The 223433-nt window shown below is 41.6% G+C and overlaps 11 protein-coding genes across 18 annotated transcripts; 8 read left to right on the top strand and 3 right to left on the bottom strand.

Moving 5' to 3' along the window:
• Nucleotides 1–3030: 3030 nt before the first annotated feature.
• slc17a8 (solute carrier family 17 member 8) lies at nucleotides 3031–17247 on the bottom strand (the record flags this gene model as incomplete). Its single annotated transcript, XM_080736057.1, has 12 exons — nucleotides 3031–3369; nucleotides 5084–5211; nucleotides 5802–5912; nucleotides 6327–6459; nucleotides 6972–7121; nucleotides 8852–8994; nucleotides 10028–10114; nucleotides 11196–11283; nucleotides 11903–12017; nucleotides 14160–14278; nucleotides 14932–15184; nucleotides 17147–17247. 12 exons carry the CDS (start codon nucleotides 17245–17247, stop codon nucleotides 3031–3033), a joined length of 1767 nt encoding a protein of 588 aa, XP_080592183.1.
• A 6065-nt stretch (nucleotides 17248–23312) lies between these two features.
• bmal2 (basic helix-loop-helix ARNT like 2) lies at nucleotides 23313–52237 on the top strand. The gene is made up of 17 exons (XM_080736432.1): nucleotides 23313–23461; nucleotides 27130–27262; nucleotides 29206–29247; nucleotides 29334–29375; nucleotides 32874–33031; nucleotides 33429–33508; nucleotides 35304–35396; nucleotides 35552–35669; nucleotides 35971–36120; nucleotides 36562–36814; nucleotides 43432–43538; nucleotides 44157–44307; nucleotides 44483–44550; nucleotides 44641–44755; nucleotides 45062–45158; nucleotides 45245–45350; nucleotides 46183–52237. The coding sequence occupies exons 1-17, from the start codon at nucleotides 23341–23343 to the stop codon at nucleotides 46341–46343; spliced, it is 1995 nt and encodes a 664-aa protein (XP_080592558.1). The 5' UTR covers nucleotides 23313–23340; the 3' UTR covers nucleotides 46344–52237.
• Nucleotides 52238–52616: 379 nt separating this feature from the next.
• On the top strand, nucleotides 52617–55509 carry LOC308294848 (guanylyl cyclase inhibitory protein; the record flags this gene model as incomplete). Its single annotated transcript, XM_080737734.1, has 5 exons — nucleotides 52617–52687; nucleotides 53611–53743; nucleotides 53955–54104; nucleotides 54927–55032; nucleotides 55385–55509. 5 exons carry the CDS (start codon nucleotides 52617–52619, stop codon nucleotides 55507–55509), a joined length of 585 nt encoding a protein of 194 aa, XP_080593860.1.
• A 2650-nt stretch (nucleotides 55510–58159) lies between these two features.
• ppfibp1b (PPFIA binding protein 1b) lies at nucleotides 58160–88917 on the top strand. Of its 5 annotated transcripts, none has more exons than XM_080736112.1 (27): nucleotides 58160–58299; nucleotides 65106–65182; nucleotides 66171–66376; nucleotides 68608–68700; nucleotides 68823–68936; nucleotides 69426–69557; nucleotides 70975–71067; nucleotides 72229–72346; nucleotides 72703–72747; nucleotides 73886–73947; nucleotides 74059–74143; nucleotides 74314–74429; nucleotides 75166–75284; nucleotides 76060–76120; nucleotides 76646–76835; nucleotides 77461–77493; nucleotides 78277–78418; nucleotides 79031–79162; nucleotides 79814–79964; nucleotides 81130–81241; nucleotides 81779–81867; nucleotides 83664–83786; nucleotides 84179–84304; nucleotides 85423–85611; nucleotides 86430–86597; nucleotides 87522–87587; nucleotides 87697–88917. In XM_080736112.1, the coding sequence occupies exons 2-27, from the start codon at nucleotides 65119–65121 to the stop codon at nucleotides 87778–87780; spliced, it is 2913 nt and encodes a 970-aa protein (XP_080592238.1). In that variant the 5' UTR covers nucleotides 58160–58299; nucleotides 65106–65118; the 3' UTR covers nucleotides 87781–88917. The 5 variants fall into 5 exon arrangements, with proteins under 5 accessions (XP_080592238.1, XP_080592236.1, XP_080592240.1 ...); XM_080736110.1 differs by having other exon boundaries at nucleotides 74314–74453; XM_080736111.1 differs by lacking the exon at nucleotides 58160–58299 and adding an exon at nucleotides 63657–63682 and having other exon boundaries at nucleotides 74314–74453.
• Nucleotides 88918–106857: 17940 nt separating this feature from the next.
• On the top strand, nucleotides 106858–110948 carry endouc (endonuclease, polyU-specific C; the record flags this gene model as incomplete). Its single annotated transcript, XM_080736141.1, has 8 exons — nucleotides 106858–106973; nucleotides 107106–107162; nucleotides 107255–107354; nucleotides 107437–107548; nucleotides 107686–107807; nucleotides 108858–108970; nucleotides 109235–109385; nucleotides 110679–110948. The coding sequence occupies exons 1-8, from the start codon at nucleotides 106957–106959 to the stop codon at nucleotides 110946–110948; spliced, it is 942 nt and encodes a 313-aa protein (XP_080592267.1). The 5' UTR covers nucleotides 106858–106956.
• Nucleotides 110949–111967: 1019 nt separating this feature from the next.
• Nucleotides 111968–151186, top strand: polr3b (polymerase (RNA) III (DNA directed) polypeptide B). The gene is made up of 28 exons (XM_080737816.1): nucleotides 111968–112121; nucleotides 113791–113823; nucleotides 114395–114451; nucleotides 114540–114604; nucleotides 114713–114788; nucleotides 115403–115503; nucleotides 115794–115885; nucleotides 116141–116258; nucleotides 117579–117687; nucleotides 120401–120523; nucleotides 122921–123037; nucleotides 123619–123753; nucleotides 128198–128359; nucleotides 129403–129603; nucleotides 130511–130673; nucleotides 131972–132125; nucleotides 132690–132764; nucleotides 134130–134228; nucleotides 134850–134977; nucleotides 137304–137513; nucleotides 138221–138379; nucleotides 139473–139590; nucleotides 140691–140833; nucleotides 144379–144482; nucleotides 147435–147601; nucleotides 148979–149092; nucleotides 150524–150697; nucleotides 150859–151186. The coding sequence occupies exons 1-28, from the start codon at nucleotides 112050–112052 to the stop codon at nucleotides 150986–150988; spliced, it is 3399 nt and encodes a 1132-aa protein (XP_080593942.1). The 5' UTR covers nucleotides 111968–112049; the 3' UTR covers nucleotides 150989–151186.
• A 4860-nt stretch (nucleotides 151187–156046) lies between these two features.
• Nucleotides 156047–176315, top strand: rfx4 (regulatory factor X, 4; the record flags this gene model as incomplete). 3 transcript variants are annotated; one of them, XM_080736729.1, is made up of 18 exons in its annotated part: nucleotides 156047–156089; nucleotides 158439–158525; nucleotides 158806–158866; nucleotides 160397–160520; nucleotides 162537–162598; nucleotides 163029–163242; nucleotides 163706–163783; nucleotides 164049–164212; nucleotides 164444–164544; nucleotides 164705–164763; nucleotides 164888–165032; nucleotides 166280–166374; nucleotides 166898–167015; nucleotides 169857–169976; nucleotides 171912–172091; nucleotides 172859–173024; nucleotides 173585–173720; nucleotides 175971–176315. In XM_080736729.1, the coding sequence occupies 18 exons, from the start codon at nucleotides 156047–156049 to the stop codon at nucleotides 176247–176249; spliced, it is 2232 nt and encodes a 743-aa protein (XP_080592855.1). In that variant the 3' UTR covers nucleotides 176250–176315. The 3 variants fall into 3 exon arrangements, with proteins under 3 accessions (XP_080592855.1, XP_080592857.1, XP_080592856.1); XM_080736731.1 differs by having other exon boundaries at nucleotides 169857–169985; nucleotides 171924–172091; XM_080736730.1 differs by having other exon boundaries at nucleotides 169857–169985.
• Nucleotides 176316–179738: 3423 nt separating this feature from the next.
• Nucleotides 179739–191108, top strand: ric8b (RIC8 guanine nucleotide exchange factor B). 2 transcript variants are annotated; one of them, XM_080736536.1, is made up of 10 exons: nucleotides 179739–180005; nucleotides 181124–181171; nucleotides 181284–181931; nucleotides 183611–183705; nucleotides 184561–184711; nucleotides 185653–185748; nucleotides 186388–186532; nucleotides 187107–187251; nucleotides 187423–187542; nucleotides 189401–191108. In XM_080736536.1, exons 1-10 carry the CDS (start codon nucleotides 179922–179924, stop codon nucleotides 189507–189509), a joined length of 1641 nt encoding a protein of 546 aa, XP_080592662.1. In that variant the 5' UTR covers nucleotides 179739–179921; the 3' UTR covers nucleotides 189510–191108. The 2 variants fall into 2 exon arrangements, with proteins under 2 accessions (XP_080592662.1, XP_080592661.1); XM_080736535.1 differs by having other exon boundaries at nucleotides 185650–185748.
• A 256-nt stretch (nucleotides 191109–191364) lies between these two features.
• LOC308294052 (NAD-dependent protein deacetylase sirtuin-3) lies at nucleotides 191365–205901 on the bottom strand. Its single transcript, XM_080736761.1, has 8 exons — nucleotides 205686–205901; nucleotides 196055–196268; nucleotides 194985–195203; nucleotides 194602–194834; nucleotides 193469–193569; nucleotides 193202–193363; nucleotides 192319–192531; nucleotides 191365–191808 (listed from the first exon to the last, which is right to left on the bottom strand). The coding sequence occupies exons 2-8, from the start codon at nucleotides 196258–196260 to the stop codon at nucleotides 191602–191604; spliced, it is 1341 nt and encodes a 446-aa protein (XP_080592887.1). The 5' UTR covers nucleotides 196261–196268; nucleotides 205686–205901; the 3' UTR covers nucleotides 191365–191601.
• A 1200-nt stretch (nucleotides 205902–207101) lies between these two features.
• Nucleotides 207102–212305, top strand: tmem263 (transmembrane protein 263). Its single transcript, XM_080736806.1, has 3 exons — nucleotides 207102–207195; nucleotides 209554–209628; nucleotides 210999–212305. Exons 2-3 carry the CDS (start codon nucleotides 209562–209564, stop codon nucleotides 211298–211300), a joined length of 369 nt encoding a protein of 122 aa, XP_080592932.1. The 5' UTR covers nucleotides 207102–207195; nucleotides 209554–209561; the 3' UTR covers nucleotides 211301–212305.
• Nucleotides 212306–214176: 1871 nt separating this feature from the next.
• LOC308294230 (zona pellucida sperm-binding protein 4-like) lies at nucleotides 214177–221183 on the bottom strand (the record flags this gene model as incomplete). Its single annotated transcript, XM_080736957.1, has 7 exons — nucleotides 221056–221183; nucleotides 218078–218262; nucleotides 217677–217774; nucleotides 217275–217432; nucleotides 216995–217184; nucleotides 215267–215417; nucleotides 214177–214233 (listed from the first exon to the last, which is right to left on the bottom strand). The coding sequence occupies exons 1-7, from the start codon at nucleotides 221180–221182 to the stop codon at nucleotides 214177–214179; spliced, it is 966 nt and encodes a 321-aa protein (XP_080593083.1). The 5' UTR covers nucleotide 221183.
• Nucleotides 221184–223433: the final 2250 nt, after the last annotated feature.

The raw sequence follows: 223433 nt of genomic DNA, 5'->3' as shown, positions 1-223433 counted from the left end.
GCTGTACTGTATTGGTTGACCTTTCGATTTCAAAACACACAAGAGGATTTTACAGTTATTTGTAGTACACATCTATGAGAGTCTAGAAAAAACTAAAAGAAGACTGAGTGGTATTTAGCACTCTATAATGTAGGTCCTTGATCTGGGAAAATAGAGAAATAAGTCTACATCCTCAGATTAATGATGCTGAGCGTTCACATACGGTACAGGAAGGCAAGTGTACATTAGTGGGAGAACCATTCAGGAGAAATGTATCAACAATTTAATGGTTCTTGTGTGTCTATAAATCTTAATGTATCCAAAAACAAGAGCTTAATCATTGATGGGTTGTTGCTCCATCCAAAGAGGCCCTTCTGAGTCAACAGACAGTGCCTCTGAAATAAACAGAACCTTTGCCATTGGTTGCCAGCTGTTTGTGAACTATCTGGTCTGTGTTTGAGAGACATGGGGGGAATGGGTTGGCCATGATGGCCTCAGCTAAAGCAAAGACAGATCTCCATCCGGCAGCGACAGTTAGAAATGTGATGTTCTACTCTCCTCTTACATCCTATGTTCTTGTCATGGCATGTTAGCAATTGGAAAAGGTTAATTGGTGTTGGGCAGTACTGTAGGCTATATATTATATATAAGAAGCTAAGCTCTTAGTTTAACTACACTACTTTCAGAGTGATTTGCGTTTTAAGCATTTGTTTTGATTTGATTTTGTCATATAGCTTAATATGACAACATTTTCAGTGGCACAACATAAAATAGTATAGATGAGTTTTAACTGCATTTTGTCCATTAAATCAAAGAGAGAAATGCTCCATATCCATCCATTTGTAGCTTTTATACAGTATGTTTATTCAATCAATCAGTGTCATCACATCCTCAGCCACATTACCAACCCACATATGTACAAAGAAGCTTAAATGTAACTACTTTCAACTTGTAGTGTAGCTATGTCTACTTATTTTAAGAGATCTTTTAGAACAGCTCAGTTACTTTTTATAAAGAGTAACCAACCAGCTACATTTCTAAAGTAGCAAGCCCAACATTTAGGTTATGTTTCATGTTATTTTGTATTTTTTTGTTGACTGATAATAGCTTTTAACGACAAGCAATAACTTGGCATAGTGTATGACATTTAAGATCTCGAGGAAAGTTTGAAAAAAGGGCAGTAACAAGGTCCATAACCTTGAATATTTTCTGGGATTCTTTCACATTTCGACACGTAGGCCTACAAGAAAATGTGAGAGTGTTACAATGATGTGATACAGTTGTAGTTTACTATCATCACAAGGCCTTTTCGGGAAGAATCGCTTCAAGTAGGCCTAATTATATCCAAATGTGAGAATGAAGTAAACTTGGGGAGAAGACAGATAAGACAAAGGATGTTTACCACAGGATGATGGAAAACAGAGCACTCTGTGGAGTCATCTAATTTGAGCCCACCAACATAAACAGGCCGTGTTAAAGACAAGCGGTTTTGTTAACTAGTTTTGCCAGATAATGTAACAAGCCTCTAACTGTCATACTGTATAAAAGAAACAGGGGGAGCAAAAATATTGTAACAAGCTGAAATAATGATTCAGGTATACTGTACATTCAGTTGACAGGTAGGAGTTTCAAAGTGTTATTTATTTTTCCACTGAAGCATCTGACAAATTTAACTTTCTTGGTGAAGTACGCACATGTAATTTTTTCAATCAACATTTGAATAAACATTAGATTAGGAGCAGCTCCGTTCATGTTATTGAATAATAAACCGTTGAGGCAATCTATGCTTTTAAAAGATAAATGTTCATATAAATAATAATGTAATACACTGGCAAGTGTTAAAGTAAAGTGCATGGCAAATCAATATCTTTTGTTTTCTCCAAACAATAGTGTAACCATTTCTTGTGCAAAACCTGCTCTCTATTCTTTAACAGTACTGAAAATCAAAGCTGTAAATTCAGCAGATTAATTTAGTTTAGTGACACAGCACTGTAAATGCTTCTAAACAGGGGCTTCCCTGAGTTTCCCTGCTTTACTTTTGTCTTACATTCATAAACCGTTCTAGAAGGAAAGAAACAGCAAAATAATAAATAGATTATAAACAGACAATTGCGTGATGTGAAATGATGTAATGTTGTGTTAAATTGGGCAATGTGCTGAATTCACCTCCATACACAGCAAAATAAATTTCCAGACACCAGAATTGTCCATTTTACTGTGAACGGTCTCCCAGCACCATGAATAACAATGATGGAAGTTGTGTTGAAACTGGATGTTCGTACTAGAACCTGCTCAGAAATGTAGAGCAAGCTAAGTAGTGGTAAGTGTCATTACTGGACAGTATAGCAAATATGTACAAGCAAAATTAAGAAGGCGAATCACTTTAACACTGTGGTCTGCTCCATTAACGAAACCAGTCACATTTCATAAACACATCTCTTTTCACGTTGCATAGCTGACACAAGACATTTAAAACAATGTTTTCATGGTTGGAATCAACACACATTTTATTCTGATTTGGATTCAGATTCAGTTCATTCAGATTCTCTTTGTAGATTAGGGTTAGTGGACCTATTGTAAAAGTGACTTCGTCATAATCATCCTCATTTTCCCATTTGTTCTCAAGTTATTTACTTTGGTTGCTTGCACGAACCATCTTTAAAATATTGACAATTTTTCCAATACCCATCCCAAATAGACCTCTGGTTTATTTGTTGTTCTTTGTGTAGTGGTGCGTGGAAGCAGGGATTGAACCCAGGGACTCGCCAGACCAACACACAACCCATCGTGCCAATAGGGCTGTGCTCTGGTTTATGGCTTTAGTGTACTAACTATGGGGGCTACATTTGCATGTAATTCTGAATGTCTGGCTGAACAGACCCTCTGCATCAAGTAATCACATTAACATGAATGAACAGACACAACTCTATAAAATAACGCATGACCGCTGTTCTCTTCTCAGATGGTCTCTGACAGTTCCACAGGTGTACATTTTAACCCTTCAGCCACAACCTTTGAGTGAAAGGAAAGTTATTGGCCCTGTAGGCCTTATCACTGGTACTTGTCCTGGAAATTCCCATTTGCACAATGCTGGTTCCCATCCTCCTCGTCTTGCATGGTCGCCCCCTTGTTATTTTTCCAACCTCGTTTTCGTCCAGAAGAATTGTCTGACGTTCCATAAGTCTTTGTTTGTCCTATGATGCTCTCACTGGCGATCGCTGACTCTTCTGCCAGCTCATCGTCGTCAAGGATTCCACATTTATCCTCGCTTGAGCTTTCAGGGTCTGCCCATTCCTGTTCCTCGCCCGATGCAAAGATAGCATAGAAGATAACTCCAGAATAATGCACCATGGAGGCAATCAGAAACACATTCTGCCACTCTAGACGGGTCTGCATTGGGGAGAAGAATAGTAGTCAATGAGTGTCTACTGTCACAGGCAAACCTGTTAATGTTTACTGACGCATAACAGATAACAGTTGTACTTATGCTGCCCAATTCATGAGTATGTTACAATTTAATGAGAATGTAATGTACAACATGAAACATGCATTTACGATGTTAACAGTAACACTACAGCCTCTCGGGCATGTGATATTACATAACGTCTGTTTAGTTTAAAGGGAGACTTTGTTAAGGAGACAATAACATCCAATCAACATCAAATGTCCACACGAATAACCATAACTATATCTTTCACCACTGTTACACCACGTTATAGTTGTGGTTTGAACTCTGAGTCTGCCATATTTATAGTAATAGTTCTTGGTGTGGACCGCCTTTTTAGGGTCCTTCGATTGAGCCGAACTTCTGTGTGAGTGAATACACTCTTGGGTTGAATTATAACTGCTGTGAGGTTGAATTGTACACTGTCACTGTTTGTTTAAATACATTGAATTTAGCTGAGTGTGTTTCATGCTTGTTATGGTTTTTAGTGTGTACTGACAGTTTAGGGTTGATACCTGTATCAGTCCCTTGTCCCTTGTGGGTTTTGCCGGTTGTAAACTAAAACTTATATTTAGTCAGACCGAGAGTCTGACTGGCATCCCAGCTTAACGGCCAGTGACCGCTACAAGCGCCCACCCCAAGAGGTCATGCTTCTCCTTATACTGAACGGCACCAAAGTGGTTTGAACCGACCAACATTGCCATCCTTAGAACCCTGCACTCCCACTAAAAAAGAAAGAAAAGAAAAAAGAAAAAAGAATAGAAAAGAAAGTTTACATTTTGGCCTGTGGTGGGTGGCACTGGAGGAAAGGTCATGGGGTCATTAAAATGTTTAGGGTTCATCCTCTGGGGAGCATGAAAGCACTACGTTTCATGGCAATCTGCCTATTCAATTTTGAGACACTACATTGGAAATACAAATGAGAATTTGTGCTGAAAGGCCAAATTATGCTTGCCACATGCACATAGCCACGAAGGTATGATGGCATCATGATGTAATTCTATTTCCAGCTCATGTACTACGTGCAGGCATTGCCCCCTCAGAGTCGCATCTTTATGCACATACTGTAAAAGTACAGTGACTGCACATGCGCACAAAAACAAGATCGCTCTATTTGAGAAGAGGTTGAGTGAGGAGAACCACTGTGGCTACCGGCATCTGTATAAGTCGTCCTATGAAAGACAACCCAATATGTGTGAATTCTTGGAAAGAAAGTCCTGTTACTGTCAGAAGAGATGTCAGTGTGCAGGCAGAAGTGGAAGTATCTGCTAGAAACCTCTAGAAGAAGTGTATTGCGCTTACCGGTATGTGGAACGTGTTCATGTCTGCAGTCATCAAATTGTAGTATAAACAGAATTAGGTATGCATTGGCTATCCACAGACTCTCTCAGCTACAGGGATGAGGCAAGTATAATCAGGCCTTAAGGCTGGCGCTAGAGAAAAGGCCATGTGTTCACCAAAAACATACTGGGGTTCCAAGGGTTCTAAGTTGGAAATGAAATTCCATGGCAATCCTGCCAGCAGTTCCAATGACTCAATGACCCACCAGCTGACCAACTGACATTGCCTTACTAAGAGCGCCGCCCATAGAAAATAATATTGAGGTGAAATGCCCCTTTTCAGTGGATCTAAAATAGTGATTGTTGTATCATGCTATACCTTGTGCTTGGTAAGGGCTCCAACAATCAGTGGGCACACCATTCCAGACAGCGTTCCTACACCATTGGAGATACCCATCAAGATGCTGGCATAACGTGGAGCAATATCCAGGTGGTTGACATTGAAACCTGTGAATACAATCAGTCAGTGAATGAGCAATCAGTCGGGGAAGAAAAGTTTCTTGTGATTTTTCTTGTGATTTTTTTTTACTTTCCTCGCAACAGACTATAATATATTCAGGAAAGATACCCTTCTGAAGGCGTATCTGACCAATGAATCTATATTGATAATCATACCCAATGGAGAAGTATACAATTCCCTTTCAACTATACTTCAAAAAGCCAGCCAAAACATCTAAGATCATTAGATGCTTTTGGAGAAGAAGGAGTATATGGCTGCCTCAGTGTTTAAATATAGAGCAGTTGAAACACAACTTTATCTTACACAGTAAAATACTCAGTGTTATTACTGTATTATTAACATTTGTGACAGGATCTAATAGAATGTGCTGTAAGTACTAAAACATGAAATTGTATAAATACATGAAATAGTTATACATATTTATTTTCTTATTACACAGGAAGAATCCCCTCAATATACAAACAACTACTGTATTTTACGCATCTGTGAATACTACACATTTCTACACTCTCAGAGTTAAGGATTTAGAGTGACCATACTTTATTCTACCATTCAGGTAAAACAACCGAGGTAATACCTGAGATGGCGAATCCACTGAAGCCGACAGCCAGAACCAGGAAAGTGATGGCCACCCCACGTGTGTGAGAGAACCCAACCACCAAAAGCAGAGTAGCCTCCATACCAAAGCCTGTGGGGAAGCAGGGTTAGACAATATCACAGTCACTAAAAGGATCACTCTATTTTGGAATCAATCAATGAGCATTTACACTTCAGCGTGTTAAAGCTCCACCATGTAACTATTTAGCACATTATCTATTTAAATAATCTCATGCTTATTGCTCAACTATCTCTTTCATGTTGCATTTTTTCCATGTTTTATGCTGAACAATCTACTGTAACCACATTCATACTGTATTGTACGTACAACATGTATGTATGTATGTATGTATGTATGTATGTATGTATGTATGTATTTATGTATGTATGTATGTATGTATGTATGTATGTATGTATGTATGTATGTATGTATGTATGTATGTACCGGTATGCATGTATGTATGAAACATCAAAATCAATTTGTTTTACATTTACGTTCACATACCTCCACAGTTCATGATTTTTCGCACATTTGTTGTCGACAGGATTTTGTTGGAACGCAAGTAGTCTGCCAGCTGTCCTCCAAATGGCACGACGATGGTCATCACCAAGTGGGGCAAGGCAGACAGAAAGCCCAACTGCAGAGAGGGGGGGGGGGGGGGGGAATCAGTAAATTAATGTATGAGCGGCAATTTTGTGTTCACACGTTGTATTTAGGTGTCTGTGCAACAGGTGCACTACATTAACAGTGCTCAAAACGGATCCTTGAGTGGGCTCACTGGGTACCCAGAAAAATGAGTTAATATAGCATCAAAATCTGTTTAACCACTTCAACCCTAAATACATTTAGCCTGGAATCCAAACTGATTTGTTCCGTTCTGCAGATTTGTCTCACTTTGCAGAGTGGGCGCCTCCGTCTGGATTCCAGGCTGATATAGCCTACATTGGTTATTTGAAAATATCCAATCTACAAACTGACAACGCGTTGCGATGTGCTGTGAGCTTGTAGATTTGCCATTTTCTCCAAATGTTGAAAATGTTTTAACAACATCAATCTAATATCAGGGGACCTGGCACAAATATTTTCAGATTGGGGTCTGCGGCCAAATACATTCATTTAGGAGTCCTTGACATTAAAAGGTTTGCCGACCTTGCTGATGGGGAAGCCGAAGACTTCTTCGAAGTACGCTGGCTGGCTGATGAGGAGCAGGTAGAAGGTCCAGCTGCGGCAGAAGTTGGCCACGATGATGGCATACACAGGCATGGAGGTGAAGAAACGTCGCCATGGAGTCTTGAATTTCTGTTGAGGGAGAGAACCGGAATAAACACTATCACTACTGTTCGAAGCACTCCCAAAGCTCTGGCCATGTTTGCATGCATGCGTACGTGTGTGTGTGTGTGTGTGTGTGTGTGTGTGTGTGTGTGTGTGTGTGTGCGTGCGTGCGTGCGTGCGTGCGTGCGTGAGTGTGTGCGTGCGTGTGTGTCAATGTTGATTTCATCGACTAAAACTGACGAAGATTCTTCGTCGACTACCTTTTTTCACTGACAAAAAAGAACAAAGAAAAACCTAAATACTAAGCTATGATTACTAAATCTAACACTAAATAGATTGACAATTTCGTCAACAAATAAAAACTGCACTAAAATGTTAGGGAGGGACCAGTGGAGAAGAGATCCAATAAAAGTAATTTTATGTTTGGTTGCGCTTGGGTGTTGCTTTCGGGTGTTACGCTCGGGTCTTACGCTAGGGTGTTGCGCTGCGACGCGTTGTGAGCTTGTAGATCTGCTATTTTCAGTATGCAACCACGTGTAAAATCAGCCATCAAGGCCCGCCAAAATGACAAAATAAACTGTAGATTTAGTCAACTAAAAGTAAAAACTCATGTTATTAGTCGACTAAAACTAACCTCAACTAAAACATTTTCCATGATTAAAATAAAATATGACTAAAACTAAATGGAATTTTATTCAAAAGATTATGACTAAAATAAAATAAATATTTGCTGTCAAAATCAACACTAGTGTGTGTGTGTGTGTGTGTGTGTGTGTGTGTGTGTGTGTGTGTGTGTGTGTGTGTGTGTGTGCGCGTGCGCGCGTGTGTGTGTGCGCAGTGCAAGAGTGCGTGCGGTGCATGTGTGTAATTCGATTCGCTTTTCAGGTATTTGTCTGACACCATTTTCCAGAGTGACTCACACTGAGCCGGGTGGAGGTTCAAAGTCTTGCTCAAGGACACTTCAACGGGACACACTGACTATGGATTGAATGTGTGACCTTGTAGCGTTATCATTATGCCTGCTACCGTGCCAGGCAGAACACGCGCATGTGTGTGTGTGTGTGTGTGTGTGTGTGTGTGTGTGTGTGTGTGTGTGTGTGTGTGTGTGTGTGTGTGTGTGTGTGTGTGTGTGTGTGTGTGTGTCTGTCTGTGTGCTTGAACAAATTCAACGTTTTCAGGCCAAGGACCCCTTAGTTGAGAGAAAGATGAAGCAGGGACCCCCACAACCTTTTCATAGAGTCCATATAGTTTCATTGTTTGGCAGCACAATCATCCGTGTACTTTGGATTCATGTCAATTTGTGTTTTAAAATATTTAACAACTTGAACCATCACTACTTAATAAACTTGAACTTTCACACTGTACTTAGTCTGCTCTTTTTCCCCTCTACACCAAAGCTCTCGAAAATAGCCGATCTACAAGCTCACTACGCCTCACAGCATGAGGCGTGAGCTCGTAGATCTGCTATTTTTGGCTAAAGTTCTCAGAATATGGACGCTAGGGTTCAAGTGGTTAATATAAAAAAGGAGAAAAAAAGTTTCTATCACTCAAAGATTTGGAGGACCCCCTGTAGTAACTCTGGGTACTCCCTGGGGGTCCCGGACCCCCTGTTGAAGACCCCTGATCTAAGGTAACAGGGAGCATGGGCAAATTGGGCATGCAATGCAAATGATTTCATTTATCACCCCAAAACATGTTATAATGGCATGAAATGATACGCATTTGAATAGGGCATTATTATTATCAATTGTACACACCCCAATGGCACTCAGTTGGTTTTGCCGCTCTCCAATGGCAGCCTCTATGTATTTCCTTTCCTCATCACTGATGGTAGGGTGGTCAGCAGGGCTTCCATATGCCAACAACAGCCAGAAGATATACCATATCAACCCAAAAACACCTTTTGATAAAAGCAACATAAAGTAAGTAAAGGAAAATAAATAAACAATATGTTACATTCATTACTGTGGATGTATGAGTATGGATAGCTATTGTGATACAGAAGGCTTTGTCACGCATTACAGAGCAGGCCGAGGTAAGATAAATTCATTAAAATGGGTCCAGACCTTCTCTGAACCACAAGAATTTTAATTATTAAAACAATATGAACAAAGTATTAGTCACAGGGCCCAGACAGGAAAATGTTCATTTACATCAATTAATCATGAGATTAGATCTCCTGAGAATGACCGCAGCCAGACACAGGCAACGCAAGGCATGAGATTATGCGAGTACTAATCATTTTAATGAAGTTCAAAAGCAATTCAGTTGTCACGTAGTGCTAAGCACAGGTGCTGGACAGCAACGTCCCATACAGTTCTTTATGGCACTAAAGTGACATCTAGTGTATTGAATGGCCTGTTGCTCAAAATCCAACATCCTACAGTGTACTCTACTTGTTCCCTGATACAAAAATGTTATACATAACTTTATTTCAAAATAAAAGTAACTTTCACCCTGGTTTCCCTATGTTGGACACTTCATTATGGATGAAGTTCTTTCTTTCAACAAATAGCAGATCCACAAGCTCACAACGCACAACAACACTACGTGTTTTGAACTTGTAGAATGGCTATTTTAAGATGAGGTATACAACAGGGCTTAAAGGACCAATTCACCTCTGGGACAACCAGATCTTATTTTAGTATTTCAGCATGGAACAACTGGTCATATGATGCAAAATGCATCATATGACCAGTTGTTGCATGCTGAAATCCTAAAATATCTCAAAACACAGATTGAACACAAAAAATAACTCAGGATTGTGTTGATCGTGTCCCAAACAACAATAAAATAAGATCTGGTTGTCCCAGAGGTGAAGTGGTCCTTTAAGATTCAACTTTTGAATTTTACTGAATTTAAATGTCCTGTTATAGCGTTTCTTTTGTTTGAAATGTGCTATACAAAAATCTTTGCCTTGAAGTTAAACTTACCATAGACATAGAAGACAGAAGGCCATCCAACATACTGTACCATAATTCCTGCTAAAGGCATGGCAATCACTGCTCCTGCATAAGATCCTGGAACCAGAAAGCGTCAAAAGTCAAATCTGTACCGCTTTCATGCCAACATATTATCACATATTTAGTTATGATTGATTATTCGGTTAAAAAGGTAAACTATATGCAACCTGACTTGTTTGTGTTGTGTTTGTGTGTTCATTTGAAATATAAAACAAACTTTAACTTCATGTATGGTAGTTTTCATGGCCCTGTACTCTGAAATTAACATTCAATACTCAACAGCATATACAACATAATGTATCATACAATAATAAGCATGTATATTCATGAAAAAAGGACGTCTAAATGCACAATTTCAACTGTCCATGATAGAGACTTTGAGGGTGTTTTAATGTATTTTCTATTATCTGATGTATTACTAGACCATTCTGTTTTGAATAGAGCATAAGTGTGACACTGTATTTACTGTAGGTGAATAGGAGACAGAGCAGATGAACAGTGCTCATGCAGTCGTCATTCAGAGACAATGTCAAGAGGCTTTTGATAGTATAGGTTGCCATGGTACCAGGGAGGAGGATGGATTTTAATTTTAGGTAGCAATGACAGCATGGGCAGCATCAGCATCAGCAACAACAACAAAGAAATAAAGACACACTCTCCATAATATGCATGGATTATATTCATGATATTGTTTTTGTTTAAACCTTTTTGCCATTTTTTACTATTTTTGAAACATATTTTTGAATATTTCAATTAGCTGATCTACAAGCTCATCACGTGTCAATGGAAATCAACTTCAAATATTTGGAGTATTTTTTAATGTTTTTCAAAATAGTAAAAAGAAGGGCAAAGAAGATTAGTGATAAGGGGTAAGGTATGGACGGAAATATACCGTAGCTGTAAGTCTAATAGTCCCTCATTTTAACCTTTTTCACCACCGGAAAGTCAATTTGAATCAGTATTCCTGTTCTAAAAACAAAGTTGTGTAAAAAAGAAAGAGATGGGGCTCTACTCTAGCAGCTCCAATAAACCAAGATCTTATTATAGTGTTTGTCCAAAAATGTTTGACACTGAGATTTTCACAATGCTTCAGGTGTGGTTATTATTTTTCAAAGAGACCAGCTGATACTTGACCCACCACAGAATGAGGTTGTGGCCAGTCGACTTCGTTCTAGAGGTGGTGCCCATTTTGCCCACATCCCATGGCACGCAGGATAGGTGACACCCTATCAGGGAGAAGGACATAAAAGATTACTCAAATCTTCCAAATTGGTCTACCGGTAGGTTCTATACAGTACGTTCATTAGCGCACTTCATCCCACAAGAAAAGTTTAACCCTTAAGTTCTGTTCAGATTCAGTCTGTCTTCCGGTCTGCTGTTGTAGGACACACTGAACATCTTGCCAGATGCTTCAACTCTAAGTTCACAGTTTATTTTACCATTTCTATCATTTGGATTGCTTGGAATTGAGACAAAGTCATTGTATGATGATTTGTTAAGTTGCATTTTATATTAGTATTGTTTTTTTAAACCTAATATCCCCTGGGTCAAAATGACCCGCGGACAGCATTAGAGGGTCAAAACATATGAGGGGGGTGTAGCATAGGTGTAGTGCAAAAATATGTTTTTTACATGTTAATCACTGAAGAATCTTTAAGGCCAGTGAGTTTCAGGTGGAAAAAATATAAACTTCTACCTTTTTCTTTCAAATGAAAATGTAAAACGGGTCAAAATGACCCGAACAGAACTTAAGGGTTGACCATTGAAATCTTTGGAAAGGTGGAATGGAGTTGTAATGATGCAGCGGCAATGGAGTGAAAACACTGAATGTGTGCACCTTCTTACCTCCACTAAACCCTGCAGGATGCGGACAAACATGACACAACCGTAGTGCACTCTTGCTGCTGATGGGATGAACATATTCAGAAGTGACGTCAGGACAATGGCTGCACCAAACACTCTGTAGAGATACAGCATGGTTGTGTGATCACACACATGTGAAGAGGAATACGTTCATAAACAACTTTAATCTTCACAGCCTTAGTAGTTGAGACCTGCAAATCCCATGTGCAAAACTATTGTTAACAGTCTGCCAGGCTGGGTGGCCTATGCCTACCCAGGGCAGTGTTTTGGGTTGCAGCCACCAGGAAACTGAGGGGGAAATAATGTTTGATATAGAGTAATACGGTTCAACATTTTGCATGTATGCATGGGGCCAAATATGGTCAGATGTGAAAGTTTGGAGGTGCACTCAGTCCATAGAGGCATCTCAACATGCGATTCAAATTTAGGGTTGATTATATTCCGTCCATGATATATGGTGTTTCTTGACAAATGATTACAGACAAACAGTATGGAATATCATCAATACCCGAACATTTGAAAAAAGAAAAAAAGAGAATGATGTTTCAAACAGTATAAACAGTGAGTGACATTTATGGCACCCTCTATGGGTCTAAGATAAATTGTGTAGAAGACCCTGGTGACAGAAATGTTTAATCTCTGTCTGATGAAATCTCTGTCTGAAAATGTGTCCACCACTGGGTACCAAAAACAAACTTTTTTTTTTTTTTCTTTTTCAAGTTTTTTCAAATGTATAACATAACAAAGACAAGACAGGAACAACAAGTACAATAAAACAAAACAAATAACAAATAACCCACCCACCCAAACACACCCCAGGTACGGTATAGGTTCCCCCCTACGTTTACCAAAAACAAACTTGGACTGAAACACAGCCATATGGTTTAACTACCGTATGAACAAGTTTAGGCTGCTTTGCTTCCTTTTCACTATTGTTTTTCACTACCATACTATATTGTCACTTTGTCAGACCTTATAACCTGTGTGAAAACAAAACCACAGTGTGTCTGTGCTGCTGCAATCTTCTGGAACTGGATGGGATTTTGTGTCCCATATTGCCAGACAGTAGCTCAAATGGCTGCAGTGCAAGGTACGAGGCAGTCAACCTTATAATTAGACAGATCTCGTGCTTGTGCTTTTGATCGGCAGAGATAATGGTGATTCCACTGGATCCATACATTTCAGCTTCAAAGCCAGCTTCTCTTAGCTCCTTTCCATTTCCCCCATATTCACCCCCCTTCCCCCCCATATGCACCCCCCTTCCCCGTCCTGCTCTTTTTCCAAAACGGTGTGTAAGTGACACTTGTAATATTCCAGTGGCTGGTGTTTCAGGCAGAAATCAGACGCAGGATCTTTCATTATTAACTCTGTCAGTGGCGTGTCCTCTTTTCCTGCGAAGCTTTTATTACAGGACTGGTATCGGTACCATCAGCACTGCTCACCACCACACCACGCGATTTTAACCCTTTAACCACAAGGGTTGAGGATGCACTCCTCTCTCATGCCATCTGTATCCATGCCTAGTTCAGTCACATCTCTCCTAATGAGATTTCTTAATGCTCAAGATTCCTCAAGCTCAGACAGAGCCGGGCAAGGCAGCTTTCTCTGTCAGTGGCCCAACTTCCTGGAATGAGCTTCAATAACACTTTTAACCTTGATTGCACTTGTTTTAACTAAGTTATTTTGTTTTAATTGCCTTGTTTTATATAGCCTAATGTTTAAGGTAATTATTTTATAATTGTAGGCTACTCAGGTTCACATTCCTTGTCAATCTGTAATGGATTTAATAATGTGTCTATTATTGTAACCTTGGCTACATTGAAAATGAGGGCTGGGGGCGCCTGCTGGCCTACTGGTCCAGGCGAATACCACTTAAGCATTGTCACATAGGCATGGATGCCTGGCATCCTGGCGTCCAATACGGACGACCTTTGCCACGTGTCACTCCCCATCTCTCCCCCCATTTCCTGTCAGTCTACTGTCCTATCAATAAAGGCATAAGCGCCCAAAAACTAATCTTTAAAAAAAAGAAAATGAGGGCTGGCCCCTGAACCGTACTCCAGAGTTTAAAATAGCGGTGATGATGATGAATGTGGCAGTGTAGCACTGCTTATGACATAAGTCTCTCATGTATTCATCTCACATTCATCCTCAACACATGGAAAGAGATTCACACCTGTAGCATCAACAGTATCCTACTCTGTTTTGTAAAAATGAAGCCGTCAGAAGTATGTGTCACCTGTTGGCAGCCAGCTTGTTGGAGATGAAACCTCCAGGAATTTGAGTGACAATGTAACCCCAGAAGAATGAGCCATGGATCAGCCCCACTGTCTCTGGGTCCCAGTTGAACTGGGCCATCTAGTTGGGATGGAGGAAAACCATTCAGACAACATGTCTGCGAGAGTGTGAGAGTTATTATAGCTTTAAATTAAATTCTATGAAACCCATCGGTCATGTAAAAATACATATAATTCATTGTAATCAGCTTATAACACTGTATAATTATAGTTATAAGCAGTCATAATGCATTATAACAATAATCACAACACATAAAGCATTGTAATGACTTATAACTTCAAGCATCGTAATACTTCATAAATTGATGATCACTTGCAGACATTATTTTCCCTCCCAAGGATCATAGTGTAACATTACTGTGTTGTTTGTGTTACATTATAGGCCTAATGTTCTAATGCATAATATTCACTTGAATTATAGTGAGATATAAGATTATATATTAGACATGGGCTTCATAGAAAGTGTTACCTGAGGCTGGGTTCATTAATCCTCAAACCACATCAAACCATTAATATCACAGATGTAGCATACCATACTGAACTTTCAATGGAATTATTAACTTGGCAATTGGCTATTATTATATCCTGTTATAATCTATTAAAGACAATCAATAGGATGAATTGTATTTATAATAAGAAAATGTGTGCAAAGCACAATCCCAACAACACATGAGTCAAATCTAGTATTAATTCATCCTTGACTGTATAGCTTACCTGCAGGTGTGGAGTTCCATTGATATAGACGGTGTTGTTGTTCACCATCTCCACAATGGCAACACCCAGGTTACAACGTATGCCAAAAGAAATGCAGAAACCCAGGCCACTGAGCACAGCGATGATGTAGCGCTTGGGCAGGCCCCCACAGCCACAGTCAAACAAGGGGACCTTTCGAGGTGAGGCTGCCACGGGACGCCCATCCTCTGTAAGTTCAAAGTCCTCCTCCTCGACATTCGAACCATCTATGTTCCTACAGTGGAAATATGACAAACGATCAAACCCAGGGAATAAGATAGTGAGATTTGGGTGATAATATCCATTCTAATAATATTCATTCTTTACTTTCCACAGCCTAGGCTAAAGTTATGTTGGCTTCACTGCAAATCATTGATCTTGCATTCAACGCTTTAAGGAACCACAGTCATCATAGAATTGTGTGCGTTTGTGTTACAGTATGTGCTTTTGGGTTCACCTTCTGAAGAATTGTTTGTGGGGAAAACTGAGAGTCTTCCTGTTCTTCCTGTTTGCAAAATGTGAAACTGGCTACTTTCCACAGGCTGACATTACAGTACTTTGGCTTCACTGCAAATCATAGACCTTGCATTCGACAGTATGCTTCAAGGAACCACAATTGTCATAAAACCGTGTCGATTAACGTGCATTTGTGTTACAGTATGTGCTTTTGGGTTCACCTTTTGAAGAAATGTTAGGTTGGGAAACTGAGAGTCTTCCTGTTCTTCCTGTTTACAAAAGGTGAAACTGTCTGCAGCAATAGAGCCTAAAGGATGCACCGCATCCATCTTTACCTTACTTTGCTCTCAACTTTTTCTCTGTGCACACCTGTTCACTGTTCAGTTACTAAGAGACTTTCTCCACCCTCATCCCCCAAGATGTGTTCATCTGTTTACACCTTCATCTCCAGGAGAAATTAATTAAAATGAAACATTGAGGCTCTTTGGATGCAACAAATTGTCCTTTAATTACAAAAGTGCAATAAGTGACATGGTGAAATAAAGTGACACAGAGAGTGGATGTTTTGGTCCTCCAACCATCATCAACACTCCAGCGTTAAAGGACTATTTATGCATCCAAAGAGCCTTTTTGTTGTTTATGGACTTTCATGCTATTAATTATTTACTTTGTGTAACAATAATAAACATGTTCTTGTGAAACACGTCTGTTTTGTGGCATTTTTGTCAAGAATATTAAAATGCAATCTTTGCTATAGAATAGCTTCTCAGTGTCAGACAACAAAACTGCTAACTATTGGGTTATAAATTATAATGAATTGCCTGATAAATAATGTAACGGATGCATGTACGAAACTGATATGGATTATAGCCTACCAATTAGTTCAAAGGTTAAAGACATTAACCTCTCTTTATTTCTATTCCATTTTTCCATGTTTTCTAATGTCCCTGTTAGATGTATCTGTGAAACATTTCAATGTATTGCACTGAGTGGATCAGACACAATTGTGTGTCAAATATTAAAAACATTGGCTCAGATTTACAAAAACGTGAACATCATTGTTCCCTCTGTGTCATTTATATTGTATGATGCAGAATTTTCACTGGAATATCATAATTCTGTTTTCCTCATTAATGTGCGTGGCACATACTGTACTGTAGACTCACTCGAAATATGAAAAATATCACTTAACAGGAAATTGTCTACTTAGCGCTTTATCTCTCTAATGACAACAATGTGTGGAGGCTCCATATACTACCTTCCGTTTTGAAATATGTATCAGATATGAAATATGGATCAGTGTCTTAAAATACATTCTGAGATTACATCACTGGCAAGCAAAAGAAATCAAATATTTATTTATCTTCAGGATCTTTGAGAACAGAACACATGGAGCTTAATGTGTTTGCTACAAGGCTCTCCAGGTCCCTCTGTCAGCTATAATGTTTGAGCTCTCTTAGTGTGGCATTCTTTCTTATATACTGTATATCTGCTGCAATTTATAATGACCAATTATAAATTATAAACAGTGTATTGTTTAAAGGGAGCTCTGCATCCATGTTTATATATTCTAAATTATATTCATCAGTCTTTGAAAGTGAGACTGACACTACATTCACATCAAGCCTGTACACAGTAAAGTGTTACTTTCTCAGTGTTGATTTATCCATGGGTAAAATGAGCACTCAGGACTCTACAGTGTATATGTGCTCCTTCCACTTCCATATCAAAACAAACTCACCTTTGCAGGTTTCCAAGAGAGTCTGCAGCTGTGTTCTTCGCCGCCTCCTTTCCAGGCTTTAGCACCTTCTCCTTCAGCCCTGCCAACCCTCCAAAAGGCATTGTCCTCTTCTACGCTGCTTTCTTCTGCTCTTTAAATCACAACAGTATCTTTCTACCTCACTGGCAATGCTTTGTTCTGAGAAAGAAAAGGAGAAGAAGGAAAAAATCCACTAGATGCTGCTCCTCATCCTTCCTGAGTTTTGGGCACCCGGGTGGCTGGCTCCGCCTTTCAGTGGTGCCGAGGGGTCCCTCAGATGTGACTTGGGCTTCTGCTCTGCACTCCTCTTTGCTGCGACTAAAGGATTCTGTCAGGAGGTGAGGAGGAAGATGAGCTGAGCAGGGTGTAGATGCAGATGGTGTTAACGGTCAATTGGATCAGTATTCCACTGTGTCAAAGGAACCAGGTAGAGCCTGGAGGTGGAGCTTGTGTTACCTCCCTATAGGATCCAGTGGAAAGACTCCAAAATGTGAACCAAAGGAAATGAAAGTGTAGAATCCAGCTTTTAGTGTCTATAGGTGTTATAAACTTTTTCCTGCAGCTTAACTGAATTGACCACTCTCCTTTCCATCTCATACCTAGCTCATCTATTCCTGGAGAGGAAGGGCATCTATCCCAGGGACTTGCGATCCCAGAGCCCAGCCCCTTAGTTTAACCATCATCATCTCTCCATGCAGCAGCACCACCCCTACAACCGGTTGGGTTCATCTGAAACCAGCCCAGAGGATGAATTATTAAATATTGACGAGCTCAACAAGTTGCATTGAAGAGAGCAGGGAGTGAGCTGGATGGCTGTGGTGTTGCACGCGAGCAGGTGAAACCCCAGACACAGCCATCAGGTTCCAGGTGCATGCTCACATTCATTAGCAGTCTCTGCACACTAGCAGCAATGGCTCCAATTCCTATAGTTAGTGAATGGTAACTGCTTAGTGCTCACATAGCACTGCATATTGTATAGACTTATCACAGCTATAATTTCTCATATGAAATACTGTTGGAATTATTTCCCTAATTACATTTTTCTCTTGTTAATTATCTGTGTGGGAAAACCATCAGCTTTGTGGCCAGCCAGATCATCAAAAATGAAGTGGTTTAAGAAAACCAGATATTGAGATTTTAAAAATTCAACAGTTAACTGCATGCTATGAGCTCTCACAATGTGTTTTAGTGATGTACTGTGCCAATGTGAATGCTCAGGGCAGTGCTGGTACTTCAGCAGTGTGCTATAAATAAACTGTAGTGCCAAGGCGCCACTGGATACTCTTTCAATAAATAAGGTTTTACCATATACAGGAAATTAACAGGGACTGGCTTTCTTACGAATAAGGTTCATATATGCAGTATATATGCTAACATTACACTGCATGAATGTGCATGTAAAATGTATGCTCTTATAAATTGCAATAGTCCAACACAAAGTCTATGTTATTGATACATTTTATTATGAATAAATATCAAATACCCATGGCCATAACCACTAATTTTTTAAACTTCAGTTTGGATGAGATATTTCTGTGGATATATTAACACACATACTCTGCATCCCCCCCCCCCCCCCCCCCCCCCCACACACACACACACACACACTCTTTCACACACACACACACACACACACACACACACACACACACACACACACACACACACACACACACACACACACACACACACACACACACACACACAAACACAGTGCTATAAAGTACTAAATTAAAGTAAAGAATCAAATAATAAAAGTAGAAATAGGAATATGGAATATATTGGAAGATCAGATAAAGTGATAAAGTGCCTTGTGAACAGGAACGGAAGCTATGAGATATGGCATGTACACAATATTGTATAATATTGGACAGACTAATATCACACACCACACACACGCACGCACGCACGCACGCACGCACGCACGCACGCACGCACGCACACACACACACACACACACACACACACACACACACACACAGCAAGCAACTTCTGGAGCAGATCAAGGGTCTTTGACCAAGTGTTTGCAATGTTAGCACCAGTCTATTTAACAATTTTACTCTCAAATAAATACAACAAATACAACATTATTCAAACTAATTCCACAAAATGGGTGATACCCATGACAACTGCTCAAAAAAACATCTCTTCCAGATGCAGTATAAATATATATCTATTACTGTAAACAGTGTCCAAGCATGGAACCACTGTTTTTTATCTTGTCCTGTTTCTGAAGCCTTGGCTACCATCTAGTGTTTAAAATGGGGTAGTGACATATGCATTTATGTGGCTGCACTCACCAAATCCATAAAGTAAAGTAAAATCAAACCATCTATTCGAATTGGAGCAGTGAATTTGAGCAGCTATACTCTGTGTGTGTGTGTGTGTGTGTGTGTGTGTGTGTGTGTGTGTGTGTGACAGCCTAGACGCGCGCACGTCTAGGCTGTGTAACAGTGGCCTTCTCAATCTGTTCCTGTTTTTATAGTTTAAAAATCCGGCCACGCACCGTTGTACGAATGAAGCATAACTCCGGCCATGCACCATTGTACTAAAGAAACATAACCTCGGTCAAAGAGTGTCAAAGTTCATACGGGACAGACAGACAGACAGACAGACAGACAGATGGACAGACAGACAGACAAAGCCATTTGTTGGGAGCTCACCACTCCAAAAATAAGGATTTGATATCACAACTCTAATCTAATCCTAGAGTTACTGGATTGTCTGGTTATGCGAGACTACTTTATCACTGACATCAGCCATTCCACCTGATTTCTCTCAGAACGTTCACAGTCAGCCCACTGACACCGCTGTCAGACCTTACGCATTATTATCCCTTCTGGGGCTTAGGCCGCCAACAAGAGTTCTCCAAGCATCACGGTCCTGAGCCAACATCTCAAGCTGTCCCCATGTCTGGCACATGTTCTTGGCATCTGCATCCAAGTCTCGGCGCCAGGTGTTTCGTGGCCGACCTCTCTTTCTTTTCTTTTTTTTTGGGGGGTTCCACTTGAGGGACTGTCTTGTGATGTTTGAGGCTGGTTTACGGAGAGTATGGCCTATCCATCTCCAACGACGTTGGAGGATCTCTTCGTCTGCAGGCTTTTGGTTGGTGCGTTGCCACAGCTCTTTGTTGCTGTCAGAACTGCATCTGAAAAGATAGCCAAAAAGACGCCAAACCATGAATAACTAGACTTCTCTCTTGATTTCTCTCCAACTTGTGACTTGTGCACTCGTGTCGTGGCCATATGGCCTACTTGTGTGCCAGCAGAGCATGCAAGTACAGTGATCGGTGATGAGTGCTGTCTGTCTGTATGTGGGTGGGTGGGAAAACTGGCACTCTGTTGAGGTTCCATGCAACTTGTGCCTTGTTATATCAGGACGCACTTGTCGTTGGTGACGTCACAGAGAACATGCTCCCTCATTGGCTGGAAACAGACGGCCGGAAACAGACGGCACCGAACGCAGTACTTGCACGCTCTGCTGGCACAAGTAATTAAAGCCAAACAAACGACATGCTATGCTACAAATGGAAGGAACATGTAGAATCAATCCAAAATGCTATTAGGCAACTAAACAACAAGTCCAATCACTTCTAGATCAGGCTGTGTTACGGCCTGGTACGGAAAATGCATTGTTCGAGAAAAGAAAAAACGCAAGTGGTGCAGCAGGTCTGTGTACATTTGTAGATAGGCCTTCATTGTTGTTTTTATTGATATCTCTCTCTCTCTCTCTCTCTCTTGTCCCCTTGCTCCCCCTCTTCTTCTTCTTCCCTTTCTCTTTTCTGGAGATAACAAAAACAGATGGAGCTTGCACTAAAACAAATTTCACCCACTGTTTACAGCTGCAAACCTGTGATGTGATCATGTGACCAGTTCCTAGAGAAAGTCTTCCAAGACAACAGCAGAAGCGTAAACATGTCAGTAGAAAGACTCAATAATAATAATAGGCCTACTTAGTATTATATTTAAAGAAATCTATCACAGATATAAAGAAAATCTGTGATAGATATGTTTTATCTGTATCTACCATCCACCTTTTTATCTGTTATCTGGCCCAGTGGGAATGGGCCTTTAGAATGGTGCCATTTGTGAGGAATGCACTTGGAAATTAATTCTCTTACCATTTAGGCTATTATAGACTATATTGTGATGTCAAGTGAAGTATGACCAAAAACTTTACTTTTCTGTTGTGCAAAGGTTAACAAAAAGCAAGTTCACTTTGCTGGCAAAAATATCTCCCATGCAGGCTAGAACAATATGTTTTTGTTTGTTTATTTTTGTTTTGGTTCAAACTCTCTGGTGCTGCCGATTCCACGTACTGTAGTCTGACAGACTGACAGACAGACAGACAGACAGACAGACAGACAGACAGACAGACAGACAGACAGACAGACAGACAGACAGACAGACAGACAACTATTCAGAGTTTGCAATTTGTGGGAGTAAACAGTCTGGCCACGCGAGACTAATTCCACGGGACCCCCGGCACTCCCCCCTACCGCCGGTAGAGGGAGCCTGCGTGCCATCTGCAGACAGACTCTATTGCGTTTAGCAGGGTTTTACGATTATTCGACCCTCGGCCTCGACCCTTTCTTCACCCCGTCCCCATCCCCCCAGCAACAATGAACATAGTAGAATACCAGAAGTAGTAGTACACGACACCCCATTAACGCAAACATTCCCATAGTGTAAGCAAAATGTTAGGCGAGCCGCGAGCGTCTCATCTCATCTGTTTTCTAGCCAATGAATGGTCCCATCCACGATAGTCAGTCCTCCCAGCCATGTCAGCGAGGAATGTAGCGGCCGGTGACGGACTGACAGGTGAGTTGTTGAGCAACACTTTTATAATGGCAATATCCTAATCAGGTAATAATGTCATAATAACGGGACCACATGAAGCAGATACGAGAGGAGATCCAAGCTGTGCGTGCTGGTTGTACACATCAGTACTCACATGTTTTACTTGAGTAAAAGTATCTAGAAATACTCTGGTGTAGACTACAAGATACACTACACCTCCAAGATACCTAGTAGGCTACCTGACAAACTACTTCGTAAAGGTCAAGGATGTTCACGATCACAACACCAGAGGCAGCTCCACTAATCATCATCAAAGTAGATTTAACACTAAACAATTGGCTCTTATTCGTTCACCTGCTATAACACCAACATGTGGAACGCCCTTCCGCAAGCCTTAAAGGAGAGCAATCCCTAGCCTCCTTCAAAATTGGTATGAAAAGTCACCTTCATGCGGCTGCTGCTACTCGCGACTTGAAAATACCTACTAAGCCGGCCTCGTGCTCCCCACCCCCCCTTTTTCTGCCTTTGTATTAGATTATGCTTTTTCTGCTTTTGAAATTGATGTTATCCTAGATAAAGTAGGTAATGTTCTATCCGTCTGTCTTTCAATGAAGTGTGGTTCCTGTGGAAATAAGCCGTAGAGCTTTCTAGGATCTCCTTTTAGTTGACCTTGTACCAGTGATTTGTGCTGTCATGAAACTGTACTTTTTTTCTATTGCAAACTTCTAATAAATTCTTCGATCGAACAATCAATCAATCAATCAATCAATCAATCAATCAATCAATCAATCAATCAATCAATCTGTTACAAGTCAGTAATTCAAAATGTAGAATAATACTTGAGTAAAAGTATGAAAGTATTGGCATCAAAATGTACCAAAAGTAAAAGTAGGCCTATTCATATTATGTTTTAAATGTATAGGCCTAGTCTACAACATCTTTTGAAAATAGCAGATCTACAAGCTCACAATGCCTTGCACCGTGACGCATTGTATGTGAACTAGTAGATCTGCTATTTTCAAATGGCCGAAATGTGGGTTGAAGTGGTTAAATGTAGGCTATTTTTTGTAATGATAAATGATAATCCAAATCAAGTATTTTAGTATAAAGTAAAGTTTTCAAATAAATGTAGTGGAGTACAATTTTATTTGGATCCGAGACAGATGTTAGTGGAGTAGAAGAAGTAACAGTATCGAAAATTGCAAACTCTCAAGTAAAGTAGGCTACAATTACAAATACCTCAAAACTTTACTTGAGTAGAAAGTACTTGAGTAAATGTACTTCGTTACTTTACGCCACCACCACTGCTCTAGAAAGTGGGTCAGTAGATCAGTGGAGCAAAACTTGCTGTTCCTTCCCTTCTGGTTGATCCGATCCATGGCGGTGATCAAGACAGAGAGCGACCACCACCAACCGCCACAGTGCGTGGACGATGATGACGAAGACCACCGCGGTGCGGTCGGCACATGGCTTCTTGGGGGTCGCCGTGCCCGTGACCGTGAGTGTGTGTTATTTTCTATAAACATGTTGACGAGTTGTGTTATTATTGAAGGGCTTGAATGTAAATACTCCCCCCGCCCCCCACACACACAGCTAACGTTAGCTTAGCATGCATAGGGATAGGTTAGGGAGTCAATAAAAAACGACCAATCTATAAAAGATAACGCGTTCGAATCGCGACGTTGAATAGCGTGTGGATCCGTTCTTTATTTGACGAATGACGAGTGACGTCGTGCTGCGATGATTATCAATTCTTGTTTTGTTTTAACAGTAGGCTATAGGCCGGGCGACGAGCCTTTATTATTATGAAGTCAATGCCATGGGGTTCAATGTGGGGAATGTTGTTGGGTGAGTTTCAAGTAACCTACTTATTTATGGTGTTTTATATTATGCGTGTTTTTTGTTAATACGCAAATGTAGTGTATTATTGTTTTCACCAAACGCTTGATAAGCCTACACAAAAACACTCGGGCGATGTTTTACAAATAGTCATTACATAGTTATGATAACTGAAGTTGTGGTGGCCCTATGCGGTTAAGGAATAAGGACCATACTTGATATTTATAATATTAGGGAATCATCCAACCACATCAAACTCTGCCTGATCTCACTTATCAATAAGAGCCTACTTTTTTTTTTACAAGTTCAAGGGTAAAATCCTTCTGTCTGTAGAAATACTACTATTATTACGAACAGATAAGACGTGTTACCATTATGACTACCTATTAGCCTATTATTACTACTAGGCTGTCTACTACTATTATTATTAGGCTTATTGTTTCTGTTGTTTTTATTTATTACCGTGACCGTGACAGCTTGTACAAGTGTATTCTAAATCCAAAATAAACAGCTAATCCAAATCTAATTTACTGCCTCAGTTTTGATTGATTGATTGATTGATTGATTGAAGACTTTATTAGACGTTTGCATAGGAAAAGGTACAGTTTCATGACTGTACAGTGCACTGGTACAAGGTCAACTAAAAGAATACACCCAAAAAAGCCTATGACCTGTTTCAATTGAGGTCCTTTTTAAAAAAAAAACTCATATAACATTGAATGATAGAACACAGTACTATACAGAAGATATCATCCCAAAAAAAAGGAAAAAAAATACTGGTCTACTTATTACTGGAAGTCAAATTAAAACCTTTGAAATCTAATCTTGACATAACTCAAATGTAAAATGTCTGATTGGATTGCTTTGAAGTCATTCAATATTCACGTTTTTTTAAATTGTTATCACTCTTCTAATCTGACTTTATATCACTCTTCTAATCTGACACTGTATTTAGTGCAGTTAATGGCATGCTTTTTACTCTTATGTGCATGTTAAGATCTGTGACAGATATAAAATGTATGTCAAATGAGTATCATGCTGGTTACTGGTCTTTTATGTGCAGAATCTCTAGAGATTTATTTTTATTATTATTATTACCCAAATAAAAAAACATTAGAACATCACCAAACCAGACTAGATCTAAAAAAAAGTAAATATACAGGTTTTCTTTTGTACCCATGAAATCTAAATGTTATGGTAATATATATATATTTTTTAAATGTGGCCCATTCTAATGCGACACCACTGTTTTACAATTCATCTCAAAGACAGAGAGATAGACAAACTGCTCCACGCGAAAAAAAAGAAAAAGAAAACAGTGAGAGTCACAGAGGTCTCGGGAACACACGACGCAAGTGCACACCACCCACACGCAGGTGCACCAGATGCGCTTAAGTGTGTGCACACTGCATTCTTTGTGACTTGTGTCATTACTTGTTCCCTACTACACCATTGCCCCTCATCCAATGCTGCTATGAAAAACAGTTGCATTCATTGCACTCTTTTGAGCTCCATTACTCAGACAATGTTAATTCCTTCTTTTTTTGTTGTTGTTGTTGTTGTTCAATAGGAAAGATAATTTGTGATATACAATGCGTGAATATTAAAAAATAAATAAAATTGCTTAACAAAAACTAAACAATGCTACTATCATAAACGACAGCTTTATTATTATTATTATTATTGGGGTGTGCCTCTAGTTTGCAATGTGTTGGCCATACAGTAGAATCTCTTGCCACAAATATTTACCCTGGACCTTTCTTCTTCCCTCAGTGTATCTTGTATACAGTATTTTTGTCAAAGTGGCACCCTGGCTTGTGGGTTTTATAGGTAATCTGAGAGCAAACTCTCATTCAAGGATTGAGGACAAGACAAGTGGGAGTGAGTTAAATAAACGTTTGTTCATGAGAGAACAAGCAGAGGAAGGTGTGTGGCCTGAGCATCTAGTTCCCTTCTCCAAAACCCTACTGTCCCACATTTCTTTCCTTGAGTTAGCCAGATTAAAAATGAGATTGTTGATGATGTTGCTGGATATTTGGGTCACTGGCCCGTTTGTGGAGCTGGAGCAGAGTTAAAAATAGGTTCCAGGGACATCTTGTGCTGTATGTAGTCTTGTAGCGTACACACACATGTGGTTGATACTGCTCTTGCACTCTGATCACATCCTAGCATTGACATTCTCAGCTGAGACTGTTTTCCCTTACACACACTCTAATACAGGGGGTTTCAATTGATTGTGATTGTCACAATCACTTGAAACCTTGGAGTCTGGACTAGTTTTGTGTTGGGTTTGGTAATGGGCAAAGATGTGTGTTGCACAATCTATTCTTGGATAAACTGGGACTGAGTCTCGTCATTTTCTGGCTCTAACCTAGCCCTGGGCCTGTACCTTCTTCAGGCATGTCAGTGTGGGGAAAAACACTCTCATATCGTGACATAGTTGCAAAACAGTGAATACTAGTAAGGGTACTTTACTGTGAGCTCTGGGAATTCTGCCTGATCCTCTAGTAGTTAAGCTTTAAGTACTTTTGGAATGGAAGCACAAGCCTCCTCAAATGATAATGATAATTGCGACCGAAGGTCACAGTTTATTATGAGAAACGGCACATCATGTCTCCGTCCGTCCGGACTTCTGTCCGTGAACGCTTTTTTACGATCTATGGGTTTGATGCTCTGACATCACTGTGATGTCAGGGGGACCACACTAACCTTTTATGCCCTTATATGGAGATCCCTGATGTCACCAATATTAAGCCCAAATCTAACAGGACTTCATATGCCCATATATGGAGGAAGACAACCCATATCTGTGTGGGTGTTTCTACAGACAGGGATCTCCATATATGGTCATAACTGATTAAGCATGTTTGGGGTCTCACAGCATACAGTATCTCCATATACAGTAACAGTACATGGATCTCCATATATGGGTACCAGGGGTCTCCATATATGGGTAACTGGTCCGATATACATCACTGGCCAGATGGCCAAGACATGGCGCGACCTTGCCCTTGGTCGCTTGTCGCCCTTAGGCGTCTTACTGGTATATTTAATTCCAGTTGTGTACTTGTGGTCAGGGCCAGGGACTACATACATTCATAGACCACCAGTGGTCCACAGGCCATCACTTGAACCTCTGCCCTACTGCATGAGCATCATAGTCATTGGATATGTGCTTTCCCATAGATCAAAATGTCACTTTAGTCACTGTTCCTACAAGCCAACCAAGCCCTGCACAAGTATGATGGCTTTTATTATTAGTATTATTTATTATTTCTGCATTAATCTTCACCACTACTTGCAACCTGCTTTGTCTGCATTCTCCAGAAGATATGGTGGTGGTGGAAAACCAAAGCAACTCTGTCTCTCTGTTAGCCAACCTGATGACCTCAACCTCAGCCACTGGCATGTCCTCGGGCCTGGAGATGCCAAGGAAGCGCAAGGGTAGCATGGATAACCAGTAAGCTTGCTTGTGTTTTCTATGTAAAAGTGTTTGTTAACCTAATAGGCGGGTGCAGATATGGTTTGACCCAAAACAAATTGCAACAAAAGGTTTCTCAATGGTATATTGCAGTATCAGGTGTACTTAATAACATAACAAAAGTTTGACCACTATAAGTTTAAAACAAAATCAAGATGGCCGCCACCAGTTTCTTACCATTACTCCTTTATTATTCATCATAGACTAATACTTTTTGCGTCTAACCCCATGTTTTGGTGATCTAGGAATCCGATTAGCATATATAAATTGTGATTACAAGTACATGATTGATTTCTCTTAATTAAAGTGTCATGCTTCCAAGGAAGCCCAGCCCAGGACTTACAGGACACTTTTACATTTCATTTGACATAAACAATTCACCAACATAACAATTCACACAAACAATGACAATTATTTGTACAATTAGTACAATTATAAGTTAAAGAAATTTGTTATAAGTATATTATGTTAAAATTGAAGATTTTCAAATGTAATAGGACATTTCTCTTTTTTCCACATGCATGTCCAGTATTTGTGATTTCAGTTATAATTAACATTTAGTTTAAGCTTTCAGGAGATTTCTTTTGATACCAATACGGAATAAATCATAATATCAATATTTTGCCTACCGGGAGGTACTGTGAAATAAGTAAAAGCAGCTGCTGCCTCAGGAAATATTATACAATTTTGGGAACAAATTCCTCACAAAGAAATGTCTTTGAGCTCTAGACTCCTCATGCACACGCATTTGCGCGCGTGCTCGGCGAATCAGGTTTTGCGAATCAGTGTTTTTGTTAGTGTTTTTTATCGGGTTTCTACAGTTTATTTTTTACCTATAATGTAACAAAACAAAACCTCTCCACACACTGTGGACAGTGTGGGAATATCCAGTAAGCCAGGTGACACCCCTGTGACCCCCTATTTAATGCTGTTCATGTTGTTCCCCTACAAGATAACACTGTGCTTATATGCGAGAAAAAGAAAAGTTCTAGTATGTACTGTAGGGGAGGAACTATGACATTTCCGTTCATACTGCAAGAAATGTTATTTTTCTGAGGAAGGGGTGGGGTGTATAGTCCAAGTTACATTTTATTTGAACAAAATTTGATCCATATAGCTATCCACAACTTTTCTATAATGCAAGCAATATTATCTATCAACTGCCAATATTATCTGATTCTGCCACCACCTTCTGAATGGTTAAAAATGTTGACAAATAATGATCTTGTGGAGCTGTTTTTGAGGATATCATGAAGTCTTGATTAAGTAACAAACAAATGTCAAATAAATAAATAACTATGTTGTATTTAATACATATTAAGTTAGGTAACTTGAAACGGGTGACCCTTTCAGTGGGTTTTAATGGAGTCACAAACACAATATTGGATTTCAGAATTAAGTAATTGTATCTCTGCAATTTGGACCAATCCAATGTATTCCTAGGCCATTTAAACATAGGGTTTGACACAGAAAATACTTGTCTAGAGCAAATAATGAAGCTGTATTTTTTATGATCTTTTTGTCCATCTTGGACGCCATCTTGAAAATGACTTCTAATAGACCGGTTTCTTGTTTACAAACATTAAGACTAAATGCACAGCTGAATGTATCATGTAATCAATTCCCACCAATCCCCAAACCTGTTTTGGGGAGCGCTGCCCGAGCGCTGCATGGTTTCTATTTATTGGCTAATTTTGGTACCGACCCATCAGTGTGACGTGGACCAGAAACCCGTCTATACTACACAAAACAGTTGAAACACGTTTTGTTGCAATTTGTTTTGGGTAAGGTGCTTACCCAAATATATATTCATATATTCACCCGCCTATAATGAAAGCTGATAATCAGCAGCCTCGAATTGATGTAATTGAAAACAAAAATTGAATGATTATCCTTTTAATTGTCATGCACTTTTCCCCCAGGTCTTCCATTCTTGACACGGATATGGAAGATGACCAGGACAGGTAGGAGGCTGTTCAAGAACAGTTGAACGTTTTATTGTGTAGTCAAATAGACATTTGAAAAGTGTGTGTGTGTGCTTGTCTTTCAGGTCAGATGACGAGGACCAACATATAAAAATAAAATGCTTCAGGTATATTTTCTACTTTTAAATACCCCCTCCAGTGAATATTAATTGCCGTCTGTACTACTGCCACATTTATTTTTTATTTTTGATCAACTATATTTTTCTCCTTCATTTTGTCTCCCCAATTTAGTTTTTGCCAATTCCCTCATGTTTGTATAGTTCTTGTCACTGGCTGTTTTCCTTGGGAGGTATTTAGACAATGTCTCCTCGAATACACATTGAGTCACCAGCCACTTCTTCTCACCTGGCTGTAAGGAGTTCTACTAGGAGGGTGTAACAATAACATGTATGGAGGAGCATGCTATTCCTCCCAGTTCTGCATCCTGGGGGTACTGCAGTACATAGACCAACCTGTAGGAGTCATTAATGTAGCGACAGAGAACATCCTCCCCTGCCAGCTTCCCACCTGTATTTGTTGGAACCAAGCCCCCAGAACGGCTTGTAAACATTGAAGCAGCCGCCCTACTGGCCAAAGCTGGAATTTCAGGCGGGGTGAAACATACATGCACGAGCATAAGAGCACGGCGCTGGGGTCTACAATAGGGTTCAATGGACGTCGACGTCGTTCGTGACGTCATTCGTGACGTTTGGCTCCACTGCGCAGTGGAGCCATTCCCCAGAATGCACCTGGATTAGCTACATGCTAGCACGTAGCCGTTGCTTCAAAACGCCACTGAGCACTTGCATTGAAATGATAGTGGGGGCGGGGCTCGTCCGCTCTCTATTTTATATATACTCCAAGCTGGAGGCACCATGGAGGATTTTAACCCCAGTTAATCGGATGCCCACTGCCATATCTAAAATGTCTCCTACTAGGTACTAGTACTAGTACAATTATCCACAAGTTTCCAACATCCCATCGTGCATTGCGCTTAATGCGTGCGGCAGTTCCGGCGTTGCAGCTGAGTGTGATCTACAAGCTCACAACGGTTGCTTCTGAGACGCGACGTGAGCTTGTACGTCAGCTGTTCTCCGGATGTGTCCCACACATAATTCTACAGTAAATTCTCGCGGAAACAGGTGGATATGTTAAAGCAATTGGTTATAGGCATATTTATGTTAAAAGTGAATATTTTCAAATGTAATTGGACATTTCCCTTTTTTCTACATGCCATAATTTCCAGTATTGGTGATTTCAGTTATAATTAAAAAGATATGGCAGCTGCTGCCATATTTTGTGAACAAATTCCTTACAAAGAAATGTCTTCACCGGTGTGTTAGTTAAGGTGTTTAATATCACAAAAAGGGGGGGGGGGACCTGTGATAGCTGCTGTAAGTTGGGGTGCCTACAGTGCTTAATTTGTAAATGAATAGGTGCCGGAGCTCTAGACTCCTCATGAACGCGCATTGTGGACATTGTGGGACTATCCAGCAAGCCAGGTGACACGCCTGTCGGCCTAATGCATATGCCAAATTACAATACCTTTATGCTTTCTTGACTCCTCCGTGTTCCATCCTCAAGCGTGATCCGCAAATAATTGCTGTCAAAAGCAAATTTGCTTTTGGAGGAGCCGTGAGCGAGGCGGGTAGGATGCCAAAGCCACTTGGAGTAAGATTTGGTGAAGATTCATCAAGTGTAATCTTTATAAGCAAGTGTCATCATCGGAAAGCGTAACATATCATTTCTCTTCCACATGACAATCCAGCTGTCTGACACATCATAACTACAGTATTTTCTGGACTATAAGGCGCACCTGACTATAAGGCGCACTGTCAATGAATCGTCTATTTTCAAACTGTTTTCATATATAAGGCGCACCTGACTATAAGGCGCACATAATAGACGCTACCGTTGCGTTATGCATCCAACAGATGGAGCTGTGCTAAAGGGAATGTCAATGTCAATGAATGATCCATATATAAGGCGCACTGGACTATAAGGCGCACTGTAGTTTTTTGAGAAAATTAAAGGCTTTTAAGTGCGCCTTATAGTCCGGAAAATACGGTAGTTGCAGTCTCTCCAAAATCATTCTAAGCATGGAGAGTTTCTTAAAGCAAACCCAAGTTTGAGGATGGAAGTTTTGAGTATTGGAATTTGGCTATTGCAATGTACCACAAGGAGGTCTAAGAACCACCCCCACCAGGAAGTAATACGCCCCATTCTCTCTTACCGCTTGTGGGCACTCGTCCTGGGCTTCAATTGCCCCACTACGTACGCTTTTTGAGCGGTGGTTACACCGTCTCCTATACGTGGCCGTGTGTGTATGCGTCCGTGTGTGTGTGTGTGTGCGTGTCTGTATGTAGCCTACAGTACCTTTTGTGACCACACATGTTAAGGGAGTGGCGCTGTTGTTCAGGCCAGGCCAGACACACACACACACACACACACACACACACACACACACACACACACACACACACACACAACCGCTCAGTTCACACGGGTGTGATTTTTTTCATATATGCACCCGGCTATACAGACTTGTATATCTCTGCTGCCGGGCAGAAACCAGACTCCAAAATCCATTTTTCAGGAAATGAAAATACAGAGTTTTGACCATCATTGATAAGAACAGCTGACAATGGATTTCCACCCCCTCTGGTCTGGTGGAGTCAGCTAGTTTGGCAGACCCTGCAAGCCAATTGACGTCATGATGACGTTATGATAACATCCTCCGGTGACTCCGGTGACATTCAGAACTAGGCCAGATCACAGCCCATATGGGGATGATTTTGATGTCATTACCAGGACGTCATATGGATTTATGGATTATTGTTATTGTTTGCAATGTTAGTTGAAATGTGAGCATGTAAGGTTACATTCTGGGAGATATCTGACTAGTTATGATATTTATCTGGCCTCGATCGGACCCCCTCTGATTAATCCAGGACGTCCGTTTTCGTGGGCAAGATTTATGTTGGTTGAAATCAGGTGATATTCTAGGCCAGATCTGACTAGTCTGGTTTGACTTGATCTGGCCCTAACCTCGCCTCACCAGGCTTTCCTGAGAGAAAGCCTGGTATTCGTTTACTAAACAGGTCGTCTGATCCGGTCTAGACCGGATGATATCTTACGTCATTTTGTATTCAAAACGGACTACAATTTGGCCGGAACTACCGACCGGAATCAGTTTTATCCAAGTTGGCGCATGCGCAAAACCAGGTTAAAACTGATTCCGGTCGGTAGTTCCGGCCAAATTGTAGTCCGTTTTGAATACAAAATGACGTAGGACGTCATCCGCTCCCGACCGGATCAAAAGCCCGAAATTGGAAGCGATCCCAGACTAATCTGGCCCCAATCGAGATGTCACTGATTGGTCCAGGTCCAGACCGTGCTTGCTGGGGACAGTTTGAGGATCCAATGGAGTTAGCTGGTTTTGTCAGAAGCGCTTTTTAATACTTTTCAAACACACAGACGTGTGTGCTGGACAGCGACAATATATAGATTCTCATAAATTATATGCATGCTAGGGTTTGTATGACCACTTGACCTGCGGCTTACATGCAGAAAAAAACTTCAGGTATCCTGATAATCTCTCATTACTCATGTGATACCTTCCGCAGGGAGCCCCATAGTCAGATTGAGAAGCGTCGAAGGGACAAGATGAACAATCTGATTGACGAGCTGTCGGCCATGATCCCCACCTGTAACCCCATGTCCCGAAAGTTAGACAAACTCACTGTGCTCAGAATGGCTGTGCAGCACCTCAAATCTCTTAAAGGTAACAACCAGGGACACCACGGACCGGAGGAAGAAATGTGACCCTTTCGTTTTTAAAACTAGGATAAATGGAGTTTTTAGGATAGTTGTATCTCTATTTAGTGTTAAAATTATTTTAATTTTGAACCTCCCTTTCCACTATGCTCTCCCCACTGTTTTTATTCACCACTATAATATGTTTTAATGCAGATAAATATATATATACAACACACACAAAAGGTAAAAAACAAAAAAGAATGTTTGTCGGGTAGAATCTTTCATCTACCAGACATTTGGCTGGTGAGCTAAATGGTTAATATCTGACACTACATTCTCTTATTTACTGATTCAGAGTGAATTTCTTTATTGTATGCTGTTCCCACTATGTGTCTTGCACTGAAATTGTCCCTGTTCCCCAGGTTCCACTGGCTCTTTTACTGAAGCAAACTACAAGCCATCATTCCTTCCTGATGAGGAACTCAAACACCTCGTCCTTAAGGTAAATGCATGTAAGCGTAAACATAATGATAAATTATGTTTTCGCCCCTGTCCGTCCGTCCATGTGTCCTTGCATCCGTCTGTTTGTGAACAGCTAATCTCCGGCACCAGAGCAGAAGAATCGGTCTGTGTCACAGTAGATGTATATTGAATTATATAATTATATTCAAATTATATTAATTATACTAGTCAGGAGGTTAAGATGGAGACAGTGCCACAAGGACGATTTATTTTGCTAAACAATCATCATAAAAAAGTTGTATTCGATTATATAATTATATTAAAATTATATTAATTATACTATAGTCAAGTGGTTAAGACGGATCCGTCCGATCTCCAATGTTTCATATTCCTTCCTGATTGGCTAAGATTGGCTTACAAAGTTTGCAGGAGTGGCCCGTTTTGAACAAAATGCCCCAAATCTGTGGGGCGCAGACAGACAGATTCACGTTTTGGCCTATAACTTTTGAACCCTAGATCATACAATCAAACTTGCTCCCCCCTTGAGTTCCTTGGATTCTCACTCTCCATATAGGCCCGGCCACTTGTGCCCATTTGCAGCGATTCTGCGTTTTCTTCAAAACACACATTTTGCTACTATTCCTTCAGAGTTTGTCCAAAACTCACACAAACCGGTCCGGTACTCATTATCTCTGGGGTCATGTGATCAAGATATACAGGTTAAGACATTTCAGTATATGACACCTGGGTAGGCAGCTCGGCTTGGCGGAACCTGTGCTCCTCCTGAGCACACTTTTCTATCTACACTCACAGATCACGGTTTTCTTAAATGTACTGGAATACATTAACATTTTTAGGCTTATTACATGGGTGCTCTTTTTTGTATCATTTTAAATCATACTCAGGGTGTTGAACCTTTCTAACCACTGAGGTCTGCTTCTCCAAGGTCAAGTGCAAGACATTTTAAGCTCATTATCTGGCCACGGCCTCCACTAGAACACCCTAACCGGGTTATGCATAATACTCATTAAGCTTTACGACATAGATTACTGTGTTTGTTTAGCTTCAAAATTGTTCACTGCCCTTAGTACGTGAGTTAACCGGGCAAAGCTCCTGGACGTTATCTCATTTCTAAATTCAAGTCAAGCTCACAAGATCTGATTTCTCCTCTTATTCTTCCAGTTATTTTAGAGGAGGTTATTCCATTACGTTTCCTTCTTAGACATTCTCATGTATATTTCAAATAAATTCTCTCAGGAAAATATTGTTCTATTACTACAAATGTAGAGTAGAGAAAAGCTTTGAAAAACAAAGCGCCATCAAAATACACTCAGCAAAAAAAGAAATTGGTATTTGATTTATTGAGCTACCAGACAGCCTTTGGGTGGCACATGTGCTAGAATTTTATTTGACAAATAAAGCAAACCCAGCCAGTGGCAGCCACACAAAAAAAAGTAGTGCTGTGCAGAGCAGCCTAATTTAAAGGAAATATGTGTGTCTGTGTATGTGTGTGCCTGGTCTAATAAAACAAAGAAAAGTGAAATTGTAAAACCCTAAAGTGACAAACTAGAAGTGCAGATCTGCCTAACCAAGGCACGCGATTTGGAAGCCAGTTGTAGTCAATCGCAATGGAATCTGAAAAGTTCTCTCTGATACATCTTGATCACATGACTCCTCAGACAATGTGTACCATGCATTTTGTTTATGTTTTGAAGAAAACACAATACAAAATAACTTTTGCAGAGTATGAAGTTGCATTTTGAAAAAACAAACTTACTAAAATTACCTGTTTTCTTTCTGTGTTTTTCTTTTTCTTTTTCTTTTTGGCTCTCCAGGCAGCAGATGGCTTCCTATTTGTGGTAGGCTGTGATCGTGGAAAAATTGTCTTTGTCTCAGAGACCATCACAAAGATACTGAACTACAATCAGGTATGGCTTCTACTTTTCTTAACTGTATCTTTAGGGTCCTTGGGTTATACAAAAATACTGTATATGCTTTGACCTGGAATTGCTTCAGGTCATTTGTTAGGAAGAGCATGGAATTTGCATAGAATGTATGGAATATTTTTCTTTTCTTTCTACAGTCGGAGCTGATTGGACAGAGTCTATTTGATTACATACACCCTAAGGATATGGGCAAAGTAAAGGAGCAGCTTTCAGCTTCTGAGTTATTCCCTCGCGAACGGCTAATAGATGCTAAGAGTAAGGCATCAGATCAGATTGTAACTGTGTGTGTGTGTGTGTGTGTGTGTGTGTGTGTGTGTGTGTGTGTGTGTGTGTGTGTGTGTGTGTGTGTGTGTGTGTGTGTGTGTGTGTGTGCGCGCGCGCGCCGTGTGTGTGTGTGCGCGTGTGCGTGCGTGTGTGTGCGCGTGCGTGTGCGGATGTGTGCGTGCGTCTCATTGTGAGAATGTTTTAACACTCGTATCTTGTCCCCAGCTGGTATGTGTCTGTGATCATTAAAGAAAAAGCATGTTTGTAATTAGAACCCTTTGGTTGTGCGTAGCTGGTCTGCAGGTCCAGGCTGACCTCCCAGTCGCAGCGTCACGGCTGTGTTCCGGTGCTCGACGCTCCTTTTTCTGCCGCATGAAGTACAACAAGATCACTGTCAAAGTAGAGGAAAAGGAATTTCAAGGTTGCACTTCCAAAAAGAAAGGTAAGGAAGACAACAGGTTAAAAAGGTTAAAGTCCTACAATTTGTCACATACATTGCTGTATGCGAGAGATATGTTCTCCGCATTTGACCCATCTCTTGGAGCGGTGAGCCGCAGCCGTGAATCAGTAGTGTTGATCTAACCCCCCAATGAGTGCCAAGTAGGGGGAGACATCGGGTCCCATTTTTACAGTCTTTGGTATAACCCAGCCGGGGATCGAACCCCGACCTCCCAGTCTCAGGGTGTACACTCTAACCACAACGCCATAAGGCCAAATCCCATTGCAGCACACCATTGTATCTTGCGCTGTTGGATTGAAATTGGGAAGCTGTGATTTTAGTTGATTTGACATTAACAATTTAACAATTGTAAATTGTAAAATTGGATTAATCGTTGAACATGATGAATTAGCATTGGTGTCATTTGTGTCCATGTCTGTGCAGAGTCTCAGAAGTATTGCACAGTTCACTGTACGGGCTACATGCGCAGCTGGCCCACCAGCCAACTGGGGACAGACGGCGAGGGCGACGCGGAAAAGGACAGCTCCCATTTCAGCTGCTTGGTGGCGGTGGGCCGTGTCCACGCCCACTCCTCCCCTCAGATCAATGGGGGGATCAATGGGGAGGTCCGGGTTAAACCCACAGAGTTCATCACGCGCTGTGCCATGGATGGCAAGTTCACCTTTGTTGATCAAAGGTAGCAGTCATCTTGTGCTTCTTCCTTATTTAACATTTTCCATTGTCCTGTCAAAGTGTGTGACTTGTGTCTCTGTACACTTCTGCTAGGTCTAAAGTATGTCAGTCATGCTGCATGCATCGCTTTCATGTTGCATCGCATATGATCTGTCCCTTTGTTTGATTCGGTATTTGAAACACACATTTCTTTGATTTGTCATATTGATAATGGTACCAAAAAGAGATTATCTTGCCCACAGAAATATTATTTCGGATCCATGAAAGCATCATCTTCTGAGCAGGTCTATTCAGTGTCTCAGTCTGTGAATTAAGGTGCGGTTTGTTTGTGGTGACAACACTACCAGCAAAAATAGGATATTATGCTAAATGAATACTGTGAATAATCACATTTCAGTGGGCAAATGATTAAGGTTGAATGGACTTTATTGACAAGAATGGAAGCATACAATATAGCAGGCAGCAGAGACATATGAGCAATATATATATAGCAATACGGTAGCATCCTATAGCCTAAGCAGCAGCATCCTATAGCCTAAGCAGCAGCATGAATATGTAGCGTAACCAGACTACATGCGGATGGATTGGCGATGGATTCGGCTAACGGATCATGTGCCGCGTCCACGATAAATGATTAAGCTATAATCATCTATACGTGACTGAAGCTCTCCGCGTCACATGATCCGAGACCCCCAGCAAGGGGATAGCCTAATCCTGAGGTGGAGTTGGGGAAGGAGGTGGGGCGCTGAGTTTAGCAACTGAAGCACTGTAGGGTTAGTACCCTAGATATACTCTGAGTGGGGGGCGGAATATAATACTCCGCCCACCTGGGGGCGCGCCGCCAACCTCTTAGATCTCCCCCCTGAACTGGCTACGTCATTCTTCCTGCGCCTAATTTCAGGGGGCAAATCATTAAGGTTGAATGGACTTTATTGACAAGAATGGAAGCATACAATATAGCAGGCAGCAGAGACATATGAGCAATATATATATAGCAATACGGTAGCATCCTATAGCCTAAGCAGCAGCATCCTATAGCCTAAGCAGCAGCATGAATATGTAGCGTAACCAGACTACATGCGGATGGATTGGCGATGGATTCGGCTAACGGATCATGTGCCGCGTCCACGATAAATGATTAAGCTATAATCATCTATACGTGACTGAAGCTCTCCGCGTCACATGATCCGAGACCCCCAAAGAAGGAAGGACGGCGTCCTGCCAGGACGGCGTCCTAACCCCCCAAAACACGCAATGCTTCCGAATCCATGATCAACCCTAAACAATTACAGCAGCATAGGACATGAGCCGCAGGCAGCATAATAAAATGAGCAGCACGCATGGATAAATGCAGCATAATCTATACTACAAGCGGAACCTAAGAGTGGCTTATGGATTCTAAAAGGAAGGACCCACGCGGGTCCCCCCCCAACACGCAACGCTTAGAATCCATAGACTCCTAATCACCGGTGAGGATGATTTGTTTCCGCGGACCTAACAGCTTGGACACTGCTGTGACCAGAAGCGCGAAATAACTAAACTGACACTATAGCGTACATTTACTATGCCCCCATACTCAGAATACAGCACCTTTAATTACCTGAATTATGCAGCAACCTATACATTTTATTAAACTCTCCCCCTTCCCAACACACCTTGCTTTTGCAGAAGAGAACACCATTATACGAAGGGCTCCGTCCCTCCGCGTGACGTTCTTTCTTTTAGCGGTTACTGCTGAGCTGAAGCAATTAAAATATCTACTGCTAACTCCAGAACTCTAGAGCGCTATTGAATACTAGAATGAGCAGGCAAGGAATACTCGTTAGTACCAAAGTATTAGATATTAGCAGCTTGCCTAAAGCCAACCAATGATAAGAAAGGTAGCTCTAGTGTACTTTTGGCAATGCTGTAGTGGGCATGAGCAACTAGATATAACACTAATTAAAGACCTGTGAAGTGCAGCAGAGGCAGCACGTAAAAACCCACAAATATAAGGTATACGCTGCACATAACAGTAACTATACTGTTATAACCTTAAAGACACCCTGCCTTGTATATAAATACATGTGAGGGGCAGCAATAAACACACAGCCGAAACGGAACCTCATAATGCGGCCTTCTGAACCTGAGCGTCCTCCACGGGACGCGTGACTGATTGCGTGCCTCGGCCCCATCAGTCCATTAACCACGGGCTGCTTCACATCGTTCCCACGCCGCTTGACTGCTCCTCCGCCGCTGCATACGGAGGAACCCAGCCTGCTGCATCCGATGCAGCGGACGCCTGCTGCTGACGACCAGCTGAGGCCCGAGGGCGCCCGGAGCGCCGCCGCTGCTCCATGCCAGGAACGCCGTCGCCGAAGCTGCTCCGCGCCGGGGGCGCCGCTGCTGAAGGTGCTCCTCGCCAGAGAGCCGCCGCCGAAGCTGCTCCGCGCCAGGAGTGCTGCCGCCGAGTTGCTCCGCGCCAGGAGTGCTGCCGCCGAGCTGCTCCGCGCCAGGGGCGCCACTGCCGAAACTACTCCGCGCCGCAGGGAATGTGGCGTGTAGAGGGATGGCGCGACGCCTTCACTCTGGCCCTGCTCCCTCAGTCTCGCGGCGAACCAGCGTGCGTCATGGAACAGAGGGTCGTTGGGGCAGACATCGGGCGGGCAGCCAGGTGTTTCGGCATGGAGACACAGAATGGAAAAGTGCGTTAGTTCTGCTGCAGAGTCTGCTGACGCACATATAAGAAACTCTACAACCCAGCTCTTGACTTTTGAAGTCAAGCAATGCCAAAACATGGCCCAACCGATATGCGTAAAGTCCCCAGCTTAGAGTGACTGCGCCCTGACGGAACCGAACAAGCAAATGCGCTGCTATTTACCTGCTAGAGTCTGGCTCCGCTGTGCTTCCGGGGCAGCCGTCGCTGGCGAGAGAACTGGCTCCCGCCGCTGGCGCTAGAACTGGCGTTCCTTTGCTCCTTCGCGGCATGACGGCGGTGTCGGTGTGCCGCTCTCCCGGAAGCTGAGCCTGAGCCCTACACGCCTCCGTCGTGGGCTCGCGGGTCGCCGGGAAGTCAGAAAGGCTGGAGGGCCGGCTGGCCCAAGGCAGCAGCGGAAGCAGCTGCGCCGTCGCAACAATAGCCTCCGCGGTGCCGACGGACTCCCAGCCGCACACAGCAGTCGACTAAGCTAGGAACATAACCTTCATGACATGATTAGTGGGACCCGCAGCCAAAGCTGCCATGATAACCTGCTGTCATAGCCGTGGGCCTGCAGCCGCTCCGGCCTGAAACTGAAATAAACAGGATGAATAGCAACCAGTATGTATTAGCTTAGCATGAGCTGAAGGAAAACAGAACTGTAGCCAGTGCAGCGGCCACGGAAACACTGCTAGGACATACGGTGTGCTGTGTGACCCGGTACTATAGCCTTAGTTTGAAACAAATATTTGAGTTAAATCCCTTTAACTTCTGAAGCACTGGTAGCAGCTTAACAAGCAGTTGAAACACCCCGCAGCTGCCGTGCGACGCTGCAATGACGACCTGCTGTAGCTGTCGCTATGCGTCGGCTTTAGCCCGAAGCTGAAAGATAAACCTCATGTTTAGGAAACCTGAAAAATAAACATAATGTTAGGGTTAGGAACCTGAAAAATACAACGTAGACCTGGTGTTAGCCGCGCCCTTATAGCCGCCGCAGCGAGACGCTGTTAAGAAAAGTGATTTAGCTGAGCCTGTGCCACTTTAGCCTGGAGCTGCCATACTGGAGCAGTAATGACAACATGTTAGCAGAAACACTCAACACCCTGGTAACAGCTTGACATGCAGTAGAAACAATAACTTGCTGAAATAATAGACAGAATGTTAGCAACCAACAAGTATTAGCTTTAGCATGAGCTGAAAGAAAACATGATACAGCATTTTTACAAGCATCAGCCTTAGCTGTAATTATTAGCAGTTATGCTAGCACGCCGCCGCAGGTTGAGTGGAGCTACCAAGCATTTAGAGAAGACTACGATTCCCTGCATGCATTAGCGAGTCAACTGGTGACGTCAAGACAGACAGCACGCCTAGCGTTAGCGGACGCAAAACATTGTTTGCACGTAAACTGTGGCACCCATGAGCTTGCGGGTTTTCCTCCTTCCAGGAGCCCGCGCAAACATACAAGCGACAGGAACCATTTAGAAGCTGCTAAGGTATAGCAACCGGAGCCCTAGAATAGAGAGTTGCGTCACTCCCGTTCACTTCATGGGCCAGGTCTTCTACGCACACATCTATTGGCGTATAGTGACAAACGGCGAACCGGAAGTTTACAAAATGCATTGAAGTCTATGAGGTGTAAAGTGACAATGAACCACGTGACCAGCGCTGTTTCTGACCCCGCGGTGACACCACTCTCTGATTATACTGCTCTGATAGCAACTAGCACCTCATAAGCAGCAGCTGTTTATAGAGCAACGTTTTCAGACGGGGCCATACTTGCGCCTAGAACATGGCTAGCAAGCTGTTTTACCAACTAGCAGCTATCCTTACATTAGTTAAAGCTAGCCGGCTAACAAGCAAAGCTAGCCCCTGGCTGACTGCAAGGAAGGAACGCTGCTCAACAGTAGCATATACGGCTGACAAAATACACCAATACGCCACTGATCCCGACAAATACACCACTGTTCCCGATAAGCACAAGCAACTGAGTTAACCTAGCGAACGGTCGCAAGCAAGCCAAGCACAAAGAAGTTATTTTAGCGTTAGCCAGGAGCCGCAACTGCTCCCGTCTCGATCTGTAGTATGCAAACTCAGCTGGAAAGAGCACCATTACCTTGATGAAGCAGTAGTTAGAAGTAGACCTCGGCCGTGTTTACCACAACAGCTAACCCAACCTTTATGCCATAATCCTTGCCTTGAACCCAGCCTGGACAGCCGCTAATCTTTAGCAACGTTAGCGAAACCCATAAGCACCTTAAATTAGCATTAGCAACAAACGACTGCCACATTAGACTGTAGCACGGAATTCGGCTGGGCTTGACATGCTAGCGAACTACATATCCCATCCCCAGCGTTTAGTATGCGCTGACGACGTCATGCCGTAAACCACCGCTTGACATGAACTCGGCTAGCTCGGATGCTAGGTGAATGCTGCCGATACCTACAACAGCCTACAAACTGAATCCTCCTGGCGTGTTTCATACTTGCTACGGGGCCACGTTATCGCGAGGGGCCGCCGCTCTATGCATTGACATGGCTAGCACGTTGTTTTACCAGCTAACAGCATCTTTACCGGAGTAGCCGGCTAGCAATAGCCACCGGCTAGCTCCTGGCTGACTATACATTGAACCTGTTGCTCCATGCTAGCCGATACGGCCCGCGCAGTCGCAAAACCACTGTGGCTATCATCGACAAACCCAACGACTGAGATTACCTTAACTCATGGTAGCCCAGTAAAGGCCCACCGGGGCACAATAAGTTAGCATTTAGCCCGTAGCCACAGCCCACTTTCTATGATCCTCCTTAGTATACATTTAGCCATGTTAGCAAGCCCGTAGCACCTTTAGATTAGCTTTAGCAACATGACTGAAGTACAGAATTCAGCTGGGGCACCAGCAACTTTAGCAAGACAATATGGACCTTGAAACTTTAGAATCAGCGATTACCCGAATAACAATCTCAAAACTACCCATGCGACTTGGCCAAGAACACAACTTCTAGCATTCAGTGATTACCAGAATAACAACCTCAACCTTCCCATACAACCTGGCCAGAACACAGCTTCTTAACTAGGTTAGTTTGGCAGCTAAGAACATGAAATAAGCAATAGTAGATAGCAGAAACAGCCAGAAATACTCAGCCAAGTTAGGCACCCTCTCGGAGCGGTGCATGGGCAGCAGTACGCTTCCAGCAGCAACAGGTGTGGCACCTGTGTGTGTCCTGCAGCGCTGAGTTTAGCAACTGAAGCACTGTAGGGTTAGTACCCTAGATATACTCTGAGTGGGGGGCGGAATATAATACTCCGCCCACCTGGGGGCGCGCCGCCAACCTCTTAGATCTCCCCCCTGAACTGGCTACGTCATTCTTCCTGCGCCTAATTATAGGACAGATCGCGGGTTCGTAATGAGTTACATAATGAAGTCATGGATTATTGAATCCACCTACCTTCAAAGATATAAAAATACATATATGTGAACCCTCTGTGGATCAAGTGCAAAGTTCAACTAAATAACTTGGTTCTGATCAAAGAGTCGGATTACTGGTGTGAATTCAGTCCAACAGAAATCAAATTACCAATGATAGATTTTCTCATGTGAATGTAAACATTTTATTTTTGCTTTCATAACTCATGCATACATGTACAGACATTCTGCGTGATGAGTACTTTCTACTTTTTGTACTTTAAGTACATTTTGATACCAATACTTGTGTACCTTTACTCAAGTAAATTTCGAATTTGAGACTTTTACTTGTAATAGAGTATTTCTACATTGTGGTATTAATACTTTTACTAAAGTAAGAGATGTGAGACTTTTTCCACCACTGCACCACACTATTGTTTCCCACACTCTTTAGCTTGAGACCCTAACGAGAAATATTACAGTAGGTGTTATTTTGATGTCACTGTGGTCTTGTGCGTAAGTCCTCCTTCTTCTTACCACCAGAGCGACAACCGTTCTAGGATATCTTCCCCAGGAACTACTTGGGACATCGTGCTATGAGTACTTCCATCAAGATGATTTACCACACTTAGCTGAGAGTCATAGAAAAGGTAAGTTCCAGTGTTCATAGATCTCATCAGTATTTCATTTAGACATACAGATCAATTGAGATAGATATTTTACAACAATGGTCTTGCAAAATGTCTATGGTGAATCAAGTTCATCATGGTGATTATAAAAATACACTCAAAGTGTGATTGGATATAAACTTTGTTCTATATTGAGATGAATTGCAGTAATAATAATACATTTTATTTATAGCACACTTTACATTTGAAGCAAATCTCGTTGCTACATTCAAAAGGGCAAAGAATAAAGCAAAATAGAACAAGATTAAAAAAGGACTAAAATTGTAAAATAAAATAAAAAGTAAATTACGATAAGATCAGTGCACACCTACGGTATTATACACAGCTCAGAAAGGGTTTAAAATCACATATTGATCACCTAATTGACACAGCTAAAAAAAAGGTTAAAAAGCACGTAGGCATCCAGTAAGTCCTTTTAAAAGCATCGACCGACTGTGGTGCTCTCAGTTGGTCAGGGAGGGCATTCCACAGCCGAGGGGCAGCTGAACAGAAGGCCCGGTCCCCCATGGTACGGAGATTAGTCTTTTTACATTGGTTTGTTGGATAAATCTTCTAACTTAGGACTCTTTGCTTTCACAGTGCTACGGAGTAAAGAAAAGATTGAGACAAACTGCTATAAGTTCAAAACAAAATATGGCTCCTTTGTCACTCTGCAAAGTCAGTGGTTTAGTTTTGTAAATCCCTGGACCAAAGAAGTAGAATACATTGTGTCAACTAATACAGTCATATCGTGAGTACAAGCATTTTTCTGTCTTTTCTTCACCTCACCTCTACAGAGCCTCTGCACATGAATGCATCAATGATATCATTATATACACAAGAATAATATACTGTACCTGGTGTGTGATACAGTAAATGCGTATTATTCATCTCACCACATATCATTTCTTCCATTCTTTGCAAAGGCATGACCACATTCGAACAAGCCAGTCAGGAATCAAGCTTGAGAAGCCAAGCAAGACCTCTTGCGAGGGTTAGTTCAACTGTTCAAGTGGAAAAGTAATATTTCTTGAGTGTTGTTGTCTTAGAAAGACTAAATTGGAATTGTTTTATTTTGTGGTAGAGGATGGCAAAAAGCTTCTACCAATTATTCCAGGAGTCTCTGCCACCACCGGTACCATGATTTATGCTGGAAGCATTGGGACCCAGATTGCCAACGAGCTTTTGGACTACAACAGGTGAGAGAGAGAGGCTGAAATGGTGTCAATTCCATTTTACTGTTTGCTTTTACTTTGTAACATCCTTGTACTGCAAGCTCTATTCCTGAACACCTTTGTTGACTGACAAATGTACATGACACTTATTCTGACACTAGACACTTATTCTGACACTAGACACTTTGGAAGACACTCTGGATAAGAGGCATTTGTAAAATGCATACGTAGATAGACTGTCTGTTGAGGATACCAAACGCCCCCCCTCTGTTTATTTAGGGTTTATTATTTATGTTATTACTCATTCAGTCTGTTGCCTGTCTGCTTTAGGATGAACTCGTCTCCTTCGAGTGGCAATGCCAGCCCATTCAGTCTACTGCAGGATAAGTCCCCAGCAGCGCCAGCTCACAGTCAAGCAACCAATAATGTAAGTCTTATGAATCATTTTTGTGTGTACATGTCCACGGGCATACCTGTCTGTCATTAATTAGTTATTTTTGTTGGCCTCTATAGGTGCCAAATGGGGAGTTGACGGACGTGGAAATGCTAGAAACATCACATTCAGAAGATGAGTCCCAGACCCAGAGTGCATCATTCCCTGGAGGAGAAACACTCATTGGTACCCTCCCTCCCTCCATCCATCCAGTTGAAAAAGCTTAATTTTCAACAGTGTCTTGGTAGGACAGCATAGCCTCAGGGCTCTAAGGATCTCTCCTCAGAGTCCAATGCACTTTGTGTGCATGTACAGTATTAATTTGTAAATCATGACACAAGGCACTGGAATCACAACACCATAACTTTTACATTGTTTGAATCCCAGGCTTTTCATCTGAAAAAGAAAAGAGAGATATAATCTCTGTTATTTTAGTCCCTCCCTTCATGTGTTTGAGAAACAGCTGTTAAGTGTCTAGTACCAGTTTAGATATTTTATTAGCCCAAGTTCACTTCTGTGAGACACATTCATCTTATCTGGCAGTACAACTGTAGTTAAAATGGAACATTAAATCTGGATATACCGGTACCATGAGAAATGTTGCAGCTTGTCTCCGTGTCAGTCAGTCAGTACACATTTTTATAGTCTATGGGTTGGTTCCCTTGTCACTGTGACATCACAGGTGATATCACAGGTGACATCACCTATGTAAAAGTCCATAAATGGGTATTCCCCAGAATCCCTTTTATGTCCATATATGAAGATCCCTGATGTCATAGATATATATCACTTGCCAGACGGCCAAGACATGGCCCATGCCTATGTGGCAATGCCTAAGTGGTATGCGCCCGGACCAGTAGGCCAGTGGGTGCCCGAGCATATAGATTTTTCACTGTTTGTCGCATGATGTAACACATTTTGTAAGTTACGTAAGTGTAATGTATTATTATTAACCATTTTGTGGTTGGCTCTACAGTACATTCCTCCCTTTTTGACTCCTCCCCTCCCTTCCTTTCAGGGGAGAACTCTATGGATTTTGACGGCCTGGGGGTGGGCTCTGGTCTCGGCAGCCTCACCAACGACGAAGCCGCCATGGCGGTGATCATGAGCCTCCTGGAGACGGACGCCAACCTGGGTGAGGACTTGGACTTTGAAGACATGCGCGGCTGGTCTCTATAGAACCCTGCCTCAAGGTGTTCCTTATAAACATCCGACCTCACTGATGACCTGTTGGACTGCTTACTCAAAGACGCAGCAATCAGTTTGTTGTTTTTTCTAAAAGACATTCTTTATTTTTTATTTATTAGTTATGTTTTGTAATAAGCTATGTGGTGCTCTGAAAGACGTGACGATACGGGACGCCTCTGCTCTCCCACCTCCAGCGAGGAGGAGAAGGAAGATGGTCCCATTTCTAGGCTGTGCCTCTAAACCCCTTACAGCTTGTCTACCTGCCATGGAACTCTGTCCTTCACCAGGTCCAACACATTCACTGTCATGTTCTCGTATCTGAGGGGGCCTCTCAGTGGGCTGCACCTCAGATTGCACAGCTGTTGGTTTGCTCAGTCATCCCACAGCAATTGCTTAACCCCTCAGCCAAGCATTAGAACCCCTAAACACTACTAGAGTAAATGAATGGCTTGGGATTCCTGTTTATATTTCCCTTATCTACACTTGAACAAAGGGTCGGAGTAACAATGAAAAAGAAAAACTAAAAACACTGATTCCTTTCTTATTTTTTTAGGGTTGTTATTTAACTACCGGTAGGTAGGTTGGATTATAATGAGTGAAAGGCACCAATGTAGTATATTGTCAGCCTGATGATCTTAATATGAGCTCTCAGGATCAAGATTGCATGCAGCCAGTAATACACACACACACCTCCATGACCTCAGACTTTTGAGAGGTGCCTATTAGCCTTGCCACTCTACAGTATGTTCTGACAGTATCTTTATCTAAAACAGTCCAGCAGTCACACTCTTTGGTACACTATCCTTGATGGATGATTTGATATTGTTCCAAACACCACTATACACCCTTGTCTGTTTTGAAAGGGTAGGTCACTCTTCTAGAGTTTTTTTGTCTTTCTTTTTTCTTCTTCTCACAAACCTCCATAGAACCTCAGCAGCAGTCAACCTTCAGTATTTGCTGACCTGCATCCTTTTTTCGTCCTCACCAGCTGTAAATGTTAAAATTGCAAATAGGCAGCAGCTGTTTCTTGAACAACTAGAACCAGCTCACACAGTATGATGATATACTGTTTGTTACCTGGATATAGTTTTACGATTTTGTTGATGTATTTGTATAGTTTTTAAATTGTTTCAACCACAGAGCAGCCAATATGGAAGTTGACCATGATGGGTGACCATGATGGGGCCCCCAACAGATTTTGCAAAGACATTTCATTTTGTTGGGAAGTGATGGGATCATGGGAATATCTGTGATGTTACATCTTATCAATAGAGGTTTTAGTCGAATTCTGTACAGTAGAGGTGGTTACTCAGGGAACAGTGTAACAATCATGTGTAAAAGTACTGTATCCTCCGGTTTATGGTTTCCCCTATTCTCAGCCTTATAATTCTTGTAGATAAACCATAACTTTGTTTTTCATTTTTTTCGTGACACTGTTTAATCTACCATTAGGCATATATAACCTTCCAAAAGACATGTCTACTCTCTGTGATTTCTAGCAACATTTTAAATTGTTGTAATAATGTGCATACATAGTATTCAAGGGGCTAAAGCTATGCAGCACTGACATTCCAAGAAATTCATGTTTCAGTTCTGAACCTCTTTGCTCTAAAATCCTCGTTGTTCATTTAATCATTTATCTATTTATGTCATCCGTTTATGTCTTCAACACAGGGTATTTTACTTTGTGTGTAACTGTTATTCCCATACCATGCAATAACAGAGGAAATGTGCTCCAGAAACTGGGAGTGGACCTATTGCAAACTCCCAGGTGAGCAATATTATTTTCCTGAGTGGTCCTTTCATCCAGATAAACAGTATATTAGTTTCCTCGTGGCTAGAAAGAGGTGTTGTTGTCACAAATATCATCAGCCTGCATAAAGTGGGGAAATAGCACATGGACTGTTGAAACATCGGGTTATCTTGGTTATCCTTCCACTATCAAAGCCCCAGCTACATTGCACATTTATGACCCCATTACAATTCCTCCTTACTTCCACGATGGCTGCTAAGCACACAAAGGTGCAACAAATCCAATGGAAACTGTGATACCAAACAGTGTGCTGAGAAAGTGATGATAATAATCCAGTATAAAGACTTTCAACTGCTACAGCATCAAAGGACTCCATCAGACCTGTATGGCATTATACTTGACAAAACATAAGTGTAATAAAACAATGTGGGAAACCCCATAATGCATGCTCTCAAGACTTTCATTTAGCTACTGTCTTGCTAGCAAGACAAGCACTAGAATAATAAAACATTATTTACTAGAAGTTACAGTCCTTCAGGTACAGGGTGGGTTTCTCTGTATTGGCTTGGTGGGTAATAAGATATGGTATGATGTTATTTTGGGTAAATGGCTATTTGTCATGTTAGTGATGATGTGCTCTGAAACAGGCCATGCCAGGGGAGATGGGGAGGGACACCAGTGTTGTCCTTCTTCATGCTGTTGTCACAAGGCATCATTTATACTGCACTGTATGCATTGCTATGTTAACGTTATGGGATTGTCTATTACAAAACACCTTTACAACTATGTAGATCAGACCATACATTACAGTGCCTCTACTTTGTCTATGGGGAACGGCTTTCCCCATAGACAAGGTAGAGGCACTGTTTCCCGGAAAGCCCCGTTTGTTTACTCTTTCCCTCCCCCTGGAGGATCTGTGTGTGAAGACACAGTGAGAGACGCTTGCTTGCTGGCCTGCCACGCACGCACGCCGCACGCAAGCACACGCGCACGCAAGCACACACGCGCGCACACACACACACACACACACACACACACACACACACACACACACACACACACACACACCAGAAGCAGCCCCGCCATCACATTGAGTTGGCGGGAATATAGGCTATATAGTTGCCTACTATTATGCCTCATTAATTAAAGACGGACTGCAACGGAAGTTCTCCACTTGCCCCACTTCCTTATGGTGACGAATTTCCTAGTGAAATGGTCCAGGAAGGAGGGACATAGCACTGGGAGGAATGTGATTTGACAATCAAAACGTAGGCGGGCCATAACTCATTGGAGATATTAATTAATTTAAAGACAGGAGGGATGGCTCCCATAGACTGAACCGAAGGTAGGCCAGCGCAACACACTGGCTCGGCAGCGTGGGGGGATAGACAACTTTTCGTGCAACGTGCAGCATTTGTCTGCTGTGTGTGTGCACGCGCCGATAGAAGACGCAGTGCAGTCTTCAGAGTTAAATGGTCAAAGAAGTGAAGTAAGTCGAGTGCGCGCACAGACACACACACACCAGCGCAAGTTCACACGCACACTCACACCAGCGCAATTTCATAGCAAGCAATAAAGGAGATAAGGCAACAAAATTTAATAAGTAACTAACAGAGAAAAGATTCTAAAGTTGGAAGCTAGATCCGTCTTATCCTGGGGATTCGTGGAAAGCGATTAACAGAAAATGTTGGGGGGTGGGGGGGTGCAAGCAACACATAGGCACACGCACACACAGGCAAGGGGCAAAGAGAGAAGCACAATGCAACAGAAACGTGGACATTTGCATCTTGGAGAGAATAGTGTCCTTTTCTTTGTCATAACTGTCTGTGTCGCGGTATACAGTATGTTGTTCCAAAGCTCAAGTGTGCGCCGGCTATTGTGTGTGTGTGTGTGTGTGTGTGTGTGAGTTGGGCAGTAGTCCCCGACTCCCCGCCCTTTGCCATATCCTATATACTCTATGTGCCATATCCTGGGGCGGATGGCTAAGGTCCCATAGTCTGGGAGCCTATAACATGGGTGTATAACATGTCAGCCTGGCGACGGCTCCTAGCCAATGAATGGCAAATCAGTGGGCGTGGTGTATAACATACAACAGTCTACCTATGACTGGCAGTGGGTGTGAATGGGCGTGAAAGCGGGGTGGTGTTAGCAGGATTGTAATAGTAGACAGATATATAGATAGTAGATTTTCGACGAGTAGTTATTTTATGAAAACGGCTGCTTGGCTCAAAAAGAAATTTGATCTGTTAATAACAAAACAGTGAACAATCTCAGGAGAACTAGCTTGAGGAACCATTCACTGGAGTTCAATGGACATATAGCGCCATCTTGTAATGTTTTCAGCTAGCTCTTTTAATGGAGTAATGTCACATTCCCTTTCTATTAATATAGGTCAATATAGGACCCTGGCAGGTATTTCTTCCAGGGGAGTTATGGCAAGCTATCATGCTTAATATGCTGGGGTGGTGTTGACGTAAAGCCCCAGTTGTCAATGCAATGTCAATGTATTTATGTATAGGGAGGATGTAGCACCTCCACCCTAATCTTCAACGCTCAACATTCCCCGCTGACAGCCGCCCACCACAGCCCATAGGAGTCCCTTGTGCAGCAACTCTTTCCTCCCACCTTCCCTCCTGTGAACACAGTCTGGACTCTGGGGGATAGTTTAGTTTTGTTGAGATTATTTCCCTCCACTTCTTGTTGAGGTTCTTGGACAGGACCATTAAAGAAAGACAAGATTGTCTGGTTTCTTGAGTCCAAAATAAATGCCAATCACAATTGGAGATTTGTTCATTTCAACCCATCCTTCACACTTCAATTAGTCCTAAAAAGCTGGCCAGAAATGTACATTCTACAACATTTATTTTGAAGTCAATCTCTTGAATTCATAAACGGTGAGATGTGGATCAGCCTCGATGCCAGGCACCAACCACACTACCTCATTGGGCACTGGCCTACTCGGGTGAGGTGGAGATGCACTGTTGCTCCATCCACACCACACTTGGCACAAACACTCCTCAGGGGACTGCCACGACAATAGTAACAATAGAGGGTATGCGAATGCATAAAGTGAAAGGCAAATCGAGTGGCAAAGTGAGTTTAACGTCATTTAATGCAATCAGATAGGACTTTTCTTTTTAGATGTATGGGCTGTCAAGGCCAGAAAGTAGTTTATTTTGCCACTCAGTAGGAGTTCCCGCAAAACTTCCGGGTCTGATGATGATGTCACGTGCATAACCTCTATAGTAAATCTCAATGGGAAACATGAATGGCATATCCAGCCCTCACACCTAGTCGCCCATATATGGAGATCTTTGCATCGGTCAGTCCTTGTCCCTTTTATGCCCATATGAGATCCCTGATGTCATCAGTATATGCCCATATATGGGCATGCTGATATGCCCATATATATCTTTATCTGTCAGTCCTCGTCCTTTTGTTTGCGCCTGATGCCATGATGATACATTGAGGTCAGACAACCCATTCCATATATTGGGTACTCCTTATATGGTAATAGCTGTCATGGTGACATGAGTGTGATGTCAGCGGTCCCACCCGCCCGTCGACAATAAATTTACCCCCGGAATCAATGGGGGTAAATTTACTCGAATCAAAATTTTGTCTTAGGAATGTGACAAAAACCAAAAAATATTATTGAACTCTACTCTCCATGGCCTGAGTAATCAATAGAAAAAAAGTCATTTTGGGGGTGAACTACTCCTTTAATGGCAATAAGCCCTGTTTTTGTTTTTGTTGTGAGTTTGTTGTTATCCTCCAGTGTACTCCCTAGACTGTGCAGTGCAGCAATTATGACTTATTGTAAGTCCTCATGGATGCTTTGAAGGATAGAATTTTGATTGGACTCAAATCCATTTCCCATTTAAAATAGAAAACATGATTTTTTAGGAAGATGTTTTATGTGTGCGTGTGTGTGCGTTTATTCTTTTCAGCAAATGTCGACAGAAATCATGACTCCACCTGCTTTATGAAGGTTAGGGTTAACCCTTTATATTTGTTGATGACAAGTATCCCGTTATTGTGTTGATTTGTTATGCTATGTTGATGAATTGAATACCTTGGACCACAATGGAAGCAAGTCCCAGGGACTTGTTTGTGTTATCCTTTCAGCCTTATTTCTGACTAATAAAGTATTCAATCAATCAAATTTGTTTCACCTCAGTCATATAGCCTACCCTTCCTGTTTATTCCCCACAAGCAGATTAGGTTTCATTCATTTGTCAAATGTGACATGGGTAAGTGTAATTAAGAAAGTGTAGCATAAGCTGGGATTTGTTGTGTGTGTGTGTGTGTGTGTGTGTGTGTGTGTGTGTGTGTGTGTGTGTGTGTGTGTGTGTGTGTGTGTGTGTGTGTGTGTGTGTGTGTGTGTGTATGGGTGTGTGTGTGTGTGTGTGTGTGTGTGTGTGTGTGTGTGTGTGTGTGTGTGTGTGTGTGTGTGTGTGTGGCATATAAAGTCAGCAGCAAGTGCAGAGACATTATTATGTAAAGAAATGATGGGGCAAGCAGCTGCTTTGCCTTGCAGGAGAGAGGAATCATATGTCACCAAACTCTATGAATGGTTTAGGTAAGATTTTTAATTTTATTTAGAATTCAACATTTTGTTCATTTCTTTTCTTTTCAAGACATTGAAGTGAAAGCCCTGTTATTATCAGGGTTTAGCTAATGCAGTTACTCTACAGCATGCAAAGTTGTTGCAACAGATGTATTGCATTTTGGAGGTTAGAATTGACTGGAGAATGGGGCAAGAAGATCCATGAAACAATATTATGATCCTTGGAACGGCTTCTAGATCTGTAGTGTAAAGGCCTCTCCATACTTCGACCGAAATGTTCGGTGAGTTGTGTTTTCCGACGTGCAAATTTCCAAACTCTCGTTCGGTCCAATGCTTTTCAGAAGGGACCTTTTGACCGAAAACAGCGGTATCGGTCGAAGTATGGAGAGGCCTTTAGACATATATGAATGCCTTTAACATGATGCATCAGATTTAAACAACAGTTATGGTTTACCAGGAATTTACCACATGTACCTGACATGTAACTGTTCAAATGACTATTTGGACATTTTAAACAAATGTACAAAATATTTGCTTATTAGATACATCTAAACCTTTCATAATTTATTTGACAGTTCAGAACTGTCAGTCCTGTCAAACGGATTACCTTGCACTGTTTTCCAGTGACTGATTCTTTCAGCCATAGAAAGTAGTAAACATTGCAAGCCAGATTGCATGTTCTGTGCTTAGGCAAAGTGGCTAGTGGGTATTTAGCCTAATTCTCTTGGCACTCCGCCACCAGGGCATAAACAAGGGTGTATAAGCTAATCACTAAAGGTCAAGTAAAGGATGACCTCAATTGACATCAGGTTAAAATACAATTATTTTCTCGTCTGGTACACAATTTGCTATTAAAGAAGAAAGCTTATTTAAAGAGGACACTCATTTAATTGTAGACCCTGTGTCTGTTGTTCTGTGGTCTCTTTCTGTGGTAGGAAGTTTATTAATGAATGTCCAAGTGGACTGATCACTCTGCATGAGTTCCGAAGGCATTTCTGCAATGGGACAGTGGGTAATGAGTCAGCTGAGTACGCAGAGCAGATATTCCGCACACTGGACAATAATGGGGTAAACCGTGCATATTCTTGGACTACTTTAATGTTATCAAAATGACAATTGTTTGCACCATTTACAGCACAATACCCAGCACAAAAACCAAGACATACTGAAATCATTACAATACACTCCATTCCAAATGTACAATACATTACTGAAATTAGAAAGAACGAATCAACACCATGCAAAGAAATCAAATTTTAATGAAGGTGGTTGTCTCCAGGATGGGGTGGTTGATTTCAGGGAGTATGTCATGGCCATCAGCATGCTGATTGAGGGCTCCTCTGTGGAGAAGCTGCGTTGGTCATTCAAGCTCTACGACAAAGACAGTGATGGAGCCATCACTCAGGAAGAAATGCTGGAAATCATGCAGGTTGGTAGGCTCAAAGTGTACAATTGTAACGATATAGTAATAATAATACGTTGTTTTTCTTTTGGTTCTGTAAGTATATTTTTACTACTTTACTAATACTTGTGCATGTTTAGTTTTATTCAAGTAAAGTTTTGAATGCAAGACTTTTGGCTTGTAACCAAGTATGTATACATTATTGCTACATTTAAACTGATATTACACTTGAAAAGTGCACCAACAGACATTAGATAAAGACAAGTGTAGTGCAAACAAGCCAAGCATGTCTCAATAGCTATTAATCTTGTTACCTAAATTAACAGTCAGTCAAGATATTTGTACATTTGTACTAAAATCTGATAAATTAACAATGTCACTGCACTCCCCTTGCACGTGAAGCTGAAGTGAAGTGAAAAGTTTCTCCAGAAGCCCTTGAACATGTAACACAGTCAATTATGTTACTTAACGATAGTTGTTTATACAGTAAGTATTACGCTTACATTCCATGTTGCACACTATGCACTATTGTAACTTTCACTAGCAAAAACGATTTTCCTCTAAGAAATAATTTAATTGATTAAACTGGTTAGTTTGATTAACTGTTCCATCCCTATTTCAGTGCCATTTTAAGATTCAAAACTGTCCAAAGTACTTAGTCAAGTCAATGTATTTATAAAGCACATTTAAAAACAACCAGGTTGACCAAAGTGCTGTACATCATGAGAAAACAAATACAAAGCAAAACAATAGAAACATTTGTAAACCTTTTAAAACCTTGTAAGTACACTTGGATGGCATTACAGGTGTTGCATATCTTAGTAAAACTTGATCTCATTTTGCTTGCAGGCTGTGTATAAGATGACCGTGGCGGCTGCTTTTACCAAGCTCAACCCACTTACAGCTGAAGAGTGCACTAACAGGATATTTATGAGGTTGGATAAAGACAAGAATGGTGAGGAAGTATTACAGTTATAGAATTTCTCAGTACATACAAACTAAGGAAAAGTCCTGTATTCAAGTTTGATAAAATTTATCAAACTATACTTACCAAAGTACCAAAGTAAAATAACTTCATTATTCAGTTATTATGCTATCTTGGTTACTTTGTAGTTCTTACTGGTTTTCTTGGCACTGACATATTGACACCCTACATATCTATTTACTTGTCCGCTTACCCTGCTATTGGTTGCCTGGAGTTCATACCATTTATTCTTAAAACTTTGTAAATTGCTCTGCAAAATACCATCTGCTAAATGCCTGAATTGTTATTGTAAATTGCCTTCCTTTCGATGCTTTGTGTCCAGCTGTTATCAGCTTAGAGGAGTTCATCGAGGGAGCTTTGGATGATGAATGGATCAGGGAGATGCTGGAATGTGACCCCAACACTGTTAAGGTAGAGAGGCCTCTGAAGAGGGACCCTGCTTTATAGGGACACACACGGGTAAACTGGAGTGGAGTATTCTGACAATGCCAGATAATGAATCAAGTTTGGACTGAAATGGTCAAGAATCAACCTGTCAGCGGGTTCCATGACAAAGTGTGTCATGGTTTGTGATCCAAATGAAAGTTTTATTTGGAACTCCCCAACCGGGGTCTGGGGGTCCCCCTCTTTAAACTTCTTAACAGATATATATTTTCCTGTGTTCTGTTGAATTTTGTGTGTTTGATACTTTTATCAGGCTTGCTTTACTAGCATGGGTACAATTTCATCCATTAAAACGCCAAATGTAGGTGTAAAGAAATGTATTTGGTGACTGAAGCAAACTAAAACACATCTTTAATATTGACCAGTCTTTACTTAAGTGAATATATCAGTCAGTTTAACATAGGTGAATTTGGGGAGTTTGATACCAAATCCAGGAGAAATTCAGGAGAAATGACAATTCAGGCACACCACAGGAGATGGGGTCAAAATTCAGGAGACTCCTGCCAGATTCAGGAGGGTTGGCAACCCTGGCCTTTATAACACTGAGTATACAAATGGAACCAAAATCTTTGAGTCAGAACCCCACTTTAAGAACCACTGCTGTGGCAAAACTGCCCTTTCTTTTATGTATTTCTTTTGTATGTACCATTCACAATTGTGGTCTTCTTTAGAGCAGTGCTGCTATTTTTCCGACCCAGTCGCCAGCACGAAACATCAACCTATTTGTCTGTGTCCGATACACTTTCATCCTAAGTAATAAACCATAATGTTATGAAATGTATAGTTGCATTTGTCTCTCTTGTTAGGCCTCCAAGCAATGAAACTGCTTGAACCCTGGCGTGTACTGTATCTGTCACATTATTCTTTCTTCTCCAGTAAAAGTAGGCCTATTTGGGTCTCAGAAAGCATAGAGCTACAGTTCCCAACTTTTACAGGTATATTGGTAATATCGCCCACTACACAGACAAACAAAACTATGCTGATTCTGAGGGTCCAGATGCCAGAAAGCCCAAGAATCAAGAGCCTTATTTCTCACTAATCATACAGGTACAACATGCTGGTGTGGCAAGGTCTGCAGGACTGTGCAAACAGTTTTCTCACTAACATTTTGAATGTTGTAAAATGTTTAAGTTTGAACAGATGGGTCTGAGTCTGACACACATGTGATGTCATCTTGTAAGAACGTGTGAAAAATTGTCTTCTCCATGACACACCCAGTAAAGTCACCTTCTGGGGATACAAAGGTCACTGGTTCAAGTTCCAGGGTGCCCTATTCAAACTTGCCAGACATGTGGCATGTTTTCAAATTCGGTCATTTTAATTTTACTTTACTATTATATTTATTTTGTGTTTAAAGTAAACTATGAATAATGATTTCATGAATCAATGTATGTGGTGTCTGTGCTGTTTTCTCTACAGTTTTGACAACTGTTGATTGTTTGTGTGATTTGATACCTCTTTAATCTTACAATAAACAGTGAATTATACAACTATTATGCCCATTATTCGTTTCCAAGTGTTACATTTGAGTGACAAAATCAATTACCAGAGGCAGACATTTTTTAATTAGGCTTTTAGGCCTAAATGGTGGCAAGTCTGTAGAGATGGTGTAATAGCTCATACAGACCACTTGGTGTCGTGCACTTCCCAGACACTGAAGAAAAGAATACACAAAGTGGAAATCCCATAGCCGGGAGGGTGAATGGGTCATGATGTAATTGGCTAGTAAAGTTAGTCGTCAGGCAACCGCTAGTTTTATTTATGCAAATTGTGTGTGTGTGTGTGTGTGTGTGTGTGTGTGTGTGTGTGTGTGTGTGTGTGTGTGTGTGTGTGTGTGTGTGTGTGTGTGTGTGTGTGTGTGTGTGTGTGTGTGTGTGCGTGTGTGCGTGTGTGTGTGGTTTACATGTTTTTCATACAAGTGGCGTAGATGGCTGTCTTCTATCTGAAAGATATCAAGGGGGAATGACTGTCATTGTTGTTGCTACTGTCCATTGAAGATGAAGAGTATAGAGTCAAAGATGTTTACAGCAGGGGTCTTCAACGTTTTGAGGCCAGGAACCCCCAAACTGATGGGGAGATGGAGCATTTATAAACATACTTATAGCCTATTAATTGAGAATATACTATCAATACTATCAATTTATCACTAACAATCTGTCAATTGCACAATAATCATGTATAGCCTACCATACAAGCTATTCAAAAGAGACAGAATCATGTTTTTTTTTATAAATAAAGACAAATTACATGTTTTCTTTCTTTTTTTAAAAAAAATAAAAAACGATATATAGGCCTAGGCCTATATAAAACCTATATATTTCTCCTCCAACAATTTCGGGGACCCCCTGCAGTATCGGACCCCCTAGGGGTCGCGGACCCCCTGTTGAAGACCCCTGGACTACATTATTCAATCAATGTAATGAATGATCAATTTGTAGTGCCCGGTTACTAATTTGAATGATCAATTTGTAGTGCCCGGTTACTAATTTACTCTGCGATCATCTCTTCAGGCTATGGGATGTAGACTGTGTGGCGGTGTGGTGGTTTTCCCAAAGCAGTGCAGTCTCTATGGGAGCAGGGCGGGATGTTCCACTGATGACGTCTCAACTTTCCAACTTCCCTGACTGTGTCAGTACAGTTGGACATGGCGTAGGGATGTGGACACGGCTCGTGGGAAGGCGTTCTAAAAGTTGGAGAAGTTTATGAAACAACGCAAGCTGTCCTGTGGGGTTTTGTGATTTTATTTGCAACGTTACGTTATAGTTTGGGATATTCTTTTGGACTAAAGTGTCGGTAAGTTATTTTACTTCAACTTCAGCATGGTTTCTATTTTCCTCCCACATTCGAGTGTACTAGTGTCGAAGCGAGGCTGCTGTGATTCACACAGTACGTTGTTCGTGGTGAATTACAACGTTGTACGTTATCATCACTCACACAGTTGGCAACACGTTAACTAACTGTTAAATATTTGCTTATACCATAAAGTCTGGAAAGTTAACTTTGCCACAACCCAGTTTGTGCCCTGGCATTTTGGTGCTCGCTCAGTACATTGCCTGAGGTCACGTCTTTTTACACCAAGTAACCATAGACCATAGACAAAGTAACAATAGGCTATAAGTCACTTTATATGCTTCTTTGAAGTGACATTGTCTGACTGTCCTGGTTTGACGTTAGATGTTGATAATAATAGATCGTGTCAGTTCAGACTGCAAAACAAGGTAAAGTTGCCCAGATTTGTTCTCTTTAGAATAGATATTTACGTTGTATTACTTGGTGCAACCGCTGTCGTCATCAGCCCCGCAGGGTATAGTTATCTGTGTGGATAAAAGAATAGATGATCCGTCCAACCACCCACCGGATGCTCTGCTGGCCAACAGCCACTGGAACAATGCAATGCTGCTCACCACGGGTTCCAGTTTAGATCACTGGTCCTCCAACTTTTCATGTCAAGGACCCCCAAACTGACACTTACTAACCCGCGGACCACTATCAGAAAAGATACGCCAGGGACCCCCATAAAAGAAGATTTGTACGGCTTTAGCAGTGATTCCCAACCATTTGAATTTCAAGGACCCCCAGTTTGACATGCATTTAAGGCTACCGACCCCCATGTAAAGGTATTTCTATCTCTGGGACCCCAATTTATATTGTAAAATCAATTTAATTTAAGTTAATTTAACTCTGAGACTGTACATTTGTTCATTTGGGTGTTTGTTCCTCACATTATTAACAAATCATGTTTCATGGGGCAGTTCCATCTGGCTCTTTTCCGGCTTAGACATTTTCAGTCTGATTAGCAAAATTCACCAAATCAGATTTAAATGAATCATTGAATCGCTCTGTTTGTGGTGTGTTGCTATTCTGTATACAGGCTCATAATGTAGTACACTGTAATACTGTACAAAGAAGAGGCATATTATGTCAGCTATTAGGGAAATTCCTGTAGCTTCCTATTCTCACAACATTAATTTCACATGCATTACTGTTTTGATGGAAACTGTCAAAGATAATTAACTGATTAGTATAACTAATATAATATAACTTGAGAATATTTGGTATTTACCATGTTATCGGAGGATTAGTGGACTTACAAATTGACAGGAATAAAGACTTGAGTCTGCGTTGTATCTCCAAGTTTATCCCAGTTTGTTTACGTACTAGGCCTATAGTCTTCTAGACCCACTACACAGATGCCTGTGTATTTCACATTTTTGACCACAAAACAGCCTATATATAGAGAGAAGGAATGTTCCTTGTGTGCTGTACCGCCAGTCTCCCTCTTCATGTACCTAGGGGAATATAAAATGTGTAATTACATATTTTGACCTTACACAGGTTTACAAATAGCTGCAGGTTATTTCAGAGCAGTGCTCCACGGGCGGCTAGTGAATGCCACGAATGTATCTGCTGCCAAGAGACAACAGGCTGACGTAACCCACTAACCCCACGGATTCACGTCGAGCTGCATCTTCACGTCGAGCTGCATCTTTAAACATGGACACACTTTAACAACTAATTCTACAGAGCTATTAGTGTTGGGGTTTTCTATTCTACTAGTTTCAAACACTTTGTTCATTTGGCATATGCCGATTCCTTCATTCCACACACAAAAAAACAACTTTGTAAACCTCTGTTTTCACCTGTTGTTAAATTGAATATGGATAGTTTTGGCACTCATGTTTGTTTACATTGAATTGTCTGGATGTCAACAATTCACTGGTGGTATTAAGAGAGGTATTTTTCTAGCATTCTATGCATAGTTAAGAAGTCATGACAGCAGCATTGTTATATTTTGCCATTCAAACTTTTCTCCAGTGTTCAAACTTTCCCCCAGTGTTCAGTATAAAACATGCCTTGTCTGTTAGTGGAATAGCATTACGTACCAAAGCCAGAATTAGATGGATCAAACAGGCTGACTGTTCTGTCTTGGAAACGATGCATGAAAGTAAAAAAGGATTATTTAGTCAAGACGTTAGATGGCTGAAAACATGGAATTATGAGCAAGAGAACGTCATTATGTGGTTAGACACGGATTCCAGCCCCCTGAATTGCTTTCCTTCACAGAAAGTATGTTGGAGTAGGAGCTAGATTCATTTTCACGTCGCCTCGATTAACACTATTACTGTCTTCTTTGGTGGAAGACAGTAGTGCAAACTGGGGTTTGTGCCAACCCAGCATTGTAAATTCCTCACTCCCAGTGCTGTTTACTGCCAATGCAACCCGTCTTTCAGTGTGGTTCTCCAAGCCCATGGAAACAGCGTAGTTGCATGGCTGCCATAAATGCTTCTTTTCTTCAGAGACAAGTGGCCCTGAAGCCAGCTTTTTTTTCCCACTCCCTTCGTGTGCCAGACAGAGCAGGGTTTTCTATCAGTCAGTTATGGGCAGAGGGAGGAACAAGAGTTTGTATGCCTGGAGTAGTCCAGCAGTCTTAAAGCTGGAGACCGGTCAGGATGGCAGGATGGGTTTCAGTGCCCCCCCCCCCCCCTGCCTCAAGGGTTTATAACTGATGGATTTGAAAAGCCATTAGGGAGTTGTGCTCTTCCCCATCGCCCTCACCACTCTCTACATGCCTCTGTGAGTTTTACGCCTGCTTTCTCTAAAGGGCAAGCCTGTTTTTTTTGAATGAGGATTTGGTTTTGTTGTGCTGGGGGGGTGGGGGCTTAAAAGAGTATCCGGGCAGGTGTTTATTCAAATGGCATTTTCTGTATTGTGGCAATGCATTCTCTAGCTGGCCATTCCTCTTTTCCCTCTTCACATGATCCTCTATTGAAATACCCGGGCAGATTGAACAATGACCCTCTCTCTTATGGCTGCTGTAAGTGGTGCGTATAGAAAGAGACACAATGGAGAATGATGCCTGCTTGAGTTCTCCTGTTGAGATCTCTTCTGTGATTGCAGCTTGTACCTGCCGCTGGTACAAAACAGGCCTGCAAGGCCAACTCTCCTGTTGTTGATATCCATGTTACCAAACAAATGCTGAAAATAGATTCACAAATAGATCCATTCACAGCCTCTTTTTATGTACAGTCCTGGCAGATGTTTTCTTTTTTACATTGAGGGAACTTTACTGCAGCAGCTTTGCGTGATACACATACAATGTATGTGTGTTGTTAGCAGGGCAAAGGGAGCTCACTCAGCTGGGTCTTTTGTCTGTTGTTGTTTATTCACAAGTTCCTAACACACCTCGGAGGCATGTCAAGATCAGAGACATGTAAACATAGCATTAAGAAATGTAATGTAGACATTCGACCACCATACCAACGCCATACTACCACAGTACATTAACCATGGCAAACAATCAGATAGTAATACAATAGCCATCACGTGTTCTGAGTCTGACACAGTTCCTACACTTTGTTGGTACTGCTGAGTGGACAAGTGGATAGCAGGTTTCTGAGAGGCAACATCTGGTCAGGGCACGTATCTGTTTGAAGTGTGTTTGCTGAATGCCATGTGTTAACCTTACCCCTATTTGACTTGACTATCTCTCTTGAGAGTTGTGCTGAATCAGGACTTTAAGGCAGGCCTGGGCTTGCAGGCTTTCCTTCTAGTTTGATCGTTGTACAAAATATACGGTATATAATATATAAGGTATATCTACCACTATTACTACTGTACTACTACTACTATATGGGCATGGCGATCGGATCGGCGGTTCTGGCTAAGTTAACCAGATCTCAAGATATGCCTATATACAGTATGGGCATACATCTCTGGGCATGGGCATATACATCTCTTAATTAAACATGTTTGAGATGTGTCTTATAAAGCTAGCTAGCTAGGCACTGTAATTGTGTACCCTTCTTTGAAAATATAATTTAGTCACCTGAAAGGTTTTAGTTTTAGTCTAATTTTAGTCAATCATTAGATTTTAGGCGACTAAATCTACAGTTGATTTAGTCAACTGACATGTATTTTGGCAGGCCTTGATGGCATCGTAATGAATGATTTTACACTTGGTTGTGTGCTGAAAATAGCAGATCTACAAGCTTGTAGATCTGCTATTTTCAACACGCAACACCTGAGAGCAACCAAACATAAAATGACTCTCTTCTCCACTCCGTTTAGTCTAGTTTTTATTTTGTTGACGAAATTGTCAATATATTTAGTCTTAGTTGTAGTAATCACAGCTTAGTTTTTATTTAGTTTTCGTCTGTGAAAAAAAAGCAGTCGACAAACATTTTTCGTCATAGTTTTAGTCAACAAAATCAACACTGGTCGGAGCTCATTCCACACAGTCCACATATAGCTTTGAGCAGCTTGTTTCCATTGGCTATCTGAATTTGTATGCCTTTACCCATGGAACAACTGTGCACACTGGTCCTCATCTTGTAGCATCCTGCTGTGAGCTGTGAGAACCCTGATGTTTTCGTGCTTACTTTCCAAATAATGGAGGGTCTGACCACAGGAATGCTGAAATGACAGTGCTAGCTAGGTGGGTGGTTGGTTTCCATAAAGATTTGAAAATGATGCCATGTTACCACTAGGGGTGCCACGGTTCAGTCAGCCCACGGTTCGGTTCGTATCTGGGTTTTTGGCTCACGGTATCGGTACGGTTTCGGTACAGTAAAAATCCAAAATGTTCAGTTAATTCCAAAGATGGGGTGCAATCATTTGTTTCCCAAAAAAAACATCATAATCAGTTATTATGATTATACTAGGAGGAAGATTTTCTCCAAAAAAGTGTACAGAAGGAGTTAAATTTATGTTTTTATGTGACTACACCCAAAAAAATAAAGACATTTGGTTCATTCGGTATGGGCTGTTCGGTTCGGTACAGGGCCATTCGGTTCGGTATACCGGTTCGGTTCAGTATTGTGGCACCCCTAGTTACCACAGTGTTGCACCCTCCCCAGGATGTGAGGTAGCTGATATTGAGTGTGTGTGTGTGTGTGTGTGTGTGTGTGTGTGTGTGTGTGTGTGTGTTTGTGTTTGTGTGTGTGTGTGACTGTGTGTGTGACTGTGTGTCACGTCGCACACGCGCACGAGCGGGCACATTTGTGCTTACTATGAATATACAACACAGTCTTTTGATTAGACTCTTAGAGAAAGGCATTGCTGTGTTGTTTGGGCTGATGTCCAGAGTTGGGACACTAAAATGGATCTTCACTCAACTCCCAACAGAGCATGCAGTGTGTCCTGTCTGCTGTTAGCCAACATTGTGCCAATACTTGAGGTAAATGGCCTAATTGATATTCCAAAATGTGTTGTCCAATGATCAAAGTCTGAAAGAGGACACCAGAGAATGCCTGAGCACAAACTGGGTTTGGCCAATATGTTGTCTTGTCAGATCTCATACACAGATTTTAAATGTGATTGTGTCTTGAATGGTTCGACTCATTTTACTCCATATTGTTTTTTTTTTAGCACATAGATTTTTTTATTCCATACACTACGGCAAAAAATATGAATGTGCATGCAGTTAAAATAAAAACGAGGCAGTTTTTGATGCCACTTTGCATATGTTATTTGCAGTTAGAATATCGATTTCACCTAGTTTTACAATCAATAGCAAGAGTCCAAGGATGCTATCTGACTTGACACTGCTTTTAGGCACAACCAACTACTAATGCTTGGCCGTGGTGGCCTAATTCTTGGGCGGAGAGCCTTTTTAAATGACAGGCTTATCAGTAACAATACTGCTCACTTATTTGTCAAAAGCTGCACAGCCTGCACTCAGCCGAAATGAGTTTCTGCTGCTCTGGGTAGCATTTTAAGAGTTATTCTTGAGCACACTGCTTAATCTGATTATGCAGGGTGTTCCTGTGTCACCGTGAAGAAAGCATATTAAGGAATGTCGGTCCCCTACTCACGTTCCTGCAATATGAGACATACTACAGTCAGACCATTCCTGATACCTACCGTATAAGCCATATGAGAGGAGACAATCAGACCATCACAAGTGATTCATTCTTCAGCAGTCTAAACTTTGATTATCAGTGCACCGGGCCGTCATGGTTTGAAGTCATAACAATCTTGGTGTTATTTCCTTTTTGTTGCATGACCTTGTTCTTCTTTGGGCCTTGATAGTGTACCCACAACAAGTTCAGCTAAATACAGGTGGCATGGTTTGTGCATGTTCAGTCAAAATAAACAGTGAGCTTTTTATAAATTCGGTGTCTCTGCCACAGTGTAGTATAGCCCTGCATTGGCGTTCTAACAGAGTAATGCGGATGAGTGGCAAACTTCTGGAATACAGTTACAGTATATTATAAAACATACTCTTCACGATTACATAATTGTAAAACAATAAAATAAGAATAAGAATGATTGCTTTGGATTAATTGTGTAGCCCTACCTATCATGTTGTTCAGTGATAGCTGAGTGGTTAGTGTCCATCCATACCCAGGACTCCGGAGGTCCCAGAGGTCGCAGGTACGATTCCCCGCTCCAGCTATCACTGCTCCCCTTCCCTCGCGCTCCTTGTGGGCAGCACTGGGTTCAGCTGGGTTAAGCTGAAAAACTGAATTTCCCTTGTGGGAGGATGTAGGTAAATTCTTGTTAGGGACAACTCGAGTTTGGGAAACATAAAATAAATATTTATATAGCAAAATGTCAGACTTGTGATTAATTTATTTCTTTGCCCTCTCCCATCCCAGGTGACTCATCAAGATGATGTCCGATGCCAGTGACATGTTGGCAGCTGCCCTGGAGCAGATGGATGGCATTATAGCAGGTAAAGGTTACTAAATGTTACCACCAAATGGACCACTTGATTGGATGAATTAACAATGAGGATATTACGGTGCAGATTTCAGCTGATGTTGTCAAATCTAAAAGTCTGTAATAAGTTTAGATTGTGTTGAAGCAAGTGCTACTAGAGTCTGCATCAACTGGACCCAGGGTAATGGTATTTGTCTGTGAATGTCTATCATAGACATGACATTTTAATCAGCCGTCAGATGACATCATGTCCCGAGGTCCACGTTTGGATAGGCTTTAGCATTTACTCTGTCCTCATTTAGGCTCTGTGGCTTGTGGCCATATGGCCAACTGACTCCCATTCTAAGCGCTGTGTTAAATTTGTAGGATTATTCACTTGTGTTCTGAGCTTGTAAATCTGCTATTTTCAGCGAAGAGAATTGTTATAGAGGAAAAGCTGTAGACCCCTTGGGGACACCAATCAACAAAGTATATAGGGACAGGGGTGCATACCATTAAGGCTCATTCCTTAGGCAGCCTGCCCGGTTTTAAATCCGACCTGAGACTCTTTGCTGCATGTCCTTCCCCATCTCTCTGTCTCTCTCATACTGTAACACTATCTGAAAAAAAAAACACTCTCACACACACACACACACACACACACACACACACACACACACACACACACACGCGCGCGCGCGCAAAACTAAACAAAACACAAAGTATAATGCTTTAATTGTTCTCAGGGGGTTTCCCAAGAGTATGATGAAGACATACGATATGATTTAAGATTCTGATTCTACCTAAAACCAAAAACACACCAGCTAGAATTCTTTATAGCTGTACCCCAGTGTAGTGGTTCACACACATTAACCACTTAATCCCTTCATCATATTATAGCTCACAATGTGTTGTGATGTTACCGTATGATGAAGTGGATCAATCCACTGTAGGCAGATATGTGCTTCCTAGCTGTCTCACTCTCATTCCTGTGCCTCACATGTTGTCCTTCTCACTGTCAGGTTCCAAGGCTCTGGACTACTCCAATGGCCTGTTTGACTGCCAGTCGCCCACCTCTCCCTTCATGGGGAGCCTACGGGCACTTCACCTTCTAGAGGACCTGAGGAGTGTTCTGGAGGTGATGGACACTGAGGAGAGAGAAGGTCTACGTTGCCAAATCCCAGACACCACCGCTGATAGCCTGGTTGAATGGCTGCAGGGCCACCTGGTGAGAAAAACAAACACTCACGCTGATAGAGGTTTAAACACATGCATGCCATGTGCTCGGATGCCAAAGTACCTGCCCACCACCACAGAGTGTAGGGGTTTGAATCCACCAGCCATGCAATTGGCTTTGTCGAACACAATGGGACCGTGTTCGGGGAGGGAAGCTGGGCGGCGAGGATGATATTTGTCAATGCACGTACTCCTTCAGGCTGGGGTCCTCCCGGTGGGTACACCTCGCTCACTGGCAGGTGAGCCAGTAGGATACAACAGCAGTGACAACACACACAAAACAATAAGAAAAACACATGCATTCTCAGGATATATCATTGGGATGAGATCAAGCAAGACAGCAGACTGCTGAACAGATCTGATAGCGTGGCTGGTTGATCTTGCGGTAACAATTTCGGACAAAGGCTATGTGTTGGGGAGGAATATTATTTATCGTTATGATGTTCTCTGTTAATTTAGCATAGAGTTTTAGCTGCCTTTTCCTGTTTGATAAAGTTTCAGCTTCAGACTATTGTTTTAGTTTGTCACATTACTGTTGTTTTCCTCTGTGTAATGTGTAAATATAGGGAGCTCGTGTTGCTGCGTGAGGATTTAGAGGACTTGTTCGCTCTTAAATGTAGAATTACTTTGCATGTGGTGGATTTCCCTTTTTTTGGTAACAACTTCCCCTGTTGGAACCTGTGAAATGGCATACCATACAGTATGCAGTGAATGTGATGTGACCTGAGGCCCTTTGCTGCATGTCCTTCCTCTTCTCTCTCTCCTGCCATTTCCTTTGTCTTTCCGCTATCAAATAAAGGCTTGAAAATGCCCCGCCCCCCCCCCCCCCCCCAAAAAAAAAAACATATATCCACGAGTTTCCAACGCCCCATAGTGCATTGCGCAGACGCTGTACCGAGCTTCCGTCGCCGCAGCCGAGTGTGATTTACAAGCTCACAATGGTTGCATCTGCGACGCGACGTGAGCTTGTATGTCTGCTGTTAAACCGTAAGTGTGGTCCAAACAGGTCCAAATAATCTCCAGTAAACTCCCGCGGAAACAGGTGGATATATACAACTTTCCAACATCCCATTGTGCATTGCGCAGAAGGCGAGCGGCATTTCCGGCGTGGCAGCCGTGTGTGATCTACAAGCTCATAAAGGTTGCATCTGCGACGCAACGTGAGCTTGTATGTTTGCTGTTAACCGAAAGTGTCCCGCAGATAATGCTACAGTAAAGTCTTGCGGAAACAGGTGGATATATATACATTGATTCTGCTGGCCCAGTACTTTGTCAATTTCAAAGACTACGGTCCCTAATGGCATAATTCTTGTCACTTTTAAGACCAGTTCAGATCTAAGACTTTTCTTACCATCCTTGCATGACTCACAATTTCCTTGCATAGAATTCTGGGCATAGTTTGCAACAACATGAGGATTAAAGGTGTTTGCCAGTGTTATGATGAGAAACATATTTGGCTTGTGGCAGACTAGCAGACTGTCTATTTTTGTCTTTTATTAGTGAAGAAAAGAAACTGTCCCTCTGTTGGATTGCAGTAAAGTTTTGCAAGCAGACAAGAGCGTTTGGTGAAATAAGTTTCTCTGTGATGATAGGGGAGAATGTGCTTGGAATGCAAACAAGCTTTAGCACATCTGGCTCGCTTCTCAATTTAGCCCACTCACAATACCACATTGCAACCCAACAAGTGCAGAAGAAGGGCATTGCCAAATGTTACATCCGAGTAGGCAACCATTTTGTTTGCTAAGCAAAAACATCACTACTATTATCTGCCGAGCGGCATGGGAATGAGAGACGAACCGCAGGTGTTGTCAATGTCACTGCAAGGGTGCTCTGAGAAACACACTCATGTAGTGGGAACCAGCATGCTGTCTGGGAGAACAATGGGCTGACTGCCAGGCAAATGCCAGAGTTTATGTGTAATGTGCACAGCACTCTGTAGTCTGTAGCAGGCTGCCTTTTCAGCCATGTACGGTGCTGCTGGTGGAGAATAAATCAGTCATAGCATCATGGGAAGGCTTTCATGTCGAAATACTATCAGGCAGTGAAACATTAAGGATCTGACTGTGATTTCTGGAGATGCCGCAGGAATTACTATTGACTGAAACATGCAGTATGGCACCTTTGCCACTAGTGAACTTTCCACTATCATGCCATAGCCCATCCAAGCAGGCTGTGGATCAATATTGTTTACAATTCCTTTATTCTTCTCTTTTCTCCCTGTAGTCCAATGGGCACCTCTCGCTGAGCGGAGGAGAACACCACTACCAGGAAAGACTCTCCCGACTAGAGAGTGATAAAGAATCACTGGTGCTTCAGGTACCCGTGGCGTGATTCTTCAGCAGTCCCCTATTTGTCTTTGAGACAAACACCTCATTTTACTATACATAAAAACTACATTTAACTTGGAAAGATAATAATGAGGTTTTGTTGCTGTGCAGGTGAGTGTCCTGACAGACCAGGTGGAGGCTCAGGGGGAGAAGATCAGGGACCTGGACATGTGTCTGGAGGAACACATGGAGAAACTCAATGCCACGGAGGAGATGCTGCAACAGGTAATGTACTGAGAAATCCTGTGTTCATTTTACACACAGGATCTTACTGTGTATGGTCATATTCAATCACTTTGGGACAAGCAAATGTGTTCACTTAGATACAGTAGATACCTTTATTATCCCAAGGGGGGAAATCAGTCGCCCATAGGCAGCATAGCAGTTTAATGTTGCCAAACTTACCTGGCTAAATATAATTGCGTAATTAAGACGTTATGGGCATAGTGAATTTAATTCATAAATTTCCATGTGACTATTTTCAGACTTTTCAAATCAATCTGTCAACTTAAACAAAACATAACAGCACAATAACATTTAGTGTGTTGGATCACTGCCTCAAGCATGTTTGAAGTCTGAATGCTTGGGAAAATGGTCGGCAGTAATGTCAAGTAGTCGTAGTCAATTGAGCTAAACATGCCAGACCACCGGTATGTTCCTTTGAGTACTAGGTTTGTATTTTTGAAACGCTGTACATTTTCTGCACCACTGCAGGAACTGATGTGCAGGACGGCCTTAGAGAACCAGAAGCTGGAGCTGATGTCTGAGGTGTCCAACCTGAAGCTGAAGCTCAATGCCATGGAGAAGGACAGAGTGGACTTTGATGACAGGTTCAGAGACAGTGAGGTATGCTGTGCTAAATCCTCAGGAATTTTCATTGTCTCTTTCCCCCGTTTCCCCCCTTTCCTTGCTAAACACACAGTCCCCCTCCCCCAACACACACACACACACACACACACACACACACACACACACACACACACACACACACACACACACACACACACACACACACACACACACACACACACTCAAAACACATTTTTTGGCCATGCACCTGTGTGGATGAGGGGAAGCCTTGTGCCTTCATGTGTTTCAAAGCAGCTGTGTGTTGAAAGAGAAAAGTGATTGTAGGATCTCAAGGAAATGTCAGCCTCTAGTGGGATAGTTAGTGTGTGTGTGTGTGTGTGTGTGTGTACGACTTCACTGTTTGTTTTGTAGGATGTGATGAACAGCTGTGGTGCATAACAATCCTGTGGCTTGTTTGTTTTCAATACTACGAGATTGGATTTTTAGCTAGAATTAACCATGACGAGTTTGAGTGGTTTCCATGCAAAAAAGAAAAGAGAACGGTAAAAAAAACGAGATGTCAAAGTCTCTTGTGTAGAGATTTCTGATGAAGCGTGCAGAGCACTTGGGCAGCTTTCAAACACATCATTGTTGTTGTAGCAACGCAGCCGTGTGTTCCAGTCCCCTGGAACAACGGGCTGCTGTCCGTGCCCCAGGGCACGCTGAACGACCCCCCTCCCCTCCCCTCCACATCCCTCCGCCCCCCACCAATCCACCAGCAGCTTCCCTTCATCTCATCTGATCTGTACAGCTGCTTTGGGAATTCTCGTCTCCGAGGAAAGCGGTCCTTCCAGAGGACACCATAATACTGTTTTTAAGTCACTGCCATTGCTACGACGTGGTTCTTCTTAGTTTATCATGGATGTTTGTTTAGTTATGGAAATTACTTAATTATAGAGCAGCTTTCAGATCCTCTGCACAACTCGACGTGTACCGTATAGGTTGTCACGGTTTGCTTAATTTACAAGCAAATAATGCTGATTTTATATCCATGCTCCTCTAGCTGCAATGTTGTGTTTAGTCCTCGGAGAATCCAAGGGGTTCACTTAATCAGTCTGATTCTAAATAAAAACATCCTCAATGAAATTAGATGAACATGGTGTGGTGCCGGTCAATGGTGAAGTGGTGAAGAAAGATGCAGAGAGTGGAAACACCCATGCCCTCTCTGGCCTGTTTGAATCACTTCTTCCTGTGCCTCCCTAATGCCTCATAAAAAGTGTAGATGGTAGACTTACAGACTGAGGAGAACTGCTATTGATTAAATAATCCATGCTGATGTGTAGTATTTTTACTGAATAGGTGTAGGCTGGCTATATATCACAGTAGCTCTCTGGTGTATTTTACGACAAATTCCTGTGCTGCATTTTGTCGTCCCAGACGTGTCTCTCTCTGATACAGCCTTTTCTGCTTTCAGGACCTGATTCTTGAAATAAATGAACTACGGTACAGACTGACGGAGATGGACAGTGAAAGATTACAGTATGAAAAGAAACTCAAATCTACAAAGGTGAGTTGTCATACAGTGGTTCATCATATTCCCAGATGTCATACAGTGCTCTCTAAATAAAATCACCATAGTCATAATGAAGATAGTATTAATTATTGCTTCCATTCAGTTCTAATTTCCTTTTTGTTGTACTGAAATGGTTCAGGAATGTGGTCTGTTTTTCTATTTTCTTTTTATTTCCCTCTTTGACTTGAGTCTCAGGTTTCCCTCTTTCTCGTGGTCGTCTCGTAACCATATCTTTATCTTTCACTAGTCACTATTTTCTATTTTCTCCATTATATCTCTATTTTCTCTCTCTTCCCTGCTGGTTGATCTTTCTACTGCTAGTCTGTAATGGCTAAGCTTTCTAGCTTGAAAATCAAAATGGGACAGATGCAGTATGAGAAACAGAGGAAGGAGCACAAACTCCAGGCTATGAAGGTTGGCTCCCCTCAGGTTTCTAGTTGTGGTTTGCTTGCCTTATTTTCTTTTTTGTTAGCTTGTCCACCTTGGCTCCTGTTTTTGTTCCCATTTTCTTTTTTCAAAGGAATGTTAAAAACTGGTGTGCAGTGTCTGTTTTTCGTTGTTGTTGTTTTTTTCTCCCTAGGAGGAAATATTAAATGTCACTTCTTTTTTAAATGTCATTTTTAAGAGAATCTGTCCATGTTTTATTTTGGGGTTGAGTAAAAAAAAAAAGCCCACTTCCTTTGAGCTCCATCCTTCAAACCACAGGTATGCTTTAATTTGGGGCTTTTCTGCCCTCTTTTGTCAAGAGTTCAGTTTAGTGTGTTTTGCTGTATCTCCTTTTTGTTTCACTTGTCCTACGGACGAAGAATTTATTTAGTCTTGTTTTGCCGTCTTCTTTTCCTTTTTTAATTTGAATGTCCCCCATGCTTGATCGCATCCCGGTCCCTTAACTGTGTATTGCATAATGGCTCTTGTACTCCTTGATACGTCAGCCCTCTCCCAGATATCAGCACTGACCCATCCCTGCCCTGGCCTACACCCATCCCAAACAGGGCATGGTGTGACCAGACCACGCGCTGCCACGTCAGCATCCGTCAAATGTTTGTGTTGTGGTTTGTTTGTAGTGGTGAATGATTGAGTGTGTGTGGGAGTGGGAGTGGGGTTTGGGGGTTGCTTGCATCGGGCTTGACGTTTTCTGTGTCCTGTGTTTAACAGGAGGAGCTGGCCATGCTGAGAAGGCAGCTGGAGGGCAGAGACGGAGAGTTGAGGAGGCTACAGGACGAGACGTGCTTCAAAGCCATAACCTCCAGTAGTACAGACGGCACAGACAGAGGTGGGCTCACCAGAGGTGTCTTTGCCTGAAGGAATAAGAGGGAAAAAAACAACCTCTGCACTTGCACTTGCACCAGTTGTTTAAAATGTATTTTCACGAAAGTAAATTAAAAGACTTAACCACTTGAACCCTAGTGTCCCTATTCTGGGGCAGAGAAAATAGCAGATCTAAGATAGACCCATGGGGGGCTCATGTCAATGCAGTACATAGGGTTTAAGTGGTTAAAGATAGTGAATGAATATTCTTGTGTTAATGATCAAAACATGCAGGCATGTTTATAGGTCAGACTGGTGGGCAATCCTCCAGAAACCTGCCACCAGTTTTTGGTTTCATCATAACTCCTCTGTCCTGTTTAGTCTCTCATCCAGATGAAACTCTTAAAAAGAGGCTGAAAGAGAAACGTAAGGGCGGTTTTAATGCCTCAGCCTGCGTTTATTGTTGCACCTCATCATCTCTCCCCTGTCTGCATGTTTGGGCATGAGCCACCTGAACCCCTGCTTGTCCATTATAACCCATTGGAGTGCTAATAGCTGACTGTCTACAGAGGCCCAGCGCTCCACCTCACTGTTGAAAACAGTGCCGCTGTTGAGCCTAATTTATACTTTGTCATACTTATTTTCAAGCTTGAAAATCTGTTATTTTTGGCAAGCGTCACTGTTGTGTGACCAAGTACAAATTAGGCATTATTAGGCAGCACTAATGAGACTGAATCCAAACAGAAAACTCTTATTTGCCATGTAAAATGTCTTCAATCTGAAAGATCAACAAGGAATGTTTGCTTTTTGGTTTTTCAAACTGAAAATTAAGAATGAATGGTTTTACTGTGTCATAAACTGTCTTGCTCCTCCCTGTCACCCGTGCAGGCTGTGCACCCCACCCTCACAATAATCACCTCCTGTACCCCTGAACAACTCTCCTTATACTCGCCTCTCATTTCTCTGAACGTTCCCTCCTTACAGCACCCAGTGTGTGCCATGCTAGCTAACCCTCAATGTTGTCCATGTAATAACATATTGTGAGAGCTATGAAAGCAGTCTGTGCTCTCTGCAACATACTTCAGGTTTTTCAAGATGGTAGAGCATTTTCATTTACTGCACGCTGACTGTTGCACAAAATTGGCCACTCTTGTCTTAAAAAGAGACTTAGTTGGAGAAAATGGAAGAAAGTTCCACTAAAATAGACGAGAGATAATTTAATGTTTTTAAATGGTCACTAAAGCTGAACAGTTGTTCCCCAGGCCAGGGTTGGACGTTGACTGTTTAATGATCATCTAAAGAGCTGTGCATGATAAAGTGAAAATGTTCTACTTAAATAAATAAAAATATCACATCAAGTCTTGCTCACACAAGCATAGCATTATCCAGTTAAATGTGTGTATGAGACTGAAGCTGGCATAAATGGCAAACATGTATTAGGTACACCAATATGTGTTCAGGCTCACTCCATCAGGGAGTTTCCAGATCTGCACATACAGTACACAGTTCACACTATGGAATGCTCTGTTCTATGTCTGAAATGCTGTTGTCTTCTCTTCACTAGACGTGGAAGTGCAGAGAATGAAAAAGGCAGTTGAATCGCTGATGGTAGCCAATGAGGAGAAGGTAAGTGACCCAGGTTATGTTTCCACGCTTTATTCACATTTAGTTCAGTGAACTGAATCTGCTCTGCTGCCAAGCAACCTCTCCACAAACCCATTGCCTCTTCATCCACAGGATCGCAAGATCGACGAGTTGAAGCAGTCGCTGCTGCGATACAAAAAGGTCCAGGAGATGGTGATGTCTGTGCAAGGAAAGAAAGGTTAAACTACTAAGGTTTTTGGTCACTGTCTCATTTGAGGCAGAGACTCCTTTGTGTATTCAAAGGATCAGTGTCTGATTGCTTTGTGTATTTAAACTGTCAGTGACCCGCATTGAGCATAGCCTCAAATTTCCCCTGTGGTTGAGTTTTCTTTTCTTATTCCATTCCAGAGAAAGCCAAAGATGGTGAGAGTGATGAGAGTCACGGTGACAGTCCCATCTCCATGTCGACGGTCAACCCTGTCGCGACGGAGACTGAAAAGCCTGACGTTGCTGGTGTTGAGGAAGTGAGAGAGAAGAGCCCAGATGAGGTATCACATGTGTAGCACATGATGCCACAGCATCAGACTTAGATGTAGTTGTCTATAGATGAAGAAACCTCAAAATAAAAAAATGAATAGAAATCGGATCAATCAATCCACAAATATAGCCAAGGACAACTATCACTGGCAAGAAACAAGAGAATCATGTGAAAAATCTGTGGTTCTAAAGATTTTCTTTTCAGTGCTTAGAATTTTCAAGTAAAAAAATAATTACAGGCGTCTAGGCAAAATCACCCTGTGTTCCAACATGATGTCCATAAAGCTCTCTATTGATCCAGATAGTGTTTTGGTGGTATCATTGATTGTCTTGGCTCACACACTGCCAGCTTTGCAAAAGACTTGTGACGTTTACAAGTGTTTCAGATTCTAAGGAGGAACGTGAGAGCGAATGCAATTTCTTTAATAGTCGGATTGCACTGCATGCTATGCTACGTTTCTGGAGAAAGTACTGGTATAAAATCAAAAAGGTGTTAAAGCAAATGTGTTAACTGAATCTCTATCTAATTAATGTAATGGTGCCGCGTGTCCATCTTCTATGATGTCAGGTGTTGACTGCTGTTTAATTGTGCCCCAAAGGCAATTTATCACTAAGTCGCTGTATAGCAGTTGACAAGGCGCAATGCAACGTTCTGGAGTTGTTACTAATATATTGGCTGTCCTCTTCCTGTCCTTCCTGTTTTTCACTCTGATCCTTGTTCAGTTGGACAGCCTCAGTGGAATGATTGATGTGCCCTCGCCCACTCCCAGCCCCTCTGCCAAGTCCAGCTCTGATACAGACGGGGTATCGGAACAGGTTCCAGCAGATCCATTGGAACAAAGGTTATTGTTTTTCTCCTTTTTAAAAGTAAAGAATAACCTTTCAAAATAAAAAAATATGTGGATGTAGACCATCCCTAGAGGCCATTTCCCACCTTTGTTCTCTGTCTGATCTTTATCTATTCTGACTCTCCGCTGTAGCCTGTCTAATGAAGACAAAACATAGAGATTACGTCTCGCAGACTTTTGCTCAAAGATGAATTGCCCTTTGCATTGAGTTGACCACGACAATCATTTGTATTAACACATTTAGGACTGAGGCCGATTCTAATAACGCTTTCTAAATCCTGACCTGAGTTTTCTGAAAAATAATATGTTGCTACAGTATATACTGTACATGGCAACAAGAACCCAATAATGGGTTCCCGTCTTGAAATGTGTAATTACAAAATGGGGTTCCCGTCCTAAATGGGTTCAAATCATGCACCCAAATCTGGTTAATGACAAATCTAATAAGACTGCTGATGGCAGTGGGACTTCTCATTCTTCTATTTATTATATATAAAGCACTGTACTGACTTTAGCTCACAGCTTGTCTATGTTGCAAGCAAACGCTTGTCCTGTCAGTCCCCTGCAGTCGTGCAGAGAGTGAGGAATTGTCCCCTGAGCCCCCTTTTATGTTCCATGCAACAATGAGTATGTGTGAAGGAGCGTGTCGTATCCTGTAGCCCTGGATCTCACCCACTCGCAACTTTCCCAGAGGCAATTTGGAGACTGACATATTGTCCTCCTGACTGAAGCGTGCATTGTGCTCAGTGGTGGTCTTTTGTCATTGCAGCACCCCAGACCCCACCAAGGCTGGCAGCCAGGACCACTTGGATAGCATCTCCAGTGAAAAGGTAAGATACTTTGTTCACAGTAAAATCCTTTTATTTAATAGTCATTGTATAAATTGACCCATAAGGGGTCAATTCAGAGTGGATCATCACAGAGATCAGATTTGCTGTATTGATCATACTTGTATGTATTTCCATTCTGAAAATGTCCACCTGTTACACATTAACTTCATACTTGGCATCTAAGTCCTGTTTTAGAAGATTGCAGATCTGTAAGATCACAAAGCGCCATGGTGCGGCGTGTTGTGAGCTTGTAGATAGGCTGTTTCTGGTGAGTGACATGATGCGCAACCAAGTATAAATCAGGCATAACACTGTTCTATTATGTCATTTTCAATGAGTCTGAGCTTGACCAGTAATGAAAGCAAGCTGTCCTTTAGTTCCACTAAAACATTCCATTTAACTCTAGGTATTCTTTTCATCTGTTCTTAGGCCCCACTGTCTTCAAAACTACTGTAGCTTCACTCTGAACGTGATGCTAGTTTCCTCATATCTGCTGTTTGTGAGCAATGTTTTCCTTTCTCTCAGAACAATAACAGTGAAGAGATCAGTAAGGTCAGTGATAAGCCACCCAAGGGTACATCTGCCACTTTGCCACCCTCAGTCTCTCAGCCTGCAGACGATGAAGCCTTTGGAACAAGAAAGGCCCGTTCATCCTTTGGGAAGGGCTTCTTCAAGATCCGAGGGGGCAAGAGGACAGCCAGCACCCCCAACCTCGGTAAGAAACTAGATAGCTTTGCAGTGACGATATTAACACTTATTGTGGCTGCATTGTGCTTTCTATTTCATATCTTATCTGTATCATCTTTAGCTTCTTTATGCTTAATCCTCATACATTGAGCAAATAGTTGCAAATCATTTATGTTTCTATACTGTTGCGTTCAGTGTAACGCATCATCATGAGCAAACATACCTGGCAATAAAAACTACTTGGAGAGACAAAAATGTCTTTATGTTTGAGATTATTTTACTTCGGATTTCACATGTTGTATTTTTTATTAATATTAAATATGTAGCAGCTTCCTAGGGCTTTTTCTTTTTCTCATGACCTCTCTTCTTTCACAGACAGCTTTTTTTATGTTTCCTCAAGCCACACCCATGAAATAATGTGTCCCAGGACCGTAATTTTCAGCCCACACAAACTGTGGTCCCTGTTTAATTATGGAAGCTGCCCCGTAGTGGTGTATGCCTTGTGTCTGTGTGTGTGCTTTTTCTGCGTGGACTACATGTAATTGTGTGTCCCATTCTAAATCCCCCTGTCCCGGTTGTTTGATAATCTTTTCCCTCTATCTTGTTCCTACTGTGTTGGGCCATGTCGTGTGTGCTTTGTGTAACACCTGAAGACCGCAGCCGGAGTGCAAGTGCACCTATGCTAGGTACAGTATGGGACCGTAGGGCATGTTAAGGTTGCAGTAGTTCTCCGGACATAAATCAGGAGACTACTGAAATCACCCTTGTAAGAGAATTTACATCCTTTCCTAAAGCGCTCTTTCGACCAACAACCTTTTTGGTGTATAATTTAGGCTAATCAGTATAGCTGCAGTAGCTAAAGCAACCACACCCCTTGTCACAAGCAGTTTCTCCAAGAGAAATTGTTTTAACAAGCACTGTTGGTCTGGGAAACATACAGACAACGTGTCGTATGTTTATCTTTGTGTGTCTGTGCCTGCATGTTTGCTTATGTAATTTATTTTGTCTGTCTTTACTCAAAACACTTTGTCATGTCCCCAGTCATTACTACCAACTGTAAAATTGCTGCCAATTCGGGTCTTGAAAAACCCTTGTTTTTTAAAGAATCGGTTTTCCCCCCTGGCTCTCTACTGAAAATCTTGTGGTCTCACACTAAACAGCACTCCCACTTTCTCTTATTACAAATGAAACTGCAACGTTCATTTACAGCCTTACCGTGTGCCACTAGTCCCTCAGTGTTCCTCACTTATGCATGCATGTATATCAGGCAGCGTATTGCAGTTGACACCCCATCCCCATGACCTCTCTCACTCTGTGAGGAGTTGTCATGTGCCCGCCGGCCTGTCTTTTGAGGATCTCAGCTCCAGCCCCCCGAGTGACACCTCCCTTCACTTCCGATCCCTGCATGTCTCCCACACTGGCGCTCGCTGATTGGTGTTGATGTCTGATACCCTGCTTGTTCTGTACAGCTGAAACGGACCGACCGGGCACTGACCATCTGGACTTAGCCGGGATGCCCCAGAGGTCGGCCAACAGCGACAGCACCAACACACTCCCTACCACCCCAGAGGGCAAGAAGAAATCCAGGGGCATTAAGAAGCTCTTTGGAAAGTAAGCATCTGTTTGATTTACTTTGATGGATGATCCTTTCGATGAGAATTCTTAGATAAGAAGTCCTTATCAGAGGAGGGTCTGTCAGTGAAAATGTAAAATCGTGATGCAAAACATGTTCAGTAATATCTACTCGTCTGTGCAAGATTATTTGATACAGTAGATGCCTTATGTCATAACACTCGTCCTAGACTCTTCGCCCTTCTGACCCCCAAACTGTGGAATAAACTCCCATTGCAATTAGAACTGCAGACTCACTCCCTAGCTTCCACCGTGGTCTGAAGACTCTCTGAAGATCTCTTCAGACTCCGCCTTAGCCCATAGCACTTAGCGTAGCACTTGTCATCCTCAACGACGATACATAGATAAATAGGTGCGTGGTCTACCTATGTTTTTTCTTAGATTACTGTTTCTATGCATTTGATGTATTGATGTTGATGTATTACCTTGCATGTGTGTGTGTGTGTGCGTGTGCATGTACAACATATTCACTTTATTTAATTTTTTTAGTTAAATTCCTTGCATGTCCAATAAACAGATTTCTTTTTAAAGAGATTAGTTTTCTTAGAGAGATTAGTTTTCTTCTGACTGGAGACAATGTGTCATATTCAGGCTGAAAAGAAGTCAGTCTACAACATTCAACCTGGATGACAACCTATCAGAAGGCGAGTTCAAGCGGGGAGGAGTGCGAGCCACAGCAGGCCCCAGGCTGGGTTGGTCACGTGACCTCCAGGGTGCCAGCAAGTAAGTGTGTGCATTCACCTTGAATAAAGAGAAGCAGCGTGATGTGTGGACTCTCTGCTGGGTACACAACAGGGGTCCCAAACCTCTTCAGCTATGAGACCCAAAGGAGAAATGTGGTGTCTCCCTGGGACACAAACATTGCAATACAAATACGTTATGAATTAATCACTTGAGCCATATTTAAAAATAGTGATCGATTAATAGAATAACCGATTAAAAGTTCACACATTTATTTATTTTTTATTTTTTTGTACGTTTCTGAAAATCTTTTGAAAGATTGAAATGTTGTTTTGTTGGAAAGGCTTAAAAATGGGATACCGGTATTACTTACAACCCGAAACACTGCACTACAACTTAAGGTTTAGAGACCTAACAAAGAAGACTGTCGGTGTCTGACTTGTTTGCTTTGGTAAATTAAGAGAAAAAGCTTGTTTATCTACATGTCAAACACCTCAGGAGTCTAAATTATAAAGCAGAAGGCTAAATATAGTATGTGTATGACAAAATGTAGGACTGCTTTTAAAACATTTGCAACGCTTTGACTCACCTTGTGGTCAAGAATACTCATTCGTTTTTGTCTTTGTTTTCATTATGCTCTTCTTTCTTCCTTTTTTCCTCCCTTCCTTTTCATGTTTCCCTTGTACTTCGTAGTGACCTGGATGCTCCATTTGCGCGCTGGTCTAAGGATCAGGTGTGTGACTGGCTACAGGAGCAGGGTCTTGGCCTGTATCTGAACATGGCCCGGATCTGGATCTCTTCTGGACAGACGTTGCTACAGGCCTCACAACAGGACCTGGAGAGGGTACGGAAACTACCATTCATACGAGAGAAGGCATTTTAACCACATTAACGTAGCTGTCCCTGTTTTTGGCACACCAAAAAACTCTTGGTCGGAAGATTCACAATGCCAGTGGCCAATGTTTATTTTATATTTCATAAATCTATATGATTAAATGTGTGCTCGTAAACAGTGTGAGTAAGGACTGAACGTCTTAAAACAGTTACTTTTTATAAGAACGATTTATTAGGCATAAAAGGGGGAATGAATAACAACAAAAACTATTATTTTTTAACATCGTTATCAGTGTCTGCCCAAAATAATTGTTGCATCACTAGCTCGTCTTGTAGATCGGCTATTTTTGCTATTTGATGTATAACATAGTATAAAGGGCTTAAGTGTTGAGATGGGTTGTCAATCATACACTGTAGTGTATATCCCCTCTTCCATCTCTTTTATTGCTTTATACGTTCACTCAGTCTTTCTTTAGTCTTTTTTTTAATGACGATCATTGCCAGGCCAGTGGTTCCTGCTGCTCTCTGCAACTATTTGTGTTGCGCTGCAAAATCGAGAGGAGTGGGTCTGTGAAATGGACGGAAATAATGCTTGTTGTCAGGCTAACCGCGTGCGTGTATAGGCCCGGGGCTGTCGGGTGTAATCCTCTCCCCTCTCGTCTCCTCTGTGCAGGGGCGTCACTAGGAGTAGGAAAGTGGGACTGAGTTACCGGGGCCCAAGGTGGAGGGGCCCTAGTAACTTTATCTATTGGAAAAATAGCAGATATACAAGCTCACAGCGCGGCACCGAGTGCCGCGCTGCGAGCTTGTAGATCTGCTATTTTTGAAAAGTTAGTGAAAATCTTTGAATATATGTATATATATGTATATATAAGCGAACATTCCTAACTCAAATTTTGCTTCTGGGGGGTCCCTGGAACTAAATATTTTGAGATCGGGGTCCGTGGCCAAATACATATCATCTTGGGGGTCCTTGACATAGGTTTCTTGCACAAATTTTCACGATTTTTCAAAAATAGGAGATATACAAGCTCGCAGCGCGGCACTCGGTGCCGCGCTGTGAGCTTGTATATCTGCTATTTTTCAATAGTTAACATTAATGGGGGGCCCGCAGTGAATCCTTGTACCCAGGGCCCAGGATTTGGTGTGACGCCCCTGCCTCTGTGTATGTTTAGGAGCTGGGCATAAAACACCCGCTGCACAGAAAGAAGCTGCAGTTGGCCCTGCAGGCTCTGGGCTCAGAAGAGGAAGACGGCAAGGGCAAGCTGGACTACAACTGGGTGACAAGTGAGTACCAACAACAACCACTAGTCAGTAGACGTGAGGAGCTTTAAAATGGTGCCTCCCATGAGTCCCATTTGATGCCTCTGTAAGTCTGTATGCCAACCTGGAAGTGAACTCCACCGTGGGTTCTCACTGCAGATTTTACATGGATTTTTTGCACTGGATTTGCGATCATTTAGGCTTGTGACATTTTTTTAAATTAATTTCTTTACTGCAATTGCAATGAATACATGTAAAAAAGAAAGCAAACTGTTGAGATTTAACTGGGTCATTTATCTGAAACACTCTTATTGTCTGTATGAATCAAAAAAGCATTGGTAATCTGGTGAGGGCACCTATTGTGAACTCACTTTCCTGGTTTTCGGACTACAGCTCTAATTATCCTCTGATTCCAACCAGAATGATTGAGTTTTAAGTGAGGGGGAAGAAAATTCTGTTTAAGGGATGCTGATCTCAGTTCTGTATTATTATTTTGATGAGTTGAATTGATTTAACTGTCATCTTACCCTCCCTCTAACAACAACACCCATCACCTTTCAGGATGGCTGGATGACATTGGCCTGCCTCAGTATAAGACCCAGTTCGATGAGGGAAGGGTGGATGGTCGCCTGCTGCACTATATGACAGTGGTGAGTGCTGAGAGAGTGATACGTGTGCTCTGTCTCAGTGGTGGAAGAGGTACTCAGATTTGTTTTACTTCAGTAAAACTAGCAATACCACAACATACTGTACACATAATCTGTTACAAGTAAAAGGTGTGTATTCAAAACTTTACTCGTGTAAAAGTACACAAGTATTGGCATTAAAAATATACTTAACAATTTAAATTAATAGTTAAAAGTACTCAAATTAAAAATGGCCTATCTACAAGCTATAACGCGTTGTGAGCTTGTAGATCGCCTATTTTTGAATTGCTGAAGTATGGAATAGGGCATTCACGAATAGTGATTTTTAGTATTCAAATTATTCGACCTCAAAGTATTCGAATAGTCGAATATTCGAAAAAGGACTGGCCAAACTGGCCAAACTGTCAAATATTAAGTAAGCAAGAGGCAAACATTGTGAAAATAGCCGATCTACAGATCTGCTAGATCTGCTATTTTCACAATATGTATCTGCGGAACCGAGTCACATTAAATGTAATACCTACAATTCCAAGTGCTTGTCAGGGTTCTTATGACTTCCTCTCCTATCTTTATAAACCATGAAGAAATATATATATTCTAAAGACAAAACAATAAAAAAATACGCGAATATTCAACTTCGGTGAACAACGTCGAATAGTGACTTTGATATTCGAATATTCTAATATTTGGTGAATGCCCTAGTATGGAATAGGGTTTTGTTATAATAATCTCAATCTGCAATCTGCACTAACTAGTAACTAAAGTGCTTAGTTACTTTTCACCACTGCTCTGTCTTCAGATCACATGGTCAGGGTGGGTCTGATGATCCCAGTGTCAGCTCTCATCAGACAGCACAGAGTGTACTGTGTGATTAATATGATTGGAAATGGTCTGTTCTCTGACCCTGATAATACTCCAGTTTTCACAGCCTCCGGCAAACTTTGCAAACTGCAATTATGGGTTCCGAGTTTCCCACGCATCCTGGAAAACCTTGAAGAAATTTTTTCTTCTTTTTTTAATGCTGTTTTCCGGTCATGGAAACGGCATGGAAAATGACTTAATTATCACTTCACCCATATGACAGAGTATATGTTACAATGCACTATTGCAATGACATGTTATCGGTATACTGTAGGTGTTTGTCACATAAAATATCCTGGAAATGTATCTATGGAAATAAGTGGGAACCCTGATGCAGAAGTTGTCTTTTACTGTGTTTTAACCCATTTAGGCCTAGAATTATTGAATGCTTTAACCAGTGAAAAATAGCAGATATACAAGCTCAGCACTGAGTGCCGTGCTGCGAGCTTGTAGATCTGCTATTTTTGAAAAAGTCGTGAAAATGTGTGCAAATCTTTGACTACATGTATTTTCAAAGCGAACATTTGTAACTCAAATTTTGCTTCTGAGTGGTCCCTGGAACTAAATATTTTGAGATGGGGGTCCATGGCCAAATACATATCATTTTGGGGGTCCTTCACATGAAAATGTTTGAGAACCACCGACATAGTAGTCTCTCAAGAACTGACTAACTGAGCTCCAGTTAAGTGAAAAGGACCTTTTCTTTGGCGATGGCTGGCCAGATTGCTGACATAGAAACAGGTTTTTCAAAAAGACTTAGAAGGATTCAAAAGACACTTATACTGTCAAAATTCTAATTTTCACGATTTTTCAAAAATAGCAGATCTACAAGCTCGCAGCTTGTATATCTGCTATTTTTCAATAGTTAAAGCATAAAATAATGATACACAATAATGTGTACCCGTTCTGAACGGTCTGTGTTTCTGTGTGTCCCTCAGGATGACTTGCTTTCCCTGAAAGTGGGGAGTGTCCTGCATCACCTCAGTATCAAACGAGCCATCCAGGTGCTGCGACTCAACACCTTTGAACCCAACTGTTTACGCCGCAGACCATCTGATGAGGTGGGTTCACCGCAACGACACAAAACTGCAGAACGTCATGAACAATTTGCAAATACTTGCACCTCAACATTTCCTCCTCAGCCAAAAAGCACTGATTGTAGTCCACAACGCTCGAGTATGCAAGTTATTAAGTTTACGTTACACAACTGCGTGTCCAAAATTATGAATATGCATTTTTCGCCACTCAATGTATTTAATTTGGCAAAGTTACTTATCATCTCTCATATGTTTTCCCCTTATGCTCTCACTTGACCTCTATCCTCTCTCAGTTCTCACAGAATACTACAAAATGATAGAGTGCACATGAAAAATATATTTTTCCACCTGTAAACCTGTGATGTGACAAATAAGGCTGATTCTAATTCTGATCCTTCTATGTGCTGTGGCTCTAGAACAACATCTCTCCAGCGGAGGTCTCCCAGTGGACCAACCACAGAGTGATGGAATGGCTGCGCTCTGTTGACCTGGCAGAGTACGCCCCCAATCTGAGAGGCAGCGGTGTGCATGGAGGCCTCATGGTAAGAGAACCAGACCTCACTAGGTTTCCCCTCAGGAACCAGCTAGTGTCCACTAAAGCTGGAGTTTTCAAACATTTTCACGACCGCATTTTGTGGGGAATGTTTTTGCCGACCCCACAAAATTTCAAATCTAAATAATTTGTAAATAGAAGCATATTTAGCTAAAATGTTGCCAGAACCACCAGAGATTCTTAATCCAGCTCTCGATTTTATCTTTGGCCACCGACCGTGTTTTTCTCCATCGCGGCAGCTGTTGCTAACTAGTCAGGTTCTCTGTCTGTGAGTATGACGTCCCCGCTCGGTAAGGTTATATCGCGATCGGTAAATTGAACGGTTTGTTGCCTCAATTGCTGATTCGTTGACCCCTCCTGCACCAGTTTGAGAAGGTACAAATAGAACCAAATGGTCGTGGTCCATGTATGAGTAACCTCTTGCTCTCAGAGTTACAAAAACTCTTTTACGCCACACAGCACCCACTGACTCATAACCGTAACTATTTATTCAAGAACAGCTAAAGTTCTGTGTGCCTCGACAAGGGCTGCTGGTTCTCGGTCGGTTGGAGCTGTATGTGTGTATGAGAAGTCAAGTGGCAGTCTTTGATGTCCTCACAGTCACAACACCCAATAAAGTAACCGTCGGGGGCAGAGCATTTACACACCGTGCCCCCCATCTCTGGAATGCTCTCCCTCAAGCTGTCAGGGATGCCGAATTTTTAAATCCAAGCTAAAAACCCAATTCTTTTGCCTGCACTGCGGTTTGCCATAGTCCATGAACATTGTCATGACCAAATCCTTTTAACATTGGATTTTAACATTTAACATTGTGTTGCTTTATTTCTATATGATCTTTTTGTCCTATTTTTTGTTGTTTTTCACAATTGACTGTTTTTTGTTGTTTTTCACATTTGACAGTTTTTTATTCTCTTTGAAATTGTGTTTGTGTTGCCCTGTTGTGAAGTGCACAGAGACCCCTCGGGGTGATTTTGTACTATAAATAAAAATAAACTGAAACTGAAACTCTTCACGCTGGTCACGACGACCCCACTTTTTTGTTTGGTTGCCATAGTTTGAGAAGCGCTGCACTAAAGCCTCATAACTTCAACCCCCCGTCTCCCCTAGGTCCTGGAGCCCCGCTTTAATGTGGAGACTATGGCCCTGTTGCTGAACATCCCCCCCAACAAGACCCTGCTGCGTCGCCACCTCGCCACCCACTTCAACCTGCTGGTGGGCCCAGATTCACAGCAGCTCAAACAGGAATGCCTGGAGAACCCAGACTACGTGCTGCTCACCGCCACCGCTAAGGTCAAGGTAGGATGCGAGTTATGCATTTAGCAGGGTTCCCGCGGTCATGAAATTCCTGGAAATATTTTGAAATTAGAAAAATATTTTTCCAGTACTGGAAAAGTTTTGGAATTGATCAAGGGTCCTGGAAGGTCCTGGAAAAAATAGCTATGCATTGTCTTTGGTTATTGATTTTGTTAATACCTCTGAAATGACAAATTAAACATTGGCCAAATTGTCAAATATTGGAGGCAGAAATTGTGAAAATAGCAGATCTGTGAGCATGTAGATTGGCTATTTTCACAATAGAACTGTGTTATATATGGGCTTTGTGCATAGGAGTAAGCGACTCGTTATTGAGCTGAATTATTGTTATATAGTCCTGGAAATTGGGTTCAATATTCTGGAAAAGTTTTGGAAATGAATTGGTAAAAATGTGTGGGAACCCTGTATGCATTTAGTGTCTCTTTTCCAATACGAAAGGTGACCCAGAACCTGACATTGCCTGAAACCTTTGTTCTTTTTTTGTAAATAATAAAAAAGTGAGCTTGTAGATTTATTGATTTGCTATTTTATAAACATACATTTTTGATAGTTCAAGTTCTGGGTTCCCAGAACTAACTTATTACCAAATCCTGAGCGGGGCCCACGTTTTGTTCCAGACACTCTGTAACTTAGCTGTAACGTATGGAAACAAATCCTGAACCTGTGAAATAGGTTAAACATCACGGCACAGTTTGCTTAGTTCTTATAGTTGAAAAGAGCCTTAATACACACTACTCTTGAACAAAGTACTGTGTTAGCACTTGTCCTACATGTGATATATCTTTCTCCATCCATAACAGCCAAGGAAACTGACGTTTGGGAGCTTTGGAAGTCTGAGGAAGAAGAGGCAGGAAGAGAATGAGGAATACGTTTGTCCTATGGATGTGGAGATGCCAAAGGGACGTGGCTTCCAGAAGGGCTTTGTGGAGCTACAGATCTATGAGGATGATCTTGACAGACTAGAACAGGTAGGAAGATCAAATGTCCTCAATATACACCTGATCTGATGAGATGAGATGGGATGATATACTTTATTAATCTCCACCAATAGTCTGGCGCAAGGCATTGCTACACCCCACCATGTCTACATCAAACAGAATTAGTTGTTTTGTTTTGTTGTTTTATATATTTTCTTTGTTTCAGATCAGCTATTTTCTGTATTTTTGCATGACACCATTGAAAAACAAAGTATAACATAGTGCTTAAGCTTATAATCGATTGCCCATTGATTTTATGTATGTATTGCCTGGACATCTGACGTCATAGTACTGATGTCAAGACTGGCTTGAGCCTTGGACACAGAACATCATAACGGTATATGGAAATAAAAACTAGACCAGGTCAACCTGGTTGTGCCAGACCCCGGTTCTGCCAACCCTCTGGGCCTATAAATTTAATGGTACATTTATAGGCTGTCTGTCCCTTTATAGGCTGTCTGTCCCTCCCTCATGTCATCATCATTTGTGACATCATTGTGATGACATGAAGGCTTTGTCTGTCGGTCTATCCCTCCCTCATGTCATCATCATGTCATCATCATGACCATCTATGGAGAAAAACCGGACAGACCGACATTTGCTTATGTAGGCCTACCCATTTCATGGGTCTGGCAATAAAAGAGAGCCAGACAGACATATATAAGAGATCTCCATATCATTTATGGGCATGAAAGGGACACAGACGGATACAACGGGTATTGCACAACTGGATGTCAATGCGTGACTAATCTGCCCAACAGGCACCGGTCTAGTATTTATACAAAAAGCACGCATATAGGATTAATTTAATTGATAGAATAATTGCTATGGAAATATTCAGCAGTTCTATCCCTATTGATGTTTCAGTTAGTTTTACTGTTGGGATGTAAACTGGAGTTGCGTCTCTTTTTGCAGATGGAGGACTCAGAGGGAACTGTGCGACAGATTGGAGCTTTTTCAGAGGGCATCCAAAACCTAACGGTAAGACTTGAATAGTGAACATGTTACCACAACATGCGGCACATGGCACCTCTGTCAGAATTGTTACTCAGACAGTTGTAATCAATATGTACCCCTTTTGTATTACCAGAGCATGCTGAAAGACGACGAGTTCTTCAAAGAGATCTCAAATTCCCCCAACCCCAGTGTGACAGATGAAGATTCCAATGCGTGAGGCTGCCACCATAATGCTGTGTGACCCTAATGCTGCTGTGAATGAAACTCTGTGCCAAGCTCCACTCAACTAGCACACACATCTCTCCCATCAAATGTACAATGTACACATAAACTCTCAGATTGCTTTTTAGTGTTACATTCTAAGATGAGCCAAAAGTGTTACAAAGTTTCTCTCTCCTTTTAAACCATGGTTTTGTGTAAACCCACGACCCAGTACCCACTGTTATTCTTGTTGTGTCACTCCATTTCACATGTCTTCGGGCTCTTGGGGAGAGAATTAAAAGGGCAACACCACTGTTTGCCTGCCAGCTGGTTACTGGAGACATTTTTATATTAGTTGTTCATATACATTTTTCTGGTTTCAAGTGATACATCACCCAGCATAAAAAAGATCATCTAGGTGATGCAGATAAATAATATATCTTTATAACTGTAACTAATGGAAGTCAGAGAATTTATTCAAATGTGTAATGTGCTGTGCAGATTATTTTTAGAACTGACTGTAAAGTAAAGTAACTCAAAACAGCTGCTATGATTTCTGCAGAACTTATGTAAGCCCCTCTGATGTAAAATGTATTTTTTATTTTATTGTGTCCCCTCCCACCGTCTTGATCATATTACAGTTCAACCCATTAACCTTCTTTGCATGCATTTGCACCAATACATAACTCCATACAGATGATAATGAATATGATTCATTAAGTGTCATTGCATGCTATTGAAATTCAAACTGTTAACAGATAGGCAGAGCTTGTCAGTTATTATTTTATATTTTATACTGCAAATGGATTTAATATGGACCCCTGGTGACTCACACATGACGCTGATATTTGTGGAATGGCATTACAACATATTCAGAGAGAAGTGAAATGATGCGAAGTTGTAGTCAGAAATGTATGCTTTGGTGAAAAATGAAATTTTCAACTGAAAAGGTTTCTGTTGACACAGTTTACAACTTTAAAAAGGCTGTAGTTTAAAGTTGGAAATACATCATTTGATTCTTGTCAGTGACGCACAACACTTTTCACCAAAGTATAAATTTGCTTTTATGCAGCCCTTGACCGCAGCAGGGAATAACGTTTATACTGTGTACTTTTTCATTTATCAATTTTTAAGGTCATTAAAGTTATTTAAAGAGGATTGGCTACTTGTCTCAATTGCACAATGTTTCTTCCCCAGCATAGGTCTTTCATAGCCCTGAAATGGGACCCCTGGTTTGTCAATATATATGGGGCTAGGTCTTTCATTATGTTGTTAGCACTTTCCTTTCTTGTACAAATACTTATCCTCTATGTCAGATCTGTGTGATTTCTTCATATCTAGTGAGATACTACCATATTTGTGTAATGCACAGGTAATCAGCACCACATGTACAATAAGGTTGTCATTAGTAGCAGATGATGCATTCCTTCAGTTCACTCCGAAATGTTCAGCTGAATCTGTGCTGGATTGCTGTTCATAGAGCGCCACATTTTAATTAAAGTATTTTCCTGTGTTTGTTTTTGTGAAGAATTAACAAAGAGTAGAAATTGTTGTCATTCAAGAATAATTTAGCTTTGAATATTTGCTTGAGGTGTTTTGAGTTTTAAGTTAAACATGACCAACAACATTGTTTCAAGATAAAATGTTCTTTTTGCCAATGCCCCCTAAAAACTCCTATACTGCAGGTCTACTTGCCTCTTCATTCCTTCAATAGCGTTAAAGCATCAACATTGTAGAGGCTATATCTGTGAGATGAATGCCATGGTAGGAGTTCTGGGAAGTTGCAATATCAAATGGGTTACTTTATTTAAAACATAAATAACATATTGCACCCATCTCATGGAATAACCTGATTAAATAAGTATTCAACTCCATTCAGTGTCTTGGAATCATAATCAATGCAGTGTGGCTCTTAGTCACCAAACCCATTCCTAAGGCGTAATGTGTGCAACACTGCCACCTCCTGTCCATAATAATGTACTACAATAATGAACTACCTGACTCATACACTATTTTCCAATAAAACAGTAGCTTTTGTGTGCCTATCTTATTACTTTAATTTGACAGTGCAATCTGAATTAATCTGCATTTTACACACTTTATCTTCTATTGCTAGTGTGATCAATTCAAATTCTCATTTAATCTATTCTATTGCTAGCAGACCACTTCTACTCATGAATCCAAAAATAAAAAATAGCCAATCTACAAGCTCACAACGTGTGACAGCGCAACAAATAGTGAGCTTGTAGATCAGCCGTTCTCACAGTGTCAACAACATGCTGCCATAGGCCGGCTACAGACCTAAAGGCACAAAGTCTGATGAGAGTTGTGTGGGGGGAGCGGGGGGCAGAGACAGCACAATGCATTCCGGATGGAAGTCACATGGTTTGAAGTCTAGTGAGAGTCCTGTGGTGTTACCCTGGTAGGGTCTTCGGGTCACTTTGACCCGGTTTTCAATTTTCAACATCAAGAAAAAGTATGTTAAAATATGTTTTTATCCATGAAACTTCTTCTGCTTGGCTTATTTACTGTACTAAACATGTGATATGAAAATGGTACATGTCATGCATTTGCAACACCCCCCTGTATCAACATATAACACCCAGGGTCTTCGGGTCACTTTGACCCGGCCATTCAAAGTGTATGCTAAATGGCTAATATTTAGACCATTTCTTTCTGAAAAAACATTGGACATATGGATTTTTGAGTACATAATTTGCTCACCATTACAAATTACATTGATAACAATTCATTCAATATTATCTCCGCCAGGCCGGGATGGCCAAAGGTGAGGGATTATGTTTTCGTTGCTTCTGTCTGTGAACAGCTAATCTCAGTCACCGCTGGACCAGTCAGCGTGAAACTTTACATGTACTCCCCCGGGAGGCCTAGGAAGATATTCAACCCCAAATCGTCCTGTTATAGCGCCACCATGAGGCAGAATTGAGCAAAACAAGTTTTGGGGGATATTTACAATACCGATTTTCTCTGGTCATTTGATCAATGTCATGGCCTACAGTATGTGTCACATTTTCTATTCAGATTGGCCACGATTCCAAAGATGCTTACGATTTTTGCGGGAGTGGCACATTTTGCTACCAAATGGGAACTTCATCCCTATGCCACTTTACAAATTCCAAGTTCCACAGCATTCCGACGTGATTTGTAGCATTTCTTTTTTATTTTGAGTAGCCAATTATGGTTTACCCTCTTTTTCTCCCCAATCCAGTCCTTATGCCAATTGATTCCTCCCCTATGTTGTCACTGCTGTTGTATCCTACCGAATCACCTGACAGTGAGGACCCCCCACTGAGTGGACGTAGGGCCTTCGCCCTTCGTCCTACTCCTCCCTCCCAAAACCAGCTGCCGCCCAGCCTGGCTGTAGGAATACATGTACAATTATCAACCTCTCCGCCCAGCTTCCCTTCCCTCGAACAACAATTGTGTTTGCATAGATGCCCCACGATTGATTCAAATCCACAACCTCTGTGGCAGTGACACTGTGCCATCAGAGCACCTGTAGCACTTTGTGCAAATCAGAATGGGACAAGAAATATTTGACATATAGTTCTTGATCAAATGACAATAGGGATAATATGTACCAATTGGTGTGAGATTTGGACAAAGTCTATATTGTAATACCAACAAGATATTTTGCAAAGATCAGTCTCATGGTGGTGCTATAAATGACAGATGGAAAAGATTTCTAGTGGAGTTTCTTTCTAGGCCTCCTGGGCGTATGTGTGCCAAGTTTGATGCTGAAGTGGTGCCTGAGATTAGCTGTTCACACAACAGCCTGATGGTGGCGCTATAAGAGGCAAATGTGAAGAATTAGGGGAGGAGGTTCTTCCTAGGCCTCCCGGGAGTGTATGTGTGTAGTTTCACACTAATAGGCTCTATGCATATACGCCATTTTGTTCTACTTCCGGGTGTCTTTCGACTTCCTTCACAGGTGGTTCTGATGATACTAATTAAGGCTCTGTTTGATTTATTGTACAGTGGTTCTTTAATTTCAAGGACCCCCATAACTCTGTACAAATGGAATCAACAAATTTGTACACTCTCAGAGTTACACATCTGTATGGGGACATTTGGAATCCACCAAGGACACTTTGAGACCCACTGGTGTAGCAGAGTGTTTCCAGTGAGCCAACATGCACAATATCAGATTCAGCACCCTGACTCTGTTTGACCAGAATGGAACAGACCCTTCATTAGTATCATCAGTAACACCTGTGAAGGAAGTCGAAAGACACCCGGAAGTAGAACAAAATGGCGTATATGCATATAGCCTATTGGTCCAATTTGCCTGAGATTAGCTGTCCACAGACAGAGGAGTGAAAACATAATCCCTCACCTTTGGCCATCCCGGCCTGGCAGGGATAATACAAAATATTTATTGAATTGTTAGTAAAGTAGTTAATAATGACAATCAAATTGTGTTTAATATGATTTTTGGGGATTTCTAAATACTTTAGAATGGTTTAATATGAGCCGGGTCAAAGTGACCCGAAGGCCCTGGGTGTGACTAAAACACAAGGATCCTACGAGGGTTAAGCACAAGCACAGTTGCTTAAGCACAAGCACAGTTGCTTAAGCACAAACACAGAGAGTTGTAGGCAAGCAGTAGAGGGCAGACAAGCTGCACTTGATGAGACAGAAGGGCAGGGTTCAACTGCCAACCAATAGGACAGAGAGGCCATGATGCAATCCCACACAGGTGTGTTCACTTGTAGTTTGTACTCCACAGCAGCAGAGCCTGTCTGCACTGCAGTGACATGAAACCTCCATTTCAGAACGAAATATATTATAAATAAATTAAAGTTAAGTGTGTGTAACAGTAAACATTCGACAATAACAATGAATATTACAAATATTTCTTTACATGTCATACATGGTGACAGTGATGCCTACACAGATGCAATTGATTGAATGTGCTATTCATAATAAAATGTAAGCTTTATACAGTGGTGAAAAAAATACTCAAATTCATTGCTTAAATAAAATACAAATACTTTGTTAAAAGTAACTTTTTTAAATAGCAGATCTACAAGCTCACAACGTGTCGCATGGTGGCACGCTGTGAGCTTGTAAATCCATTTTACCTGTCACCAAAAAGCAGCAGGTACTCTGCCTTCACCCGATGACACCTCCAAAAGAACTACATGGCCAAATACCATATCTGCTTCCTCCTCAAGCAGAACCGCCCACTTCCGCAAAGCATTGTGGGAAATGTATTCTTTTTTGGAACAGACTTTGACTGAACACACAACTTTGACTGAACTTAGTGCGTAAGAGTGCGTTCCAGTGTGAGTGCAGCCATAGAAGTCATGCTGGCTGTTATGGAATCCAAATGACTGAACCTGGGGAGCAGTGCCTTGCTCATGGACACTTGGACCTACAGACCAGGGCCAGGGGGTGAACGGGAGACCTTCTGTTTCCCAGGCGGTCTCTTTATCCGTTTTCCGGAAGTTGGTGGTTTACGAAGCTAGGGGCACATTGGTCAGCGTGTACATTTTATTCCACCCTAGTTACTTGCAGTACTTCCAACATAACAGTGCAGTTGTTTTTAAATGTGCTATATAATTCAAATTGAATTGACAGTGATTTTACTTTGGCCACGACTCCAATATTTAGGCTACATTTACTGATTCAAATGACTAGATTTGAAAAAATATATACTAAGAGTTGAAAATGACTTTGAAAAACTGATCACAAATTAACTGATTTACATAAAAACATTGAGAAATGAAAATAGGAATTGATCAAACACTGTATTCCCCTTGTCGTGAGCTGAAGCCCTTGATGGCTGTAGGGGCCTGGAACCAAATATAGTCTTTCCAGACTCCCTACAGACGTCAGTGTGTCATTGAAAGGTCATTAACTTGCCTTTTTACCTGCGTTGGCACTTTAAAGTCTAGTTTAGGCCGGAACCAGCCAACAACATATTCCCTGTGAGCCAGAACCAAGACAAAATATTGTGCACAAGAACTGAAGTGTGCCAGCTGCAGACTCCGGTCTCCACAAGACAATAACAAAGAGAGTCACCTAACAGCAGAAATACACAAGGCACCAGATTTAAATGAACACAAAGGCGTTTACAGTATAGAATAGTATCGCAGAAATAATAATAGCCTAAAATAATAGGGGTCCTAATTTCAGAATTACTGGAGATGGATTTACCACCATCTGTTGTTGTTGAATCCAACCAGACGTCCTGTCCTGCATTGAGGTTTCCAAACTTTACACTGAAGAATGGAGCAGAAGATCAATCCATAGATTGGTGGCAGGGGACAGTAGAAGTCCTGGCCTCTTAGCAGGAGTGGAGTAGGAGTCTAGCAGCTTCTCTTCCTCTGCTTTTCATTAACTCCTGCAATGATGAATGATGAAGTGAACACTGAGTGTTTGGTAGTCCTTGCTGAGCATCATCTGTAGAAAAGATGTCAATAATAATACGTGTATTAACAACAGGCAGTTTAACTGGTGATGCCAGGCTTCCAAGTATAAGAGAATGATCCCAGCACTCATGCTGTGTCCCTCACATACTTTTATTTAATTTTACTTGAAAAGTTAACAGGCAACAGGCTGTTCAAATGGACGCGTTTCGGCTCAATGCCTTCCTCAGTGTAATCAAGTATTTTATTTTCAAGGAATACAAAAGTACCTGAGGGATACAACGTGAGTGCTGTCATCATTCTCTTTAACTATAGAAGACCGGTGTTCTAATAGTGCACTAGGCACAAGGTACTGATGCTCACCTGTCACCTTGATCAAGGAGGAAATCCCCAGTCAGAATACTGGTTGCAGTGGTTGCGCTTTTGCGTCCAGGTGCAGTATTCAAGTTGTTCACGAAATGGCTTTCACTCTGTGCACCACATAAGACTGGCGCGTATGATTTCACAATGTCCTTTGTCACTATAGAAGACAAGAAAAGACAAGTAGGCACAAAATATTTATTTACAACAAAACATTAAGAGAGTCACACAGATTGGCTGAGATTATAGGTGGTTTATGAGATAACGGGCCCAATAACTCCCAGTTTGGTATTCATTTTGTGACCAAATTTGTATAGTTTATTTATTTGTGTCTAGTTTCCATTTTTAGTGACTGGTAAGGAGAGTGTGGAATCACCATGTAATAACAAAATCTGAGGAATACATGGAACCTCAACCAAATCTGATAATGCACTGACCAGAACATTTATACTCTGGGTCTCTGGGACATTCTCAAAACATGTGCATATATTATATGTGCCTTGTGCCCATGGTTTTAAATGAACACAAAGTGCATAAGGGATTGATAAGTTGACAACATTTCCTTGTTGTTAAATCAAATCTGTATATCAATGTATAGTGAACCATCTGATGATTGTAATTGCGGGAAGTTACGGCAATGTTGTTCCACACTCTCTTCCATATATGTCCATGTTCTTTCAAATCTATATTCCATATACAACACCCTGAGAAGGCGTTTGCCGAAAGGCTATGTGTTTTTAATGTTCTAGCCTGTTGCCCAAATAAGTTAACTTTTTATTTCTGAATCCACCTGAGTGCCTGGACCTCGATTTTTGTGCCTCTATGGCACATTTTTCCTCTTTTGCTAATTGTATTCCCTTTCATGAGCACCGGTGGTTTGAGGGATACCAGTAGCGCCCGGCCCTGCTATCGTCTTTCTCTATCCATATTGCTGTGTGTATTCAACACTTGTTGTAGCTCTCCATAAACATGAGAGACAAAACCATTGGGGATATTGAAAGTAACCATTTCCTGCTGGATGTTTATAAAGGTTATCCTTCCAGGGCACTCTATATGTACGCACTGCAGTGCGCAACTAAAAGAAAAATCTAAAACCAGGCAAATGAAACTTGAAAGTCCATCATTGCTCATAATGTCTGGAAGGATGTTAATGCCATATTTTGCTATTGATGAAATGTAATGGGTTTATGACCTATAACTATAAGTAACAGATTATTTCTGAATATTTGTGTATTCTTGTGCCATGGGTTCTCCCATTTCAATATTTCTTCTGTATGTTTCCATATTCGGACAGCATGATGAGCAATAATAGGACCAAAACTCTAAATACAATATTGTTCATCAGATTGCAAAAAATGTACAAAACCAAACCAGTTTGGTATTAGGCCAGATAACTCAAATCTCAGAGTTACAGACCTGTATAGCTCCATTTGGTTCCTAACTATTACTATTTTAGCTGGCCACACCTGGGGCTGGGACATACCTGAATGACCCCTGGGGGGTCCCAGACCCCACTTTGAGAACCATTTGGCCAAAAGGATCAACAGTGCACACAATTAACTGCAAAAGCATTAGTCTATTAAGGGTTCCATTGGTTGCAGATTTGTACACTCTCTGTGCTGGGGGGTGGGGGTCCGTGAAATTAAAATATTTGAGCCAATGGTTTTTAGCTAGCCTTGGATCAAGACTATCATGGATGTAGGCTATTTGATCGATGTTGACATAAATAAAGATATAGATATGAAAGTAAAAGTCAGACTCGATAAAAAACATCTATGATAGTCTTCTAGATTCTAGATGAATGAATCTACAAAGCCATACATCATAACTCTTGTAGAGATTGCTTATATTGGGACGTTGAGAGTAAACGTCTCTACAAGAGTTATGATTTATGGCTAAACCTACATTTAAATCTACTAAATTTAGGTTCCGTCATAGCCTTGGATCTAGACTCTAGTGCACTGCATTCACTTGTCAATTCACTTAACGTTGCACAAACACATTAATACATGTCTGCACATTTGCACCAGTCTAACAAATTTGCAGAACAAAAAAGACAATTAATGTATAGTCTTTAGTTGGCCAACTTACTTACAGTGGAGAATGCAGAACGGCCTTGTCGAGGAACGTAAACAATACACAGGAATGGAGGGCACTAGGACCCCTGGCTGTCACATAAACTGTCATGGTGGTTGTTGTTGACACAGGTAATGAAAATAAATTAGTGTTGTTTCAATAATTCATATTTTCTACTCTAAACGTATGTGGCACATAATTAAAACAAAATATCAACTTAATAATTGCATTTAAAAATAAACACACCAAATCAAATTGTTTGTTTCGCGACAACGTTATCACGTTTGAACTTGCACTCTCGCGATGCGAGCATGGATGCGGAGTGCGACATTTGAAAAAAGCGGCTCGCGGCGACGCGCGGCCAGCTGACCAATCAGCTACCAGAGTGACGTCAGCTCACAGAGAACTCTGGTAGCTGATTGGTCAGCAGTCGAACTCGGCAGGATTAAAATCTTCAGCGACAACGTACGCTCGCTCGGCTGTTGGAGGAGGATCATGCCGGACGGTGTGTGGCAACGTGCAGCAGAGTCGCTAACGTTTCATGGAGAACTACCAGAAAGAGTTTATGTGGGCTATGTCACGTACAGGGTCAGGCCTTATGACAGGGGACCCCTCAGATGCTATTCCTGTCAGGAATATGGACATGTTGCAGCAGTATGTCGGGGAGTTAGAAAGTGTGGGAGATGTGGGGAGGAGAAGTGTAACTCAGAGACCTGTGGTACAAACGAGAAGGAGCCAACGTGCATACACTGCAAGGGAAAGCATTATGCAGGGGCGTCTGCGTGCCCCAGAAGGAAAAAGGAGGAAAATGTGAGGAAGATCCGTGCAAAAGAGGGAGTGTCGTATGCGGAAGCACTGAAGAGAATGGAGGGAGACAGCAAGCCAGGGGCAGCAAAACTGGAAGTGGAGGAAAAAATAAATGGAGATGGGCAGAATATTTGGATGGACAAGAGAAAGTTTCTGGCGTTTATCTCGATGGTGATCAATTGTGCTATTGAGATACAGGGAAAATCCGAAAGGATAAAGATGGTACTGAATGCGGCCAGGATATTCCTGGGCATAGAGGACATTACTGGAGAGGACATTGATAGCACCCTGAGGGAAGGGTTTGCGACTACTCAGACCACTGAGTCTGGGTAGTAAGTAGAATGGACTGGAGAGTACAGCAAGGGATAAGTGGGGGGCACTGTAAATAATCTGCACTGAGGAAGTAAAATGTGATATAATTCCAACCTGTGGAGGGCAGTAATACGCGAAAGCGTCAACACTGCCGGAAACCCCAAAAGAAGAAGAAGAAGAAGTACGCTCGCTCAGATGCTTTGAGACTTCACAGAATCAAACATCTACTCGAAAGCAGACAAAGAAGCTTGGTGAAAGGTTGGAGGAGGATCATGCCGGACGGTGTGTGGCAACGTGCAGCAGAGTCGGACTCGGAGGAGGAAATGGTGTCGGAGACGGAGACAGAGCGCGAAGCTCAAAAGGAGAAAGACTCGAGAGGAATCGAAAAAAAGAAACGGAAAAGGACTGGGAGTGCAAATGGAAATGACACAGAAAGCGATGGAAGTCTGGAAGATAAGTACACAATTGGAATGAAAACGGAGTCAATGGTAGATGGGATCTTCAAAGACCAGCATAAAGTGGCAGCGTTTGTTGGGAAGAAGATAGGAGAGGTTAAAGCGATTAGGATCGCTAGAAGCGGTATAGTTGTCATCGAGTGCAGAACAGAGAAGCAGATGTTGGACGCAATGACAAGCATTAAGAAATATAATGGGCACAAACTGGTTTGTTTTGAGTTGGGAGCAACTGCAAACAGGGTGGGAGTGATCAGTGGGGTTCCACTAACAATGGAAGTAGAGCCATTTCTGGGCATTGCAGGAGTCAATAAAGCAGAAAGAATGAACAGATTCAGAGAAGGCAAGAAGGAGCCCAGTCAGTCAATAAAGCTAACGTTTCATGGAGAACTACCAGAAAGAGTTTATGTGGGCTATGTCACGTACAGGGTCAGGCCTTATGACAGGGGACCCCTCAGATGCTATTCCTGTCAGGAATATGGACATGTTGCAGCAGTATGTCGGGGAGTTAGAAAGTGTGGGAGATGTGGGGAGGAGAAGTGTAACTCAGAGACCTGTGGTACAAACGAGAAGGAGCCAACGTGCATACACTGCAAGGGAAAGCATTATGCAGGGGCGTCTGCGTGCCCCAGAAGGAAAAAGGAGGAAAATGTGAGGAAGATCCGTGCAAAAGAGGGAGTGTCGTATGCGGAAGCACTGAAGAGAATGGAGGGAGACAGCAAGCCAGGGGCAGCAAAACTGGAAGTGGAGGAAAAAATAAATGGAGATGGGCAGAATATTTGGATGGACAAGAGAAAGTTTCTGGCGTTTATCTCGATGGTGATCAATTGTGCTATTGAGATACAGGGAAAATCCGAAAGGATAAAGATGGTACTGAATGCGGCCAGGATATTCCTGGGCATAGAGGACATTACTGGAGAGGACATTGATAGCACCCTGAGGGAAGGGTTTGCGACTACTCAGACCACTGAGTCTGGGTAGTAAGTAGAATGGACTGGAGAGTACAGCAAGGGATAAGTGGGGGGCACTGTAAATAATCTGCACTGAGGAAGTAAAATGTGATATAATTCCAACCTGTGGAGGGCAGTAATACGCGAAAGCGTCAACACTGCCGGAAACCCCAAAAGAAGAAGAAGAAGAAGAAACATCTACTCTGCGCTTAACAGCGACTACTTGCTTTTACAGCAACCAACTACTACCAGCGACTACTTGCTTTCACAGCGACTGCCTACTACCAGCACACCAGAGATTACCAGAATTGTTTGATTTTTTGCATAATTAACTGATCTGTATTTCTCTTAACAGGTGTCTGAGCTCTATCTCCGACAGCTCTCCCTCTCGTTCTCTCTTCAGTGCTCTCTGTCTGTCTTTCTTTCTCTCTCTTCTCCTTAGGGTAGCATGGAGCTGTACCACATCCAGTGGGAGTACTCCTTCGGGAGGAACTCCAGGAGGCGTCCAGGATTGATTAACGTTCACGTTGAGAATCTTAGGAACCAACGTCTCACCCGCGTCGACATGGAGGCCGTCACGGCGTGCGTCGCGGAGCTGTACCGTCGTGTCCGTCCGACGTTAACTGACCTTTCTGCTTCCTCCCTCAGCCTGGTCGACAAGCAGCTGCTCAGGCCTCCGAAGAAGTACCAACCGGTGTTCCGTGTTCCGTGTTCCTCCAGTCTGCAGCTGCACTAACCTTTGTTGTGGGTGCAACCGGCCGGCTAACCCCTCACGGTCGTGGTGGCAGCCTAACCCACCCCGGGTGATGGCCACGACTAACACCGTTCTCTTCCAGGTCTTCTCCGGCACCCTGGTCACTCCACCCCACCCCGAGATGCTAACATCTTCCTTCTGTTTGAACAGGTGGAACTCCAGGAGCGAGTACGACCTCTTGGTGCTGGACGGACAGCGGCTACCGAGAGTCACGTCTGCTGTGGAGACCACCTGGGAGCAGGGAGGTCGGGTGCTGCACCGACAGTGGAGAGTGTCCGTCTACCGGCTGGACGGATCGATGATGCTGTCGGTGTTCGTCACCTTCCCCGGGGACAAGGTGAGGAGGCGGTTCGTCCTGGAAGACGAGGAGGAGGCGACCACACCGGCGAAGAAGGAGGCTACACCGGAGAAGCGGGAGGCTGATGTTGTCGATGCCATCGGCAGCAGAAGCAAGAAGGCACGTCTTCTTAGACTGTGAATCAGACAGACGTTATGTGTTGTTGAAGCACCCATTTAGGGAGGAACTTGAATGTGGAGGCTTTTCATCAACCAGCTTTTCTCCTGCAAGGTGAGTATGTCAACTTACATTTTATTTTCTAATGCTCGTGTAGAGGTTTGGGTATATATGTATGCTATTTAAAATGTCTCTTTATTGATCCTTTTGACTGTAGCATGAGTTAGTTTAAAGTTTAGAAGCTACAAACGTGGACATGTCATGATATGTTACCGTTGCGGTCATCTGGCAATGTTAGTCAAAATAGTTAGCTTGTTTATCGATAAACAAGGCTAGCTTGACAATGACAGCAAAGATGACAGTACGGTAACAACGAACATGTTCGACGTTTGTGTTACATAACAAAAACTAAGGGGAATGTCATTTTAATATATTGAAAGAGTTGTTTAAAACTTCTCGACGGTTTGTTTACGTTTGAATTTCTAAGAAATTAAGTGTCTGCAGCAGGCTCGTTATAAGTGCAACCTTGTGTGGCGGTTGGTGTTAGCATTAGCATTTTACTGTTAGCATTTAGCATTAGCATTTAGCATGTAGTGTGGAAAAAGATCTACAAGCTAACAACCTGTAGCATCATGTGGCGTTATTAGCTTAGTTGTAGATCTGCTATTTTCATACAGCACTTTTGGTACTTAAGTATATTTTCATGCCAATACTTTTGTACTTTTACTTGAGTAACATTTAAACACCTTTTACTTGTAATAGTACTTTTACTTTTGAGTACATTTGAGTACTTTTTCCACAACCGGAAATAAGTTGCATTTAAAACTTCTCAATGACTTGTTTATGTTTGAAAATCAAATAACTGTTGCCGCTTTCTAGTGGGTAGATGTAGTAGAGTAGATGTAATGTACAAGCTAACAACCTAGGCTGTAGCACCGTGGGCGTTCTTAGTTAGCTTGTACATATGTCTGTTCTCTTTTTTTGGTAAACGATACTGTCGTACTGTGTGGTTCCCTGACTGCCCTCAGTGCATTGTGGTAGAATTTAATTCTTCTCTTTCTGTATAAAATTGCTCGTGATCTGTCCAAAATGGGGAAAAACAAAAAAAATGTGTCATATTGATGGATTGTTAAAGGTGTTTGTCTTTATTTCTTCTATTGATTACTCACACTATGGAAACTTGAGTTCAATAATATTGTTTTTTGTGTTGTTTAAGGTTAAGTTAAAGGTGTTTGATGTCAGTCTGTTTATGGGGCACCTGGATGTGGTAGAGCTAAACACGCTCTCCCATCACGCAGTAGAACTCTGGGTTTAACACCCAGCAGTAACTGATGCCTCCAGCTTGGCCTGGTGCTCCATCAAACTAAACACAATTGGCCGTGTTTAGACAATTTACAATTGATGCATTTAGCAGACGCTCTTAACCCAGAGCAACTTAAAATTGGGGTGGGAAGCTGGCTATGGATCAAGTGACCGTCTTTTTTGCTGCACTGCAGAAGCTACTGGCAAGTGTATGAGATGATGCACTCAGTAGTTATACCTCCCCAGCTATGGAGGTGGTGGTGTCAAGCAACAGGGACTGAAGGACACTTGGGGACTATTTGGAATTGGCTATGGCTAAATCGGGTCTCGTCCGATGGATTGACACCTTGTCGTGGTGGACGGGCTTGCGAATCCCAGTGACCCTGCGAGCTCATGGCACGTACCACCGTGCCGGACCGCTCAAAGGATAGGGGTCAGACTAAGATCAATCCTTAGATAAAACTAACATTTTACAGGAATCACAAGAAACCAATGCACTCCAGCAGACGTCCAAGGAGATGCCAGCCATGACAACTCCTGTGCAAGGTAGTGGGAAGGTTTGGACATTATATGGAATCTCCTGGACTCAAAATAAACCAGAGATGGAACCTGGTATGTAGGAACAGTTTGTTTAAAGCTCTAGTTTTGGTTTATTTCATCAACTGACTGTATGTCTACTTTCTTGCTTTTTCTTTGTGTAATATATACTGTACTGTATATCATTGTTGTCGAGCAGAAACCTTATTTACATAGTTATTTTTTTCTTCATACATTAATTACCTTTGTCATACTAAGGTAAAAGCCCTTGACGCATCGCATGAGTGTGTAGATCGTCTTTCTGCTAATTGTGAAGAAAAATTAAGTGAAAGTGATCCGTCTGCTAATTGTGAAGAAAAATTAAGTGAAAGTGATCTATCTGTCTTTTTTTTTTATAAAGATTGAACAGATCAAAAGTATTCACAAAAGCTTGTTAATAATGACATTGGATTGGATCCACTGGAAAACGGGTTCTTTTTTTTTTCCATTTCCTGAAAAGTAACGGCTTTGGACGTACAAGGTTTCCACCCGACAGAACATATCTAAGGCTAAGCCTGTCAAAATTATTACATAATCGTCTAATCGCAATTATTTGACATAATCGCAATTTTCTTTTTTCAAAATCGTTTCCATGTTGAAAAATGTTCATACATTTTCAAACTGTTTCAAAAATGGTAAATAGCCGATGCGAAGCGCTGTGAGCTTATAGATCGTCTATTTCCACCAATGTTATTTTTATAAAGAGTATAAAGTTGTCAAATATGTCAATTTCTTTTTATATTTAGGTTATGTGTAAGGGCATCGCACACCTCCAGAAGGCGGGAGCAGACCACTGACAGGAGAAAAAAGCAGCATGTCCAGCGACACCAGCGTGCTGCAGAGGCCCCCCTCATGTGTGGACTTCATCTGCCCCACATGTGGCAAACCATGCGGGTCACGCATCGGCCTGCATAGCCACATGGAATGGCACAAACGAAGCCCTCCGCAATAACCCTCTATCGGAGCAACAACGTCTTCATCGAAACCGATGCACAGCCATAAGCAAAACACAAATCGTTAATCACAATTATTTGAATGACTGACAATTATCGTTGTGTAAAATGTCATAATGATGACAGCCCTAACCATTTCCTTTTCTAGTGCTGTGTGCTCAACAATCACAACTATCTCTGTGTTGTCTGGCAGACATGTCTTGCTTGAGCAGAGGACCTGGCCTGCTCTAACTATCCTCGGGAACCCAGGCTTTCCATTATGCTCAGAGCTTGAGGAAGGTAGGCAGGGGTGGATTATTAACGTGTTTTCTCACCCCTTTTCATTCCAAGGACCACCATTTTCATACCCCACACACCCCTATTTGATATAGTGGAATATACACTAAATTAAAATCCTCAGTGTTAATTTAACTCTGTAAAATTGGAAACAAACGGACCCCGCAAGTCCATTTGGTTCCATTTATACACTCAGAGTTACAGACCTATAACGGTCCATTTGGTTCCTAATTATCAATATTCCAGCTGGAGACCCCCTGGTCCCCTCTTTGAAATCTGGTTCTCAAACGTTTTAATTTCAGGGACCCACAAATTGATATGTATTTGGCCTCAGACCCCCCATCTGAAAAGCTATTGTGCCAAGGACCCCCATACTAGATTTGTATTGTTCACATACAGTATTGTTCACAAAAATGTCTAGCACACTGAGCTTGTAGATCAGCTATTTTCAAATAACCAATGTAGTTGGTCGCCCATGGCTTTTAGCACTGTAGATTTAACTGGCTGCGTTGCAGAGAAGGGGGTAGTCAACCAGTGTAAAATGATCCTAAATATTGGTTGGAGTCTAGCTTGGTCTAGGAATGGAACAGCAGATCTATTAAAGCAAAATTTGCTTTAATAGATCTGCCTATAATAGAAAACTCCATGTTTGTAGAAAGACATTTAATGTCTTTCTACAAACATGGAGTTTTCTATTATTATAGGTTCATTTAACCTTTTTTATTTGTTTTAGAGTTCAGACAGACAATGATTTAACCCATTTAGACCTGAGGCTGACAACGCATAGGTTTAACAGTCTAAAAGAAATTATTTCTTTTTTTCTTATTTATGTATAGCAATGGTGTGCACAGCTATAAGAAAAACAAAGTTGAACAAATATGTTGCTAATTAAATCCAAGGCAGCAACTATCCATTGTGTTGGATTGTTGAATTTCCCTCCTTATCTATAAACACAAAAAAAAAAAAAAAAAAAAGACTCCTCACTTGGCCCAGCGCAGTCTAAAAACTACAAAGAGTGAGCTTACCATGGAACTATCTCATTACATTTTCAAGCGTGTAGAAAAGTCAGACTGGAACACTACCATTCTCCATGTGATCTCTACATTCTTCATATATTACACAATCGCTATAATTAAACAATAATTGTTAACTACTATGTTTTTGACTGTGCCTCGACACAGCATCAACGAGAAAGATCCAGTCTAATCACAAAGTAGATGTATTAGAAATCATTCACTGTAGTAATTATTCTGCTGTAAATAATGCATCCTGAAGATGAACTAGTGAAAGCACCACACATGTTGTGTCTTTGTTCCCTAATACAGCAGATGTCAGTACCAGTGTTGTCAGGACTTCACGCTAAGCTGGACAGGACGAAAGAGGTGATGCTTAATTCTTCGTTTTCAGAAGATGGATTTCTTTATACTTGTTTCTGTGGATTGATCATCAGCATTTTTAGCTGATTTTATTTAGGTTGCAGTAAGACAAGCAATGATATTTTTTTCTAACTCTAGGTGGAGCACCAGGATAGTTGGACATCAGCTCCTTATCCATTACTCGGTCAACTCAAAACTTGACTACAGTAACTCCCTCCTTACTAGCCTCCCAGCATGCTCACTAACACAGGAAGCCTGTTCAGAACCTTCCCTAAAACCCCCAGGACAATGCTCCACACGTCCCAGACTTGTCTCCCTCCTGGCTCACAGACTGTGGAACCAACTCTCCTTTGCAGTCAAAACTGCAGACTCACTCCAAAATTTCCACCGACCTTCACCTCCTAACACTTGACTCCCTGTCCTCCTTCCTGCCACCTTCTGGCTCTATTGATTCTAGCGATTGACCAAGACATGGCTACCATCCAGACAGATCTTGGTCATTCGTTCTTATGTTTTTGTTACTTATGCTTGTTTTTCTTGATAATGTTAAGAATGTAATGTAGATGGCAGGTTATAAACAGATTCTATTTTCATTGTTTACCACATAGTTTCTTTGCATGGATAATTATTTTATAAATTATTTTATTGTTTAGACCGATGCTCCTGTTTACTTGTGATCCTAGTATACTGAGGCACGCCACTACTGTCTCTGCGGTAGTCTACCTTGCTTATTGTAAACTGCTAAATGCCTAAATAGTTGTTGAAGTAATTTATAGTGTTTTAATATTGTCTCATGCACTTGCACAGTGAATACATAGGAACACAATGGAAACAAGCCCTCTGGACCTTTTGTGGTGTTCTTTTAGCGTTTATTAACTGTACCTCTGTACATTTTGTAAGCTGTTTAAACCTTTGGGTCGAGATACCCGCCCTTCATCCTATAGGAGGGTATATTAGTTTCTAACAGAATATCCTTTTAGAGATTGCAACAGTTTAAACTTCCCAACTCAGGAATAAAAGCCTTTTATTGTCTACATTCAATTCTGACAGGAAACATCTGATTTTCCTAACATCAATATTGCTGTATACCGGTATGCCTGGCCTACTCTATTGGTAGCATAAAAACATTTGGTCGTTTCTATAAATATATAATGGCATGAATAGTATGTTAAACCGTGTGTTTGCTCATGCACTTTAAATTATGTATTTCTGATGAGTACAATGGAAACAAATAAGCCAAAATGCAATTATTTATTTTCTTATTTTAATTCATGGTGCTGAGGCCGGCGTGGCATTAATCACCAGAGTAATAGCCGGGGACCCAGTCACCAAAATGGAAGGGGACCTGTGATTTTATGCTGTACTTTTTTATTTCTGTTTATTAGTTTGGTCATAAGGTCTACAGAATGAGAGGCCTGGAAACATCGTGAAAAAAAGTTATGGCCATTTGTATATTCACTGTCCCTTTGACTCCACAAGAAATATAAAAAAAAAGAAAGTCGGCTTTAATTAGCATGTGAGGGGTCAAACTAGGGGTTCTTCATGATTCTGAATCCATTGCAAGCATTTGTTTTGCATGAAAAAAATGTTTTCATGCAGATGTGTCGTACTTTGCTTCATTCATCAAATCAATTTCTGTACATCTACACTTGGCGTTTTAATGGCTGAAATTGTACCCATGCTAGTAAAGCAGGCCTGATTAAAGTATCAGACATGCAAAATTCAACAGAACACAAGAATATATACGTTAAGAAGTTTTGGGGGTGTCCTCCCAAAACCCAGACCCTGGTTGGGGATAGCCTGACACTTCAGTCCGCACATCACCACCCCCTGCTAATCCCAAAACGAAGTGTGTGATTGAGTCGGACGCTAGCAGTCAGGCAAGGTTGGGGAGTTCCATGCCCCCCCTCCCTGCCAAAACGGGGAGGGGGGGAAAAGGAAAAAGAAGGAAAGAAAATCCACATAGGGCTACCGTTGAGCTGCTCTTATGTAATAAACAAACAGGCGTAGCCATTGACATGTTCTCAGATCTGAGCCTCAGTGCAGTTCAGTGATATCATCGCAGGCAGACTACAGTTAAATTTATCGCTTGGATTGACTGAGACATCGTTCCTGAATTTGGAAAAGTGGAAAGTTTGCAAAAGGTGCCATGGCTGCAATGACAAGGTGTGTTTTCATGTTTACTTAACTGGTATACTGTTAAGTGTTTTTACTGGGGCTTGTGTGTGTGTGGTCTGTGTAATATAGCTCTATCACAAAACCTTGTTGATACATATTTTATTTGTGTGTTATTTAAAGGTTCTGCTGTTTCCTTGCCTGGCTCACAGTGTTTTACACTGAACTGGAAGCCTCCAGGTATGTTTTATCTCCAGCCTTGACATTCTTGTATTTTGATTTACAACCAGGATTTCTTAATTCTTACTCTTCCTTTATACAAAATGTTCTAGACCAGCATTAAACCAGGAACTGTCCAATATTTTCAATGAGTTGTGGAGGCTGGATGCCAACCGAATGAAGCCCGGGATAGACTACTCTATCAACGTTCAGGTACATACTGTATATCTTTACAGTTTATTTTTAAAACAAGTTCTGTTTCAGTCAAATAATTGGAAGGCTATTTGAATTGCAGGGTAAAGCTGACTATATCAACCAAGGCAGCCATGATGCACGGGACCATGCTTCACAGCCTCTGTTTTCCAATGTTAATGAAAACAAACTGGCCACCATAACCACTTATTCCCGTGAGTATTCTTATTGCTATTGTTTTTTTTGTTTGTTTCTTTAGAATCATGGCATTATTCACTCTACTATGCCTCTACTACATTCTAATCATCCTACAGTAAGTAGGATCAATGAGTACATGTTTTTTCTTTTGCAGGTTTCATGAAGCTGTTGGATAATTATGAAAGATCCACAGGCGTGGCAGAGCAAGTTACAACAGATGAGGTGACAGAGAACAATCTCTACCTGAATGCTGTCTTAGAGACGGCCGTCATGAAGGTAAATCTGGCATACAGTATTTAGTTTATTTCACTTACAAAACATACAAGCTGAAATGTTTATAATTTATTAAAATGGTGAATGAGACTCATTTATACAATTAAACAAACGTACATACATTTCAATAAGCCATGTACAGCTTAAAATGTGTACTTGTGTATGGACAAATAGACATAAGTGTACACTGTACATATATGTGTATCGGAAGTGGCATCTGGTTAGTCCCTCTCCTTAGCAGTAACAGGTACTGTAGTTACTACAGTACCTGTTACTGCTAAGGAGAGGTACTACAGTGTAGTACACATTGGGAATAGACAATGGCTAAATCTGAGGGGGGAAAGGGAAAAAGAAAAATAATAATTCATACTTAATTTATCGCATAGCCCATTTAATCTGCTGTTCCGCCTCAATGAGGGTCCGTTAACAAAAGTTACATTCCTGTTCCTGTCTTTTTATTTTTTTAAGTTGAAATAGTTTTGGTTTTGCTGTTTTTCTTGGATAGACTGTTCTGAGCAGCTTAACTCCAGGGGGACAGTTGTCTTCCTGTCTGCTAATGTCATTGAATGTCTCTGCCAGTTATGTTGCAAGAAAAAGCAACATTAAATCTCAGGCATCTATGTGGAGTATGGGAATGATCGTCTTTTTGAGGTTTCCCCATGCGTTGAATACATGTACAGCATATTGTACAGTATACACACATTGTATAGAGCAGGGGTTCTCAAACGACTCCATGTTATGAGGGATTTTCTTTGGCGACCCCGTCAAAGCTCCCTAGGTCTAAACAATCATGAAATAAGGGTGAAAAAATGTAAAATAATCACTGCTATGTCTTCAAAACCATTGTTGTGTTCTGAGGAATTTTATCAAGTATTTTCTTTAAATTCCAAAGCCAGATGTTTCAATGGAATGTTTTCAGAGTCATGTTTTGTGATACTGGTCATTAAACTTTGTCTTGTGAAACGCCATTGTGACATTGACTTGAAATTTTGATCTTCTCTTGTTGAAGTTAGTGATGTGCATTGAAGATGATTGTTTTGTTTTGTTTGACAGCGTGCACACCAGTACCTGGTGAGCAAGGGACAGTCCAGCTCTGACTTGAGGCAGTTTAGAAGCCAGCTGTACTTAATCTGGTTTCACCTCTACCGCAGAGAAAGAAATGGACCGTAAGTGTCTTATTAGACACTTTATTACTGGCATCCTTATTTTGAGCATTTTCAGATTTTTTGAAAATAATTTGTAGATTGTCTATTTTAGCTATTTGTTGTATAATGAAGTATCCAAGGCTTAAGTAGTTACAAGGCCGTCACACTAAAGATCTCATACACAGCTGTTTACGTCAAATGAAACAGACACCGATCAAATAAAATGAATCAATGCAAATGTAGATTATTTGAATGTTCTGAATTCTCATCTAATGTATTCTCCAGTATGGATTCCTCTGGATTTGAGCATGTCTTTGTGGGCGAGACTAAATCTGGGAATGAGGTCTTTGGTTTCCACAACTGGGTCCAGTTCTACCTCCAGGAAAAAAACAGGCAATTGGACTACAAAGGCTACAAAGCCGGCCAACAGGACATAGTAAGTAGTACATTTTCATCTTGCAGCAAACATTTCTCTTACAGTACGGTTTCGAATTCAAACATTCTTTGTACAGTATTACACACACACATGAACGTAATATGGAGAGACAACTCCTTCAGTCAGCATTAGTCAGAATGGCCAGATATAACCTTCTACCACTACCTTATACTTTGTGTATTTACATCAATATGGGTATGCAGGCTAGCTCATATTATCAGATCATTTTAGACTATATTCAACACAATATTGATTGGTGTAAAGTAACTTAGTACTTTTACTTAAGTACAGTTTTGAGGTATTTGTACTTTACTTGAGTATTTCCAATTTCCAATACTTTTACTTCTACTCCACTACATTTCAGAGGCAAATATTGTACTTTTACTCCACTACATTTATTTAAAAACTTTAGTTACTAGTTACTTTGCAGATCTAAATTACAATAGTATAAAACATACATAAACCACTTAAGCCTGATTTTATACGGTGGCCATTTGAAAATAGCCGTTCTACAAGCTCACAACGCGTCGCGATGTGATGCGTTGTGAGCTTGTAGATCGGCTATTTTCTAACATTTTGTACTTTTACTTTTGGTACTTATTGATGCCAATACTTTCACACTTTTACTCAAGTACATTTTGAATTCTGGACATTTACTTGTAACGGAGTACATCTGCAGTGCAGTATTGATACTTTTACTTAAGTACAAAATGTTAGTACTTTTTCCACCACTTACTGTATATGTCATGCCCTGCAGCCCCTCTCTTTGATTAATTTCAAGGGTCTTCAACAGGGGGTCTGGGACCCCTAGGGGATCCTCAGTTATTACAGGGGGTCCTCCAAATCTTTGTGTGATAGCTTTTTTTCCTCCTTTTTTATATTAACCACTTGAACCCTAGTGTCCATATTCTGAGAACTTTAGCCAAAAATAGCAGATCTACAAGCTCACAACGCCTCGCAGAGCTTGTAGATCGGCTATTTTCGGCAAAGAGTTTGGTGTAGTGGAGAAAAAGAGCAGACTATAAGTACAGAGTGAAAGGTCAAGTTTATTACGTATTGACGGTCCGTTCAAGTGGTTAAATATATGAAAACACAAATTGACATGAATCCAAAATACACTAATGATTGTGCCGTCAAACAATGAAACTATATGCTATCTATGGATTGTGGTTGTATCTATGGGTCCCTACTTCATCTCTCTGTCTCTCGACTAAGGGGTCCTTGGCCTGAAAATGTTGAAGACTCCTGATTTATTTCATTCAAAGATTCTGCTGTATGTTTTTTCATCCTCAGCCTGATCAAGATGACCATGTCCTGAATCTCCAGTTCAGCTGGTATGGTTTGGTGAAGCCCGTAGGTAGTGCCTTCATCGGGTCCAGCCCAGAGTTTGAGATGGCCCTGTACACCATTGTTTTCCTCATCAACACAGAGAGAACCACCCGCGTGCTGGTGAACATCGATCAATGTCAGATGGAGTTAGTGGTCATCAGGCATGGACGCTCCCTTAACACAGCTTACCCAAAACTCCTCAGCAGCAACAGCAGACATGTCAGGCAGCGTTAAGAGTGAGTGCTGAAACAAAAGGATTGGCAGGCTTTTAAATAATGTTCCTTTGAATATGTTTTGTATTTCAAATACATGTCAATAAATGGACTTCTGATCACTTATGAACATACATAAGCGCTTTTAGCATGCATATCTTTTTACAATGTCTAAACAGCTGTTGTTTAAGAAAATATATTTTGGTCTTTTATTCAATGTCGTCAGTACTGACAATAACCGTAAAAACTCCATAATAAAAAAATATATGTAAAGCATTATAATTATTGTGGTCAAGGGAAAATTGTTTCACATACCATATTCACACATACTTAAAGGTCTGTGTGTGATATCTTTTTGGTTAAAACAAAACTTGTCTTTCTTTTTTTCCCCTTTTTTTTTTTGCCTATGCATAAGAACTAGACTTGATGATTATGATTTCCTGGGAAATGCATGTATTTCAAGCGTATGCAGGCACAAAAATGTTGTGCAAAGCCAAAGTAGAACATAACAGGCCTACAATCTACAGTATCAACTACACTTTATAAGAAGGACTCGAAAATGACTTGTTCTTCTAATGCATCTTGGTCCGTGGAAACTCTGCATAGTACATGACATTTAACTTTATACCCCGTATTAATTCACAAGATGTATCAAAAAAATATTTCCTACTGTAGATTGGAAGTAGTTTTATGAATGTATTACAAAAGTATAGCCTACTGTGCTGTACCTTTTCTATGCAAGCTTCTAATAAAGTATTCAAACAATCAGGTGTGCATCCAATAGCTAATCTGAATGTACAGTGGAGAAGATAGATTAGTATTTCATTTATCTGTCTTCCATTGTCATCCAAGTTATCTGTAGTTGTAGATGATCAACTATAACTACAGATGGCACTCATGCTATATTTCCCTTGAAATGCCACCAGAGCCCACGCTGAATACCACGAAGAACAAGAAGAATTTATGGAACCATGCCTTCTGTGCATTGTTGTGTACACGGAGGTTTCATAATGTAACACCAGAAGGCACGCATGTTGCAGCTACTTCCGGTGCCTGTATAAACATTGGCAAAATGTTCACATTTATACTTATTTGAACAACTGACTGAATAACAGAACCAGCTATGGAATTACTCGGTGACGAGTTTGGGGACATGAGCACCCAGGAACTCGCAGCTCCTGTCAACACGGTTGAGGTAAGTTTATGACGAAAATACTAAATATCAACACGCTACTGCTGACCCAATGACACGGCGTGGTGCTGGCGATGCAGTGATGCAAATAGGTGCAATAACCCAGTGTTTCTCAAACTTTCACATTTCAAGGTCTCCCATTAATTAACTCTGACATTGTACAAATGGAACCAAATGAATGAACCCGTCTCCGTCTTGGTTCATTTGGTTCCATTTATACACTGTCAGAGTTACATACTTGTATGGGTCAATTTAGACCCCCCCCCCATCCTAAAGGAACCCACATAGTTAGTTTGATTCATTGAAGACTTTATTAGAAGTTTGCATAGGAAAAGGTACAGTTTCATGATGGTACAGTTCACTGGTACAAGGTCTACTAAAAGGAGATCCTAGAAAAGACTAAGCTTATTTTCACAGGAAACCATTTAAGTATCTCATATAACATTGAATGACAGACAAATAGAACACTGTACTATGCAGTAGATATAGTCAGTAAAAAAAATGAAAGAACAAAATACAGTAAGTCAATACAAACATTAAGTATATACAAAGATGGGGCAGGGGAGGGTAGGGCTAGGCTGGGTTTGTTTTTACCAGTTGCGAACGGCTGCTGCCTGTAGGTGGTTTTTCAGGGCGATTTTAAAGGATGCTAGTGATCCACACTCCTTTAAGACCTTCGGTAAGGCATTCCACATTGTTGTGGTATAGCAGAAGAACTAGTTTGACCCTTTCTTTGAGTTGACTCTGGGTTGAATGTGATCTGTGGCGCTGCCTCTGGTGTTGTAATTGTGGACATCCTTAACGTTCGTGGAATCCACTTTGAGAAACACTTTTTCTCAAATCCACTTTGAGAAATAACTATTTCTCAGTGTGAAATGTTATCAGCTCAGTGTTCATCTTCTCTTTACATGTTGATTTTCTTTAGAGAGCAGCATTTGGACACAGGCAAGCAAGCACACCAAAAGAGCCCTTATTTATTGATTGATTGAAGTATTTATTAGGAGTTTGCACAGGGAAAGTTACAGTTTCATGACAGTAGAGTTCACTGGTACATGGTCAACTAAAAAGGAAACTCTGGTAAGCCTTGCGGCTTATTTCCATTGAGATCCTTCTCTTTGACTCATACATTGAATGACAGACAGATCACAGTACTATGCAGTAGATATAATAAGAAAAACAGTCATAAACAAAAACAACAATGAAAAAGGTATTTACAAAGAAGGGTCAGGGCCCTCCCCCTGACCCTTCTTTGTAAATGTAAGGTTAGGCTAGCTAGGTTTACTGTTACTGTCAAGTTCTAGGATCTCCTTTTAGTAGACCTTGTACCAGTGAACTGTACCGTCATGAAACTGTACTTTGTCCTTTGCAAACTTCTTCTAATAAAGTCTTCAATCAATCAATCAAAAAGTTGAGGTTGAATTGGCCCATATAGTTTTTGGAATCCAGTATTTTATAAACATCAAACTTGTTTTCCTCGTTCTGTTATTGCTAACAACTCCCAGCCCTATTAGGTGGTGGTTGTTTTTGTCACTTTAATTATTTTTTATTTTATCCTACATATATAACCCCAAATAAACTCAAATTGCTCTCCAATTCTTGTGTCAAAACAATCATTCAGAGCAGAGTTTTGCTTAGTTCTAACCATGTCTTTGTGGGCTTTTCTTTTGGACAGGAAAAATGGAAACTGTTGCCTGCGTTCTTGAAGGTAACGGTGCATTTGACCGCTAACGTCTGCTTCACATCCATCAAGATTCATTTATAACAAGGGTCTTCAACAGGGGGTCCAGGACCCCTAGGGGGACCTCAGAGTTACTATAGGGGATCCTCCAAATCATTGTGATAGAAACCTTTTTCTTCTTTTTTATAGTAACCACTTGAACCCTAGTGTCCTTAACTTTAACCAAAAATAGCTGATCTACAAGCTCACAACGCCTCGCCACGTGAGGCGTTGTGAGAGCTTGTAGATCGGCTAGTTTTGGCAAAGAGCTTTGGTGTAGAGGGGAAAAAGAGCTGACTAATTACAGAGTGAACGGTCAAGTTTATTAACTATTGACAGTTCAAGTGGTTAAATATCTGACAACACAAATTTACATGCAACCAAAATACACTGATGATTGTGCTGTCAAACAATAAAACAATATGGAATCTATGAAAAGGTAGTGGGGTCCCTGCTTCATCTCTCAACTAAGGGGTCCTTGGCCTGAAAACGTTGAAGACCCCTGATTTATAATATCATGTCACACAGTTTTACCCACACAACTCTTTGTTTTTGTCAGGTGAAAGGATTGGTAAAGCAGCACATTGACTCATTCAACTACTTCATCAATGTGGAGGTAAACTAGGATTATGTTGTGATATTGTGAAAGGTTGAAAGCTGAACCAATTGAGTCTTCATGTAAATGCAAACTTGATCCTCTGTAGATAAAGAAGATCATGAAGGCCAATGAAAAGATCACAAGCGATGCAGATCCGATGTGGTACCTCAAGTAAGTGCAAGTCCTTACTCCTACCAGCTACAACTCTTCACCCAAAGATACCCTTCATTTTCTCTTGTGCTGCACAAGTTCAAACCAACCGAATGACTTTCTTTGCAGATACCTTAACATCTATGTTGGCATGCCTGACGTTGAAGAGAGCTTCAATGTGACCAGACCTGTCTCTCCTCATGAGGTAGGCCGAGCTTCTTGTTGTTGGGGACAATAACATTTTCACCTGGGCTCAGCTGTGATTGGCTGTTCACGAACCCTAGTGTCCCCATTCCGAGGCCAAACATTCACCTAAAATAGGAAATATTTGGCGTAGCGGAAAAACACGTGGATCTACAGTGTCGTTTTGGTGAAATGTTATTTTAATAACATCACGCGGTCAGTGTTGTATTGGAGAACCGCTATTTTAATGACATCACGCGCACGTCGCTTAACACCTACACTACAGGAGTTAGCAGGTCAGATAATGGTCTATTGATATACATCCAGGTTTGTTAATTTGTTAAATCACCCGGTGTAACACTACAGCTCTTGTAAACGTTGCGAGTTATGAACTTAAGGGTAGTTTTTAGCCGATGCGTGCACATGCTCCTGCTCGTAAAGATACAGGACGGTGTGACACGACCAATACATTATTGGATCTAGTATAGACCTCCCTGGGTATATAGGATCTAAGTGGTTAAATACAATAATAAACACTTTATGTATTCATATCTTTTAACTATTCTCTTCCCTTGTAAATGTGGAATGTATATTACTGTTATGTACTGTACATGTGATGCCTATTGTTCCCTCCAGTGCCGTCTTAGAGATATGACGTACTCTGCACCTATCACAGTGGACATAGAGTACACTCGAGGCAGCCAGAGAATCATCCGTAATGCCCTCCCCATCGGAAGGTATTACGCCTAATATCCATCTGTGCTACAATTTGAGATGTTTGTTTGAGAAAGCGTCAGCATTTATCCATCTCAACAGAACATCCCTACAATTTTCAATTTAGATATTGTCTTCTTATTGTAATATACTTCCACTGCTTGTTTTTGTAATTCACTATGAAATTATTCCCATTACATTTATTAACCTTTCTTCTTTTTTATTGTAATGTTGTATTGAAGACAATACTACTAGTACTGTAAGTGTTTTCATTATTTTATTTTAACGTTATTTGTTATTATATTTTACCCAGGATGCCAATCATGCTGCGCAGTTCTAACTGTGTCCTGACAGGAAAGACTCCCATGGAGTTTTCTAAACTCAATGAATGTCCTCTTGATCCAGGTATTGAAACTATTTTGTTTACATAAAACATTTGGCGATTTATTGTAAGATGGGTTCCAACCTTTCAACCTCAACTTGACATGCCTATTTTGGGCATATTATTTAAAATGTAGAAAATCGCACTGCTAGACGACTTGTTGTGAGTTTGTAGATGTGCTATTTTCTCTATTCGTCGAATGACAAAGTACAGTATATAGGGCTTAAGTTGTGTTAAGTGTATCATTTAAATTGTGCTGTCCTATCTTTACTTAACAGGGGGTTATTTCATTGTGAAGGGACAGGAGAAGGTAATTCTGATCCAAGAACAGCTGTCCAAGAATCGTATCATTGTAGAGCAGGACAGGAAGGGTGCAGTGGGAGCCTCTGTCACCAGGTACTGTCACATGAGCCCCAGTTCCATTTAATGACAATGACTGAAAGTTGTACTTTTGTAACCACTTGAACCCAAAAAATAGCCGGTTGCCATGAGTTTGGAAATTGTAACTCAAGTCCATTTATCTATGACTATAGCTGATATTTTGTGGTTAAAACAAAACATTGTTTTTTTTTGCTCACATGCCCACACTAGTACTCATTGCTATAGACCAGTGTTTGTTCAGTTATGGGGCCTCCTCATCTCTCCAGCTCTTTTATAAACAGAAAATACATTTTCAGGTGGTTTGCAAAATGTCAGCCAGTCAGCAAAGAGAGTACCCATTTATCAGCTTCAATATTATATTGTTCTTACTTCCAGTTTTGTCTGCTCATTTCTTTTTTGTCATCACCTCCAATCTCACTTGTTTAATCTGTATCCTGTCTGAGTTCTCGATCCTGATTGGATAACATTTATATCCAGACCTGAAAAATGTAATGAAGAGCTGGAGAGACATGGAGACTCCTGTTACTGAACAAACACTCTATAGACCTTTTTCCAGAGCGTTGCCATGTAGCTGCGGTGTCGGCGCACAGCCGCACACACACACACACACAGGTTCTACTTGACACCGCAGTTATGGTTGCTGCTCTGAGAAATCGGTCTATAGCAATGAGGACAATCAGAATATAGAACTATTTAACACTTATTTTAACCAAAGAAAATCACTTGCCCTAAGTGGTTAAAATTACAGCAGTAGTCGGGACGTGATTGAAATCTCTTGAATTTGTCGTGTTCAGTCATTCTCAGCTTTCCTAATTTTATAATCATAAGGCTGTTAACTGTCAGATGCTCAGTAGTCTCGCGTAGCCAGACAACTATTCCACAATCTCCGAATGCTATATAGAGTCTGGAACGGCAGCTCCCAAACGGCGAGTAACTGAAGTAGCCGCTGCTGCACTGAACTGTAGTCCCACTGGAAACATAACGGAAGCACACTCGCACAGACAGAGTCATTCGAGCAGCATATTCTTGTTATGGGTGTATAGTTTAAGAAAACATTTGAACACATCATGGAAGTAACACCAACAACACCAGAAAAAGACGAAATAATGCCCCAAAAGTTTTTGAAAGGAGACATAACGCTTCCAGTAGGCATGTTATTGCCACTGCACCAAGGGAGCGGTTGCGTCACATCCTCTCTATCTCGCACTCATAGTTTCTATTTCCGTTTGCCAGACTGTATGCCGGGAGCATTTACAAATCGCGTTAGGCAACAGTCTGGCCACGCAAGACTAGTTGCTCAGTGGATGTTGCAGCAACGTTGTCATCTCATTCCAGCTCCACTCATGAGAAGAAGAGTAGGACTAACATCATTGTGAAGCAGGGTCGCTTTTACCTGAGACACAACACCCTGTCAGAAGATGCTCCCATTGCTATTATATTCAAGGTAAGAGAAGTCTTCTCCATGATATGAGTAGACAATGGATGCTGCATTAAGCAATCTGTCCAGTAGGGGGTGCTATAAGACTACATATGTGTACTACTATTATCCAGTAGTATTACCTATGGCTATTTCTGCTACTTTTGTCTTGTATTTTTACAATTTATTGAATATTTCTCAAATACAGACGTCTTACAGAGGGAAGAAGCAATGAAATATCAAAAGAAATAAGAAATCCAAGGATTATTACTACTTTTAATAATAAGGAATTAAGTTTTGGGTAGTTCTCCTTTGCCACATCTAAAGCCATGTATAGTTAGGGATTTTTTTTGCCTCCACATTTTATGAAAGTTTCAGTGTCTCTTAATTCTACACTGTTATTCATAATTGTATATAAAATGTTTACATACTGTGCATAAACACCATGAAGGTTCAGTTGTGTCACCCTTATGAAAATGTCAATTAGCCGACTGTTTTCGCCAGCTCTCATTCTTCTGTTTGACTGCGTTGTCCAAACATGTCAACAGTGTGTGTGTAATGTTATTGTGCTGAATTGGTCACCCGTGACCATCAGGCACATTTGCCTGGCCCGATTTGTTTGCCCCGCACTCGTGTGTCTGGGGTGAGTTGCTCCTGACTCTCCCCGTGGTCTGCACAGCTCCCAGGTCAGTCCTGGATGCTTTGTGGGACCGTCACATCGGTTCCCACAGCCCCACATTTCCATAAGCAAATGTCAGACAACCTCCTGACTCCTGCCTCACCTTTTCCTCCATACGCACGCACGCGCGCGCACACACACACACACACACACACACACACACACACACACACACACACACACACACACACACACACACACACACACACCGTTGTTTTACTATACTTGTGAGGACAGCCATTTCAAAAGCACCATTGCTGTTAACCTTAACTCTAAATACACTTAGTTGCACACCGGTGTCGTGCACCAGGGGTCTTCAACGTTTTCAGGCCAGGGACCCTTTAGCTGAGACAGATAAAGCAGGGACCCCCACTATGTACTGTATAAAATTGTGTTGCAGATAAAAGAATGTTCATAGATTTCTTAGACGGCGTAGACTTGACAGCACTATCATCATTGTAGGTTGTTGGTTTAATGTGGATTTTTAGACATTGAACGACTTGAACAGTCAATACTTAGTCTGCTCTTCTTTTCCCTATACACAAAACCTACCTACGATCTACAAGCGAGGCGTTGTGAGCTTGTAGATATTCTTGGCTAAATGTTCCACACAGAAGAGGGATACTAGGGTTCAAGTGGTTAATGTAGAAAAAATAAAGTTCTTATCACACAAAGATTTGGAGGACCGCCTATAGTAACTCTGAGGACCCCCTAGGGGTCCCGGACCCCTGTTGAAGACCCCTGTTGTACACTGAAAACAGCCGATCTACAAGTTTAAAACGTATCGCTACGGCTGCTCAACGTGTTGTGAGCTTTTGAACTGTTCTTTTTGGCGTGAGACACGGCACTTAACCAACTCCAACCAAATTATTTCTTTTTGATTGATTCAATGCTTTATTAGCAGTTTCCGAAACTTTGCATAGGAAAAGCACAGGGCCGTACAGTTCAGATACAAGGTCTACTAATAGGATTTTAAACCAGGAAAGCACTATGGCTTGTTTATATCAGGGTCCTTTGTACTCATTTCAGTTCTAACCCTAACTTTTAAATGCCTAACTTCTGAATGCCTAACCCAGCCTGTATATTTTCCTAATTGTAAGCCTAACGCTAAAAACTATTTGTATAGGAAAATTATCCTCACTATGTCTATTTCTCAAATTCTTCTATACTTGGCCCTCACAAGTAATTAAGCAAAGTAAGTACATGTGTGTGTGTGTGTGCACACACACACGCAAGCACACACACACACGCAAGCGCGCGCACGCGCACACACACACACACACACACACACACACACACACACACACACACACACACACACACACACACACACACACACACACACACACACACACACACACACCTGCTATACCATTAACATGTGGAATGCCCTACCACAAGCCCTAACCTCCTTCAAAATCAGTCTGAAAAGTCACCTTTACAGACGGCTGCTACTCGAAACTTGAAAATAGAATAAGCCCATACTCACCTCCCCTTTTCCACTGTAAATATCTGCTTCTTCTGATAATTTTATTTGCCTTTTCTTATTTATTTCGTTGTGCTTTTATAATTGATGTTATCCTATGCATAGTACTGTGTTCTATCCGTCTGTCTTTCAATGTTATATGAGATACATAAAGTGGTTCCTGTGTAAATAAGCCGAAAAGCCTACTAGGATCTCCTTTTAGTTGACCGTGTATCAGTGATTTGTACTGTCATGAAACTACTGTCTTTTTCCTATGCAGCCTTCTAATAACGTCATCAATCAAACACACACACACACACACACACACACACACACACACACACACACACACACCACACATCAGCTTGTACTTTCTTCTGGATGTTCGCATGCATCTTTGTTCTGTTTGTTCAAAATAAGAAGATGGAACCCCTCAACACCACAGAACAACTGCTCTGTTCATGTCAGTTTCTTAATCTCTAATTGTTAGAGTTGTGTGATCATAAAATTAACTCCACACGTCATCTCCGTCTATAGCCTGTTGTTCCTCTTCATCCATTTCTCACATATCTCATATATACGTATATTGTACACAGGGCATGGGCGTGGAGAGTGACCAAGAGATAGTGCAGATGATTGGAACAGAGGATCACGTCATGTCCAACTTCTCCCCTAGCCTGGAAGAATGCCAGAAGGCACAGATCTTCACCCAGACTCAGGTACCCTCAAACTCCACACCTGCCCTGCACTCTGTAACTGTCATTTTTGTATTTAATAAAAAAAAAAAGAAGCAAATCTTCTAAACCTTTTAAAAAAACCTTTACAAAATGTTCACAAATGGCGAAAATACCTGATCTACCAGCTCACAATGCATTGTATCGATTATTTTCTCAATTCATCATACCAAATATACTGTAGTGCCTAAGTGATTTTTTTGTTGTCCTCTGTCTTAAATTACCATGAACACAAGCAAGTTTGTTAACATGCATCATGCTAACACAGATGCATTGATGAGGGACATTTTTGCACCCTAGCAACCAGTGTTTCTGAAGCTCACACTCCACAGGTTTGATGGAATTGACACCACACACACACACACACACACACACACACACACACACACACACACACACACACACACACACACACACTCATTTAGCCACTTGATAGTTCATCGTACAACAGATAGCAATTAACTTGTTGCGTCGCAATGTGCGTTGTTATGTCCTGTGAGCTTGTTGAACTATACTATTTAAGTTATTTTTGATAAATGTGGGAGAAAGAAATGTAAACATTTTACACAAAAGCAGTTTGCCAGGGTTAATGTGTTAAATATAATTATATCAACCAAGTTAAGCACCACAGCTTGGCCAACATGGATTTACCTACAGTATATTCAGATTTTTACTTTTCAGATTTATTTTGTTAAGTATAAAAATTATGGACTTTTTTTTTAACATGGTGGTCATGTGAATGATTTATTCACCATATTTAAATGTTGCGCAGAGCGCAGGGTGGGTGGTCTCATAGAAAGTGTTGAGTCTGATTAACCTTTGACCTTGCCTCTAGTTCAGTCGTGCAGTCCTGTGTATTTCGTTGCCTCAGGTGTTTATGTGTGTGGGCGGGTGTGTTTGCGTGTGCACACGTGCACGCTGCTGTAGACTATAAAGGATGAAGCTTCCAAGGTCACTGGCTTTGTAATTCATATGACCTCCCGTAACACTGATCCTACATGCATTTATGTGCTGCTGTTCTTGAAGGAAAGAAAAAGACTCCCTTTAGAACAACGTTATCATCGAATGCATTAGATAGATAGATAGATAGATTCATTATCCCAAGGTAAATCAGTCGCCCGGAGGCAGCACAGCAGTTTAAGGATATTTACAAAGTTACAGAGAAGTATGAAAAGAAAATGTTTTAACAGTGTACAGTAAAGAGCAAGGTACACCAAAGAAAAGGAACGAAGAATATATACATGAAGTGTCAAAAACTGTCAACGCTCATAAGTGTAACAGCCATACTTAAAAAAGTAAATAGCACAACTATCAATACAGTGCCAAACAAATGTGTCCATAACAGTCAATGCTAGTCAGTGCTACAAGTATCTCACCGCCATGTCAAACACAAGCAAAATACTCAATACTACTAACACAACCTAATAGTGCAGAGCCAAACTAAAAAGTGTCTTCATGGCATATGTTTTAAAGGCCATTTTCTTCAAGGGTTATTTGATAATGAGCCATTTTCGTTGCTCTTTATGCTTAATTTATATTCTGTATTATGGGTATCGCTCACCGAATATCTACAAGCTCAAAACGCATCACCATATTGAGCTTGCTGATCTGCTATTTTTGGCAAGGAACACTGTCATCAAGTATAAATCAGGCTTTATATTAGTGCTTGATTTGATTCCAGTACAGCAGTGTTTATTGTCCACTGTATATTTGACTTCAACAGGGTCTCCGAGACCTGTAGGGGGTCCTCAGAGTTACTACAGGGGGTCCTCCAAATCTTTGTGATAGAAACTTATTTTTCCTCCTTTTTTATATCAACCACTTGAACCCTAGCGTCCATATTCAAAGAACTTTAGCCAAAAATAGCAGATCTTCAAGCTCACAACGCCTCGCAGTGGGGCATGCGTACACATGGCGGGCATGCGTACAAGTGGCTAAATATGTCTTTTTAGACACAATAAGCCAGCCGTTTCTTTGTTGCTATTTACAGTAACACTTCTAGCCCCCATAAGTCACATCCAACCATGAAAGGTTGCATTGTATCTTGGGAATGAGCTTATTCTGTGTAAAATGACATATTTATCCACTTGTACACATGCCCCCAACCACTGAAATAAGAATCTCTAAAACAATAGAAAGAAGTAAATGAAATAATTTTAACACTCATCTTTTATATTCTTTAATTACAATCTAAAATATGAACCCTTGTTGTAAAAAACTAAAGTTATCCTTTAAGTATCACAAATTGACATGAAGTATATATACAGTATATGGTATCTGTTGTGGGGGTCCCTGCTTCATCTTTCTCTCGACTAAGGGGTCCTTGGCCTGAGAACGTTGAAGACCCCTGTCTTATACGCAACTGAACTGACTGTTTCTCAGGCTCTGAAATACCTTGGGAATAAAGTGCGGAGACAACGCATGTGGGGAGGGCCCAAGAAGACCAAGATGGAAGAGGCGAGAGAGCTTTTAGCTCAACTCATCCTCACACACGTACCTGTAAGTGATAACACACACACACACACACACACACACACACGCGCACGTGCGGTGCACAATAGGGCATTCACCGAATATTCGAATATCAAAGTCACTATTCGACTTTGTTCACCGAAGTCGAATATTCGCTTATTATTATTTTTATTTTTTTTGTCTTTAAACATATATATATTTCTTCATGAAGATTGGCTTGATAGGAAGTCATAAGAACCCTGACAAGCACTTGGAATTCTAGGTATTACTTTTAATGTGACTCGGTTCTGCAGATAAATATTGTGAAAATAGCAGATCTACATGCTCACAACGCCTTGCAGCGCGAGGCGTTGTGAGCATGCAGATCTGCTATTTTCACAATGTTTGCCTCTTGCTTACTTAATATTTGACAGTTTGGTCAGTTTGGCCAGTCCTGTCGAATATTCGACTATTCGAATACTTTGAGGTCGAATAATTTGAATACTAAAAATCACTATTCGTGAATGCCCTAGTGCACAACAATTATGTCGACGATGAAAGTCCAAGCTTCATCTCACTGTGCCATTTGTTCAAGTCTCTTTACATTATACCACCTGTTGTGACCTCAGGTTAAAGAGTTTAACTTCCGAGCCAAGTGCATCTACCTGGCTGTGATGGTGCGAAGGGTCATCCTCGCCCAAGGAGACAACAAGGTGGATGACAGAGACTACTACGGAAACAAACGTCTGGAGCTGGCTGGACAGGTAAACCCTCAGCTTTCTGACCAGAATCTCAAGATCTTCCATCTTCCATTGGCCACTGGTCTATCGAATTGAGCCGAATGCCAAAGAACGTAAAAAGAATAGTGTAGATCAGCTCATCGCCATCATACAACAAAGTATAAAATGGGACTTAGAGGACGTCAACCTATCTTCATCTAACTAGTCCCAGTGTTGGGAAAGTTCACTTTCAAAATGAACTAGTTCAAGTTCAAGTTCAAAACTTCTAAAATTAACTAGTTCATTTCATAGTTCATAATTCTACATTTTGAACTAGAAGCAGTGCTCTTCCGAGCACAGGTCTCCACCAGCTAAGGTAGGTCCTGGTGGCGGTAAATGTGAAAAGGGTGCCATGTCTTCTTTGGCCTTTAACAGCAATGTGACCCTGCATAATTTGAGGCATTTTGTTCCAAAAATGTGTTTGGAAAAAGCCGACCTGCTGGTGGCGCTATAACAGGCCAATTTGAAAAGGGTGGCATTTGTTCCTTGACCTAGTGGGAATGTGCGTGCAGAACTTCTCTGTAATCACAAGCTACGTTCAATATTTAAGTGATTTTGTCCAAAATGGACCAATCCTGCAAACTTTGGAAGCCAATGTTAGCCAATTAGGATGGAATATGAAATATCGGACAGATCTGTCTTGATCACATGACTATAGAGATACTGTATACTGATTTACATGATTTTTGGATAAAATCTCAAGGAATAATAGGAAAAAAAGTGTTTTACATAAGTCGGCCTCCAGGTAGCGCTATAAAAGGCAGATATGAAAAAAGCAGGGCAAAGGTTTTTCCTTGGCCTCTAGAGAGTGCACATACAAAGTTGTACACTGATCAGTGGAGTTATAGGTAAAAACACAAATCGCCTGTTATAGCGCCACCATGAGGCCGATTTGAAAACATTTAAGTGGCATTTATTCCTCTGCCTATTGGGAATGTGCATGCACAATTTTACCAAAATCGCATACTGCGTTCATGATTTCAGGCATTTTATTCAAAACTGACCAATCCTGCTAACTTTGGAAGCCAGTTTTAGCCAATCAGGATGGAATATGGACAATCGGACAGATCCATGTCGATCACATGACTGTAGAGACAATGTCTACCGATTTGCGTGATTTTTGGACAAAATATGTAGGAGTACTGGCAATAGTTAGTTTTGCAAACAACGGCCTCCTGGTGGCGCTAGAACAGGGCCATGTGAAAAATGTGGGGCAGAGGTTCTGAATTAGTATCCAGGGAGTGTGTGTGCACAGTTTGGCAGCGACCGGGCCGGAGATTAGCTGGTAACGGACGGACACACGGACGGACGCACGCACGCACGGACGGACGGACGGACGGACGGACGGACGGACGGACGGACGGAGGGCAAAACATACTCTCCCCCATGCCTTCGGCTGGTGGAGACAACTAAAGTTCATGGTTGCCCAAAATGAACTAACTTAGTTCTTTTTAGTTCTTTTTTTTAACCATAATATTTTTATACTTTTGGCTATTCAAAAAAAAAAAAAAAAATTTGCTGCAAGCTATTATTTGTCAAAATCATTGACACAGCCCATATAGAACCACACACAGCAATAATTTCATCCAACTTAACATTGAGGTGCCCACACTATTTAGGTGCCCAGTGCCCAGTCTTCCTGCACCCTTATTGTGAAGGGCTGAAGGCAGAAGTTTCTAAACGTCGCGCACAGCATGTTTCCACGTTGGTTAAAATAGCTGATCTACAAGCTCACGTTGTCTCGTGGATGCGGCGCGTTGTGAGCTTGCAGATCACCTATTTTCGCTGTGTAACACGCATACGACAAAGTATAGTCAGGCTTTACTTGCGAGTTGCGACTGCAAGACCTAACAAGGAGGAAATTCAGCTGCAGCACCGCATATCAACGTTCGCGAGGAGCTGCGTGCAGTGCATGCTATTGGAGCATGTGAATGAAAAAGAGACGAGAGGACAGACGACCGCGGAGGCGCGGACCGCTGCATGAACGGCCGACGAACGCCATTCACGGGCGTCAGAATGAACGCGTTCGACAATATCGTTCATCAAGCGAAAACAAAGAACGTTCAGTTCACGTTCGCCCAAAATATAAACATGTTTATGAACGATCGTTCATTGAACGCGTTCGGGTACAACACTGACTAGTCCTTACTAATGTTGATGAAAATATATTACAATTTTTGTCTACTCTGTCTGTGTCTCAGAGGAGGGCTGTGGACAGTTCAGAAACTCGCCTACCAGTGACGACATCGATGTGGAATCCAACCTAATAGAAACTGCAGGCTTTCTAATCCTGGAAAGTTAGAGTGCTAATATGGAAGCCATTGTTCTCGTGTTCATAAAATATTTAATAGAGACATCTTTTTTGAGAAAAATGAAAAAAAGACCAACGATGATCATGTTGTAGGTGGTTTTCTGAACGGAGGAGGAACAGACCGAGTAGGGAAAAAATGCTACCCTATCATCATCAGCATTAGTGAGGACCAATTATATGACGATAGATTGAAAATGGGTGAATCGTACTTTTTTTTTTTTAAGATTTGTTTTTGGGCTTTTTATGCCTTTATTCGATAGGACAGTAGACTGACAGGAAATGGAGAGAGAGATGGGGAATGACATGTGGCAAAGGTCGTCCGGATCGGGAATCGAACCGGCGACGCCAGCAGGCATCATAGCCTAGTATATGGTACGCGCCTTGACCACCAGGCCAGCGGGCGCCCCCGGGTGAATCGTACTTTAAGTGATTAATACCCCGCCCCCCATACAGTATAGATGTAAAGTGAGTTGAAATAAAAGAGAGCACACTGCTTACACACGTTACGTGTCTAAAGCCGTGTGTAACAGGAGAACATGCTTGCGTCTGTGATCACAGATCACAGTGTTAGGACACTGCATGCATTCATACCACTAGTCCTGATCTCTCACCTGAGCGTTTGTGTCAGCTTCCATGTTTTCTCTTTTTTTTTTATTGACTCATTTATTTCCCACCAGCTTTGTTTTTGCTTGTTTTGTTTTCCTTCAACACCCCCCCACCCCCCCTCCCCCCTTCTGTATTCCTGCCTGCCTGGCATTGTCAGGGGAGAGATATGCAGCGCCACCAAAACCCCCAGGCCCGGGGAAGCCAGGGGGATTTTTCTGCGACGCGACAATAGAAAACGCTGCCTTGACTGGAGCGATTGAGCTAATCCACGGGCCTCGGCTCTGATAATGTAATTACTGCTGTCTTAAGGCCTTTAACCAATTTAGAACGGGTACACATTATTAGTGTGTCATTATTTTATGCTTTAACTATTGAAAAATAGCAGATATACAAGCTCACAGCGCGGCACCGAGTGCCGCGCTGCGAGCTTGTAGATCTGCTATTTTTGAAAAATCGTGAAAATTAGAATTTTGTACCGATTCTATAAGTGTCTTTTGAATCCTACGTTTTTTTTTTCTTTGAAAAACCTATGTTTCTATGTCAGCAATCTGGCCAGCCATCGTCAAAGAAAAGGTCCTTTTCACTTAACTGGAGCTCAGTTAGTATGCTCTTGAGAGACTACTATGTCAGTGGTTCTCAAACCTTTTCAGGTGAAGGACCCCCAAAATGATAGTTATTTGGCCACGGACCCCCATCTCAAAATATCTAGTTCCAGGGACCACCCAGAAGCAAAATTTTAGTTACAAACGTTCGCTTTGAAAATACATATATTCAAAGATTTGCACACATTTCCACGACTTTTTCAAAAATAACAGATCTACAAGCTCGCAGCGCGGCACTCGGTGCCGCGCTGTGAGCTTGTATATCTGCTATTTTTCACTGGTTAAAGCATTCAATAATTCTAGGCCTAAATGGGTTAATTTCACCCCCCACCCCCCAACCTGCTCTGTATAAGGAGTGGGAGGGGAGGAAACACAGAGCCCCCTTTCAATAGGGGGCTTTACACACTCACAACGCCGGCAATCTTCTTGCTCTCCAATTATGATTCCCTGACATTCAACTAATTGGCCCGGCTGCACGACGGAAGCTTAATTTCTTTATTAATTTCAAGCAGCGCTGCCTGTTTGTTTTGATGTATGCTAATGTGCCAGTTGGGGAGGGGTCCGCGAGAGAGTTTTACCTCCTGCGAGGCCGAGCGAAAGGGAGCGGGGCCGTGGGAGACGGGCCAGGTCAGGCTTATCAACAAGCTGGCACACCTGGTTATTAAAATCTGCCGCTGACCACGCCTTGTCGCTGATAAGGGCTGGGACATCTGGAGAAAGAGAGCTGCAGATGAGTTGGGAGCTAAATATCCGCTGGGGATATGACGATGACTCCATCCCAGAAAGTGACTCTTTGAACTTGATTGACGTTCAGTTTGGAAACTCCACCGTAAACATTTAAACTAACACTAACAGTTTTCATCATGTGACTCTTCCTAGCTGAGCCTCTTGTTCTTCATACTACCGACAGCTCCTGTCGCTGCTGTTTGAGGATCTTTTCAAGAAGTTCAACTCAGAGCTGAAGAAGATCGCCGACCAGATCATCCCCAAGCAGAGAGCGGCTCAGTTCGACGTGGTCAAGCACATGCGGCAGGATCAGATCACCAACGGCATGGTCAACGCCATCTCCACGGTGAGTTAGAAGAATGGAAAGGTCAACAAGAGAAACGTGTGTAATTTCGTCCGCATTCTTTAAACGGAATCATAAAATATTGTCACTGTCGGGCAGAAACTGGTATGAACGAAATGGAATAAATAAGCTGAGTTCCAATAGATCCACTGTAGTTATTTGATCGCAAGCTCTTGTTAATACTTTTCATGGGTTAAATCTTTATAAAACCCACAGACAGACTTAAAGGTATATTCAGTGATTGTATTTAATTCAAATAAAAATATAATTGGTACATTTTCCATTCATTCTCCTCACTAGAATGTGTGCTGACCATATAAGACTTCCACGATGGCCCGTGTTACGAGCATAGCTAGATTCAGTTTTCAGAGGTGGCCAGCCAGTCCTCGACCAATCAGGGTAGAGTATGGCCGTAGTTATGTTATGATGTTTAGTTATGATGGTCAAAATAAAAGTTTTGAGAACCACAGTCGCTCTGAATTAAGAACGTCTGCTAAATGCCTATATTGTAAACTACTGAACTCATGAAATGCCACAGTCTCGTAGTAAATCAGTATCATACATATCCTGAAGCTGGAGACGTAGGCCTACCGATATTCAGTGATTGGGTCTAATGATCAAAACGAGAACATTATAAATGTGTAGAAAATCTATAAAAAACTAAACATTTCCACGCTGTAAGGCCAGTAAGGGACAAGATGACCCCCGGCCACTTTCATTATCACTGAATACACCTTTAATCACTTTCAACCTCCTTGTTTTGGAAATGTCATTATAGGCAAAAACATGTCAAAGTTGTCAGAAAAAGACATATACGATACGTGTAGATCTACTGTTTTCACTACTTTTTGTGTGTTACTGCCATACAACAAAGTATAAACATAATATATTTTATAAATTTAATTAATTTATATTTAAAAGATTAAATATCGAGATACAAGGTTTCTGCCTCACATCCACGATACACTGAAGTCTATTAAGAGGCACGACGAACTGTTAACACAGATGTTGGTATGAATCTAATGTCGCTCTGTCCTCCTCAACAGGGGAACTGGTCGCTGAAGAGATTCAAAATGGACCGCCAGGGCGTGACCCAGGTTCTCTCGCGTCTTTCCTTCATCTCAGCCTTGGGCATGATGACCAGGATCTCCTCCCAGTTCGAGAAGACCAGGAAAGTCAGTGGGCCGCGCTCCTTGCAGCCCTCCCAGTGGGGAATGCTGTGCCCCTCAGACACCCCTGAAGGAGAGGTGAGCGAGCTGACCACAACCCATACTAGGGCATTCACGAATAGTGATTTGTAGTATTCGAATTATTCGACCTCAAAGTATTCGAATAGTCGAATATTCGACAGGACTGGCCAAACTGTCAAATATTAAGTAAGCAAGAGGCGAACATTGTGAAAATAGCCGATCTACATGCTCACAACGCCTCTCGTTGCGAGGCGTTGTGAGCATGTAGATCTGCTATTTTCACAATATTTATCTGCGGAACCGAGTCACATTAAATGTAATACCTACAATTCCAAGTGCTTGTCAGGGTGGGGGTCCCCAGTTCAAATATGTTTAATTTGGTGATCACGGCCTAAAAAGGTTTGAGAACCCCTGGTATAGAGCATTAACAAATTCATCCACCAGGGGCATTGACAACTCATTCTTATGACTTCCTATCTAGCCAACCTTTATAAACTATATATTTAATATATATATATTATATTTGATATTCGACTTCGGTGAACAACGTCGAATAGTGACTTTGATATTCGAATATTCAAATTTTTGAATATTTGGTGAATGCCCTAACAACCCATACCGCTGCGCCTCCATGTGAAAGCTAACCGCTCTTAATATTAAACATTGGCTTCTCAGAGACTTTTTTGTATTTATCATTCTGCCTTTATTGAGTATATACTGTTGTAGATAAAAGGTCATCGGGATCAGGACTCAAACTCGCTGTCACGCCTCACCTAGGCCAATGGTCTGGGTTACTACTCGGAGATTAGATTTTTTGAGAGACTACCGCTCACCTAAGTACATACAGTTCAAGTGGTTATGGGTAACATCTTTTATGCTGGATGTGGATTTGTGTGATGATTAGTTACCTCAAAAGTGTTTCTCTTCTACAGTTGGTGTTACAAGTCTGTGTTGTTGTCCCTAGGCCTGCGGTCTGGTGAAGAACCTGGCTCTGATGACCCATATCACCACAGACATGGAGGACGGTCCCATCATCAAACTGGCCTTCAATCTGGGGGTGGAGGACGTCAACCTGCTGTGTGGAGAGGAGCTGGCCTACCCCAGTGTCTTCCTTGTCTTCCTCAATGGTATGAACCCTGAGGTCCAAACATAATAGAAAGTAATGGCTGTTTGTTCATGCTGGAATATTTGATGGCTTGAAAAGGATTTTAATCCACTTGTTTCTTAATACTGTGCCTAATAACACGAAGGGGGGAGACTGGGCGATGTTTTTCTGTCCCATTTACAGAAGGCAATTTGCTGTTTTACACAGTATCCGATAATACTTTCATTTTGCTGCCCCGGTAGGTATTATTCTTAAGACAGAACTTGGCCTGTTAATTACTGTATATGTTTTTTCTATCCACAGATAACTGTCAAATTATATTAGCTGCCATGCCATTTAATTAGTTGGCAACAGCAGGTGTCAAAGCCCTTCGGAGCGTGCTCCCTGCAAATCTACCCTCACACAGAGGCAGTGCACGGTGGCTCCTCTGTTTTCTAGACATTTGTCTGTCTGCCTTGATATGAATTCAACCGCTCAGGCAGGTTTGGCCCTGCACACTGCAGCTGTGATGTTCTGCAAAGAGTATGCACAGAACAGAGCAGAACAAGGGTGAAACGACTAACAATCGCTTAATCGACCGACAGCTTGGATTTTAGTGGCCACATAATCGGTCACATTAAAATGTCTTAACAAATCACCAACATGGTTGTCTTTATCGCACAGTATTATTTGAAAATGTGTTTTCGGAATGCTTATTAAATATATTACTTAATTTGAAGATGTATTTTTCAGGTCAGATAACTAATAATGACATATACCATTTTGTACTTTATTAACATATTTTACTGTAATTGAATTGTCTAAATTCATCTCATTGGTGAATTGAATGGTGCCATGGCATTGGTCCGACATTTCATTGTTCCTACATCCCATTAGTCTGAATCTGGTGAATGTTAACCTGGTGAAAATATTATGCCTAAACCTAAACCTAACCCTAGCCTCAGTAAAACTATGCCTAAACCTAACCCAAACCCTAACTTCAGTAAAACTATGCCTAAACCTAAACCTAACCCTAGCCTCAGTAAAACTATGCCTAAACCTAACCCAAACCCTAGCCTCAGTAAAACTATGCCTAAACCTAACCCTAACCAAATTAGGACTAACGAGATGTAGGACTTATGGGCAGTCCCCGAATTGAATAATTGACAGATTAATCAATTATGAAAATAATCATTTGTTGCCGGCTTGGTTTCAGAGTTCCTGTTTCTTTCCACCTAGCAAATGGATATGAAATAGTTTTATGTATTTGTTATGAGCACTGGTGTCATCTAGCTCTGTCTTTCTCTGACTGTGTGGGTCTCTCTGTTCCTCTGCCTGCAGGTAACATTCTAGGAGTGATCAGAGACCACCAGAAGCTGGTCAACACCTTCAGGCTGATGCGACGGGCCGGCTTCATCAACGAGTTTGTTTCCATCTCCACCAACCTGACCGATCGCTGCGTCTACATCTCCTCTGACGGGGGACGCCTCTGCAGGTGGGCAACTTAACCCATCTAGGGCCTAGAGTTATTGAATGCTTTAACCAGTGAAAAATAGCAGATATACAAGCTCACAGCGCGGCACTCGGTGCCGCGCTGCGAGCTTGTAGATCTGCTATTTTTGAAAAAGTCGTGAAAATGTGTGCAAATCTTTGAATGTATTTATTTTCAAAGCGAACGTTTGTAACTCAAATTTTGCTTCTGGGGGGTCCCTGGAACTAAATATTTTGAGATGGGGGTCCGTGGCCAAATACATACTGTATCATTTTGGGGGTCCTTCACATGAAAAAGTTTGAGAACCACTGACATAGCAGTCTCTCAAGAACAGACTAACTGAGCTCCATTTAAGTTAAAAGGACCTTTTCTTTGACGATGGCCAACCAGATTGCTGACATAGAAACATAGGTTTTTCAAAAATAGCTAAAGCATTCAATAATTCTAGGCTTAATATAATATTATGCATGTTACTTTGTGAAATATAGAATAAATAAATAAAACATTGTAAAACTCTGTCCCACTCCCTTTGGTGACATAGCTGTTCAACCTGTGTTATTCCATCAGGCCATACATCATCGTGAAGAAGGGACAGCCAATGGTGAAAAACAAACACATAGAAGAATTGTCCCAGGGCTACAGGTGAGGAGAGGGAATGGGGTTGGGGGTGGCCTTCCTCTTTTAGTAAATAAAATGTTATTTTGATAAATCTGTATGGTAGTGTATGTTAATATAATATAGATTGTATTTGGTCTCCATGCTCTTCTTTTGAGAAATGTATATCTTGTTGTCTGGTAGAACCACTAGTGGTAAATTGTACTACATGAAGATCTATGTCTCAGCGAGCAGGTGTTGGCTCAGTGGCAAAACATTTCAGCACTTGTGAGTGGGACCAGGTTTACTTTTACCAATCTATAAACTGTAAATATAGCTATAAAATATCCCATCAGAGTGTTGTGACCTTGTAGATATGCTATTTACAAAGAATTTTGAAAAGACTTGTGGTTAACCAACCAATGGGGCCTGTGGAAGTGTCTCTGTATGCAAGTCATTCTAATGTAAGAATAATAATAATACAGTGTAACATTAAATAAAGGTGGCCTACCTATACTTAAGAAACACACTAACAAATAGTCAACAGGGATTACACTGTGATGGTTAGGTAGTATCGTAAAGTGGTAAACAATAGTGTAACATTAAATAAAGCCACCTGCATTTCACAGAAACGTATTCCATTAACCACCGTTGGACACCATAGATTTCCAAATCATGTAGCCTACCCAGTTTGTGTGCTTAGAGACACTTCTTTATGTTCCTCAGAATCATAAGCGCACTTGGTACACACAAGATACTGTACGTAAAAATAATGTTGATGTTTAGACAAGGCAGAAAGTTGGTGATTCTGCTGCACTCCTTATATGCTAGTCCTTATGGATCAACCATTTATTAGACCTATTTGTTTAATGGTGTTCCCTGGCTCACCTCAGCCATTTGTCCTGGTAACCATCCTTAAGGATGGTTACCAGGACAAAATTTGTCCTGGCAAAAGATGGCAAAGAATTCTTTGAGTTTTAGCATAACGTAAGTGTAGAAATACAGAACAGTGATTACACATCAACTCAATTTTGTAAACTTCATTGAGCTATATGCTATATTAAAGTTGACATAACCATAAACTCCCCTCAATGTGCATAGGGAGGGATATATGGATATCCGGTTGTCCAGAGCCACAGATCCGACCGCTATGCCCATATACTGTACAACGAGTACTCTGACAAAGCCCCTGAAACTATGAATTAGACACACCGGTCGTATCAGACCGTGTAGCGGTCCGAACTTCTAGTAGGCTAAACTCCCCAATATGAATGGCGGACACTCGAAAAGATTTGTCCTGTGATGGTGCATTGTGGGTTAGAATCCACCATACCATATGTTTTAAACCACTATTGCTCACCATTGTTGTAACAGTTGATAATTTTCTAATACTCCTATAACGTGCTTTTTAAGGACATTTGAGGATTTCCTTCATGAGAGCCTGGTGGAATACCTGGATGTGAACGAGGAGAATGACTGTCATATCGCCCTTTATGAACACATGATTTCCAAGTAAGTCGAAAAAAATACTTGTGAATTTGTTAGTTCAGGGGTCTTCAACAGCGGGTCCTCAGAGTTACTGCAGGGGGTCCTCCAAATCTTTGTGTGATAGAAACTTTTTTCCCCCTTTTTTATATTCAACATTTGAATACGTTCTCTATTGGAAAGACGCGAGAGAACCTGGGTCATGCTCTGACGGTCCATTTTGAATCTCTTCAGTGACCAGTTCCCCTGTTGAGAAGGACAGAGAAATTATATTCTGTGATATTCTGAGAACTTTAGCCAAAAATAGCCGATCTACAAGCTCACAACGCCGGCGTTGTGAGCTTGTAGATCAAAGAGGTTTGGTGTACAGTAGAGGGGGGAAAGAGCAGACTAAGCACAGAGTGTAAGGTTAAGTTTATTAAGTATTTACGGTTCAAGTGGTTAAATATCTGAAAACACAAATTGACATGAATCCAAAATACACTGATGATTGTGCTGTCAAACGATTAAACTATATTGAATCTATGAAAAGTTGTGGGGGTCCCTGCTTCATCTCTCTCTCAACTAAGGGCCTGAAAACACCTGTGTTAGTTGCTTTAATCCCAACAGTGGTGTCTGAGCCTCTCTGATTCGTCTGAATTTCCACAGGAACACGACCCACCTGGAGATCGAGCCCTTCACGCTCCTGGGAGTCTGCGCGGGCCTCATTCCCTACCCCCATCATAACCAGTCCCCTAGGAACACATACCAGTGTGCTATGGGCAAGCAGGCCATGGGTAAGGCATCGCTTCAGTTCAGTAGGCGTCCTCACTGTGGGCACAGTGGCCAGGTCTTTAGCTACTGAAGATCTGCAATCAAGAGCGGGTTTTATTTTTTTTATTTTTTTAAAATTTTTATCCCACGATTTTTGTAACCCATTTTTTCACCCGGTGCCAATTGCCTAAGCTGTGATCCTGGGCTCTACTCTCCCTCTGCCAACCTGGGGAGGGCCCCGAACTGAGCTCATGCTTCCTTCAATGCATGAGGAGTGAGCAGGCCGCTTCTTATCACCTGACAGGGGGAGCTTCCCCAGTTGGACGTAGCGCGTGGAAGGAACACGTTATTCCAACCAGTTCCATTCCCCTCCATCAGGCGCCCCGGCTGGCCAGGGGGAGGCTTTATAGAGACCAGGATTACTGCATGTTTTTGTGAGGGTATCTACCCTAGGAGACACGGGGAGAACATGCAAACTCCACACAGAAAGGCCCTTTTGCCAACCCCACCTAGGGTGTGGGCACTGATGACGCGGAGGAGGGAACACGCCCCCAGCACCCACAGTGTCCCCCGGCGGGAATCGAACCCAGGACCTTCTAGCTGTGAGGCGACAGCACTACTGACTATCTTCTTTAGCTACTGAAGATTAAAATAAAAAGAGCGGGTTTTATTTTAATCTTCAGTAGCTAAAGAAGATATGCCACCCAAACATCTGCCACAAAGTTGGCAATATTTGCTCCTGTACATGCATATACATTTTGGGGCACCAGTGGCCCGAAATGTTAGAGGAGTGCATTTGTGGCCCAAAGGTTCCCGGTTGAGAGGTCACGGTATAAGACTCTGATTGTACTGGGGAGTTCCCAGGTTTTAATGTGTGTGTCATTGTGGAGCAGGGTGTTGCTGAAGAGCATTTACACTCAGCAAACCTCCCCTGGATAAATAAAGATTGAAAGAAAATAAAGTATATATATATATATATATAGTATATAATTCTCTCAAACACACCCACACACGCGCACATGCCTGTTCGTGCGTGCACACACACACACACACACACACACACACACACACACACACACACACACACACACACACACACACACACACACACACACACACAGCATTTAAATCTCCAATGCCCCCCCCTACCATACACATACACTAACCTCCTCAATGTATGCAATCAGTTTGTCTGACCCACACCCCCAAAATATGCGCTTACTGCTTGTCAGAATACATTTGCGTGTGATTGAGTGTTTGTCAGTGTGTGTGCGTATGCGCATGGATATCAAACATGGGACGCTTGCGTAGGTCCTCCATTGTGCTGTGTGTGTGCGGAGGCCCTTTCCCTGCCAGTCACCCAGAGTGTCATTAGCAATTCATTGTGTCTGCTCTGACTGTGCTCAGGGGGTCAGTGTGCTCAGCTGCGAAGGACCACAGAGTGTGCACCCACAGCTCCCTGGTAACCAAAACTTCCTCAAACGCCACTGCTAACATTCGTAAGCGCCCCCCGTCACCCCGACCCTCCCCCGACGTTATCTCGCTCTTTTCCCCCCCAATACACACCCCCTCCTTACTTACCCCATCCCCCATCTTTACAAAAACAAAACACGGACGAGAACTATATTTGGCCCAATATCCTCTGCCTGGGCTGTTTTGTGTGGACGGCCCCTATACATGTGCAAATCTGGCTGTGTGGCCCGGGCCTATTATCACAGACTGTGTGCTTGTAGCCTGATTGTGAAGTAATAGCATCTGACAAATGTCATGGCCTCCAGGGAGGCCAGCTATTATGCCATAACCTGCGCTGTTCCTCTCTGCTGAGCAGCGATGGCCAAAGCCCAGGCCTTGGCTTAAATAACCGGAGAAGTAAATGATTACAGCAGATTACTCTCTGAGGAAAATAGTTGACTGCACATTCCTTATCTGTATATCGTCACTGTCAGGCAGAAACCTCGTATCTCCAAGTTTCAAATGTGTACATTTTTTCGCAAAGTAAAGCACTACTTCATACAAGGCCATCACACAAAAGTAGTGAAAACAGCCGATCTACAAGCACACAACGCCTCGCGGTGCGAGGCGTTGTGTGCTTGTAGATCGGCTGTTTTCACTAGTTTATATCATTTTAAAAATGATGAATACAAAACAAAAGGTTTTGGACATACAAGGTTTCCACCCGACAACGACGATATGAAAGAATGATTTAATAATTGCAGACTTTCCGGCTTGCATGCAAACTACCAACGTTGTCTATAGAACCAGGCACTAACAAACGTTATTCCTGTCCAAACTTTGCATTTATAATAGTTTGTTATATGAACGCACTCTCCATTTTCACTCCCCTTACAGGTACTATCGGCTACAACCAGCGGAACCGAATAGACACTCTTATGTACCTGCTGGCCTACCCACAAAAACCCATGGTGAAGACTAAGACCATCGAGCTGATTGACTTTGAGAAGCTGCCTGCTGGTCAGAATGCCACCGTGGCTGTGATGAGCTACAGTGGCTACGACATAGAGGATGCTCTGATTCTCAACAAGGCCTCGCTGGACAGGGGTGAGAGGACCTTATGGATTCAATCTGAGCATAACTGAGCATGAGTTCTGTATTGCAACTTACATTTTCACTCATATAAATACATGGATCATCTCAGGATTATAATCCATAGGGTAAAGTGACCCTGATGGATGATTATCTGCTTCTTCATATGATCTGACTTTGTCTTGCTGATGACTAGTACCTTACACCAGTGGTTCTCAACCTGTGGTTAGCTCAATGTGAAACATTGTTTTCTCACTCAACAGTAAACAAACCAACATAAAGTTTAAGTGTATAGAGGGTATCTGCAAATTTCTAAATGGACAATTTAAGGATGTTTTAATACCTCTAAAATGACAAATTAAACATAGATTAAATTGTCAAATATTAGAGGCGGAAATTGTGAAAATAGCAGATCTACATGCTCACAATGCCTTGCAACGCGAAGAACTGTGTTGTACAAAATGTAATGCCTCACTCAGGGTGGGTGGAGGGGGGGGGGGTCCCCAGTTAAAATATGATTATTATGGGGGTCGCGGCCTGAAAAGGTTGAGAACCACTGCCTTAGACTAGCAGCTTACTCTTTGAATATACAGTTACATTATTTTTAACTTGTTTAAAAATCTGTGTTTTAAAAGGCAGGGTGAACAAAAGTCATTACTCCCTGTCACTTTCGGCTGATCTGTCGGCAGATAACTCTTAACTACCGGTACATTTCTCTCCAGGATTTGGGCGATGCCTTGTCTACAAAAATGCCAAGTGCACCCTGAGACGCTACACCAACCAGACCTTTGACAAGGTTATGGGACCCATGCTGGACGCTGCCACCCGCAAGCCCATCTGGAGGCACAACATCCTGGATGCAGACGGGATATGCTCCCCTGGTGAGTAGCCACAGGAACAACAGAGACCCAGCATCCTTCATGGAAAATGAAGAAATTAAATTAATTTAGATAAATAAAAATAAGTTGGATATACTGTAGGTACACAGTATCTAACACACTATCTAACAGGGAACATGAGACTAATATCTGTACAGTGTTAGCCAACTTTCAACAGTGGATATTTGGATAATATAACTATTTACCTTGTTTGTTGACTAGAGTTCCTGCTTATTCTGATCTAACACTTGTAAGTCGTTCACAAGAGCGTCTGAATACCTAAATTGCAAACATACAGTCTCTCAATGAAGTTATGAGTGGATATAAGTGAGTCTCACAACCATTAACAGGCTTCTGTCATGGGTTCTGTAGTCCATGTCAGTTGTCCATTTGCAAGTGTGCCAGAGTCAAGCAGGAGTCGGTAATCCCAAAGAGGGACATATCGGGCTTGGCTTCGGAGCCTGATGGTCACTGGCACAAAAGACTGTCCAGTTCGTTTTGTGGTGTGCCAGGAGACACTGAGTCTGTGGCTGAATGTGCTCCTCATCCGCACTAGCACATCATAAAGGGAACGAGAGGGGTGTCCAGCTCCCTCATCCCCTCCGCAACCACCTCCAGATTGTCCAGTTAACTCCAATTATGGAGCTAGCCTTCCTCACCAACTTGGTTCCCAGTTCGATCCCGGGCTCCCCCAGAGTTAGTGATGAAGTGTCCTTGAGCAGGACGCTGAACGTCTAATTGCTCCCGATGTCCTGGTTGGTTTCCTCCGACCATCGGTGTGTGAATAGGTGAATGTAATGCACAATCTATGTAAAGCGTTATATAAATGCACCATTTACCATTTGCCATCAGTGGTGCAACTGACAATGGAGGAGTCATCAGAGAACTTCTGTTGGTGGCACATCCTCAAGTTGAAGCGGAAGTCGGAGAATGCTTTAATAGTGCACCTTTGTTTTTTTATGTTAAGTGTTAAGTGAACACTCTGGGTTTTGCACTTGACTCGTGTTGATATTCATGCCATACGTTTAATGCAGTACATAATTCATTTAGTTTGCCAATGTGATGGTTTTGTGTGTCTTCTGGCCTGTGCCTTCAGGTGAGAGAGTGGAAAACAAGCAGGTGTTGGTGAATAAGGCCATGCCAACAGTCACCCAGACACCACTGGAGGGCAGTACCCAGCCAGGACAGCCCCAGTACAGAGATGTGCCTATCGGGTGAGTTAAGCCCCTCCCCCTTACCTGCCTCATATAGAGCATAGACATAGAAAGGTAGACGCCTCCTCGGCTCTGGGGCATATGCATCGCGGGTTCTATGTGACCGGTCGTTTCCCACTTCCACGCGTGTCACAGAAACGGAAGTTGGTAGACCAATCAGAGGCAGGTGGGGGCGGGTCTTTTCGTACGCAACCTCCGAATTTACTGTAGCATTATCTGTGGGACACTTCCGGAGCAACAGCAGACATACAAGCTCACGTCGCGTTGCAGATGCAACCATTGTGAGCTTGTAATTTAGATCATTCTCGGCTGGGACGCCGGAAACTGCCGCACAACTTATGCGCAATGCACGACGGGACGTGGGAAAGTTGTGGATATAGCACCGAAGTCTGACATTACTGCCGCTAGAGGGCGCTATCCCCCTGGGTCACCGCGTTATTTTTTGTATTGGAATTCCCAAAAATAAACAAACCACCCTGACGATTTTACCCCTATGACATTATCAAATGTAACTCAATATCACCAGTTAAGACTCCCTAATTGGGAGCTAAGCGACCGTCAGGTAATTTTTGCACTATTTGGCGGCGGTGGCAGGGGGTCCCTGGGGGTCCGTGGAGGTCCAGGGGTCCTGAAGGTTGTGGTTTGGCAGGCAAGGAGTGTGTGTGGAAAATTTCACATGGTTGGGGCAACGATGGCGGAGATATGAGTAGGGCAAAAGTGTGACGTGACAGACAGACTGACGGACGGACGGACAGACAGACAGCCGGGGTCACATACCTGACAAGTCACATACCTGACAAAATCACCGGGGTGGTTTGTTTATATGCGTTCTTAAATGACACAATCTAAGATTTGCCTATGGGAATTCCAACAAAAAGAATTACACCATAACCCAGAGGTAGTGGGAGTGACTTTGGTACTCTTATAGCATGGTTCTCCTCTACCTCACTAAACATACGTATAAGTGAGAAATGGGAAGAACATATGTTTGACATATTTTACATAATGCAGCATATAATATGCTTTGTGTTTGTTCCTTCTTTTGTTCTTTCCTACAAGCAACTGGTGGTTAATTCTGCTTTCTCTTTGCACCTCTGCAGCTACAAAGGGTCAACGGACTCTTACATTGAAAAGGTGATGATCTCCTCCAACGCAGAAGATGCTTTCCTCATTAAGATCCTGCTCAGGCAGACTAGGAGGCCGGAGATAGGAGACAAGTTCAGCAGTCGACACGGACAGAAAGGTGCAGACTTCACACTGTTACCTTATGACAGGGGTTCTCAAACCTTTTTAGGCCGTGACCCCCAAAATAAACGTATGAACTGGGGACCCCCACCCTGACAAGCACTTGGAATTATTACATTTAATGTGACTCGGTTCCACAGATAAATATTGTGAAAATAGCAGATCTGTGTTGCAAGGCTTTGTGAGCATGTAGATCGTCTATTTTCACAATGTTCGCCTCTTTCTTATTTAATATTTGACAGTTTGTCCAGTTTGCTATTAAAACGGTCTTGAAAGTCACTTTAGAAATGTGCACATACCATGTATACACTTATACTGTGTGTTGGCTTGTTTACCATTGAGTGAGAAAAAAAATTACATTAAGCTAATCATCTGGGGAGTGGGGACCCCATAAATTTATTTGGGGACCCCACTTGAGTCCCGGCCCCAGGTTTGAGAACCACTGCCTTATAAGATGACTGCTGCCCCACAAGTGCTAACATTAACCTCTCTCTATCTTTCTCTCTCTCGCAACCATGCCTTTTTGATGTACCACCATGTGATCAGATTGGGCCATTAACTTAATTAAAATAACCATTATTGAACTATTATGTGCATACATCTTTTCTCCCCAAATACTCTGAATTAATCTTACCTTTATTAAATGATTGACTCATTCTTTATTAGGTTTTATTATTACATCATATTGACAACGTCTATGCTTGTTTTATTCTAATTAGCAGCCTATAATAATGAGACCATGGGAAAGCAATGATGGTATTCACTGTCTGCCTGGCACTGGGGGATCACGCCAGCCTTTGAACACAGCTAAGTGGTCATGTGCCCAAAACGTGTGCTCAACACGTCTGCCCAAATCTTCTGCCCACCCCTGCTATTACCATGAACTACCATGAGTGTTTGCCTTTAACATGCCCACAGACTTTGTCTCCTTTGAGTTGTTTGCAGGTATTGCCATAAATCCCATCCTTGTTAAACCCCCTGTATCTGCTGATGTGATGAGGGACCAGTGAGATCTGCTAGCACAAATACCATTCTAAGTTTCAGTCAGTCTCTGTACAGGCACATTTGTTGAATCCAGTCCCAAAGCCTGTTGCTCCACCGCTGCCCCTCCTCTCCTCATCTTTCGAGGGCTGCTTTTCAATTAATTGGCCTTTTGTCCTGTGCCAGACTATGCAAATTTATTACACCCCAGCAGTATTCCACTGCTCCTGGGAAAAGTGTTTACAACCACTATTGTTTTGCGGCACCTCCCCTATAGAGGGCCTGTATGATGTTTTAATCAGAAAGCTAACTGGCGCCATGCATAATTTACTCCCTTCATTAGCACGGTGGCCGCTGTGCGGCCGGCACAGGATGGGACTGTGTCTTGTGTCTCCAGATCCTGGAGGAGAGAGAGGTCATCACGGGGTTAGCGGGTTGGAACTAGACTGAACGCCCCAAAGGTGTCACTAAAGTAGCAGCAACTTTAACCACTCTCAACCTTCCGTCCCTATTTTGCGCACAAAAAAAAAGCAAACGTCTTCCTAAAGAGCAGATCTACAAGTTCACTGATCGGCTTGTACATCAATTATGTTCATGCAATATCATACGACAAAGTATAAAATAGGGGTGCCATCAACCGCATCAATCGTAAATGATTGTCTGCAAAGCATGTGGAGCGCTGACAAAACATGGTAGTTAGATTATTGTTCAAATGAGATTTATAGTTTTTAATGTATTTATCTTGACAACATATTAACACCAGCGTGTTGCTAACTTGCTATAAGTAAGTGTTTAAACTTAGTCTTAAACCTTTGTTTTTGCAGCCATATAATAGCATAAAATCGTAATGCTAAAATGGTCAGTGTTCATTTCTAACTTCTGAGAGTGTACAAAATGTAACGAAACAGACCCACGAGGGACACTTTAAGGATTTTACTGTGCAGTTGTTCTAAAAGGTTTTGTGCGTGTTCAATAGATGACCTGTATCCCTTTACCGTGTAGAAATATAGTCAAGAATCTTACTTCTTTTTTCTTTTCTTTTTTTTTTTTCTCGCTTCAGTTTGTCCTGAAGTGAATTTAGCTCCGTTATTAGATCTCACACCCTAGGTCCAGATACTCATGACCAGTCTCATAAGTCCTGGTCACTAGAGCAGAATAAGTTAATTATTTACCGGTGACCCACACACACACAGCTGTGGTGGCTGTGCAGGGGTGGTGTGTGTGTGAGTGTGTGTGTTGGGGGGAGTTGTAGGGGCCCATTGTGTGAGGTGCCACCGTGGAGCTGTGTGGGGTGTGATGGAGGGCTCTGGACCCTTGCTGTTGTCTTGCCTTTCTCTGCTGATTTCATGCCTCTTTTATCATTCACTTTCACACAAAACAAACAACACCACGGATGTCTGCTGTGGGAACTAGTCTCTCGCTCACTCTCTCTCTCTCTCTCTCTCTCTCTCTCTTAGTCTTGCCATTTTCTTCTCGTTTCTTTACCTTTATTATTTCAGTCTCTTGCCTCTCTTTCATCCTGGATTTCCCCTCCAGTGTTCCACCATCTTTTATTTCCCTCCCCTCTTATTTCCCTCCTTCTATTTTCTGTCGTCCTTGTTTTACTTTCTCTTTTGGCTCGACCCATATTTGCCTTGTCTCTCTTCCTGTTCTCTGCATCCTGCCGTTGGATGACTTTCCTTCTCTTATGTGCCTGCCCAGTAAAGCACCGCACTTGTTCCTGGTCCACATCCTGTTGTAAGGCAATCAACAGCGCTGTGCTGTGTGTGTGTTTGTGGGGGTGACCGGTCCACTGCTAGTGAATTTTTCCCACGTGCGAAGGATTCAATTTCTCCCCCTGCACTTGATCCTCTCCACTTCCTCCGCGTTGAACGGAAAGTCATGGATGTGTAATCCTGGTCTCACTGTCGAGCTAAGCACCTTTCTCCACTTCCTGCTCTCCTTCACTCCTCTCTCCTCTTTTTTTTTTTTTTTTTCATTTGCAAATGGGTCTACAATCTGTTTACCCTGGCCAGGGAAGAGTGCTTCGGCCCCTTTGGCAAACATTTGCACTCGCACTTAAGACTCCCGGCTACTGGGGTCCTTGTCCCCTCGTGACGTGTGAATCTATAGTATAGAGGGCCCCCTGTCTGTCCACATCAGTGTGGAAATGCCCACATCTACTGGGGGTCTATTATCACCTTTGATTGCAGATATTAAAGGCATAACCTTTTTCAATTAAACAAAAGTTTATTTTTATATAAACTTTTACCGGTATATTGTTCACAATAGCCAATAACCATTCCACATACATTTCTCGAAACACTATTAAACACTATTTTGTATTCACACGTGTGAATTAATACATATACTGTAATTACTGACAACTTTGTTTCATTCCAAAATGTCATGATTTCAATGGTTTGTATAAGGAAACAACTTTTGAAAGTTGGTGTAATACATTTATAACCTAACTATAATAAGTCCACAAGCCATGTTTATGGATTTGAACTTGAACGTTTGATTGTGTGTCTGTGTCTGTCTGTCTGTGTGTGTGTGTGTGTGTGTGTGTGTGTGTGTCAGGTGTGTGTGGCCTCATTGTTCCACAGGAGGACATGCCCTTCTGTGACTCGGGCATCTGTCCAGACATCATCATGAACCCTCATGGATATCCCTCCAGAATGACGGTATGACTGCTCACTGCTCACTGCTGTGAGTTGGGAATGGGAACAGAACAGAACAATTTGAGAGATGCACTCGCAATGCACTGCCATCTTTATTGTAGTTCAGACATCGTTGCGATTACCTGGCTTTGTGGGGAGAGGGAAATGACAAGCATAAATAACACTTACAGATTGTAGCCCAAATCTAACCTTAACTTAAAGCTGAGCTTTTTAATATCTTTTATTTATTTTGACAAATCTGTATTCTCAGTGGTAAACATTTCAGCACGGGGACCCAGTTTAGAATCCCCGGTAGGACATGAAAGAGACAGAGTGCCGCTTTAAATAGAATCTATTTTGTCTTTTATTATTTTAGTTTTGAGATGGCAGTCTCAAATTTTGCTTCCAGATCGTTATTTGTTTCCGGTAGGGCTGTCATGATATGACATTTTACATGACGATTAATTGTCACTCAAATAATTGGCGATTAACGATTTAATTGTGTTTTTGTCGTTGATAATTACATTTCTGTTTGGCTTTTAGGCTTTGAACTTGTACATGGTAGATATGACACATAACCTAAATATACAAAGAAATTACATATTTGACAACTTGCTACTTAAAAAATAACTTTGATAGTGGATCTACAAGCTCACAACGCGTCGCGATGCGACGCGTTGTGAGCTTATAGATCTGCTATTTCCACTATTTCTGAATTTTTTCAACATTCACGATTATGACGACTATGACAAAATAATTGCGATAATGTCAAATAATCACGATTAGACGATTATGTAATAATTGTGACAGCCCTAGTTTCCGGAATCAAGTTGGTTCTGATGTTGAAGAGGCAGCAGCCCAACAGTAGCTGTGTTGACCCTCACCCTTCACAGGTTTCTATTGGCCCTTCTGAAACAAAGCCGTCATTATACCCACTACTCAGTTCTCTGGGTTATCATTGGCTCCCAGAACACACGTCCATTGACAGCACTAAGCAGCAATCTAACTGTGCACAAACAGATATTTGTTGCCGTGGAAACGGCTGCCAGTGAAGTCAGCCGCCAGCAACGTTGAGAAGTTTTATCAAAGCAGAAAAAGCATGGCGAAATCCTAAAGACTGTTAGTGAATGTGAGTGACATGTAAACTAGCACTCTCTGCCAGTTTTTCATTCGTTTTTTTTTTCTTTTGTCTATTACACTGTAAAACTTTAATGATCTTCACTGAAAAATAGTCCCTCTGCCTGTGTATTTGCTATCTCTGGTTGTCATGGACAAGACACAGAAATGTTTGCTCTTGCAGGATGATTCTGGTGGCCTGAGAGTGAACAGAGAGTAGGTGTTTTCCTTTTATGTGACAGGGTCAGGGGTCTTCAGGCTGTGACCTCACTGGAATTGGTTGGATCACTCATCCTTAGGTTGGGAGGACTCAGTCACACAGTAGTAAACCCATTTCTGTTATTCTGTGATCTGTCTCATACTCCATATCAGGATCTGGTTGCATCCGTGCACACGCACGCACGCACACACACTCTAGCTTGCCCCCAACAATTCTTAACCACTTATAGCCTATAATATATACTTCATTGACCTGGGTCCGCCAGGCAGCTGAATGTTCGCCTATGACATGCCCAGAATACGTTGGGAACTTCATGTGGTTGAACCCCATATACTTTGTTGACTCGGTTCCCTCAGGGGTCTGTCTAGCCCCCCCCCCCCCTTTTTCATCTGAACATAGTAGCTCTGCTATAAGTTTCCTCAACTTAAAGTGGCAGTTCAGCATGCAGTCACACTTTAGCTTGCCCTGTATCAGCCCTATGGGCTAATAACAGGTATCAGCTTTAGTACTGACACTGTATCATCCCTGCTGTCCATGTATCACACCCTCACCCAGGCAAATAATATAAAAATGACAAGATTGCACTCACACTATAATAATAATCTTTATTGTCCCCGGAGGGAAATTTGTCTTCACAGTCTGTTCAAACAAGAAACAACATGTAACACATAGCCAAAAAGACAACACAACATATCACATAGACAAGTCATCAGTACCCCACTATACACTAGGTGCCAACTTGTTACTTGTGCACTACTGTACACAAGTAGGCCATATATGGCCTACTTGTGCGCCAGCAGACCAGGCAAGTACTACGATTGGTACTGTCTGTATGTATGTGGGTGGCGCCTTGTTGTTTATATCTGGTCGCACTTGTTGGTGGTCACGTCACCAAGAATGCTGCTCCCTGATCGGCTACAGGCGCCAAAACAGACGCACAGGTCGCACAAAACACAGAATGCAGTTCCTGCGCTCTGCTGGCGCAAGTAATAATAATGTGAATAAATAAATTAAGATTATGAAAAATAAACGGATATGGTAGATCCCTGACTTGTGCGCAAATCAGTGTTATTGGGCAACAGAGAATATTCGCAACGCCAGCGTGAATCACAGATCTAAGGCAACAGTTTGTTGTGTGTGACATCAGGGAGAGAGGTAGGGAGGGAGGTTGTGTGTGTGACCTCAGTCCTAAGCTCGATGAGAGGGAGAGGGAGAGGGAGACTATTTCACTCACAAAATAACCATGTATGGTAGACAAACCAGTCAGTCATGTCCATATTTTTGGGCATAATCAATGCAGTATGCACTATGCACCCACCGCAGTCAGACAGACAAACACTGACCACCACAACTTAAACTTTATAGTAGATCTATCTACTCTATAAAATGCAGATTGTTTGTGTGCTTGTCTGAGAGCATTGGTTATTCCCAACTATGGACTGGACATGTCCGTCAGAGCTAATCGCTATGTGTTTGGTTGTGTGACAGACCAGGGTCAGTCAGTGAGAGGTAGAAGAGGGAAGGGAAGGGGAGGTACAGCTTGATCAGTGAAAAGGAGATGGAGGGATGAAGGAGAGAGAGAGCCTATTTCACCCTATTTCAGTGATGCTTTAATAACCCCTTCTGTCTTCCTCTGTCAGGTTGGTAAGTTGATTGAGCTGCTGGCTGGCAAGGCTGGCGTCCTGGATGGACGGTTTCACTACGGCACAGCCTTTGGTGGCAGCAAAGTGAAGGACGTCTGTGAAGATCTAATACGTCACGGCTACAACTACCAGGGCAAAGACTACGTCACCTCTGGAATCACCGGGTAAAGACCTGCAAATCTTAGAACATGTCCTCCCCATCACACGCTAATTAAATGTGGTAAATGGTGCATTTCTATAGCGCCTTTATCCAAGGCGCTTTACAGAGATTGTGCAATACATTCACACACATTCATACACCGATGGCGGAGGAAACCATGCAAAGCACCAACCTGCTCACCGGGAGCAACTAGGGGTTCAGAGTCTTGCTCAAGGACTCTTCGACACTAACTCAGGGGAAGCCTGGGATCGAACTGGGAACCCTCCGTGTTCTAAAGGCATGTTTTCACTACAGTTCCGGAATCTTTCCTGCAAAATAATTAGCAAAATAATTTTCAACTTGCTGGGAGATTTGTTTTTTGGGTGTTTTCACATGCCCTCATTGGCAGCAAAAATGCTGGCATACATCGTTTTCACTAAACCATTGTCGCGGTATGAAAGTCTGTGTTGCCAGACTTTGCGAGAGAAATGAGCAACCAGGTGTACGAAAATAAGCCCCAAAAAGTGATATTATCTAGGCCACAAGAGCATTTTAAAACTATACGCATCGCTGCATCAGCTACTTGAAAATTGGTGATTTACAAGCTTACAAGAAATAAAACGCAACCAGAAACTATCAATATATATATAAGCAACTTTACGGAAATCAAGCCCATAGTCGCTTATAAGTAGCAGGCATGGCAACTCGGCTTGTTCGAGCAGCCGTAACGGGTGCAGCGAGTCGATTCGCTTCTGTCTCTTTTTCTCTCTCACCCTGAACGGTTCCTTCCTGATTCTGAACCCTACAAATGGATTTAACAAGTTACAAGACATATTCTTCATGCAACAACACACATAGGTTCAGAAAGGATCGCTGCATGATGCAACGTGTTGCACTTGTGGGCTTCTAGATTATTAGCTGTGTTTTCTTTCACGCGGCACCATAAACGATGGATGACCAGAGAAAGAAAGAAATAGACTTCTGCTGTGTTTGTCAATGCGATTCTAGCCTAAATAATTAATCCCCTATACAAGGTGAAGCTGTAGCTGTAGACTTTATTTCTATATAGCCTATTCCTTTACATTCAGATCGTTTTCAATCCCAGATACTATGTTTTAAACTGTCATTATTGGCTCCTTTCATGCACCTGGTTGTCAAAAAAACTCACGGTATGCGTTTTCGTAGGTATTTTGCCGTCACGTTTCGGACGCCAAAACTTCCGGCACACAAAATAGGTGGCCGTTTTCACATGGCGTGAATTTCAAAATTGCCGTATTTTTTGGAAAGAACTTCCAGAAGTGTTGCTCTATGAAAACGGGGCATAAGACAGCAACTCTACCCCTGAGCCACTGCTGCCCCAGTGTGGTTTGGGGGTATTTGATGGTATTGTCTTCTTTCACAGGGAACCACTGGAGGCCTACATCTACTATGGACCTGTGTATTACCAGAAGCTGAAGCACATGGTGCTGGACAAAATGCATGCCAGGGCCCGTGGCCCCAGAGCTGTTCTCACCAGGTAAATGCAATGTAGCACTATTACCCATTTAGAACGGGTACACATTATTGTGTATCATTATTTTATGCTTTAACTATTGAACTAGACCAGGTCAACCTGGTTGTGCCAGACCCCCTGTCTGTCATCATCATTTATGACATCATGCCTTTTGTAGGCATGTCATCATCATGTCATCATCATATATACCCTTTATATAGAAAACCCGGACAGACATTTGCTTATGTAGGCCTACCCATTTCATGGGTCTGGCAAAAATAGCAGCTTGTAGATCTGCTATTTTTGTAATTTTTCGAAAATTAGAATTTTTACCCGATTCTAAGTGTCTTTTGAATCCTTCTAAGGTTTTTTGGAAAACCTATCTGAGTTACAAACGTTCGCTTTAAAAAGACATATATTCAAAGATTTGCACACATTTTCACGACTTTTTCACGGTGGCGCAGTGGTTAGCGCTTCGCCTCACAGCTAAAAGGTCCTGGGTTCGATTCCCGCCGGGGGACGCTGTGGGCGCTGGCGGCGTGTTCCTCCTCCGCGTCATCAGCGCCCACACCCTAGGTGGGGTTGGCGATAGGGCCTTTCTGTGTGGAGTTTGCATGTTCTCCCCGTGTCTCCTAGGGTTGATACCCTCACAAAAACATGCACGTAATCCTGGTCTCAATAATGCCTCCCCCTGGCCAGCCGGGGCGCCTGATGGAGGGGAAAGGAACTGGTTGGAATAACGTGTTCCTTCCACGCGCTACGTCCAAACCAGGGAAATCCCCACTGTCAGGTGAAAAGAAGCAACTTGGACTCCTCATGCATAGAAGGAGGCATGAGGTCAGTCCGTTGTCTCCCCAGGCGCGGCAGAGGGAGAGCAGAGCCCAGGATTACATAGGCAATTGGCACTGGGTGAAAAAATGGGTTACAAAATTGTGGGATAAGAATTATAAAGGAAAAAAGAAAAAACTACACTTTAGAAGCTAGGATGGAGGCAGATGCTCGCTTATGTTACACATGTATAAAAGCTCCCGGTCCGCCATTACACAACTCCACGTGGACAAGGATCGGTTCCGGCGCAGGACCCGATGACGTCAGACCGGAAGTGATTGCGCTGTGGACTTCTGGCCTTCAAAATAAGATAACGGTAGTGATGCCAGCCTGAAGGTGGCATCGTGGACTTTATAATCCGTTAATTTCAGGGGCACTAAATGAGTTAAGAACTTTAAGACCGTTTTAATACCAAACTGTCAAATATGAAGTAATCAAGAGGTTTAAAGAGTTTAAAATGATACTAAATATGTTTTCAAGGGTCCAAATAAATTCCAAATATTATCAAATGATCTCGCGGCACCCCTGGACTGCTGTCACGGCACCCCAGGCCCAGGGTGCCCCGTCATCCACTTTGAAAACCCCTGTCTTGAGTTGTCCCTATCCTACCTGTCTGTGCTCCCCCAGGCAGCCCACCGAGGGACGTTCCAGAGACGGAGGCCTGCGTCTGGGGGAGATGGAGCGAGACTGTCTGATAGGCTACGGAGCTAGCATGCTGCTGCTGGAACGCCTCATGATCTCCAGTGATGCCTTCGAGGTGGATGTTTGTGGGCAATGTGGCCTGCTGGGATACTCAGGGTGGTGAGTTGTCCATTTTTATGTCTTATGTGGACAGGCCTGATGGTGTCTTCACTATTACTGTGATTGATGGCAATTAAAAACTTTTCTACGCAATGTGTTTCTGGACAGAAATATTTTGCCACTAACCTTTTATGCTAATATTCCTATTTTTTCCATTTCAGGTGTCACTACTGTAAATCATCTTGCCACGTTTCCTCGCTGCGCATCCCCTACGCCTGCAAGCTGCTCTTCCAGGAGCTGCAGTCCATGAACATCGTGCCTCGCCTCAAACTAGCACGATACAATGAGTGACATGGAGATGGACAGATTCTGGCTTTGTGTAAAGGAGGAAAAGATAAGAACCCCAGTTTACAAGTGTAATACGAATTGATTACTAAATGCAATTAGAAATGAATGGGGTAAAAATGCAGGCCTTAGCTGCTGAAAATATTAGTTCAGATTCTTTGTTTGCCAAACGTGAAACTGCAAACAATGTACTGTTTTTTTGTTTTTGAGTATTGTTAGTAGTCATGTTTTTTTTGTTAGGATTTTTTATTTTTATTTGTAAACATATTAAACATGAGAACTACTAAAAATTACTTGTAATTAACTGTTGTGTATTTCCTTCAAACAGAACTCCTCACAAAAAGTTCAGAAATGTAACCTAGCTAGGTTGATTATTTTCTCCCCTTCAATAATACCAATTGGTATTGTGTATTTATGGAATGAATAACACAGCTAAATGTGTCCATTACACCCCCCAAGAAAAGCCAAAATACCCAAATATGCTTCTGTTGGTAATCGCACTTGACCATCCTCAAGTCAGAGGATAGTCCTCAAACTTTGGGCTGGTGTTGGCTGGGTGCTGCCTGGGACCGGGTCTCGGGTCCTGGGTGGTGTCTGGCCGGCGCTGGTTTAAAGTTCAGGCAAAGTCCAGGGTGTGGGGTTGGTCAGACTTTGCCCTCTGACCTCGCCTGGGTTTTTAGCTTATTTATTATTATTTTTTATTTTTTTGGCTAATACATTTGGATCTGGAGATCCCTGACGTCATGGACTGAACGGCCCATGATTGGTCCGAGCACATTTTTTGTCTAACACTTTGCCTGGTTTTTGGGCTGGTGTTGGCTGGGTGCCTGGGACCTGGGACAGTGACCATCTGTTTGTGTGGTTGCTGTTCCGGGTCTTGAGTGGTGTTCTGCTGTCCAGTATGTGAGGTTGGTCAGGCTAATACATTTGGATCTCCATACCTGACGTCATAGACAGAACGGCCCATGATTGGTACGTGCAAATGTTTTTGCTAACACAAAGTGAAATGTAGGAGCGGTTTGCGCCGCTCAAAAATGATATAGAATACAATAGTAATTGGTATTATTGAAGGGGAGAAATAATGGACTGAAGTTGCGTTTCCAAACTGTTGCTGTTTAGTACCAGTAAGACGCCCTAAGCGTGCACATGGGAGCGTGCACGCATCCGCCTGGGTGACGGCAGACTGCTGGGCGAGCCATGGGATCAACTTTGACCAAACAAATGCACTGACCTGGTTAGTTGTTTTAAGTTGGACAAAATCTGGCCATATTTTCCCAAATATGGAGATGACTGAAGTCTGACATCATAGATGTTTGACGTCATAGACCACATGAGACTGACACAATATGTCCATATATGGGCATTCCCAGACATGGGTTTAGTATTGATGACATCAGGTATCTCCATATATGGGCATAAAAGGGACAAGGACGGAATTCATTTGCAAGTATGACTTGTGTTGGCAACCACACTGGTTATCATGAGACTGACACAATATGTCCATATGTCATAAATGTCAGAACGGGTCAGCTATATCCTGCTGAGCTGGTCAAGTCATCAATGTGATGTCAGCGCAGATGAATTGTGTCTTGGCACGTGACATGAGTGTGACATGATGAGGCATGACGCACGCACACACACCGGATCTGCAGGTTTTTGAAGCGGTGAAAGCCGCTTCCAAGGTGTGGCTTTGTGTGTCCCGTACCTGTCCCGTGCATCTCTGCGCTGTGATTGGTTAGTTTTGTCTGTCAAGTACATGTCCCGTGCATGCTTGACCAATTGAGGATTGGTCAAGCTTCACATGCCAATTTGGCCCTCCAGACAAAATCATTCATTCATTCAGAATTCATAAAAATATAGAACTAAAGCACATAGAAAGTATAGATCTAGAACACAGAATGTATAGATCTAGAACACAGATTTCATAGCTCTAGAACACATAGAATAAGAATTCACCGCTTCACTTCGAACCGAGGTTTGATTTTTATTTAAAGCATTACATTATTTGAACTGGAAGAAGGCACGACTACATAAGAGCCTTATCATGTACAGTAGTACCTTCTTCCTGTTAAGGGTACCATCTCATGTTTATAACCCTGAAAACTAACTCAAACATAATTGTCAAATTGTTCTGCGCTGGTGGTTGAAATACATGCAACACCGTATTCTACAACTTAATCACATTCAAAATAGGGCTTAAGTCAGGGGTGGGACACCTTTTTGGGCACATGAAAACCCTATGCCAGACACAAGTGCTTTTTAAGTTGCTATAGGCTGCTAATTAGAATAATACAATGTTTAATAATGGTTGTCTATGATTGACTCAATTGATCACCTCAATAGCCCAATCTGTAATCTGATCACCTGGTAGATCAGAAAGAGGCAGTTGCCCACCCCTGGCTTAAGCGCTTACAGATGCATTTGTAAAGGGAAATTGTCCTTTGTAAAGGGAAATGACCTGCTTTCAGCAGAACTGACAACCGGGGAGCAGGGGAAGTTGTTTTCCTGATGTAGTAAACTCATCGCAGACTTATGAAAGTCAATAGGTCTAGTGCGTTGTGGCAAGGAGAAACTCCCCCAAGGAGAAGTCAACTTACTGATAGAGGTCACAGCTTTTGATCTTGGGTTTTCATTTCAGATGGTGGATGGCAGCATACTGAGGGTAGACACTAGGGGTGGGCGATATGGTGATAATTATCGTGCAGACGATACAATGTCTTCACGATATGCCTTTTCAGAGATATCGTATATATCGTGATACAATTGAGGGAGCCTTGTAAAAAATCCTGTTTAATCGTTAATACAGAGATTCATTGCAAAATTCAATTTAAACCTGAAACCTAAATCAGTAGTTCTCAAACTTTAAAATGTCAAGGTCTCCACATAACTCTGACAGCATACAAATGAAACCAAATGGACCCGTAAGGGTCCATTTGGTTTCATTTGTATACTGTCAGAGTTACATACTTGTAAAGTTCAATTTAGACCTCCCAAAAGGAACCCAGAGAGTCTAGTTTTTGTAACTTGAAAAAATAACCATCAAAACCAACGTGAAAAAGAATCGTGATAAAATCGTGTATTGTGATACAGCTTGGGAAAATATTGTGATATTGTATTTTTCCATATCGCCCACCCCTAGTAGACACTAGTCAGGCAGCCAGCTGGGTGCCTGACACAACAGAGGTACAGTGTTCAGTGGTAGCGGACCACTTGAGAGAGGTAATTGTACATCTCTGATCGTTGCTGCAAACAGTAATTCATTGGAATTGGTAAGAAAAGGGCAGCAGATAGGATTATACCGTCTCCACTTCAAACCCGTGTTGTTTTCATAACGTGTGGAGCTTCACGGTCGCCCCCTCCTCACACATGCACACGGCTCATTTGTAGCCTTTTAATATGAACAAAAGCAGTACACATCCATGTGTACGAGAATAGGCAGGGTGTTAAGGGCCCCCCCTTTCGGTGACTGCACCTGTCCCTTTTAATGTGGGTCTAATGGGGGCTTGATGGTGGCAGGATGAGAAGAGGAAGCGGTGCAGACCCCACCTTCTCCTTGTTTGACAGAAATCATTTAGATCTTCATTGGAGGTCATGAGGTCATTGCCTCACCAGTGTATTGTACTACTTTGCCTAATGGTGAGGCTGATGGCACTGGAGGTTAGTCTTTTTAGGTTTTCTTCTGGCTGTCTGATTTATTTATTTATTTATTTTTTATGTCATCTCGCCAAGAACACGTCCTTAGCTCTTGTGACCTTGATTTCCCCCTCCCCCCTTTCAGTTTCAGAATTCCTCAAGGAGTCTAAATTATCTATGGGCACCTGGTCTAAACGAAGTATGACTATAAAACCGTGAATTATAGGTACATGACAATGTTGCTGCCACAACGGTCTCACACACGTGCATCCAGGTGATGAAGTCCGGCCTGCATTTACATTTTTCATGTTTTCAGAAAGTACAGGCCATGTCCCTACGCCTGCGCACTGGCAGAGAAAGTCCTCCCTTTGCCATCCATGGTGTGGTGAGTAATTCAGCCATAATCCTCCTTTCTCCTCTCCCTCTTCTTTCCCTCTCTTCTCCCCCTCTCCCGTGGTTCCATTCATATTCTAATCACAGCTTTCCCTTCTCCAGCTCTCAGGCACTCCATCAGAGCCCTCCCAGCCCCAGGCTTTGCACTTTTACTTCCCCCCCCCTTTGTGACCATTCCCTCTTCTCAGAGGCACACCAAAATAAGGTTGCCACAACGAAAGGCAGCGATGGGGGAGTGAGAATTATCTCCAGAAAAAGTTCACACTTGGCAATCTTTGGAAGTTTTGGTCCGCTCGCTGAACGTATGCACGTACGAGACGCTAAGATAACAAAATGTGTGATGTCGATATGTGATCGAGGTATGGGATTTTACGGCCAGTGAGGAGGCAGGCCTAACATTACAAGTGTTTTATGGGCTCTGAGACTAGGATTTAGATTTACATGGGATGGTAATAGTAGTGCTTCTGTGTGTATTTGGAACTGGGGGGTGTATAAAAACGTATTAAATGCTATAATGGAAGACGGGGAGGCCACAGTGCTAGGATTGCGTAGATCTAAGCCTCTTCTTTTTTTTTTTTTCTTTGGGAGGGAGGCCTTTCTTATTCAAAACAGCCCCACAAAAGACTTCCAGTGAGCCTTGCCACATCCCCATCTGACTTGGTCCCATTCATCAGCCTTCCAAGCCTATCAATGACATGTCCCCATCAGGGCTCCTATAAAATCAGCCCCTTTCCCATGAAACATCAGCAAACATTTTGACGGGTCTGGCTTTCCCCCCGCTGGATTTCTGGAGTCTCTAACCCCCCACCCCCTCCTCGTCCTCTCCTCCTTCCACCCCTCTATCCCACCTCCCCCTCTCCACCACCACCACCAACACCACCCCTCTCTCGGCGGACCTCAGATCCTCCTCAACATCTCGTGCGAACGGGCAGTGGTCACGGAGAGACGGAGCCGGACACGGGGAGACCCACCGAGGAGGGGGGAAACGTGCACTAAGCCATTTTCTCGGAGGGAGCCGGTGTCATTGATGGGAAGAGGATGCATTGTGGGCTACTGGAGGAGCCTGATATGGATTCTACAGGTTAGTCCTGATGTTCTCATCCCATCGCCTTGCCTTGCCTGGATGTGTTTGAGCAAACCGGCCACTGTTCTGGATCACTGTAGATACTTCCGCTGCTGGAGCCCTGGACGTCTCAAACTTTCTCTGTAGCCACTCAAGAGTGTCTGGTGCTTTGGCCTTTTTTTTCCATTCGTTCGGTCTGAGTTTAGGTTATTCATTCAGGACATTGTTTTTAATTCTAACAACTGACATGGAGGAGAGTGTTAAGGAGGTGTAATACCACAAATTCACATCCTGAAAAAAAAAGCATCATGGAATGTAGTGCAATTGTCCTAAGGGCTCTAGCATTTGCTTGGCCTGATTGCCGTTGGCTTTTTTCAAGCATCTATTCAATTTCCACAATTAATCTCTTTAAATTCCACCATTGTCAGTGGGGGGGAAATAATATTTACGTGCCTTTATGCTTTATGCACCTGCTCCCTGTAAACCACTTTGTCAGGTAAGCTGAACTTTTCAACAACCATTACAAAAGTAGTTATATAAGTAGTTATATTAAAATATTGGCATATGTACATTTATCCTAAGGTCTTTACTGAATATTTTCAGTTTTCTTTTATCTTTTTGGAAATTATATAAATAGGGGAAAGTTTTAGAATTACTATTGAACTGCAATTCAATATTAAACAAAATAATACAGAGTATCATAATCTACTTTGTAGTACAGTCTGCTAGTGCATTAATAAAAGAGCTAACATCCATTTCACCTGTTGATCATATTCAATCCAATTATTTACATCTCCAGCTTATCTGTGCCTGTGGCAAATGATTCAACCCAGTATTTGAGCTATTGTGGATAGTTTTGTGGATATTTATTTAGTCGACTAATTTCATAATAACTGAGTGGTTTAACTTTTTTTGTGTATGCGCATAATCAGTAGTTTGCAAATATATAAAGATTACAGATGTCAAAAAGCTTTTTCTTTTGTAGACAAAAAGTGATGGACATGTCATTTTAGTGGTAGGCTGCAAAGCATTTTGTTTTTAAATATAATTGGTTTATTTCATTTCCTAAAAATAGGCTATTTAAAATAGGTCAAAATAGTTCATAACAATGATAATAATAATTTATTATAATATAGTAGAGACATTTCCTAAAACAGACTCTGAGTAAACAGCCTGTTACTGTGGAGCCGTGGGATACTAATGGTATTCTGACCTATTCTATGCACACGTGCCACAGATCTAGGTGTAGAATCTTCATCTAGTGCAAAGTTCCAAGTCCCTAAAACTTTTGAATTTCTGTGACCCCCCTCCCCCCCTTCATGGTAAACCCCCTTTTGACTGGATGTAACAGGTTGCCTTGCCAACAGGCTGCCCTGCCAATGGCTGCTATAGTAATTGTTGTCAATTCCCATGCGGAAAATACCGATTTGCACGACTTAGGAGGAATATTACGTGTTTCTGATGAAAACATGTGACGTAATTAAATGCTTTTACGTTATGCACTGCACTTAACTAGATCTCTGAACAACTTTGAGCTTGAAGAGGAATAGATGATAAAGAAACTGTATCTGTTAGCTTAAGCCCACACTACTGCATAAAGTTTAAACTATTTTAGATACAAAGTTTCTACTTATTTTGATATGCAATTGCATATGAATTTGAAACTTTAAATTTTGAAAATGCATTCAATTGAGAAGTACCAAAGGGTTTATTCTTTTTATTTTTTTTACATGAATTTCTAAATGAATGCAGTGGTGCCCTACCAATTCTCTTTCTCAGAAAGGACACCAGTTGAGCTATTTTTAAGTAGAAATTTAAACAGGACAATGGCCTCTATTCCACGAGGCTGGTGCAGCGATGTGCAAGCTCCATTGGGTGAACGTGTGTGCGCTTGTAGCCCCCCCACCTCCCACCCTTCTGGAACAATGCAGGATTCCTGCCGTTTTGGTGAAAACATTTTAAAAAGAAGAACCGTAGCTCTACTAGTGCCCACGTCATTGATAGTTGTCAACTTGCCCAGTCAAATTAATGACGTTTAAAATATCCTGTGCTCTGAGTCTGAATGATTTGCACTGCTTATGGGAAAAAAGCACCAACTGAGCAAATTACCGTGACACCTGTTGCATTGTCAATACAAAGTAACAACAACCCCAAAAACGTATATAATACAGCTATAACATGTTGTATACTGTACCTAATACAGAATTCATTATTCTCACTATTGTAATCAAATAATATTTGTCCAAATGAATTTAATTTAAAATGGAACATTCTGTCTGAATTGTATTAATTGGTGGCATTTTTCATAATTAATTTGGAAGTAGCTTTTGCACTCTTGTGACTTGTGGCCTATGGTTTCTTTTATAGAGAGCTGGATTGAAAGATGCCTTAATGAGAGTGAGAGTAAACGTTATTCCAGTCACACCTCCCTGGGGAATATGTCCATTGATGAAAGTAAGCCAGATTAGTATTCCTCAGCATCAACGTGGTTTTTCAATAGGAATGTTGTAAATTGTGGCTTTGAAAAACATTCCTTACTGTTCATTCATTTATACTATTGACACATTAAGGCGTGAAAGGCCGTAAAAGTCATTAAACCATGATGTGCAGGCATTATAGTGCTTACAGTGATAACATGTCCTTTTAATATCAACAAATTAATGAATGCCAAAATGCATTTCTGTGGTCCCTTGCTTTGCCTTCGTTTGAAACCAAAATGTTTTGTGGGTTATAGATGAAGAAAAAGAAAATAACAGAGCTTCTAAATCGCATTCGACACCGGCTACGCTGCAGTGGTGAGTCCTTTTGAATTTTATTTTGTAGTTATGTGTATTTTACCATTCGGTTTTTTGTATAAAAAGTCAACTAGTATGTGATGAAAAACTATGCAAAACACCAGCAATGCAGTCATCTAGAGTTTCTAGACCTTAGGAATTAAGAGTCTTTTTATGTCAATTACTTTGTGATCAATAAAATAAAATAAATACAAATTATGATTTCTCATAGAAATTGACAACTATACACAGTAAAATCCTCAATGTTCGTTTAACTCTGGGAGTGTACCAATATGACCGAATCTATCTGGAAGGGTCCATTTAGTTGTTTGTACACTCATAGTTGAGTACACTCTGGATTTTACAGTATAGCCTTTGCGTGTTGGTAGCTCGATGGGTAAATCCTGCCTTTGTGACTTCATCCAGTCAGATACTATGTATGTGGATAGTTGTTTGTGACACTCCAGAATGCTGGACTGTCAGTTATGTTACAGTCAGACACAGCAGTAAAGACCTTTTGACGAAGACATTCCATTTGGTTTTCATGCTGGTTTGATTTCAACCCAGCTCTTCATTCCAAATGGATTGAAGTCTTATTAAACAATTAAAGAATATTAAAATAATTATGATGTTGATAATCCAATATAATTGCAAATTTCCCCCGCATTACTGTTAAATACTGTTGATTTATTTTATATATATTTGCGGAAATATTCAAGTATTGAAGCAGCAGAAAAATCAAATATATTTTATTCAAGTTCTTATCTCCAATAATCTAGCTGTATACATTTAGCAAAAGAAATGAAAGAAAGGACAAATTAGATTGGATATAACATAATTATCATCAATAAGTCAAGTTTTCTTTGGTCCAATTTGCTGTCAGATGTCAACAGTCTGAACACTTAGTTAATTTACTTTAATACACTTTAAGCAGATCTGTACGCTTCTGGTTCTGAAATTAGATTATTCTTTGGTTTGACTTAAATGAAACATAGGATGAAGACACGCTGTTTAGGCTAATGACTTCAAATCCCATTTTTGATTATCACTGCATATCTCACAGTTAGAGCATGAAACTTTGTGTAACCAACAGTGTTGTCATAACTATGCTCACTGATTAAATTGATGTGGACACTTTTCTATAAAATAAATGTATGTTTCCATGTTATTAACAGGAGTGTTATCATATGAAACCTGACTTAGAATGGCTTTGATTTAAGTCACTGTTACACAAACACAGGGTCGCGACCCATCTTGGGTCGTTGGACGTTTTTTGTGTAATGTGAATATGTCCTGTTACCTTTCTACCTTTCTTTTGTAAATGTATGTTTTCGAGAAAAGAAAATTAAATTCATCTCTGAAAGTTTGCATTAGGGCTGAACTTCATAATGTATTTTAGTATGTTTGCGTCCCGGAAAGCCATCAAATGTCTTTTTTGGGGTCGTAAGTTGAAAAGAAGTTTGGGAACTCCTTAATGATAATTTACGGGACCCCACTATCAATACAGGAGCATGTTTTTGTTTTTCTGATAACATTGGTCGGTTCCTACAGGCTCGAGGACAACTATGAGATCGCTGAGGGCGTGTGCATCCCCCGAAGTGCCCTCTACATGCACTACCTCGACTTCAGTGAAAAGCAAGAGTCACTGCCTGTGAACGCTGCCAGCTTTGGAAAGGTACCATTCCAACCTCCTTTCAGAGCAGATGGTTAAACATTGTGTGACAAAGAAAAAAGATCCATGGGCATGGGGTGATTATATGAAATGTGTGACATGACATGACATGACACGCTGTCTATAAGTGCCTATACACGGTGATTCTGAAACATTTTCATGTCAAGGACCCCAAAATGCTGTCGGGCAAAACAGCATTTTTTGGGGGGGAAATTAACGCCCTACTCATTCATAATAATACAGTGTCACTCAAAAGTATCAAAAGTGGCACATCCACAAGCTTGAAACGTGACATGAAGCGACACGTTTTGATCTGCTACTTTTGAATTAGAATCCTGAAAAGTAGTTTTGGACGCATGAGGTTTCCACCCGACAGGCGATATGTATTCTCATCTGGAAAGCTTTTGTGCCAAAAGGCTTTTTTGTTTTTTATAATTGTTTTAGTTCAACATTTTTCAAGATTTTTGAAAATATTTCAGGTTAAACTGTTCCTCATTTTCACTAGAAATCCTCCAGGGACTCCTGGGGGTCCCCAGACCCCAATTCGAGAACCAGTTACCTATACAATATCTGATACCATTTTAGAATACTATATACTGTGTGTTGTAATAAGATACTTGTTGGCCATTGTTTTCATCATGACTGCAACAAGCTTCTCAAGGTCAACTCTAAAGAAACATAGAAACATATTGTAGGCCTACCCAACATTATGATTTAGTGTAGAAGAGAAATGGCCTTCAGATGAATGTATTTTCTACTCGCGATGAGGCACAATAGACACAACTAGACCGCTGAAGCAAGCATGGCTGAAAAAGTAGTTTTTCGATCTATACACTGAACGCCTGAGAAAATCATGAATCCGAGCAAAATGACCGCAGACTATATCTCAGTGGAAATGGATAGTGACCAGTAACCACAGGCCGAGGGAATAATATCAGGGTAATAATGACACTAAACCCTGTAGCCAAGTAAATGTCTACTGTAGATATCTGGCTTGAGGCGTTGATAAAGCATGGAGTAAAGCTCTGTGGCTGCTTCTCCTGAAACCCACTGAACAGAACACCATACCTCAGTTCCCACAACCCTGGAGAAGTCCCTCAACCTACCTACCCCCAACCGCCCCTATGCCCTGGACCCTATCCCCAACCCCCAACCCTCGGCTCAGACCCCCACGCCCCCCCCCCCCCCACCCCTCCAGAGCTCCTGTCGGAAGATATTGAAAAAGAGAAGGGGCCTGGATTAATGTGTAATTAAAGGAAATTTGGAAGGGTGAGATGTTGCGGAATGTTAGATCAGTGGCTGGAGCAGTGTGGGGTGTCCTTTAGGAAGGCTTCATTGATTCAGGACAAAAAAACGAGCGAGGGCCCGGGCTGCCTCCCTGTCTGCTCATTTATCAAGCAGGGTCTGACAGAAACTTCACAGCGTGGCCCCTTTTTTCATCCCACACAATGGAGAGCTACACTGTTTGCTAAAGTTTCTGCACCGGGAGTTGGACCAAGGAGCCGATCTCTCAGACAAAAAGAGAGGAAAGGAAGAAGGAGGGAGTGGAAGAAAGAGAGAGGGAGGGTGTTGGGAGGGTGTTGGAGGGGGGGGGGGGGTTTGGAGAGATGTTTGATATACGAAAAAAAGAAAAAAGTAATGCCCCTGAACCTGTCATAAACGGATGGCTCTCAAAGACCTCCCTGGGGATCAAGCTATGGGAATTTCACACTGCACGTTATTATTACGCAGAGTAGTCTCTGCTTTATTAGCTAACATATTAGATAGTACTGTGTCCGAGACCATAAGTGAAATAAACCCTTTGAAACGTCTTACATGCTGTGTCATTTCCCTCATTGAGTGAATTGAATAGTCAGGTGGCTAAGATGTGATTTGGCCTTGTCTTCTCTTCTTGTCTGACCTCAGTTCTGCTCAGTTCTATTCTAAAATAAAATCTCAATTGATGAATGCATATTCAACTCGGCAGTTACCCATTAAGATGAAACACACCAACACCTTTTCCTCTCCCAAATTGCACAGATCATCAGACAGCAGTTTCCACAACTGACGACCCGAAGACTGGGAACTAGGGGCCAGTCAAAGTAAGTTATCTACTTGTTCTCTGGCTGAGAAAATGGCTAGTTATTCAAATGAACCAGACCATAATGCATTATTAATAAAAGGAAGTAGTATTTTATAATCAGTCAGGTTGTCCTCTAATCAGCTTCTGGACAGGAAGCTGATCCCAAAACAAGCACTTACACATAATTTACATGTTCCAGTTCACAGAAAATGTTCTGAGCAAACTGTCCTCTCATCTTTATAATGTAGTTCTGTCGACTTGCATTTACACTGTAAAACCCTGTTTTCATTTATCTATCTGTAACTTTTAGAGTGTATGAATGTGACCGCAGACTGCAGAGTATACATTTGTATACTCTCAGAGTTAAAACGGCACTTACATTTGACTGTGTAGGTGGGTGTAAACGGTCTTGTGCGTGTTGACTATAATAGATGGCCCGTGTTCCCCAGGTACCACTACTACGGCATTGCGGTGAAGGAGAGCTCTCAGTATTATGATGTGATGTACTCCCGAAAGGGTGCGGCGTGGGTGAACGAGACGGGGAAGAAAGAGGTCACCAAGCAGACAGTAGCGTATTCACCACGCTCCAAACTGGGGACGCTCCTGCCAGACTTTCCAAATGTCAAAGACCTAAATTTGCCCGCCAGCCTGCCCGAAGAGAAGGTAAACAGGACTTTTAAAAGTCTGTCCACATCGCCCTCCCTCTCCCCTGCCGTCTTAGCATCGCTGCCTGTGCCCCCTCTGGCTCCGGCCTTTTATCTGTCCCAGGCCCTTCCCTGGGCTCGGGTTTAGAGAAGGACCTTGAGGATTTATATGCTGGCTCCTCACTAACTCTTAATCTTTTGGGGAGATAATAAGATCCAGCAATGGACAAAGGACAGGCACTAGCTGTCCGGCTTTAAAGGGGGGGGCCATGATTTCAAATGGTTTGTGTGTTGGGTGATGTCTAAAGCTTGTTTTGTATAACATGGCGTCCAGTCTGGTCCTGTAACAGGTATTTATTGGTGTGCATGCCTCGCTCAAGATTTATTCTCTTGTTTTTGTATCCTGCCTTTGAGAGCCCCAGAAGAGACAAAGCTGTCGCGTTTGTGCTGTATTTAGATTAATTCTCTCTTCTCGCCCACAGGTGTCAACCTTTATCATGATGTATAGAACACACTGTCAAAGGATACTAGATACAGTCATACGTGCCAACTTCGATGAGGCAAGTTTTCTTTTATTTTTTTTCTCTGTTGGACTATTAATGTCTTTCTTTTCTTTACTTCTACATGATCATTTTCCATTTTTTTCTCATACTGTATAATCCCCAGTGACTTTTTTGAACCCTAGCTAAAGTAACAATTCAATTCAACAAATACATGTCATTAAATGAGAACAAACATTTTGCTCTTACGTTTAGCGTTTACCTGTGTTACCTGTGTCATCTGTGTTTAACAGTGAATATTGTGATGTGTATGTTGTGTCAATAGGTCCAAAGTTTCCTGCTGCACTTCTGGCAGGGCATGCCGCCACACATGCTCCCTGTGCTAAGCTTCTCTACGGTGGTTAACATCGTAGGGGTCTGTGACTCCATCCTCTACAAGGCTATTTCTGGAGTGCTCATGCCCACCGTCCTGCAAGCGCTGCCTGATAGGTGAGCATGCACGTTCCACATTTATCTTGCATGTGATCGTTCCACACACTGGCGTGACCACAATCTTTCAAATTGTCAAATATTGCATGTTTTTTATTACATGACTCGAAGAGAGTCTGTGTGTGGGAACGATCAGAAGGATCAGCAGAGCAAATAACAACGAAGACTTATGAGGACACTGTTTATATTATAATTTGTGGCTAAAGTGTGTTCCTTTGCCCGCCAATCCAGTTTAACTCAGGTTATCCGGAAATTTGCCAAACAGCTTGACGAGTGGTTGAAGGTTGCACTTCATGACCTACCTGAAAACTTAAGGAATATCAAGTTTGAATGTAAGTGGCTGCATTATAAAATATTATTATATTATTATCATTATTACCGGTATTAATAATAATGTATTCATTTATTATTTAGATCTAAAAGGAAATATTTTGCATGGATGAGGTGAGAATTGTAGAGTAAAGCCTGTTTTGTTTCTCCTTCTATTCCCAGTATCCAGAAGATTTTCACAGATTCTAAAGCGGCAAACATCGTTAAACCATCTATGTCAGGTGCCTATCATTCTGTCAATGTAATAAAAGCCCACATGAACCAACATCACTGATAAGGGACATGGGTGTACTGTGTGTGTACAGTATATATGGGTAGGTAATATTGTCTCTGTTGACCCCTCAGGCGTCACGCACAGTGATCCACAACGCTGACATCACATTTCAGATGCTAGAGGACTGGAGGAACGTGGACCTGAACAGCATCACTAAGCAGACTCTGTACACTATGGAAGACTCAAAAGATGAACACAGACGCCTTATTATCCACCGTAAGTAGACAAAGCTGTGTGTGTGTGTGTGTGTGTGTGTGTGTGTGTGTGTGTGTGTGTGTGTGTGTGTGTGTGTGTGTGTGTTTGTGTGTGTGTGTGTGTGTGTGTGTGTGTGTGTGTGTACATTCTGTGTGTATCCGATTCTTATTCCTCTCACTCCCGGGTGTACACACACAGCCACCTTTACGGTATGTACCGCTATGTGTCTTGGCTGCTATAATAGCAGAATTTCCCCCTGTGAAATAGAGTGCAATCCAATATATCGTCGAGCAGAAACCTCGTATCTCCAAGTTTCAAATGTGTACGTTTTCTCGCAAAGCAAAGCCCTGCTTCATCATACAAGGCCGTCACACAAAGGTAGTGAAAACAGCCGATCTACAAGCACACAACGCCTCGCGGTGCGAGGCGTTGTGTGCTTGCAGATCGTCTGTTTTCACTAGTTTAAATCATTTTTAAAATGATAAACGCAAAACGAACTTTTTTGGACATACAAGGTTTTCACCCGACAACGACGAATTATGTATATAAATACGTGTATTGTATACATAAGCAAATAGCAATTGTATAACCCATAGCACTTAAATAACACACCATGGTAGAAGTCATTCCCACGACCACGAAAGTCAACCCCTTAATGATGGAGACTAAAGGTTAAACAAGTTCACTCTTCCCTGAAAACACCCTGCAGAGCGATCCCCATCTCATTCTGGTGTCACCCCCTCAGAGGGGGTCATACAGGTCACAGAAATAGAGGGGCGGGGTGCCATGAATAGTGTCCATTTCAGGCACTTGTAGTTTTTCATATCGTTAGCAATTAGTGCTCTTGGTTTAATCTCGCCGTGTGTAGTCGTGTCTTTTCGAGACGTGGTAAAAACCCAACGTGTTTATTGTGAAGCTCACACCCAGTGGTCGAAAAAGTACTCAAATGTTTTAGTTAAGTAAAAGTATCAATACTGCAATGTAGAAATACTACAAGTAAAAGCCCGTAATAAAAAATGTAGCAGTACCAAAAGTACAAAATGTTTGACAATAGCCACGGAATGAAATAAGGCTGAAGCGTTTCATGTATGTTTTATAATATTATAATTTATATCTGCCAGGTAACTAGTAACTAAAGTTTTCAAATAAATGTAGTGGAGTAAAAGTGCAATGTTTGGATCCGAGATGTAGTGGAGTAAAAGTACAGTACTTAAGTAAGTGTACTTAGTTACTTTACAACACTGACGACCTTCTTCATCCTCTCACAGTGTATCAGGAGTTTGATCGTCTGCTAGAGGAACAGTCTCCCATTGAAGCCTACATCGAGTGGCTGGACGCTATGGTGGACCACTGCGTAGTCAAGGTCAGGAAGCAAATACTTTGTTTTTTACCCCCACACACATTTGGGAAGGGGGTCGTGATAAAAAATGTTGGATTGGGCTGATCTCGCCCAATCATCCTTGACTATAGCTTATTTTAGTTAATTTATTTCAAGAGAAACCTGTGAAAGTTTCACTTAAAGTTTTGCAAAGTAACTGTCTTGTGTACAGCAAAGCACTGAATACACCCTACCCTACCCTTTTTTCTTTTTTTTACGCAGAGCCACTTACGTAGCAATCCTCTTAGTTAATGATGTCTTCAAGGCTCCCATTTGCGGCCATTATGTGCCAGATATGGGCTTGTAAAATGTGGTCGCCCCGGCAACGTCTTGGACTCACCAGACAATAGTTCAATAGGAAGGCGTGTCCCCGGGGGCAAATTAAATAGTTGACTTGTTGACATGTTTTTCGTTCCTGAGGGTTAAGCCCCAATACGGACCTGGGGGTTAATTCTACCCTCGGCATCCCTACCCTTCCCCCCTTTTCACATGGAAATGCTCTCTTTAGGTGGCAGGGAAGAGGCCCGGGTGCCTGAAGAAGGTGGCCCAACAGTTCCTGCTGATGTGGTCATGTTTTGGTACCAGAGTCATCCGGGATATGACCCTCCACAGTGCACCCAGCTTTGGTGAGTGGCCAACAGCCTTTCGTCTGACTGTCACGTGATCCGTGTTACTTCTGTTCCCTTGCAACAAAAGGAAGACACATCCTAAGACGACGAATATAATGTGTCTTTGCCGATGTGTCAAGTAGTGAGTTTAACACTGTGTGGGTTTAGAAAACGCCAGTGTCTTCTGAGTCTCAGAACTAAAATGAGGAGGCATGATGGGTAAAATGGCTCCCTTGCCGCTGGCCCCGGGTCTTTACTTTACTAGCTTGGTTTGAAGGAGTTAGAGGCTGTAAAAAAGAGAGAAAGGAAAAAATGGCTTCCCTTCCCCCTAGCCTCTCTCCTTTGGCCCTGTCTGTGAATATCAAAGACACAGCTGGTTCCAGTGTTTTGATAAAGCAGGTCTGTGTGCAACAACAGCTAATTAACAAAGGCCACCCTCCCCTTGTCCCCGACGCGTTTGCCCGTCTTTCCATTTTATGACCGCGCAGTATTGCGCTTCGGCTCTCTGAATGGCCATCAGTGTTTATTATGCACGCGGTGGCAGTAATGGCCAGCACAATGTCACGATTGTTTGGGGCTTCCTTCTATGCCACGGTCGCATCCTCCATGCAACCCCAGGGGGTCAGCTGTCATATTTTTGGCACTGGTTCTGGAAACAACCCTGCCTTCCCTCTTTTTTGAGCTACATGGAGCCGTCCACAGTCATCTGGAGGATATGATTTCATCAACCAGATGGTGTTTAGGAGATGCTTCAAACTTGATCAGGTCATTTATGTCCCCCATTTAGAACTAGTACACATTATTGTGTATCATTATTTTATGCTTTAATAGCAGATATACAAGCTCACAGCGCGGCACCGAGTGCCGCTCTGAGAGCTTGTAGATCTGCTATTTTTTTTAAATCGTGAAAATTTGAATTTTGACCCGATTCTATAAGTGTCCTTTGAATCCTTCTAAGATTCTTTCAAAAACCTATGTTTCTATGTCAGCAATCTGGCCAGCCATCGTCAAAGAAAAGGTCCTTTTCACTTAACTGGAGCTCAGTTAGTCGGTTCTTGAGAGACTACTATATCAGTGGTTCTCAAACCTTTTCATGTGAAGGACCCCCAAAATGATATGTATTTGGCCACGGACCCCCATCTCAAAATATTTAGTTCCAGGGACCACCCAGAAGCAGAATTTGAGTTACAAACGTTTGCTTTGAAAATACATATATTCAAAGATTTGCACACATTTTCACGACTTTAAAAAAAAAAAATAGCAGATCTACAAGCTATTTTTCACTGGTTAAAGCATTCAATAATTCTATGCCTAAATGTTAAGTCCAGCCTGTAAATGTTTTTACCCGAAACGTAGACAAGGGATTCTTTTTCACACTGGAGAGCCACGCTGTTGGTGACACTACCTATTCAATATAGCCTATAACATAAACAGCTTATTTTGACAAATCATATCAATTTGATCCTGACTCACTCCTAATAGTTAGCATTCGGTAAAGCAGAGGATGAGTTCCAAGTATGTGCCAATATATATGGCAAATACCCCAACAAGAACTACTAAACAACACTGTAACAGGTCCAGTGGGCACATCAACGTTAAATTGGCAGATTTTTCCAAATAAATACATAATATTATGTGTATTTGGCCCTTTATTTATAAAATAAATGTAAATATATTTATATATTTAAATAGCATAACAATAATATAGTTACAAGATAATGTACTGATCTTATGGCGGTCAAGCCTTAAATGAAGCATTGCGATAGTTAAGTCAGGAAGGTTAGGAAGTCAAGCTGGTCCCATTCTCATACTGTATGCCAGTGATATTCAACTGGCGGCCCGTGGGCCGAATCCGGCCCCTGGGGAGCCCCATTCCAGATTCCAAATATTTCTTATTTTATTACTTTTATGGTGCGAAGGTAGCTGTCCAAACGCCATGTAACAAAGGTGCAACTGCTTCATTATTTCTTACACGTTAAACATGGCGGAAAAAAAACAGTGGCACATGTACTCGTAAGGCATTACTTTAGTAAAAGTACAGATATCTTACAGATATTTGACTATTGTCAAAGTTAAAATCTTCCATATGAAAAAAGTCAAAGTGTTGCAGTTCACGTGTAGAAAGGTATCTGGTGTTAAGATGTATTTAAAACTATTTCTGAATTTTGAGAGGATGTTGTCCATTACATCAAAGAAATAATTCTCCATCTGCAGTGCACTGTCTATCTTCCATCTTCATCCACTTGAAGGTTTTACACAGTATGTTTCTTTCATCCTAGTTAGCGGTTTGGTCTGAAAGATGGTAGAGCTCTCAACTAATGGTTCATGAAACACATCATAAGCGCCTTTGCTCTCATCAGCTGGGTGCTCTTGTCCATGCCAGGGATCCGTGCACAGAACATACTGAAATATCTACTTCCTTATTTCTTAATATCAAAATCAAAGCCTGTGCACTATAAAGGACTGTCACATACATTATCCTATGTGCATCAAAATGCATGAATGCAGTATAAATCAGGCCCTAATAAGTTATATAATGGACACAACATGTCCATTGTTGTGTCCTATCAGACCTATAGCACACAACAAACGGTCAAACTGTTAACCGTGAACATTTGTTCATTTTTGTTGTAACAGTTTTGTTGTGGGCGGGGGGGGGGGGGGTTGTGATATCAGAGGCTGTTTTATGGTTTCGCAGATTATTCTGGAGCATCACGGGAGCAACGCTACACTTCCAAACACAATGCAAAATCATTACATTAAATGATTTTTGTCTGACAACAGTATTCTTCTTAAATCAGTCATCCTCATCCATCATCCACATAATAATTGAGGACACGTGTGTATTTTTGCATGTAGGGTCCTTCCACCTGATCCATCTGATGTTTGATGACTATGTACTTTACCTGCTGGAGTCGCTGCACTGTCAGGAGAGAGCCAACGAGCTAATGAGGGCCATGAAGGGAGAAGGAAGCACAGGTGAGACCAGTGTTTTTTATTTATTTCACAGACACCCAGTTTTTTATGCATTAGATTGGACACGGACCCCCATAACTCTGAAACTGTACAAAGTTACGGGTCCATTTGGTTCCTAACTACTAATAAGTTAGCTGGGAACCCCCTCAAGGACCCCTGGGTCAACATTAACACTGTACCAACTAACTATCTCTACAATATACAGTACACTGTAAAACCCATAATGTTAAAGGGGTGGCTGTGGATGTTCTTGGTTATATGCTGGCCATCATGTACTGAGCATTACTGTTTGTACAGTAATAAGGGTCTCCCCGCCTTTCCAGGTCTTTAGTAAACTTAGTAAACTTTTCTGGTGGGGATACCAATTATAACCAATCAGGAGAGAGAACTCAAATATGATAAAAGTGAAATGAAGTGATGAAATTAAAATATATGATCAGAAAACTATCATATTGAACACTTTCAATTTGATAGTTTTCCAGTCCGAGTTTTTCTGATCATATTTCTGATCAGGTTCTCTCTCTCCTATATCTCGACCTGAAAAGTTATTTTCTATTTACTGAAATACTGGACAGACAGTGAGACACCTGTTACTGAACGAACACTCTAAAAGTAAGGATTACTGAATTGTAGAGCTTTAACTCTTGAACAAAAAACGAACGCAAACACCCCTTACATCCCCTTTAATTTAAGTATGTGTACTATTGTGTAGTACATAACACAACTCACCTAGTTTAGTGCAGATTGATGTTCACACACAAATTAATATCTGTAAATGGACACATTTCTGTATGTTGTCACTAGCTATTGTAATAATAATAATAATAATAATGGATTGCATTTTTATAGCGCTTTTCTAAGCAGGTTGCGAACTCAAAGCGCTTACAACGTCCCATTCATTCATACATTGTATTGTATGTATTGTATCCTACTGGCTCACCTACCAGTGAGCCACTGGGAGGATGTAGTCTCGTAGAGCCTTCCTTCTACTCCCTGGCTGACAGGTGCCAGCCTGTATAGTAGGAGTATGTGCAGTCATGGGTGTCGCACCAAATTCTGGGCCCTGGGTACAAGGATTCATTGACTGGGAAGTGGGAACATTATTATGCATTATTTTGTGCTTTAACTATTGAAAAATAGCAGACATACAAGCTCACAGCCGTGCTGCGAGCTCGTCTGCTATTTTAGAAAAATCGTGAAAATTTGTGTCAAATCCTTCTAAGGTTTTTTGAAAAGCCTATGTTTCCTATCTCAAAATAATTAGTTCCAGGGACCCACCAGAAGCAAAATCTGAGTTACAAACGTTTGCTTAAAAAATACATTATTCAAAGATTTTCACACATTTTCATGACTTTTCAAAAATAGCAGATCTACAAGCTCGCAGCGCGGCACTCGGTGCCGTGCTGTGAGCTTGTATATCTGCTATTTTTCACTAGCTAAAGTATAAAATAATTAAGGCCCCTCCACCTTGGGCCCTCAGTTTTTGCGGCTCCAAACAGATTTTTTATCAATTTTTGGGCCAAATACGTCTCTTTTGATAATAAAGGTTCCCTACCCCTAGTGTAGACTGTCAGATTCACTGCAGTGGATTCCTTTTTTTAAAGATTTGTTTTTGGGCTTTTATGCCTTTATTGATAGAACATTAGACTGACAGGATATGAGGGGAGAGATGGGGAGTGACACGCGGCAAAGGTCGTCCGGATTGGGAATCGAACCGGCAACGCCGCCAGGCATCCATGCCTATGTGGCAATGCCTAAGTGGTATGCGCCTAGACCAGTAGGCCAGTGGGCGCCCTCCACTGCGGTGGATTCTAACCCATAGACCCTGCGGTGGTGGGCAACTACTTTACCACTGCATTGTCTGAGTGCCCCGGTCGACTCAGCTCTCATTTGATCGACTCACAGAGTATGTAAACATTCTTGGTTTCTCCCTTTTAGCGGAGCGAGAAGAGGAGATTACGCTGACAGAAACCACCCCCACCTCCTCGTCCCCGGGTCCCTACTCTCCAGCTAGGTCTGTCCACTCAGTGGGTGTCCCCGCTGTCATCTCCCCCATAGCGGCCCAGTCCCCTGAGTACACCGGAGCCGCCACCACCGCCACCACCACCACCACCACAGGTGAGACACAGACCGGTCCGCCAGGCCACACAGTTTAGCGAGCACATGGAAGCAACTGTACACTCTCTGAACATGCATGAATATACTATGTAAAGTGCCTTCCACGCCATGCTCTATAAATATAAAGATGATGTTTTCCAAATATATTTAAAGGCCCAGTTCACCTCTGGGACAACCAGATCTTATTTTATTGTTGTTTGGGACAAGATCAACATGATCGGGACAAGATTGGGACAAGAGTTATTTTCTGTGTTCAATATATGTTTTGCATCATATGATGATTTTGCATGATTTTGCATCATATGATGCATCATGCTGCATCATATGATGCAAAATGCATCATCATTCATGCTGAAATATTAAAATATCTCAAAACACAGATTGAACACAAAAAATAACTCAGGATTGTGTTGATCTTGTCCCAAACAACAATAAAATAAGATCTGGTTGTCCCAGAGGTGAACTGGGCCTTTAAGTGAACGGCAGAGTTCACATCACAACTATAACGACGATAGTGGTGAACTATATAGTTATAATACTTGTTGTGGAAAGCCCTAACCTCGTAATAATTGTGAAAATAGCTGCCTATAATGATATCCCAAACTTTGGACGGCAGGGTGCAAGTTTGTAACTATGCACAAAGAATTACTGTATGTAATCCACCATCATGTCTATACTAAATAGGTTTGGTTTGATAATGGTTAGAGGACCTATATGTTGCTCCTTTGACAACAGCGTTTGTCTCTGTGTGTATATGTGTGTACCAGGGGCTGTTCAATCATATACATGGTCCCTCACATACACAGTGACAACATCAGGTGGCTCCCCTCCAGACGGTGGACAGCAGCTGGCCTGCATGCGCAGCGGTGCCCCCGTGCCCCCTCCGTCTTCTGCCCATCGAATGCCAGTCTATGGCCACAGGGAAGAGCACGGGTGAGATTACATAATGGAAGAGATGCTTTTGATTCACAACATGTTATTTTCTTTATTGTGACATTTAAGTTCACTCTCAGTTATTTGTGAAGAACATTTCTCCTTTTTTCAACTTAATCTCAATATATGGGTCCTCATAAATGCTCCCTATGGGATGGTACTATTTCTGTTCACTACACACATTTCTATTTAGTCTCAGAGGTAGTCTGTGGCTAGTTCAAAAAATGTTCTCACTGATGACATCTTCAGTGGTGATTTCAAATTTCTTTTTTTTGTTGTTGATGTAATAACAAAGGCTTTTTTGAAAAAAGCAGGCTAACTTGGCTGTAGTTTCCATTAGCTTAGAATCCACACCAATGTGGCACTGGAAGGCATATTTCCAAACTGTCCACAGCCCACCCCCGGGAGACAGACTGTGTAGACAGAAATGGTATCAAGTCATACAGAGCATTAGTGCGGACCAGTTATATGAAGATACGGTTGACAATAAGTGAAGTGTTTGAAGTATTTGTTTAAATGTATTTTGACCTAATCTTTCCATCTGTTGATTCAAATTTTAGATACACTGGCAGCTACAACTATGGCAGCTATGCCAACCAGCATTCCCATTCTATCCAGAGCCAGTATCCCAGTCTGACCCATGACTCCAACCTCCCTTCCCCCCTTCACTACTCTGCCTATCGCTCATCTGCACAGGTCAGTCCCAACAGCCCTCCAACGCTGTTTACAAACAATGTCATTACATTAACCACTTTCAATCTGGCATGGTTCTTGATTAATTGAATACACAGGACCACAATGGAAACAAGCACAGAACAAGCCTTAGGGCTTGTTGTGCTATCCTTTTAGCATCATTATATAATCATACCACTGTACTATTTGCAAACTGTTAATATAGTATTCTATCAATCCCTATTTTGGGCATGTCACTATAGGCAGATTTTTACGTTTTTCAATCAAATTAAACGATACCAAAATTAACAGATCTACAAGCTCACAACATATCATTATGAGCTTGTAGATATATCTTCTTATTTTTGAGCGGTGGTCACACCGTCTCCATAGCGTGGCCGTGTGTGTAGGTATGTTTGTAGGTATGTTTGTTTGTTTGTATGTGGGTGGGTCTGTCTGTCTGTATGTAGCCTCAAGCCTGTGTAGTACCTTTTCTGACCACACATGTTAAGGGAGGGGCGCTGTTTTCAGGCCAGGCCAGGCACACACACACACGCGCGCACACACACACACACACACACACACACACACACACACACACACAGGGGGGAAGGGGGGGGGGGGAGCGGGGGGGGGGGGGGGGGGAACCACCGCTCAGTTCACACGGGTGTGATTTTTAAATATGGCTTGGTACAGTACACTCTCAGAGTTACAAATCAATAAATTAACACTTTTAATGTGTAGTTATCCTTAATGTTCAGACATGTTCACTACCAGTTGCTCCTTTTTGCACAGTGAAGGAATGTTCTCAGAGTGTTGGTTTGATGGAAACGGCAGCCAGTTCATGGGTCAGTCAGATTGCCAGTTAAAACATCTGCACCATCGTCACTGAATAATGAAAAGCTGTCCTGGAGAGTCAAAGATGATGAGAAAATGGACAGCTGGTAGACTATCATGGACAACACGGGCGTGCGATGCTGATGCCTGAACTCATAGACTTAGTCGTGTAGCGGGTGGTGTGAGTTGACCCTTCTGATGGTAATTTCCTGTCAAGGGTACTCTAGGATCCCTCGCCTTTATATTGGGCAGAGATCAGCTGGGCCTCAGCCGTCTCAAAGTTTCTAAAGCCCCTTGAATCGCCCCTTTCCACACAGTAAAATCCTCCGTGATCCATTCAGCGCCGAGAAGTGTACGAATGGAACCAAATGGACCCGTACGGGTCCATTTGGTTCCATTCGTAGACTCCTTGGAGCTGAATGGAACACGGAGGATTTTACTGTGCACACAGCGGAAGCAGACAGTGAAAGGTGGCTTGGCCCGGGCCAAGGGGAGGCATTGCTCTGTAACCCCCCCCCCCCCCTTCCTAGAACTCAATAGTCACTTCATCTGTTTGAGCCAGTGGCAATGGACCGGGGGCAAGGGGGCGTTTATTAAAATATTGTTATTCAATGGTCCCTTTTCTGCGCGTGAACAAGAGGTCGCTGAGCCCTGACCCATGGTGACAGTCTTTTTCCATGCCACGGTCGCTCATAATACAGCCGGCTGTTGTGTGTTTATATTTAGTGAGATAAGGGAAAAGGGTCTTTACTTCCACTATTTCACCCTGGTCGGAGCTTAAATCAGGCACAATGCCTGTGCTTTGTCTTTGTGTCTCTCACGAAGTTGAGTATTGAGCTGAAAACGAACGGCTACACTTTGTTGGGTCGCCAAGTGTCCAAAATATTTTGTAAGAGAAGCACATTTAGCCAGGACTGTTTGTCGTCCGTTTCCACGGGCAACAAAAATAATACTGGAAAACCACTTATGCCAGTGCAGCTGTTAGCTGATTACCCGAAATAAATGTCTGACTTTTCTGTGGTTGAACTTGTGTGTGGAACTTTGATTAATGCAGTTTAATTAAAGTTTTACTAAAGTGCTTTTGTTTTTGTAAGTTTTAGTTTTTTGTTTGCTTTGTATTAGACAGTACAGTGTAGATAGACAGGGAATTCTCCATCTGGAATCAAACAAGGGATGTTGCAGTTATTCTCATATTTGTGTTTGAATTTTGTTTATCGGACATCCCACAGGACTGTAAGTGTTTGACATTCTTAAGTTCTTGTTTTAAAAAAAGAGGAAACATGCGATGGAAGTTTAATTTATAACAAAAAACATTCAAAATATATCCTGTTGTCACATTCTGCTCATGATAGCCTTTTGATAGCCAGGTAGTTATATGGTTCACATTTCCCACAATATATGTTTCTGCTTCACCTATGCATTTTGTCTCTTCACCAGTACCCGCTAAGCAGCCAGATGTCTCGGGTGGATCCTTGCTTTGTGGGCAACACTCCTCGGTTGCATTCCACGCCTGTCGCCCCCCGGTGGCCGGATGTCTCACCAGTGAACAGCTGTTACACCAGCCCCCCTATGCACTCCTCCCGATACCCCTCCTCTGGAGACGTGTATGGGGAGTACATGCTAGGACCACGAAGGAACTCAGAGTATGAGCACTCGCAACATTTCCCTGGCTTTGCATATATCAACGGAGAAGCCACCACAGGGTGGGCTAAATAGCCAACGACTTCTGGAGAACTTCTCTGGACACAGTGGACAACCGTGCACACGCTACAAGCCTGCCAAAACAGTGGATGCAAACCTGTCCCCTAAGTTCCCAGTGGCACACAATCAAGTGCAGCAGAAAAAGGAGATGGTGAAGAGAACCAATGCAAGGTCATTGGAATCACAGTGTGGAGGCTCTGACTTCTGTAACTGGTCAATCATGCAAATGTTTGTGGTGTACTTTACTTAGGGATTTGATGTAAGTTCTTCAACAAATTCTGTTTTCAGTGTTGGAAGAAAAAAACATACTTCAAATCATCTAGGTTTTCAAAAGTGGCAGCAGAATCATTGGAAGAGTGCAATTCTCCTGCCAAGCTGTGCCTTTGTTTCTTCTTTTAGGAATGTACTCCTTTTTCTGTAACTGCCCCCTTATGCGTCTCTTAAATGAGCACGCTCTCGTCCCACCCACACTGTCAGTAATATGTGCAACTATTTGCGTTGTAAGCCGTTGCTGACGTCAGTACTGCTATTCTCTCTCGGTCGATGTTGCACGACTCATTGTTATGAGCTTTGTGTGTCTCTCTCACGGGAGGCTCTCTCCATTCCGACATGTCGCCACTCCGAAATGGACTTCTTATTGTCGGAGTGGCGACACTCCCCATGGGCCTAAGGTTTAGGGTAGGGGTAGAGATAGGGTTAGTGTCGGAATGGAGACATGTCGGAAAGGAGACATGTCGGAGTGGAGAGATGCACCCCTCTCTCACATATGGTGTAGCAGAAGAGTTTCAACAAGACCTTGACATCAGAGGGTAGGTATATGTAACCTTATAAAAACTAGTCAAATTGGCTTGTCATCTTCTCATGGTTTTGATTGAGTGTTGTGACATAGTACTGTATGTATTTCCTGTAACTTTGTAACATGGCGTATCCTTTATCTTCTATGTTACAATCGATATTTTTGCTTTCTGTTTTGTACGGTTAGTAAAGAAAACATTAACTTAGGGTTTGTGTATTTTATAATGCATTCAAAGCTACTGAGGACCTATTATATATGCCCTATGGGTATATATAAAATGGGAAGAGTATCAAAGTGTACAGTAACATACATGGACTAGTCACTTTTTTCTGTAAATAAAAGCACTGGAAAATGTCTGTTGTGGTTAAACTGTTACAGTTTAAGATGACAGTTTATGTATGAGGAATTATTTGTTGCCACATAAATAATTTTAAAATCTAAATGAAAAAGTGCATTTTGTCATTTGTTCTCTCTTGTGTGTGCATGTGTGTGTCAGAAACATACTGTAGATCAGTGGTTCCCAAACCTTTCAGGTCGAGACCCAAAAAAGAGATTAGACTTTTTCCCAGTACCCAAAGTAGTGAAAACAGCAGATCTACAAGCGTACAATGCGTCGCTTGTAGATCGGCTATTTTCACTACTACTTTTTTAATTTCTTAGATTTGTGTGTTCGTTTTAAAATGTGTAGGCTATATCTATATATATATATATATATATATATATATATATATATATATGTGTGTGTGTGTTTCTTTTGAAATGTATATATTTTTTTAAATGTAGGAAAAGAAAATGGGAATTTTACCTGAGTCGTGTCCCATAAACATTGATCCGTGACCCACAAATGGGTCCCGACCCACTGTTTGGGAAACAGTGCTGTGGATCACTGTTTTTTTTCTCTCTCTCCAGTGAATATACACATACTTAAATCGTTTCATTTGAGTGCCAGTTCATCTGACTTTTATCTACTTGAGTTTATTGCAAGTGTGTTTGGTACCTCTGATTATTACATTTTAATATATGAATATGTATCACATTACATTCAATCTACAAAACACATTGACTGCTGCGACAGTTATGTGGCTGAAACAATGATTACTTTACAAATAATTTTCTTCATTTTTATTTGGAGAGGAAATAATATTCTAAAAGAATATCAAAAAAAATGTTCTCTTCAAATGCTGTGTGTGTGTGTGCGTGCGTGCGTGCGTGCGTGCGTGCGTGTGCATGTGTGTGTATGTAAAGGGAACATGGTGTGGCAAGAACTATATTTCTATAGAAAGAAGCCCTGCTGGGATCCTGCATCTTTCCCATAACCTTTGACCTCTGACTCCTGCCGAGGGTTTTATTGGAGCATAACCTGTGCATTAATCCGTATTAGGGAGATGGACCAAATCAAATATCACTATTTTTTGACCAAATATCTCAATATTAATTTTGTGGGGCATGGTTATTGGTGCTTTCACTGAATATTTACACAACATCTTTGATAAATCACCAGTAATGACTATATAACTACGGTAAGTGGGTAGAGGCAAATAATACAACAGATAATTACATAATTTTACTTTAATGCAGCCTTTATAACCAGGCCTGGGCTGCCCATAGCCCATGAGTCCAACCCCCTTTAAAGCTCTGAAGTAGTTGATGTGTTCATCCCATTGGTTTATGATCATAATAAAGATGTCTGTGAGTCTGTCCTCTGGTTTGATATCTTGATGACTCAATCTTTAGTAATCTACAGCACCCTGTGGCACATTGTGTTGCATTGTATTTTTACCTAAACTTGTGTTACCTATAAAACTATAGAGCATCGCAGCGGAAGTGGATTCCTGGGGTCACTTAATATTCCCCATTCATTTTCGCCATAGACTTTTACAAAAATATTTATAACAATTATGTTAAGCCTCGAACCAAGCCATCCAGGATGGAGGTGAATCATGATCATATAACCTTTGATCCTATGTGAAAACATATTTTAATATTACATTATTTGATATACTACATTTAATAACTACCCTTTGTTTAGCGATTTTCAAAATGTTCTTTTCATAGAAAAAAAGGTTATATGATCATGATTCACCTCCATCCTGGATGGCTTGGTTCGAGGCTTAACATAATTGTTATAAATATTTTTGTAAAAGTCTATGGCGAAAATGAATGGGGAATATTAAGTGACCCCAGGAATCCACTTCCGCTGCGATGCTCTGTAATAGCTTATAATATAATTATAATTATGTAGGCTAATTAATGCAATATTTCTACCTACCGGCATATAAATAAGAAGTAAGCTATCAAGGTAATAGCCTATACAAAAATAAATACTGCATTACAGGAAAAGGCCCTGCAGTTTCATGACAATAAAGTTCACTGGTAGGCCTACAAGCTAAGTCAACTAAAAGGATGCTTTTGGGCTTGTTTCGATTGGGGTCCTTTTTTACACATATCTTACAAATAGAACACAGAACTATGCAGAAAATACCAAAGTCAGTACCAAGGGGAAAAATTGCAAATACAATTTCAAGTGGGTCACCAATTTCATCATACGAGAGAGAGAGAGAGAGAGAGAGAGAGAGAGAGAGAGAGACGGTCGGCCATTATCACTTTATTCAAATCTGTGTAAAAAAAAGAAAAAGGTAGCTGCAGCTGAGTATTATAGCTGGCCTGGGGCTGAGGTTGACAGCTTTGTGCCCACCACCACTGCAATAACAGGACAGATCAGCGAAACTTTAAAGGGGTGTTTCCTTACAGTGGGGAAACCAACCCTCACATTGACCTAGCAGCAGCACAGCAGCAGCAGCAGCAGCCTCTGCTAGCCTGTAGCCTCCCTGCCTGCCTGGCTGATCTGAGCAAAGGATATCTTATCCTGTTTGCTGTGATATATTTCAGCCATGGATCTGAACAATATCATAGCACACCTCGATACGAACAACGAGGAGGAGATCAAAAAGCTTTTGAACCGGTACAACCAAGAGGTGAGGCGCCGATTCTTCTCATTTGACGTCAACCAAAACAAACCATGGTGGTGCTAACGTGTTAGCTACGTCGCTAAAAGTGCAACGGGCTTCTAATTATTAAAACTGGCATCGCAGGTTATGGGATCTTGGAACATTAAAACGTAATGTTGTTATTTGCACCATACGTTTGGATCGATCTGTGTGGACATAATGTGGGGCTCTAGTTCAATATGTTAATGTTAGTAGCGCTGATGATGTGATGGATGTAGCCTCAGGCTGATGATGACAGCTACAGTAAACCAAGCTCATTTTCTGTACAGCAGTGGTTCTCAGACTTTGTCATGTCAAGGAACCCCCACATTGACACTTCCGCGGACCCCCCATTGGAAAAGATATGCCAGGGATGCCCATAAGAGATTTTTACTGCTCTAGCTGTGATTCTCAACCATTTTAATTTCAAGGACCCTCAGTTTGACATGTATTAGGCGTGACCCCCATTTAATGTTATTTCTATCTCGGAGACCCCAATTCATGTTGTAAAATCTGTTATTTAACTCTGAGGGTGTACAAATGGAACCAAATTGACCCTACGTTAGGGTCCATTTGGTCCCATTTATACACACTCTGAGTTACATACTGTACCCATAAGGGTCCATTTGGTTCCTATCCTAACTATCATTTAGTTGGGGACCCCCTGCAACTCCCTCAAGGACCCTGGGTCCCCGGACCCCACTTTGAGAACCAATGCTGTACACTACAGTACCACTACCACACCAAAGGCTATTTTGGCCACAGGAAGAGTTTGTCAGTGGTCTCAGATTAAAGGGCCACTTCACCTCTGGGACAACCAGATCTTATTTTATTGTTGTTTGGGACACGATCAACACAATCCTGAGTTATTTTTTGTGTAAAATATCTCAAAACACAGATTGAACACAAAAAAATAACTCAGGATTGTGTTGATCGTGTCCCAAACAACAATAAAATAAGATCTGGTTGTCCCAGAGGTGAAGTGGCCCTTTAAATTACATTTTTGCAAGAAATTCTCCTGCTCAATATAACATTTTCAAAAGAGATTTTCATGACAGATTGTCCAGTGTCCAGAATCAGAATGAGCATCATGTTGTCTCTTTCAGAATAGTCACACTTTCACCTTTGACCAGGATGAGGAGAACCTGCGAAGTGTATGTACTAAACTTTTCAATATGTTTTTTTTGTTGTTGTTGATAGTAGCCCTATAATTTCACATTATGTTGTTGGATTGCAGCCTTTTCCTTTTCTCCCGTCATCATGCAGGAGCTGTGTCAGTGTCTGCTAGCAGCACTTGGGAGGCAGCTGCAGTCATGCTGCCAAAAGGCCTGCCTGGAGACCCTCCGCATCCTGTCCAGAGACAAGCGTGTCCTGGGCCCTGTGGCCACCCGGGAGGGCATGCTGGTGCTGGCCGAGCTGGCCAAACTGAGGTTACGCGATGGAGGAGAGGAACAACCAGGTGACAATCAGAACGGCCTTCAGGATCAGGAAGACTCCCAGACTGAAGCCGAGGAGAGGGTGGTCGTCGAGGCCTTGAAGTGCCTGTGCAACGTGGTGTACAACAGCGCCGCGGCGCAGCAGGTCGGGGCAGACGTGCAGTTGGCCCGGGGTCTGTGCGCGCGCTTACACGCCATCCGTAGGGGCCACCACGAAGTGGGCCTGTTCACACTGCGCCTCCTCTTCCTGCTGTCTGCCCTCCGACCGGACGTGAGGGGAGGCCTGCGGCGGGAGCTGCACGCCGTGAGGATTCTAACGGAGGTGCTGGAGCACACCTTGGACGTGCGCTGGGTGGGTCAGTATGAGGCCGCCCCTCCCGAACCCCAGGCCCCACCCATCCCTGCCGAGGACAACGAGCGTGCCATGGAAGCTTTGAAAGCATTGTTCAACCTCACACTACCCGACACTGGTGACGAGGTGAGTACGTTGTACTTACAGTATGCAGCTGTCTAGTGTCTATACCACTGGATGATGCCCAAATAGTATATGTTCTTAATATAATGTATGTAGTATGACACATCTTGGTGCAATGCATGTGATTATTTTAATGGTCATTTTTATTATAGACATACTGTTAACACACAAGTGTGTGTGTGTCATCGTTTTTATTAGTTAATCTAACACATTTGAGAAATCATTTAAATTAATCTGTTTTAATATCACTGGTTTAGTACTTCCAAACTGGTCTGATCCCTTCTTTAGCCCATGCCCCAATAAGAGGTTTATCGTCTATCTGACCTGGCCAAAGCCCTAGGGCATCTTCTCAACATTCTGTGATTAGTCAGGGAGAATTAGTCAAGATGATCCTTCAGTGCTCCGTTCACCACCTTTGTGCTCAAAAACAGCTTATTGTCCCGCACTATGACACTGTGAAGGAGGGCTACGTTACATCACTACCGACGGCAAAAGTTTTACACATTTAGTTTGCCAGGTCTCTATGAACAAGGGCAAGGCATGTGGTGCATTTAGGCCTCATACAGCCATAATGCAAGATGCTCCTTTTCACATCACTCATAGTAGTGTGAAGGGAGTCTCTCTTCATGCATGATAATATGCTCAGTTGAAAACCAGGAATATTTATTTTGGACTATAGCAGCCGAGACCTACTCTTTTTAGGTTGAGGAAATCCCAAATTCTTCTAATTTCTTTTCTGCATCACCATAGTAATCTTTTTCGCTTCTCTCTTTGAATTTATTTCTGCGCTTCACTCTCGTTTGTAAACTCTCTAACCCTTACATGTTTTAAAGGACAATTCTGGGCAAAAATGAGGTGTCCAGCTTTTAAAATTTCCAAGCTGGAAAAAAGCTTGGACATTTTTAAAGCTGGTTTGCATAGAGATTACATTGAATTACCAAGCCAACCATTAGCTTGGCTTTTCTCTGTGTGAATGCAGCATTAGGCTGGTGGGGGGGGAGCTGTGAAATGATTCAATCTTTTACACATAAAATGTTGTAATGTTTTTGCCCCAAGTTGTCCTGTTTAACTAGAGTTGTTCTGATACCAGTATTGGACATTCTCAGATACAGCCTAAGATTCTGAATTGGCTATCAGCAGTGAGTACATGAATCTATGCACCGATCCGATATCATTTAATTTATTACGTGATTATAGCTGATTGATACACAGGCAAACAATACTTGCAGTGCTAGCATGGCATTCATTCTCTGTATCCATCATGTTTTACAAAGAGTTTAAACTGAGCCGGACCATCCAACAGTATTTAAGATAGTCGGGAACTGAGCAATCCCTTTGCTAGACCCCTGGGTATTGGATTGCTGAGGTGGAGCCTCAGTCAGTACATCCTGCATGTCTTGGTTACCCAATACATACTGATGTTACTCATACGCCGAATTGGCAGTGCCTGGTATTGATTTGAAGTAATTGAACCCATTGGTATCGGATCTGTACTCACTGTTCTGTTGACCATTAAGCAAGTTTAGGTATCAGAATTGTTATCTCGAACCAAACAACTTTATCAGAACATCTCTATTTTTAGTAATATATTATGGAAAATTTACCTGTTACTACTTTCCCTGTATCCCCTGGATTTATTTGTTCCCTCTGCTTCATGCTGTTGTCCATCCTTTATTTGATAGGAAGGTGACCATCAGCTTCGCCTCATTGCAGCCATCTTGCGTCATCTCTTGCTGTTAAAGACTCAGACAGAGGAGAAAACAGAGGAAGCACACAGGTTCGAAGCCCCCTTTCACCACTGCTCTTCACATTGTCATTCATTTGACTCCATCTTAATGCCAAGATATCTCAATGTTGTTCCTTACTGTCAGTGATAAAATAAATACACCACAGTGCCACACACACACAGTGGTTCCTGGTGCATACTAGGAAAGAGTAACCATGTTTGGGGTTTCATCCTTTGATGTTTCTAGTTGTCATACTGCTGTGGAAGTGCGTTCTTTTCATTTTAATGTAATGCAAGAATCCCAAGAATGTCTGGCCACAGACAGGGTGAAAATGAAATGGTGTCACGTAAAAGTGATTTACGATGCACCCCTTTGACCTGTGAGGTGAACCTGTTTCAGAACTTGGTCACAGTGGTTTTTGCCCATTGTGTGGAGGAGGCTTTGTTGAAGTTTGTCTGATTTGATGTAAGGCCCCAAATATGAGACGGGAACACTGTGACTGGAATGTAAGCCTTGTTTCATTTATGACATTCAGTGCATTGGGGTGCACCGGTAGAAGATAACCACTTGAGTGAATCAACCGTGTAAACATAGCTTTCCCAGTTCGATTCTAGGTGGAGTCTTGTTGTGCATCTCTTCCCCCATATCTGCTATCTTATCCAAATAAAGCCAAGTGGCCTTTTTTTCCAGTATTATTTTCCCCCCAGTATGAGTATTGTAAATATATATATATATACTGTATATAATTAAAAAATATATCTTTTGAAATCTATTTTTTAAATGTAGGAAAAGATCGCGTGACTAATACTCGAGTCTTGACCCATAAGAATTGGTCCGTGACCCACAAAATGGGTCGCGATCCACTGTTTGGGAAGCACACTGACTGTCCCTTGTGTTTATTCCAGTCATGCGGTGAACCTGCTGAGTAACCTGCCTGTGTCCTGTCTGGACATGCTGATTGAAGTGCCGGTCCAGGGAGGACAGGAGGAGTACAGTGGCAAGAACATGGACACTGTGCAGGTGCTGCTGGACTTCATGGAGAAGAGGATAGACAAGGTAATAGTCCACTAAGTGCAGTAGTTCTCAAAATTGGCCGCGGAAAATGTTTTGTCTTCTGAATTTATCACTATTCTAACATAACAAAGTTTGTTTTTATTTTCATTCATTTGGTGGTTTTAATAGCGTAAATTTATGCACGTCTTCATACCCTTTGAAAATGCCATTATTGGGTAAGATTCACATATCGTCGTTGTCGGGCAGAAACCTTGTATCTCCAAGTTTCAAATTTGTACGTTCTTTCGCAAAGTAAAGCCCTGCTTCATCATACAAGGCCATCGCACAAAAGTAGTGAAAACAGCAGATCTACAAGCACACAACGACTCGTGGTGCGAGGCGTTGTGTGCTTGTAGATCGGCTGTTTTCACTAGTTTGAATCATTAAATGATAAATGCAAGGTTTTCACTCGACAACGACGATATCCTGTCATATTTAAACACCTTTTTAAATCAATAATCTTCATACCGGTAAATGTAATAAATATAAATGGCTCCAGCTCATATATTTCAGTGAGCACTGAAAGCACTGACCAAATCTATCTCATGGAGCTACATGCATGGCCTTGTATTTTCCTTGGTGCTGTGCATACATTCCCAACATTATAATGTTTAAATAGGATTAAGCCTACCAAACAGTTTGTCAACAAAGTGTCCTTCAGGTCACCCATCTCCTCATTTTTTATACATATTGTCACAGTGTAAGCTTGTAGATCAGATTTTTTTTCTATAGATTTTTGAAGGTATATTAAAGTATTACCACAAGCTTGTGACTAAAGAATAACTACATTGGAACAGGTTCTTTTTTTTCCTGGGAAGTAATGGTTTTGGACATACCGGTACAAGGTTTCCAACCCCGATGACACACACCACACACACTAGAGCTGTAGCGCGTTTGTGTGGTCAGGCTTTCACGTCCCCTATTTTCTGTCTCATTCTAAGCAGGGTTCAAACTACAAGGAAGGACTGACGCCAGTACTGAGCCTGTTAACTGAGGGCTCCAGACACCACAGGGAGATCCGCAGATATATCAAGGCTCAGGTAATAATTGCTCCTCAAAATGGAATCTGTTATTTCAAACTAAATTCTGTATTGGATTGCTTTCTTCAATTTATGTACCATAATCGTAATGCACACACACGTCGGGCCATTTCTTTGAAAATAGCTTTTTAAGTGAAATGTTAAACCACTTTCAAACTGGCAAACTTATTTTGGGCATGTTATTATTGGCAAAAAATCTATTTGCCATACAAGAAAGCAGGGGTCTTCAACAGGGGGTCCGGGACCCCTAGGGAGTCCTCAGAGTTACTACAGGGGGGCCTCAAATCTTTATGTGATAGGATAATTATTTTTAAATGAACAACTTGAACCCTCGCATCCCTATTCTGAGGAGAACTTTAGCCAAAAATAGCAGATCGGCTATTTTTGGCAAATAGGTTTGGTGTAGTGGTTAAATGTCTGAAAAAACACATTAACACAAATCCAACATTGACTGATGACAGTTCTGTCAAACAAGTCTATGAATCTATCTATGAAATCTGTGAAAATCTGCTACACAATTTTATACAAAATGTTGTGGGGGTCCCTGCTTTATCTCCCTCTCAGCTAAGGGGTCCTTGGCCTGAAAACTCTGAAACTAAACCAAAGCAATAATGTGATGGTGTCTGTATTACACTTCAGGTGCTTCCTCCACTAAAAGATGTGAAGATCAGGCCAGAGATCGGCACCACCGTCAGAAACAAGTTGGTTCGACTCATGACCCACGTTGACATGGGCGTAAAGCAGAGCGCTGCAGAGTTTCTCTTCGTCCTCTGCAAAGAAAGTGGTGAGTGAGAGAAAACATGAAGCTAAATGGACAAAATGAGGGGGAACATGCATTTGTTGCGTAGACGAATGGAACATGAGTGCTCCATAACATTAAATCCAATAGATGATTTATCCCATTATGATCATCTGTGTCACTGGCTTAGATTTTAACCACTTTAACCATTATGTTATACTTTGCCTATTCACAAATAGCAGATACAAGCTCATAGCGCAGCAACGAGTGCCGCGCTACGATCGGACATTTTAGAAAAATCATGATAATTTGTGCAAATCTTTGATTATATCGGTGTGTATATATATATTTTTAAAGCAAACTTTTGTAACTCAAATCTTTGCTTCTGGGGGTCGCTGGAACAACATTTTGAGATGGGGGTCCACAGCCAAATACATATAATTTGGCGGTCCTTGACATGAAACGGTTTGAGAATCACTGATCATAGAAACATGTTTTTCAAAAACCTTAGAAGAATTTAGAAGACATTTATAGAATCGGCCTCAGTTCTTAATGTTTAAAAAAATATATACATATGTACATGTCAACACCACCATGTATTTGTGGCGTTCCTTTGCAGTGGACAACCTGTTGAAGTACACTGGCTACGGGAACGCAGCAGGACTCCTGGTGGCTCGAGGACTTCTGGCAGGTGGCAGAGGCGAGACTCAGTACTCTGAAGACGAAGACTCGGACACAGAGGAATACAAATCCGCTAAACCCTTGTGAGTGAAGTGTGTGTGGTGTGTGGGGGGGGGGGGGGGGTCATTATCTGGCCTCAAAGTGACCCAATCGTTTGATGCCATGTGTATGTGTTATCTGTGTAACATTTCAGACATGTGCTAACCGCACGTTTTCCTTCTGACCCGTTTCTACTTCTCCTGTACCTATTGCAGCATCAACCCCATCACAGGCCACGTTGAGGAGCCATTGCCCAACCCCATAGAAGACATGACGGAAGAGCAGAAAGAGTACGAAGCGCAGAAACTCGTCAACATGTTTGACAAGTTGTCAAGGTAAACATATGAAAACGAATGCTTTTTGACAAAAGCCCCCCAAAACACACTCGAGGGAGATGAATGATTATGAGATATTGTCTCTTCAACCCTGTTGTATTCATGTTGACCTTTTCCTTTGGGGAGCAGAAGCTAATTCTAGTCAAAGATGACGCCCTGGACAAAGGTAACACTGAGCGCGCTCCCTGCCAACCGGTTCATTAAAAGGAAGAATCTCCTGCCGTTAGCCCAGCGGCTTCAATTAGGCCTGCTCTTCCAGCATGCCGCCGCATTCAGCCACTGTAAATGGAAGCTGCCGTCACTCCTGTGCAGCATCATTACCAGCTCTCCATTAATTATCACCTAATTGGTGTGCACAGTGGGCTGGCAAGGCCTTAGATCCTTTATGTGACTCGTTTGAGATTTCTAATAACATATGTGTGTCCCCGACTTTATTCACCTTTTTGTCATTCTGAGGAGCCAAACATTGCGCACACAGGCGACATAACAGGGGTGGACTGACACATGGAGGTGAAATTAGACCACAAAAAAAGAAAACTTGGGTGGGGGTGAACCCCTAGAAAAAAAAGCTGACATTGTCATTGTCAAGTCAAAGAGAAAGGGGTTGAGTTGTAATGAGACACGTGTGCCTACAAGAAGCAGATTCCTTTTCAAGGCTGGGTCCCTCTTTCTTCTCCTCGCTCCATTCTGTTGTGTGTCTGTGTGTGTCACTGTAAAGGAGACATGGTCATGAGGGAGAGTCGCAGACAGCAGCGCCACCCCCACTACCAGCTCTCGGGAGATCAGGCAGTGCCCTGCAAGAATGCGCTTCCCCAAACTGCTTAACTGGTCTCCCAATTAGCACATATTCTGACTCCCATCCCCCAGCTCTTTACATCTGCAAGTACCAGGCAGGCCCCTCTCAGCGTTCAGGGGGATAGGATGGATTTTGGACTAATTGGGATGAGAGAGAGCACCACACAGGACTGACAGGATTGTGTATAAAAGTGTTTTTTCCTCTCTCTGGTACACGTTTTTGCTCTGCACCTTGTTGCCGGTTTTACCCATTGCATGAAGTAGGGCACAGGTGGTTAGGGAGTTGGACTTTAATCAATGGTAATTGGTCTATTATGACTGAAAGGTGTTGTTTTCAGTGATAATTTCCATGAGGCTATATCCTTTACGTTGTTCACGTCTCTGTGGGGATTATTTCACTGAATAATGTAAATATCAACTGTATCTTAAGGTTTTCCATTCAGCTTTACTGTCTTTTCTTGTTTAGGAAACCTGTGGTCAAGACCTTTCCCAAAACTGGCCAATTCTAATTTCAGAACAAACTGGGAATTACACGATCATTGATGTTTTCCATCCTGCAAATGAATGCAAATGGGATCTTTTTAAATCTTTGATTGGATAATTCTCTGATAAATCATCTTAGAGGGAAGTGGTGACACACAGTGCAGATATAATTGGATTAGGATGGAGGGGCAGCCGCGGCTTTGAGGAGATTAGACTGAGGACTGATCCTGTAATTAAACTGCCATAGAAAGGGAAGGAAGGCCAAGTGGGGTGGGGATGGGGTGACCAAATAGGGGCGAGCGTCTCTGAAAGGGCAGGACTCGTCTTCCAAGGGTCCTTGAGCTTAGGGAGGGAGGAAAGGTGTACACCAGCAGCCGAGTGCCTCCTCTTAGATCGTCCATGGTCACAAAGGGGGCTGGACTCCTGGACTAATCAAAGCCATACTGTTGTCTGCATCACGTTCATTTTGATGTGTGTATTTTAAATCTTGTTTTTTTTTATTTGTGCTCCCATAGACCCTCTTCCACCTGTCATGGAACAAACTACAGCAGTGCTAATATTCTGATCTCTGTGCCCATAGGCAGAACCTGATCCGCCCCATGGGTGTTAGGAGGGACGGTACGCTAGCACCACTAGACGAAGCTCTGTGTCAGCCGGCTGAAGACAGCTCAGGATCAGACTCGGACTAGTGCACTCCGGATCCAGGCCACCTCTTCCAGTATATGCGCTGCACTGGCCCCCCCCTCCAACGCATTCTGTCTAACTCTAGGGGCCTATAAGCCATTCTCTAAAAGCAGAGTTGGACTTGACATGGCGGCAACACATTTTGATGGCACCCATTACACACAGGTGATTGTCTTCATTGCTGTTGATGGGAGGATTCTTTTGCCCCCATTTCACGCACTTTTTTTTTTTTTTTTAACCTATGTTGACAAAATAAAAAGTAGACGTATAGACAGTGATGTACCGAATCGTATGTTTCACTGAAAATGCTATTGCCAAGGTTTGACCAAGGGCCATTGGTTTTGAATAAGAAATCATTCCTTACGAAAGCTTCTGATTTTAAGTAGTTTTAAATGTTCCTGCTAACTGATGTTGATGTAAACTATTTATATGGACGTACTATACAAGTGCACATTATATACAAATTTATGAATAGAATTATAGCAAGTGCTGTGAGCAGCGCTTAATCAAGCAACTCTTCAGTTTTAAAATCAGCCTGACTGTCCATTGTGGAATGAAGCAAGAGGCACAACAGATGCAAGACGGTAGCTGTTTGGGGAGTAACATTTTGGCTGTGTATAGTAACTAAATGCAATGCCCTCACCTTAACTGTTATAACTTAAAGTGTATCATTTGTTGTTTTATGTAAGCACATTTAAGATGAACAGAGATGCTGCAACAATTTCCTGTGGTGGATGAATAGTGTTTGGATCATTTCTGCCTTACCCATTGTGGACTCTTAAGAAATGTGTATTTGAAATGACTTTTCTATTTTTTCTTCCTTTGATTAAGCATGGCATTAAATAGGTCCTCAGACATGTATGCTTTTTCTATATTTAAGATGATTTTATATAGATCCAAAAGTATATACGATTTTAAATCATGGTTCTTTGAAATTGATTGCTACAGTTTAAATAGATGTGTGGGTATCAAATTCTGTTGAAGAAAACTGCATGGTTGAGTATGATATGGAACAGAATTGGTACCTTGTGTATATCTTTCTGCTTTGGGTGACTGATGTTGTTTCTTAAGCAAAACACTTGTGGTAGTTTTATTGCCAATTTAAACACTGGAAATCCGCCTTAAATCTTTATCTGTAGATGTTTTACCGTTTTTCTGAGATTAGCCAGTCAATTGATAGTAACAGAATAGCCATGCTTTACCACTATTACCTACTCACAAAATACATTTCGAATACAATTATGGACTTGGATTATTACTTAAGTACCTGAGTCCAGCTTGTTTTGTTTGAAGTTACACAAAAGACCAGGATTTCACCTTGAGTCTCAAACCTCAAGGCTAAACAGGGTGAATCTACTGTATGAAGAATTAGTTTTCCTCATAAAAAGCCAACAACAGCCTCTGATGTTAAATCACATTTCTGCTCCTGTTACAGACAGTACAAGCCTAATCAAGCCAAGACAGTTTGAGCTTTGCACAATATGTGGATGAAATGCATGTTGATCACTTTTCCCCCACAATCTGAAGAATATAGTGGGTTAAGAATAATTGTTCTTTTTGTACATTGTTTGCAAGACCGAAGGTGTAACCACACTTTTTATATATGTAGTGAGGCTTCTATTGCAAAGTTATTAAAACTGGAAAAGAACTTTGTTTTGTTTTGTCTTTGGGAGGAGGGCAGAAACAAATACTGCATAAACTAGTGTTTCAAAAATAATACCTTACATTGTAATTGGGTGTGGATAGGGGTCACTGGCCCAAAAGGTTTAGAAACACTGGCATAAACAAGACTGAAGAAGTCAAATAGCGAAATAACTTTATTAAATATATTTCCTTTACTATGACAATGAAGTGCTGTACTGTTATAAAAACAAATGATCTGTTCAGAACTGAAATATACACATGCTTGCGTACTCCTACATGCAGGCAAAGACTGGCGCATACATGCGTACCCACTACCCATGTAATCCTCTTTGTCAATCTTAGAAAGCTCAACTATGACAATTACATAAAATATACAGGTTAAAACACTTGGAACTCTCAAGAGGATACACCACCTCTCCCAATGTCTTCTGAACTGAGTGGTGAAACGTATTCTCAGTTGCTTGGGTTAGATGACGTGGAGCTCTTGCAGTCCGTCTCAGAATCGGTCTCACTGCAACTGGTAGTTGGACTTTGAGGTCCTGGTCTGGACTTAGGAGACGTTTGAGTGGAGGCCTCTGTCCTTCCCGGACCACTGGATTCACACTGGAATGGCATCTGTTCACTCCCCAAAGGACCACTGCTTACCAAGATAGAGTTGCTCTGCCAAGGGAACAATATTGTCCCAGTCACAAAACATATTTGACAATCTAGAAAAAAGTGACTTTATTATTCATTAAGTAAGCTTGACAAATAGAGCAGTGGTTCTCAACTTTTCAGGCCACGACCCCCCAAAATAATCATATTTGAACTGGGGACCCACCAAATTAATACTTTTTGAGTGTACAAGCTTGTACATCGTGTTTTTAGCGATGTACAAGCTCACAACGCCTTGTAGTTCAGCTATTTTATTTTCACAATATTTGCCCCCCCCTTATTTGACAATTTGGACAATGTTTGACCATTTTTTATAATATAGTTTGTTGATTACTTTTGATGCAGTAATGGTCTTTTTTTTTTTTTAGGTATTAGAAAAGGTCTTAAAAGTCCTAAAATGTCCCCCCCCAATCATGTGATGTGGGGACCCCGACTCACAGGTTGAGGACCACTGAAATAGAGTACTAAACACTACAATAGATTTTATTAGAGGTAAGAGATGAAGATGAAATCTACCGGATGTCCCTGGTTGCTCATCTGCTCTTCGATCTCATTGTGCCATCCGAGCATTTCGGCGAACCTCCTGACTGTATCCACCAAGTCGCCCAGTTCCATGTGGTCTGCTCGCCGCAGGGGCACTCTCTCAAAGGGGCCCACGGCGTGACGGTTCAGGAGCAGACGCGGCACTGTAGACTTCACCGTGTTCACCAGGCTTGCAAATGGCTCAATCTATAAAACATTTTTGTTATGGTTTTGGGAGACCGAATCTGACATTCATGTAATGCAGTGGTTTTCAACACTTTTCATATCAAGTTCCATTATTCATTCAGCATTTGAGACACGGACCACCATTTGAGATGACATTCTTCTCTAAATGTTTAGACTTCTACATAACTTCTTTAACTTTTGAGAGTGCAAAATGAAACCAAATGGACCCATAAGGGTCCCTTATCTATAAGGGTCCATTTGGTTACTAACTCTCCATCATTTAGCTGGGGACCACCTGGAATCCCCTCAAGGACCACTGGTGGACTGGTTGAAAACCACTGATGTAATGCTATAGCTATTCATTATTTTCTTAGCGATTATACAATCGCTTACTTTTTTTGATTCATTGAATAATAATTGACGAAAACATTCTAATTGATTGTTTCATAGTCGACTAAAGAAATTGTGAAATTAACCGATCTACATTGCAAGCTCACCCTTGAGCTTGTAGATCTTCTATTTTTTTACCTAAAATGACACCAAATAAATAATCCCTCAAGATTATATTCATGAATAAAAACGATTATTATTTTTTATAATCAATTAAAAATCGATTTGTTTAATTAACTATGTTGTTACATTCATGTTCTTTGAATCTCAAAATCCTATAAATAAAAGGACGGACATTAACCTGTAAGGATGTGCCCATGATGATTAGTAGGTCGGCTTTGGCAAAGTCTTTAGCGTGCAGGAAGTACTTCTCGGGAAGGTCCTCTCCAAAAAACACCACATTAGGCTTGACTGTCCCAGCGCAGAATGAACACGTGGGGACACGGTCGTTCATGATGGCATGCTGTAAAACCAGACAATTAAGGAAAGATTCGTCATCATCACGCACATTGAGCCCCTGGTCATTTGTAAAAGGTTTGTTGGGTTGACGAGCGGAGCCAGGCCTCACCTTAGCCTCCTCAGCAGGGTATGGCGTGTAACACAGATGACAGGCAGCTGTGTCAAAACTACCATGAGCCTCTACAAGCTTGTCCTCTGGGATGCCACACACTGGGGGGAAAAGATCAACAGGTAATGAGAGGAAATTAGCGACATAACCTTGAGCATTTCATTGTGTCAGTCAGATTAGAAGTAACATCATACATCTTTGCCCATAACCACTTAAACCCTATACTTAGTTGAACGGGGTCCCCTAGTAGAAATGTAACAATGCATCGCGAGACAGTTCATTATTGATACAAATATGTGAAGTTTCATATCTGTGAATTGGAAAGACTGATGCCGTCGTTCGTTTGTTCACTGCGCACACTCATTTGTCTTTGGGAATGCAACATCCTTATACTACGAGTATAAACTAGTCTTTAGTGGTAAAATTGTGAACAGCGCATTGTATGCACAGTTTACATATGACAGTGAATACATGTTCCAACTGTTAGATGTTTTTGTTTTTGGTGTAGCAGCACATCCGTCCTCAGACTTGGACAGCTCCCCGCAGTTCAAAACCATGCTGTGTTTGTTTTGAGGAGAGACTGTTTAGTTTCAAATGGACTTCACTTCTGGGAATTGCAGTTATAAGAGATCACATGACCACCACTGGTGTCGCCAAAAAAAAAAAAAAAAAAAAAGAACGGTAGACAGCAGATCTACAAGTTCACAATGGGTTGCATTGCGACACGTTGTGAGCTTGTAGATCCATTTTCTAGGTGTGACACTGTCGTACAACTAAGTATACAATAAACATAACAAACGTACCATTCTTTCATTTCATATAGAAAAAATACGTTTCTGTCCGACAAATAATTCTAATAATCATAATTTGTCTGGAATAATGTGTGGGAGAAATAAATAGTGAGAAAATCATATTGTGGACCAATTATGATCATATCAAATTATGAGTTGAGTGAATCATATATCCCCATCTGCTAGTATTTCCCTCTCCACCAAATCTAAAAAATAGGCAATCTACAAGCTCACAACATGTCGCAACACAACACGTTGTGAGCTTGTAGATCTGCCATTTTCATTGAAAGTTCGCCCCTGAATAGGGACGGCTAGGGTTCAAGTTTAATAGCCCCCACTCACTTTTCTCTAGACCATCAATGTTCTGGGTGTACATCCTGAGAAGCAGGCCCTTGTGATGCAGCATGCGGATGAAATAGTGGATGTAATTGGGCCGATGACTACCAGGATACAGCTCCTTGGCCAACGAGAAGAAAGGTTGCGGGTCATCAGAGAAGTAGTCAATGTTGAAGACAGCTTCTGGATAAGGGATGTTGTACTTCTTCAGGTTAGCATACAGCCCTGTTCCTGGCGTTCTTTAAGTGGGTGAAATCAAACATACGTACAGAACATTTATAGGTTGGTATGGAGAGAAATGGTACAACAACAACAACAAAGAATCATGCATACAGACAATACAAAACAGTAGGGAAAAAAATCTGAAAACCGAAACTCAAGAGACTTACCTGAAGTCTGGGATCCCACTGGCCGTGCTGATCCCGGCCCCAGACACCACCACTATATTCTTACAGCGCCCCAACTTCACTAGTCGAACCACAGATGCCAGACCGCCCCGGGAGGATGGTTTGACCGCAGGCCCAGTTGGACAGCCCTGAGTCGATGTAGGTCCAGAGGGCTGACTTGCCTTTGTAGGGTCACTGCTACACTTGGACATATTTCCTTCACTGAAGACAGAGCCAAGAACAGACCATACAATACAAGAAGTGTAGAAGACCAAAAGGAAAGTGCTGCATAGAAGACCAAAAGGAAAGTGCTGCATAGAAGACCAAAAGGAAAGTGCTGCACTGGGTAACAAAAGTAGGTCATGTGCGATTCGAGGATGATTGTATATAAACGAACAAAAGCAAACTGACGTGACGCCTTTCAATCTCACAAGACTCTTCATCAGAGTCTGTGTGTGTGTAGATGAAGACTTTTGTGAGGCGAAACACGTTTGCCTATGCTTCAATAAAGGATTTTTAACAACTACATGCCCTTTACTGGCTGTCCTTTCACAAATGGAGAAAGTTTGAACATTGCTTTTTATTACCGTAGTTCAGACTAGCCATATTATGTTTTGGAAGCACCTTCGGGTTGTACAGTGACCTGGGCATGTCCAAATATGAATTGATTATCTTTATCTGTTGCTTATGCATCCTTGCTATTCCATCCTTAGCGAGAAATCACAAGTAGCCATTCCATTCACTGGAAACGGGTCTGTAAACGACCACAAACAACGCAGATAGTGCCAATATATAGTCCTGGTAAGTAATTTAGAATCAAGAGGGGTTTATTTGTTGCTCACCCATACAGGTAAAAGCAGCAAAAATTATGGTGGGATAAGTTTAGCAAAGACAACATTTATGCTATATTATCATTAGTTATCTTAGATCTACAGTCAGAATGAGTGGAAGAGGGTTCCTCAGTCAGAGCACAGGAAAAGATGAACAATATTTGGACTTATTTGTTTGACATTTATTGACAATGATCATATGCACAAAACATACAAGTGCACATACTGTATGTGTAGGCTTACCTTGCAGACAGAATGTCCTGTCCACTCACACTCATCAAACTAAGGTCCTGGGCCAGAGCAGAGTCAGTCTGCGTCCTGCGTTGTTTTCCGTACAGGCCAGGCCCAGGGTCCTGGCTCCTGGCCTGGGGGGTGATGGAACTGCGGGTGATCCTGGTGACAGCGGGACGTGAAGACTTTTTATCCCCAGTGGACCTGGACTTGCTCATTCCACCACCTGTTGACACCAAGAAAAACATCAAATCCCTCCGACTAAACAGATTTAAAATTCTCCTCTCCATAAAGTCTCCTCATCATTGTACCATTAGTCATTAATTACATTTTTGTATTCTATTTGAACATCGAATAATGCAAAAGCTTCCAAAAAATGCAAAAGCTTATAAATGACTTTGTTTTTCTTCTAGGCTAATTAGATATTCACTACTTTTTTGACAATGGAAACATGCCCCCCCCCCCCCCCCCCCCCCCCCCCATCCTTCCTTCCTCGCATTCTGACCCATATTTAAAAAGCTGTTACAATGAAATCATCATGACATTCTATTATGTCCTTCCCCTTTGCACGGTGAAAAGCTGAAACGTCTTAAAACTGTCAGTGCTTGAACAAAAGGTAATGGCCCTAATATATTTAGCACCCCCCCCCCCCTCCCCTCCCCTCCTCAGCAGCTATGCTAATACAGTCCACAGCTGTGGCAGCTTTACTGTTCAGGGAAAAGAGAGGAGCAGAATTAAGGGGGGTGGGGGTGAGTTAAAAAGAGGGGTAGCAGCAGACAGTGGTGAAAGAGAGCCCTAGATTGACTGTGTGTCAACAAACCCAGCTGGGGGAGAAAAGAGGGTGCCCCCAAAAGGCCCCCTCAAACTGAGGAGCAAGGGAGAAGGGGGGGGGGGGGTGTATGTGGAGATAAATGATACAGAGGCAAGATTCAATAAAGAGGGGACAGAGGAGGAGAAGTGAGAAGAGAAGGATGGTGAGGGAAGGGGGGGTCCTTTTTCCTATTCTAGCCCTTCAAACAACTTCCATGAGGAATGAGTTTTAGTGATCAGCGAGAGAGAGAGAGAGAACGAACAAGGAAACAAAAGAGCTACTACCCATAAAACATGACAGCTTCAGCGCAAAGGAAAAGAGATAAGACAAGCTTTTCTGCATCACCTTATCGTCTTCGAGAGGAGGAGACCGGAGGCTTTACAGACATTACTTGAACAACAAACAATAAAATACTACCTCCTGGGATATTTAGAGAAATTAAAACTAGGAGTCTGTGAATAAAAGCCTTTTTCTGCAGCTGCAACATTAAGAGAAAAACTTGGTTTGGGAAATTGGCACAAAGTGTGATTTGTCTCAGATCCTTTTGAATGTTTTGAGAGAAAAAAAAACATTAAACTTATTTGATTTTAGGCGCTCAATCTTCTTTCACACTGCCTCCTAAAAGGCTGATGCCTTTACATTAACACTCCCCACACACACACCCACACACGCACACACACCAGAACTATTAAAAACAGCAGGGGGTGGTGAGTCAAGGCTTTTGTCTGTCCTTCCTTCAAAAAGACACTGCTGAGTACAGGCAATAAATCACCGGGCCAGTTATTAAGGTCCAACACAGATGGTGCAGTGTAGAAGATCCCAATCCAATCATCTGACATGGTCACACCACTGAAAGCATTTCAATAGCAGTAGAAGCCTGTATACAAAAGTTAAGCTACACGGTCAAAAGTAACAGACACTTTACATCATTTTTATATTCTCTTCTTTGTATGAGAAGATAAAAATGAATGATGAGTATATACAGAGCAGAAACTCACACGTTTCAATGCAATGCCATATACAAATGCAAACACCATGGCACAATTTGGGACAAATATCTATGGAAGCCCATTTCTACCACGGAATTAAAGCCTCTGAATAGTTTTTTCAGAACATTTAAAATTAAAAAAATGTTCCCTTGCAATTCCGACAAAAACTCAAAAGTATTTGTGAGAGATAATTGCAGGAAGAATACCAAAATAACAGATTTTCAACTGAACATCCACAATTTTCAGCGAGCGATAAGGTCATGCGAAGAAGCATAAGTTTGTCTTAAATCTTCTCTGCCCCCACATTGAGGTATCGTAATAAATAAATAAAAAAGCAAAAAGGAAGGACACAGAGCGACAACTCAAGTGGGACATGAATAGTAATGTCCAGCTGATGCATGCTCAGGGGGTCAGCCTTACATCAGTTTCACTTGTGAGGGAGGGAGAATAGTTGTCCACTGCTAAAGAGAGACTTAACTTGCTTGAACACGGGGGCTTAACTCCAAAAGGGGATGTTAAAAACCAACATGGTCACTGTGGTTGTAGGAAACCATGGTGAGGAGGCTAGCAACAGGCTGTCAGTAACGGAATGAGCAGTCTGGCATAAGTGCAGCACGGGGAAATTATGAACCAGCAGAACCACAGCTCCAGATGATGATAAACTGAACGCCATTTTCAGCAACAAATTAACAGGAAATCCGAGCTGGATGCTGATGACAAACCGAGCGTCAATTCAGAAACAATTTGAACAGGAAGCTAGTTGGTTGGATGCTTATGATCAGTATTCTTCTCAGTCTTCGATGTCAGGTGGATGCATATATTATATTATATAAAGTACATGTACAATGTACATATTCTCTGCTTTTGTAAGATATATATATATATATATATATATATATATATACACACACACACACACACACACACACACACACACACACACACACACACACACACACACACAAATACAACATACACACATTTTATATTTTCAATATACCTTGAGGCTCAGTGATTATGCAACATGAATGATGTTGCTCTGATCCAGTGATTGATCCCTAATGACAAATAAATCCCCGTCTAAATGACAAAAGGTCTCAAAAGGATTTGAGAACCCTCCCCTTGGCAGGCCTTTCAGAAGACCTCTCCCCTGGTCTAAAAGGCTGAATCCAAATTTGGTCCCCAAGCTCCCTGCCACAGCGTTGGACCACCACGGGTGCAGGCCCCTCATATGAGGGTTACAGTAATCTAATTACAGCTGTCCCACAACACTGAGCACCTCCTCAGTGTTCACAACCACCCACCAAAGCCAGTCTCTTAGTTGGCTAATCCTTTTACAACTAGAAGCAGAGACCAAAACACCTCCCTAACCAAAAGTGTCCACCATTATAACCACACATAACACCAGATCCCTCATTGAAAAGTATAGGTGTCAGAACACAACACAGATGTGGTTCATTGAACAAGGCCCATAAACCTACTTGATTTTTTTTATTTTTTATAAAAGAAAATCGAAAATGATTCTATGTGCATTTTACAATTGCTTCAAAATTACATCATAGGCATTATTATCATTGTGACATCACAGGTGACATCACAGTGCTTTTCGCCTTTAGGCGTCTTACTGGTTTATTTATTTGAAGTTAAATTCAAACAGAAGTTCTTAGTAATTTATGGTAACCGTTAAGGCAAAACGGAATATGAATATTTAAAATCCTAAATGAAAGATGAAGCCATAGATAAAACAGGCTTGCTATTTCATGCCCCACTGATACAGTTTGTTCGCTGAGTTTGTGACATCACAGAACGATGTCAGTTTGTGACATCATCAGCAGAATAGTCTCCATATATGGGCATGTTACATTTGAGATGCTCACTGTCCACTCTCCACCCACAAGAAAATTTAATATAGGATTGGTTTGATTTTGATTTACATTGGTCAGATTTGCAGCTACTGCATGTTGTACCAGTGCAGAAGAAAGTATTTTTAATACTCTTCAGTACACAAACATTTCCTCCACCATAGTTGTGTTCTAGGAAAAGTAACTAGGAAAAGTTTTTCCTTCCTACTAATCTTGGATGTCACGTTTATGACATCCAAGAATCAACTGTGTAATAATAAAATAAAATGGATCTATTCTATCTGGAAACTATTAGCAAAAAAAGAAGAAAAAAAAAGATAGAACTTGTATGACATTGGTCAACAATAAGAATAATATTAAGGTGTTGGATATGAAATGCATCGGAGAGAATATTTGGACATGATATTATGCTTAGGACAAATGTATCAGCTCAACAGAAATAACATAACAGATCATTAAATGAGGAACGTGACAAGACAAATATAAATTAGGCTTTAATGAGGGCTTTCCCCCAAAGGACATTTAACCCTCCACTTAAGAGCAGGTTGGTTCTTAAGCAGTATTTGATCTCTGCTGCCCCCCTATGCAAGGACTGCAACTGGCAGGCTGGTCACCATGGAGACCTCTTCATTACATTTGGAGAGGCCAGAGCCCCTCTTCTCTCGCCCCACCCGTTCACTAATGACATATCACTCCGTGTTGTATCTTTGTTGGCCTCTCAATTGGTACAAAGCAGCTAGTCCTAATTTGTGTTGGTATATTGTTTGCTCAAACAGTAGGGAAGGGGAGTGGTGGAGAAACTTGTTGCCTCCGTTTGATTGATTGATAGCTCGATTTATGTTTTTCTACAAAAATGCATATACAGATCCTTCTCGAAACTTTTGAATATTGTTTAAAAGTAAATTTTCTTGAAACCTTCATATGTTTCTTGAAACGTTCATATATTCTAGATACATTGGACATTCAGTGAATTATTCCAAACCTTTTTTGAATTTTTATGGCATACAGATCATGAATATCAAAAGTACATATTTCAAAATATTACACAAGCACACTCAAAACAATGATTTATAATAGAGAAATGTCAACCTTCTGAAGTCAGAGTTGCTTGAAGTCCAGTGGGAAGTTTCCGAAGTCGGTTATGATTTGGGGTGCTATGGCATCTGCAATGCTTTTTCACACAATATTCTAATTGTTCGAGAAGGATCTTACATGACCATAAATATTAGCCTGACACTCAGCCTGAATTGACATTTTGTTTAATTTAAAGGGGTGTGGCTAGCGATTCAGGGTCTGGAACTAGGCTACATAAATATGGCTATTATTAATAATGACACTTGTCCAGAGTTACCCTTCTAGAGAACAGCCAAAATGATCCTCTGGACTGCATATTGATTATTTGGAACATAGGGAAAACAAAACAAAAAACACAGATCCATTTTGCGCCAGTGTTGTGTACACCAATTAAATATTAGGTTAAACAATTTACAACTTAATATACATTAAAAATTGATATTTATCAGAGATTATATAATGAAAAGGCCTACATTAGCCTAGTTAAAGTACGAAGAGGAAAAAAAATAGTTTTTTGAATGGCCAACTTGTTGATGAAAAAAAAAACAGCCACAAAATCTGGAGTTGCTGCCAGTCATTTCCTTTTTACCTTCTAGATTTGTCTTTGGTCAAGCACCACTGTGTCTGCAACATAGATATTATTTTGTTAGTTTTTTGTGCCGACACCAATATATTATGTAGCCACATCAATGCTCAATGTACTTTTCCCATTGTTGCACAAATCATGCATAGACACATGAGGGGCCTATAACAAAAGTAGAAGCAGTGCTCTTCCGAGCACAGGTCTCCGCCAGGTCAGGTATGTTATTGTGACATCCTGGTGGCGCTATAATAGGCCAATGTGAAAAGGGTGCCATGTCTTCTTCGGCCTTTCATGGCGATCAGACACTGCATGCATGATTTGAAGCATTTTGTTCCAAACATGAGCAGTCGACCTGCTGGTGGCGCTATAACAGGCCAATGTGAAAAGGGTGGCATTGGCATTTGCGTGATATTTGGATAAAATCTGAAGGAGTAATATATATATATATATATATATATATATATATACACACACATTCTTTTTACATAAGTCAGCCTCCTGGTGGCCTTATAAAAGGTTGATTCTTTGGCCTCTAGGGGGTGTGCATAAAACGTTTTACACAGATCAGTGGAGTTATAGGAAAAACAAACACAAATCGGCCTGTTATAGCGCCACCATTAGGCTGATTTGAGAAAGTTTAAGTGGCATTTCTTCCTCGGCCTATTGGGAATGTGGTGTGTGTGCACAAGGAGACAATAACTTTCCATATCATTAAATGCTAAATAATAGCTATATGCAGTACAGTTCATTTGATTTATTACATGGTGCACCTAGCCCAGGATATTGAGTAAATAACAAGTGAGCCTATACTGCCATCTGCTGAAATCAAATAACATTACAGATGAAAAGAGCATTAGGTTCATATACCAGTTATTTCAGGAGGCTGCCCCCGGCTGCGGGCTACTGACAGTTAACTTGCACATGAACTCCATTTTGATTTAACCCTACACCACTTATGAGAGTTTGCTGCTTTTCACAATTTAAAGGGATAGTTCACCCAAAAAATTACTTTTGTCTATCGATTACTGATTACTCACCCTGTGGAGATTTGAATTCAAGGATGTTTTAGTTTTTGTCACATTCCTAAACCAATAATTTGATGAACAGCTGTGGTTCCCTATAGACACACAAAAAGTCAGCTCTGTTCCCTATGGAGACACAAAGAGTCCTCAAATTATTGGCTTAGATATGAGACAAAAACAAACAAAGATCCCTGAATCCCTGAATTCAATTCCTCAACTCTCCTTTGGTGAGTAATCGATAGACATTTTTCATTTTGGGGGTGAACCCTTTAAAGACCTTCGTTGACTAGAAAGGTGCACTCCTCAAATCAGAGCGCCTTGATGACTCCAAGGGGCGCCAAATGCTGGGCCCTGCATACAAGGATTCACTGTGAATGTGGACACACGCACCCCATGAATGTTCTTCATAGGGTGAGGGGGTTTAACCCATTTAGACTGGGAACGCATTATGCTTTAACTATTGAAAAATAGCAGATATACAAGAGTGCCGCGCTGCGAGCTTGTAGATCTGCTATGTTTTTAAAATTGTGAAAGTCTTTGAATATTTCACATTTCATGTCAGTGGTGCTCAATTTTTCATATGAAGGACCCACAAAATGATATTTGGCTGCGTACCCCCTATCTCAATATATTTAGTTCCAGGGACCCCCCCAGAATCAAATTTTTAGTTACAAATGTTTGCTTAAAAAATACATATATTCAAAGATTTGCACAAACTTTCACGACTTATAAATAGCAGATCTACAAGCTCGCAGCACGGCACTCGGCGACGTGCTGTGAGCTTGTTTATCTGCTATTTTTCAATAGTTAAAGTATAACATAATTAAGGCCACACTTTCCCCCCCTCCCCCTTGTGACACCCCTGATGACTCCAGAGATTTACCCCATTGTTTAAAAAAAAAATGTAGGATTAGAAAATTCCAAACTATTTAGGATAGAGGTTCTTCCTAGCTAGGGCGCCCGAGTTGGCGACCTTCGGGGTCGCCACAGCGGCCAAATCAAGTTGGGCTCCCATTGACTTTCTATACAGGAGGAAAATACCCAGAAAAACATTTTTTTTCTGGGTATTTAAGTAGGATCTGAGGGGTCTAACTAGGGGTTTGTCATCATGCTGAATCCATTGCAAGCATTTGTTTTGCACAAAAAACATTCCTTGGGCTAGAAATGGCATCAGAAAACAATGCATGTATGGGTGAGCATTCATGTTAGTCGGAGGCCTTAGGTTTTTTTTTCTCGTGCTAATCAGTCTAAAAGCGCCAAATTTTGCACAGATGTAGCCCAAGGCATGCTCTAATGATTTAGCTAGGGCGCCCGAGTCGGCGACTTTCGGGGTCGCCACAGCTCCAGAAAACACCCAAAAAACTCTGAAAAGTGATGACTCATCACTTTTCATCACTAAACCATCGTTTTCTTGGGCCATTTGTAGCCCAAGGAATGTTTTTTGTGCAAAACAAATGCTTGCAATGGATTCAGCGTCATTACAAACCCCTAGTTAGACCCCTCAAATCCAACTTAAATACCCAGAAAAAAAGTGTTTTTCTGGGTATTTTCCTGCTGTATAGAAAGTCGATGGGAGCCCAACTTGATTTGGCCGCTGTGGCGACCCCGAATGTCGCCGACTCGGGCGCCCTAGCTAAATCATTAGAGCATGCTCTGAGCTACATCTGTGCAAAATTTCGCGCTTTTAGACTAATTAGCGCGAGATTACCATGTCATCTCCCTTAAGCCCGTATCAGAGTGTACGGTGGAGAGCTATCCACCGCAAATTTGAGGTGGAAAGCTTTCCACCTCAAGTCAGAAAATAAGTGCAGGACATCATAGTCACTCACGGTGGAGTCCTGTACACCGTGACTGACTGGTCTAGATAGACCAATCAGTGAACGGGGTGTAGAGCCTGTCTGTCTGATAGTAAAAACAGAGAGATGTGTTGGGACTTGCGGTGTAAAGCTCTCCACCGCGAGGAATGATGTAACGTTGTAGTTTCATGACTCAAAAAGACTCGAAAAGACTACACCGCGGTGTAAAGCCTTCCACCGCCCAGGCGACTATGATGCCGGCTTTAGGCCTCCGACTATAACCGAAGCACCTGCAGACCCACATGAAAAATGGGAGAACACCACTAGGCCTGTCACAAATTACACAATACATAATCACCTGATCATTCACAATTATTTGAGATAATCACAATTATATTTGGGATAATCAAAATATTTTGCCCAGTGCAATTTTTGTATACAAAGCTCAAAGGCAAACAAATGTAAATTGTATGTTTAAATGTTAAATGCCAAACACCCAATTAAATCATTCACAATTATTTTGGTGGCAATCAGTGTTGTAGTGCTAAATTTGGAAGTGTGGGCACTCCCCGCGCGTGCACGCACATAACGTTTTCGCTGGCTTAAAACGGGTCTGCGCGGCGGCAGAAATAGCCTTAGACCAGTGGTTCTCAACCAATAATTTGATGACCGGATCATCAGCCAAACTTCTCATGCAAAATAGCTCCGCAAGCAACTGATATTTCCAATTAATTCATCCATTTTCAAATCTTATATTACCATCTGCTGTTAGTCATGCAAATTTCAGCACGGCTGGCGAGCCTATTTCAACCAATTGCTGGGTCAGAACGGCCTGAAAATATAATATCAACTGACTTGACTTGAGAGAAGTGTGGGCACTCCGTACCCCTGTGTCCCCCCCCCCCCCCCCACTACATCCCTGGTGGCAATTGATCTTCAAGTAATTGTGTGACAGGCAGCCCTACTCTCCAGGGTATCATTCCTCTCCAGTCCACACAAAAAGATCCCAGACTCTGTTTCAAGATCAGGACCTTCTTGCTGTGTGAGGCAACAGTGTATAATAACCACATGGCCCACCTAAATCTAACATCCATTATTGATGTTAATGTTATTAGTTGTAGCTGTTCTAGTGCTATGCTTACATAGTATCAAGCTCAGCTCAATAGGTTTTAAACCAACTGTTATTTTACAGGCTTGGATTCATATGATATAGAATGTAAATAAATTATATATGATAGCGTTTCAGTAAGATTGTTGAGATTATTATAACGCCAGCCTGGTACTCTAGAAAATCTTACAAATCCACACACACACACACACACACACACACACACACACACACACACACACACACAGTGACCATGATGATGACACATGCCATGAACTGTGTCTAACCCGACCCCCACAGTGACCACACCAGTCCACCACATAACGAAATGCCCATCTATAATGCTCATTCTTCCCCACACATACAAACAGTAACACGACATCACCCATCATCACTACCTGTCTGTCCAGACGGCGGAACTTTTGAAAAGCTGACCAGACGACGGGGCAGACAGCCAGGCAGACACAGGCAGACAGACAGCAAACTTGTTGGAACCACGAGCGTGTTCTACATCAATAAGATCGCCTAGTGCCGCCTCGACCACATCCACGACTTCTAATCGAGACGAAACGATCAACTCCGCATCAAATGAACTTGGGTAAACGTGTTATTTCTTCTGGTGTGTCAACACAGACATTCAGGCAACAACATCTCAGCTGTGCGGGAGGAGGAATCGGGAGCATGGATGACGTCACTTCCACTTTCAGTGCGGGAAAATTGCCCCGTGTTTTTTGCCCCATTTAGACTCGCATCTTTGTGTTCCCATCCCGCCAAAATAACCATTAATACGTATTCAAGTTCAATGTTCATATTTTTCACATTTTACTCATTATAATGCATGCATATAGGGATTGATTGGTTGGTTGATTGATTGATTGATTGATTGATTGATTGATTGATTGATTATTAGAAGTTTACTTAGGAAAAGTTACAGGACTGATGCAAGGTCAACTAAAAGGATAAACGCTACAAGAAAGCTTTTGGGCTTGTTTAAATTGGGGTCCGTTTTTTCTCAATTTATTTTCTTCCCTTTTTTACTCAAAGTCTGTATTGTAAGCGCAATATGTCAAAATTGTTTACCTGTGTTTATAAATAATAATATGTCTAGATATTGTGTTATTTTAAAATATAATTATCAAATGTGGGAAACTGTATTTAATACATAACATATCTTGTCAACATTCTCCCATTCAGGGACATTTACCACATTTATGATATTGTTGTCATGTAGCCTACTGCCTGCCCTAGTGACCTGACCTTATATTCATAATGGTTATCACATTAGCCCATTTCATTTGCAAATAGGCACCAAGTCAAATGGGTCCAGGCTCCAGCTGAAACTTTTGTTTGGATTGTGGGTGGAGGCAGACAGAGGTTCTCACAAAACACAAAAACAGATTAAAATGTGTAACACAGACATTGGTGACCAGTTGAGTTGGGTGACTCAATTTATAAAAAGTTAAAACTACTAGGTAAAATTCGTGTGTGTGTGTGTGTGTGTGTGTGTGTGTGTGTGTGTGTGTGTGTGTGTGTGTGTCCACGTCATTATGATTATGCTATGGCTCGCTGGGAAAATGTCGAGGAGTGTGTGGTCGTGCCGTGGATGATCAAATATGAATAACTTAATATTAATAACTGCTTGACATTCTTGTGAGCCTTTTGAGTTTTGAAACTTTACTTCACCCACCACCAATTTTCACTAATGTCGTCATACTCTTCACAATCCCTCTATGTTCACAATATTGGGGCGAAATTGAGAAAACGGCGACATCTGGAGTCACATGATTCAATACGTCACCAATTCCAGTGTAACAGTTTGGATAGCAGCCCACTTGTAGAAACAGTAGGTTAACCAGCTGCAGCCTGAGCCTGCACAGTCCTGCTAGCTACGACTGGTAACTAACCAAGGTAAGTGACAACACATTTTGTTTGTGATTAGTGATGTTGAAGGTGGAACAAGAGGGCCTTTGTCGTAGAACAATAAAACAAACTACGCCACCAAACGTCTGACATAAAAATGTAGCTCACTGTAACTTTAATGTCACCAATGGTGGTATATCAACTCTATGGTGACTCACCATAGAGTTGATATAAACGTCCAAAGTTAACATATGTACCGTTTTAGCGGAGTTTATGATAATGTTACACAAACATGACAAAGAAAAGCTGGCCAGACGGACATGTCAAGTCTGGGTAAAGTTCCCTCAGCCTGCATTTATCTGTGAAAAACAACAACAACTATAGTTTCAAACAACAGCCTGGCTTTCGTCCTGACCTAAACACAATGGAAGCTAAATGCTAACATACGTGTATCTAGTCTAGTGTACTGCCACGTCAGGCCCCCCCATGGGCTGAGTAATCAACTTCAGTTCAGTTCAGACACGTTATTAGCTGGCCAATGTACTTCTATTCAAGTTGGAAAGAGATGGTAACCGTTTGATTTTGTTCAGGTTTAAAGAGGTTTGCGGAGGTAAGGTGTTGAATCTAATCTATTGTACAGGTTAATTGGGGGAGGAAATGCCTAATATCAATTAACAACAGACATAGCCTAGGGATGTCAAAAATGGACCTTTATCAAAATCGATTATTCTATAGCAATATTCGAATAGTATTCGAAAATCGATAATTAATTATTATTATTATTTTTTTATTAAAAAAAAAAAAAAAAAAAAAAAATTCTTCTGTTTTCGTTTTTTTTTTTACGGGATTTCAATGCACATTTACATATGTACAACATGGCTCTTCAGGTAATTGGTAGCCTAACTACTACTCTTCATCTTTCTTTTTAGTGTGCCAGTGTACTGTTCACCTAATCTCTCAAGAACAGATTCTGTGATGCTTTACAATACAGAGGACGCTGTTTTCCCTTTTCTTTGATGATGGCCACCAAGTACCAAACAATCAAGCCTGAATCAATCACACCTGTGTCTGAGACAGGGGGGGGAGGGGAGTGTGTAGCAGGCAGCCACTCTGCTGTGATGGGGTGCAGCTGTGCTCCTTCACTCTACACAGTTTACAGTTGGTGCTGGTGTGAATAATAAATCAATGGCCATTTACTATTATCATTAATACTATTGTTAGCCTATATTCTATATTTTGGTTGAAACTAACTAACTAAGCCAAAAAATAGTATAAAAAAAAAACGAAAAAAAAAAAATAAAAAAAAAAAAACGAAAAAAAAAAAAATATTAATATTTTTTCGATTTTCGATTATGAAATATTAAAATCGAATATTGATTAATCAAACGAATATTCGAAAATCGATTATTCGGTGACATCCCTAACATAGCCCTGGTTTGATAGTCATAATAAGGTTCAACCCTCAAGTTTAATGATCATGTCTAAAATATTAAGCACCACCAATTGCTGACTGAGAAAACCATGACATAAAATCATTACTAAACTCCTTTACACCCATCCAAAACCCAGTCGACCCACTGTCCCTATTTTGTGCATGTCATTGTAGGTGAAAATTGCCAATAAAACAAATATTCATTTTTTTATTTTATTTTTAATCTTCTGAGTTCTGGGCTCTGATTGCCTATTTTTTGCTCTTCATCATAAGTACATATCATATGGTGGTTAATAGTAGACTGTCAGTGAGTGAGTGGTTCTGTGTGCACATGGATTTCAATTCTGACTGTATGTCCATGTGGGTACTGTGCAACTATTAAAGGTGGTGTCATTGCTACTGTTTACGGTAGCCTACCGATTCTTGTAAAGTAAGAAAAGAAAAGAAGGGATGCATTGTTCTTTTCAATGTCGCTTTATATTTAGTTTTTTCAAGAGATTAGCCTCGCTAAAATGTATTCATTCAGATCCGGTTGTAAAAATCTTTGATTACCAGGGAGTGAACTGGTCTGCCTTGTTTTGTGTGGTCTAGTCTAGTCAGGGAGCACACCCAAAGTATACAGTAAAATCCATAGTGTCAATTAAAAAAAATTACATGATGGAGCCAAATGCACCCTGTGTGGTCCATTGATTCCATTTTTAAATTCTCTGAAGATTTTACATTCTAGAGTAATAAGTAGCCTAATTGTAGACATTCTCCTTCCCAAATGCCTTTAAATCAAACATTGCTTTTATATACTGCACCTCATGTAGAATTCCATGTTTGTGGTTATTTTATTTTTTAATTCTTTTACAGGAAAATGGTTTTCAACAACATTACAGAAATATGTTTTCCTTTTTAGATGGCCTGAATTTGTAGGTGTTGTTATTAACAGTTTTCATTGGCACATACTTGATTTTTGTTTTCTATGCTAGGCAGAGACATGAGTCAAACTGAGCAGGTGCAGGAGGAGACACCAGCATTCCTCAAAGATGAGCCATCAGAAGCAGGTACGTTTAATCATGGATAAAGGTTGTATGCGTCCGAGGGACGCATGTGATGTCCTGGATTGAAAATATGAGTCGCAGGACACACACTATTTCTTTCTTTGTTTAACAATTTTGCTGCCATTTTAAACATTGTGCACATCGTGCACTATCTTTGCGCGACTCATCTAGTAGACGTGTAGACTCGGTGACAGCTTTCGAATAAAAAAACCCCCATTGAAATAGACATATCCGTTGCCACGCTGTATCCCTGCTTATCCGCCAGTGTTTACATGAAAAAACATTGAAAAAAGCCAGCTGTGCGCTATGGTAACACGTGGACACGTTCGCGCACAAAACGCACGATATGTGCGGGGATCATAATCCAGGCGTGTAGAGACTGGATCAAAGTTTCCAAACGCAAAAATCGGATTGAAAAACGAGCTTTCCATTGCAGAGTAGCTTCCTCTTCTGTTACAATGTAAACCAATGGAGGCGGGACTATGGCCCAGGCTCAGACCGGATACGGAAAGCTAGATCCGGTCCAGACCGGAAATACGGCAGGATACAGTTAGGGGGCGGGCCTAAGACTCCGAAGCGGCCATATACAGCGATCATACTTTTAATTGTTTCATAATGATTAAAGCTAATAAAATTTCCGGGAACGACGGGCATCGCAGAGAGGTACAGCGGGAAATCAACGGTTTTGACGGGGATCGCAGAGTATGAGTTAATACATATTTTTTTGTCTTCTCGTTCTCAGTAAAGTGCAATCTGGAACGTATTTTAAGGCATAACATATTATTTCTTTAATAAATCTGTATCGTATACGGTAGTATGTTGATATAAGAACTAGGCAACTAGCACATCTGCAGTGGTTTGAGGTGGTCTCCCTACTCTTCCACTGAGAAATATAGCTCATAGGGGCCTTTTCCACCAAAAGAACCTTGGTTCAAGAGCCAGTGCCGTTCAGCATTCTTGGAACCTTGATTCGTTTTTGCGAACTGGTTTGCGTTTCCACCAGATTGAACCAGAGGAACCAAGGATTTTGTGGTTCCCGTTCTGAACCAACTTTTACGGTTTGGAACCAACTCGGTTGTGGTGGAAAAGCTCACCTCTGGTTCATCTCATAGGCGGGAAAAAGTACCTGAACCGGTTCTTTGCCTGTAGAAAAGTGCCCATAGTAGCACGACATCTCCCAAGCCGGAATGCCTTATTGGCAGACTTGGCAGAGTGGTAGGAATTTGGTGTGTTGTTTAAATGCCATGCAGGACAATGAATAACGTTAAAAAGAGGCATAGCAAAACGCATTACTCAATTTATTCAGACCTTTTGCATCCAGGGAATATTTGTATTACTTAGCAGTGAGATGTTGAATCATTGTGCTTTTATAGACACCAACAAGGACCATCCACAGCCACAACCTGGCATGTTTGGGAGGTTGACCGGGGGGCTGTACAGCGCTACCAAAGGAGCTGTGGGAGCAACAGTGGGAGGCGTTGCCTGGATAGGAGGAAAGGGCCTGGACATCACCAAGTCAGCTGTATCATCAGTGGCCAGTGTGCCGGGGATGGGCGTTGGTCTAGTCAAAGGCGGAGTATGTGCTGTTGCTGGAGGAGTGACTGCAGTAGGGTCTGCTGTGGCCAGCAAAGTTCCCTATGTCGGTGGAGGCAAAAAGAAAGACAAATCTGACTGAGAAGAGGGTGGATTGCCGGACCCTGGGGCATTGGTTGTTTCACCCTACAGCAAAACGAGGTGTGACCAAACAAGGGGCAAAAGAGGACTTGGGAATTGTGTTTATCTTCTTCTTTTTTTCTTGAGCTTTACTTTGGTCCACACGTGTTGTATATGGCCATACACACATTCTTAGGTGTCCAGCACCACTTTGATGCAAGAACCAACAAAAGATTTCGTTTTCAGCTGTTTCAAGGCCACAAACTGCCCAACACATCTCTCCAGTGCCTGATCGTGGGTTGTTGTTTTTCCTGGATAAAAGCAACTTTGTTAAGGTTTCAGTTTGGTAAGAAACCAGAAGGAATGTTCCACTGTGGAAATGGCCTGTAGTACATGACATCTGTCGGTAGCATAGATAAAACTGTGCAAGAACATAAATTATACAGTATAATGGTTTATTCAGGTCAGGGAGTTCCGCTTGCAAGACAATCAGTGATCAGTGCTGTCTGATCTATAATAGACAGCAAATAAAGACAGATCAGGTGTTTTTTCTTGGGGTCTGTACCAGGGATTTCAAAATATGTCCCATGTTGATGTTCAAGTGTCATTCCTCAAACATTCAGTCACAGAGGGACCTGTGGTTTTAGAGAGCTCAAGAGCAGTGCAAGGCTGAAGCCACAGTGCCACTTGAACTGATTATGTACATTAGCTCCTTCAGGGGACTAGAGCCGAAAGAATGGAACTGATGGAAGTTGTTTTTTGTGTGTATTTTTAATGTGATTGAACGTGTGAAAAGCTCCATGGGTTACATCAGCAGTTTATAATATGCCTATTGGTGCTTACCGTGCATTGGATACAAATGGCTCATCACTTCAATATTGTGAATCTTTCAGAATATGATGGTGTGTAGTTGTATTTTGCAAACATGGGGATGTGAAACGTTTGGAACCTTGCCAAAGTTACAAATGAGTTAGGTAGAATAAAGAATTTATATGGAACAAATATATTTGAAACTGTTCTTAATAAAACTGTGAAATCTGCTTTTTTGTGTTCCCCAATTTAGGAAGCACAAGATTGTGTGTGTGTCTGTTGCCAATATCTGGAAGACTGTTGCCAATATCTGGAAGACAAGAAGCATGATGTAATGTTCCTTTCTTATGTTATGTCCTTAATGTGATGGCAAAACATTCCTAAATGAGTATTGTCTACTTGTAGGTAATAGCTCCAATTCCAACCTCGTGAGGAAGACTCCCCGTTCTAGATTAACACCAGCCTCATCCTGCAAAAGGTACCCCGCCACACAGGGCTAACTGGACAACAATTGTTACTAAAAAGTGTTCACTCAATAACCTTTACAACGGTGCCACAGGCTGTCACAGGGACCTGGTAAATGGCAAAGCCAGAATTGGAGATCAGGTGTGCAGCCTTCCCTGTGGCAAATTTTGTCTGGTTTCCGGGCTAGCCTTGACCCTCAGCCAACAATGAGATGGAATCCAGTTCAATGGTGGGCAAAGTGGCATAGCCACCAGTGCCCACCGCCCTAATAAGGCTGTCACAATTATTACATGATCGTCTAATCGTGATTATTTGACATTATAGCAATTATTTTGTCATAATCGTCATAATCGTGAATGTTGAAAAATGTCAGAAATAGTGGAAATAGCAGATCTACAAGCTCACAACGCGTCGCGACGCGTTGTGAGCTTGTAGATCGGCTATTTCCACTATCAATGTTATTTTTTAAGTAGTAAGTTGTCAAATATGTCAGTAACTGTATTTGTATATTTAGGTTATGTGTCATATCTACCATTATGCAACTTCAAAGCCTAAAAGCCAAACAGAAATGTAATTATCAACGACAAATACACAATTAAATCGTTAATAGCCAATTATTTGAGTGACAATTAATCGTCATGTAAAATGTCATATCGTGACAGCCCTACGCCCTACTAATCTAATTGTCAATCGAGCTAATAAAATAATTAAAGGAAGGTTTATAATAAACCAACCCCAAATTATACATGTATCTGTTATCAAAATTAAACTTCACTGACGAATACAGCAAAGCTGAGATCTGATTCATGCCAGGGATGTAGGTGGTGTTCTAATTTAGGTTCTATTTCAGACTTTGATTCAGTTACCATAGAAATCTGTAGGCGGTGCAGTGGAGTAACAAACATTTTTCCATCTGGTGGAATATTCTTTTCTGGCCAAAACGTGTATTTTAGACGTGAGCTGTGCACAGGCTCTTGAATGTTCCCACTAAGGAAAGTAGGCTTTTCAACATCTTAAAATCTTTGTTCTGCTATTTTAAGTCGTTTTGAGGTTTTATACTACTAATTTGTAACATTTATGAGTGAGCAAACGCATGCCATTAAACATAATACTGTTATATAATATTAATATTCTTCAGGTATGTCAGTGTGGCAATACCACTCTCACAGAGATATCCTACATCGTTAAAAAAGGTAAATTACCAGGCAGCCTAGCAGGGCTAGTGCCACCAAACAGGTGAGGTGCCACATGAATGTTTCACCATGGCCTCACAGCAAGTTGACCAGAGTAAAGTTGACTGAAGCAGTCCACAACCTTTATGTGCTTAAACACATTAAAATGTAAAAACTGTAACTGTATGTGTAACCAATGTTACAATATTTTATACAAAGCTTTCTATCATTCTAATTAAGCCATTAAAATGCTTCAGATTTATAGACCATTTCATTTAGACAATTTGGTAAGCCTTTTTTTAAACATGAAATACAGTTCCATGGATGGAACAAGGGGATTAGTTCACTAGGGGCTGTGATGATGGTTGGCATGAAAGTATTTATTGACAAATACAACTTTGGGGTCACAAAGAGCTTTACCCAGGACTTTGTGACATTATAGCTTTATTTGTCACTGCTGTTCAGCTTCGGTTATGCGAGGAGAGAGAAAGACACAATCATTCCAATCCTGAAATATAGCAAATTCACGTGCATTAGCACTATTCAACACAACATGGGATGGCATTAATCAATCTGTATTGTATCTTCTAAATCCTCTAACATCATGTAATGTTATCATCTCTCTCTGGCAGCTTTACAATGGATTAAATGTTTTTAATACATCACTTAAAAGAAATTACGAAATGCTAATGTTTCAGAAGCAGTGTTGCCAGATTTGCAAGAGAAATAAGCTACCAGGGCTATGAAAACAAGCCCAAAAGAAGCGACTAGCACATGAGCACTTTAAACCTAGCCTCGCAGGCCATCCCGAGCTACGTCATCACCAATGTGCCCCTGGGAGAGTCTGGCTGTTGCGAGGCTACTTTAAACCTACAGTATATACATTGGCTATTTGAAAACAGCCAAGCTCACAACGTCGCGCAATGCGTAGTGAGCTTGTAGATATTTTCCAAAAATCTTGGGAAAAATGTGAAATATTTATTTTCACACATTATTGTGTGGACATTATTTTGGCAAGCTTATTTGGGCACCAGTTTCTCTGGCATAGGGACTCATTTCGTTCATTCTGTAAACTTCGGTCTATAATTACACGTACATGCTGTATCTTAAACAAGCACCACTAATAAGTAATAACTGAGCTTGGCACAGGTTCTGAATCTTTTACTCAAATGGAAAAATCAGATCTTTGAGCTCAATGTTTCATTGTGAAGCAGTAATCACGATCATCGGACTGGAAACCACAGTCTTCGTATCTGTACTCTTCTTCAGGTCACGAACATTTCTCCCTGTAAATAAATATGTAAACATAGTCATGCATGGTTGGTACGTACTTGTACTCGGTTGTCGGTTCTACAAATGATTAATTTAGCCCACTCACTTCCTCTGTGGCACGTCTGTCTACAGTCATTGCCAGAATTAGGGACACACACTGTAGTGCTGCAGTGAATATACACCTGGATTGCAGAAATAGTGTGAGCACAGTAATAATTATGCAGTAACAGTGGAGAAGCTATAATTAAGTGGAATTATGAATTCCTTACCTGTTCCCTCAGGAGCACCATAGAATTCTGGTCTACAAAGGTGAGCATTTTGAAAACGAAGCGCTTGTGGTGACTTGGGTACATAACACCAGAAGACTGGTCATCAACAGCGACCAAGTTGGTCAGGTAACGGTCATCCCTGTATGGACACCTGGAGAGGAAGAACTTTCCATCAGGTACAGAAAAACTCTTTTCATGAACCTCATTTTGATTTGTACTGCGTGTGGTACTGAGAGGAACAAAGAATGGAGCCATATGTCACCAGAGGAGAAAAATCATTACAGTCGGTATATGGAAACTTCAACCAATGCAGCTGTAGCAGTTGGAGCGATGGAAGGGAAAGATATGTTCTATCACTACACCACACAGTAAAATCCTAGCCTGGCGTTGCTCATATTAATTCCTCACTGCATGTTACTACCGCCAGGGGGTGGTGTTGTGCAGTTGGTTTATTAACCAGGCTATTAAAATCCTAGACCAGTGAGGGTGCATATTCATACTCTCAGGTTTTAATACAAATTCTGGATTTTAATTTACACATTCTATAATCTATATGTCCAAATTGTGGCATTTTATGACAATATTGACATTTTAATCAATAATTGATGAGTAATTTACATTACATTTTAGTTTTTCGTGTTATTATAATCTTGACTAATAATAATAATAATAATAACTCTATTTTAACCATGATATATTTATTAAGAACACCCATTATCTTTCTGGTGACTCATACTACCCTCCTAATATGTGAGCAGGCCGTGTTTTTTCAATAACCCTTTTCATTTATTTTTTATAATTCTTTGGGAAAATGGAAAAAATTAAAAATAAATTTAAAAAGTTAGTTATCGGCCTGCTCACATATTAGGAGGGTAGTATGAGTCACCAGAAAAAACATAATGGGTGTTTTTAATGAATCTATCATGGTTAAAATGGAGTTTGAAGTTACAATGGGTGTGTATCTAAATATTGAATCAAGCAAATTAAAACTGTCCAGGGTGTTCATAAAAGCTTGATTAGATGATAAAATGACCAAAAGTTTTTTTGAAAGTGAAATATCCCTTTAAGTATGCCTACTGTGATATACCAGAGTATATGAATCCAATTCAGTATTTCAACCTTAACCTATTACTGTATCCTAAAACTAAATGGAGTTGAATAAAAAGGTAATTCAGCCTTTTCATTGCCATGTATTAATTATTCTGTGACAGTGTTGTTTTTGACAGCACATTTTAATTTAGTTTCAGTCGTAGTCTTTTGAATAAAATGTGTTTTAGTTTTAGTCATAATTTAGTCACCTGAACAGTTTTAGTTTTAGTCTAATTTTAGTCAACTAAATATAAGATGTATTTTGGCAGGCCTTGATGGCATCGTAATGACAGATTGTACACATGGTTTGCGTGCTGAAAATAGCCGATCTACAAGCTCTGCTATTTTCAGCGCACAACACCTGAGAGCACCAAATATAAAATGACTGTCTTCTCCACAAGTCGCTCCCTAATGTTTTAGTCTAGTTTTTATTTTGTTGACAAAATTGTCAATATATTTAGTCTTTCGTCAGTGAAAAAAACATAGTCGACAAACATTTTTCGTCATAGTTTTAGTCGACAAAATCAACAGTGATCTGTGAGCAGCAAGGCAAGCCTTATTTCACCACAATTAAGAACTTCACCAAGATTAATAACAAGATTTTTCCAAAGGTACTGTAGGATGCTGTGTGATAGTTACCCATTGACCAGTAGGTCCCACTGGGGAAGGGTGTGAGGATTGGGATTGATGGTTGTCCAACAGTGACCAAGAGTTAGGTGGATATGATCAGTCCTGCCTACAATGCTAACGTCCACAAAGATGGGATCCCTCAGCACCTTTGTCACGGGATAATCCGCCACCGTGAAGTATGAGCTATAGGCCACATCCTCTGTGACAGGACAAATATATAGTTCATAGTGTACCCAGTTATGAAATAACACAAAAATTACAAACAATGATCAGACTAATATGTTCTTACCATCAATGCAACCCTTTGAGACGCATTGTCCATTGCCCAATCTGAGCACAACTTCAAGGTGTCCTTCATCAATAACTGGTAAAGGTTCAGTATGTTTTAATGTTCCAAAAACCAGGGTATCAACAACGTCGCCAGTATACCTACACTGGAAGAGCAGTCTGGAAGATAAGAAGTATGATATTATATTCCTTTGTCATGTTATGTCCTTAACCAATTTAATACACTTATTAAAGCAGACCTGAATTGCACTGCAGCCGATCTACAAGCTCACAACATGTCGCAACGTCCGGTGAGTTTGTAGATCTGCTGTTTTTGGCGAATGTTCCCCCCATAGTAGGGATGCTGGGGTTCAAGTGGTTATTTTAATTTTATAGTAATGAAATCCTGAAATGGATTGCCTACTCATAGGTAGTGTCTCTTGTGATGGCTCCACGGGGTCCAATTCCAACCTCATATGAGGATGCCATCCTGTTCTCATAGATTATACGACCAGACTCCTCCTACAAAAGGAAAATCGGACAACAATCTTCACAAAAGTCAGCTTCTTTTACTGATTAGGTGCTCGGTCTACCTACATTATTTATCTCTAAATTGATATTTCTATGCATTTGATTTATTAATGTTGATGTGTTGATGTATTACCATGCTTATTGTATTTATGTATTGCCTTGCTTATTGTAAATCGCTCTGAATTAAGAGCGTCTGCTAAATGCTTAAATTGTAAATTGTAAAAAAAAAAGTCTAAAAAAGTATTAACATCAAAGTAACAAAGTAACAAACAATGAAACAAAATGTTCTACTACCTTGACAAGAGTGCCACAGCTTGTCACAGAGAACTGGTAAATGGCAAAGCCAGAATTGGAGTCAACATGTGTGCATCCTTGACCTTCCCCCAACAATCTGATGGAATCCAGGTCAATTTGGGGCAGAGTGGCATCTCTAGCCACCACCACAATAAACTGGGCATCCTTGGTGCACTGGACAGTCACTAGATAGCAAAGAAGAAGAATTAAGGGAAGGTTAAAACACAAAATGAAACTAACATAATATGTTATTACCAATAAGATGCCTCAGGGCGACATACATAACCCATATATGGAGATTCATATATGGAGATATGCTGTAAGAGCCCAAACATGCTTACTCAGTTATTCGTTATGTGAAAGTCCTATGATGTTTATGACATCTGACATCATATCCTTTTATGCCCATACATGGAGATCCCTGTCTGTCAGTGTTGTATTTGGCCGATGCGGCCTCCATATATGGGCATTCCCATATGATGTCCTGTTAGATATGGGCTTAATATTGATGACATCAGGGAACTCCAAATATGGGCATAAAAGGGATTCTGTTAGTGTGACATCACAGTAAAGCCAGAGCGTGATGTCAGAGCGGCAAACCCATTCTGTTAAGAGTGGTTCCCCTGACATCACAGTGATCAGAGCATGATGTCAGAGCGACAAACCCATAGAACTACAGTGTCAGGCGTTATAGACAGAGATACATACGGACAAGCTTTGACCGTTCTCATACTAAATGCGACCTACGGTCGCAATTATTAATATAAATATAGTAAGCCTTGCTGAGCCATTGAGGACCATGGGGCAGAAGCCTATCTCCTGTTTCTGTAGCGTGATGCAGCTTTATACACCCCTTGGACATGACACTAGTATCGCAGGGACTTACCTCCAAATCCAACCCTTGATGCTGAGTGCCAAGCAGGGAGGCACTGGGTCTCCATTTTTCAGAGTCTTACCAAAGACTCTGAAAAATGGTTGGGGATCGATCCCCTACCTCCCAGTTTCAGGACGGACACTCTAACCACAAGGCCACTGAGCTGATTATTAATGAAACTGATGAATAATCTAGCAGACCTGAGAATCAAATCAAATGGTCTGATACAGTGGATTTATTGCGACCGTCAGGGAGCAGTTTACTATGAAAACCTCCACCGGCCGTCCGTCCGTCCGTCCGTCCGTCCGTCCGTCCGTCACACCTTTGTGACCATCAACAAACGTCACACCTTTGTTGATGTTTAAATCGAAGAGTCTTGGTCAAATACTTCTGTTGGTTTCTGCACTGATCATTTATACAATTCAGCTGTGTTTGCTCGTGTCATCATGATGAGGTCATAAATCAGCCATGCCCAAATATAGATTTTACGGGTTTACATGCTTACTCAGTTATTCGTTATGCGAAAGTCCTATGACGTCTATGATATCTGACATCATCATACATACATTCCCTTTTATGCCCATAAATGGAGATCCCCTCTGTAGAACCAGCCACTGACATCACTGTAATGTCAGGGGAACCAAATCCCTTTTATGCCCATATATGGAGATCCCTGTGATGCCAGGGGAACCAAATCCCTTTTATGCCCATATATGGAGATATGGAGATCCCCGTGTTGCCAGGGTAACCAAATCCATTTTATGCCCATATATGGAGATCCCTGTGATGCCAGGGGAACCAAATTCCTTTTACGCCCATATATGGAGATCCCTTATGTCATCAATATTAAGCCCATATCTGTGAATATCTTTGGGTACCAGATGTCTCCATATATGGTTAAATGGTCCGATATACATCACTGGCCAGAAGACCAAGAAATGGTGCAACCTCGCCCTTTGCTTTTCTCCCTATAGGCATCTTACTGGTAGGTAGTTTAATGAGGAATGCAGTATGGTGGTAGGTAGGTAGTTATGGCCTTTGATGTAAGATTTTCACTTTCTAGGATAACTATATTTGCTATTCCCAGATGATGCCCTTTTAGGGTACCCCTCATGCCCATATATGGAGATCCCCAGGCTTTACTAATTAACATAAGTTTTATGCCCATATATGGAGATCAGTGTCCCAATGTCATCAGATATATGGGCATAAATGGACACAGGCAAACTAGATGGGCTGTATGGATATCCAGATGTGTGATGTAAGTGTTTTATTCCAAATGTGGCACCCCACAGACATATTTCCAGAAACAAAATCCCTTTCATGCCCATATATGGAGATTTCTGATGTCATCAATCCCAGGCCCTGTAAAAAACATGGTTGCTATGGTATGAGCAACTTATGTCTCCATATATGGAGATTCAACTTCAATGAGTAACCATGGCAAACTGTCAACTGCCCGTATGTCTTGATAATTGGTAAAACAAACTTTTGGCCTATTTGTGGAGATAAGCGACCAACGGTCGCTTATCTCCCGATTAGGGAGTCTTACTGGTACATTATATTCAAGTGCTCTAAAACAGGTGATAATTTAGCCTCTGCCTACAGTTTTGTACAAAGGTGTGGAACATTTCTTTGTACTTTTATTCAGTTCAGGAGACGATCACTAGGTTCGAATATGCTTTATTGACAGAATGGAGGCAGCAGGAGAGCATTGTACAGCATGACATATAGATAGATAGGTATTAAGATCGTAATGTAGTCTACTTTTAAGAAAAAAGGGGGGAAAAAAAGAATCCCCCAATTGTTCATGGCCAATTCCCAATGACTACTGCACTACCTGTCGAAGGCAATCCCAGACATGGGCCTTATATTCTGTTATGTTTATTTTGTTTAATTGTTTAGCTGCATTTTGAAAGTATGATCAGCTTGTTTAAATGATGTAACCTTTTTTAAAGGACACCAGCTTGACATAAGTTGATGGACCCTTTCAGACCCAGTTTCAGAGAGATTTGTTTTATATATACTGGAACTTTTTACATGTCCTATTTTGTCTGATATTTAATACTTGACAATTGGTCTCAGTAATTCACCAAGCACTCACCTGCCTTTCCATAGTAGCAGTCCTGACCATCAAAGCAGCAGCCTATTGCATCACATCTGTGCTCTGTGATATCATCTAACCCACAGGGGACTCTCACTCTCTCTTCTACATCACAGCTGGGTGTCATGCCGGGCGTCGCTGGTTTTCGTGTTGGTACAGGCCCCTTTCCAGGATGCTGTACAGACGGCGGCTGTACAGGATGCTGTACGGTCGGCGTCTGTGGGGTTTGAGGATGCTGTTTTCCGGATGATGGTCTTTTAGGTGGTCCTTTTTCCCACCAGTTTTTAGTGTGTTGTTGAGCTTCGATTAAAGTCGGAACCAAGCAGCACAGCAGAACGAGTGCCAGCCAGCAGGTGGCACATGAATGTTTCACCATGATCTCACAGCAAGCGGACCAGAGTGTCCCCCAAGTTGACTGAAGCAGCCCACAACTTTTAGATGTAGTTAAACATAATGTATGAAAAACTCCGCCTCCAAGATTACATTCTGCCATTCAAATCTCTCTATCATTCTAATAGCCAGTAAAATGCTTCAGGGGAGTGGTCTCTAATGTTTTATGAATCCAGTGGTGTAAAGTAACTATGTACATTTACTCAGGTACAGTACAGTAAGTACACCATTGAGGATTTTTTACTTTACTGGAGTATTTCCAATTTTCAATACTTTTACTTCTACTCGACTACATCTCAGAGACAACTATTGTACTTTTACTCCACTACAATTATTTGAAACGTTAGTTAGGTCTACTAATTACTTTGTAGATTGATTATTATTACAAAACATGCATTAACCACTTCAACCCTATATACATTTTGGCCATTTGAAAATAGACGATCTACAAGCTCACAATGCATCGCGATGCAACGCATTATGGGCTTGTAGATCTGCTATTTTCAACAGATTTTTATACATTTGAAAACCTGAAAATGGGACATTCTGCACAATGAGTACATCTACTTTTGGTTCTTTAAGTACATTTTGATGCCAATACTTTTGCAATTTTACTCAAGTACATTTTGAATTCCGGACTTTTACTTGTAACCGAGTAGTTCTACACTGCAGTATTGATACTTTTAGTTAAGTAAAACATTTGAGTACTTTTTCCAACACTGTAAATCTTTGATTTAGACAATTTAGCAAGCCTTTTTGAAACATGCAGAACAGTTTCATGGTTGGAACAAGGCAAGGGTATGGCAAACCTTCATCCTATCAAGTAGATTAGTTCACTGGAGGTGGCAGATGATTTGACATGAAAATATCTATTGACAAATACATTGTTGGGGTCACAAAGAGCTTTACCCAGGACAGTGTGACCTTAAAGCTATTTGATTTGACAACACATGTTTATTTTGTTATTGCACAATGTGCCTTGTACTGGCTGGTTATTGTGTTACCTTCACTTATATAATCATGTGGTTGCCTGGTCCATAGCATTAGAAGGAGTTCTTCTTATAGCTTTAAAGATGGGGTGCCTGTGCCATGATATTTTTCCCCCTCTAAAACATGATTATCAGGTATTATGATTATACTAGGAGGAAGATTTTTTAGGTTTTTATGTGGCCACACCCACCAGTTCATTAGTATGCCTGGTTGTCATGGTGGGTGGTGACCCAGCTGAAGTTAGCCACACCCACGTGTGTTGGGTGAATGGTAATTTGGGGAGGTGTTGATTCTATGATGTAATTGTGTTTTTGGACCGGCTCTTTTGACCCACAAAGTGGCAGCCTCCAGGAAAAACAACATATAGAAAGGGAATACATAATTGCTCATAATAACCACACCAGGGGGTCTAATGAAGTACTGTCAACCTACATGAAAAACAGAATGGCACCACCTCTTTAAGGAGAACTTCTAACGCAATGGACCAGAGCTAGTGCCTCCAGCCTATACATCAGCTCCTGCAGCTCCACAGTCTTCATTTCCTTAGTCTTATCAACAAATACTGACTAATTGTTTTCTAACCCTTAGAAATGACATCATCATCATACCTAGGAAAATAAAGAAGGAATGTGCATGAGCCAAGGGGTGTGTCACAAACTGGGGTATTGCACATGCTCAGTACAATCTGGCCTGCACCTACACAAAGGCTCAGTAGATGGCAGCGTGTGACCATTAAATGGTAGTGTTTGTTTTGTCCCACTTTAAGTGCTTCTTATGCCACACAACAAGTAGGCTTATTTGGTGCCCTAATAGGCCCAACTATGTGTTGCATTTCCCTGAATGAATAGCTCAAAGTTATAGAAATCCATCGGATTCTCATCTACTGCTGTTTTACTGATATTTGTGTGAATTGAAGTGCTTATAAATACATTAAATGCAAATTAACAGGATAATAAATTGTGATTTAGTCTTAAGGGAATAGGTCCTGATACCGGTGT

Source organism: Nannobrachium achirus (assembly GCF_963921795.1).
Source record: "Nannobrachium achirus genome assembly, chromosome: 11".
Classification (NCBI taxonomy): domain Eukaryota; kingdom Metazoa; phylum Chordata; class Actinopteri; order Myctophiformes; family Myctophidae; genus Nannobrachium; species Nannobrachium achirus.
This window is presented reverse-complemented; position numbering and strand designations above follow the sequence as displayed.

Excerpts from the sequence above, each read along its gene's own strand:
- bmal2 (XM_080736432.1), top strand. The coding sequence starts at position 23,341 with ATGGCGGTGATCAAGACAGAGAGCGACCACCACCAACCGCCACAGTGC. Across the intron at positions 29,376-32,873 it reads ATAAAAATAAAATGCTTCAG|GGAGCCCCATAGTCAGATTG; the intron begins GTATATTTTCTA and ends TACCTTCCGCAG. Across the intron at positions 36,815-43,431 it reads TTCACCTTTGTTGATCAAAG|AGCGACAACCGTTCTAGGAT; the intron begins GTAGCAGTCATC and ends TCTTACCACCAG.
- ppfibp1b (XM_080736110.1), top strand. The coding sequence starts at position 65,119 with ATGATGTCCGATGCCAGTGACATGTTGGCAGCTGCCCTGGAGCAGATG. Across the intron at positions 68,937-69,425 it reads CGGAGGAGATGCTGCAACAG|GAACTGATGTGCAGGACGGC; the intron begins GTAATGTACTGA and ends GCACCACTGCAG. Across the intron at positions 83,787-84,178 it reads GCCGCAGACCATCTGATGAG|AACAACATCTCTCCAGCGGA; the intron begins GTGGGTTCACCG and ends CTGTGGCTCTAG.
- polr3b (XM_080737816.1), top strand. The coding sequence starts at position 112,050 with ATGGAATTACTCGGTGACGAGTTTGGGGACATGAGCACCCAGGAACTC. Across the intron at positions 134,229-134,849 it reads TATGAACACATGATTTCCAA|GAACACGACCCACCTGGAGA; the intron begins GTAAGTCGAAAA and ends GAATTTCCACAG. Across the intron at positions 144,483-147,434 it reads GATATCCCTCCAGAATGACG|GTTGGTAAGTTGATTGAGCT; the intron begins GTATGACTGCTC and ends TTCCTCTGTCAG.
- ric8b (XM_080736535.1), top strand. The coding sequence starts at position 179,922 with ATGGATCTGAACAATATCATAGCACACCTCGATACGAACAACGAGGAG. Across the intron at positions 181,172-181,283 it reads ATGAGGAGAACCTGCGAAGT|GAGCTGTGTCAGTGTCTGCT; the intron begins GTATGTACTAAA and ends GTCATCATGCAG. Across the intron at positions 187,252-187,422 it reads TACAAATCCGCTAAACCCTT|CATCAACCCCATCACAGGCC; the intron begins GTGAGTGAAGTG and ends TACCTATTGCAG.
- LOC308294052 (XM_080736761.1), bottom strand. The coding sequence starts at position 196,260 with ATGAGCAAGTCCAGGTCCACTGGGGATAAAAAGTCTTCACGTCCCGCT. Across the intron at positions 195,204-196,054 it reads CAGGACATTCTGTCTGCAAG|TGAAGGAAATATGTCCAAGT; the intron begins GTAAGCCTACAC and ends CTCTGTCTTCAG. Across the intron at positions 193,364-193,468 it reads ACCCTGCTGAGGAGGCTAAG|CATGCCATCATGAACGACCG; the intron begins GTGAGGCCTGGC and ends CTGGTTTTACAG.
- tmem263 (XM_080736806.1), top strand. The coding sequence starts at position 209,562 with ATGAGTCAAACTGAGCAGGTGCAGGAGGAGACACCAGCATTCCTCAAA. Across the intron at positions 209,629-210,998 it reads AGATGAGCCATCAGAAGCAG|ACACCAACAAGGACCATCCA; the intron begins GTACGTTTAATC and ends GTGCTTTTATAG.